The sequence below is a fragment of the Genypterus blacodes genome, unplaced genomic scaffold (assembly GCF_046128005.1).
Source record: "Genypterus blacodes isolate CSIRO-AG114 ecotype Tasmania unplaced genomic scaffold, CSIRO-AGI_Gbla_v1 ptg000058l_1, whole genome shotgun sequence".
Lineage (NCBI taxonomy): Eukaryota > Metazoa > Chordata > Actinopteri > Ophidiiformes > Ophidiidae > Genypterus > Genypterus blacodes.
In genome coordinates, this window is record NW_027466870.1 from 2,998,613 (window position 1) to 3,286,970 (window position 288,358).

The 288,358-nt window shown below is 44.5% G+C and overlaps 9 protein-coding genes across 15 annotated transcripts in view; 6 read left to right on the top strand and 3 right to left on the bottom strand.

The window, feature by feature from the left end:
• The first annotated feature begins 24,199 nt into the window (after positions 1-24,199).
• Positions 24,200-215,100, top strand: ptprsa (protein tyrosine phosphatase receptor type Sa). Of its 3 annotated transcripts, XM_076153086.1 has the most exons (34): positions 24,200-24,440; positions 60,190-60,300; positions 106,918-107,148; positions 119,148-119,293; positions 120,630-120,771; positions 133,663-133,851; positions 149,242-149,352; positions 158,889-159,158; positions 159,655-160,236; positions 160,325-160,461; positions 160,549-160,693; positions 167,131-167,451; positions 169,637-169,830; positions 172,364-172,481; positions 176,821-177,414; positions 178,426-178,520; positions 178,651-178,901; positions 179,161-179,248; positions 180,243-180,455; positions 180,818-180,984; positions 182,587-182,702; positions 186,800-186,847; positions 190,554-190,651; positions 193,074-193,197; positions 194,937-195,112; positions 196,861-196,980; positions 198,850-199,004; positions 200,989-201,274; positions 205,079-205,257; positions 205,366-205,492; positions 205,592-205,717; positions 208,471-208,625; positions 210,925-211,060; positions 211,449-215,100. In XM_076153086.1, exons 3-34 carry the CDS (start codon positions 107,052-107,054, stop codon positions 211,515-211,517), a joined length of 5,775 nt encoding a protein of 1,924 aa, XP_076009201.1. In that variant the 5' UTR covers positions 24,200-24,440; positions 60,190-60,300; positions 106,918-107,051; the 3' UTR covers positions 211,518-215,100. The 3 variants fall into 3 exon arrangements, with proteins under 3 accessions (XP_076009201.1, XP_076009200.1, XP_076009202.1); XM_076153085.1 differs by lacking the exons at positions 24,200-24,440; positions 60,190-60,300 and adding an exon at positions 70,647-71,047; XM_076153087.1 differs by lacking the exons at positions 24,200-24,440; positions 60,190-60,300; positions 186,800-186,847 and adding an exon at positions 70,647-71,047.
• Positions 215,101-224,492: 9,392 nt separating this feature from the next.
• Positions 224,493-232,854, top strand: tbxa2r (thromboxane A2 receptor). Of its 3 annotated transcripts, none has more exons than XM_076153318.1 (4): positions 224,493-224,807; positions 227,227-228,114; positions 229,931-230,064; positions 231,560-231,859. In XM_076153318.1, the coding sequence occupies exons 2-4, from the start codon at positions 227,314-227,316 to the stop codon at positions 231,720-231,722; spliced, it is 1,098 nt and encodes a 365-aa protein (XP_076009433.1). In that variant the 5' UTR covers positions 224,493-224,807; positions 227,227-227,313; the 3' UTR covers positions 231,723-231,859. The 3 variants fall into 3 exon arrangements, with proteins under 3 accessions (XP_076009433.1, XP_076009432.1, XP_076009431.1); XM_076153317.1 differs by having other exon boundaries at positions 224,494-224,807; positions 231,545-231,859; XM_076153316.1 differs by lacking the exon at positions 229,931-230,064 and having other exon boundaries at positions 224,497-224,807; positions 231,545-232,854.
• A 359-nt stretch (positions 232,855-233,213) lies between these two features.
• gipc3 (GIPC PDZ domain containing family, member 3) lies at positions 233,214-242,435 on the bottom strand. The gene is made up of 6 exons (XM_076153414.1): positions 242,151-242,435; positions 239,237-239,422; positions 238,503-238,683; positions 236,329-236,438; positions 235,642-235,723; positions 233,214-234,643 (listed from the first exon to the last, which is right to left on the bottom strand). Exons 1-6 carry the CDS (start codon positions 242,433-242,435, stop codon positions 234,492-234,494), a joined length of 996 nt encoding a protein of 331 aa, XP_076009529.1. The 3' UTR covers positions 233,214-234,491.
• Positions 242,436-246,618: 4,183 nt separating this feature from the next.
• LOC143002946 (GRAM domain-containing protein 2B) lies at positions 246,619-260,027 on the top strand. 3 transcript variants are annotated; one of them, XM_076153360.1, is made up of 13 exons: positions 246,619-246,795; positions 254,898-255,071; positions 255,235-255,298; positions 255,392-255,464; positions 255,559-255,662; positions 255,783-255,881; positions 256,037-256,108; positions 256,227-256,304; positions 256,482-256,581; positions 256,855-256,944; positions 257,398-257,497; positions 257,634-257,741; positions 257,959-260,027. In XM_076153360.1, the coding sequence occupies exons 1-13, from the start codon at positions 246,704-246,706 to the stop codon at positions 257,975-257,977; spliced, it is 1,173 nt and encodes a 390-aa protein (XP_076009475.1). In that variant the 5' UTR covers positions 246,619-246,703; the 3' UTR covers positions 257,978-260,027. The 3 variants fall into 3 exon arrangements, with proteins under 3 accessions (XP_076009475.1, XP_076009477.1, XP_076009476.1); XM_076153362.1 differs by lacking the exon at positions 246,619-246,795 and adding an exon at positions 253,386-253,640 and having other exon boundaries at positions 254,901-255,071; XM_076153361.1 differs by lacking the exon at positions 246,619-246,795 and adding an exon at positions 253,387-253,640.
• Positions 260,028-260,486: 459 nt separating this feature from the next.
• lim2.2 (lens intrinsic membrane protein 2.2) lies at positions 260,487-262,276 on the bottom strand. The gene is made up of 5 exons (XM_076153111.1): positions 262,226-262,276; positions 261,549-261,774; positions 260,985-261,125; positions 260,712-260,846; positions 260,487-260,551 (listed from the first exon to the last, which is right to left on the bottom strand). Exons 1-5 carry the CDS (start codon positions 262,274-262,276, stop codon positions 260,487-260,489), a joined length of 618 nt encoding a protein of 205 aa, XP_076009226.1.
• Positions 262,277-263,577: 1,301 nt separating this feature from the next.
• Positions 263,578-268,576, top strand: marchf2 (membrane-associated ring finger (C3HC4) 2). Its single transcript, XM_076153346.1, has 5 exons — positions 263,578-263,762; positions 265,768-265,967; positions 266,116-266,311; positions 266,526-266,735; positions 266,866-268,576. The coding sequence occupies exons 1-5, from the start codon at positions 263,718-263,720 to the stop codon at positions 267,013-267,015; spliced, it is 801 nt and encodes a 266-aa protein (XP_076009461.1). The 5' UTR covers positions 263,578-263,717; the 3' UTR covers positions 267,016-268,576.
• Positions 268,577-270,293: 1,717 nt separating this feature from the next.
• LOC143003113 (ras-related protein Rab-11B-like) lies at positions 270,294-273,270 on the bottom strand. Its single transcript, XM_076153620.1, has 5 exons — positions 273,150-273,270; positions 271,583-271,778; positions 271,284-271,477; positions 271,078-271,158; positions 270,294-270,989 (listed from the first exon to the last, which is right to left on the bottom strand). The coding sequence occupies exons 1-5, from the start codon at positions 273,187-273,189 to the stop codon at positions 270,844-270,846; spliced, it is 657 nt and encodes a 218-aa protein (XP_076009735.1). The 5' UTR covers positions 273,190-273,270; the 3' UTR covers positions 270,294-270,843.
• Positions 273,271-274,287: 1,017 nt separating this feature from the next.
• Positions 274,288-281,207, top strand: hnrnpm (heterogeneous nuclear ribonucleoprotein M). The gene is made up of 16 exons (XM_076153084.1): positions 274,288-274,566; positions 275,403-275,584; positions 277,122-277,174; positions 277,899-277,906; positions 278,029-278,122; positions 278,219-278,506; positions 278,645-278,798; positions 278,903-278,952; positions 279,048-279,105; positions 279,215-279,343; positions 279,431-279,475; positions 279,552-279,620; positions 279,715-279,816; positions 279,929-280,518; positions 280,598-280,649; positions 280,771-281,207. The coding sequence occupies exons 1-16, from the start codon at positions 274,475-274,477 to the stop codon at positions 280,932-280,934; spliced, it is 2,130 nt and encodes a 709-aa protein (XP_076009199.1). The 5' UTR covers positions 274,288-274,474; the 3' UTR covers positions 280,935-281,207.
• A 618-nt stretch (positions 281,208-281,825) lies between these two features.
• timm44 (translocase of inner mitochondrial membrane 44 homolog (yeast)) overlaps positions 281,826-288,358 on the top strand; it is a 6,600-nt gene continuing 67 nt past the window's right edge. The window contains exons 1-13 of the mRNA XM_076153547.1: positions 281,826-281,885; positions 282,349-282,453; positions 282,998-283,177; positions 283,282-283,362; positions 283,487-283,636; positions 283,768-283,904; positions 284,232-284,317; positions 285,086-285,178; positions 285,323-285,447; positions 286,174-286,224; positions 286,349-286,438; positions 286,814-286,924; positions 287,739-288,358. The exon at positions 287,739-288,358 is cut by the window's right edge and continues 67 nt beyond it. Of these exons, the coding sequence (XP_076009662.1) occupies positions 281,856-281,885; positions 282,349-282,453; positions 282,998-283,177; positions 283,282-283,362; positions 283,487-283,636; positions 283,768-283,904; positions 284,232-284,317; positions 285,086-285,178; positions 285,323-285,447; positions 286,174-286,224; positions 286,349-286,438; positions 286,814-286,924; positions 287,739-287,858 (1,359 nt within the window). The 5' untranslated portion in view covers positions 281,826-281,855 and the 3' untranslated portion in view covers positions 287,859-288,358. The remainder of the gene's footprint in view (positions 281,886-282,348; positions 282,454-282,997; positions 283,178-283,281; positions 283,363-283,486; positions 283,637-283,767; positions 283,905-284,231; positions 284,318-285,085; positions 285,179-285,322; positions 285,448-286,173; positions 286,225-286,348; positions 286,439-286,813; positions 286,925-287,738) is intronic.

Here is a 288,358-nt window from a genome sequence, read left to right on the forward strand (position 1 = left end):
GCTCTCACTCTTGCAATTAAGAACGCTTGTCATGCCTAAATGTCTGTAAGTGCTAAGATGTTTGCCTCAGCGCCTAAATTATTAAAGCCAGCTGAAGAGGTCCCTGGAGTCAGTTAAGGAGGTGTGAGGTTGTTGCATTGCGCACACAAACACACAGGCCAGCGCCTCATGTGTGTTCTTATGTGAACTGCAATGCAAGGAGCGCAGCTTTCCCCCCCACAGGTCACCAAGACTGTGAGTCAATGAGGAAACACGCTTGAATGGAATGAAAGATTCCACCTTTTCTATGTTAATATTGTGTTAATTGACCATTACTAAACCTTAGATAAACACCTAAGAAATTGGCCTGTGAAAAAAAATCATTGTTTCTTGGGCCAAGATGCACCTCTCCACTAAATCCAATAAGAATCTGTCAATAACTGCAAAGACATTAACCACCCCGGCGGAAGTAAATAGCTTTTGTTTCTATGGCGACACCTTGACTCTCAGGCTGTTTGGTTTTTGAGTGTAATCCAGACACCCATACTGCCCATATCCACTTCACTCCAAATGTCTTTCTGCTCTCATATTTGCCATTTACCTCCCTTTCATCTGTTTCTGCCCACATTTCCAACAGTCTTTTTAAGGTGGAATCATTTATTGCGTTGACACCTGCGGGGTGTTGAAGTGAGTGAGAGAGGCTTTCCTTGGACAAAAAACAAAAAAGCTTCAATAATAACACCAGAAACTGCTGTGTTCAGGATCACCTGGATGAAGCCGAAACCTGTAGATATTATAAATTGGATGAGAGTCCTGCTGAACACCGTGAAGCAAACCTGCAGCAATTTATTGGTCTTGACCCCATTTTCTCCTCTTCGTCCTTAATACTGATCGATCCTCACCAAAATGTTGTCAATTGCCAGTGGACTGTGCCGGCCCCGCTGCGTAAAGTAGTGCAGATGTGATTTTGCTCCAGGTGTGTTGCATCATCATCGCTCCTCGTGTTTGGGTTGTTTTGCTCTGTGGTAAATTCCCGGTGTTATGCGGCGCAAACATAGGGAGGACACAGTTCAGATCTGAGCACCCAGGAAATAAAAACTATACGTGAGGTGACATTTCGGAGCATGACTTCAAATTATCCGTCATGTAAGCAATGTTTATTCCCAGCGAGGGAATCGATCAGATAAATCAAGAGCTGCTGGACATAATTCAAAGATAATTGTGGAATCACCAGCTTTCGCGGCGTAGTGTACCGACAGAATGATGAATAACATACATGGCGTACTTTTAAATGCTGTTTACTCAACACAGCAACAGTAAACACAATTTACATCCTTTTTTTTTCTTGGCCAGCAGGATTTTCTGGGGTAGTTTATAATTGAGTCTAGTGGTGCATGAACTTTCTACAGCTGCAATCTGTCTAAGCGCAGCTATTCCTCCCGCTGCAGGGCCCGGCGTTCCTTTGTTGACTACCTCACGTCACAGCAGTCCCCCCTCCCCCCCTCCGATCGTGAGAGATCTTGATGAAAGCAGAATGTAATTATTAGTGTGGAAGTTCTCGGGGGGTGGCAGGATCTTTACATGGTTCAACAAGCAGCGCTCGCTCCGTTTTTTGAATGGCGAACATTCGGCGCCTCTCAAGGGCAATTATTTCAACCCTCAATCACCGCCTCCCCCTGAATGACAAATAAGGAATTGAACTGATGTGGTTGAAAGTTGGCAAATAATGTCACGCTCCATTCATCCTCCCCCGATCCTGCCTTTAAATCACTGCGTTATAGCGTTTAAAAATAATCATTTCAAATCAAAATTGCATGTTTTCTCTGTGAAATCGTCAAATAAAGAATGGAGCAACCTATGAGCAACACACGTTAGATTCCCTCTCCAGCATCACACCGATGAGATGTGTCACTTTTCAGCGTGATGAATGCACGTTTATATCACACGCAAAGGCCGGAGCATGCCGCATGATGTAATCCATCAAGAAGATCAGCGCGGGGAGCAGAGGTGGTGTGGCGATCTTAACTGTCAGAGAGTGAGAGGAGAGGAGAGATGGGAGAGGTGGAGGAGGGCGGGAGGGAGGGAGGAAGCACACGGGTCTGCTTTAAATCAGCAGACAGGAGACGGCCAACGGGAGGCTGAACATGGCTGACAGGCAGCCGACAGCAAAGGTAGGGGGAGATCAGGCATTTCTGTAATCCAACGAGACAAAAAGAGGAAAACGCCAAATTGGAAATGAGTGTGAAAAACGACGGCGGCGATGGCGGCTGCCTCAATTTCAGTAAACAAGACTCAAGGAGGTGTCAGCCCTTTTTGTATGAAATTGTTACAGTGGTACGCTGACACCATCCAAAAGAGACACTTCACCTTGAGGCGTGCCGGCCGGCGGCTCAGAGGATTTTTATCTCTCCTGAGTCAATGCAGAGGATGATGACAAACACATGTAAGCGCAAAACAAAGAAAGTGGCAAGAATAAAAGACATTGTTTAAGGCCCGGGGATGGCATGGGCAGTGATTCTGCTTTGAACAGCCTTGGGAGCCTTCAAATGTCAAAAGAATAGAAGAGGAGAGGAGGTTTGGCAAATCCTATTTAAATCTGCATCAGCTACCTCGTCCTTGGATTGATTAATTAAATCGCTTTAGTTCATCACAACGCTTATATTGAGTTTGACAAAGCCTGGATCAGTGTGAGGAATACAGCTGCATATCTGTGTCTGGTGTCAAACCCAGCATGAAACTCTGCGTCCTCATATGTGGACACTTACACTTTTCCTTCCCTACAGCATTTTGCTCAACTTAGGCCTGTTGTCCTCAGGTCTGGACATTTTCTGTTGCTCCCTAGTGGTATAAATATCACTTTGGTCGCTAGTAAACATAGCAGACAGGAAGAAATCTCTTATACCTTTTATATAATCACACTCCAATCACAATCCAGGTCTCAGGAGGTTCTTGTTATAGTGGAATACAGTCGAGAGTCTCTGCTGAACTTTGTTTAAGTGTCCAAAAAATTAGGTTTACTAAAGGAATTGCAAACAGGAAGTCAAACTGCCTTGAACGCTTCATTTTTGGTGAGTCAGTAGAAACAGTTTTCACTCAAATGAGTGCTGCCGAGAGGGAGAGCAGCAATGACGTAATGCCTTTTATTTTTGCAAATTAGAGCAATGCAATTATTTTCAAAATAGACCCAGTGGAACAAAGATCTGCATAACGCAGGGCCCCTTTAAAGGTCTGTCCTCTCTGCATCTGTGTGGACGGCTCAAGCAGGGTGGCCTCACTTTGAGTCGAGAAGCGAGAGCAGCAACATTGATAAAAAAACGGAGTGCTTATCCCAATTATTCTTGACAAGGTTGGCGTAACCTACAAAGAAATCTTCCGTGCCGGCTGAGTTATGGAGTAAAGCTGTGAGAGAAGCGACTCAGCGGCGGCTTTCCACAGCGACTCAGCGCCCGGCCAGGCCCGGCCCACTGACGCGTAAATAAATAAATGCAGTCGAGAGGAACAATAAACAAATGATTGTCAATGTTTATCATTTTATTAAACATTATCGAGCTCGGAGTCGTGGTTGTTGTGCAGAGGAGCGATTGTATTTATTGTGGTCCTAATGTTAATATTAAAGCCCCCCCCCAGGCCTGTCTGGCTAACACGCCTGTAGCGTAATGGATTATTTGTTAGTATCACACTCTCAGACAGGAAAATAAGTTTAAAATGAGGCTAAACATGTAACTCTTTCATCGCTGCGGCTTTAATGATCACACCGACAACAGTTTATTGTTTGGGAAGCTTGAAATTGCAGCGAGCGAGGCAACACAAGCGCACCTGTGACCAGAAGATGAGCGGTTCAGTTCTTTATACCTGCTGGGTGGAGGAGGAGAAGGGGGGAGGGTACAGATGACACACCGGCTCGTTCCCTTAACCACCACCTGCCTCTGCAACCCCCAAATGTTCCAGTTACACGGTCAGTTCACCCAAATCGCAGAGCAACAGTGGAGACTCGCCGAGCAGATAGTTTAGTTTTCTCTCACCGCCATTGTATGAAATTGTACTGCCATTAAACCGCAGCAAAGCTCTCTCATCTTCTCCTCGGCTGGAAATAGCTCAAATCCAAACGCATGCAGGGACGCCAGGCAGAACTTGCTTGTTTAGTGCAATAACAAACCCCCAAACAAAAGCAGGAGAAGAAGCCTGTCTGCTTTAACGGGGGAACAAAAAATAAGGATATCTTCCAAGAGGTGCCAGAGGGACCTGTCTCTCTCTTCTTTCCATCTCTCCGCCATGACCGGGAGGGTGTTTTCTGAGGAAAAACAACGCGGCTGTCAACAGCTAGTGCAGCGGGCGCCAGAGGCCAAACAGAGAAGGAAGCAGCACTTAATGTAAGGGAATGGATTAGAGGGGCTGATTATGCCTGGGAGGGGGGAGCGGAACAAAGTGAGAGGAAGAGCGAGCCGGAGCGAAGAAGAGAGGGAATTTGTTTGAATGCGAGCGTGCGACACACGGGCGGGTCGGATGTGTGTGTGATTATGCATATGTATGTGATGTGTACTCGCATGCATGCAGGGATGAGTGTGATGTGTATACGTGTGTACATTTGCTTGCTTATACATGGGTGTGTGTGTGTGTGTGTCAACTAGGAGAAGAAGAAAGGAAAGACTAATAAGGTGGTCAACATGCTGGTGTTCTCTTTCCACTTAAATCTTCACATTAAAGCACAGCTGCTCCATCACTAACACATGCAGTGACATGGCGTGTAACATCAATGCATGACCTCTTTGTTTCCTTCCTTAACTCCTGCTTCGTTATTCTATTCTATTTCTATACGTGTATCGAAAGAAGTCTGTTCAATTCTGCTATGATGACGCTGCATGAAGTCATTGCAGTTCCTGTAGTATGAACCTAATAGATCTTTACTGGTTTAGCACAGAAACCCTCTCTCTCTCTCTCTCTCTCTCTCTCTCTCTCTCTCTCTCTCTCTCTCTCTCTCTCTCTCTCTCTCTCTGTCTCTGTCTCTGTCTCTCTCTCTCTCTCTCTCTCTCCTTTTGCTACTATACACCTTTGATTTCCAATGCATCCATCAGGGGTGAGCAGGGGTCAGGAGCACAGAGACCCGGTGGACAGATACGGTACAACACAGGCTCAGGTCAGATAAAAAAACACACATACAGCGGTTATTTTGACCTACACAAATCTGCACGTCCCAAGTGTGACATGATATTAGCAGCATTCACGCATGTACAGCATATAGAGCACCGGAAACAATCTGTCATTTGTATTTACGCCAATAATAGTTGCCAAGAATGAATTGCCAGTAAACCCTGCACGAACTGAAGCAATTAAAAGGCCTAAATGTTTCCTCCGGGGGGGCAGAGTCATTGAGATATGCCGTCCAAATTTGCCAAACACATTTAAAAACCCAAATATCACAAGTTAGGAAATCTCATTACATGTTTCATCAGGAAATCTGGCTGTTCAAAGGAGAGAGAGAGAGAGAGAGAGAGAGAGAGAGAGAGAGAGAGAGAGAGAGAGAGAGAGAGAGAGAGAGAGAGAGAGAGAGAGAGAGAGAGAGAGAGAGAGAGAGAGAGAGAGAGAGAGAGAGAGAGAGAGAGAGAGAGAGAGAGAGAGAGAGAGAGAGAGAGAGAGAGAGAGAGAGAGAGAGAGAGAGAGAGAGAGAGCCCGCCCGCCCGCCCGCCCGCCCGCCCGCCCTCCCTGCTGGGAGCCACATGCTGCAATATGACTAGTGAATTGGAAAGAACTTTAAAATGCAATTTATTTATTATAGATTTGTTCAGGTTGATTTTGCAGCAAAAGTAAGAAGGTGAAGGTTTTGACTTGAAACATTGTGGGTATTTATCTATTCCATACACATCATAGGTATTTATTTATTTAGATTAAACGCTCTGTTCTGTTTGACTGTATTTGATTGTTAGCTGTCTGCATTGGATTGGAAACACAGCTGGGTTTTGTGTCTTTGGTAACCAAAGGGACCAATCTGCAACTCCAGCTTGCCCAGTCAGATTGCTTGACAGAAAATAATATTGTTTGCGTGCGATTCTGTAATGAGTTTCATTTACACTGACACGACGCTGCCTCTCATTTTCTGCATTTTCATCAAAACACACTGCCCCTCTGAATGGAATGCAAATGAATCCACTGCCAAGTCAGTGCTATTTGAATTGTTTCATTACAAAACGCTGATAGGAAATGTGTTATCTGTAATTCCTCGCTGTGTGTTTCCAAAAGATATATCATCTTCAAGCGCGCCACAGTGTTCTGGAGCAGAAGTGAAACTAAGAACTGCTAACCCCCGTTTTTTTCTGCTGGATGAAACTTGAACAGAATATAAACTTTGGTGATTCTTTAGCAATGTAACAGTAAGTAGGGGGCGACAACAACGGGTGGGCAACAGCAACTCCCATAATTCACCTGGATATGAGGCTGTGGCAGGGAGGTGATGTCGCTCGTTCACATTATCCAACAAACCAACAAGAACGTGGCTATCAAGTTTTCTGCAACCTCCAATAGAAATTAATGAATATAAACTTAAATAATGTAAAGTAGATTCTACTGCCTCCTACTGGGCAGCATGGACACTTCCTCATCCGTCACTAGAAGTCGCCAACGCAACGGTTTTCTCGGAAATGTCAGATCCGATCGCCGCTGAAAGGAAGTCGACAATTGCATCAGGGGAAAAAAGAAAAATGTGTCCAAGAAAGTGCTTGCATCAACCGAGGAGGCAAGAATAGCTTCCATTTACGGCCTCGTTTAGAAAATAAGATGTTGTGAAAAGAGTGCGAAGGTGTTCACTGCAGTGTGTGTGGTGTGTGTAGAAAAGCAGGAAATGCTTTTTAATGTGACAGGAAGTGGAACAGCACCCCAGAGAGAGAGAGAGAGAGCTACAGCTACGTATATGTACAGTATATATGTCTGTGTGTGCGTGTGCATACAGTTCATGTATGGGTGGTGGCGGCTGGGTGCTTATGGGGGTCCTGAGGCGAGACAGGATGTAAGCACAGCGTGAGTAATGAAATAATGACTGAAATGTAAACGGACGAGGCCGGCCGCGCTCCCTCTATCCGAGGGCCCGACAGGTGTTTGCCGGAGCGCCGCTGCAGAATCCATTAGAGAGCTGTCAGGCTGCTGCGGCGGGTGAGAAGTGAGGCCGCTGTAATTACCAGGCTCTTGCACCGAAAACACTGCTGTTTCTCCCACTCACACGCCACTGGAAGAGAAATGCAAAATGGCTGCTTCTCCCGCCGCTACCGCCGCAGCCGTGTCGCGTTCTGTCGTCTCTAATTTAAGGCTTTAACCAAACAACAGAGCAAAGCCGCGGGGCAGAGGGCAGCGGGCTGAGGGGAGGCGGGGTCAAAAGGCCAAGAGGATTAATGGACGCCATCGTGATGTTTATGAAGCAATGAATGGAGGTCATAAATACAATAATGGCATATTGATGGTATGTCCAAACATCTGAAGCAGAGAATCCCCTGTTGTCAAAGTAATGATGGGAAGGGAAATTGATATGTAGCTTAATGACCGAGATACAACGTGATTTATGTCGCCATTGAGTAAATTCTGACCGCAGCTCTCCGTCTTACACACCACATAAAGCCCGCAATGATTGGCTTTTCCTATTCAAGGTCTCATTTTGATGCGTTTAGAAGAATTAGCGATGGAACTCTACAAACATCTGTTGAGATCTTCGATTGGAAGCTTTTCTTTGTTCCATTTTGGCTTCTTGGAGTCGGGTAATTTGTCAAGAAGAACGGCAAAGAGGCACAGCATGTACAGGAGAGCAAAGTGTTTTTCCTGTACTTTTACTTTTGTCTTTGGTGCACTGTGAGTTCTTGTGTCTTCTTGGAGATCTCATGGTTGGAAAATCATTTGTAATCCTCAATAATGTGACATTTTTTGCATTTTTAACCCGGCCTGTGTGTCTTTAAAATGACTCTGGATGTTTTAAATCCCAACAAACTTCATGGTAAACAAGTGTGACGTTTGACATTTTGGGGGAAGAAAATGATCCGGTGCATCTGCGGCGGTAGGAACTTCATCAAAATCTTCATTCATGGGTTGTTGCTCCGCCGCCACACTCAAGCATCAAAGATGTCGGCCACAGTGTGCGAATGTGATCAAAAGTCATCATTAAGGCTTAAATGAAGTGTTTCATTCTAAATTCTATTTATCCATGTGTGTAAAGTAAACATAAACACATCAAGTTCATTGATCATTATGATAGAAAAAGAAGGAGGCGTTAGAGGCTCAGTACGGCCAAAACAAGTTTCCCTTTCGTAGCAAAACTTTCTTTTAACTCAGTTGTGCCTTGAGCTATGTGTATTTGGCCCAGTTAGAATTGAAAACATTCAGATTTTTACAGTGAGTTCATGATTGTAACTTTGTGCAAACTCACCAATCTCCTAATGTTCATAATGCGGCTCATAATTTTACTATAATAAACATTATAGAGTTCCATGCAGTCATCAAAACCAGCCTACAGGTCTCTCACGTGAGCTTTGAGACAGAACTGCGACTGCCTCTGTCTCTGAGTGTGTGAGTGTGTGTGTGTGTGTGTCCCCTTGTCCAAGGACATCTCAGGTGCTGAGAAAATAGATAATTAGCTCATTAACATTCTGTGCATACATCAACTGTCTTATGTTCTTAACTATCCTCCGTCTCATCTTGTCCCGCCTCTTTCACGCGTGTCCATCAAACAGAAAAATGCATTTTGAAGAGTCTGGTTTCCTTTATGCACTAGCTGACGACACAGAAGTTTAAGAATGCCAAGGAGATAATCATGGAAGTGTAGTTAAGACCACCAGCACCTGTGATGGTGTAGAACTTGCTTGAACTGCGACAGGTGGAGAAAGGTACAATATGATGGTGAAGCTGAGTTGATTTCACCTATTTGTGCTTTTGCATAACGCATCCCGTTTTCAACCAGAACACAACGCAAAGGATCAACAACAGAGAATTGGCACCGACCGAAATCCTTCCTCCATAAATCAATACCCACTCACTGTAACGGTCCCAGGTTGAGAGGCCGGTGCCAGGCTTCAGAACCGGCCTGTTAGCAAGAACCTGTGGAACTAAAATCCATGCTGCAGCTCTGGTTTCTACGTTAAAAACTGCACCATCGATCAATGTTTCAAAAAAAATGTGTGTGTTCGGAGATTTGACATGTTTGTAACGTGATTCATTCCAACATAGTAAACAGTGGCGTTGCGTGTTTTCAAGCACGAACAGAGAATTCTTCCTATTCAGCGGAGAAATGCTCAAATATGCAGGAACTTGATATCCCGAGTCTCCGGTCTCTCAGTTTCTCTGTGTTTATCTGGGATCCACACAGAATCAAACGGCACACGGGTGCGTTTGCATAGTGAGGTATTAATTCATCCCTACAAACTCTCTTGTATGTCATCTCTCGTCATGCATCTGCCTTTCATGGTCCAGCCAACACAATTTATACCTGACACCCAATAAATAAGCCTAACCTCCAATGCTCTAACTACAATATAACATGTCTCGTTTATTAGAGACAACAGAAACATCCCGTGCTTACTCAAGTCGTGAATTTATACGAGTTTTAACAGCTATGCGGTGACGGGAAAGCGTCGCTCTGTACCAGATTTACCAGGCCGAAGCCCCGACACAGTCATTTTATGGGTTCATCCAAACCTAGTGAGGTGTAAAATAGACTGTGGCAATCGCCCAAACACGCTCGATGGCAGCCCCTCGTGTCTCCGCCAGGCTCTGAAATGATATTCAGGGATAACAATGGCGTTTGGAGCTGCACGGAGTCGGAGCTGCAGAGGCACGAGCTGTGCCAGAAATGCTTTGCTTTGCATCACAATGTCCTCAAAGGACTCTGTCAAAGTGAAACGATACACACTTTAATCACCATGGATGGGCTTGATTCGGTGGTTTCCTGGCAACCATTGTACTTTCATGGATGTTTTTTTTTTTTTTTCCAAAATAGAAAACATATTACAATAAATGGCCAAAAGCAACATGTTGATCTTTCTCTCTGTTGTGTTTCTGACGTTTTCCTGTTTTCATCCAGCTGTATCTGAATCACCACAGCAACAGTGAGTTTAGGTTGTTTCCCTCATAGGGAGTTTGGCTTAAGGGGATTTGGTCAGAGGAAGTTAGGACAGAGCGGATTTGGTCTAAGGGAGCTCAGTCTTTGGGGATTTTGACTCCACTACCTCCGACCAAACTCCATCTTGACCGATGGCTGACTTCGCTGCTCTGCCTGCACTCTCTTAACCTGCCTGTGCTCGGTCAGCTTTGTGGAAACACAGCGCTGTGATCACGCTGCTTTGTACGGGAGTCAGGATGAAAGGATCATTTCATGCATCCAGCATCTGAAGGAGATCCAGAACAAATCATTGCACGTGTCAGATATATCTCAGAGAAGCCAGTCAAGTTGTTCCCGTTTGATGATCTGATGCCTCTGGGAGATCTCCTCACGCTATCATCCCTAAGAGCTTGACATGTACTCGTTAACCCGTTCTTGGGCATTCAATGAAACCAGCAAATCCAAGGTCCCCCTGTGTGGTGATATCCAAATTCTCTCTTCCCACCCCCCTGTATTGACCTTCCTCCGCCCCTCAGCTTCTCTCTCGTTTCTTTGTCTGCTGCTCAAAATTTAAATCTTTTTCTTGTGATCCGACTCTTCTTAGTTCCACCCTCTCTTCTTTGGTGCAGATGAACTTTTTAATGGTCTTCATGAGGCACACGGGGAGTCGGGTCCTGTGGAGGTGAAGCTAGTGTGTGTTCGCCACCTGCGTTCAGATTTGATGTCGTCTCATTTCCATACAATGCCTCATGTTTCACATGCAGTTTCCTTTTCTCGTATATTTTTAGACGTGTTGTCTCTATAACCTTTGCTTGCTAATGAGCAGAACCTTAAGCACAAGCATGTAAATCATTCAACTGCTCATGCACATCACACACACGCCAAGGAACGATCACACCAGAGCACATAAAATGAAACATCTGCTTACCAGATGTGGGAACAAACATACAGGTCCTCATGTGAATGTCATTATACCTATATTGATACGTTGCACACGCTGTATTGATCATATTTGCAATGCACAAGGAGCTTTGTTTACCCTCTGGTTCCTCATGTTTCCCATCATGCCTCTGTGCTCACCGGCTCTTTTGGTCACGTGATTGAGTTCTGCGACTGGATCCACCTCTTGGCTCACCCCATGTTTGCTTTGCCTCAGAAAGCATATTTAAAGAAACTTCCCTGGCACGGGATGAAGAGTGGAGGAGTCGCTGCTCTGCAAACACAACTACAATATCAAACACAGCCTGGATACTACATGATAGACTCTGTGTGTGTGTGTGTGTGTGTGTGTGTGTGTGTGTGTGTGTGTGTGTGTGTGTGTGTGTGTGTGTGTGTGCGCGCTAGATTTTCATTGTTCAGTTTTGTGAATACTGAAGATTCTGTTCTCTGCTCGACCCTTTTCACCAGAGACACATATTACATATTAAAATCACACTGCTGCTCACATCTGTGTCCACTGGCATGTTGGTGTGAGTTTAGAATTCATGATGTTCACCTCAAGACTGAGAGAATGAGTAAAACATATTTTGATCTGTGGAGAATAAACAGAAAACCACACCCAGACTGCATACTGAGTGTAGCTCCGAGCAAATGGCAGGGGGGATAGTAAAGGGGGCTAGTTTCTGTCCTTACCCAGAGGAACTCCCTCCCCGTCCCCATGGAAGCCGTCACAAAACGGTTTAGAAGCGCATTTGACTTTGTGAAAAATATCTATATGTGAGTTTTTGCGGTGAAAAACCACATTTGACTCTGTTTGCATTTATCGAGTGTGAAGTTATGAGACAAATACTTTAGTTCTGTCAGCAGTCTGGGTCCATCCAGCTGCTGACTGTCAGAATGAGCTCAGTAGAACAATAAATACTCAGACAGGATGACAGTAGTGTTTTATCCCCTCTGGGCTAAAGTGGTTAATATTCAGGACTGATAGTGGCTCTGATATCTCCTCCATATGTTAACTGCTGCACTCTTCAAACTGCTTTTCCTCATGATTGACCGACCGTCAACCCACTTTTCTCCTTTTCCACTTTCTCACCGCCAGCGTTTGCTCCCTGCGTGCATTTTCCCAGCCACTGAGCTCTGTATCCAATCTGATATGCTCTCTCCACTCTCTCTCTCGTCTCAGTATATCTTCACTATCAGGTTTATGCACCGTGAAACACTGAGCCAGGTGTGAATATTATACGACACATACACACACACACGTACACACAACCAAATACATGCAGAACCAAACCAGCTGCCAATTATGCGTTGCGATTAAGATTCGGTGACCGGCTCTGCTGCCACTTCCAATTGGTGCTGACACGGCGTTGGTGTAATCAGGCAGGTCCCCGGGTCAGTAGTGTCACAGCAGGGGGGGGGGTCACACCAGCCGTTTCTCTGTGATGTCAGGAGTGCAGCCGCTGGGTTCAACAAGCTGCACTTCAGTACGAGTCAGAGTGGACGTGGTCACGACTGGAACGTTTGATGAAAATAGCATGAGGAACGCTGGTGTGTGTGTGTGTGTGTGTGTGTGTGTGTGTGTGTGTGTTTTGTGTACAAACCGACCTTTATGAATTGTCCAGCATATAGATCAATATTGTGGATCAAAACTGCAGAGTAATTCAATACATAGTGTTCACGTTATTACTTGTTATGCTCACCGGCATCTAACTAATTTTACTTTAATTGGCGTTGAATTGGTCATTTCTCTTTGTAAAATTAGGTTCTTAAATGTATATGTTTTTTATTTGATTGTAGATTGTAATATATTTTCAAAAAAGAAGCATTATTATGACTCCCACACTAAAGACTGAAACATCCTGCATTTGTGTTTCTTTGCTGCTGTCTTTCACGATCAATAACCTATCCGGATGTGTACATGTGATGGGCACACATGGGCTATTTACTGAGCGCCAATCAAACAATACGATGAGTGTTCAATCAAGCCGCTGATGGATGCTAACAATTCTCCCCTGGATCCAGTGTGAGGGATTTAAGCAGTGTAGCCATGCAGCAATGCAAACGTTTGAATGTTGTGAAATTTTCATGCATTTTGCTGTTGGCATGTTGTCCTTGAACACGTGTTCGCTAAAGAGAATTAAATCGGCGTCGGTGCAGAAATTTTTCAGACTGTTGACTGCTGATGCCAGGGAAAATTTCAACCGCGGTCACCAGTGCCAAAGTCCTGCTGCTCAGTCTGAATGTAATAGGTTTTGTGTGGATAATGTAAAATAATAATGCAAAATAAACAGTCAAACAAATATGAGATGAGAATAAAACAAATTAGAATAGTTTACAGCCCACAAAGAGAGGCTGTTACAATCTGAGAGGAAGCATATTATCAAGGGAGATTTAAAAGAAAATACAATATCATTAAAGTAATCCAGACACAAGACAATAAGAATTGAAATAAACCAAAATGGAAAGAAACACAAACACAATTTCCAAAAAGGAAGCTCGAGCAAAGCTGAGAAGTGAAAGCGATAAAATCTAAAAGGCTATTACAAAACTGATTGAACGAGAGGAATAAAGGATAACGCAGCACAGGAAGCAGCAGACAGGAATGGTGTTTAAAAGACACGGCCAGGGATGAAAGAAAGACTTTTACAGATGCAGGTCTTTAAAATCAATATTAAAGATGCCTCACAGTCAGCAGGTCACAAAGTATTAGAGACAGCGACGTCCAGATCGCCTTGACTCATTAGCACAGAGCCTGTGAAGTGCAGAAAGGTGGCGCAGACACAGACAGAAGAAATATCTGAGGTTATTAGCAGAATTTTACAGCAGATTCACAGTTAAACAGACTTCAGTGTGTGGATAAAAGTTGTAGAACCCTTTGAGCCAATCAGAGAGCTCCTCATAGAACGTATAGAATGACGACACATCATTAACTAGAATGTACAGATTCTGGACTGAATCATCGCAAATTGACATTTAATTATTTTAACTAATTGTTATCCTTGTTGTTTTCCTTCCGTCCCTCACACACACACATAAACACACACACAATCACAATGCAAGCCTCCTTTTTTTCGTGAATGTGTTGCTACATTTGGTGCTCATACTGTAATGCTGCTCCACACACATTTCTGTAAACAAACACTTCGGTCACTTGTTGCGCCGAGTCGTCCGACCCTCTGGCTGAAAAGGTCTATAGTGCACACGGCTAACTAGCCACTGTTACCTAGCAACCATGGGCAAATACATTTGTTTTTCTGGGACATCTCAACATTGTTTGCATTATTTATGTGGCCTTCTTGATTGTTTTATCTGCGTATAAAAGGAATCCTCGGACATCATGAAGGAACAACGGCGGCTTTAAGCTAATCTATGCTACTGGTACCTTCATTGGTGAAGCTTTTAACAAACTCCAGCATAATTCAGAACTGATGATGTAAATATGTGAAGACTCAAGTTATTTTCACCGAATCTCCCAAAGGTGATTTAGCTGTGCAGCATCTGAACTTTACTAGAACTAGTAGGAAAGACTTGGGTACAGTACAAGGCAAGAAGAGTGTGTGTGGGATCATATGTCTGTGTTTCTGTGTGCTTGTGTGTGTGTGTAAATTGGATCAAAAGCATGTGCATATGTCTTAAGATTCCAGCGATGTGTGTGTGACGCTGCGATCTTAGTAAAGTTGCACCTGTACCTGTAGACGTCCCAGAGCGTTTGTTAGAGCGGCTGCAGATGATTAATGACTGTGGACACAAACACAAGCACCAGGAAGTGCAGACAGAGTGAGACAGATGAAGACAGATAGAGGCAAAGGGAGAAGGGAGCTCAAGTTAAATATTCCCATATCAACAGTGGAGACGCTGTGGCTAATAGGCCTCTAAAGACGCCTCTTATTCACCACTACTCCCCCCCCACAGGGTCGGAGGAGGTGTGCGGTTTGCAGACGCAAGACAGAGGCGGAGAAAAAGAGGTAGAAGGAGAAACGGGGAACAGGAACTGAAGATTTCTAGGTAACACTTTGTTTTGTAACACATTTTCACTTCACAGATTTACAGCTTTCACATTTCTGTCCCTTCCTGCGAGATCCGCCGCTGCTATGCTGCGTTAGAGAGCAACTCGTAACTCCACGTTTCCTGATGCTCAGGGCCAAGAACATAGACAAGGGTCAGCATGGCAGCACCCATGGAATCAAATCCAATTATGCAAATGTGGATCAATTTACTCCAGCATGTGAACAGTCTATTGTCTCAGTAAACAATTACCTAACATACTTCATTCAGCGATCGAGTCTTAAGAACCACAGATGGTCGTGTCAACTCGGCCCCAGATGTTTCGCCGTCACAGAGGTTTCCAGTAACTTTAAATTATCTTACCTGTTCAGATTTTAAAGCAAAGTTTCCGTGACAATTCTTGACAGGGATGCACGACAAGTGTTCGCTAGAGAACAAAACGCTGATTCGCAAACGCTGCAGTGTGTGACTGACAGGCGAGTGTGCCAATCATCACACTCACTGAACACCACGGGCAGCGTGTCAGAGGAGTGATTGCATTTTGTCTGCAGTTTCCTCCTCGTAGCGTCGTGAGTCACTCAGGTACTTAGTTTTGACGAGTGGAGGTTTGATCTAGAACTGCATTTCTCCTAATCTGCATATGTGGTAGTGAAGGAGTTAATAGCCATATCAAATAAGTTTTAAGAACATTTCAATGGTGCTGTCTGCCGCTTTGATGCGGTTCCTGAAAGCAGAGTGATGAGGGTGATTTCTGTTATAAGCAAATTTAATCAAGCAGGCCGTGGAAATAATGCAAACAAGGCCTCACCTCAAGATGTCACACTAAAACAAATCTACATGGAGGAAGTTGCTAGGTAACAGGCTGGTTAACAATAGCATACAGCACGCAGGTAGGAATGATCCCACAGCCATCTGCTGTATGTTTGAGCCCGAGGAGCTCGAACAACCTGAGCAGTGTGAGCGAGCCGACAGAAACGCAGCACGGCACAGCAGCCGCACCGCAGCCAGCCTCACCAGTCACTGAAGGGATAAGTTTGTTTACTCAAGTGTGTGTGCGATGCAGAGAGAGCGTGAAAGCACGTTCCAGACCACGTTTAGGTGAAACCAATCCATCCAACAAGTCGGTGAATGGCATAACGACGGAGGGAGCAGATACAATAACAACGACAATTCACAATTTAGAGAAGTGCTTTTCGTGTAGAAATGTGTGTTCACATCCTCCCGGTAAAAACACACAGACACACACATTATCACCCTCACTTACAATTTGTTCCTTGAGAAAAATCCTGCCAAATCACACAAATCTCTCAGTTCAATTGCACCTCTCATGCAGAAGGTGCTTCCACACTGAAGGTTTGGGACTATATTAGGAGCCATCCTCCCCAAACTTATCTGGTTTGTTTAGTTCTTTAACCAGAATATTCCTACATTAGGCACCATAAGCAACAAACACCTACATTATTATAATAAGTTCCCCCATAGCTTTTCTATATGCCTTAAACATCTCATTAGGCAGTTCGGGGAATTACCCTCAGACTAATCAGGGTTTTGCAGGGCTTTTACAGACAGTAATGAGACAAACTGGTGCGGTCTCTAGACTCCCAGGTCATTCTATACTCTGGCTGCTGGATGAGCCTACAGATGATCTGGAGCCAACAGCAAACCAAAGTCACGTCTTCCCTGCGTCCACAAAATGTCTTCTCACGCTGCATTTCCTGTCTTCTGACTCATTCCAGCGTCAATATATTAGTCGGGATCTCAGGCAAATTCAACATTATAACATTAACTGATGAAATATTAGTAGTAAATATTGAAATGTCCATCATATGTCCATGGGGACCGTGTCAGGGTCATGGTATCACCTTGAGATGAGTGTTGCTGTCTGCATAGACTCACCACCTGTTGTGGTAGCAGACTTCTTGTTGAAGGCCATTGGTTTTCTCTGCTGCCTCTTCTGATATCCTGCCAATGCTTTTTTTAGGTCAGTAATGGTCCTTTTGACCTTGCCAACAGCATTGACCTTGGCTTCTATTTCCTCCCATAGAGCTTGTCTTTTGGCAGGACTGAATCTTTTAGACAGCAGTTCTGACAGTTATTTATTCTTCCTACAACTAGGATTTCTCGCTCCACAAAGGAGAACTGCAATGTTCTTGTCTTTGGCTCCATTGTGTTGCATTCAAGGCAACACAACTGCGTCTGTGCTCGTTAACATAAGTCTTTACTAAGACTTACGTACTAAGTCTTAGCACGTAATTTGTGGCCTGGACGGTAATTTGCGTCATGCTTAAATCTGTCCAAATCTGTCCCTGAGCGTCATGGGTATTAAAACACTACAGTGTCAAAACAAAAACAATAAAAGTGATGGGAAAGGAATTATACCGCACTAAAAAAACTCACAGTGCAGGCAGGTAAAAAAAAGACAGAAATCCGGCTTCATCTATTTATGTGATTCCCTCTCCTCTTCCCCCAGAAGGTGATGCTCTGTATTTGTGACAAGGCAGTGTTATTGTTGGAGGTGGTGCACCTCACCAAGGTTAAGTCAGATCTTATCACAGCAGAGGTGTGAGAGGGATGCTGGAGCCGAGCAGCTCGGCAAAGCTCGGGTGATAACGCTGTGATGAGCTGCGGCTGGTCGACTGGCTGCCTGCCTCCTCGGTGGTTCTGTATGAATGTATAGAGCGCCGTACTGTGCCGTTAAATTAGGCAGAGGTGCCTGCTGGATCGTTGGCTCCGGCGGGATACTAATGTAGCTGTTGCTGTAGTTTCATTCCCAGTCTTTGCTGCTTGTGGTCCTAGAATTTTGGAGAGTTTGGATTAAAAGTATCTAAAGTCATTAATTGTGTGTTTGAAAAGCAATATGCTCCACGCTGTTGCCGTGAGTGATGATATGCGACTGCAGAACACAGATGGTGAGAGTGGAGTGTAGTCAGAACATTAATAATGGCTCCCTTCGTTTAAGTTGTGTTGCCATTGAGTTTGTTGGTGAATAATGTGTCATTTCTGGCCAAATATCATCTGTTTCTAACGTTTCTTAGTTTCTGCTCGACAAGTGAAAATGGTAGAATCCATGAAGAGGATGGCGGATTCAAACCTATGACCTCCTCCTCCTCCTGTGGCTTACCTACATTTGTATTTTGGGTCGTATCAGTGGGTGCTTTGTCCACTCGCTACCCAACAGGTTTTGGTTTCGTGCAGATCCAAACAGAGAGATGACAGCGTGAGGGTTTATGGTGCGATTAAAAGCGGCCAAGAGTCGGCAGCGAGCAAGCGAGAGAAGGAGAAGACGGGGGTGATGAAGGTGGTGTCGACAGCAGCGTGACACCAGCAGCTAGAACACTGTTTTCACACTGCGATTATAATTCCAGCCAATTTTTTCATTTGAAAGCCATTTTCTACCATTTTCTTTCACGTCTCCCTCCATGCTGATTCGGACCGTAATGTAGTTAATTGCTTGGCTGGCCGTCTGGGTGCATGACTCCTCCATTCAGCTCTGCGGGAAATCGAAAAGAATAAACCTAATGGACCCCAAAATCCTTCCGAAGCGCGTCTTAATCAACACAAAGAGAGTAGAACAAAACAAATCTGCAGCGCGACATGATTAAGTGATTTAAAAGGAAATTAGGCACGCTTGTCTTATGTAGTTTGGATTCTTCAGACATCTGTGCCGAGAATAAAAAAGGTGAAATGAGACGGATCGTGCGGAATAAATACAAAGAAACATGGCAACACTTTGTGTGTTCGTGTGCGTGTGCGTGTGTGTGTGATTTACAGGAATGTATAGGAATGTAAAGACAAGAATACATGGATCACTGTATCATTTCCAAAACCATCCACCATTTCTTTTTTTTGCGTTTAATATTATCAAGTCAATCTAGTCCACCCTGGGGCTATTTTAACTAGGCTACACACTCTAAATATCCTGTTAACATGACAACCCAGCCTTGTGAGGAGCCTGTATTCATGCAGATATCATCTTCAGTGTTTTTCTGAGGGATGTTCACGCCTTCGCCCACCTGAATGTCCTGTCAGGCTGTTGCTATAGTTATCCACACTGCAAGCACACAAAAAATAGGGGTGGGGGGGAGGGAGGGGGAGGTGAAGCAAAGACCGAGAAAAAGTGAGAAGGAGAAACAATTGAAGAAAAGATGCAGCGGAAAGACGAGCGACAGCGGAATCAGAAAGTGAGCCGAGGCGAGTGAATAGTACTGAAAACAGAGAAACGGGTAAGAATAATACAGCAGCCGCCACCGCCGCCGCCGAATTTATCAAGAGTACGGGAACGTGTGAAAAGTGTGGCTGATGACAGAGGAAGCGCGAGGAGGGAATGAGCTCCATACCTGTCAGCACATCAAAGCCTCGTCGTGTCATATACTCACCCGCTCACACACCCACTCATCTCCTCAATGCCTCAACCTAATGAGCCAAGTGCCTCTCAATGGCTTCTCTATACGCCAGCGCCCTCACACAGCCATTACAAGTCTGCGTTATAGACAATTTATTGCCCTCTACAGCAGCATTTCAATTTCCATTCACCACTGTCGCGACCTGCACACCTCATCCTGCCACATTTAGTCCTTCCTCCGTGTCTTTGCTCAGAGCTAAGGACGGAGCTGAAACCCCCCCCCCAAACCCTGCAATTGGACAAACAACCTGCACTAGAATGTGTTGTCGGTTGGTGCATGACTAGGACGGAGGGCCAAACTGCATGTGGAGAACTAAAAGGCTTGGAAGACTTCCTGCCTGCCACCGTGCACAAACTGAGAAACGCAAACTGTTCAATGCAGAATCTGAATGACATCGCTTTTTTGGAATCCATACTTTCAGTATTCCTGCATCCACACTTCCAGCCTTCTCTGCATTCACATTTTCATCTCTCGCTTGTTTACTCTTCCCGTTTTATGTGGAAGCTTCAAGAATTTTGATGCATAGCAGGACGAGGATGGCGCTAATGATGGATTTCTGTCCGAACAGTATGAAACAATCAGCTCGGTTTCATTCCATAAACTGTCACTCACCCGCTCATGATTATTCAGCGATATACTTTTTGAAAAACCAAAATGGTTGGCGATACGATTATTCAGCTGATACGCAAATGCAGAACCATGAATTTCAAAGCAACAGAAATCAAATGAAATACAGCCGACTGATTTATTATAGAGAAATTTATTATAGAGAAGTTACGAGTTGGGCATCACTTCTGTCTATATTTTATAAATGTTTAAAGTGAATGGAATCATTTTCATTTGCTTTGAATTAAATGAAAATGTCGATATGATTGGTAGATCATTTGACATATTTTGAATATGTAAAAGAATCTGACTCGCGTTACATTTGTAGCTTATCAACTCTACTCGAGCTGGGCTTCGATTGACGCCTAAAAAAAAAAAAAACTTATTTTGCCCCTTTAATGTTCCTTCTTCCTATTCTCAGTCAAACTCCAGTCACTGTCTCTACGATTCCCTTCTCTAAATCCCCAATCTGTTCCTCTCTGCCTGGTGCTTCTCGCGCTCATCTCAAGGTGACAAACTGCACTTCTACTTTTCTAATTAAAGCGCTCATCCAGCCACCCTGATTGACATGCGCCTCCCACGAACGAATAAAGATCTTAAAGAGCAAGGAGAGGAGGGGAGCCAGCCAGAAATGAGGTCAGGGTGAGGTTGCGGGAGAAAAAAGCGAGGGGATTGGTGGAGCAGAGGAAGGTGGTGGGAAAGAGAGGAAGGTACGAGACGGGGAGACTAATGCAAACACCAGAGGGACCGTTGGAGCCTCACGGTCTGAACAACAAAGTTCTCCTGATGCACGTCCCCGGGTGAGCTCTCTCACGCTGCTACCAGACGGATTCAAGAGCTAATCCCTTACAACATGTGAGTCACGCCCACTCATCCAATGTCTCCCTTGCTTGGTCCGAACCTCATCAGCTGTATCAGGTGTGTTGAATGGATCACTTGGAGTTGCCGCCTCCCAGATCAGATTTCTAGGATGGTGGCAGGTCGGGAAATCACTTTGTAAACCCGAACAGATGAATAGCACAACTGATCACAACAGATTTGACGATTATGTGCTTGCGTACAACCTTTAGTTTAGTCTTCAACTTTACTGAGGAAGTCGCTTTCTATGTTTCTGTTTTGTCTTTCCTGTGCTGTGTGAGTGCAGTGTGTATGTGCGCACACACACACTCAGTTATATTTACCTGCTGCTGTATTCAGATTGTGTTCACATATGCACAATTACACTTGCTGGTAAATTCAATAGATTTCATTGGAATCACTCTCTCTCCCCGGACCAACAGGCAATAATCTGGAAGCCCTTCACTTTGCTTTTTCTATTATTATTATTCAATTTACAAGTTAATTAACTTGCAATGCCACACAAATATAGAATATCTACTCTTCGCTGAGAGTAACTGACACCTTTTCATATTAGACACCACTGGATTAAATGGAATAAAGCTACAGCGGTTATCGCGGTTAATGTCGCAAACCCTGAATTAAGCTGATGCACACTAGTTTCTATCAAAGCTTTGGATTAGCTGGATTTTTTTCCATTACTGGGGCTCATTTTTAGTTTATTCATCTTGAAAGCACTGCAAGGTTGCAACAGATTTGTGCCCGGAGAATAATACATTAACTGTTTTATTGATTGGTTTCACCACTGCAGACGAAATGTAAGGAAATATAACAATTTGGCTGTAGAAATGTCTCCAAATGCAATTTTCAAATCCAATCGGTTTAAAACAGTCAAATCACAAAGAGGATGTGATGTTGGAGTGTTGTGATGTTCTCTACAGAACTAACAACACACATTCACACATCAGCATTTGTGTTTTTATACATAAATAATAAAAGAATCCGCCGCAATCGAGTACATTTATGATAGATGAAGTTACTGTGAAACTGTTAAAACGGATTCCCGTTTGTGCTGCTAAAACTTTGCTCCATATCTCACTCTGGCACTTTGTGTTTCCTTTTCCTGTTCTTCCTCCAACAGATTCTGTCCTGGGTTTTTTTATTACCTGCAAAACTCTGATTATAAGCTTACTTTAAAAATCCTCAGTTATTGCTTCGGCTTCCATGTTTATTTTCTTTGGTTCAGGATGGCTGATTCCCCTCCTCACTGAAGCCAACACACATTATCAAAGGGACGTCCAATTACCTGAAGTGAGGGGAAAGAGAGGCAGAGGACAATCAAATTATCAGCCCAAGGGACTTAAATGCTTTAGTTTGGCTTTAAGGTCACACGCCGTCCTGTCAAGCACAGTGGGAAGAGAACGGCCTCAAAACTTCCAAGGTTCTGCCTTTGATCCCTGCTGGGCCCACCAGTGATGAAATTGGCGGCACTGGCAGGTGGAGTGACTTCCAGTTCAGAGTGTGTCTTCTTGGCTCTTTGAAGATGCCAGACATAAGCCATGGCCTGCTCAGGGACGCTGGGGCCAAAGGATCATACTGGAGTGTTTGCATATTTTAGCCTATTTACACAAACTTGGTGCAATTCCCCATTATTCCTAGTAGTTCCAAAGGCACATCATCCCCATCAACCAATCCAACAAGTTACAGAAAAAATAATAGGAAGCCAGTAGCACTCAATCACATTTAAGGTGCTCCAGTTTTATGAAACAATATACCTGTAACAGAAGTCTGCTGATAAAGTGCTTGGTTTGACACTTTGTAACCACTTGAGCATGGAAAGTGGATATAAAATGGATTCCACCCAATGGATCCTAGAATAAGCTCCACAAACAGGTCTGTCAGATGGATGGATGGATGAATGAATGATAATCAAGTACAATCGTACAACAAAGTGTTCGCTCAAAAGACACAAAACAATACAGAACCAATGGGGTCCAGTGTTCACCAGTGTACAGACCGTATGTGTACCGAAGGCCAAACATGTCTGTGCGTCACATGAATAAAACATGTGAGCATTCAACATTACTCTGTGCACCAACATCACAGCAGAGGAAAGCTGCTCTGCCACTTTAAAGATTTGATTAAGTAAAACCTGAACATCAAGTTGATTGATTAAATGCCCTCACAGATTTCTCTCTTTCTTCATTTTTTCCTCGGAGCCAGCAGCAAGCAGCACATTTAGAATGCAGGAGGCACATTACAGATCGCTCACATTCTGAGGAAGTGAATGGAAACAGGCTGACACACAATGTCTATAACTACGCTGAAACTTTAATACCTGCAAACGTGCAAATGTGTGCATGAATGTATGCCTGTGTGTGTTTTTGTGTGCAGACAATATGCATGTTTAGCAAGAATCCAAAGAGATTCTGTTTTAACTGTTTTCCACCTTTAACATACAGATACAGATACATACAGATTTGATTTTTAAATATTGAGTTTATAGCTAATTAATTCTTAGTATTGTTATGTAGATTTTTTGGAATGGAGAAGCCAAAAACAAGACAAAACTCTTGTTTCTGCACCAAAAGATTCCTGATTCCTGTGGCTGTTTTTTAAATGTCTAAATGTGATATTAAAATGTTGTTATTTCCATTACAGGGTGAAGTATTTGCCTCTGGAAGCTCAGGGAGAGTCAGGTGAGGAGAGTTTTGAGGTGAGGGGCTGGGGGGAGTCGGGGGGGACATCGGTGTGTTTCACGCTCTCTTAGCTCCTCTCTGGCTCCCTCAGTCCGGGTACAGGAGGCTGCTGAGGCTGCTGGACGACACACCTTCAGCGGGGCGTGACGTCACCTTAATCACGTCAAGTGATGCTCTGCAACAAAACAGATAAATAAACATAACCTCCATCGCTCATAACTCCATGTACACTTCATTAAAAACCTTATTAGAATAACGCAAACTTAACAATGTGAGTGAGTTAAAACGATATAGAGTATAAAAGTGAGCTGCACTGGGTTATAGAAGCAAACAAACTATCTGATTCATTTCTATAAAACGTCTTTATTTGAGGCATTCATACATGTGTTTCAGTGAATACAGCTTGCGATAGAGGAGGAAGAAGAGGAGGAGGAGGAGGAGGAGGTGGAGATGGAGGCAGCCTGAGTTGCGGGCTGGCTGGAGAGGGAGGGCCGGACGCATGACATCATTGCTCCAGCTTCCCCGGCGCGGACACAAGCTCCGGTCTCTCCAAGTGCGCACGACGGCTGCTGCTGCTGCTGCTGCTGCTGAGGGAGCGACTCCTCCTGCCCGAGCACCAGACCGCCTGGCGCTCCTGCCTGTGCTGGATTTAACCATTTCAATTAGAAACAACACAACCAAAAAACACAACCACCAAAAGCGAAGCCTCGTTGAAGCGGAGAGAGGAAAGCGGAGGTTGCGCTCCTCTCCTTGCCTGGACCTGCTGCAGGGACGCGCAACGTCTAACGCACACACACACACGGGGATTATTGCGGTTTCTTTTTCGGGGGAACCATGAAGATGTGAGGGCTTATAAACTGAGAAGAAAACAAAGAGGAACTCCGGCGCTGAGATCTAATCAAGGTAGGCTCACTTCTTTTTCTCTACATTCTTTTATTTGCCTGATTTCTGCTTCTTTTTCGCTACTTTTGTCTGCCCGCTGATTTTTCTAAATGGTGATTCCACAAACGCTGGAGCCAACCGGGGCTTTTCCAGCGCGCTACTCCGCCACTCTCGTCCACCCCACATGGCGAGGAGCCGCTGTTTGAGCCTCTTTTCGTTTGTGCAATAAGAATCTTGCCCGGTCTGCTGCTGCTGCTGCTCGACGGTCCCGGACTCAGCGGGAGACCCGTGAGTCCTCCAGCACCGCGGCGATGCTGCCCGGTGCTGCTGCTGCTGCTGCTGGATGAAGGGAGAGCGAGGTGTCTGTATCTCTCCATCTATCTATCACAGCAGACGTATAATGTAGCAACGAGTTATTTATTAATGCTTAATTTCTACCATCTTAAACCCTCCAGATCTTCTTCATGTTCTTTTTCCTCTCTGGAGCATAACGCCCTATAATAGTCATCATCTTCTTCTTCTGTCTCTGTTTGTCGGGCGGAGGTGGTTGTGATCGGGGTGCTCCATCCACCAAGTGCATCTTCTGTGCAAAGGGGGTGGGTGGAGGGTGGATGGGTGTCATCGTTAAACCTGCTTTGAATGATAATTCACGGATATGATCGTGGAACATCCCGCGTTTCCTGCGAGCATCGATCGGAGAAATGAGCCTTTTTTTTGTGGGTCGGTTGTTTCTTGTCTCTCCCCACACTTTGCTGCTCTATGTGTGTGTGTCAGCTCTCCGTGTGTGTGTGTGTGTGTGTGTGTGTGTGTGTGTGTGTGTGTGTCAGACTCTAGGATCTTGCCGTTGAAGCGTGAGATATTTGGGGTGTTTAGACTTGTGGGAGTGTTGCACTGTACGGTGGGCTGTGTTGTGCCTTGGCGCATCCCGGCGTAAATGGCGTGTAAAAGAGGAGTTGAGCTCGTTTTAGAGGTGCGACACTGTGGAGCTTTCAGTGCTCTAACATCCACTTTGTTTCACGTTTCTGCCTCCAAAATACTCTATTGTAATCACGGATTCCCTGTTTGTGCTGTGGTTGTATAATGCGTGCTTTAAATTTCAAAATGAAGAGATAAAAAAAAGATCGCACAATTTCCGTTTGGGTGAATCTCAGTTTCTTATTTCCTGCCTGGAATCAAAATCACTCTTTTTTTCCTCCTGCGTTCTCTTGATTCTTCCTCTTCCTCCTCCTCCTCCTCCTCCTCCTCTTCCTCCGCCGGTGTTACGCGCACACCTGCTGCCAGATGACCGAACTTCACTTCAGCGGGGATGGAAATGAAATCAAAGCATCGATAAAAAGTTTTTAAAATACGTGAGATAGAATCATAAACGCGTCTTTCATCGTCTTCATCCAGAGAAATCCACGCGATCGCTCCTTGATTTCGCTTCCCACATCATTCACATTGCGTCATCTAAGCTCTGTGCCGATTGATTAATTTTTTTTGCGGGGGGGGTTAAATGAAACAACGACGCTCATTCGCTTTTGCACAGTGACGCTTTGGGTTCCAGAACAATTTCGAGTGCATCAATTTCCCCGAAGTTGAGCATTTCCTCCCCCCCCCCCTCCCCCCCCCCCCCCCCCCCCCCTTCCTCATCCTCCTCTTTCTCCCTCCACCCTCCTCCTCCTCCCCCTGCCGGGTTTCGATCGCAACGAGCACATCACATCGTGCGTCTGCAAAGCTCATAAAAGCCAAGAGGAGAGAACAATATCTCGCCAGCGCCCGGGTTGTTAAAAAGAAAATGGCTTTATTCATTTTTCTCTGTGCCCGTGGTAACTTAGTTATGGCTTTTTATGGTGCCTGGAAATGGCTCACGGGCTCGCACTGCAATGTAATGTAATCAAATTTATGATGTTTCTGTGTATTACAATTCCCTGTTATGCCCCGTCACATGAGAAATTTGAAGTGACCCCCCCCCCCCCTCTTTCACACACACACACATACAACTACCACCCACACACACAAACACACATATACCAGAGTGCCTAAGAGCTCTGGAGCAAGGCAGGTGTCATCCGCAGCCGAGCCCCTGCTGCCACCCGGCTACAAACCGTCCACAGTCTTTTCTAAATGAAATTCAGACTTATGGCAGTGTAGATTTACACTGGCAACCAATCAAACACTTATTGAATTTTGCCTTTTCCATATTTCATGTTGCGCTCAAACAACAGAATAAAAAAAAAACTTCAGTCTCCATGCTACAGGGGAAGACTGAGCCACAGTGACAGCATGAATGATGTAATGCCTGAGTCGGCGTACACACACACACACAGTCTCACACACACGTGGAGCACAGAGATTCACATCCCTTTTTCCTCACTTTGCATGCTGCCGTGTGTAAGATAGGATTGCTCCACTGGTGTTTTTGGCTCCGCCGGCCTCCTGCTCGCCTCTCGGTATGAAGATGCGGTGCCACCGTCTGACGGCAGAGACAGGAGGGAGCTGAACAGACGGGCCTGAGGCATGACGGCATCTTCCTCCTTATCTCACAGCTAATGGGATGGATTTTATGAAGTGTCTCCTTAGCTCCTCAGCTTAGTCTCTCCTCTATTGCACAATCAAACGCTTATGCCGGACACACATAAAGACCACAAAGGGATCAGGTCAGTTCCAGAATCCGAAGGGAAGCGGGTGAAGACTTCCACAAAGGATTTCTGGCAACGTCACGGTTAATTAATAACCCTTACTTTCTAAAAGCACCTGCTGGAGTTTTACAATCTGACCAGCCGTTAAATCTCCTCCGTGGGAGATTTTGGTGGCTTTTGTCGTGCATGGCGAGTCCAGCAAGGCCTCTCGTGTTGATGTCATCCGCTTTCTATCTCACCTTCTCTAACACGATCCACTCTCGCTGCCTCTCGTGAAAACCTACATGTCCATTCTGAAGCCATTTTAATGTTTGCAGCGTAAAGCAGGTTTAGATATTCACGACTCCTTTAAGTTGACATCAATCAACCGACCTGTCTGTATGTATGAGATGGGTGATTGGACAGCATGCGGAGGAATCTGTTGTTTTCCGTTGGAGAACCGCAGCTCAATCATACTCGCAGCTGGGCACTAAATGCAGCTGCGGGGCGTGTGAGAGGAGAGAGGCCAACGCTTTCAAAAAAAAAAAAACGCCTCATGCAAATTGCGCGCAGTGACAGATGTGTGCACCTGCGTCCACGCACACAAGACTTTTATAACATTTACACGACGAGCCCTGAGTCACATTCTGCAGTCTCATTACTGGCCACCAAGCCACCGAGTGTGTGGCCGTGTCATTAATGCAGTCAGAATGGAAAAAGATGCAGATGGCTGACAGAGCTTTTTAAGGGGACCCAAAGGCGGAGAGCAGGAGGAGACCGAAAATAGAGAGAGGAAAATATTTAATCATAAACACAGTTTATGGAGAGCTTTGCCCGTGTGCACTGCAGCAGTCTAATTACCAGGAGAGTGCTTGTTAGTTGTCACCTCAAGATAAACAGCCAGGTATTTCTTTCTTCTTGTGTATTTTCTCTCCTCGCATGTGGTGAAATTTGAAATTCTAAGTAGCAGAATGTCAATTTCGGAATATCTCATCTCAAGACGTCTTCGCTTTCACCCCTGTAGCCTCACACACAAACACACGACGATGCCAGATCGTTTCTTTTTAATGAAAGCTCAGAGTAAATTTAAAAAAAAAAGAAGGATTGAAATCCATAACTGAAATTCCAGTAGGTGGCTTCAGAAAGGTAATTTAAATGAGATTAATCATTAAAACAATCCAAGGGGGGTATAATGTGGCAGAGCTTTTTCATACTCAGGCCTTCTGTCCAATGGTGCCATATTGTACAGTAAATCTTGTCACGAAGCATATGGTCCTCAAATCCATATGCAAATGAGTTCTGCAAGACGCTTAACGGGAGAGAAAGGAATTGTCCTTGCATCTTCTAAGCGGTGGCCTGTCAATTCAAATAGCTCCGATAGAAGCTTGAGCGTACCTCTTGACTGTCAGAATGAGGGCAAAAATGCACTATTCACAAGTATTTTTATGAACATTCTGACCTGGTTTAAGCCCACTGTGGATCTCCACGTTTTAATGGGTTTGATGTGTACACATTTTCCAGCCGAGCTGTTGAAAACGGCGAAGATGAGGGATGCTAGAATAAAGCAGGATTGCTCTTCCATGCCGAGGAGAGAGAAGAAAGACCAGTCTGTTGTAAGGGATGGGGGGTGGGGTAAGAGCTCGGAGGGCCCCTCTCCTCTTCTCACCTTGTGGATATCTGGAGGAGGAGAAAAGAAAAAAAGGTGGCAAAAGCTTCCTCTGAAAACCAAACATCTGCCAGTCACAGTCCAGGCTTAATGAGGCTGATGGATCTACAGCGCGGTCAAATAGAACGTAGTCACAAAAACATACGGTTGTGGAGAAAACAGCCAGGCTCGATTTCAGCAGCAGAGGGAAAACATCAGAATCACAGAGGGAGTCTGAGTTCAGGTTAAAGCAGCGTGCTCGGCTTTCAAAGGCTCTTTACTCGGGGGTAATTGCAGCAGTAATGCATGCGTTTAGAGAATCAGACAGTTTGCCAACAGAAGAATGTGTGCAGGTACACACTCAGATATACAGCCACGGACGGACCGATGCATCCATTTAGACTTGATGGGGAAAAAGGGAACATTTTCAGAGCAAAGATTGGGCTCGACAATATAAAGATGATGTAATTTGATTTTTCCCAGAGTAATCCGCTTAGATTGCAGATTTGCAGATTAGCTAAGTGAATATTGTAGAAATGGGTGTCACTATGATTATCCACACATATTTAAGAATAACAGGATTTAGCAGATTATGTCACTGGAAACATGAGGACGTGAAGAAGCCAAGGAAAGGAACGGTTTATCTGACTTTTTTTTGCACTATTTCGCTAAAAGGAATTACTCAACGTATACCACAGAGCTGTCTGGAGAATGGGTGGCTCAGAGTTGTTACTCACTCTAATCGTGTACTAATTTGGACCCTCTGTTTAAAATTGACTAAGAATTTTCTGTTATTGCAAATATGCTCAGAATTGATAAATGAGCTGGACTTTCTGAAATGGCCTCCACTATTTAAAGTATTAATGCAGGACAGATGAAGGTTATGCATGAAAGGGAATTTCCATTACGCTTTTTCGACAGCACTAATGCAGGAAACATAAAAGGGACTTGGGTAATGGCTACCGCCGTAGCTCCTTGTACGCTTTCTCTTTATTTACCTATTTAATCTCACAGCTCAAAGTAAATATTCCTCGTTACCGGCTTCACAGGACATTTTCCACAAAGCAGACAATTAAGAAACCTCTCGACGGAAGGGATAGATGTAGATCTCCTGGGGGAAAGTCGCGGAGATTGCGATTGTTGTCCGCCAGTGCAGTGCCTAAGAGCCCCCAAGGGTCCTAACTCTTGAAGGTCACGTTAACATTTAACCCCCTCCCCCCCTTTCCTGTCCAGGACATCTCGACTGGTTAACGCCGGGATTTCTCCCATTGTACCAGTGAGCAGTGAGGTAGGGCTGGAGGTCTATGAGGATGAAAGAAAGCAAAGTGTTGCCTCACCTGTTTACTACGACTACTACTTCATATTGTAGTCACAGGCGTAATAAACAATGAATGATTCATCCTCTTATGTTTAATTCATGCGTTCCACTGTAAGACCTCAGCCGGGGGTTCAATTGTGATATGGGCGTGTAGGTGAGGAGGAGATGGGGGAGGACCAGATAACGTCTCGCTGCAGCCGGGGCAGAATTAAGACAGAGGAGAGCATTGGTGGTGGCCTTGTACGTTTCATCTGCAGGCCCTAATAAAACCCTCACAGGCCGACATTGATCTCTCCCAGAATAATCCATTTAGACTGTGCGTGCCTGGCCATGTGGGGCCTCCTCAATTATTTATGGCAAAATGCTGTGCAAGCTTCCGTTAGGAATCAACAATGTGCCCTGGGAAACCTGTGAACTGTGAATTGCAGGAGAGCAGAGGGACACGCAGTGTCTGGGAAGGAGATAAAGAGGGGAAAGAGCTGTGAGGGAGGGACAGAGGAAGAGGAAGGAAGGAATCGACTGAGTGGACTGAAAAACATCTAGGGATGCAGAGACACGGACAGGTGAGAGGGATGTTTGACGGCTGACAAGGAAAAGAAGGGAATAGAAGGAGACAGGAGAGAGGAGATGGGAGAAAAGCAGGAGGAAAGGTAGACAAATGCAAGAATGGGGATAACAGGGAGAGGCAAGGAAGGATGAGAAAGTATAGGGAATGACAGAGCAGGAAGAAGGGAAAGACGAGATGACAGGGTGGGATTGGTGGAGAAACGCAAAGACAGAAGAGGGGCAATGATACAAAATGATCAGGGAAGAAGATGGAGGGAGGGCAATGGCTGGATGCATGAATGGATGGCTACAGACAGGGAAGAGAGTGGAGAGGGAGGAGGGGAAGGATAGATGAGAAAGGGAGGAGAGATGACTGGGAAATGAGTCGGGGATAGATGGAGAGGTGGCGAGAAAAGAGGTCGGAGAATGGGATCTTTTTAAAGCAAGTCATGAGCGGCTATTGATCACGGCAGAGTTATGGTTGCATTGTGCTAAGTGGAGGCTTGTCAGCGTGATTGTGCAGCGCCTCACACTCCTCACACTCCTCATACTCACTCATTCACCCTATTGCTCTGCATTACAAAGAATCTCGTCTAATCAAGTCAAATCAGATGATGTGGTGCAGATTCTAAGTACATAACATTCTGTCTCATCCCATATGCCGTTTTCTGTCATTTCCTGTAAGCAAAAACAGTTTGATGTATGAATCTGTGCTACAGTGAGTCTTTGCTACAGATCATAAACTCCCCTCTGTTTGTCTTGTCTATATTCTGCTATTAGCAGCTTTCGTGAATCCAGACAGATTTGTCTTACCTGATTCCCCCTGCTGCTAGCCATCACACGTGGCTCCTATCGGCGCAATTCCCAGCACCTTATTAGGATTCCTGCTGAATCCAACGTCTGCTACCGAGTCTGGATTTCAGATCTGGTGGGAGACAAAATGCAGTGGGAATTTCCTTCTAGATGGTCGAGTGATTACACCTGGCACACTGTCAGAGAGGAGAAGGAGACCTAACTGGCTCTTTAGTCCAATTGCCTCAGTTTGGATATGGGCTGATGCAACTACAGCCGTATAAAGAATCCCATCCAATCTATTTCCCACTAACACTTTAGTAGCAAGCAATCTCTATACATAAGTACTGTTTTTGTAGAAGAACCAGCTTTTTCAAACATCACGTACACACACTAATGTGATTGAAATTGGCCCAAATCGCAGTTATGTGATTGTGAATCTATTTATGCTGGAATGTAAACGTCTTAATCCCTTAATTCTTAAATGTCATGTATAATCTGCCCATGTTCATATAAGACCTAATTGCATTTTCTGTTTAATCGCAGTCAGAGTAAATTGTCTCAGTAATTGAATGCATGTAAACGTACTGAAAGTAAGACCAGCCGTGAGTAATGATCCAATAAGCTATTTGTTCGTTTTGGCTGTGTTCTAAAACAAAACAACATTTTCCCTCACCTGGACTATGAACAACAACACAGTTCAGGAACTACAGGATGGAAATGGGTGCTGTTTCTAGGAACATTCCAAAGTTCCTGGAAAGGTCTCTTCGCTCCCATCAAAGTCCAGCTGAAACCGCAATCATTAACATTCACTCAAAACAAATCTCTCCATTCGTGTCTCTCTGTGAATCTATTCTGATTCATTACAGCTGGAAAAAAAAAAAAAAAGCAAACCCTCACAATTCCTCTACAAAGCATGGAGCTATCGCGCGGCAGGAGATCAGCGTGCACGCAGTCAGAAATAGCGTTTTTAATGGGCACTTCATCTGTAGGCGGTGTCACAGCGCCTAATCAGATGGGCTAAATGGTGTAGTGGCATAGCTATTAGGTAGCGATAGCATACCAGCAGGTTCCTGTTTAATTAGTAAGACCCAATTTCCCACCTCTTGTCGTTTTCAGAAGCAGCCTCACAGGATTTATTGTTGGTTCAGAGCTATTGATTATCGGATTCTAGTAATTGTTGTGTCTTCACTTGATTAACAAACATGTGTTTTCCTCCAGAGGATAGCTCAATAGCAGTCTCTTAATGTTAGGACCCCAGCCTCAACTCTGGGCGCTAATGGCCGGTGTTTGCTATGATTACAATGGAGGATGGGAATCGCAGGAGCTGGAAGCGGGGGGATGGGAGGGGGTGTATGTGTGGGGAAGACGCATTTAGCCTCGGCCGTCTCTCTGCCACGTTTTCTAATTTTTGAGAGTATTATTTCTCAAGGAGGAGATAGCGCGGTTCATTAAGCACGATAACAGCGCTTAGCGAAAGGTTCAAAATGGCCACCGCTTATCTTCATGTGCGGAGGGCTCTCAGTGACTGTGGCCCCCGGGGAGGTTGTGTGTTTGGTGTGGCCCGTTAAGCAGTGTAGAGGATGATAGATGATAAGTGTGTGTGTGTGTGTGTGTGTGTGTGTGTGTGTGTGTGTGTGTGTGTGTGTGTGTGCGTGCACGTGCGCGTGTGTGTGTCAGAGAGAGAGAATCAGCAAGCTATGGCACGATGGCATGTTAGGTATTTGACCGGTCTGCTTTTTCTCTCTTGATGGAATGTGTAGAATTCTAGAGATATGGGAGGAAAAAGGAGAGCTTTCCGCCTGTGTCAGAGGAGTGAGGAGGAGAGCAGGGAGAAGGGTTGACAGAGAGCAGCCACAGATCAGGGGTGTGGTAGCATATACAACCTCTTTTCACAACACATCCCCACTCTGTCTGCCCTGATGCCTTGCTAAGATTTAGGACTTGCAACGTGGCACTCGCCCCCCAGAGAGAGATATTTGCTCTTTTACAATTGTTAGGAGTCACTCGGAACAGTCTAATTCCTAGTTTTGACGCAATATATTGATGTGGCTGTTCTGTTTTTTAGTCGTTTTTTTTATCAGATAGAGCAAATGCTTTAAACACCACACACAGACAAACACACACAGACAAACACACAGTAAAGTTCATGTTTGCTGCTCCTGAGGTTTACACTAAGCAAGGTCAGCTATTGATTCCAGTAATAGAAGGTGGGAGAAAAGAGGAGAAAATGCAAACAAACAAATGCCAACAATGCACTCAGGTTCCTCAGAGTGAAGTGAAAACCGATAAAGTGTAAAACTACAATGTGCTTGCACTGCAAACGTTTCAACAGATTTTTCTATTAGTGATTTTCCACACTTTCAGAGATCAAAGTGAAAAATCACAAAAGATTCGGAAGTTACTGCAGTGGCTAGCGACATGTACCATGCTAATATAGCATGTTGCTTCACTCCGTTGGTCTTGACTCTGTGTTTTTGCCATATAAATGAATCAGACAGCACCTAGAGCGGCACTTTACAGAGTTTTACTGCGACTACCACTGTGACAACTACATCCTTCGCCTAGCGTGGTTCATTTTCACCATTTTACTGGCATTCGGTTAGCTCACTTAGCTCAAACCAGCTGCCGCGGCGGCGGTGGCGCTGAGGGAGAGGAGGAGGAATGAGGTCTACTTAAAGGTAATTTATTTCAGCTGTCGCTTTGTTGGGTGAAGAGGAAGTGACAAATGCGAGGCGGGTTGTTTATGAGGCCTGGCTAAGTGCTGGCAGGGCTGCTTGCCTCTGAGGTGGTTGGCTCTCTGTTTAATTCATGTCCTTGGGAGGGAGCGCTGCATTGTGGCACAGTGTGTGGCAGGCCAGCTAATGATTGGTGAACCTGGATCTCCAGCTCTGGATCCTTCTCTCCAAGGTATCCCAACCATTTTTTCCAATTTTTGATTTTTCTTCTCCTTCTCGTCCTTCCTTTTCACCCCATCCCTCCCTTGCTTTACCACAAATGAACTCAAACCTCCTTCGGTTCACCCCCCCACCCTGCTCAGGCTCTGTGGAATGGAAACTGATAATGAGGATCCCTCCCCTTCATCACTTCTAGTCAAATAAATCAGTCAGACCTTTGACAAACACCAAATAGGACTGCCGATTTTTCAAAGATGGCCTGTTCATCATCTTGATTCATCTTCCCAGAAATGGAAGACATGTCCCTCTCTCTCTCTCTCTCTCTCTCTCTCCCTCTCTCTCTCTCTCTCTCTCTCTCTCTCCCTCTCTCTCTCTATCTGTGGTCAGTGAGTGAATGGGGCAGGCCGGGTCATTGCGTTCAGTGTTCAGTGCGTTTCAGAAGAAAATCAGCTCAGGGCGGCACCAGCGGTCAAGCGGCAAACTCTGAAACGCACAGTGAGACAGACAGAAGCAGGACGGGGTGAGGTGAAATGTCGACCTCCCCTTCACCCCAGCTCCTCCTCCTCTTCCTCCTCCACCTCCTCCTCATTGTGTACCTTTGTAAAGTGCTGCTTTAATTGACAGGGTGGAAAAATGGAGTTCTCTCAGTGGTGAAGCTGGCTGCCTGGCTCTGCTACGTGTCATTTAGGTAAATTTCTTCTCTCCTGCTCTTTGTCTGTCATTCCTCCTCTTTCTCTCCCTGCCTTTTAAGTTTGCTCTCCCTCCTCTTCTCTCTCTCTCTCTCTCTCTCTCTCTCCCTCTCTCTCTCTCTCTCTCTCTCTCTCTCTCTCTCTCTCTCTGTCTCCCTCTTATTTACATCATTTGTGCTTGGTTATTCAAATCTCCCCTGTTGTTCTCTTCTCAGATTTGATGTTGTTTTTTTTATGTATATACTTGTTTTTCGTAAATTAAAAACCTAAACGAAAATCTAAAGATCGAAGAGCTAGCGTGAGAGAAAAACAAATAGCTAGAGCCATTAACCTGCTGAATTGTTTACAGTTAAGATCTGAAGATACCACATTTTGTCTTGTAGTGTTCTATTATATGTTGCATATCAAAGAAAGATGTACTTAAGAATCAACCTTATTTATTACTGTATTGAATTGAATTGAAATAGTATGAGGGTCATGTAAAATCAGTACCACTCACTCACTTCTTTCTTTTATGTCCCCGCAAGTTGATGATGATTCCACAACTAATATGCGATGGATGCAAAGTCTCCAGTAGCCCGCTCACAAGTGATGGGCAAAATAGGCCTCATGAAGCTTCTTGTTCCCAACTGGTCCAATCCCACGCACAGTGTTCTGCCTTGCAGGTGAATAACGTGACGCAGAGGGATCTAATAAAAAGCGGCGACATGGACAAGTTAAGAACAAGAAGCTTCATTTGCCCATCACTGCTGGTCACTGCTTCGTCCTTGACATAAGTCAATATGGCTGACTGCCTGACTGGCTGCACCATCTGCAGAAAATTTTGTTCTTCATCTACCGTCTGTCTCCATTGCTCCCTCACACCGTGTGTGTGGTATGACACCCTGCCTCAGCAGTATGGGTGGCATCTGGTTTTTCTGACTCCCTTCAAGCCAGCAAAAGCCGCCTGGACACTTTCTCCATCAGTGAACTGCCTGTAGACCCATCTGACATGACAGAAACAAACCTGACAGTGGACAGCTTTCTCATCTCATCCTCTGCTATGCCACGCATGAGGGATCTCACTTGACTGACATTTCTGTATGACTTGCGTACTGTACATTCAGGTCCTTCAAGCTATCTACACTGAAAATGAGATACATCTTCACATAAATAGTAATTGCATTGTGGAGAAAGGCACTTGTTGCTGTTGTTCTATTATGGTGAAGAAACCGAGCCAAAAAGCAAAGCTATCCCCTCTTCTATCCTTCTTCTTCTTCTTCTATGGATAGAACAGGTAGTTATGACTGACAGGGCCTTTGAAATGTTGAAAATCTTTCCTACTGAAGTTTTGAAGAATATTTAAAGTAACCGTGTCTCAGGTATGGGAATGGATCTGTTAACAGTGAGGCTGCTTAATGCCGTTGGGTGCCTTTGTGATGGATTGATGACAAAATGACAATGGCAGACATTTCCAAACCAAATGACACAGAAAGAGGAAAGAATTTTCTTTTCGCACCCTGCGGGAATGAATGAATACACAGCACTCCATTATACATACACAGAACAAAGAAACAAATGTGTTGGAAGTGAAACACAGGCCAGGTCCTTAGCTTAAACTTAAAGTCATGGATATGTGTTTGCAGGACTGTGTCTGTCCTCACAGCCTATGGAGGGAGTGTCTATACTGTGAGGGTCAAACGCCACTGTAGATGTTAACATTGATAGTCACCTGTCATGTATTTTTCATTGCTCTAAGTGCTTCTCCCTCTCTCTCTCCCCTCCCCTCCTCCTCTCCTCTTCCGCTAAGCAGCCTGTCCTGTCTCGTCTGGCCGTGTGGCTTTAACCTCCGCTGCAGTTTTTCACCAGCACGCCTTTGTTTTCATCTATTGTTCTTAAAAGCGATTATGACCATCAGACAGGCCTATTAAATATTTAGCAGAGGCCTTTGCTTTGCCTCTGCTTTCTCTGGCCTCAGACAAACACCACAGATGTACAAAGATGACTTGCTCTGCGGTTCTGACGGGCTTTTTTATGAGTGTGCGCGTGCGTACGTGCGGGATGGTTGAAGTGCGAGCGTGCGTGCGATATCAATCCTCCGTGCTTTGTTTATTTTCAAGAGCCTGTCCTTTTAGATTGCTGCTCCATATCTGAACATTTACATGCAAGTCCAGCCTCCATTTGCTCTGCAGGAATGATCAACTGCATGAGAGCACAATAAATAAGCTCCTCTGCTTCATCTAAAGACGCTGCTGCATAACATTTTCATTAATGGTCTCGCCTCAGACTGCTTCACTCAGACATAGTGTTTGAATCTGTGTGAGATTCTATAATGCAACAAAAGAAAAGGTGCTTTTAGTTGATGAATTGCATCATTGTTTCTTTGATTTCCACTCCTTTCTTGTTCTGTGAGCTCCGATCTGTTCAGACCTTGTGATTGATTTTTAGGAGTTCAATACAAAAATTTTTAAATTAGCAACTTGTGTCAAAAAAATAGACCGAAAAGCTCATTAGGTGATCGGCCGAGCCATAGATACATTCTGTGCAGGGTCAGAGTCATTATGTGCTGACAACAGGTTGATAAGCTGCATCATTTAATGTTCACCTCATTATGCCTCAGCAGCCTAATGAGGTTTTGGAGTTTTTATTTAGGGGTTGACATTTGAGGATATTAGCATTGGTGCAATTTTCCTCAGAAGCATTTGAACTGAGCGAGCACAGTGTTGTTGTGGCGGCGGAGGGAGAAGATGTACACTCGCTTTGTCCAGCTTTGTTCGTGTGTTCTTTTTCACTCCCTGTTTACTGGGGGAAAATTCCCTACCAGCGTTAATTTGTGTCAAGGAACCAGTGGAGCGAGAGTGAAGACTCAGATGAGGTTTAAGAGCGTTCTTTAATTAAAGTCTAGTAAATGGCAGGATAACAAAGAACAACAAACAAAATCAAACAAACAAAGGCTGAGGCAGATAATCAGAGTCCAGCGTGAAGTCCAAGGTCAGGATTAACACCAACAAACAAACAAAATAATCCCTAAAATCCAGGAATCCAAGAACACACAGAAATAGGAACACACATCACGATAACATCTGAAGACGATCTGACAGCGAGCAAAGGAAAACTAATGAGGGAGCGCCGAGGATCTGAGGAGTAAGAGATTGGATGATGGGTGGACATGTGACAGGAACAAGAGGGAAAAGGGAACAACGGGGAGAAACACGGTCACTGTGACACATTTGGACACACACACAGACACACACACAGACACACACATGGTGGATTCTGCTTCTACAGCTGCAGGTAAATGTCGGAATGAATAGAAAGGTTCCAGCAGATTAAATGGCAGGTCTCAGGCGGACGTTTGCTGCGGCGTGGACGTATAATTCAAAGACAGTAAAGAGCGTTTTAGTCCTTAAGTGCAGGTGAGGTTTATGCTAATTGATGAAAGTCCTTGGTTTTAATGGCAATCGTGTAGCGCGGATGGAGACTACAGTGACTGTGCTGTGTGATATGTGTTGGTATGGGCCAGCCAACTAACCCTCTGTACCGCTCTACTGCCGCTCTCTCTCCTTCTCTCTGAGTTTTTGCCTAATGGCTGATAATGAAGAGGGCATCTTTGCAGGGATGACATATGCACGTCCTCTATCAGACACACACACACACACACGCACGGACGCACGCACACACACTCTCCCGCACATACAGAATCCGTGCCGACTGCCCTTCAGAATACCGCGCCTGACATTAATCTTTAAATGACTGTTGCTTCTTCCCCAAGACTTTCAATCCATTAGTGGGCTCTGTCTTGAGATGGAGAGCGATTGCCAGGGAGGAGAAGGCAGGGAGGGAGGATACAGGCAGTGTGTGTGTGTGTCTGGGTATGTGTGTGTGGCTGGACCCACAGCCAACAGAAAGGATGATGTCAATGATATTGCAGGATGAGGACAGACGAGAGAGAGAGCGAGAGCGAGGAGAGAGAGGGAGACAGCAGGGACATTTGTATCAGAGATGCAATAAGAAGGACAGAGAGACAGAGGGAGAGAGCTACTGTGGACACACACACACACACTTTGTCCACCCCCTGCCTCCTCCTTCTATCTGGCCTTCTATCTTTGTCCCGTGACACCTTTCTCTCCCCTCCTTCATCCAGAGTCAGAAGGTGAGACCCTTTAGCACCCTCATCTTTCCTCCATCCCTCCTTTCCCCTCCAGATCCATCTTTCTCCCCCTTCATCTCCTCTCCTCATCCACCTCTCCCTAATTCTTCATTTTTCTTCACATCCCTCACCTCCTCTCTTCCCTTCCCTCTCTCCCTCGTTTCCTCTCCATCCCGCTCCCCTGCATCACTCTCAGCTGGGCCCCCTTTTCCCTTCCCTTCCTCCGCTCTCTCCCTCTGCTCCGTCTATCCCCTCGTCTCTCACTCACTCTGCTCCTCCAGCGGTAAGCTATAGTGACTCTGACATCATTACCCTTGTTGTGACAGGTTTCATTTGTACCCGGTGGACCTATACATCAGGCTGACTGATAGTCCGGGGCCCGGGGCCAGCCTAGCCCCGCCCAGACTGGGACAGAGTAACAGAGAGAATGGTCCTAAAAACCACTCCGACTTGGGAACCACTAGATATTTTTCCATTACTCATCCCGGTGTCAAATTCAATGCCAGTTCAAAACATCCCCCAAACTCGACCTCGACTTAAAGTGATAATCTGTGGCAGTTTCATACGAATAAATATCGACTGTGTCTGAATTAGAAATGTTATTTGACAGGTGATCTCTGCAGGGCGCGCCCCAAATCCCAAGACTGGCCTAACCCCCAAAATAACAGAAAATATTTAGTCTTTTTTTTTGTGTCTTAGTTTAATATTTCATTCGCGTCAGCATTTCTTCTTTTTTATCTCAATACTCTTTATCGATTGATTTTGTTTCCAGTGCGGTTTGGGTTTGTTTGGACAGTTTTCGTCTTGAATCAAACTCTCAACCTGTCAGAGGAAATTTGCATCCAAAGTCGATGTTCTCTTCTTCGTTGACTTCATTTATTAGATTGTAAAAGTCGTCGCTGGCACTGGCATGTCTCTGTGAATTATCTGGATGAGGAAACAAAATAAATTGTTGGTTTACAAAGAGGATCTTGCGTCTGCAATATTCAGAGTGGTATTCAGGACAGAGCATAATACCTTGGGTTGGAGTCCACAAGGAAGCTTCTGTCTGGGTAAAATGCTAAATGGTGTATCGTTATTTACTGGCCAAAAGCTTTTTCAATGATGAGTATACTGTATTTATTAACATTTATTTATTTGTATAGTTTCTTCCTACATGTTACTTGTACTTAATGTGTCTTAATTGTTACTTAATAATATGTATAGTACTGCTAACTGTTCTGAACAAATGTTTTATTCTTGACAAGACCTTTGAGTCACTTGACTGAACACACCTTTATTGACAGATTGATTTCATTGGTGTTAAAAATGGGACTCCTCTTCACCGCGTGCATCCCCAAATAAGCTGAAGTACTCCATTTATTGCTGCCGAGCAAAGTGATATATAATGTGGACGGCTGGCTGTCACAGAACATTTGCACTCAGCATTAGATGGAAGTGTGACCAAATCTATGACAAATGGCCTTTATAAGCGTATAGTGTTACCCTGTAGAGATTTCTCATTCCTTTAGTTTGGTTGTTGAAAGTTGAAAGGCTTAAAAATGTCAGATTTCCAAGTTTACAAAAAGGCTTCAGAAATGAAAAGGTCCAAACAGAATTAGAACCAGTCTTGGTCATAACTGCATTTCCATGTACTTTAGTCTCGTTCTATCTGCAACCATAACGCTCGTGTTTGTTGGCTCATATCAATAATAGTCGTTAGCGCGACTCCGAGGCCTTCCGGTCACGCCTGAGCTCTGTCTCGCTCTCCAGCTCTGCAAACCAGCCGATCCATCAGCAATACCTTCAGACACTTCACAGTCCCATTGATCTGTGGTCATATTAATGTGCGGCTTATGAGCATTTTGGCTTCCTTTGTGGCCAGACAAAAATGAATCCACTTGAGTGTGTAGCTTTTAATGGCCAAACTAACCCGCTCTTTACAATGGCCCACATCCCCATTGTATCCATTCATTTGTATAGATTAGAGAGCCTGGAAAGCACCATTAGGAAAGAGTCAGAGGAGCACTTCATTTTACAGGCGCCCGGACCGTCGTCAATGCCAAATGGAAACATTTTTGGAGGGGAATTGTCAGAGAGATGTGACCAATGTGGACGCAACCTCAAAACAGGATTGTCAACATTTGAAGGGATATTAGTTTTTTCCTCATGTCGATGTTATATTTATGTTATTTTCTAATTTATTTATTCTTTTAGGGTAGATTTTTATGCCTCTTTTAGTTCTGACTGGTCTTCCTCTTGGTCGATGTAGCCTTGTTTGTAGCTGTAAATATGAAATTCTCATTGTAAAAAGAGATGTGCTGTATTTGAGAAATGAGACCCTTATTCCAAAACGATTGTCTATAACCACAAGACCAAATTGAACCGTATGCCCGCTCATGATAGACTGCATCTCCAATGTGATATTGATATTGATTTCTAAGGTTTTGATGCATTTTTGAAATAATCCCATCACTTGTTGGTCTGAGCTTGGTAGTTGTAACATTACCATGAGCTCATCATAAGGTCGTTAGTTGGGTTTTTTTCTCACATGGTTGTGTGTCTGTGTGTGTGTGTGTGCTGGTTGTGCTCAGATGCTTGCAGGCTCAGCAGGGGCATTTATAAATACATGCTCTCTCGCTCTTTAGTCAATACTCCTCCATCCACATAGAGGTTAGCAGAGAAAGGAGTTGAGCCCAGGCATTTTTCATCCACTGGCCTCTGGTATATAGCTATAACACACACACACAAGCACACACACACACACGTGCAGCCTCGTAAAACTTACATACTTATAACTTATAAGATAGACCACACACAGATTCATAAGCAAACACCATGTATATGTTAATAGCCGGTGTTTTTTGGTATTTTTGTGTGTGTGCGTGTGCCTGTGCGTGTGCCTGCGCGTGTGTGTGTGTGTGTGTGTGTGTGTGTGTGTACACTGAGGAAAGAGACTGACCACACAGAGGGAACATTAATCACCCTGGTTTTTTTTTCACTCCCTCTGCCTCATGCAGTGTGAGTTGAGGCCTGATGGATGTCTTGGCCGGCCTGGATTCCAAAGGAAAGGCTGTAGCCTATCGACAGGCCAGAGACCCCTCGGGGGAGAATCCCTCTCCCTGCAGCCCATACATCTCTGCGCGCCTCCCCGTGTATCTATTGCACAGGTTATCACTGCCTGAGTGACAGTCCGAAAGGGCAGCAAGAGGCGAACGCTTGAATCATTTCACTTAACTGCCCAGAAATCATGTGACCTGAACCAGTAAACTGCACAAAGCGTTCGCCACCCCAGCCTGTAAATTATTGGATAACAAAGCAAAGCTGTAAAGATTGAATGATAACAAGAGCGTCTTTCACCGGTCAGGGTTCACTATTGTTAAGACGCCTGAATTGCTCTTAAGATTTGATCCATTTACGTTCGCTGTTGTGCAAAGTTCAAAGTTCCGCTCTCTGACCTCTGACCTCTTTTGGTCTTGAAATTGATTTATATTATCAATAACAATAGACACCAATGGGTCCACTAATTGGACAGAGGAGGATTATAAAAGTAAATATTTGATAGCTGGAGAAAAACTATTGGATTTAACTGACCGGCAGCTAACGGTGAACACCAATGTTAAATCGCATTGACGGGTGAAATCCGACAAACCCAGTCTAAATTGCTCAATAGCTGAGGGTGCAGAGCCTCCCTGATCATTTTTTTTTATGAAAACTGGATTTATGGGTTTAGAATTACACTGTGCAATCACACGGCCCACAATCCCCACATGAATAGTTAACCCAGATATGCCTTCATGCCGCATTTACTTATCTATCTTTTGTTGTAACCCTGAAAATTTATCTTTCCAAGAAATGTACCGTGCCCGACCCTCTTCCACCTCCCACTCGGTCTGAATTCAATTTGATCATGTCTTCATCCTCTTTTGGCCACTAAAATGTCTCCCGTTACGACATAAACACTTAAAATATATCAGCACATACATTTTAGTCCTCTTCCTTTACCACTCGTCTTTACTAGCCACGTTGTTTCTAACCATGGTGGTGTAGCCGTTTAATCGTAACTGTAAGATAGAGATTGTTGTGATTGGTATTTTCATTATTTTAAAATCCGATTCCATCAGTGGGAGGCGCTACAGAGACGATATTCCTTCACTGACCACTCCATTCATGAATTCCTATCAGGATGTAATGGGAATTGACAATCGCAACAAAACAAATGTAGCTGTAAATCACCATTCCCCACCTTATCTGGTAAGGAGTATCAGTTAAATGTCCTGAATACAAATGTGCTTTCCGTTGCAAAACAGAAACAGATCATCCACAGACAGATAGCGATGCTCTTCCATCACTGGATGCTCAATTTACGAGCTGCTGTTGATGTCAGCTGCTGACTCGTCCCTGTTGAGATGACAGCGTTCAATGCTGGTGGACATGTCTCAGGCTTGTGTGTCATTCTCCTTCACCTTCCCCCTCTCCAGCCATCTTCCTCCACATCTCTCCTCCAGATTAGGGAAGTGGCGAAGAGAGAAGCAGAGAGAAGATAGAGGGAAGCTGGATCGGGTTTCGGTACCAGCCAAACTCTCCCCCCATCCCTCGCCCCATTTGACCTTCCTTTAGATTATTCCCAGCTCCTGTGACTCCTTGTTGTCTGATGATTAATAATGCAGAGACAGCATTAGCTCCCCTCTGTTCTTAAGTGAGGGAGAGAGTAAAAAAAAGGTTGGGACAAGGCAAGAAGACAGAGGAGAGAGAGAGAGAAGTGGAGAGGGAGGTGGATTGTTTTTGTGCTGTGTGAGAATTTTGACGGTAAGACAGAAACAGAGGTAAATACAGACGGAGGAGACGCACACAGAAATGCCAGAAAAGGAGGAGAGTGAGGCAGAGATGATAAAGATGGATGCAGGATATGACTGAAGCCTACCTTCCCCTGCTCTTATTCCCTCTTTCACGGTCTTGTCTTGCGTCTCAGTAGCACTCGGTGTTGTCATTCCCCTAACCTTGGTGGCAGAGTGGAGGGTTTCTTGGCGTCTGCCAGTTGTTCTTGGCACAGAGACGCGGGGGAATAAACCTTGGCGCTTTCATGATGAGGCGCTTAGCAGATGTCTGATGAACAGCTCAACAAAACTTCGATCTCCCAAGGACACTATACCTTTGGGAGGTGCAATGGGACATGCATATTTATGAGTCAACGTAAGGTATCAGATTTCCAAATGTCAATTCAACACTACGGAACGCAGTGTGTTTGCAGGTATTGGGCTGCTTGGCAGCTGTGCAGAGACAAAACCAGAATTTACACGGCGACAGTGACAGGAAGTGCTGATACACATGATTCAGGGCCCACAGGGCATCGCAAAGTACACACTTTTTGAAGTAACTCAGTGACACAAATCCTAATCCTACAACAATAAAACTGATGTTAAAAGCATAATTTCCCAGAAAGTCTAATTTTTAGAGTAGAGTCTTGCTGCCTTAATTTCATACTAATGGATGGTGACAGAGGCTTCTGTAACTGCGGACTGACAAGAGTGATGTTGATGCCCTGGGTGGACATGTTCAGAAAGCAAAAAGCAAAGAAACAATCGTCAAGGATTCTGGGTTTGGATGAAGAATTTTTCCCCCGGGATGTTTCAGCCTTGGACATAATCGAGCCTGTCCACAGCCAAGGTGGATGGACGTTGCGAACAGAGCAAGGTTAGAATTTGGATGGCCTGCCAAACACCAACTGAACAGAATTCCAATGCTAATAATAAAAGCAAGGCAGATGTCTTTAGATTGAAATTCAAAACAGTGATGCAATTGTTTATTAATATTTGGAATTTTGAAGTGGATTAAAGCTTGACTGATGCACTGCAAGGGGCCATAAGTGGTTCTAGAAGGCTGAGATGGATGGATTTCCCTGGACCATCTTTTTCTTTTAGGTGCAAATATTTTATGAGATACCAGCAGCTAGGTGCATCACAATCCATACAATAGAAAACTAGAGGCAGTAGTTTACACCCAGGATGATCCCTGAACTGGTCAATCAAGCAGTGACACACTGTGCACTTTTGCAGAATTTGTCCACCGTCTTGTCCAGGTTAAATGCGTTGTTCCTCCATTGATCTTTTTTGCCCGTTTCATCTGCATCAGTATGGACCTGCGTAGTAATTAGATTGAAATGAGGCCGCAGGTACAATGGGTCAGAGAGGGGGTTAACAGCTATCGCGATTAAGCCTCATTCTCACCCAGCGAGCGACGCCACAAGTATCACACCAGCACGTCCGTATCAGGTATGAGGTGGCAAGTATGCGAAACACTTAAACGCAACCCTCTCCTGACGATTCGACCCCCGTGAATGCAAATTGGTCAGCTTCTCAAACCAGCAAAGGGGTGAGTGAGGGGGGGGGCATATCGTTGCTCATGCGATAGTTGGCAACGACCAGGAACAGACACTTCACACGCAGAGGCAAAAACACACACACACACACACACACACACACGCAAGTACACACCAACACCTAGCTCACTCTCAAGGTCATGCAATATTGGCGAAAAGGGAGATAAAAGCTGAGCTGAGCCATGGAGCGCTGTGATAACATTGCATTAAGTGCTACATGAAACACAAATATGGCGATGTATTTATTTATACCGCTGCTTTTTTACGAGAGCATGCCTCCTTCATGATATTGAGACAAATGGCTGTGCGGTCATGAAAGCTACTCTGCTGATTAACTCTTGGCGGATGGCTTTTTATCTGTTGGCATTTGATGTACGACATCTTTGTAAGGGCTACGGTCGAATGCAATCACAGGCCCTTTCATTGCAGGGGGGCCCCTTCAGATTGCCTGCTAGTTCTCAAGGGAGGCCATCCTTCAGAAAATATTGACTGCTGGACAGTCAGTGCCCATGTGTGTATTAGGAGGCTTCTTTCCAGAGAAATTGCGTGTTCCTTTGTGTGTCTGTATGTGTGTTGTGTATGTTTGTCTCCATACACTCATGGAGAAATGGAGGGAGCCACCAAGAGGGCAAAGGTTACTTGTCACGTAAAACAGGAAATTTATGTTTTATTCCATACATCCGATCGGTCGTCTCGTTTTCCCAAGTTGCTGATCAGCTACGCCTGCAAATCCGAGTTACATCTCTCCTGCTGCATCTCTCCTCCCCAGCCAGGCCGGGCGTTTCCTCTCCCTCCATCATTACAACATTTTACAGGAGGCGATAAAGCTGACCTCACTTTTTTTTACAAGATCCAAGCTTTGCCCTCAGCTACTATTTCTCCTTTCAAAATTGTGACGCGTATAAGTGTTAATTGTTGTTATAATGTGTCGGAGCTCATTCCTCTACTTTTTTTCCTCCTTAGTTTTCCGTTCTTGTCTCCAGTTGTTATTCATGAACACTGAAGAGACTCATTTTATTTGGAGATGCAAGTGTACTTGAGACAGTGCGTGACTGTGAAGGCCACATGATATAGTTGTGAAAGTTGGAAGGGTTTTCATTTCTCTCTCAAGCTCTCTTAGTTTCATTTCAACATTGTGTCCTGTGAGAGCTTTGAAACTGAGAGTGTGCTCCATAATAGCAGTTTGGCTTTAAAACATTCTAGAGTTGAAATTTTTTCCTCAGGAATTGTTGGATATCAAGACAAAGTTAGAGTGAATACTGGACTTACATGTATCAGGTGGACACAAACAAGACACCTGTGTGTTGTTAATGTTGCTCTGTGTCTTCCTGCTGAAGCTTTGAATTGGCAAACACGTTGTCTAAATTTGCCAATTCAAAGCTAAACACCAAAAACCCAGAACTGAAACTGTCAGACTTGCACAGTGCACAGTTTCAGTTCTGGGATTTTCAGGGTGAAGTCAGGGTTTGTCACTTCCTTCCTTGCAACCTTCCTAGTTGCTGTCACGAGACTCAAAATATATGTGTACTCTTGAATTTTAATTAGTTGCACTTGCGGTGTGTCATATTGTAAATAATCACTGTGTGAATAACTCTGAAACCCAAACCGGCTTTAGAGAATGGCTTCAGCAAATGCCTAAAATGCAAATCAGGGGATATGTCATAGCTGGCATGACTGTTATTCCATCAGCTTCTTCTTTCAAAGTGTACTGAAGCAAGACAGGGAATCTATACTTTCCCAATTATTTTAAATTTCCTCAGAATGGAGGGTCAAAAAATTGCCATAAACTGAAACGTGGGTTGAGGCCAAGAGGCAAATCCAGTGGGTTTGGAGTAGAGAGACAGTTGCAGTTTCCGAGACAAAGTGGCAGACAGCTGGTGTAGGTTTATCTTACTAACTCGCCACATTAATTCCCCCCTGCGTTATGAGCTTTCCTGCTTGAATGACAGTAATTATCGCTTCCATCTTGACATGGAGGCAGCAACACTCTTGATGTCTTTGTTTCAAAGGAAGTGAGAGTTCTATCCCCATCACCCACACAATCGCAATTGACGCCCAAACACACACACACACACACACACACACACACACACACACACACACACACACACACACACACACACACACACACACACACGCGCGCGCGTGTGTATAGTCTATCCATCAATGAGTTCTGGAATACAGCACCTGAGGCAAAATTCCCCTCGTTAGAACGTTTACACCTTGAATTCTTGGTGAACATTAGTGCATAATGAAGTTACAGACAGTACTTGCGCAAATGTGTTGAATTAGAACACATCAAAGCAACCAAGTGCCAATAATTGCTATCTGCATTGTACATGACGCTCCAAAAATTGTGTAAAAATTTCCAATATCTCAATCCATCATTTAAAGTGAAAAAATATAATATAAAAAAATATAATTACAACTTCTGGAATGTGGAAGGTTGTTTTCTATCTGAGAAGTATTATGCCAAGTAAATCCGAGGTTGTTGAATGTGCACCTACTTCCAATTCCAAACCAGAGATCAGCTCCATCAATTTGGTCTCCCTGGAGGACGGCTAGACAAGAGAGCAAGGTCACTCCTCTGGACATGGCTTCATTTTCTAAGCTCCGGCTGAAAAGGCGTCACGGGCGCTGTGCGGCGCGGGAACGTCCTGTCGTGTCACAACCCCAAAGCTCAAACGATACGAGCCGCTATCTGGACGGTAGCGGGAGGAAAAAAATCAAGGTCTTGCCCTTTCTAAGCGCGCTCCCCCGCTCTGGGGTAACAGCCCCTAGGGTAGATAATAATGGAGTAATCCTCTTATCTGCCGCTGCTTGCCTCGCTCTCAGACACACATATCATTTTTTTCCACCGTGCGAGGTTATTGTGCCATTCCCAAGATGACACACTGCAGTTTTCCCATATGTGATTTGTGCACAGTTGGGCTTAGTTCAGATTATATTAGTGAAATCATATGAAAAACAACATAAAAATACAACCAAAGCAACCAAAACCAAAGGGCAATAACATTGTACCAAACCGGAAGAATACCCAGAAGTAGGATTGTCCCCTTTAAGGCAATTAATTGAATAGTTGGTTGTTGAAATCAGTTCTCCTGGCTCTATGACAACAACAATTTTGGAGATACAAGGCATTATTTTGCCGATAAGTAACCTCACATATTATTGAAAATGTAAAATAAATTCGCAGGGAAGCACAAACATGCATCAGGCAGCTTGGGCAGCCCTACAAAGTGGCACACAATGGCACGAACCCAGTCAGTGTCGCCTCCCTTCGGGCATGTTGGACACGGCGTGTGAAAGGTGCCCTGCTGTGCAGATGGTGACAAAGTCTATTTCTGTACTCGGAGAGCAAGACAAGCAGCACACGAGGGAGATGAACTCTCATCACATCGAGCTAAACATTAACACTGAGGGGCAGCAAACCACAGCTGACATTAACGCGCTCCTTTCTAAAACTGTCCTGCCTTTCGGATGCTAGACCGCACTTATTCAAAGGTCATGTGAAACTCATAAATATGTTTAAAAGTCTGCATAGGTAAAGGTTGTTGCAGAGAGTTGATAGAGCATAAATGTGTCACATTGTGCCATGTCTTTACATTCAGTGCTCAAGCAAGATCCGGTTTGATTTGTGCTCACTTGGATAAAATGTGAAGAGATGTCAGCAGCAGTCACACCAATCTGTGATGTGACATTAACTTCTTTTGTCTATATGCAAGCATGAGTTTGTATTACCCCACCGTGATGATAGCCTGTAAAGGAAACTACCCTGGTGTGATGATAGCCTTTAACTGAATAGCAACACTGCAATTTTCCTGTGTTTTTCTAAGTGTGTGTGTGCCCTTGTTTGTGAAAAGTAGCTGGAGAGGCCTCTCTCAGCAGACTAGCCTTTCTATAAATGCATCAGCCTCTAAGCATGAACTAATTCATTTCAGGTGATCTCACACACACACAAACACACACACACACACACACAGGAATGGAAGTTGGTCTACAAATTGGATTTTTGTTTTTGGGGGGGCTTAGAACATATTATCACATTATGGATAAGTTTTTTATTAAAAAACGAATATTTCATGGACACTTTGAGTAGTAAATTTGTTGTTTTGCAAATGAGTCTTAACATTTGTCTGACCACTTGTGTTGCTTCTCCCAGTAGACTCCATTATAATGCTTAGGGGCCCCAGTATAGTGCCTTGTGGTGTCACCAGAGGCTCCTGTTTTCAGCAATTCCATCATATAACTGCTTCTGTTTCAGATTTTGCCTGTAGATTATGGATTATCCCTTTTTGTCATGCACACAGCACCTTTCCACTCGTACCACCGCCTCCTGATTGATGAGGTTCTCAGCCAAAGTGTGATATCATATCACATAATAGAATCTAATAGAGGTGGGAGGTGTAAGGACGTAAGGAAATGTATTGGTTGTTGGTGGATCAAGAGCAGAGCCCATTTATCAAGGTGTTATCAGAAGCATCCTGGAACCTGTCAATAACAAAGGCTGATTGTGCCATGATGGACAAGCCTGGAATGTACAGGGAAGCTGTAATTTTGCCAAGCGCTGATGCCTCTGAATCGACTTTCTCTCTTTATATATTATTGTTTGTTTTGACAAAGATTGAGGAGACAACCAGCGGCAGGGTTGGAATATCAACTAAGTGTGTCCCGGATGTGTAAGTAAGCAGGAAAAGGGCATGGTTCAGACAACAGCTCCATCTTTTCTCCACTGTTTGAAGAGCCAGTATTGAATTTGGGAGATAATGTGGCGGAGATGAAACACAGCCTGATCAGAAGGCTATTAGCTGCATCCTGCTGCTACTCATTTTAAGTGTTTTTTTGCAATACTCTCCTTCTCTCATATGCTCTTTTAAGTGTGTTCAGATTGAATGTTGGGAAAAACAAATCGTTATACTGAATAGTGGGCGTCGGACGGGCAAAGGGGAGATGGTGGCGTGGCACAGAAACAAATTTGATCTTTGATGTCTGTGTTATGCACAACTCTCTATAAGAAGCCTTGATGAGATTCCTGAATCGATAAATCGCAAGGGACTTCAAAGGGTAAAAAAAATGGGACCTTCATTCACTTCCACGTTTTCCGTCTCATCCTTGCTCTCTTTACTGGCTCTTCCGTTGTGTGTGGCTGTGCACCCCAAGGAGTTGATTCCTGTGTTCATTCCCTGCAGCAGCATTTTCAACCCTACCCAGCAGCTGCTTCCATAACGTTATGATTACTGTTTGAGGAAAACGCCTCCTGGGAGCAGGAAAGCAAAGCTGCGGTTGAAAAATGAGGTTCCCACACAATTATGCAAGAAGCGTATAGGATTTCCCGCCTCTTTCCAGCGTCTTCTGGTCAACTGACAGAAGGAAGCTGTTTTTTGCGTTTGGCTGCAGATTGAAGGTTGTGGTTGGATGCGATGTGTGCCAAGTATCACAGCTCCAATCGATGGCCTGGCTGCCATAGGGATCAATGATGTCCTCTCTGCTCAAAACTGCTGGTTTCTTTTACTTTTCATGTAGCCGTGTTCTATTGTTTATTGAATCCATGCAGATTTGATCACCTGATACAGGGGCAGACACGGCATGGCACAGCCCGAGCTCAATCCTGCTTTGTTTTCCCACGATCGTCTCATTGCAATTTTAAATCCCTGCAAAGAATGAAAGTTGAAATGTTGAAAAGGCAACTATCACAGCTTACTGTTGGCCTTTGAGCAATTTAAAGCCAGTAAGAAGCCTGTGGAGTCTTGTAGAAAGGAGAGTCTATAGGCGGTAAATGGGAATACACAGTATCTGGTGCTCCAATGCAAAAATGTATATACAGTACTTGCCGACAGTCATGTATCCTGAAAAATTCAACTGTAGTGGACAGGGTGATTGCTGCATCTGACTTGTTTTATGTGAAATGCCAGGGGACTTTTTGAGCTCTTGTCTCAATAATATGAGGTTTGTTGGAGGAACCCACTTCTAGCCTGGCTGTTGGGGCAAACTGGGAACATCTAATTCCCTCTCTGTCTGCAGGGCCTTTTGGCAGGCAGAGAGTTCTTGAGAGGTTGTGGGAATGCCATCTCCCTGCTCTCTATCCTAATTCTGCTGCCCAGCAGAGTCGGATAGAGAGGCCACCGGCACAGCCTCCAGTGTTTCAAGTCTGATTAATGTTCTGATTAGGTTAATCCTGCAATGCTTCAATGGAAGCTTTCCCCTGTGGAAAGGCTCCTGTTCCACAAGAGAGCTGTATTTTTTAAACCCTTTTCTCCCCCTCAACCTCTCTTTAGACCTCTGTGTTATAATCTTTCTGTCTCCTTTTATTCTGTACAAAAGGTTAAAGGTGCTGCTCTTTAGCTCAACTCAACAGCGAACGCTTAGAAGTGTCGAAGATAGAGTTTATATCAGGGTTGTTTCTCCTTTGTGTCTCTTTCCTGGATCACTTCCAGATTTAGTTCTAATTTCTTCTAGTTAAGTCTCTCCAAGACAAATAGCCTCTAAAACCAGTGTTCGATTAAAGTGCTGGTTATTGTTTGAAAGACAAAAGCTAATGAAAGTCAGGTAGGGGACAATGCTTTACTACATGCCATGGGAAGATACAATAGGAGCCATTTCCTGATTTATCGCCAGAGTCGGAGGCATGAATAGAAGCTGTTAATGAAGGTCAAATGACGGAACAGTTTCTCCGGGTTCATAGTGAGGTTGGATCTATTATACAGCATCCCACTCATTTATTTAGTTGAATGTGCAGAACACTACCGCACAGTTTCTGCATTTCGGATTGAGAATGTTCGGAAGGACTTTTGCCTTTGAATTCTATTTGATTAGTTCATTAATTTCCACTGATTTCTACATTTATACCATTCCACTGCAGAGTATTGACCCATTTGAAGTCACGAAGACTTGTGTACAGCTAAGATACTGTATGTGCCCGGTGATAGACACAGTATGATGGAGCATGTGAACATTTGGATGCTAGACGTTGACTGTAATGCCAGGTACTGTCCCTCCCGGACGACGGGTCCAGAACAACATGTATCGCTACTGTAAGTAACTCTGCGACACGTGGCTGGTTGGATATCACTTCTACAAACCACATTCGCCTCAAGTTACACTGGGCATCAAGCTAAATGGGCCTAAATTTTTAATTTGCGCTGCAGAAGAGTGATGGTATCTTGGAGGATAGCATAACTGTAATTTATTTAGGAACTCCACAGAGGGAGTTATTTTGGATCCAGGGACAGGAAGTATCTGTGCGGCTCTTTTTTCTTTCGGTCAGCCCAACGGTTTTCTGCACGTGGAATCCACTAAGCAGTGACCTTCTCATTGATGAAAAGGAATGCTGAGAATGAACTTTCTATTCATGACTACAAAAGACTTTTTCTCTTCTAGCGTGAGGAACAATGGAAGCGTTTGAATAATTGATTTCAAGTTTTTCTGGAGCTTTGAATTCTTTTTATATTCCCCCAGTAAAACGATTTGCCAGCACTGTCGACTCATCTTACCTTTAAAGACACTGACTCGGTTTTCCCAGAGAGCGCTGCAGGATACGCAGCTCTCGGTCTCTCACACACACACACACACACACACTCATCCTCTTCGCCTCTGTGAAATAAAAGCTTTGTTGCTCTTAAATTAACGACTTGTGATTAGTAAGACAGGTGTGGCAGGTGCGCTGTTTACCCTGCGGCAGAAACAAACATGCAACAATCTGCAGTAATTTATTAAAATTTCCGTCACCAAAGCTGCCACTTATCCACATGGTGCTGTGGATATGTGTGTGTGGAGTTTGTGTGTGCTGGGGTTGCCAGTGGAGGTTGGTGGTGGCAGCACGCTATCACGCAATTCATCCTTAATGTGTGGATTAGCAGGGATGATCTGGGCTTTGCAAAACCCCTGGTCCAGGGCTGGTGGTGTGTGTGTGTATGTGTACGTGGTATGTGGTGTGTGTTCTGGTGTGTTCTCATGTATTGGTGCAGTGGTGGCTGTTAAGATGATTGGGGATGTAGGGGGGGAGTTTGTTGCCAACATTTTCAGCAATACTCAGTCCAGAAGTCTTACGTATTCCCAGAATTCCCTTCAAAGGTAAATAGCTGTAGAAATTCATTTCATGGCATGTGTGTGCGTGTGCGTGTGTGTGAGAGAGAGAGAGCACCTGCTTCCCTCTCTCCTGCACCAATCACCATGCAGCACCGTCTCCTCCCCTCAGATGAGCATAAGAGCTGATTAATGTTTCTCTGCACTGATTTATTCTTTCCTTTAATTATTTTTGAGTTGTTGCCTGCGAGCAATAACAACATGTTTGCGACTCACTTTCTCTTGCATGAAGAAAGAGCGTCTCGTTGTGGGAAAGGGATTGGGAACAACATGGTTATTTCATTTTGAGAATAAACGACGCTTTTGGATCCTTTGTGGGTGACGCTTCCCCCTTAAGGCATCATTTTGAAGTGTATTGCAGCTCATCTGCTGTGAGAGGCTTTGAAGAGGCTTGTGACCACAGCATCACCAGTCTCCTATGAGTAATACCTCCTTCGTCTCCCTCAGCAACTGTTGATAAGGCACTGAAAGGTGAATTCACTGGTATATTATACTGATACAACTCTTGACTTCAAACTGAAGCTCTGGCCTCTCTAAATGGAACTCCCTAATTTTCACAAGGTTAATTTATGGTGCGTCCCGCTCGGCGCTCCATCTTCTCAGTTTGATGCCAGCTGTCGCCTCGCAGACGATGGCTAATCCAAAGATTTGCGGCAACCGCACAGAGACGTTAAAGTGATGTGTTTGCCATCCCGATGAAATGTGGACCATTGTGTGACAAAACGGCGAAGCCATTCCTCAACTCAGCCCCCCTCACCCACCCACTCCCCGACCCCTATCGCACCTCAAACCTGCAGACACACACACGCACACACACAGAGTATAGTCTGTAATGCAGTGCCAGGGATGGAAATCAGTCAAGTTGCAGACAACAATTTCAATAGCGTCCATTAACATGAGGGCTGGGAGATGATTTATCGTAATTAATCCACTGTGTCCAGTACGCCCCCCCCCCCCCCCCCCCACACACACACACACACACACACACACACACAGACCTGATTTCGGGAACACAGCTGTGAACACCTCGGCGGCTCTCCAACCCAGTGTCACTGATGTTCCAATCGAAGGACATGGAGGAGGATTTACTCTCCCTCCCTGTTAAACCCTCATACCTTCACAAGAGAACACGGGCTCTATATTATCATGCCCATCATATCATGAGCCATTAACATGAGGGCCTACAATAACATTATTTATGGAGGCGTTAATATTAATATCGACCGGTGCGCTGTCAGACAGGCTGATTTACTGAGCGCCGGAGTGCCGGGGCCATGTAGAGGTGGCAGGTGGACTAATTGAATATCAGTCACCATGCACGTCACGCCTTCAGACACACACACACACACACACACACACACAAACACACACAAGAAAGAAGAAGTAGACTCACACAAATAACAGAACTCTAACACTAACAAATTGTGTGTGTGTGTCTGTGTACATGGTTGGTGACAGTTCAGAGGCTTTTGTTAGTTATTGTTGCCTGGTATTAAGTATGATTGGGGCTCTGCTGAGAGCCTGTTAATGTAATGGGGGCCGTCGCACTTATCTTTACAAAACAGACCCCCTCTAATGAAACTTTAGTTAGAGCGGCTCAGAGTTTCAGCTGGAGAATAATTAGGTTGCCGGACAAAAGCTGGAGAGGAGCTCAGACTCGACTTGTGCGTGTGTGTGTGTGTGTGTGTGTCTGTGTGTGTGACTCTTGTTAAGTTCAGTGAAATTGAAGCAGCTGGTCACGACGTAGTTTATAGAACACACAGGACATGCTAGATAAAGCCGGGAGCTCATTTTGTGAAAATTGCTTGTTATGTGTTATGGGTGGATACTGACCTTGACTGGCGCACAGGTCGAAGCTCCACTCTTGGCACAATTCTACACAATTGACATGTTCAGACCTGCTCAGAACATCACACACAGATTTAACACCAGCCAACAAGCTGCACTGAGCAACACCCAGAATGTTACAATCGCTCAATGCTTAGAATAACTGCATGTTATAAAAGTACACTAGGTCAAAGCTTAACCGCTTAAACCAGAGGGCAAATGCTACTTTTATTCTGTGCTTATATTTTTACATTTTACGCATAATTTAACCTTTTGTTCCAGGAATAAATCTGGAATTTCATTTTTGTGCAAATCCGAGCTTTATTCCTAAAGTTACAGTCGTTTTTAGCCGCCTTGTCCAGAGATGACAAAGCTGCTACAACATGTATCTTAGCAGCCACTTCCCAACATAATAAGTCATTATTAATTAAGTAAATAAGAAATTAGGAGACTGTGATGTCGCTCGGTGGGAAGAGTTGCCTAATTACTCGCTCGTTGGTTGATTCTATTCCCTGTGAAGCCGACAGTGCAAAATAAAGGAGGGGTGTAAACGTTTTGACATTTGGTCATTTTGCAGTAGTTTGTGGGTCAGAACGCTGCCTGGAGTCGTTTGGAACACGTATGAATGACAAAAGGAGGTTGTTGTGGAAAGAATGACAGATTATTTTAGTTTCCGATCCCAAAGGTCCTCTCGCCGGCACCTCCGCTTAAATGGCAGATTCTTCTTTGCCACATTTACATTTTGAGCGTTTAATTGAAGCAACGCTCCGGCTTACAGTGATTGATCAGGTTGAAACTTGCTCAAGGACACTTAGGGTTTATTTTCTTTCCCATGTTTTGTCTCAGATGCATTAACTGAATGATGTCATCTGATGTGTGGAGTTGCTTGTTTACTTGGATTTCCTTGTGGATTTCTGTAGGTGGGTTGTAATGTTGCTTCATCTTTGCACCACAGAGGCTTCATCCTTAATAATCCCCCCCAAAAAACAATAACAAACCTTTTCTTCACGTTATGAGTCTGACTTCATCTGTATGTGGTCTGACTTTGGTTCTAATACCAAAGTCACTCCTTGCGTTGCCTTAGCTGGATATCAAAACTGGGTTCTGAATGCTTGAAAGCGTAGATTGAGGCTTTGACGATGTAAACCTACTGTCACATAAACATGTTGATCATCTGTGAATTGCTTGCGGTTAATTCATCTTGAACTGCATTAGAGGCAGTGCACTCTGTGCACAGTTCGGGTCAGGCAGCTCGGGTTCCCGTCGGCGATGGAGAGAGAGAATTTCTGTGTGATGTGATTGAAATTGAAATTAATTTCATATAGAGCTCAACAATGGGCCTCTGCGTCGCTTTACAGCAAATGACTTCTGTTTCTCCTAATTGCTTTCGCTTAGTTGCTCATGGAATTCTTGGCTGGTGTTTGTGAGCAGGTGGATCCTTGGCAGCTAATAGCCTGGGAAGAGAGGGAATGTTTTAAGCCGCATCCTATGACACTTTGAACTTATTATTGTTCAAACAGCATGAAAACTGAAAGCTCTTTTCATGTCGTAGCCACGTCCTAAACGAAAACATATTCACTCTGTTGGAGTTGGCATTTGGTGTTAAAGCACAAACTTCTCTAAAAGTCCTATTGGATCAAGCATTTTATATTTGATGCCTGAAAATTCACCTGGAAACTCTCAGCTCAAACTCCAGCTTGTTTTTACCCTTCTGGTTCCCTCCTGACTCCTTCACTCCTCTTCTCTTCTCCTCTCGGCTTGTCACTTCCCCTCTTTTCCTCTCCGCACCTCCTGTCGCCTTTTCCTTTTGACTCATCGCCTCGCCTCCTCCCCTGTGGGCCCCTCCCTCGTCCTCCCCTCTCCTCTCCTCTCCTCTCCTCTCCTCTCCTCTCAGCTTGATTTGTCCTCCTAGTTCCTCCACTCTCCCCTTCTGTCTTCTCTTCTGTCATTTTCCCTGGCTCGTGTTCACCTCCAGTCCCTCCGCCGCTGTCCTCTCCCTCGAATTGTCCCCTTCGCTTCTTCCTCCCCTTCCCCTCCATTTATCTGTTTCTCCCTTGTCATTGTTTCATTTCCCCCTCTCTCAACATGTCCTCCCCCTCTCTCCTCCCTATTTCTCCTCTGACTTCCTCTGACTCCCTCACTCCAACACCTCTCCTTCCTCCCACCATCCTTCTCTGTCTCTTCTGCTCTTCTCTCCTCTCGGTTTGGTTGACGATGAAGTAAATTAACAGCGTTGGGGAAGACATCAGGTGCTACCATGGCAACATTTCTTTCTTTCCAACACAAAGAGAAAGGAAGAGGGAATTGTGGTGAGAATGTGCCCTCATCCCCTTGAATTAGCGTTTTCTCACCTTAAAGTAGAAACTGCTCTGACATCTTTACAAATTCAGGTGGAAGTAAGTCATTTTTCACACTTAACAGGTAACCGACATGTTGTCGTGTGTACAAAGTAGGTTAGTTTGTGATTTTCTCTCCGATTCTAATCTCTCGGAGACCTCACACCTGGCTGTTTTATTCTGAATGTATCCTGTGTGGTCGTGTTGCCTGAGCGAGAGTACACAGGGCCATTTCTGAGCACGCATGTTTTCCTTTCCCAGTTCGCCATTGCGCCATGATGCTCGGCCATCTGTCTCAGCACGGTGACTAAACTCGGTGCCAGTATGTTGCAGGGTCATGAGAAAACAAACCGGAGGAGCTGCTTTCCAAATGACTGGACATAGGATAACATAAACCCTGTTCCAGACCCACCCCCCCCCCCCCCAAAAAAACGAGACAAGGAGTGTTTGGAGTTGCGCTCATACCTGCACGCTATTGTGAGGAAGGCAGATGAGATTACCGCTATCTTAGACAGTGATTTAAGATGAGCTTTCCGTGCCGTTCGGCTAACCCTTCGTTCCGGCTGATTAATGGCGATTCGCCCAGGCCGAGGGAGTGTCTCATGCGACGGAGGAAGCGGTAGTGCAACAGCGTGTGTGCAGTGAATAAATGCTGTACATTAAACAAATTCCCCCGCGCTCTTCTTGGCAGGCGGGCGTGTGGGAGGAGGGGGTACAGCAGGAATGGCCTCGTGTGTTTTTCCTCTCTCTCTTACACGGATGCATGCATGCTCACATACACGGCCATGCTCACATCGACACACATACGATCATTTTACATATTCATTAAACAAATGCAACTTTATACCAAAAAAAACACACTCCACACACACCCACCCACCCGCGCACACACACACACACACACTCACACACACACACACACACACACACACACACACACACACACACACACACACACACACACACACACACACACACACACAAAGACACTATTCCTAGTCTCCCCTGTGCTGCAGTCAGTGTAACAGGGGATCCGTCTGCAGCCAGCCTGTTAGTTGACACTGATTGGCCAGTGAGGGCCGACCTGACCTCAGTGGCCTGTCAGGATAAAGAATCATGTCCACCAGTCATTGAGGTAATAATGCCCTAGAGGATGCTGGGAGATCGTCTACTGTCGGCGTCCAGTGTCGCGAGCAAAACACAGTGGAGGGAGGGGCGAAGTTAATGCAAGTCAGTTTAATATTCGTTATCCATTCTGTTGCCTGCTAAAATTTTGATGAGGGTTTTAATATTGTTGGAAAGGTGTTGTTTGATGCTTGGTTTGATAAACAGTTGAAACTCCCACCAAATGTAATCAGCAAGCTGAAATCTCATTTCGGAGTCTTATCCAGTGGGCGTACATGTGCGGCATGCAACAGAGAGAATTATATTAAATGCTCTGCAAAGGCAAAGATAGATTGATGATCAAGTGTGAACAAATTGTCTAAAAACTGTCCGACTGGGGTTTAGGTTGCTACACAACAACACATCCACAGGCAAAAAAAAAGGCAGCAAGATTAAGATTTTTCTTTTTTTTTCCTCCTAAAGTCAATTTGTCAGGGGTTTTTCAGACCAAACAGTCACATTGGCTGTCTCCAACCACCAGAGGGGGCAGCTGCTGAACGTGATCAATAAGAGCCTTCAAATCCAGTCAAACAATATGAATGATGTCATCTTCTTACCGGTATTCTGTTTACATACTGATTTGGTCTCAGACATTTCACAATAAAGCAATCCATGCAGTGTGTATGTGGGCAGCTCTCCTGCTGAAGCCAGGGTGTTAATATTCTCCCATCATAGCCCCCGAAGATACATTAGGATGATAATATTCATAATTTTGTCTCAATGGAGCATCTGGCCTCAGCGTAATGATGAGCTTCTTTGACCTTTCACTGGAGTTGACCTTCCTCAGGTTCTCAGTGGAGCTCTTTAGTATGGACTCGTGGTCTCCCACAGATCCAGATCCAGACTAACAGTATCGACGGGGTATTGAGTGAGGTAAATATGTTGTCTACGAATGCTCAGGTGCACAATTACATGTAGACAACACAGAAACACACACTGTAGCTTCACCTACGCTTATAACTTATGAATGCAGTTATACAGTCATGCATACAGTTCATGGGCGAATACACAATCCTGCACCCACAGAGCATTTGCACACACCCATACACCCACACACACATCGATCGGAAGATTCTGACCAAGCTCATTAGAGATGCAAAGGAGAAAATGATCAAAAAAGAAAAAAGCAGGCCAGGAGGGATTTCATGCAGATTCTCACTCCAGCACTACCAGGCAATCAGCGGCAAGCCTACTTTTTGCCCGAGAACTGTCGTCCTCTGGTCACAAAGGCCAAGAAGGGAAAAGAGAGAAACTCATCCCAACGTTTCCCAAGCTCCCCCCCCCCCCCCCCCGTTTCGCTACTGGAGGAGGCAGTTCATTTAGTAGTCCCTTTCATTAATGTTTCTCTTTCATTTTCCCTCTTTCTCTCTCTCTCTCTCTGCTTTAGAGGTACGAGTGAGCCAGTAACAAGAAGAAGGAGAAGAAGAAGAAGAAGACGAAGTCCCTGGAGCAGCAGAAGATATGAAGCTAAAGAGGTTTTGAAAACAACTCAGCGGTGGTAAGTGGGCCCCGATTTTTGTACAGTGCACCCGACCTTGCTTTGCAGAAGAGGCCTCACATGTCATGTAATTACAGATTTACACATTATTATTCATCAAGTCTGTCTCACCTCCCTTTCTTCCTTCTCTAATTCCAAATACTCCAAATTTGTGGTTTTATTCCGCAAAATAAACTTAATGTACTAAGTACCTTCTGAATTCACTGACACCAAACTAACACCACTACATGCTGCTAAGTGCATCACAGACAGGATCACTTTAAAAGGTGAAAACATGCTCTCGTTGAAATTCATCATTAACTCATTATTTGGTAACTGTCTGAGCTGTGTGGCATCCTCTTGAGATTAGAAACCCTGTAAAATAACATCCTGGACTTCTGTTAATTGAAATCAAGTCCTGCTTTTTATTCTAATTTAATTTTGATTTCATAAATTTGATTTATTTATTTTTTTCGTAATGTTTTCCATTGAAAACTCTTAGGCTCATATATGGAATGGAAAACTCTTTAAGGTGGTAATTTTCTCTGACCATGAGAAACTAAAGTACCTTTTAAAACACAGTTTTGCCTGACTTGTAGTTTACAGATGAGCTTGGATAACTTTGATGAGTCTCCTCTGAAGGACAGTCATGATGTTGTGTCCTTCAGAGGACAGAATCTCGATGGACTGAAGCTGTTCCCCCTTCACAAATAGGGTTGCTTAGCTTCAGAGAACAAAAGTAATCGTGCATTCAGGCATCAACTCAGTCAGAAAGTCTTCAGGGAGTTGCTCTTAAATGGGTAGTTGAGGTTCCATTTTAGTATCCAGGTTGCTCGTACACATACTGGAGTTTTGCCCTGTTTTATGTGGGTACCTGAAGACAAGTGCAAACCCAAAAACGAACAATAATTTAACATAGATAATGTAATTATGCCCATTAAAATGGTGTGGAAGCTACAAAGGTACTGAAGTACTTCTTCTGGAGCAGAATTTTCAATCAAATGTGGTAGAATTTTGATGCCAAAAAGATCCTGGAACAATATCATAAATGATGTAAGAGAGCAGAAGAGGGAATCATGAATTCTCTCTTCTTTGGCCACGTGCTTCTTCAAGCGCATGTCAGACATCCTCGTGATTCCACTTGATCACTTTGCCTCCACCGCATACCTCACCCTCATTTACATGTCATTATTTGATTATGGGCGGTGTTGGCAGGGCAGCCACCATGCAGAAAAGCATGAACAGATGGATGTCAGAGCAGATGCAGGCCCAGACATCCTCTGTCTATGTGCAGAGAACCGCTGCTCCCCTTTGCCCCGGCACCGGGGGCCACCAGCCACACATCTGTACAGCTGTATTAGGCAAACTGAACTGAGACACCTCAGCAACCTGCTTCATTCGATCGCAGAAACATTGGAGAGACAGCACATCTGGACCAAACAGGACCAAGTTTTAGACCTCAAGCTCATCCCCAAACACTTAACCTTTAACCTTAACCCACATCCGCTATATAAGATGGGGTAAAGGTTCCCACTAAAACTACACCAATCAGCTCCAAATGGCCTGAAACATGCACCTAAACACTTCCTGGATAATGGAGGGAACGTTACACTGCATTTATGAGCGCTATTTAAAGCTGGTATCTGTAATGTTTTTATAGCTCCACTTTGTGGCTTGAACCCACACAAACGGAAAGACACTGGCCATCTCGTCCTGAGTTGTTGTGGTCCAGGCAGGGTTTCGTCTAAAACATATTTTCTGTTTCCGTCCATCAAAGCAAACACAATCCCAGCCCTGCAGAGTCTCTGTGTGAATGAGTAGAAATAACCCTGTAAAATGAAAGTGAAGAGTAAAAACAGTGCATGTTGGGGAGTAAACAACAATATACATTACAGGTCAAAATAGTGTGGTACTTACATGCTACTCGTCCTTATTGCCTGACAATAAAGCCTTATCGCGTGAGCCTAGACGCTGTGGTTGAGTCTCTAGAAATAATGTGAACAGATGATTGTGTTGCTGAATGTTATCATTGATAACAGCCCGTCCTGCAGCAGGAGAACCATATCTCTGAGAGCTGTGATGGGTCACCGTCTATTGTTGAGATGCCTCAGGTCTTTAACCAGAAAGGTTATGGAGCCACTCTGTCAAGCTGCCTGCCAAAGCTCCATAGTTGTGGATTTTTGGGCTCTTGATAAGATTGCCACTACTTGAAGAAGAAAAGATCAACATTTACTCTGAGTAAATGACGTGCTGTCATCAGCATAATGATCCACAACATTTCTTGATGAATCTGCCACCATGAGTCAATTTCTGACATAATGACAGCATTGTGATGGATGTTACAGACTATGGTGTTTGATGTTTGGCCCTGACGGACAGTCTGGGTCGAAGCATGGCAATTTTGTTGTTTTGTAGGGGGCACTGGACTAAGACTTTGTGGCAATTTTAGGTAGAAATGATTCACATAGTGCTATTATTTACTATGGGGCTGTGCCAAGCTTTTGTACCTTCCGGCATACAGCCACAATTATGGGAGAAGGGAATTGAAATTCATACAGATGTTTGAATGAATGTCTGTTATAACACTCATTTAACGCTAAATGCAAGCGTGCTCAATTGCTTAATTCTGTGGGCCACTTGGTAATTTGCATTAGTTCTACTAAATAATCCCCCTTGTCTTCTCTTAATTCATGTTTAAATTTATGCAAAGAGCATTAGGTTTTTCACTTAAATGGTGGCACACCACTTTGAAAATAAAATCTGTTTTCATCAACTGTGTTTTTTTCACTTTAGCATTTGTGTTGTATTTCGTCTTGGCGTTAACCTGGTGCAGGACCTCAGTTATGCCGTTGATTCAGGTGCTGCTATCTCCTGGGTTGGGGAGGGGCAGGTTTTTGGCCAAATCCCATAGGCCTTCCCACCTGAATGAACAGGCAACAGCTACCATTGGCTGAGATTTAAAGTGTGTTTCCGAGGGAAAAGACTGCAGTTCCCCTCAAGTGGCTCCTAGGATGTTAGCCATACAATTAAACAAAGCCCTATTAATCTTTACGGCGAGCGTCAAGAGGAACCTCGTTCTAGCACTGCAGTGTTATCCGTAGCGTGACACTGGGTGTGTGACAGGCTGGTTAATGTGGCCTGCAAGCTGCCACCACTCTCATCACATGCTAATATGCTCCCTTTACACTACAGCCCCTAATATACATCATAAAGAGGAAGGAGCAAATACAGCAATGAATTACCATCTGCAATTACTATACATGCTCCAGTTATTTGTGGCTGCATTCCAATAAATGTAAATTGACCTCAAGTTTGGAGGCAATGAATATCATTATACTCGCACATGTAATTTCATGGTATTTGGGAATCAGATGTGTTTTTTTTCTTATTACACTTTCCTCAGTGTGATTGGAAGGGCTATGTGTTGTATTGCATTTTAGAGATCCACTTTCGTGTAGGTAATATTTGGACATCAAACGGCTTTCTCATTTGCTTTGCTGTGCATCTATTACCCCAAACAAGGAGGTTTTGTTTTCAACTGTGTTTGTCTGAGTTAAGTAAAGGGGGATTTGAGAGAAACTTAGAGGGCAGGTTGGGCAATTTGAACAGGTGTGGCTACAGTATATCTAATGGTCATAGTCTAATCAATAACCTGTTAAATGTCATCATTGAGAGACAGAATCACTATTGGATAACTGCCCAGCCTTGGTGGAGGTGTGCCCTCTCTGTTACGACCTATTCCACCCAGCTTCAACTCCTCTTCCCATGGAATTTCATCCGGCCCTAGAAGGCTTCGGACGATCCCAGATGCTTTGAATCTTGGCCACTTGACACCCGTTTGCACAACCGTCCCTCCAAACTTTAGGGGAAATAAACACCATGATCTGTCATACTGAAAAGGATGATATTTTTGGGATGTGGTGAAGAGATGCTATCTTGAGTGTACTAATGCACTGTTGCCCCGGGCCTTACAGTCTAATCCAGAGGAGTGAGAGTGAATGGGGCCGTGGCTCGAGCTTGCCACACTTACTTAGGTTCTGGTTGAGAGCACAGTGCTGTGTGGGCGAATCTATTCTGTCCTGGGTAGGGCATAGCATAAACACTGCCCGGAGAACACAGGCAGCCAAGCGGACAAGAGCAAGGCTACAAGGATGGTTGCCTTTAATTTCCTTTCCACTGACTCCCCTCGACAGTTCAGGGCCTGGCAGTGAGACAGAGGAAAAGACAAAAGCCAGTGTGTATGTGTGTGGAAATTACCTGTAATTGCTATCTTTACCCTGGAGCTTCATCCAAATATGTACTGCTATGTCTGTCTATCCTCCCTCCTCCTCCTCTCTCTCTCTCTCTCTCTCTCTCTCTCATATGTACACACACACACGCTCACTCTTTCATGGCGAATCTGCCCTGATCCAGTCAGTCGAAGGACATGAAGCAATCACTCGCTCGCTCACTCTCTCCCTGTCTTCAAGTGATCTGTGTTTGCTCCATGGCACTCTGGCGCTCTGACCTGCTGACCTTACGTGTAAACAGAGCGCTGCCGCTCCCCCCCTCTGTCTAATACCCTACCACCACCCATGCTCCCCCAGCCTCCACTACCAAATAAGGAAGACACCACCACAGCGAGCCAGCAAGTCGGTCAGCCAACCCACTGAGGAGGCCATCAGTGAGCCAGCAAGCCGGCAGAGAGGTTGGTAGAAAACCACCTCTGGCATCACTCACCATCTTGGCCTCGTTGGCCTCACCCACCTCTCCGCGATGTGGGAATGCACATGCATGCCCACACTCACACTATGTGTATACACACTTGCTAAAAGGCTTGCACACAGGCCATGTACAATCTGATACATTTACAGGCCAACTAATGGATTTGGACACTTCATGTTATGGGTTTCTGCATTGAATAAACTCATACAGAGCGCATTATAAACTTAGCTGTTTACGCAAATCATACAAATTAACCGGAAAGAGGTTATTAATCATGCATAAAAATGGATTTACTTGTTGCAGTACCAGACAGTAAAATTATTTCTCATTGACTAAAAAATGTATAAGAATTCGATATTCACCCAAAATGCATTGCTGACATTATCCAGGCAAAATAACTTCAAACACAGAATTATTGAATTATTTAAAGGTTTCCAGTTCTTTGAAGAAGAGAGGTGACCCCCCCCCCCCTTCCGCCATCCAACACATTCAAATTCTGGCATGCATTAATGCCTTTACATGATGCTTCACACATACATTATGTAAGAAAATGGCACAAATCAAAATTCACAGCAGGCGCTTTACATACAGTAGCTGCGGTCACGGACAAGGTTCAATGTTAGATATTGACGTGACCATTTGATATACAGTGTTCGATAAAAGGCAGATAACTGTACATATATAACACATCACTGGAGATCATATCGTAACATTAGAAGTTTACAACATTCACAATCAAACTAACAGCGCAGTGAGTCTAGTAAAGTCAACTTGGAGAGTAGAAATACCGAGCAAGCAGCAGTTGGCAGCAGTATAAAGCATTTGTCATTTTAACAGGATTCACAGGACGCAGTTTAACACAGCGATGCAGAACGTCCCCTCTCCATCGCCGTCTCCCTGTCGCTGATAGTCTTTGGTTTATTTAGCTGCACTTCTTCACCTTCCTCCAAATGTCAGCCGAGTTCAACAGAGCTGGAAGGAAAACACTCTGAGAAAGAAAAATGTATTCAGAGCAAGTTAAAAGAAATGCAAGGGGGAGTGAAGGCGGGAGAAAGGGGAGTAAGTGAATCAAAAAAGCCCAAAAATAAACTGTAAGTTTACTGGAGCTGCTGCAATACATGAACATATTTTAGTACTTAGGTCTCACATAGATCGAGCTGATGTGTTTTCCATTTATGCCATAATTGTCAGCTCCAGATTTGAATTGTGCTGTCATGTTGTGACAGATTCAAGAACTGGCTTGTATCTTTATTGATGCCTTCACATCAATGTCATACTCACAGCCCATGTATGTTCATGTGTTGGAAACGATGTCAGCCTCTCTCAATTCTGCGTGTGAAGTCTTCCGCTCTAGCTCAAATACAACAGAATCAGAGCCAAAATCCACATTCCTCAATTCCTACAACTTCTGTCAACAAACACACGCTGGACGAAAGCCACCTGATTTGGCTAAATGGAGGCTCAGTTAGCTTCAGTTAGCTTACAGCGGTATCGCCAGTACTGAGAACAGGAAGGATTACAGCATTATATCTTGTAATGTACATATGGGTAAAAAGGTATTACATCTAGGGCAGCTTTACGTGCACAAACATGGGGTTTTGCTCACGTTGCTGTCAACTTCAAAGACGCACAGGGTTGAGCTTAGCGTCAATGACAACAACAAAACAGATCACCACTTTAACAAATTACTGCTGCAGAAATGACTTCAATTCAATTAGAACCAGCACTTCAAGTCGGTAGTACAGGTTTTCTAAATACTGTTACTGTAAACACAAAAGGCCAAATAAAAATGTAACTTTTCCATGCATACCTGAAGCATCATAGCATTTAAAATGTCCATTATACTCAATAATTTATTTTTGTAGACACCTAAATCGCCAAGAATTCAAATATTTAAGATGTTTTCCTCTACTAGCAGTATAGAAAAGGTATTGCGAGTATTGAGAACATCATGTAAACATACTGAGAGTGGATCCCTCTCCTGCTGCTCACCTCTCATGAAATACTTATGTTTATATAAATATATATGTGTGTACAAGTATGTTAATGGTAAAACATATCCTATGTAGCACAGCATCTCAGGTGTGGTACAATTCTTGAAACTACAAAGAGAATTGACAGGTTTATTCTTTATCAGCAGTGCATAGTTCACTGCATTCCCATATCCGTCCCTCCCAGTGTGTTTTCAAACTCCTGTCTGTTGCGGCGCTTGCTTGTGTATCAAGGTAATGAATTCATAATCTCTTTCAAGCTCTTTGTAGATCTCTATCGCAGTGGGGAGATAAGGGAGAGCATCGTTGCACTCTAATAGCCGTCAGTCTGTCTCTCTTCCTGCTCGCCGTGCGTGTGCTGTGTGTGTGTGTGTGTGTGTGTGTGTGTGTGTGTGTCGTACGTGTGTGTGATAAGGAAACCACCCAATCACCGCAAACCCCAGTGCTCTATCCTCCATTTCATCTCCCAGGGAGGGAAAAAAAACAATCCCAGCCACAGAAGCTAGTTGTTTATCAGCTAATTCTTGAAGCTACACACCCACTGAATAATTGCACAGACACCTCTCAGGAAGAAGAGGATAGATTTGGGTGATAAACACTGAGCCTTGGTCCTGGGAGGGGGTCTACTCGGCCTTGAAGTAGCAGCGTTTTAAACAAGTGTTTCCTCCCAACTTTCTCCTTTTCTTTCAGCCTTTTCCCACCAAAACGGCACATATTCGTTTTCAACCAGCTGACAAACACTCAATCACAGGGAGAGTAAATATCCGAGAGGGAGAAGCCGACTCAGAGTAACTAAACTTGCGTTGGGAGGGGGTAGAGGGCGGCTCTTGAGGGCCGCCGACTTGCCGCGTGCTGGTGTTTTTAATTGCATTTTCGCCCGGGTGATGAAATGTCCTCCATTTGAGCACGAGCTGGCAGTAAGTGGGCTGTCGCCTCTGGGGACAGGGTGAGCGATGGCCCACCACTATCGGAGGTGATTGTGCCTCAACCCCTTGGGGTGACATAGATGAACAGAGGGGAGCAGCGAGACAATAAGGGACACGGCGTCTTTCATTTCCAGCGCGCTCACGTGGAGTTTCAACTGGAAACTTAAGCCTGCATGTAAACTCTGGACAAGAAAAACTCAAAGACATGTCACTAATTTTTCTACTCCTCCTTCTGTGGTGACATATAATCTAAATTATGCTTAAATCATACAGTATATACTAACAAAATATCAGAGCTTTTTGAATATATAAGGTGTAGGATCTGGACCTTGCTTTAGTTGTATACAAGTAAATCCGTGTTATGTCGTTGTTATAGTTCTTTGCTTATATCGTAGCTTATACCTCCAGTATCCACATTTTCCATATTAAGTTCATGTTGATTAAGTTTTTTGACAACAGAGCCTTTAAAATCAGTTGAACAAATACGTTATTGGACATGTAGATGCACTTTTGTATATCCACCCGTCCATTTTCCACCACTTAACTCCTACTGGGGGATCTCAATATCTTCCCGGGCCAGATGGCATGTCTATATAGTTTTATAAATAAGGATTCATCTCCTCTGAAAGAGCTTGCTGCTATATAATATCGTTTGCGGGCAAGAGTGATGAGCAAACACGGCGGCAATCATTGTATTTGCTTTGAAGCATACGTGACAGAAGGAGGTGAGAAGTTTCAACAAGGTTCATCAAGCGATTGGCACATCTTCACGCCGTACACGCCGTTACAGGATTCGCTAACAAGACGATAGCGATTAACTGCTCCCCCTCCAGCAGTCGGCACATCTTCCGCCTCCTGAATTTACATGGCATTTATGAACCTTCACAAGCAACGGGAAAAAAACAAAAAGTGGAGATTGAGAGGGAGAGGGAGAGCAAGATAAGAGAGCTCCCAGTGTGGAGAAGTCTCATTATTCCGTTATGGATTGCACATGTCAGGCGGTAAGTGCTCTTTTTATCCTTCCAAAGCACTAGCCTCAGCCGCTGAGCGCATTTCCCTACTCGAGTGAAATTTACCATGTTAAGGCTCACGCCACCAGGGGAATGGCGGTGAGAGCTCTGTGTTGCCGCTAAGATTTACCGGCCTGATTAAATAAGAGGCTGTGGTGCAAATAAGAGGCCAAAGGAGAAATCTACGTAACGTAAACACATGTTTTTTACTCAACAGTTAAATTGATTGGATCCCCTCACACCCTCCCCTCTACACGTCTCTACGGCGTGTTACATGGCACACTGGGTTTTAAACAAAGAGTAGAGAGAGGGCAGTGGAGGATTGCTTGTGGTGCAGGATGGCTCTCTGCCAGCACAGAGCAAAGATGTGTCTTTTTTTAAAGAGCGTGTTCCCATTTATTACTGCCTGCATACCTTGAAAAGTTCACACAAAATAAATGGCTATTCTCTCTGCAGCTGGGCATGAGGGTCCTTTCATTTGCTGCTCTGCGCCTCACAGAATGTGCCTCCCTCCCAAAGACTGTCTAGCAGCAAGGTACTTTGACATGGCCAGAAAACTGTCTTCTTCGGCTGAACACTCCTGGCAAGAATGGGGAAACGGTTAGTTTTTTTTCTATTCAAATGCCAAAATGGCTGTTCAAACCCCCAAAGTAAGTTTCCCCAGCCAGGGTGGATTTCAAGAAAGGTACAACTTCTAAACAAAAGCTGGCAACCTACGAAAAGGACTTTGTCAGCTTGCTTGGTTGTTGGAGGTAGTTTTCTGAGTTTAAGTGATTGATGTGAGTGCTGTCTGTGTTCCAACTCCCCTGGATACCAGCTGTTACTCTTCAAATTCAAATTCTACCAATCAGAGTTGGTAGTTCATCTCAGCATGAAAGGGATTGGAAGAACAGCAAAGGGAAACTTACCCAGTGTAGCCATTTTGGCATCTTAGCAACAAGCAGCGCAAGACTTTGCTTTGTTCAAATTTTCTCCTACATAAGTCATACTTCATCATTTTTGTCACTTAAATTAAAAAAAAGTGATGACAATTGTGAGTGATTTAAAAAGTGCACAAGGGCAACAAGACATGTGATTTAAAGAGAAAAGTATTATTCAAAGTAGGAATTTTTAGGTTTGTCTGCAGTACTTAAGATCAGCAGGTAAGATCACACAAATGAATGGCTGAATTACAAATTTATTTTTAAAGTATGAAGTACTGTATATTTAAATAGCACTGGGAAAAAATGTATTACTACTGCACAGGCTTAGCGGATAGAGATTCCTAAATTCAGTTTTGTCTAAAAAATCAGACAAAAGAAAAAAATGAATTCAGTTGTCATTTCAAGATCCTTTTTAGTTTTTAAGAGGTTGTGATTATTCCTGTTATTATTATTATTATTATTATTATTATTATTACATCCTCGTTCTGTTCTTTGTCCTCTCTTTCTATCATCGTGATTTGTAAAATAAAAGAACAGCCCCAGTAACTCACATGGCGTTAGAGGCTCCGGTGTTGTTATGATTTTCAACCGAAAGCGCTTGAACGCACCGACAAGTAGCGAGATTTACGATATTTCCAAAGTCTGGAGACCGAGTTTATGAGGCGTCCTTGAATGCAGCACACAGCTCCGTATTTTTTCCCTGTGAGGGGAGGGAGAACGGGGGGCGGGGAGGAGGAGGAGGAGGAGGAGGGAGAACGGGAGGGGGGGTGTATTTGACTCCTGTCTCCCCACCCCCAGTCCGTATGAGGTGAATTTGGGAAGAAAGGAACCCAAACCTGGGACGTAGAGATAACGAGAAACACCAATAAAAAGAGATCGAGGCGACATTTGGAGATCCGCGCACCGCGCTGAGGCGCACGGATGAATCCATTTCTCCCACACTGAGGAGGAAATTCTGCCTCGGAGCGACTCGATCGGGAGAAAAAAAGGGGGAATACAAACACAAGGGGGAATAGAGGAGTTTCTCCACTCTCTCTCTCCCTGCGTTGATAAGTGACTGCTTCGCCGCACAACGCATTGGAATATAGCGTTTTCCCCGCTGATGGAGATGCAAAAGAAGTGTTTTTGTGAGGGAATACAACCACTGAGCCATGGAGAGTGCGGAGTTTAAAATGTGCCCCCCGTAGGAGGAACGAGTTACACGCCAAATTCAAGTAAGTGCTCGCAGGTTTCCACGCCTTTTTCTTCTTTTAAAACATTCAACACGGGCAAAGTTATTCAAATGTAAACTAACTGTGTGTGGAGGAAAGATGAGAAGTTCACCTTTGCCCAAAACGCGAACCGTTACTTTGATTCAACGGGTGTCTTGTTGCTCTGGACAAAAGGGGGAGACAACAAAACTTCAAAGTGTGTTTGATTTGTCTTAGAGGTGTTGTTTGTTTTTGTTTACATCAGCTTTCATCATCGTACTTGTGTGAGTTTGATGTGTTTTTACGCAGAGGCGCCCAAACTCAACTCTGCCTCTGATCTCCCATTCTAACCCAGTAAGAAGCACCAGAACCCCCCCAATGGAGCGAGGTTCTGCCCCGTAATGACCATGTGGCCGCTGTAACCTTCTCTTTTTATATGATTGATGAACGCTAATGTTTAATTTTAGACTAGAACCGGTAGTTAAAAATAGGACAAATGATTATACCCATGAAAATAAGGCAGATAGTGTTTCTATAAGTCCTCAAACGCATCAGTAGTAGGGGTTTCATAGTTGTGTATGGAGATCTGGGGTATCTACAAATATCACCTTGGAAAAAAATGTCTCATAGAAGTTATTTTTGCGGTCTATAATCTTTCTTTTTGTGTATTACTCCTGTTTCTTGAGGCCAATCCTACAAGTCTTATGAAGCCACTTTTGTCTGTGTTGGAAAGTTTGGATAACAGTCGGCTCCAGGCTACCAGGAGTTTGGACTTATCTATTTATTTTCCCTACAAGAAACTCAGGGGGCCATATGTAAGTCAAGTGAGTCCAATTTCAATTGCGGCGGATCTTAATGTTGCCGGAGCATTTAAGGCTAAACTTACCAGGGGCAAAATACCCCCAGCAGAACCCCCACCCAACCCCAGCAGCACCCAACCCCACCCCACCCCACCCCAGCACCTGGAAGCTAAAAAAGGATTAGTAATGCGTTTCACTTACTACGGTTGCTGAACAGAGGGGGTTTGAAGCCAAACACTGTTGGTTTTGTCTTGAGCATTAATATAAAGATAACAGGGCAATCTGGTGAAATTAAGGGAGCTTGGGGGTCATAGGTCAGGGTCATTCGGTGCCATGGAGCCACAGCAGATGCATACTGGCTCGGGGCTTTAACCAGTGGGGTCATAGTATTATATTCCATTAACGGCGAAAGGAATTCAGTTTTTTACCAAATGCCATGCAAATGTTTCAATTTGGTGTTCGTTTGTTGTTGTTTTTCCTCCTTTTCCCTCTCTGGCCCATCAGTCTTGCATTACAGCGTTCAATCAGCCTGCTCGCTTGTATAAATAAACCCATTTGTCTTATGATGAGAGCCACATGTTGATTGTCAGCAGCAAGAAGGAGCCTTGTCCTTCAGAGTAATTGGACAACACATATACCAAGAGGCTGGCGAGTCAAGTGTGTTCTCTGGATCCTAATTTGGCTTTAATTGAACAATTTATCACCCCTGATCACTGTCAAATAACTGAGCGAGAAAAGGGGAAAAGGCAAGAAAACGCTCCGGATTAGCTGCCAGGCACAGCCGGCTGAGCGTGACCGGCGTGTCTGTCAAAGCGGCGTCGGCAAGGTGCTGTTTGATTCCATTGCATTCATTTATTTGTCGTCTGTTGGAAGTCGAGGGGTCTTGCATTTGTGAGTGGAGAGCTCGTAAGCAGCGGCAAAGAATGCCAGACCGGGCAGAGGGAATAATACATCCCACGAAAAGTTCTTTTATTGGGCAAAACTTTAGATTTCTCCCCAGAGCTCCTTTCTGTACACTTGAAAAAAAAAGCTAATTGAATTGTGCCCCGGATATGATGTGTTTTTTCCCCCCCTCTCTCCCCGAGTACAGAGGGCTTGAAGAAGTCTGCTCCTCTGGGTTTTGAAATTCATTTCCTTTGCAATTATTAGTTTCTGAGCTGTTTTCTTTCATTTCTCCCCCCTCATCAGAAGGACGTTTTCTCTCCATTTTGACAGGATCAAAAGCGAGACAGGGAGAGAGAGAGAGAGAGAGAGAGAGAGGGAGAGAGAGAAGGGGGGGAATTTTAGATCGCTGCAGGCCTGACAGATATACTGGAAGCTTTTCAAAGGGATGTACTGAGGTGTTAAGGAGGGAGTTTAGGCCCTACAAGTTGTCATTTTCCCCAACTTTTGTTTTGCTCTTGCACAGCTTTGAGGCTTTTAACATCAAGTGGGTACAACAAACTTACGGCTGTTTGTTGGAAACTGATTTTTCATGGAGACTTTCAAGCCGTTGCAGTGAAGTTGAAAGACTCTCTTGCGCATTTTAGGCCTTTTTTTCTTCACAGCTTATATTAAAATATGATTCCTGTATCCAGACACCTTATTTGGATAATATTTGGATTCTACCTGTAGTATGATTGGACCTAGTACGACATCATCCTTCCACTTCAGCCTTGTTGATGGCCTTCATTCATGTTTTAAAGCCTAACAACATTTTGTGCCGTCTCTGTTCTAGCTGCAGGTCCCCATTTACAGCAAGTCTATTCAAAATAACTTTATTAAACAGATCTAGCAGGGTAATGTTTTCTACTTGTGGTCTGGATCTTATCTCACAAATGTATCCCAGCTGTACCGATGGCATTTGCCTGCCTCAGGCTTGTTGTGACTAAGATCCAATGCGATGGTGAAAAGGGGCATAAAGGAGAGGCCCTGCAGACTATTGTAACATGTTGAACTCACTCTGAAAATGCAGTGGAATTGACATGTATTGTGTGCAAATTATCATTAATTAAGAGCCGAAAATTGATCAAATACCTCTTGGAACACACGTCTTCATTTGCTTTTACACACTCTGTCCTTCTGTTTAATCCATCTAATATTCCACTTGATGGGAGACTAAAACAATAATCACAGAGTGTTTTCTGAGAAGCTTTTAGGCCTGTAATTTTGTTGCAATTCACTTCCTTACCACCCAGTGCCCTGTTGATTTCATTCAAAGCCAAATTAGGAGCATTTTCGCGGCATCAAGCGCTTTGCAATTAGTCACATCGCACTCGACGCAACGACACAGTTAATAACAGCTGCTCTGAAGAGTGCGTTATCGCGGGGAAAGAAGCGAGAAATGTGTGCCGTGCAGAGGTGCTGTTACACTCGCAGCTAATTGTGTTTATTCATTTTAATTTTCTCCCGAGTGCTAAATCAGGGCCCTTCCAGCGACACTAGGTGCAATTAGTGTGTCTGTGAAAACAAGAGGCAGTTTGTCTCGGAAAGTGTCCTCCTCCTCACCTCTTTAAAAAGCTGGATTAGCCTTTCTTTGTCATTGGCGTTTCTTTTCCCGCTGCAGACAGGCTGCCGGAATACCAAGTCACCCCTTTTACCTGCACGCTACCCACTGATTTCCTTGTCTCGAAATGTGATTAAGGCATAAATGCGAGGAAGCCATTTATTGGTACGGAGTATGAGGAGAGTCGCCAAGGTGACGGTATGCATGCGGCGGGTGTGGCTTGAATCGATTTACAGTCGCATAATAATGGCGATTTCATTCACATAACGCCGTTCGCAAGCGGCTTCATTGCAGTTGCCGTGAACACCTGAATGATAAGAGAAATATACAACCACCTGTTTAATGCTTTATGTTGAAGTTGGGACAGCTCGGTCTGGTGGTACACGAAGCAAGGACACGGAGATGCATTAATTTCGAAGACAACAACATGAACTTTGGCGGCTTCAGTGATCCATAATTTACGCCAATGCATTCTTGTACTGTTGCCTTATCAGTCTATAATATTCCACATATCACAGGAGTCGTTTGGTGGCCGTGCTCTTCTTTCCGTCATCTCAAATCTATTTTGACTTCAGTTTATTTCCTTCATAACCTTTGGCTGCCCTCTAAACACAGCCGTGAACTTTTGACCTGGAGTTGGCAGCACATGAGCATCCTGATTTCAATGCAGTTACAATTGTGGAGTTAGAATTTCTACTCCCTCCAAAAATGAGAATTCTCTCCATTAAAGCCTGGAACATGATTGTTTCTGTGCCTGTGTTACATTCAGCCGTTGGAGTAAATTGAATGGAGCACGAGTATAAAAACGGAATAGAAATCTACTTCTTCTGTAATGGAATTCCCTCAGTATGGATCCGTAACATCAGTGTCAAATAGCAACTGTAAAAAGCTCTTTGCCTTTCATTCTGAAGGCCGAACACCAGCACTACATGTTTCTAGCACTGCAAATAACAGATTTTCCATTAATGTCAATCAGAAGTAATGAGAGATTTAGGTTTGCAGCAAAGCATAACAATGGACTCTTGATTTATCGATTTAAAAGACTATAATTTATTTGTTGTTTGTGTTGTGCTGTGACATTGCATTGTTAAACACTGACCATCTATCTACCAGAGGAGGAAAAACACCGCCATGAAAACTCAAGGTATCATCGAGGTAAAACTTTGAATCTCATTTCACGGACCTACTTTTCCAACTTGGCTGTAGGGGGGAGAAATATGAGATCAGTGTTTGGCAGAGGAATTACTGGCCGAGACTCCTCCGCTGGCCGCCTTGGGTCTAAAATCGGTGGCTTTGTCCTCAGCAGACTTTGCTGTAGGTGCAGAATGGCCGTGACCTCTCGGCAACGCCGGAAAGTTGTATTTACATGCCCAACTTTGCTGATCTGCAAAGGTCGCCAATCTAAAACAGGGGCCAGGAATGGTTTTGGGCGAGAATGACGCAGGTCACGAAGTGGGAGGAGGGCCAGACAAAACGAGGTATGCGATAAGATGTCAGTTCTTAAATTACTTATGCACTTTATTTATAGCAGACAAGGTCTTGTGATGAAAGTAAACGCAGCCTTCCCACACTCACAAACACACAATATCTAGGAAACTCATGGGTAATACACAGGCACAATGTTCTGGCTGATTTCTTCTACCTTCAGGTTTTTACAAGACTTCTTACAAGACCAGATGATTTGCTGTGGCTCCTGATAAAGTGACAGTGAAGTTGCATTGGACGACGAGCACCACAAACTTGACCAAACATAGAATACTGCTCAAGCCAGCCTGAAATGGTGCCAAACACAGAGTATTCACAAATACAGACAGACACACACACACACACACACACACGCACACACACTCCTTTCCCTGGCTCTGATCCCATCCTCTTTATGGATATGGAGTTAATGCGAATTGGTGTTTCATGGTGAGATGTAATTAACACCCCGTCTGGGATCGGCATCAAACAGGCGTGTCTGATTCCGTCTCTCTGTCTGTCTCAACTGCGGCCGCCTCCTGATTCCCGCTGATGGGCTGTTCTCCGTGTTAAGTCGATCACCAGCTGGCCTCTCCTGGACTGACGCTCAGAGGTTCCCCATGGGGGTGTCCATCTCCTCCTCCTCCTCGCAAACTAGTTCTGGCAGGAAGGGCTGCCCTTCGCCCCGGCAGTTTAACCCCTGGGAGGTTTTAGACGCGTAGGAGTGGGGAGCAAGAGGGGGGAGCGATGCTAAGAACCCAGATTCATACGCTCGAAGGGGTCGAAATGAACAAGCGGCAATTGGCTCATTTAAACACGGCTCATGCAGGCCGTTGGATGGTGCACACAGGTCTGTCTGCCATCTGCACCAAAGTGTGTGTTGGAGAAGGAGGATGCGTTAATGTTGTAGCTGAGTTGATTGTCCAAAGCAGCAGCGTCCTCTCGATTTGTCCTCAGCGAGACGTTTTTAATGAGACTCTGAGGTCATTCTCTTTAGAAGGAGACGCTTAAAGACCTTTTTCCAAAAACTAGTGCAGGTCAGCCAACTGGTTAGGACATAATTGGAATGTGACAGATTTGATCCCTGCGACAGCCATCTGTCCTTTAGCAGCAGTGTGTCCTGTTGAAGAGCAATATGAGCCCCGCACCACTCACTCACCAGAAGAGTGGCAGCTTAATTTAAAATTTTCTGTGGGCTTTTAATGAATCGACGAAACATCATTGCTTTTTATAGCATATATACTGTATACTTCTAAAAGCTATTATAGGGAATGTGGCTGCAGTCTGTGATAATATGTGACTGAAGACGGACAAAAAACGATGCAAATAAACCTGTGAGATTTATTCTGAGCTGACCTTTGCAAACATCAAGGAACATGCCGTACGAAATGCAAATCAATGAATACATACTGATTTAATGGCGTCGCTGCAGAGCTCCGTCTGCAAGCTATTCCTGAATTTCTTACCATGGTTGAAATTTTAAGCAGATGAAAGTCATGTTTTCATATTTCTAGTTGCAAAATAGAACTTGCAATGCAGTGCACATGTATGCTTTAAGGTCCACAGGGTGAATGAATGTGAAATGTGCATTTGTTCATATGAGGCATTTCCAACGCTGTGCTTATTTTCCTCTCCTTAAATAGTTTAACATACATCATTAGTTTATAGAAGCATGTACACTATGTGCTGTAAAGTGCTCTATTATTATATGATTAGAGAAAACGACCACCACTAAATAACCCTGCAAGTTTTCTACGTTTTTCATACTTAAAAAGTCAAATATGAAAGGCTGTGGTCAATCTTTAAGTATATCTGATGACATGTAGTATCTATTATTCAACCAGTCTTTATTTATTCACAGTATGGAAAGTTAATTGAAGTTCCAAGGTCCCGTTGAAGCATTTCTACAGTGAAAGACGCTTCATTTTATACTTGAGAGGCTATTGATCGCCACCAGCATCCCTTCCAACTCTTGCTACTTTACTACAGAAGTCTGTGTTCACAAGTTCATATCTAAACAGAGCAGAGTCAGACTTGGGCTATGAGTTACAGATGCTGGTCTTATAGTGTGTGTGTGTGTGTGTGTGTGTGTGTGTGTGTGTGTGTGTGTGTGTGTGTGTGTGTGTGTGTGTGTGTGTGTGTGTGTGTGTGTGTGTGTGTGTGTGTGTGTGTGTGTGTGTGTGTGTGTGTGTGTGTGTGTGTGTGTGTGTGTGCGTGCGCTTATTTATGCCAGCAGCAGTTGTACTTTGGTCTGGCAGGAGTGGAGAGGGAGAAGTACGGGGTTTTCGTGTGGTAACAGCTCTTAATCCACTGGCTGGTTTTTGTGTGAACCCAGAAAGCCCAGGGCAAGATGGCTGGGTCCATTCAGATGATCCCCCCCCTCACCCCACCCCACCACGTCCATCCATCCACTCCCCAGTCCTTTTGTTCCTGCTACTCAGCACACATGCACACCCTCGCCCAAGCTGTAGGGACATCTGGTATTTTAGGGGGGGTGCTTAAAAAAGAGGTGCCCTAAGGGGGGTGGAAGGAGGGAGAGTGTGTGGGGGGGGGGGGGGGGGGGGGGTGTTGTCCTAGGCTAGAGGAAAGGAAACAGGGTAGTTAAAGAGCAGTAGGCAGATAATTGATGAATGTGAGTAATTGTGTGCAACACAAGCAAGGAATCATGGTTCTATGAAGGAGAGAAGGAGAAGGGAGAGATTGGGGGGGTAGAAAGAAAAAGAGAATAATGAAGACGGAGAGATATTGCTCAAGACAGAGGAGCCTGCAGGGAGAAAGGGAAATCTGAGGAGGGAAAGAATAGAAAGGGGAGACGGGGACGAGGAAGAGGGAGGCCTACTTTTGTCTTGCATCACTCAGTGCGAGCTGGGGTTAAGCAGGAGTAACTACCTGCCTGTCAGGCTGATTGTTCATCCTTATGCATCAGGGGATACATGTCCTGGTTTATGAGGGATGGCGAGGAGTCGCTATTTGGGCCACTTAACCAGAGAAAATGGCTGCCTCTGCCTCTGTGGGACTAAAAGCGGGATTGCCAGGTTGGACTCTCTGAGCCAACACTGGTTGTGTTTGATGAGGATGCCAGCATTGCCCTTACACCTGTTGTTTGTTGTCAGGTGTAATTCACATCTCCATGTTTGTAGCCTGACACAGTGAAACCATTCATTTTGCATTGGCCCTCACCCCTACAAAGCCTTCCTACTATGTAATTATGAATTTGCCAGCCCCTTTCAAACGGCGCCCTGCATTATTGTTTTTTCAAAGAAACTGAAACAAACGCACACAAAGTCTTTGTATTCCGGTCTGGATACACAAATTACAGTGTTTGCAGCAGCGCGTAAAGGGAAAACCAAGACAGAGGGATGGCACCAGAGGCGAAATGCATTGACTTTCCTCTCACTTGCCCATCGTGCATCACAAGCTTGTCTCCCAGATGGGGAAGAAAGGTTTGTCAAGCGCATCACTGAGGAGGGAGTAAAACCCTCCCAAGCCCTTGGGAAGATCGAAGGTGACATTTGTATGTAAATGGTGACAGGGACCCTCCACTGCATTCTGTCTGACAGAACACAGGGTGGGCAGCCTGGCATTTTACACTCTCTTCTCTATTTAGAAGTGGACATTTTGATTTATGTATTTGTGTGACGTCTGTGTTTCAAGAAGAGGCCTGACTGTGAGACTTGTGGAAAAGAGATTTTTGATGCAAAGAGGACTTGTCAGTGGCAATACTTTTTATACCTCCTACTTCTGTAATTAGGAAGACTTCAAATGTCCTGTGTATTTGACAAATGTAGAGTATAGCCGTTTTGCTGCAGCAGAGGGAAAAGTGAGTGAAAGTAAACAAAAGTCCAGATGCCCTGCAAGCTCCTTTTGCCCCCCCACTGGTGACACAACTACTCGTGTGGAATTTGCAGCAATCACAGGCAGGGGAGGTATGAGAAATAGAAAACACACAAAGTTAAAGGTGGCCCAGCACAAAGAACACCAAGAGAGCCTGACGTCACATTGAGCCTTACACAACATCTTGAAAGTTCGACTTTTTGTCAAGTGTATTGGGGTCTTAACTGGTGCAATAAGTATTTTTTATTTCTTTTAGCGGCACCATGATGTGAGTTTACAGGGATTTTTCTTTCTCGTGCACTTGCATTTGAAACATTTTTGTTGCTCAGGGATTTGCAGTTTCTTAGGCTTATATAATTCATAGTCAGCCAATAAAAGATAGTACACACAGTTCCAATGGGGCTGCAGCACCTGCATTGATTTATTAGTGGCATTGGTTTTATGAGAATCAAGATGTTCAAAGCAATCGGAAATCCACGCTATGGTTGAAGTGATTATTGCCACTGGTGTGTATGGGCCCAACCCCCACTGCTTTCAGCTTCTTATTTAAGGATCTGGTAATGTTCACCACTCATTCAGATTTCACTCCTACCTGCACATTTATTCCTCAGATTGGAAGTGCTTGCAGTAGAAACTGTAAATGTAAGCTGCCACTCATTAGTTTATCTGGTGAAAGGGAGAACTGGACAAGCAAAGCAGAGGGGTCTTTAGAGAGACATAAATAAGGCTCTTATCAGAGACTGTCTATTTGCTGTTGATACGGAGAGATAGTGTTGACACAGAGGCAAGTGGGCTGCCAGTGTTCCTATGATTACATACCAGCAACCTGATGCATCCACATGGGATGTAAAAGGAAAGCACACTTCAGAGACATGGGGACATCATATTGCAGCATATCGTCTTGGCAAGCAGACAGTTTGGTCCCCTTATACAAACTTATAAATACACCTGACGATTGGTTCAGAACTTAATTGTTTAAAGGTTTGCAGGTTTGTTCTCAGAAACAAGCAGTATGTGTCTGTTAACACTGAGCATAAACAACCATGTACAGTGTTTCTTTATTAATGGCACCCTCTCTCGATGCCAGGCTTTTTCTGAAGGAAGGCAAACATGTTCATTGCTGCAGTTAAGTTTTTCCAAGCCAACGCAATGGGTGGGGGCACCCTGGAGATAAATCTATTCTCCCCCCACCCCCCCAGGGCAGCCCCATGACGTTTGTCATCTTATAGCCTCCAATCTGTAGTCTCAACAGGGTGGAGGTAGGGAAGAAAACAGGAGGACAGAAGGGAGGGCAAAACAAAGTCTGCCGATGGGGGTTGCTCTTCACAGCCCTCCGTACTTGCCCTTAGGTTAGTGTGGTGGAAAACGAGGGAGAGAGAGAAGCCAGAAGGAAAATGGAGACTGAATTTTAGAAACAGGCGGTAGATGGAAAGTGGAGGCTCTTCCATTTTCATGGACATAAAGGAGCACTAATGAATTTGAACCGCCGCCCTCCAGGAATATGCCATAAGGACAAAAAGGGAGGCGCAGATTGGGCTTTAGTGGTTGTGTAAACTGCAGCCAACCTGTCTTTTAGACGCACAGGGGTGCTCCCAGTTCTACAGTCACTAAGATGTCCATTGCACTGCTTGCCAACTGCCAGTGCCAGGACTCTGAGATGATGTGATGCCAAAGATCTGCTTACTGACCAGACTAGAAATACTCCCTTAGCAAGTGAGATCCTGAGTTTTAGTTACCCGGTTAGAACAGCACTCGGTGTGTTAATCTGTCGGCTGTAATATAACAGTGTGTAGTTAACTATGCTGTAGTTCTGTGAGGCTCAATGGGTGTAAAATGGTCCCTTTGGGGTCATTCGATCCAAATATTCATGCTATTCATGCTATTGTTGTGTAAAGCACTTTGAGTGTCCACCAGGACAGAAGGGGCAAGTCTCAAGAATAGCCACATCAAATAATCAGTTCTTTACGATGATGGATACCAACCAAGCAAACCCTATCTTAAGTGTTGTTGGAACACAAAGGGACCATGAAGATTGCCTGGAGCCTGTACCTACACACCTTATCTATCATTTTTACAACATGTTGTTTTACCACACTGGGAGACCGACTACTACCTCTGGCATCCACCCCCATGTGGAGGTAATGGACCAGCCCCCAGGCAATTGGACTTGCCAGTTAATAATGGAAGTGGGCCCCTCCATTGTAAATCACAGAGGGGTCTTGTGTGGCTGACGCCTTTGGAGAATAGCATGGGAATGGCATGTGCTACACAAGGCAGCCCGCTTTAGTGCACTCAAAGAGAGAGAAGGCAGCTTTGTACATGATGGATGGTCGTCCTTGCCTCTGTGTGTCATATGGGATCTGAATATTAAAAGTGAATTGAGCAGACACATGACTTAGGGTGTCATATTTATATTCAGTCGATGTGGTTTTCGAACTTTTTTTTATCCTTGTCGGATACTGACATTTTACTCTGTGATGGGTTTTGGGTGAAATACTCAGTGACCTTTGCAGCTTTGCTCCAGAGACTTGACCTGACTTGGTAAAAATGTCTGTGAGAAGTCTGCATTTCATGGGATTTGTTGATATTAATAAAAAAGTATTGATGTATTGAATGTAGTTGGTATTTTCAGTTTTATACTTGAGACTGCTAGTTGGTTTGCATATAAAGAGTTATACTGATAATTTTAGGAGCAATATGTACTTCACTAACAAGCAATTGATCTGAGTCAGAGATGCAACAGTCAGAGCAATGGGGAGAAGCTTGATATGATGCTAAGTGTTAAGGAGAGATGTAGGAAGTGTTTTTTCTTTAATCTATTTGGATGAAATTTGAATGAAAGTGTGACAATTTTGCTAAATTGGCTCTCACAAACATTGACAGCCAATTTTAAGCCTCTCAGGCGGTGTGGGGTTTGAAAGAAGAAGCCAGATGGAACCTTGAGGAACCTGGACTGTTCTTTGAAGTCAGCTATTTTCCATCACTCAAAGTGCGTCACTCACTTCAAAGTGGGAATTTCACACAAAATGCACCGATTCCCTTCTCTCCTTTGTGTAGAATTTACAGCACATAAAACGGCTTTGGGGAGTCTTGGTCAGAAGAAATCTGTAACCTAAGACGACTCCGGCTGTACTTGTGTGCATGCGTGTGTGTGTGCCTTTGACAGCTCATAAGCCACGTCGGTGTGTGTGTATGATCTTACACATTTGTACACAAAGAGGCCGACAGATATTTGGGGGTGTGTGAGGTTCTCATTTGTTAATGAGATGGAATCCATAGAGCCTAAGCCGCATGGAGTAATGTTTAGGTGCATTTGACCCCTGCGGTTTACAGTTAAAGAGGAGGATTTGAGAGTGTTTGGTGAGTAAGACGCTTCACTAGTGGAACTTGGCAGTGGAGAGACAGAAACCTGCCAAAAAAAGAGTTAGCAAGCCCACAGTATCTGCTTTCAAATTTGCATTACAAGTCTGTGAAAAACAAATACGAATCACTTACAGAATAACTCCCCATGTGCTCAAGACTTTGATGTCAATGAGATTAAATGTTACACAGAAAAAATGGCAGGCACATTACGTGGAAATGAGCTTTTGCTTGTGTGTGCTGAGTTCAGTCATGTTTATACAGAGGGGTTTTCATGGTTATTAGCCTGTTCAAGCACCTTTAATTTTCCTGCCATGATTGTAATTGGAAGCTTGACTCGGTGCTTTCCACGTAAATAGCAGAAGCCCGCACTGGCAAACAAGCTCCTCCAAATTCTCTGCAGTAACGCTTGGCGGTATAACTGTGTGGGATTTTTTGCAACAGCTAATCTTTACATGTGAAATCGTGTGTATCGTTGCCACAACCCTGTATATGTGTGTGAGTGTATGTGTGTGTTTGGCCAGGCAGTATGGTGCCTTCCCTAGCCAAACATGAGCTGTGAACAAAGGATAATTGTGTCCTGGTCGTCTGTAGGGGTCAGAGAGTGGAGAAGCAGTTTGGGGCGAGCTATCCATCAGCTCACTCCACGATCAAGCATGTGATTCCCCCACCTCCCATCACCGCCTCCTATTTTCATCCACCTCCTTCATGCCCGCCTGGCTGTAACCCCCTCCTCGTCTCAATCCAAAGGTGACTTTGGCCCCGAAGCCTTCTTGGTTTCAATTTATCTGCTGGCCAAACAATGTGGCGATAGACTCTCCAATAACACAAACAAGACTTTGCCCTTCAACTAATACGCAAGACAAAATTTGACCTGTATCTTTTTTATATACATTTTTAACAATGTAGGTTTGGCTGTGATGTGCTCAAGGTTCTTTTGAAAGTTCAAATCATTGTTCCCAAGCATCTGTTGCACTCTAAAGTTACCCCCGCCCCCCTTCAAAGCCAGTTTGCACTTTGGCTGTGAATAGCAGCCAAATGCATGAGATATTTTTACCCATAGTCCATGATCTCGTTTGATCTGAGTAAGTGCGTATTGTTAGCCGAGGCAATTGCATGCACTTGACCCGTCGGAGCGGGCGACGTGGGCACACAATGCCGGGCAATGTGACGGGCGAGGGAGGGAGGAGAAAGTAGAGGTGTGTGTGTGTGTGTGTGCGCGCAGTACAGGCATTCTCTAGGAAGAATAAAAGCTAGAGAGAGAGAGAGAGATGGAGGCAGGGTGTGTGAGGAGGAGTAGGGGTGGAGGCATGGATTCCTTTGAGACCGAGGCTGCCAGCACTGTCAAGGAGAAGATTGGAGAGGGAAGAGAGTGCATGAAAACAAGAGGAGGGAGGATGCATGAGGTAGAACTGAGATAGACGGAGAGCAAATGACAGTCCTGGAAGTATGAGAGTAAAAAGGAGAACAAAAAAAAGCATTATTATAACACACACACAAAAAAGAAAGAACTGCCGCTACGGATGCTGCATTTGACCTCACTGGGCTGCAATGGCTGCACTTTGCCAGTGGGCAATCTTGTACCACTCCCAGATTTGCACGTCGGCACATTGCAGGACGGTGGAGCGGAGGCATTGGAAGGACAAGTTGGGATACCTCACAGCTGAAGCCACGGCCCTCTCAACGGTCCCCTTTCCGTCTCCTTGTTATCCCGTCCCCTGCCTCATCACCGCCAGATGAAACAACGTGAATGAAAGGCACCGCGGCTGTAATCTCCCCTCACATCCTGTTCAATGACAAAGTCTTTCCCCCTCATTTCTGGCCTAATGTATTACATCCAACCAGCCATACCTCAGCATCCCCCCAGCACTTGTAGTGGCTGCCTTTGGATGACCTCTGAGGAGGGTGGGGGTGGGCTAAAGGCCACCAGTGGAATCTAATAAAGACGACAAGTGGACAGGCAGCCAGTTGATGTAAAATCCTTTCATTTGATTCCCGGGTCCCTGCACCTTATTCAGTCAGCTGTTGCCTTTGAACCATTGCAGCTGAAACCTACTCAGAACTGACTCGAAAAGATATATTTTGTCCCCTGAGACAAGAAATTACACAGCACACCTTGACATTACCTTTCCGTTTGTTTCCGTATGTCCTCCCACATTTCACATGACATACCTTTTCCACTTTACCATTTGTTGTATACCCCTGCATGCTGGAAAGCTGCAATCGCTCGGTGGTGGTCGCCCAAAACCCATTATTAGAAAGCCATTAGAGCATTATGGGCCATGTAGTTTGCTGGTCCCCATTGCTCATATCCCTGTCACCTGATGCTGTCATCTTGTCCTTCACAAGTCAGCTCAAATTTCACAGCATCCTGCAATTTTGACAAACAGGGATTTGTCGAACGAGTCAGTCCCTTTGAGGCGGCCGGCGCTTGGATTAGCTTTGTACCATTGCTGTTTAGATCATTGGGAAGAAGCAAAACTTTTGCACAAGGCCGGATAAATGGTGACAATTTCTGGGTTGTTTGTGACGGAAATGTTGTGGTGTGATAGCGTTCCGGCGGCCCTCTGCAGTTAACCTTATTACACCCAACACCCACATCTCAAAAGGCTTGCAGCGCTCCTCAGTGCTGTAGCATGACTTCCAAGAAGAATTTTTCTTCTTTACCACCAGCAGCCCTTCATGTGGCCATGTTGTTGTTTGCTTTTGGCACCCTAGATGTCGACTGCTGTCATGTGTGCACAAGGCCTTTAGATGTATGCAGGTTCAAAGCACTGAGATGTGTTTTGGGGCTGTGTGTCAGTCTATGTTAGTCAGGATTGGAATATACCACAGAGAGACGGACTTGAGAGAGAGTCAAGAGAAAACTAGAAAGATTTTTCTTTTGTTCTCATCAGAGGTTCAGGGGGTCCAGACACCAATTCCTGTGCAGCGTAAGCTCAGTCAGTGTTTCACAGCTGCCTATATGAGGTTTTTGCTGTGCCAGGAGGTTCAGGTATTGTTCTGATTTCGTGTGAGACTCGTGCCTTGAGGAAGACTTGCTGTCAATCTTGATGTATTTGTAAGAACACATGTATTCAGGTTCACATACTGTATTGTCGCCATCGGATACATTAATACTTCATTGTCCTCGCGGGGAAATTGTGTTTTTTATAGCCTGTAAGTCTGAACGACAATACCAATCACACTGAAAGATGTTACACAACAAAGAACAGTAGCATGGGACATTAACAGTCTGCAACAGTTCTACAAGCTGGACCACTGAATAGAAGCTGATATGGGCGAGTGGAGGCAATTTTCTGATAGATAATGTGCTGGCTGTTTAATATGGCTACAGTGTTTTAATTGAACAGTTAGGGTTAATTATCCTTTTTAAAGGCTCATGGGCTGCAGTTGGTAGACAGAATGGCCACATTTACTTCCTCTTATCCTGACAATCGACCAGAGCGGGTTCCAGTGTCAAACACATGTAATTTAAGCTGAAACTGAAAGAAAGAGCTCTGTTAAAGTGTTTGCTAATACCGTCTAGTTTTAACCAGTTTCTTAACCCAAATTAATTGCAGGAATGAAAAGGAGGTACTTTGAGGGAGAAATCATATTCATAAAACAATAACAACTCAACAGATTTCATGTAGGGCATTTGTTACCTTCCATGTCGTCATGCATTCCTATAAAAATGCCAAAATTGTGATGTTTGGATGGCAAATTCCAGATAAATTTGCTTGGAGTTTTCATACCCTGGAGTCATAACATTTTAATTTGGCTCAGATCTCCTTAATTCAACCCACCCAATTGGTGTCGTGAGCATGGCAGTTGCGAAATTTGTGTGGCCCGCTGCCACGTAAACAAAACACCTCTTCAAGGCAAGGTATTGATTTTCTCTCTCTCTCCCTCTACGCTGTTTTTCTTCTCCTCAGCTTTATTTTCCCTTTTGCATTCCTGAGCCGGAGTGTTCCCTCGCTCATTCCCTCCCTCGCTCGCCCGCCCGCTTGCTCGCTCGCTCTTGCATCGTTCATCTCCCCCCCCCCTCTCTCGTTCATGGATGGCGCTCAAGTGGAAAAATAGTAACAAGAATGAAACTTGATTACAGTGACCAAAATAATGCTCACCGTCATGACACCAAGAACTCCCGGTCACCAGCTGGCCAATCTCTCTGGTTCCATGTTGCAGCTGCGGTGTTTGAACGCACAGAGGAACATAAATGTATTCAGCATCACACCAGTACCTGCGATTTACCTTGCTGATTTGATAAAGGGTGCAACAGCGGCTGTGTAGCATGTGGGAGGAATTTGCCGGCTGACTTCCTCGTTGAAATTGGAGACGAGTGCTTTGGAGCTGTCTGGAGTCACATACTGATTCGCTTACACACATTCTACGAGTTTGCTGCATGGCTTGTGTATAAACACGCATGCATAATACAGCGTGTGGAGCATAGAGATCTAAATTAATCCTGGAAAACACAGAATGTAGTTACGTATACAGCCGATCATGCAGTGTTCCCTCTTCACCTTCTCACTAGTGATCCCATGAACTCCTCGCTCTGTAATTAGACAGCAGTGGTTGAGTTCACAACATCTCCAGCAGTTATGCAGTGGCCATTACCGTGCATGTGTCATTTGTTTTTTTAGTCTATTTATCCCTCTCTCTCTCTCTGCCCCTTTTGTCTGGATTGAAAGTACCACAAACCGGAAAGAATGAATTTTGTAGCCATTAGAGCGCTGCGTTATTAAACATCATGGAAAAATCCTGGCATTTTACATCGACGCTACACGGCCACTGCTTGGATTTCAGTTTCTGAGTCTGTCTCTGTGTTTTAGGTTACATATTTTACACGCACATCTATAATTCACTCTAGATTCGATGTTGCAGATACTTTTCGCGGTCCACGCTGGACTTACCCTTGATTTTTTCAAATCCAGTCATTTCTGGAGCTGCATGGAAGGCTACATGTCGTGCGGCTGACCCTCTTTCTGAATTCCCAGCTTCCCTTCTCGGATGTGAAGTGGATGTCGAGTGGTGGCAGTTGGTTGCAGCCTTTTTGTGTGAATTGTCTGTTTCTCATGAATGTTTTCAGCTACACAGAGGCTGAGGCAGAGAGCCGGTAGTGGTAGTTGAGATGTCTGTGCACGGTGCTGAATATTAACCCCGACTTTCTCCTTCGTCTTGTTGGATGCCGTTCAGTTTGGTTTCATTGAATTGGTCTGACAAAGAGTGAGAGCAGTTTGGCAAGGTTGCAGAAAGTGATTGAGAACTCATCAAAAGCAACAGAACATGTCTGATGTCCATGTTGTGTTGCTGCTTTTGATGAATAAAAATTGGCGTCTTGTTGGTCCGTACTGTCTTAGAGCTTTGGTTTGTTTCAGAACATACAATTGGAGAAAATTGCATTAGAAAAACAAACATAATTGGCATGTATGCTGCTTTCTTTGCTTCTGGCATGGCTACCATTCAAGCTCACCTGCCTTCTAGGCTTTACCTCCAACATAACAGAAAGTATGTCCTCCAAACACACACACACACACCGGACACACACACACAGAATGAGCAAGACAATTATCCGTCGCCTTGTTACAACACATCTTTATCCCTGTGTGTATGGACGGCGAGGGACCGTGGCTGGATCATTATGCATACACTGTATAAGCACACTGTAAACACACTCTTTGACAGGTACACACGGACACACACTCAGATTTGGTGTCAGGCGATCCTACAACAATTTAGGTTTGCGTGGGGAAACATGGCTCAAACACGACCCATCGCTGTAACAGCTGTAACGTCTTCTCTTAAACATGGCTCACATGCTTGTATACATGTCACTACCTGTCACTTATTTACTAGGTACATGCACATGTGATGTAATGTCACCCAAGCACATTTACATACATAAGACATGCTTTTCTGCTGGAACATGCATGGACAGACACGCAGGCTAATGAATGCATGAACATGCTCAGACTGTCCTGTCACCTACTCTACCTTTCTATAAATACTCTCATTCTTGCACATACGCGCACTTCTTGTCAGCCTGACACGTGTGTGCGTGTGCGCGTGTTTGTGTGTTTGAAAGAGAGAGAGGAAGTCATTGAGGGCCCCTCAAGTCTGGTGGAATGCATAAAGGGGGGGTGGACGGAGCTCGGCCCGGGAGAGAGAGAGGGAGAGAGATAATGGGGTGTGGTTCTCTGAATTCGAGGACACACACTTACCCACACACTGCAGTTCACTATATTTTGTACAGTATGAATACACTCACACAGATGTTCACTGTTTATATGGCCTTCATCAACTCTGATTCAACCGTCCCTCTTCAGCAGCTGTGCCAAGAAAACACACGCATACACACACACACATGAACACACACACACACACACACACACACACACACACACACACACACACACACACACACACACACACACACACACACACACACACACACCAACAGGCTGGAACTTGCTATTTTTAGTCGCAGCCCAGGGTGAGAGAGGGAAGCGAACAGAGCAGCAACAGGAGGCATACGGCCTTTTCTTTAAACAACTCATTTGCAGTTAGTCTCCCTTGTTTTGGTCTGACAGGTTTTTAACTCATTTAGGGGTTGAAAGGGTTTGGAAATGACCTGTCAGAAGCCGTGACGGTGAACAGCGTCTAAAAAACCTCACGTCTAGTTGCTAACGTACGGCCAGGTCCGGACAGCTACCGGAATGCTGACGTGGATAATGTGCAGGAAAGCCGTCTCATGTTCCCGGCCTTTTAAGAACTTCAGCGGCGAAACAAAAGATGGGATATTAAATGTTAGATGGCTTTGAAATGGCTTTATGATTGTGTCATAATATTTTCATGCAAGTCCAGTTATATAGATATCACAGAGCCTAAACTGAGAAAGATGTGTGTGTCTGTGTCTGTGTGTGTTTTCAGTGTTTTAAATGATAATGAGACTGCTTACTGCTTACTGATCGGAAAGGGGGTTTAGGTAAAATTGATTTTCATCTGAGGGAGAGCAGATGCACGTGAGGGAGCGGGTACACACACACACACACACACACACACACACACACACACCGACAGGACTATTCTGGCATGCATGCACAAAGTCACACACTCACTCCCCTGTGCTCGGGAGGAAGGTTAATTGAAGGTTATAAATGGGGAGCTGAAGAGGAGAGGCGTTCAGCTAGTGCGCACGCTTGTGTGTGTGTGGGGTGTCTGTGTGTGGTGTATGTGTGCGTGCACGCTCTTCATCCCCTTTGCTTGCCCTGACCCCCCACTCCTTATTTCTTCTCTCTCTCTGTCCTCTCCCAGCGCCCAGTCAAAATGTGCAGCCATGCAGATACCTACAATCTCATTAATTCAACCCATCGGCAATACTGCAGTGCTCTCTCTCTCTCTCTCTCTGTCTCCTTCTCTCTCTCTCTCCCCGCCTTTTCCCGTATGCAAACGCTTCCTCTAAAAGGTTAATATAATCTGCGGCTGCCGAGGTTAACTATCTGTAGATCCGCTGTAAAGAAACCATGACGTCAACATATCTGCCTGTTCACGAATCTATTAATTTCTAGACATTTAACACAGCGCGTTATCTGATACTGTGGTATCTGCATCACGTCATCTGGAACGGCCGTGTGTGTGATAAATGAAAGGCTCCAAGTGATGAAAGTTAAAGAAGGAACAATTTTCATTTGTGGTTAAAAATTAAAAAAGAAGGAATATGTTAAATTAAGAGCTAAATTTGTTAAATCAAATGAGGAAATCAAAGCAATATAATGGCCAACAAGTAAGTAGCACTAAATTACATTAGGAATGAATTATCCAGTGTATATGGTTCCGCATCGCATTACGAATGTTGGGAGTTCCGATAAATGTAGCGAGAGAAAAACAATCTGTGTCCGATTAACCAGCGATGTTTGGCCTTGCGAGCTTCCCCCAACATCTCCTGAACAATAAGACGACCTGCAGTGGACCCTGGATTAGGGAAAACCCCCCTCACATTCAGGAGCCAAACAACCTCCACACCAAAGTAACATGGAGCAACGTGTGGAATCCATAGCCGCTCCTGGAAAGCCTGCCGCCTAGCCAATCCTGACCCCCGTCTTCCCTGTAAGCCTGGAAACCGGATAACAACCTCATTAGCGAAAACTCCAGTTCATACACATTGACTTTCTGCCAGCGGGACGAGACGCTGAAGCACGAGTTCTGATGAATTGTTTGTGTATCACGCGTGAAAAGATGGAGCATGTGAGCTTCAGTGAGCTGTTTGCAGTGATCATTTCACGCTGAGGGTGTGAGCGAGACCTGCGTCCCTGCAGCTAAAGCCCTTTGTAGTATGCAGATGTGTACTGTATGTGCGTAATGGCGCCCCATTCATGTGTGTTTGTGCATCCATATGCGTGTGTACTACTCGCACAGTAGCTCTTTGTATCAATGTTCCGTCGTCTTTGTGCAATACCATGTATGTCTGTGTGTGTGTGTGTGTGTGCGCGTGCCCCTCTATTGCCACCCTCGTACAGCCTCTCTCTCTGACACACACACACACACTCATTAAAATGTCACCCAAAGCAGGGCCATCTATTCTGTCCGTGGAATGCAGCAGGGGTGGAGGGGAGGAGGGACGTGGCAGCCATATTGAGTTTCTGGACAGACGGAGTGGCCGGGAGGGTACGATGGCTTAACGTACGGTCTTTGTCATGTGTGCGTGCCTGCACAGAAGTGCGTGTGTGTGTGTGTGTGTGTGTGTGTGTGTGTGTTATTTTGCTGGGTGTTCTCCAGAAGCCCCCCCCTCCCAGTAGTATATTCCACAGTGTGTGTTCGCCTTTCAAGAAGGAACGGCAGGAATGATCGAGCCGACAGTGTGTCATGGTGTGTGTAGCTTTTCGCTCACAACCAATCATCGCATCCGGCGAAGTCACTGATTGGCTCAGGTGTTCTGACAACCATCTAGCACTGCACTTTGAGAACCACTGCCACAGGAGACAAGACTAGATGAATATGAGCCTGTATGACGAGGCAGCAGCAAAGTAATGTGCCTGTTATGTGCTATGTTGTATGTTATGCTGATGATATAGAGCTGTAAGCAGTAGATCATCAGCATCTCTCTCTCACCCTCTCTCCCCCTCCCTCCCTCACAGCCTTTTTATGTCTCTCTCCCTGTCGTTAATTCCTCCAAATCCTTCCATCTCCACAGTAAACAGACAAATGAATAATTTAATTGCGATCGATTGGCTTGTTTCAGGCTCAAATGTCAGGGTGTCATTTGATCATGCCACCCACCCCCCAACCTTAAGCACCTTCCCGCCTCGTCACTGCTCTGTGGGGCCAAACAACAGGCCTTCCTCCTCCTTTTAATGACGATGACGAGGAGAAGGGTGTGTGTGTGTGTGTGTGTGTGTTCTGGCCCCGACACTCTAAGCATTATTGTGTGAAGAGGCACCGTGTTGTTATTTTCTTTTCTCCCTTTCGCTCGCAGAAGAGTGAGAGATGCACAGGCAGATAGGCAGATGGGCGGACGGAGGGGGGGAACAGGCAGAACAAACAACAAGGAAGAGGAGGCAGATGAGTGATTTTAAAGATGAAGAGGAGGGGGAGGAGGGGCCTAGGAATGGAAACAAGATGAGGAACTGAGGAGGAGTTTGTAGGAAAGTAAAAGCAAACAATGGACCGTCAAAAGGAATGAAGGGAGGATGTGCAGAGGACATTAACGGAAAGACATAAAAGCGGAGGTGTGCCAAATCCAAACAGGGCTGGTCAGTATCCACCACATACCTTGACCTGTTTTCACTCCAGCTGCAGGAAGATGCCAAGACTCATTCCACCATTGCTGTACCTTGACTCTACTTTTCTCATTTTTGCATCAACATTTTGGACGGGAGAGATAGAGAGAGAGAGACAGAGAGAGAGCGATGGCTAGGGCTGATGAGAAGTAGATAAGTAGGGAGTGTGTGTGTGTGTGTGTGTGTGTGTGTGTGTGTGTGTGTGTGTGTGTGTGTGTGTGTGTGTGTGTGTGTGTGTGTGTGCGCTCATGTTTTGGGGACCACAATAACCTCCTGTGTTATCTGTTGAGGCTGATGGGGGGAAAGGGTTGGTTGTGGCAGCTGGTTCACATTTCCATGGTGCTGGAGATGGCAGCCTCACACACACATACATACGCACAAACACACACTCATACTCACATGCAAGCACTCATTGTATTGGTTTGATCCCCGCCATATTTTCAGTAACCTCCTTTATTCACATATAGTTGCTTGCTTCTTGCGACGCCCTCTCACTCACTGTCAAACACATTCTCTCTCATACACACACACACACACACACACACACACACACACACACACACACACACACACACACACACACACACACAGAGATGCTGGATATAGCCATTGTTTACAAGGTTTCATTCACGAGTCAACCTGGGCTACGAGCTGTGCTGCTTTGCCCAGGTGACTGAGGCAACCTCATGGGACCTCGTTAGCAGGGCACACACACACACGCACACACACACACCTACATGCATGCATACTTTCCTTACTGTTTCCTCATCCCTACATATAGTATCTGGGGCAGGACACAATCATAAATGCAGCTTGTTGCAAAACACAATTTCCTCATCATCTGTTTGTTTGAGACAAAACCTGGAGCGTCTGTAAAGTGAAGCGGATCGGCTCCATCACAGCGCCGTGGTTTCATTAATGAAGTCATGCACTTTGCTTTTAAAAGCCTCCAAAATTGCTTTAGGTGAATTAAACCAGCAATCACGACACTCCTTTTATGTATTTTGTCATTTTGGCAGCCTCTAGAGAAGCAGATAATGGTGAAATAACAATGACAAACTTCATCATCATAATTATGTAGGAGAAGAAGGCAGCCAAGAACTAATCTACAGGATCCGCACCGGTGCTTCTCCTCTGTCTCTTTCTCTCCCGCTCTTTGTCTCTTTCTCTCTCCCTCCCTTTGATTACTAACTGTACCTCTCTGCCTGATCCCTCTCTTACCTCCCTCACACACACACACACTCAACCTTACGCCCCATCCTCTTATTTTCTCTTGTTTACTACTGAGACTCTCTGAAATGAAGCGGTAAGAGAATATGTGTGTGTGTGTGTGTGTGTGTGTGTGTGTGTGTGTGTGTGTGTGTGTGTGTGTGTGTGTGTGTGTGTGTGTGTGTGTGTGTGTGTGTGTGTGTGTGTGTGTGTGTGTGTGTGTGTGTGTGTGTGTGTGTGTGTGTGCGCAGAGATGGATTGCATAACCCCGAGATATTCATTCGCCTTTGTGCACGTGATGGTGAAATCCAAAATCGTGCACGCTGAGACACACGCACACACACACACACGTACACACTCGTACACACTCCACCTTCTAAAGGAGGCAGGGAGGGCTCGGCCGGCCAGATGGAGGAGCCCGCTTCTTGCTGAGTGAGCTTGACGACAGCTGAACAGCTTGAGGTGTACCGGAGTGGCACGCCGCTCACACACAAACCACAAAACGCACACAAACACACACGCACACACACACAAATACATTCACACACTAAGTTGCACATTCATGCTTCTGTAGACGCCCTCACACACAAGACACAGAAATACACACTCCTGCACAGTCATTCAGACTTGCTGTCACATACCATACACACACTCACGCAACACACACACACACACACATTTCATCAAGACCTTCAATCATGCCCCATTTATAATCAAGAGCTGCGGTGGTAGGAGCGGATTAGATCCTCGCCAAGCTTGAGTTTCTCCTACGTGCCGCCTCCTTCCCGTTCCCTCAGTCCCTCTCTTCATTGTCACCTCTCCTCCCTCCTTCTCCTCTTCCCTCTGTTTCTCCCTCCCTCCAGCATCGTGACTCTCTAGTCAGCCTATTCGCCACCCCAAGCCGTGATTACGGGCTTTGGATTCCAGCCCGCATGCATTTCAAGGCCCGGAGGCTTTGTGGAGGCAGGGGGGGGATTAAAAAAAAAGAAGTCGCCTTTTTCAATCCAATAAAGGGAGACAAGCGAACGCCATCCAAATGCGCGGAGCGAGTTAACTCTCATTGTAACGAACCCAAACAAAAAAAAGGGAACACGGAAAAACAAGAGAAACGGCGTCTCTTGGTTGAACGTAAGCCAGCGCGTCGCCCGGTGCCAAGAAGAGGAAGAGCGGCATGGAGGCTCGATTGTCTTTCCCCTCCTCCCGCTCCTTTATTCCCCTGATTTTTGCATGCCTTCACATTTGTCTCTTCCAGTAGCAGATAGTACGGCTTTAACTGTAACCCTTCATAAATCCATATTGTTTTAGAATAACCCAAGTCTGCCTCGCTTATTACACAGTGAGAACATTCCTATAAGGTCTGGAGTTTGAATCAGCCAGAATATGTATGTTCAAGCTTTGATTATACTTCATTAAGGCTAAAGTCAATGTGAAAGAGTGAGATTGAAACCTTTACTGCCCATTAAGTACCCTTGACCAAACCGCAGTCCGACCATATAGAGGTTCAAGGAATCCGGCCTCAGCTTGGTCGCGGCTGACCCCGGCTCCGTGGGTCCGTCTCCGGCTCTTCGGCTCCGTGGCCTCGTCTGTGGCTCAGTGTAACACATTCATCTGTCTACAACAAGACATCAGGCCCCCCCCCCCCCCCCCCCCCCCCCCCCCACACACACACACACACACACCATCCCAGAACCCCAGAACCTTCACCCCATCTGTCTCAGGGTCTCATCATCTGTGGATCACAAAGTCTTCATTACTTGACTGTGTGTGTGTGTGTGTGTGTGTGTGTGTGTGTGTGCGTGTGTGTGTGTGGCTCTGCAGTAGTTTCTCCCTTACTTTATGGATATGTTTATACACTGCTTATCAAAAAGCTCTCTGCCTCCCACCCTCTCTAAAGACGTTCATACTGTGTATTTGTGTGTGTATTTCTGTGTGTGTGTGTGTGTGCCTAGCTGGATGAACATGTCACATTCTTTCTAAGTAGCAGGATCTCTCCCTCTCCCTCCCTCTCCCTCTCTCTCTCTCTCTCTCTCTCCCTCTCCCTCCCTCCCTCTCTCTCCCTCACACACGATGCAGTAACACACAGCGTGCAGAGCACACGGAGGAAATGAAAGACAGTGAAACGGAGAGAAAGGAGTCTTGTTTATGCATTAGTTGCAGGACTTAAAGAGCCCCCCCGCCCACTCTGCCACCACTTAAAGTCAGCGTGGAGGAAAACAAACCCAGTGCCCCCCCGCCCAATGCTATCATTACCGCCGCCGCTGTGCTGAATAATGCAGACTTAAGTTTTCTTTTGTGTTTTGGACATTTCTCTAAATTAAATATGACAACATGGTATATCCATGCCATAGCGTGCGCCTGACACACACACACACACACACACACAGACACAGAGTCACACAGTGTTAAATTAGGCAGGTATGGATGGCTAGCCAGCGGTATCCTGCTGTGAAGGAATGTATGGAGTAGAAAAGAAAAAAGGGACGAGGACTTAAAGAGGTTTACCAGCTGTCTGACCTCTCACCTTTGACCTCCACCGCCGTCCTCCCTCCCCGTAGCCCCCTTTCCTTCCGAAACCATCCTATACAAACTGAAGCGGGACAGGGACGGGAGGGGACGGGGGTTAAAAGTGTGCCGTGTGTGAAAATGTGCATGTGGCATCATTTGTGTACAGTGCACCCTCTTACACATATAGGATGTGTTTGTGTTTGAGGGAAAACCGCCGCGTTATGGCCGCCTTTTTCCAGACCGTTTGCCCACGTGCACACCCGTCTTCCACAATAGCCTGTCTGTCACACAAACAGCGACGTCTTTATCCCGGCGGGCGAGAGGGGGAGGTAATACCAGCTGACAACACTGCGCTCTGTGTTTCAATCACTTAATGTGGAGGACGACATTAATATGGATCATGCCACCCACTGAATACCCCCCTTTCCCGGACCCTAACCCATCTGCCAACCACTGGCTAAGTCCTCGGCGGCACACATGACCTCAGTGTTGAGCCAAAGGGCGCGGGGACTTTCCACACTGGGCCTGTCGTGATAGTTATCTGTAAACACCAAGGGGCTTTTTATGTGAAATTGGAAGGAATTGTCCAGTTTCACCCCCTGAAAAGACAGATGTCCGTCTTTGAGCGGTGGCCATTTCCTTCCTCCGTGTTGCGCAACGATGTAGATCTTTAGAGCAAAGATTTGAAGACGCCGATCATCATACGGGGGAATGCCAATATAAGCTTGTGGTGCTTTGTCGTAGATTGTACACACAGATGTCACAGTATTTGCCATTAGACTGCATGTGCTGTGGATTAACATCTTTGAGATTTAATGCCAGACGAACAATTTGGGTAAAATCTCTCTACAAAGGAACAGCTCAGTCAGATTAGCCGGATTAACAAATCACCGCCAACTCAAATGTTTTGGTCCATTTCAGATCTTTGGGAGCAAACTCAGATCATCTAAATCTGAACCTATTGTGAAAACACGCAACATCACGCGTTCAACAGCTGACTCTGACTGATTATAACAATAGACAAGAACATTCGGCATTTTGTTTACATTTTGTCAACACTCATACTATCAATCCTTATGTTCAGCAATCACAGCGAGTTATAATCAGGTTGAGACGTTGAGGATTTAAATTGGCACAACCTAAGTCTGTTCCTTAAGTATCCTTCAATTTGTGCCAATTTCACTCACATCAATGGCGTTTGTAAAACCCAATTTATTGCCTTAATCGCAGTATAATTGAAGTTTTAAAGTGCATGTAAAATGTGCCGACTGCCATTAAGTCAAACTAGAGGACGAAGCTCAACTTTGTTCACATTCCAGATGTAGAAATCCCCTCTGGCTGAGAGCTACTATGTGGTGACTCAACTTTCTGCGGTGACCTGCTCCTTTTTGTGTGTGTGTGTGTGTGTGTGTGTGTGTGTGTGTGTGTGTGTGTGTGTGTGTGTATGTGTGTGGGGGTGCAGATCAGCAGAGACTTTCTTGAGAATTAATCACCACTGGAGTTAATAAGCAGACTTCAAACCGTGTGTTGCGGTCTGGATTAGAGTTTTTAATGCTGCGTAAATGTGCTGTATTTTCTTCCTTCCTGTGTGTCGGCGGTGCTGTGCGTTTTTTTAAATCTCTGCATTACTCCTGGCAGGATTCGAGTGTTCATTCAGAAGCAGTTTTATGAATTTGTGTTTCTCTTTGCCTCAGCATATTGAAAAGCAGAGCTGTGTGTGTGTTTTTTTGAGTAGAAAGCCCCGAGTCGAAATGTCACATTTGCTGCCGTCCGTTCCTTTTTATAAGTGGCTGTAAAAAGCAGTTGTCTTTCGCAGGCTTTTAGTGGTGCTGCTGCTGTGGCTTTGACAGACTGAACGACACAGCGTGGGTCAACCTCACCATCTGTCTCCGCTCTTTACGTTGCTGCGTGATTGACGGGGGCACAGGCTCTCGTACCTCCGGCCCAAACGGGATCTGACCACAGCTTACTTAAGGTGCACCGCGCTGATCGCTGTGGTTATTGCAGAAACCTTGTTTTTGGACGGTTTTTGGATACCGGGCACATCGTGTTCACACTCACTGGCCTGATTCTGATGGGATTGTGAATTTAGAGGTTATGTCAATAACTTGCTCATTCACATCCGTTTTCAGTCAATAATTAGATAATAGAAAAAAAGAGTGCTAGTACAAATCAGCCTCTCTAATCACACACACACACGCACAGTCAGCTGATGAGCTTTGGCACCGTTTCAGAGCAAGTTAGCAGCTTTAACTGTTTTGTCCAATTAATACAATTAAAATGGAGCCTGAAAGGGATGAGTTAGTTACCAGAGTAGCCAATAGAGTTTTGTTTGCCTGTGTGTGTGTGTGTTTGCATGTGTGTGTGTCTCTCCGCTTCAGACACAAAGGAGGTTTAGATTCTGAATCTGAATAAGTAGGTTTTGCTTTATCAAAGGTCATGGCCACATATTTAGCTGCAGATAGGGTGAGAATGGAGAAGGTCATCTTGAAGGCTGGGTTTGAAAAGGCAGAGAGAGACGAGAGGCCTGCTGTGTGCAGGCGAACGCTAGCTCTGTTCTTCAAGCGATTCCTGTCTGAGAAAATTATTACATGCTGACTTGAAACGGCGCACGGCGGTGCTTTTGGTGCTCGTGGGAGCATAGCTGCACAGTTGCTCATCCAGGTCCGAACAGCAGTTAGCAGTTATTTGGTTGTGAGCAACATTCTAATTAGAAAGATCAAACAGGGGTTCAAGGCTCAAATACAAGGTTAGTATGTGGGTGAACACACTCTTTTAGCAAAATAACCTCACTCTGATCTGAGTTTTGTAAAGATACCAGAAACCATTTTTTTAAGTTCAGGTGTCACAGTTCTTCGTGCTTCTTATTTTGGAAATGAGAGATGGAACTTCTTTAATAAACCACACCGCCAGTGTAACACGCCGAGTCCTGCCAATTACACAGAGGAGTTTTGGAAACATTCTCTTAACACCCGGGCCTGCCAGTTTTTTCTCTTGCCCGCCTCTTCTCCCATCACTGAGAATAATCTCATTCCCCCCCATCCGCATCCCATTTCCAGAATGAATATAAACCGTGGCTCCCCAGCTGTCCCTGTCGCCCTTCAGAAACTTCTTTTTTTCCTCCTCCTCCTGTGGCAATTTTTAAAGGGCGTTCAAGCTGCCGGCCAATCGGTGTGATGCTTGTCTGTCTCTGTTGGCAGGGGGCCAAGAACTGACGTCACCCCTCCCCCAGTCCTTATACCTCCCCTTTTCTAGCCCTCCCAGCCACCACACACACACACGTACACACACTGTCGTTTAACTCCTACTCAAGGACTTCTCCTACTGCGACCTGCGCTGCATCCTATAATTGAATGTAATTAAATGTCCGTCCTACATACAGTATAATATCTAGCGCACCCTCTCCCACGCCAAGGTTTTCATGGCCCGAGTTATGCCTGTAACCTCTGACCTCTGTGATGGGCCGCAGACAGGTTGCCAGATCAGGAGAGGCAGAAAACAAAAACAAGTGCTCCTTTGTCGTTGCCTGCCAGCTGGTGGCGTCACAGTGTGCTCGGTCATGAGACAGATAGTGTGTCACCGTTTGGCCAATGAATCCGCATTTAATCGGTCAGTGTGGTTTTGGCCAATGAATCCGCATTTAATCGGTCAGTGTGGTCTCCTTGCCTCCCAGCTGCTGATCCTTTCATCCCCCCCCCCCCCCCCCAGTATGACCCTTATGGTTGCTCCTACGCAATTATCAACTGAGGTGGATTTCAACTAAAAGCCTCACAAGCTGCTGTGTTTACTGGAAGGATCGACCACCTTCAAAACGAACCGAGTCACAGTACTTGGAGGGAACAACGAGAAGTTTAACACGGCGGCTTCTTCAATGGGTTCTTGTAATTAAGGCTCAGATCTCTTTGTGTAAATGTTCAGTGCCTTTGAATTGTCTCCAAAACGTTATATCTGCTTTGAAAAACAAAAGGCTGCTTGAGAAGAGATCAAACAAAGTCACACAAATAGATGATCGTGACCTTTAAATGAGTCTCAGGCTGGCTCACAACTCCAACAGTAACCATTTCATGAAATGTCGGCGGCAGTGTGTGTGTCATTTTGGAGTACAACTTCAACTCGTTTTTCTTTTTATATTCTCTGGAGCTAAGGAGGCTCTCGATATTCCTGAGAGGTTGTGATGTTTCCAAGGGATTAGCAGATGGCTCACACAAGGTGTCTCCAGGGCGTCGAGCACCGTCACCCGACCCAGGGAGGTTGGGAACACTTTAGGGGAAAAGGCTCATGGGAAAGCTTCTCCATGGAAAAGGTTGCCAGGGCTGGGCGGTCTGCAATCTCTTAATGAGGTCAGGGGGGCTGAAGTTCCTCCCTACCTACGCAAACGACACGACCTGAGAACAAAAAATAAATAAAATGTCACTTCTTTATCACCGTAACCCGAAAATGTGTTTGACATTCTCTCTTCTACCATCATTTCATCATGTATACCTCAGACAGAGTCATTGTAGGGTCACAGAAGGTCATGGTTAATTGCTAAAAAAAAAGTTATATACTCCTATTGTGTCATTCTATACAGTTTGTGATATGCACAAGCCCCCAACCCCCCCTCCCCCCTTCATATGGCCATTAATGAGAGGTGTTCCTTGGGTGGTAATTTCTCTCTCCCAGGGTGCAGCGCTTGGCAACAACGTAGCAGATTCACAGTAAAACATTTACATAATAGTCCTGCAGTTCCATGCAAATTCATGTGATTTCCCATCAAACATCTGCAATGCAAGCGTAGTTGAGTATGCATGAGTTTGGGGTGGGGTTATATGTGTGTGTGTGGGGGGGGGAGGGGGGAGTGTTGTTGTGGTGGAGTGTCACACACACATAATGTTTCTCTCTTTCTTTACTAGTGTGTCATTCTCACCCTTTACTTTGCCACAGAGGGGGAGGGGGCGGGGGAGTCTAACCAATGACACCTGGAATCAATACTGTTTGGATTTCAGCACGGTGGAAAACAGATGGTTTTACTGCTGAGAGTGTGTGTGTGTGTGTGTGTGTGTGTGTTGGGGTATACATTAACTTCTCAGGGGCATGCGCACAGACACACACACACGCACACACGCACACAAGCACTCGCAATGGTGTAGAGAAACAAATGAATTATGCAGCCACACACTTTTATGAATACATACTAAATTATTACATATTTATATTCAAACTGCACACATAACGTAAAAAACACATACACAGGAATGTTAAGTAATTTGCATGCAAAGTGTATGCACACTTTAATACAGAGCACAGGAATATAAACAAAGGACACAAACAAAAGAAACGTATGAACATGCATGTAAATATGAAAAATATGTACATTAAGTCACTTGCAAACAATATTGTTGATTGAGGTACAAATGTGCCATTGCAAACACGGAAATCAAAGAAATCCAAATACATTGAAGTAAATCTACACTCAAACACAGATGAGTAAATGTACATTGGATCACTTCATCTGTGTGATGTTCCATAGGGTTTGGATCAAATAAGCCCGTAAACCGCCTGAGGTAAAAGCCTGTAAGTCAGGCTGATGTATGAGAGAGAGAAAGAGAGCGAGAGAAAGAGAGAGAGAAGGTTATATCTGCTTGAAAATTACCATTCCTCCATTATCTGACAGCAGAAAACATATTCTAACGCACATAACAAAGGATTATTTAAATGAGAATCAGCCAATGAATGAGCCTTTATTTCTTTTTAAATAATAATGATGTTAAAGAGCTCTTTCACGCGCGTTATTGTGAATATGATGCCAGTTATGACATTGTGGTATTTAAAGAATTTTTCAAGTAATACGAGTGTTTTTCTGAGAAAATTGCATACTTCTGTCACAGGCCCTGACAGGTTTTCAAAACAATAACCAGTATTCAGTGTGAACAGTATTCACTATCTTAGATGTCCTTGGCTGTATTCTAACCTTGCATAAGCTGCTGTTAGTTCTTGAAGGTTGAAATGCTGAGAAGAGACTTGCATCCTTTTGTGTTAAATGGATTGTTCTTTTACTGCATAGCGCTTTTATCCACGGCTTTAGAGCAGCTTCACATTCACCCATTCACACGCTGACGGCAGAGACGTACCATGCAAGGAGCCAACCTGCACATCAGGGGCAGGTTAGCCTGGAATCGAACTAGGAACCTTCCAACCCCTAGACAACTGCTCTACCATTCTCTCATGCCATTTTGTTTGTGAACAATTTCACAAGACAACAATATTTTCGTAGGTTGAATTGTTATGGAGGTTGCTCCATGTACCACCGGTGATACCCTCACCACAAGCTCCACCACAGTCCACAGTCGCTGGTCTGTTCTATTTCAACGGTCTTTGGTTTGGCTTGTGCAACAAATCCCACCCATGTTGCTCACCGAGTACATCGAAACAAATTCATATTGACAGAGAATACAGAGCAGACATCCTGCACACTGTCCGCAATTTATTTTCTTCCATCCTTCTTTCTGTGAATTAGAAACCTGACACCATTTAATTGGCTAGACTCTATGGTAATGTGTGCAACAACAAGTACACCTCTCATGCATGCACCTCAGGCTTTGACAGTGCACTTTTGTCCAAGAATCCTAACCTTGGCCATCATTGTTTTATCTATGTTAAAATTACATGTTGTTAAACTTATATGGACACGCACAGAGGGCAACTCTTTATGTCGCCTCCTTATGTGTTTTAGTGCTCTACAGAGGTGCAAAGGGTTTCTTTTTGCAGGCATAAGCCGCTGTATTCGACCAAAGTCACTTAAATATAAATACAACCCCCATTCCTCCAGTGCATAAAACCAGAACACGAAGACTTGCAAAGCCACGCAGCGTCTCATTCTTTCCTGCATCCATTTTGGGTGATTCCTTCTATATCTTTATCACCGCCACCAACCACCGACACCAACACCTCCTCCTGCCTTTCACAATCAGCAGTAGCATGTGGCGGGTGGCAGCAGGGAGTAATTCTAAACAGAGCTTCGCCACAGTTCTCGAGCCAAAAATTAGATGGTGCCGAAAACCAACTGGAACAAACAAACAATATGTGGAAAAACAGAACAGCTCAACCCTGAAGAAAAGTCCGGCTCTACCCGGACACACCTATGATGTAGTGTTTCGTTTCAAAGCCGCAGACATCAAGCAGCCCTATTTTGATCCAACAAAGCAGTTACTGTTCTGAAGGCTGAGTGCGAAGTGAACGTCCTGTTCACTGCTTAAAAGGGTCTATTATTCTGGCCCCTCAAGTGGTAAGTAACTGTTTCCCTCTTTAGGAATGTACATCTTTACAATTTTTCTATGGGAAGATGAACTGAGTGCAGCAGATTGAGTATTAGGATCCAGAAATGGCCTCTTCCACTGCGGCACATTCACACCCTTACCTCTGCGTGTAAATGTGCCCGTGAATCTTCACCTATTCACTCACTCCAGCTCTATTTTCATGCTTTTTTAAATAGATTCCCCAGTTCCCCTTCCCCTGCCATTGTCAATCCCAGTAATCAAATGCATTAGTGTCACTATAACATGGAGAAATGTGCTGAATGTAAAGCTGGATCACGTCAAAGAGACCACCAGCACTCAGTGGAAGTCGTGCTGCCATTTCCTTTGTAATTATTGTGGTCAGGTGATTTGCAGACTGAGTGATGAGGAAGAAGGTTCTGTTTGAAAGCGATTATTGCTCATCAGTAATGATAGCCCCAGACATTAATAAGTGAAATCCTGCTTCTTGCAAATTTGCGTAAATTGAAGGCTGCCTCGACGTAATGGGCTTCAGCTGTAACATGATCAAATTTATTCATAGTATCTACCCCGCTAAACTACTACTCAAATGTGGCCACCAGGAGTTTGAATTGGCCACACTGTCGTTGCATCGTTACAGCTCTAATCATTAGTCTTCTTTGTCTGGACAGGCCAGGGACAGTCGTGGTTTTACTTTGACAAATCAGCCTAATTTTGGCTAAAAAAAGATAAGAGCAAGCTAGAGGGAATTAGCCACGTGCCAATTAGCACCATCTCACTCCGAAATGAACACACTCCTTCGCAGTGACACCGTGGTCGGCAAAACGTGGTGATTAACAATTTCCTCTTAATCAGAGCCTATGAATATGGAGGCAGCTGGGCTAATGGTGAGAGTTTATCTATCGATTGCCCTCTCTGGTAGCAACACGCCAGAATGCGAAATAGTCTCCATTTCTCTTTCTAATACCTTTAATACATTTCTCGAGGGAAAGCGATGTAGGAGGAGAGTCGAAGTGTTTCTCATGGAGGTGCCAATAATAGGAGAGGCATGCCATCGCTTCCATATCATGTCATGATTTCAACGGAATTGCTTCAGAGACAGGTTTCGTCTCTGTTATTAGGTTGACATGTAGTTTTGACTGGGGTTTACCTTCGCCAAATCCCTGGTGGAATAATAAAGCATCTGCTAAGGCATGTTTGTATCTGTCTGTCTAAGCGTCACAGTTGTACAGTTGAGGCTTTCCGCTCCAGTAGGAAGGCAGGCTTTTAGATGTGCAGACAGTGTCCATGGCTAAACTAGATCCAACACACTGCCTAAGGTCAGGCTTGGTGAGGCCATTCAACAACAATAGCAGTTGTAATTGTGTTTTGAAGCCCGTATAGCAACCAGAGCTGGAGATAGAGAAGCACACCCTGAGGGGGAGGCCATAAATCATAACCAAGGTGTGTTGTGAGCGCGGATAGAAACATTCCCTCCAGGCACAACGAGATTCCCTAAATCTCTACCACTGTTTACTGGCAGAACAATAGGGGCGTCACAAGTCCCATTGACAATTTGATACTCCCCTATTTGCCGTCTCTCCGATGTTTCTTCATCCCCCTTGTTCGTCACTCTACGCCTGACATCACCCGCCCTCAAGGCCAAGGAGAGAGTCGAGGCAAGGGCTCGCATGTTAGTCGTGTGTGCAGTAAGACGAGCCGAGCTTCTCAAAGACTCCCACTTCTCTATGGCACGGTGTTGCCATAAAAGACCCATTGTTGTGCTTTCCTTTTGTGTGTTTTTGTATGTGTGTATGCGCACCTCCTCTGTGAGTGTATGTCTTTCATTGGTATCGATGTATGACTATGATTTTATATATTTCTTGTGTGTTTCATGTAGACAGTAGAGTGGACATCTATGCAGGGCGGGGCAAAATCATCAAGTTTCCATTGTGTGTCTGCTGAAATTATACTGCAGTTGATAATCTATAGTAGCTCTCTCAAGTCAAGTGGGTTCGCCATGTGCATCAAGATAGAGATTTGCAGGGGAATTTCAAAATATTACAAAGTGTTTCATGCTTTGTGCTTTTGATCCAGATTGCATCTGTGTTTGAAGTCCGTTCAGTTCACATTTCAGATGCGAACTGTCTTGTCAAATGCAACCTGCAGTTTCCAGGTAGAGATTTTATGCCAAGTTCAGGGACAGTTTGACAAAGAACGCACTGGTTATTTTAAGGAGCAAACCTGGAAAACTTAATTGATTGAATATTGTCTTAAACATCTAGGTCACCCAGAAAAAAAGTTTGTGTCTCTATGTTGAAATCTCCCCGGAGCTGCCAGACACTCAGTGTCTTGCTCAAGGACACTAAATCAGTGTACATACTGGCAGACTTCTGGGATTGAACGTAGAACGACTCCCTTAAATTTTCATTTTCATTTCCTATGGCCATGTTGTCGCCCTACATTCTGTAACCCATGATCATAACTGCAGAGACGGCAATTTGACCCCACTGAAGTGTCCTTGAGCAAAGTGTGACCTTACCTGCTCTTACATTTTGCTCCAAGTCCCTCTAAGGGTGTCAGCTGAGTATCATGTGAATAGATGACTATCTCATTACATTGGTGGCATGGATCTCTGTCCCTCTGTCCCTGTCGCTTTATTCCCCTCCTTTTAATTAAAGAGTGTACGTAACCACATGGTGATGGCTCTGTGCCGCAGCACACATGTCAATGAATGCAATGTGTGTGTGTGTGAGGGGAGGGGATGGGGAGGGGACGTGTGACTCTGTGTATCTAGGGGGATTAATGGCAATTTGACTAAAACAAAGAGCCGGTGCCTGGAATATCATTGGCTTCCTGTGTAATTACAAGGCAATAAAATGAGCAAATAATGACAAGATCAGGTGATTAATAATGGGAAAAGGGAAAGAGAACAGTGGCTTCACTGCTAATGAACAGATGTGTGTTCTTGTGTGTGTGTGTGCTCATCATCGTCAATGTTGTGTCAAGGTGTCCCTAAGGAAGATGCTCAACCAATACCGAATATTTGTACCACTTCCAATTTCGAGCATTAGGGAATTCAGTCCGGAGCTTGTCACCACATGAAATGTTCCAGAATAACACGAAGTCACTTTGATATCGCAATGTCAATGCATAGTCATCACGAGTACGATGTGGACAGTGTGTGATGCGATATGGTTCAGAATGTATTTCCTGACCGTTTCCCATCTTTCCCTTTCTGCAGAGTGCCGAGCTGTCCTGCGTGAAGACCCCAGCCTTCCCTCTGCAGTTGGGGCCTCGGCTTTGTGGCCAGGTCAAAGACCAGTCCCGCCCCTCCCGGCCCCCGTCCCCGCCCCCCAGTGCCCTACCTGACGCAAGATGGCTGCCAGCGGTGCCTCTCGCCTCTCGTTGCCGCTCCTGCTGCCCGCCACCACTCTGCTGCTATCACTGCTGCTCACCGGCTCCCACGCCTTATGTAAGTCACCGGCAAACAGGCTGTTCCCAGCCAACTGTTGACACCTAAATGTGCAGGTTGGAAAGACAGAATACAGCAGAGAGATGTCAGTTTTTCCTCAGGGCTTGTGTAAGAGTGTGCGTGTATTCAGTGTATTTTTAAACTAATTTCAGAGTTTCAGATAGACTGCCTTAATTGACAGGAAATCTATCCATTTATTGACAGGTGCTGGTTATGAATCAGCCGAAAGAGGAAAATTCTGCGTTACCCCAAAATGGTGTGCGGGGCAAAGTAATAAAAGTAATATGTGGCTTTATCATCAGCATTTGCATCTTCCACATACAGGCGCTGTTATAATGAGCGAGCCCGTTGGGCCTCAGAGTGTCGGTGCTGCTGAAAGAAGCTGTTTTGGAGCTAAGATGATCTGTCTGTATTGATCTACCTCTATAACTCCTCATGTTAGTAATCGAGGGACGTAAGCGAGTCTCTTATCCCACCCTGTCAGCCCCCGCTTAGGATTTGTTCTGCCCCATTTCTCTCTTAAGATGAGCTTAGGGGAGCATTAAGAAGACCAAACAAGGAGGAGGTGCTGCAGGGAAATAGAATGAGAGCGATGATGAGGTGGGGAGGTTCCCCCTTTAGTTTTCATTGTTGGTAAATCCTGCGTGCGTGTGTGTATGTGTGTTTGCACGGGTGGGTGTATTGTGGAGTATGTTGGAGATTATGTGTTATGGATGTGTGTTGGTGTAGGTATTTGTTGGCATGGATGTCTGCCTGTAAAATGTGTGTGTGTGTGTGTGTGTGCCTGTTTGTGTTTTTCTGAGTTGTGCTGTATGTGTGTGTGTTATATGGAAAGGGCAGACCTATGACTTTATCTCCTTTTGATTGGATCAACCCCCCACCCAGTCTGTAGAAGAAACAATTGACCTTTCACTGAGGCTCAATCAGATGTGGGTGAACGCGCGTTGGACCCATTCATATGATAGAGGGGTTAAACTCTGATTGTTTCCGTACAGAGACTCCAGTCTGCAACCGTATTGCCTTATACATTACTGCATGGCATTATATAAGGATCAAATGCGGTTCAGCTCCACCGAAAAGGATTCTGAAGCTCATGGTTATTAATCAGGCTCGGCAACTAGCGTTTTCATCAGAGTGAGAGCTTCATCAGTATAACGGCTGAAACAGACTCACACGCGAGCGCCACCTGCAATCTCTGCCGCTCCGGAGGATTTTTGACGACAGAAGTGTCATTTGGAAGAAATGTGAACCTCCATGGCGATTAAACTCTGTGGGAGCTGCGATGAGATGGGCGGAAAGTGAGAGGGATGTGGCATGAAAACGTGCATTTCACCAATTGTTAGGAATGCGACAGGCGCCTGATGTAGGTGTTTTCAGAGAAGTTTCCTCTTTTGTCTTCTGCTCTTCTCCCCCCCCTCCTCCGTGTGTCTTGACATTCACCGAGTGTGTTCCCTCAGTAATTCAGAGTGGGCTTGATATTCATCGAGTTGTAACAGAGCTGTCTCCTTTTGATTGCAGGGCTTTTTAAATGTCTGCTGGTGTAATTGGAGTGTCTTTAAGCTCAACTGTCTGCAAACATCTGAAAACGGATTCAGACAGATGTCAGACAGATGTCTGTGCTCTCCCACTTTGTTTCCCTTTCTCACGGCCTACAGATGTTAGGCCACTCAGTCGTGTCAGTGGACGTGGAAAAGTTGAAGGGAATGTGCGAACGTGTCTGACTGGGATGTCGTGTATTCGATTTTGGGATGCCCGTTGTACATTTGTCCTCCGCTAATTCCTTCCTTAAATCACAATCAGCACAGATCTCTCTTCCTCTCTGTCTCCCTCCCTCTCTCTCTCTCTCGCACACACACACACACGGTTACAAATACACTAACAGCACCGCTCCCTCCCATCTGTCAGTATCTGCCAGTCTTTGTCTGCTCTGCTCGTCGATACGATCACTGTTTTAGCAGCCTCTCGCTCACTTTCTACGCTCACTCATTTCTTCTCATCCTGTTTGCACACGTACACCCACCCCCACCCCCACCCCCATCACCCACACACACTCTGTCGCCATTAAAAACACTAGAAATGCACACACACACCAAACCCAGTGGTGCAGTTGTCCAATTATATTCACTCCCACCTGCAAGACAGGGGGGGTTCTCAATTTAGCCACCAACCCCCCACCTTGATTCAACACCTTGCTCTCTCTCTCTCTCTCTCTTTCTCGCTCTCTCTCTCTAAGCACATACACACAAAGCGAGAGAGAGAACAGAGGAGGGAGGAGAGTGGATGGCACCCTCATGCAGAAAAGCCCTGCTGAAAGCATGATGTCATCCCATCCTCTCCAAACCCTCCCGCTCGCTCTTCCCCCCCTCTCTCTGTCTCTCTCTCTCTCTCTGTCTCTGTCTCTTTCCATTTACACCCATAAATCACCATGAGAAGGAGACATTTTTAATCAAAAGAGAAAAAAGATGGCTCAATAAATCCCACCAAGCCAACCGCAATAATGCTCGGAACCCTGTGTGTGTGTGCATGTGTGTGAACCCTGAATTACAATATGTTAAGTAAGGTTCGTTTTAGATGCCTTAAGTGTTGAGTTGTACTGTATATAATTCTGGGTTGAAGTTCCTAATTGTCTGTTGTTGCACAAGTATAAGACTAGATGGCAGTGTTGTGCATTTATTTTGCAATTAAAAAGCATTGGTAATTGTGTTTGTGTGCGATATATGGAACTATTCTTTTATTTTTCTAAATCCCTTTCGGCTCAAAGGCTTTGTACATATGTTGCAATAACTTATAATGTACAAAAGCGTACCAGCCAAAGAGAAAAAAGAAAAAGGAAAAACTCATAAACCAGCAATTAAGCTGTCATCATGTTCATTCATGTGCGCTTTTTCCTCCATAAAATGAGTCAAATAAATATAAATCTGTCACCTAAACATAATGAAATCTTCTCCTCTCATGGAACGTCACTTAGCTAAATATCTCAAGTTCAACCACTAATACGTCTGTATTATTCATGCAATGTTTGGACCCCAGGGTGTTTTTCAATTAAAAGACAAGAACACATAAAGTACAAAGTGCAAAAGCAGTAAAACATAACTATACTGGAAAGCAAAACTAATATTGTTCCGTCAAACGCCACAGTTCAATGTTTTATCACAACCCTCCAACATCGCTTTAAGACGTCTCTGTCATTACCATCATGAGCTGTGCAGTAAGAGATTTGCCATGGCGTTCAGCACTTCCTACTCCAAAGCAGTCACACACACTTCTGTTACCATATTTTCATTTGACGTCATCTCTCTTGACGGGCGCACAGAAGCTGACACACACGCGCGCCTACGCCAACATAAGCAAAATAGATTTAAAAAAATGAAGAGAATCATGCAGATACAAAGCACACGTGTAGGTAGAAATGAAATAAAATGCACACACACACTCTCACACACAAACACACACAGAAACCCGGCAGTTACATGTTAATGTGGTGCTTTTGTTCAACCAAGAGGGCGTGTGCGTAATGGCCCCATCAGCGCGTCTGACCACAACCACCCAGGGCCGTCATTATGTCCTCCCTATAAACACACACACTCACACACACACACTAAAACTTGAGACACCGGCAACTGCAGGTGCCCAGAATAACCCAGGCAAACCTCAGCTCTAAAGCGCCTTTTGTTCTCCTGTTACTTATCTCACACACACATACACACACACACACACACACACACACACACACACACACACACGCAGAGAAAACCACCCCTAATTTTCTTTTAAACTTAGAAAGCACGCGACGAAAAGCTTTATTGTTATTTTGCAATTCATGAACCTGAATGAGAATTAATGTCATTTTCACAATATAATTGGCTGAACGTCCATATTTGATCTTCTAAAGTCCAAACAGTGAGAGACATCAGGTAGATCTCTTGCATTAAGTGTTTGCATTGGCGTCTGTTGTGGGCGTGTTTGTTAGCTGTCTCCTTGGCGTCTCGATGCCGTTCCACCTCTCCCATTTTGATGTGTTTTGGCCTTTTCGGAGTCTTCAACCGTCTCTGTCTGGCCAAAGCTCGTAATCAGAGCTGGCCAGAGCTTTTAGTGATGTGTTCACTTATTTATATTTCTTTGAAGATGCCAGTTGCCAAAAAAACTATGAACCCCCGAGTGGAGCGGTTCTTTTCCTCTTTCACTTGTCTTGTTTTTCTATCTTCTCTCACTGCTTATCTTCTCCAGTCAGTCAACACTGCCAGGTTATTTCAGTCTAATTCAATTTGATATTCACCGTGCTGCTTCCATGCTCGGCCATGTGCTCTCTACACAGTTTGTCTTCCAAAACAACAAGAAAGCGAGTTGTTTGAATCCCTGTTCTACCTATCTGAGGGTTTGTTGGACTGTATTCTTTCGGCTGCACACTGGAAGTATCTAAAAGTGCAAACTGCAGGATTTCTTCTGCAACTTTTCTCTCACTCTTGTTCTTGTACTTTGAAGATTGTAGATATTACAGCAAGTGATATTTCCATCTGTCGCTTTAGGATAGCTCCTATCATGTGCCAGATAAAAGCTGTTTGAGAATTATAGTTCTATTACCAGAAATGCTCCGGGTTCCTTGGTGTGAAATGAAGGATGGTTCGTGACTTTTTGCAAAAGTTCCAGGCATGAAAACACACTTTCAAGTCCACGTTTGGCATTAACCAAGTCTAGATTGTTTACTGGGCGCCTAGAATTCCAGAATACCAGCGCATAGACCCATTCATACACATTCCCGCCTAGTGCGGGAATGTTTTCACACTTGCAGGGTTCTGTGTTCCCACTTAATCCTGAAATTCCCATTAAAACAGGTGGGTGCGACCCTGCCTTCAAACCAGTAGACTCAAGCAAGACTCAAAGATGTTCGCGCTAGCTTTGCTGTTAATTGGTTGTAAACGGTTGAATGTTGGACCTTTCCTTTAATATGATGAATTATTTTCTCTTCCAGACTAGAGTGCATGTCTGAAAGGGGCCCTTGACACATTTGTATTATTGAAAAGGGATGACTATAATAATGCCTTGAGAATATTTGCCGTAACACAACTCTGATGATGGGCAAATGGCGACGAAAAACAAAACCCTCTTCATCCATTGTCCCAAACTTGCAGGCGAATAACAACACGGCAAGTGCTTCCATAGGACTCCACAACTTTCCAAAAATATCTATTTATTAAAATGCATAGTGGGTTTTAGAGTCTATTTTTCTTTTTTTAGCCGTCAGCTTTCTGTCTCCGTGTCTATTCTGTAACATGCTTCAGTAGCTTGAGCAATGTTACATGAGCACAGTATGACAGAACAATGCAGGTGATTGAAGCGTGTGAAAGGCGCCGCCGCTGGCCTCTTTTCTTCTTCCTGCACAAAGACGTCCAACATGGCGCCAAGGTGTATTTCAGATTGCGATGTCCGTCCAGATCCTAAAGGGGGTTTTCAATCCCTCGGTGCCCGGCAGTGTTACTGCGATTAAGTATTTACTGTCATCTTCCCTGCATTGAGATTCAAATGTGCGAGTCCTTTATTGACTTCGTCTTTCACTCAGACCAACAGCTTTGTCTTTTCGTCCTTTATTTTCTTGTCACTTTTGGCAAATGGACATATCCGCAGCGTTTGATGAGCTGACATGTCAATTGGCTCCTCGGAGTCTCTAAGTGACACCAAATTGTTCCCGTCTCACCTCCGCCGCATGTGTTCTGTGGCCATTTTGAAATCGTCCACGCTCTTAAGCATAATTTCCCTCCTCACTCAGAGGAATTGAGCCCATTTATTTCCAACGAACTGAAGGATACTTAGTGCCTTTCGGATTTTTTTACTTGAATCTCTAGCAATGGTTTCAATGGGACCAATTTATACGTATTATGAGTGTGCTACTCGTTTGAAATGGAACTCCACCCTGAGTGGTCGGGCAAAGTTTTCACCTCAGGGTATCAACACTTAAGATCTCACTTCATTCCGGGTCCCCACATCCTGACAATAGTCCCTCGTGGATTGCAAAGCCTGGGCCCTTAGAGTTAATATGGAATACATTAATGCTTCGCTGTGTGACGCAATGAGGAACGGTGTGAAAGTGAACAAGAAAAGGAAGCAAGGCGGCTATAAATTCTATGCGTCTTGTGTTGTGTAGGCTTGTTTTACCTCAAGATGTTGGACTGTAGTGGCGCAAAACATTTAACTGCCAGTGACTTTTTATCTGTCTGAATGCTATTTTTCTTACCAAAACGACTCAAGTAAAACTAAACTGAGAATAAGCAGAGGAGTCCATTGGAGGTTAAATGTTCCACAATTGACAATTGTTCGGCGCAGGGAGCAGCAGCTCAAACTTGCCTCCAGAATCATTTTGTCGACGACGGCCCCCAGCCGACCTCGCCAGCAAATCACAATCAACCTTTCTCACCTGTATTTTAATTGGAAAACCAGACTTTTCATTAACCCATTAGCTTTCTCGCTCAGGGTGGAGGGGGGGGTCACACGAGGACGGCGCCTGACCCCCAACAGCTCTGTGGAATTCAGCTGTTGCAGGCAATACTTTAAGACGGCGGATTTTCGTAACCTTTCTTATCTTCATTTCAGCGTTTAAACTATCGTAGAAACTCGCATCCGGCCGCTACAGCGTCACCGTCTGCTACAATTGCCCCGCGCAAACCAAAATGCCCGTCGCGAACTCTTTTCCTATCAGAAGTCGACATCAGACAACCGCTTGTTCCTGTTCCACTTCTCTAAAGCCCGACTGTGTTGTTTTTCTGTCTCATCTTCACAAGTTCCCTCCTGACCCAAGTTTGCTGCAGTGCTCCGGTGGTCTTTGTTGGCTGAAAAACAGGATGGGGAGAAAAGTCTGGTTTCCATAGTGATGACACATGCCCAGGCAGTTTGTGAGAATTGGTCCTGATTGATGCGGGCTCGGTTGTTTTGGCATGGAGGCTGTGTGTGTGTGTGTGTGTGTGTGTGTGTGTGTGTGTGTGTGTGTGTGTGTGTGTGTGTGTGTGTGTGTGTGTGTGTGTGTGTGTGTGTGTGTGTGTGTGTGTGTGTGTGTGTGTGTGTGTGTGTGTGTGTGTGTGTGTGTGTGTGTGTGTGTTGATTAAGCCTGATAGTGGTAAGTCATGTCCAAGGCTGGCAGACAAGCAGCTCTGTCCTCCTCTTAAACACTTTGGATTTTACTTAATCCGTAGAACATGGCGCCTTCGTCCACCCCGACCAGCACAATCTGTTCTGATCTTTTATTTAATTTTCTATATAGGAACTGTTTTTCCCAGGGAGTCAGCCCGTGTGTGTGTGTCTGTGTCATGTGTTTGTTGTTTAGCTAATATGAAAATTAAGTTTAGTCTCAAATTGGGACTAGCCTGGGTGACTTTGTGAATCAGGAGGTTGATGTCCTTCATATTGCTCTCTTCCACATCAGAAACACACCAAAGATCTGTTTTTTTACTTGAACTCCCTCACCTAGAACAAATGCTGTATGATTCAAGCAGTGGAAGAGGTTTAATAGATATAATTCTGCTTGTGTAGCATGTTGGGTAGTGACCCAACGTGCGACGGGTAGTGACCCAACGTGCTACACAAGGCGAGAAAAAGGTAGAATTAATTTGCTTACCCTCTAATAGTACCTTGTTAGACATTGTCTGTGTAAAAAAAGGGCCTTATATGGCGTGAAAGATTTTACCTATTTGTAGCAAGATGGATAACAAGTGGCCTTTTTCCAATTGTCTGCCTTTTTCTGCAAATCACCGAATTGCTTTATATCATTTTCTCCCCCACTTTACTTATTCAGAGGATAATGGCTGCTATTTATGCTCCGAGAAGCTTTTCTCCATCGATTTCAGTATTAGTCATAAAGCCGGTCCCCTCCCTCCTCGTCTATCCCTCGACCAAATGACAAGAGCGAAGCGCTGTAAATGGAGCCGTCTCATATTCACATACCCACCTCCCACCCACCACCACTTTAATCACAGAGCTGGTATGTTCTGTCTTATCAGGTCCAACAAAGGTGGCTGTCAGTAGCAGGTGGTTGCTATATTAGTTAAATAAGCATCTGTGCGCTCAGTGTGCGTTAGCTTTCTTCCTCGTGCTTGCTGGTTGTGTTTTGGGCGATCCGCTCCCTCTTCCAGGCTGTGTGAAGATAGTCAGGCCCCCATCGCGGGCTATTTTAGACCCTGCCCGTCTTTATCTGCCAGGCAGATAAAGACGGGCTGGGTCTTGTGTGCTTATCTATACCTTCGTCTGAGGGAAGCCTGGGGAATACAGGGAGACTTTGGTGGAAGGGAAGAATGGCCGCTGTGGGTGTAATGTCCTTTCAATGTCACCTCTCCTTACATCACATACACTGTCCGCTTGGTGGAAGCTTTTATACAACATGCCTTGCAGCAATACTAGTGCATTTTTAGATTAGATGGTACCAGTGAGAATAAAACCTCAAATGTTTGGTACTCCCATTGGGCTATACAGAACATACACACACACACACACACACACACACACACACACACACACACACACACACACACACACATCAGAGGACATTTTGAGGTTTGCAAATCTAGTCACTATGAATATGTAAACTTATTCAAAGCTTTACTTCCAACTTCTCTATCTCTGCCTGAGAGACGGGACAAACTTCAGTATTCATTGCCTGACTCAAAGTCAACCAACTTCATCCACCAAGTTGGTCCAGTATAAACAGATTATTACGTGGAGTGACATTGTTAAAGACTCATTACATCACCTGTCAGGACAGCAGATGGAAGCTCAGAGAAAAAGCACATTCTTTGTTGCACATGTGGCTCATTTGATCTGATTTGCTTTCTGTTTCATCAGCAACATCATCAGCATCGGCTGGTTGATACTGTTTTGGTGAAAAATCTGCATAATTGCCACAAAGTTCTGTTGCTTTATTCCGCTAGTTTAAGATTAGCAGTCGCTCCTTCAGTACAAACAGTGATCAAGTTCCTCAAATAGGAAGAAACGTGTCAGTGGAACACTCCCATTAGCACCAGCATAGGGAGGAGGTAAACAGATACCGTATAGTATCTGTCAAGAAGGGTTCATTTGAATCTGAATTTGATCCTGAGAGATTTGTGAAATTATGAAGCCGTTTAAGATCTAATGCTCCTTTTACTCTGCAATTACTGACCGTGGGGCAGCAATGGTTCAGATTCAGAAAATGGAAGGGTCACAATCAACAGTACCTAAGTGGCAGCAGCAGCCCAATGGCTCAGAGCCGAGAACGCTGGGAAAAAAAAGAGGTTAATTATGCTCATCAAAGTTCAGACACACACCAACACACAACCACTACACACCTATCGAAATGGCAGCAGTAAGTGGAGCACACAGTGGAGTTAACAGGATAGCAGGTCTGGTCCCAGGGACAGACATGCAGCAGTTAGAGGCCCGCAAATGTCACTTTACAGCTATAATTTTCTAAATGCGTCGAGTCAAATGTGACATGTCGCCAGATGCAGCTGTAAGTGAGAATCCACTCCCAAACACTGCATTTTAATATATTTATATACTGTATACAGTGACCGTGTAATGCAGGGGTAGAGCATATAAGAGCAGGTGTGTAAAAATAGTGCAAAGGACCAGAGCTTGAATCACGTCACGTTCCCTAAGTTGGACATCAAATTGATCAAAGACTTTGAAGCTGAAAATGCTTTGAAATAAAGTAAAACAAATGAAATCTCGTGAGTAAACATTAGATTTCGCATTAGCTGATCTCTTTGATGAAATACTCTGCACTTTCTCTGCCGCCGTCCATCACCGACCTCTCCACCGCCTTCTCTCCCTGGCTCTCTCTTTGTGATGTTATTTCATTTATACAATATTTTGAAGAAGATCCCGGCGCTGTCATTTACTTTATGTCTCAGTCCTTGTGTGAGCGTATGAAAGGCAAAGACAGCAGGGAATGAGAACGCCCAATGTTCCAGAGGAAAGATAATCGAAAGGTGTCGGCCCCTCAGCAGTGCCGCTCCCAGGGGCCGCTGCTGTGTAAATCCCTCACCTGTCTCTGCGGAGAACGTGTTCCAACATGAGGTCAAACGCAGAGGAGAGAAGAATTTTGATCCCGATCTGTGCCACTTTTTCAAAACGGTGTCAAATCACCAATATGTTGAACGTGTGGTGTTGCAGAAATGAAATGTGGCCGACTTCAGGGGTGAAATTGCTTACTGGAAAAGCTATTTGACGCAAGAGGAAGGCTATGGCGCTCTTATATCCAACCGCCTTTATGATCAGCTACATGTAATCTGTAACGGATAATAAATATCTAATCATCTGCATTGCAAATAAAACATGTGATGTTTTTATTATACCGTATAGCTTTTGTTTACAATATAGACCAACTCATAAAGCTGTTCTTTACACTTGTGCGCTCTGTTGTCCAAGTAGGATTGACTCAAACTGTCAGTATGAAGCCCTGAGCTGTTTGTAGACATTTTTCACAAATCAAGACATTTCTTAAGCATACTTCAGAAATCTCGATCGATGTAACTCACTGGAAGGAAAGAGAGATGACCGATCCTCGCAGTAGAGCAATAGTCAAAGGCATTGTATCGTCTTTGATTTTCCAAAATATTAACAAATGATTCTCCAGTCGCAAAATCCCCCGGTCTTAAAAAGAGTTTTCGCTAAGAATGATTTCCGATGTTCCGGGCCACCTGACAGCGCCGCAGTTTACTTCAACACGCTTTAACGAGGGATCAGAGATCCGTCGACGGATGGAACAATCAATACGCATTCATTCGACCACCACAAGGTCAGGAATCAATATTTCCGACATAAAAATGATTGCCAGCGACGCTACGCTTTATACAGTATTTCACATAAAGGTGGAAGGTGGAATACTTTCCCTGCTGTGTGATGTCTCCGTGTCAGCGGTGGGCAGTAAGCTGGCCTTCATCCTCCCATGCCCATTCACACCTCGGGCCAGATGACTCATTGGGTCACATGACGGACATCCGTGTTACCCGCACGGCGGTGCTACGAGAGGAGACGGGAGTCGGAGAATGGAGGGTGGTTTTACTACACCGACTCCGTCCGCCCTCGCATGGCTCCCACGCTGATGGTACCGGGTCGTAATCACACCCACAACCCTGGCAGTGTGTGACTCATACAAACGTTTAAAAAAAGAGAAGAAATTACAGGCAAGGACATTTTCAGATGATTGTTAGCTGCTATACAAATGTGGACGAGTCACTGAAGTACTTAGTTCTTCCTTTACTTTCACTCATCTGGCAGAGCTTCTACCTGCGTCTCTCACTATACCTCTCTCCATCCATCTTTAACTCCTAATGAATGCAGGAAATCTCCTTCATATGTATTTAGCGGTGCCTGGAGAGACGTGCTAGCCCGCTGTCCCTGAATTATTAATTTGACGTTATGTGCTGCGTTTGATCATTTCCACATATCTGTATAAATCAGATGTAACGAGTTTCCTGTAAGACTGTCTCTCTCTCTCTCTCTCTCTCTCTCTCTCTCTCTCTCCTTCTCTCTCTCTCTCTCTCTCTCTCTCTCTCTGTCCATCTATCTATGAATTCAGTGATCACGTGGCTGTGATCTGGTACAGATTTACAGTATGTGTGAGTGGTGCGTTATGGTTCCCTGTACGTCTGTCATGTAAGGAGCATAACTGTCTGCCTGCCTGCCCGTTCATCCTGGCGGTGCAGGGAAGGTTAAGGTTGAGGTGACGCGCTAACGAGGGAGAATGAGATTGAATAGCGCCGCGCTGGGTTAGACGGAGGGGTCAGTGTGTTTGCATGGAGACAGTGTAACCTCTATTGTTTGTGTGTGTGTGTGTGTGTGTGTGTGTGTGTGTGTGTGGACTCATACACTCGAAGGGGCATTTGGAAGGATGTCCTTTGTGAAGTCTAATTATACTTATATAGTGCCGCCTCAAAAGGAATTGAGTTAGTTCAGTGGTGCAATCTTAGTCTTATGGCTTGTAATAACCTCTCTCTCCCTCTCTCTCTCTCTCTCTCTCTTTCTCTCTCCCCCAGCGCCGCCACGCTTCACTAAAGTCCCCGTCGATCAGATCGGCGTCTCGGGCGGCGTGGTGTCCTTCGTGTGCCAAGCGACGGGTGAGCCCAAGCCGAGGGTGAGCTGGAACAAGAAAGGCAAGAAGGTCAATTCACAACGCATCGAGGTGAGTCACCCGACAGGCCTGCTCGCTCACCGTCGACCCCTACAGGCGTCAAGAGCGACACGCTACCCATTTAGAATGACTTAATCTGAGAATAATGTACTCTGCATCACATTTACTGACTTCAAAACGTTTTTTTTTTTCCAATTGCAACCGCAGTCTTTTCGGCGTTGCACTTGACTGGGTATTTTCATTTTGTTTTTCCACGCCGAGACATTGGCGGGGCGTAAATCACCCGCCTGTCACAAACCCGCTAACCTCTGGTAGACCTGCGCCTCCTCTATGAACCACAGTCCCTGCACAGCGCCTCAGCCCTTCCCCGACAAACAGAGCCTCCGACTGTGGCGTCTTTGCACATGACTGACTCTGCAGTTGTCACATCTCTGTATCCAGCGCCTGGGTTCCCGCCGCACACAGCCCCTTTCTTTGAGGAACGTGTCTGCCAGCGTGTTATTCATGATGTTTGTTGTTCGCTGCTCGGCAGGCACCCCAGATGGCATCTCTAAAAGTCTTGATTGATGCTCAGTGTCTCTTAATTAAAAAGTTGCTTTTCGTTAACGACGACGCCAGCGTGCCGAAACAACTACACACACACACGCACACATGCACACACTCTGCAGCGTGAAGTCGACCACGAGGGAGAGGGGGGGGGAGGGGAGGCGACATCAACAGGGAGAGAGGAGAGAAGAGGCGTCTCAACAGAGGACAAAATGAAGAGAAGTTGTGTTTGTACATCCGCTTCTGCTGCATACTAAGCGTGAAACAAAGCCAAGGGCGGGATGGAGCGGACGCTTCCTTCCCACCGTTTAGGCCGATGGAGGGGTTTTGATATCATCCTCTCTGCGCTCCTCCACTCTCTAGACATTTGCTTTGATGTAAATTCATAATGCGACGCATCTTGCAGTGTTGTAACCTAATTAGCAGTTCAGCCCTGAAACGTGTGACTGTGCCCGTCGTAGGACATCTGAAGCGTCGTAGTTTGCTTTTTAAACTCGCACAAACCGACTGACCGTAGTTACACCAGCATGTTCCACGTCGGCTAAATCGGGGAGCCAATCAACACCTGGAAAAAAAACAGATGATGTGATACTTTTTGTAGCGTTTTTATCAAGTTTACTTTATGAATGCTGCTTTATTTTTATCAGTATTTTCAGCACAAGTTGCAATTTGAGACGGTTGTATTTATTGTCTAAGAAGCGCTTAGTATAACAAACTGCTTTTTACAGAGAAGGCCACAATATTAGAAAATACTGATTTTCTGATGTTTATTTCACAATGAATACTTACCGTTAAGGTACGGTTAAACAACAATGTATTCTTTCTACCTTTTACTTCTCAGACTATTGAGTTTGACGAGGGCGCCGGGGCCGTCCTCAGGATCCAGCCCCTGCGAGCGCCGCGTGACGAGAACATCTACGAGTGTGTGGCGGAGAACAGCGCGGGCGAGATCACAGTGAACGCCAAGCTGTCCATCATCCGAGGTGAGTCTTGCATTATAAAGCGGCGAGCAGAGAGGTGCAGTAAATGATTAAACGTATAAAATGGAAATCCTTGAGTTCTCCTGACATCTTGCTCTTATTTTATACTTGTCAGTGATTGTTAGCAGAACATTCAGGTTCACGGCTTTGGATCCTCTGTGAAAATCCATACGGAGGATTATTCCCTAATCCGTCTGTCCGGAACCCGACATCCTTTTTGTCCATCACAGCCTGAAATAGGCACTGATCAGCGTCTCTTGTAGCACTTGGACAGTGCGGAGGCTGTTTATCAGTGATTCATCAGTTTGATGGCCGTAATCAACCGTCTATTCATGCGAGAGCCGAACCTGCATTTGCCAATTATGAAAACACTTCACATCCCTGAATGAGGAAGATTGATTGGTCACCCACAGAGAGTCAATGCTGAGTGGCCATCAGATGTGTCTGGAAAGGCACACAGACACACACAGACACACACACACACTCACACACGTAGAAAATGACAAAATAGTGTGAGATGTGTGGCAGGAATCTGTGAGACGGGATAAACGCTGAACTTTCTGAACTCGTATTGAGCGGCTGTTCCAAGGTGCTTGTTTAGTTGCAGAAAAGATGATACACCTTGTGTTTAGCTCTAGTTTAGAGGTCATGGAGGCTGCAGCGTAAGCAAGCACGCCGTCACTCACATACCCACTCAGTCCCAATTCTACTCTCCCCTACTCTCTCTCCCTCTCTCTCTGTCTGTCCTCTCCTGCTACCATCTGCCATGTTTCCCAGACTTAACTGAATCGGAGCTTGCTGACTCATCGGCAGCTCGCTAGCCAGGCCTCTTTGGCTGTCAGATCCACAGGCATGTATGAGATTGCGTGGGCCCGGGCCAGCTCCATGGGTTTGTGATTTGGCGCTTTCCTCACCACCGGAAGTCTTTCCAGGAAATCTTTCAGGAACTTTAGCAGCAAAGGAACCGGCGGAACCGTCCTTTAGTCGTCTCCCTCTTTGGTGGTTCAGGAAGTGCGCGGCAGAGCTCGCGAGACCAACTATTGGTGATTGATCAGATAGGAGCTTCCCCCAAATAGACAAGTGTAGTTTTTGTTGAAGTGCTTACATTTGGTTTGTATTTGTACAAAGTGGGTGGAAAAAGAAGTGTAATCAAAACAAGGAGAGTGATAATGAAAGCAGCTCCGACAGATAGAACAGTTAGTAATACACTGCAGTGGATCGTATTCTGGGACACCAACCAGCTCCAGTACCATTAGTACAAGAGACTTGGCAGCACGGCGCCTCAGGAGGAGGAATGTTTTTTCCAGAAGGTAAGCAGCGTAGATGTCAGTCGCTCCAATTTTCATCAACCTCACAATGTTTGAAATGCGAATACAAGCAAGTGTTGGAATAAGTCTGGATCCTTCCATGACGTCGTTCCATCAGGTCAATGCCAGTGCAGACGTCGGATGGCTCAGCCGCACGAGCGAATCTAACATGCAGTCAGAAAGTGATGCTGCCTCGTCTTGATATTAATGATAAATCGCAGCTCAAGGACGTTTTGCCACTAACGGACACACTGAATGCTGAGCTGTGACCTTCTGCTCACACAACCCGTCGAGTGTGTGTGTGTGTTTCTGAAGCACGGTGAGGCGAGACACTCCTGACCGGGCGTCTCACGTTCTCTCGCTCCGCCGCTTCAGCTCGAGCTCCGCGTTTTGCCTCTAGCACCTTTTGCAAACGAGCTCCTTCTTCCCGATGATTAAAACGGCAAAAGAGCACATCTGTTATTCAAAGTGAGAGCCCAGATTATTTATGGAGGGTGAGTGTGAATTCGGTTGAGAAACTTCCTCGCGGATCCACGGTGGATTTAAAGGTGGATTCCGAAGAAAAACAAGGGAGCAGTTCCAACACGTTTGAACCTTTGAGACCCTTGTTGCTCCTTTGCATCTGTGTGCATTTATCTGTATATAAGGCGGCTTGAGCTTTTCCCTAGAAAACAGATGAGGCCCCTTCCAGCGCCAAGAGCAATACAGCAGCTCTCCCGCTCACACTCGGGTCTGAAGGAGGGGTGAGAGTGTGACAGACGAGGGAGGTGCGAGATGAGCGGCGCGGGAGGACAGTAGCATCTTCCCCTCTGTATTTTATCTTTAATGAGGTCGGGCTCCTTCTCATTCTCCCCACAGAGACAGAAAAGACACACAGAGAAAGACGGAGAACACGAGGGAACGGAGACGTTCAATTTCAGGAGAAAGGCAGGATCGAGAGGGCGTGGGCGGGGGGAGGAGGGGGGTATTAAGTCAGAGCGTGCGGGAAGAGAGGGCGCGGCGGCGGAGGAGATGAATGTGGAGGAGAGGGAAGGAGAGGAGAAATGGAAGTGGAGCAAGCCAGCGGAGGAAAATGGCAGAAAGCAAAGAGGAGAAGGGAAGTTGGCTTGAGATGAGAGGAGACAACAGGGGGGGGGGGGCCGCAAACGATTGGCAATGTGGAACAGGTGAGGAGGACAATAGGCGAACACGGCTTCTTGGAACAGGGGCAAAGGATTATGGGATATAGGACACGGCACAGGGGACACATGCACAGTAAACAGAGGGGTTGTGGACGGGGATGTGCAGAGGCAGGAAATGGGTCACAGCGATGGTTGACTTGGCCACATGTTTGTGAGGAAGTACAGCTGCGCGCACGTATGAACACACACCACCCTCACACACACACACACACACATATGGACAAATTTACAGTTGAGCTCGCGCATCTGTGCAAACATGTGTGTGTGTTATACATAAACAAGACAGAAAGCTGATGAGTCATGAGCCATGAAAGCTGTGCTGCCAACTACTTTGATGACATTTGAGAACAACATACAGATTATATTGTTTATTTAATCAAACTAGAGATTGTTTTTATAGCACAAGGCCAAATCGCCAAATCTTGATTGTGATTGTGATTTGATTTGTTGTGTACATTGGCTCATGTTTTTACATATAAACAAATCCATGTTCAATGCTCAGAACACTTGTACACACAAACAGCAAACATAAATCATAGCAGCTTTATGGCCTACAGTGAGCTGATCCACCATGGCAGCAGGTGGGCTTTGTGTTTGTAGTTGGAAAGCAATGTAACAGTGTCATTACACAAACAAACACACACGCGCACACACACACACACAGACAGGAATGCCGACATGATGTGCGAGCACATAACTCAACAATCTGAGCTCTCTCGACTGTATCACGACAATGAGAACACGGCGCTGTCTCCTCTGTCGTCTCCGGTGTGAGTGTGTGTCCAAGTGTGTAGAAGTTGTGTTGATCGTTGTGGCGGGAGGCGTTTAGCATCGATCGTGACACCTCCTTGGCTGTTGGTCCACTCCCTCTGCTGAATACCAAGATGGGGGCCATCTGGCTCCCCTAAGACCCACCAAAAAAACAAAAACAAACGAAAACCGGCCCCAGTCCTCTGAGAGTCCTTGGATTGAAGCTCACTCTGGAGATTTAACCAAACTTACTGCTCGCTGTGGGTTTTCGTGACGGGTGTGTTCCTTTTTCCCCTCCCTCCCCAGTTTGTTTGCTTCTTCTTTCGTTCCCGCGTCAGTGTGGTAGAGCGTCAGAAACACGGCAAAGTGCCACCGGGATCCTGTCAGCTCCTGCTGTTGTGAGGAGATCATGGGGAGGCATCCTGCTTGGCACGCCAGTCTTCAGCTCTGTTGCAGTCCTTTGCACTATGATTACTCTTGCAAACAGATTCCCCCCCCCGAGGCTTTACTAGTCATAAAGAAAGTGTGATTGATGAGACGTGATGTCATCTACAGGTTTATAATAACTTCATAAATTCACTGCTCGCCAGGTGAAGGTTTGATGGGGATGCCTGAGCTAATAGATGCTTTAATGCCACAGAAAGGAGGATTCTGGATGTGGATACATACTGTGCACGCAAAGAGAGTTATGGGTAACTTAGAACGGGAGGTGGGTGATTCCTAAACTGAGAGGAGGAAGAGGTAAGGCCGATCAGAAGGCGAGGCGGGAGAGCGAGGAGGAAGGAGAGCAGAGAAAGCTAATGGGATGGAAAAAGACAATAAACCCGTTCCGTGCTCCGGGCCAGGTCTTACTACAGCCGCCTGCGCTCTCCAGGCTGCCATTCTCTCAGGACGTCTCGCTTATTTCCGTGCACTCTCAGGGGAGTTTCATCGTAGGTTATTGCACGTGGGCACACACATGTTGTTGTTCTCACTCACACACTAGAGAGAGAGAGAAAGAGAACTTTTAATGGATTTTAATTTACTGTCATTGTTCTGTAAAATTTAGATTGGCTTGGTTGTTATAGGCAAATATTTTAGAACAATACACCAATATCTGTAGTCCCGGATGTTTCAATAACTTTTTTTTGGCCTTGATTTTGTTCTTTGTTCTCTTGTCTTCTTTTTGTCTGTTCTCTCTCTCTGCCGTGCTTTGTGCTGTGAAAAAGGTTGCATGCTTATGTTCTTGTGTTTCTTTTTATTCAAGCTCCGTGTTTTGGAAGAAGAGTGAGTCCAGGGCAGACAGGCGTGTGTGTGCGTGCGTGTGTGTGTGTGTAAGAGAAAGAAAATGAGTCTATGAGTCTATTAAATTTGCAATTTGGTTTTAATGCATACTTTTTATTTATAAACTGGTTAAACAAATGTACAGTATGTGCTACACACCAAAGCCAAAAATTAGCAAAAGTAAAATTTGCTACTGCCAGTGTGAGGATGATGCTTTGAGAAAGAGACAGAGAATGTGTGATTGCATGTCTGACAGTGTGTGTCTGTGCGTGCGTGCGCATTTCAGCCTTTGCATGATTGACAGTTGGTATGTGAACGAGTGATGTGTCGCCATGTTGTATGCGTGGGAGTGTGTGTCACATTTGGTTGTCGGAGAAAGAGAGAGAGAGAGAGTGTGGAGTGCTAATTTGTGCGTTTGTGGTTTATCTTTTTTGTGTGTGTGTGTGTGTGTGTGTATGTAAGTGTTTGAGAGAGAGAGAGAACTCACGCACCAGCAGTGGATGCCATGTAACGAGACACTGAAGAATAAGCCTTGGCAGTATCTGCAGAAGATCTTGCCGTTCCTCCTCTTCCTGTCTGCCAGCCTCCATCCTGACCCTTTGACACCGCCCACTGGTGTCCCAACACCTAGTGAGATGCGACATATATCTAATAAGAGCAGCAAAAGGTGACTGGAAAGGGTAGATGGAGGGAAAGCGTCATATTTCCAGTAGAATGGAGAGAGTGAGAGAGAGATGAGGAGAAGGAAGGGAATGATAGCAGCACAGTAGGTAGATTTCATTCCATATCAGCCGTCGCCGCCGTGTTGAGATCTGCACCCATCAGCAGAACAGCTCTCGTTATCTGTGAGTGTTTGTAAGCATTCTGAAGTTTTCCCCTTTTTTGTAATATTCCTTTTGCCGTCTTGCTTCCTTCTCCCTCTCTGATCTCATCTCTCCGCTCACCTTTAACCTTCTCCGCTCACTGCCGCTCTTCATACTTCACATTGGCATCTGTGTGCCTGGCCGACTGTCACCAGCTCTCTCTCGCACAGTCTTTCTCTCTGGCAGTGAAAAAAGTTTGCCCCCCGGAGGAAATTCACCCGGATGAGAGTTTATGGCCTCTGAATCCTTTGATCCCTGGGACCTGTAATGCTGTAATCATGTGTGATTGGAGAATGGAAGAGGGATGCAAACTGAGTGATGGCTGGCTGGCGATGGCAGAGGAGGATAAATGAAATGCGCTTGCCTCTGACCAGGGGTAACTGTCCTCTGAACCATCAATTTCATATAATTCCTGCTCAAGTAGAGTGACCCTCCGCACCCGAGACATTTGGCCACAGCCACCGCAGGAGAGAAATGGAAGAGAAAAAAGGAGGAGATGTAAAGTAAAGAAAATGGAGAGAGAAAGGCCGGCTGAAGGGGGGATATGGTCCAGCTCAGCAGGCCTGGTTGGCTTATAACCGGCTGGAATGTTTCGATTAATGGATGGTCTTTGGGGTGCAGACTTTGCCAGAGGCCTGAACTGAAAGAGAAGGGGGAAAAAATGGAAGTCATCACTGTGCAGTGAAATAAAAAGGGTTTTATTAATTTTGTTAATGAAATAAAATATACACCTTAAGCAGGTAATGAGAGGTGGGAGATTGTTGTGAGAATGATGTGAGTGAGGACCTTTGGTGTGGCCCAACTCATGCATAAAGAAGAGCAAGGGGACGTGGCCTGGACTAGCAGCCTCATGCATATACATGAGCCGCCGGCCCAGGTGACTGAAGCCATACAGCACCGGGGTCATGCTGTGAGCCCTGCAGCTTTGGCACAGTCCATAAGACTTAAATCCTGCCCGGCCCCTAAGTAGCGATCCGTCACTGCTCCTGGTAGAAGTTGGATGCAAAGCTGAGGATCGTCTCCCATTTTTCTCTGCAGAGCCTGTCTAGCTTTGTCAGATTGGACGTTGATGTTTCCAGTCATCAGTTTTATGATTTCTGCAGTTTATTGGCCCAAATTCTTTGTTTTACTGGTCTCGCTATAAGCTTGTGGCTGGTTTTTGCCCCATACCTCAATATGATGTCACTCAGAAACCCCTCTGTTGTCCCTCTCATTCAATTCCATCTGAAAATGTGTATTGCTGTAGGAAATAAGGAGTTAATTGCCATTATAATATTCATAGTTGCACGGGGCTTTGCCTCAGCTGTAGCCTTCACAAACGCGAGCATCTGTTTCTTCAGCAGTCTCACCCATCATCAACTTCACTCAAAGCCAGCTGTCAAACCTCACATGATTCAGGGGGAGGAACCATCAGCATGGACGAGTTACGCAAGCAGGCTGTCAGTTTTAAGTCGAGGAGCACATATCTGGGCTCTGGTTATGGCTAGATTGTTACCGTGGAAGCGTATTTGCTGCAATATCCAGCATGAACCAACTATATTTCATTCTTAGCAGATCCAATTTATCGACAGAAAGAAAAGTCACATCACATTCCGCTCACCCCGTGGCATCTCTTGTCCACCCGCTCTGTTAACATTTCCTGCCTCTTATCAAGGCTCTCACTTTTCCTACTTACAGCCTCTCACTTTTGTCGTCTCTTTGAGCAACTTGTTTATTCAGTCCTCCAGCCGTTCTCCCCCTGGTGAAGGCCCACATCTTGTGACCTGTTTTCCATGTCGGCTCGTAACTGCCACATCTTTCTGTGGCAGGAGGCAATTACCAGACTGTCAGCTGAGTAGCCTCTTGCTTACTTCCAGCCAAACTGTTGTTGTAACTGTTGGTCCGCTCAACAAAGGTGCATACAAACCTGTCATTAGCATTGTCATTGATGATTTGGCCCCTCGGTTGCTTGGCAGTCTTAGAGGCTTACATGTAAGCCATTTTCAAACAAGGAATCCACTGCAATTATCCATTCATATTTAGGACTTCAACACAGAAATGCTCCATGTTGTCTCATCATGTCACACAGAGCGTCACAGATGCTTTTTTTTTACTCGTCACAGGATCAGTGTTGCTGAAGAACAGCAGCGACTTGAAAAACACGGCACCAAGGATAATGAGCATTTTCTGTAGTCACACAGGCTGCATCACTGATGAATTTTAAGACTAATTTTTCAGCTGAATAATTGTTTATCTCCAGTTCTCCATGTCAATATGAGGTTTGGGCTCTTTTACTGTATGTTCCCCCATAATGATGGGGTGTTGATTCTGTAGTTAAAGCATGTATATCCACATATGTGCACAAACATCTGAGAACAGATGACTTGTGATGATTCTGCACCCCCAAACTGACAGTGTACCACAAAGAAATCTGTTGTAGGACTGTTGTAGACGTTGTTAATGTTAACTCTCATTTCTTCAAATTACAAAATGGAGGACGCCCTGGTGTCATTTGGACCAAACTTAGGTCGCCGTCATGCTTTTAGTGGACACTGAAATGATGTCCATAATGCTATATGTTACCCTGCTGAAGGACATACACTATATTGATTTCTTTGGGTTTGAGACGTTACAGAAATGAGGCTATAGCTGCTGCTGCATAATGCCATTGGTTCTGCAATATATCCCTGTTTTGGCTGCCATGGCTGTCTTTCTCTGGTAAACACACTGTCTACCTGCTGTTTAGCCCGTTGGTGATGATAGCTTTATGAAAGCGGACTAATATGGGCTGTGTGCAGAGTAGACAGACGTCTGGACAGTGTTTGCAGGCCACCAACAGTCAGAGCTCGTGTTTGTACGCCAGACTCCAGTTATTTCCTCTCACACACAGTTACTTTTTAGTCATTTGGTGGCCGATCTTATTACAATGCAGCAAACAGCAGGACTTTGTGTTTTTGTTCTGAGGCACTTTGGCCAGAAGATCCAGCTGTTGTGGAAACAATCCTGTGACATTTTGCTTATAGGACATTCATAATTAACTACAAAACACACACACACACACACACACACACACACACACACACACACACACACACACACACACACACACACACACAAACACAACTACAGTTACATTGATTCTTTTTATTTGTTCCACATTGTCAACAAGAAAAATAATCTTTTCACTTTGGTAAAATTAAAGTAAAAATCCTACTACAGTCTGCTCACAAACTAGTTTCCAATACAACTTTGCAGTTCTTCCTCTCATTTTTCGTTATCTGTCCCTCCTTCTGTTCTATTCTTTCACTCTCTACATTATCTCCCTCAATTCTTCACACTTTCTGTCCCTTAACTTTTCTTGTACCTACCTTTCCCTGCCCCCGTCCCTTCCAAACTGTTTCTCTCAGTATGTATTTTGGAAATTTGGGTGTAATTGTTGCCCTTGGTGGCCAGAGAGGCTCGGTGCAGAGAATACCAATTGGGCGTCAGACGTCTCTCTGGGGACAGAGGACAGGGTAGGGGTCAGTGCCAGCTGTATAATAACCATTATTTAGCTGAGATGGCATCCTGAGAGGGCTAATGGTGCCAGGGCCAAAGACAATGTGATTAGATTCCCTTCTCTTTCTCTGGATCGCTCTGTGTCATGTGGCTCCTCTTGTGTATTTCTGTATACAAATAAAAGAGGTTTTCCCTCTGGTTATCCAATTCAGTGAATGTAATGAAAAGGTGTGTTTCTGACTGGGAGGTCCAGGAAGCTGTTCCGGTAAACTTCCACTGAGTACCCAGAGAGTTTTACAAATAGGTTAGTCTACAGCAGTGATTCTCTACCAGGGGCCAAAGAGGCCAAGTCTGTAGATTATCATTCCAAACAAGCATTGCTCATCGCTCTCACCCGGGCCATTCGCGCGCACATAGAGCACAGCGCCGAAAATGGCCCCCCATCGATCGCTTCCTTCCACTAAAACAGACACCGCCTTCACTTGTAACCCCGGCTGTACCTCACACTCTCGCTCTTCACACACACCTTCTTTTTCACCGCCTCTCCGGCCTGTCTGTTTGACGTGAACTCAGCCTGCCTATTAGTTAAACAACATTTATTCAGAGCACACACCATTTACGGTATGTGTGTATGTGTGCGTGGGCCATCGTTATTCACCTTTTCCTACTATATTCCCATTATATCATCCCCCTCTCTATAGTGGCTCTTTCTTCACTCCGTCTCTTTGTGTGAGTCTCTATCCCAGCAGGCCCTCGGTGGTATTAAAGCACAGGCGCGCTTAAAGCTGCACTGTGGCTCTGGGTAATCAGTTAACCTGATTATGCTGCTGATGAAATTAAATCATTTCAGTAAGTGAAAATAATAATATGAGTAATAGGTTCGGGGGATGGTGGAGCACCCCACGGAACATTCACACTCCCATCCAGTCAGAATTTACCTCCCTCTTTCATTTTGCTTTCAGAACAGATAAATGAAAGCAGAGATACTGACAACGCACCATCGCCCAGCAACCGAGAACTGGGCCAGAATGTGAAGCATTTACAATACAGTGATATTACACCCATATGTAACATCTTGGACAATGCAAAGGACAAACACTGCCAGAGTTAGTGGTTCATTTGTTCCATGATGTCAGGGTTCTACAGGGTGCAAATTTGAGATAAGAGATTACCAGGCGTAGATTAGTCTAAAAGATGAGGTTTGGGAGCAGCCAGTCATTGGAAATAGGATTAGTTGGGAGAGTTAAATGAGACTAAAGGATAGACCTTTTAGACCACACTTAGCGTGATAGAAGGCAGAACACAACAGCAGGGGTGAGTCGACAGATTAACTGTGGAGTGTGGCACAGGAGGCTGATTAAAGGCTTTGCACCTGTCGCTGGCGTGATGATATTAAATGGCTACGTAGAATTAACAACAATTACGGGTAATGACGGCACTCACGCTAGGCTAAAGCTGACACAAAGAAGGCAAACGAGGACGGCGGGGGAACAAAGATCAACAAATAAACAAGAAGGTCAACTGCAGCTTGGTGGAGGCTTAGCGCTGACCTCGCGCTGCCCAAGCTAGCTGTTGTATTGAGTGGACGTTACGTATACTGTTTGTCGTTGCAGTTTAAATGAGGTAACGCCACTGTTGGTGTTTGTTATTCATCTCATGTGGCTGTGTGCAAAGACTTTGCTACCAAGCTAACCTACAAAGATCCCATTCGATTACATTTGCATGCGCCAATAAGCGATCGATGGATTTAATCACTAAGGTTTTGGGACAATTTTAAGTAGTCAAGTAACTTGACCCAGCAAAAGAAGGTTACATTAAAATTCTCCTTCTCTGTCTGGCACAATCCGTATACAGTGGCCAGGGCCTTTTTGTAACCTAACGCTTGAGGGTCCTCTTGGTATCGTATGATCTTGAAATGTGTTTATTTACGCGTGTGAGAAACTGTGCTTACTGCTCGTCTCACAGCTCCATAGCGAGATGAGCATCAGTCTAATAGACAGAGGCAAACTAAACGGGCACGGTGTTATTGACTGATGGTCCACAGGCACAGATCCTATTTGAGCTGTGAAGATTTGTCATCGCGGGGAAACGTCATACAAACGCAATCGCAGGGCCATTTCAGGAGACTAGCCCTGTGGGAGTTTTGGGGAACACTATCAGCTCATGTCGTTGCTTCATTCTCCCCTTCACAGTGAGGCCGGCTAACCCTGAACCAACAACTCCCTCGATGAGTGATCTATTTATTTTTGCATGGCTGCCTTTATCGACAGAGCCTGTAAGCTTCAGGGGTAAAGATGGTATCAGTCTCTATACCTAGGGAAGCAAGTAACTGCTATGCCTGCGATTTATTCCGGTGTTGTATCAGCCGTAACATAAGCACAATCTCTCCAGGACTCCACCGTCGCTGCCTCTTGTTTGTTCACATATTTTTATTTTTTTTCAAGTTTGCTAGCTTTCATTTCGTCACCCCGCTGTGCTCCTTCAGGCAGGTTTTGTCTCTCACTTTCCCATTTTCATTACACTCCCATGAAGTCATTTGGCATATGTTTTCAGCTTTATTAATATGATCTATGGAGGCTGAAGTGTCTTTTTTGTTCTCAACACCACTGAGGCAAAGGTAATGTGATGTGAAGCACAGATAGGTCTCAGACAGGCCAGACGGGCCTTTGGCAGAAAGTACCGATATTGTATTCAGGCTACAGTGCCTTTTTAAATGCGTCTTATACTGTACATAGATCATTGATGACACACGGGGGGAGGGAGGGAAAGGAGTTTGTGAGAACGTACCGATCTGTCTTGTCCTGAAGCTTTAAAGTGAAGTGTGCTGCCTGCTGCTGCTTTTCCATGCTTCAGGGGAACTTTGTGTAAGGAGATTATAACTGGGATAGTCATTAATAATCAATGGAGAGGATACAATGTGGAGTCTAAAACAGTGTAAATGTCTGTACTTCTTTGAGCCAAGCATTAAAATATTCATAGTACTGTGCTAGTGTCAGCTTTAGTTTGAGGTAACCTGGCTGGCCTCTCGTTTTAGACCTTACGTCTTTTCTTTCCTTTCGCCGGCTTTTTATGTATTCTATTTTCCATTTTTGTCCATCTCAAAATATACATATGTATATATCAACTTCCTGCCAGTCTGTGTGGCCTCTGTTCTTAAACCAATACACAAAACATTTTTTTAAATATAACAGAACAGAAGAAAAAAAAGAGAACCTGCTTTAAGACGCCGGTACCTCATGGCCCCAATTTCACTGTAATTAGCTTTCACTGGGTCCGCCATGATGCGTGACACTGTGTAACACTGACCAGAACTATAGGCAATGACCACATGCCCTTTGGCGTCTGATGCACATTACTGCTCAGGGTGCTTCCTCCATGCACTCATAATCTGGAATGAGTCACTTCTCTGGCTCCAGTTGGGTTAAAGGCGGAGGGACCCGTTGCCTCATGAAAGCGAGAGAGTCTGTGTATGGAAAACACACAGCACTGATCACACAACAGCGTCACCTCTCAACAATGGCAAACAGCCTAGTCATGCATGATTATTAGCCGCATGGGGACCACACAGGGGTTCGTTAAAATGATACAAGCGTCTGACTTGTGTGATGGCACTTCTGTGTATCATTAATGATGGCCCTTAATGGTCCAAACCCCATTATCCAAAACAAAATCAGCATATTAAAAAGGAATTGGGATTAGAAGATCTCCTCAGATTGTGAAAATATTGATCGTCAAAATTTGTTTTTGTTGAATTTGTGTACTTTGAAGGAATGTATCTTTGTGAAAAAGTCTTATGACAGACAGGAGTTTGTAAGTGTAAGTGACGCTAACAACATACTTGTAAAAGAAGAATATAGTGACGTCATAGTGTTTTTCTCATTTGTTACACAATCATGATTAAATATTGGTTGAGTCAGTCCTGTGCTGTACCACTAAAAGCTTTTGTGTGCTTTTATTATGATCATTACAAACTACTGAAACCTCCCACACAGTGATTTAGATGAAACCTCACGGCAGACAGTGGTTAAACCTTCTCTTGCATTGTCTCCACAGAGGACCTGCTCCCGTCGGGCTTCCCCAACATAGACATGGGCCCTCAACTCAAAGTGGTGGAGCGGACACGAACTGCCACTATGCTGTGTGCAGCCAGCGGCAACCCAGACCCAGAAATCACCTGGTACAAAGACTTCCTACCCATTGACCCCAGTGCAAGTAACGGGCGAATCAAACAGCTGCGTTCAGGTAAGGAAAATCTACGTCGCTTCTTTTTCTGAATCCATGTTTGAATTCTCCAGCAGTTTTTTAGCAGGGTTGTTTTTTATGAGTTTTGAATTTCGTCATTGTTTCATAATGAAACCGTTTTCCTTGGCCAAGGGTGGTAGACTGGCCCAAACTAAAGGGTCGGGGGGTGGGGGATTGTTGTCATGGAAGAGAAAGTGTTTGAAATGACAAATTGTAGTGCAGAGTGTAGTGAAGGAGGTCACTGTCTTTCTATGATTGACTACAACCCAAATGTGTGTCATAATAAGACAATGAGAGCAAGGTCCCCCACTGTATGGCACTGTTGGTGGGGGGCATGTTGTCTTGTTCCCATTGATTAGACCCCATTGAGAGGCCCAGTAAAGCAAAGTCTAATTATATAGCTAATTAAGTGCAGACCCTGGAGTAGCTCTGGGCAATAAGGGGTAGATATTTTAGGTCGATGATTTGTCACCGTTCGAAAAATCCATTGACTCCACTTTGATTTGTTGCTTGAAAACGTAAATCAGGGCAGACGGCGCTAAATAAAAAGTCTGCCGCCATTGAGTTCCTGCCCCAGTTGGGGCCCTCATGAGCTGTACACTCAAACAAAATCAATTTGTCATCTCATTATTTATGCTTTCCCAGATACAGCAGGCCTACAGCCACACTATGATGCTTTTAATTTGAAATATTTTCCATTCAGCGATGCAATCTTGTTTTGAGGCAGATGTTTGGGTTGTGAACGTTTAAATCTCAAACTGTGTTTCATGGAAAAATATCAACTGTTAGACCTCTCTGTGGGATGATGTCCAAGTGCTCCGTTTCTGGGTTCATAGTGGACTGGGGGCCTGGGGGATATCATGTTCCCGGTTTGCTGCTTTGGAGGGAGAAAGTTCCAGCCAAGGCTTTTGACTTTAGTTTCAGGACACGGCGGCTCCACTTGGGGATTCTAAGGAAGAGAGCTCTTATGTTAATGCTTCCACCTCCATGCTCATCTTCTCACAGAGCATTTACTTATGTTATATTAACTCTTAAGCTTCACTGTAGAACCAATTTCTACAAACTATCAGAATACTGAGCAGTATTTTGTTATTGGATACTTACAGAAAACGATCATTATGCCCACTTTACTCTTGATGAATTGGAAGAAGTGGAGGAATTATAGCTTGATGAAAGCTATGGTTAGATTTAGAATTTAGAATTAATTATCTTAAACAAATGAGTATGCTCCACTTTTAGAATTTTGTCACACCTCCTGCAAACTGTGCACATTGTATAAGTTCCCTGCTTGTCACACTGAGCAGGTTGGAGCCTATGTAGACATTTTTAGCTGTAAATTTCTGACACTGAGGAATTCTCCACTCTCGGGCCACTAGTTTGGATGGACAACCAAAGATTATATCATGTCAGCCCATCATGGCAGTTTGTATGAGCCTTTGACAAGTAAAATCCTCAGTTTTCTCGTGGATTTTGCGCTCGCACCCCTGTGGATCAGAGATGTACTGTCTGTATCACCTGTCTTTTTTTCTGTTTCATAATTTCTTCTATTGTCTTTGTGGGTCTTGTCTGTATGTGTCTGAAACTCAGATGTGTCTCTATCCTTGCACATCACAGAGTCTTCAACACCTTCCATTTAGCCTCCTGTAACCCATCAAACAAGCTTTAACCAAGAGAAGCTGATCAAACATTTAAAAAAAATCTAACTCTTTGATATTTTATAATAGACAAAAATCTCTAAATTTGAATAAGGAAAACACACTTAAAAACTAAACATTGCTAACTTCATGACTGTACAAAAGTTCCATAACTATCTGTTAAACGGGTTGAACATATATTTACTGTGTGTAATGTTTATGTAAACTGCTATTTTCTGCAAGCGGGGAAAGACCCAACGTTTTTTCTTTCTTAGGTAGCAAACTCTTTTTCTCTTTCACTTTAAACTACAGCCGTAAATGAACTGTTCTGTTCTCCCCCTTTTCTGTTTACTTTCCTGTTTCTTTGTCGTTTCAGAAACATTTGGTAAGTGTCTAAGTAAGCCCAGCAAGCCCACTCATTCTCCTTGAAGCAGATGGCATATTTAAACTACTTTACAAAATGCATGCATCCCCCACTCTCCCCCACGTCCTTGTCCTCGTTTACCACCTCTTCCCGCTTTCCTTCCTTCTTTCTGTTGCTCCCCCTTAACTTTAATTTTGTTTTGGCCCATGTTCTTACTGATGCCAACTTTATTTTTTGTCACTCCTTCCATATGGAACTAAGCACAAAGACGCATCAAGGACACGCAGCAGCATCTGGGGATGTTGGGCTCAACACGGCTCACCTTTAAGCAACACAACTCTGTGTTTATACAGGGGAGTTGCTACTGAACTGTAGTGTTTTAAAGCGGTATCTTGCTTCATGTTTAGATTCGGGAACAGCCCGGATCAACTTTTCTACTATGTCCCACGGCGTAGTTCTACCAGTCTACGAAGGGACTTTGATGCCTTGCGCACAGGAACCTTGGAAATGTCATGTCCAGTACTTTCTCTCTGTTTTTGTATGTGGCAATACAGCAGGCTTTGAGAAAATAACTGGATTCAAGACAATTATTCCTGCACAGTCATAGGCTAATTGTAGACATCTGGTGAGATATATAACCAACATTTAGACTGAAATGCAAACAGCTGAACCCCTCACAATAACAACTCCACTGTCCAAAAATACCATTGGAAAGTGCTGATAGATGTTGCAAGATCCTTGAGGGTTTTTCTCCAGGTGAGGGTCACTGCACGATCTCTGTATGGTTCCAATCCCACACTTGGGCTTGGTTGACCATAAATTCTTAGCCAAATATTTTCTCAGGAGACCTTTCTTATTTTTCTCCCTCCATATCGGGCAGCATTGACTTTCAAATCTCAAGCTAAAGCTCTGTTGCCGATCCTGGAGGGTGTGGCCAGTCTGAAGTTATCCTTATCCTGCTGACTTCTTGAACTGCTTATTCAAATACACCCAGTTGCTGTAAGCCACATGCAGTTCAAAATCTGTGTGTATGTAGGTGGACAGAGAGGAAATTACTTCCTCTTATTCCAAGACCAAGGCTCTCCAGAGGTAATCTTACCATAAGGAGGTTTGCTTTTTTTATGCTGAGGCCTTTTTGCTGGAAGGCTTGTTGGGCGACCGGTCAGAATTTATGCTGATGAGGAAAAAACATGCTCCCTTTCTCGTCAGTCAGTTTTAAAGTTTTTTGAGACAGACCTGTTTTCAAATTAAAGTTTGGCACCGTGTCCCTACAATAAGCCCTATCTTTGTGAAGCTTAAATGTTCTGTTTGTGATGAAACAGTTTTTACAGAGGCGGTTTTTGTGGTTGGCGTTATGTTGCTTTATACTTAGAGATTTTTCTCAACTTCCACCCTCCTTGTGTATGTAGTTTAAGGCATACACATTACCGTGTAAGCCAGTGCAACACAACAACACCACAGAATATTGCCTTGAAAACCATTTACATAAAAACACTATGAAGAAGTGAACATTAAAGCATCTCAAAGTCAGGATTTAGTGCAGGGCTGTTACACTGGATAACAATAAATCATACGGGTTTAACTGATAAAGTGGCATGTCAAAGTTTGCCTTGACTGGTTATTAAGTCAGTCTTTGCTTTGCAAGGAAAAAAGCTATTCCTAAAATGCCACAGAAAACAGAAAGATGGAATTTCCACTTTTTGAATAGATCCTCTCACATTTTGGCCCCTTTTCAGGTTTCTGTTGTTTGCTTTTTGACAACTCCAGGACTGATTTGTCCTCTAGTGTGTATTGCAGGAAAATTGAGCAATGTCTGCATTAATCAGGGTCAGGGGATAGTGTAGCAGGAGAGGTGGGGTATCAATGTTGAGAACGTGATGTTTCAATTACCCCTTCATAAAAAGGCATCATTGTGGCACAATATTTATATTTATTGACTAGACAATCAAACACTCCAGCTTTTGTTTCTGGGATATTTGATTAGCTGGCTGACTGCTTTCTTTTGTGCCAAACCATGCTGTGATGGCGGGGCTGTGATATTTGCAAGAGGAGCCCCTGAGGAGCTCCTCTAGAGGTGTGGAGGGAGCCTGACATTTCTCTCCAAGTCCCTGTGGCTGCAGACTCCCGGCACCCACTGGCCTTGTCAGCCAGAACAGATTAACCAGGGGCCAAAAAGACAGGGACTGAATGGGGACAAGTACATATTCATAACGATGAATGTCTTAAGGTGTTATGGTTTAAAACCATGACCTGATTATCAGACTCTGGCTGGCTTCTTTAAACACAAACACTTCCACATTCCTGGTTTCAAATGTTTTTCATTTGAAACGTGTATGAAATCGCTCCCATTTGTCGACAGTAAAGCTGTTCTGTGGAGAGTTGCCAAGTACTCTCCAGATGTGGCAACCAGGTTTTCCCTGCGCTTTGCTGCAATACCACTGCCCCAGACGGGCGTTTGTGGTGGTGACAAGGTCAGCCAGATGTCCTCTAAAGGGTGGTCAGATTCTGACACCCATCCAATCACACGGCCCCACCTCCCCCGGCGCATATGGACCACATCTCTGGCCAGATTGCGTCTGACTAGACTACAGCATTCAGTAATATTTTTTTAATATATTCAGAGGGTTATTTAACAAAACAGCTGGGGTCTTCCGTGTCATAAATAATGCTCCACTTGATAAAGCAAGGTCTGTTGAGGTATATTTAGGTCAATTTTTCCCTAAGCTGATCAACTCCTGGCTGACCACAGCTTAGAAGGGGAGCTTACAGCCATGAGGTTGGACTTCCATAATACAGGTGGATTTGCCATTGTGATTGAATCACATACTGTGCTGGCCTCTGCTGACCCAGCCCAGGGTGAACTGCTCAGATCTTTGCTTACATTTGGAATATGTACCTCTTCATAGTGCTGTTCATTTATTTTTATTACAAATCACAAGACTTCATTACATTTTAATTTAATTTTCATCTCCTTTGTTTGTAGAACCAATGCCTTTGAATTGAAGTACCTCTGTGTTCACACCCTTGTCCTCCTAATTACTCTCCTATTTTTTCACCCAATTATTTTTAAGGTCTATAAACTTGCTTTATTAACCTTTAACCCTAACCTTAACCTTAACCTTAACCTTACCCTAACCTCAACCTAACCTTAACCTAACTTTGACCTTAACCTCACCTAACCTCTGAGTAATAACCCCCCTAACTCCCAACTAAATCTTTAATTCAGCTAAAGCAAAATAAATGAAAAGCTTCCTGCAGCCCTTAATCAAAGTCTAACTCTTTAACAACATAACCTTCCCACTCTCCTCTGTCTTGTGATAATGTCTCTATATGGTCTCTAAAATGGTTGCAAACCCAATTACAATGACACTGTTGTTTTGCCTGGTTTTTAGTGACTCAATACCTTTTACTGTGGAGGTGCTGTACATACTGCACAGCTGATAAACTTTTATGGTGGGTTTAAAACATCATGGAAACACAGGAAAAGAAACAGGATTTATAAATTACACATCTCCTTGAAATGTTCCATAAAAATATTTTCCCATTTAATCATAGAATATGGGACATTTCTATCAATAAAACCTCACTTGGGTGTGATTTTATTCCCTGGTCAATAGAACCAAATGCACACTCGACAACATATGGACGTTTACTACCTATTAGTATAGAAAAGCACAGTGCACAGCAACTCCTAAAAAAGAAATACATCCATATATATGTGCACTGCAGACCAGGCAGAACTTCAAATTGATTACCTCCTACCTGCTGGTATCACAAAAGACACCTCTAACCAGAGTTTATTGAAAATACAATGTCCCTACCGCGGCACTAAATGTACTGGGGACGGATTGGAAATTGCAAGATAAATTAACATCTAATACAAGTAGGATTGGTTTTATTTTTAGACTGCGATATACCAATGTTTTAGGCAGCTGGTGTATGATGCTGTAGAGGTGGATACTTACCTGGATGCTTGTACACACATACGCAGGGGACAGGCTTGTAGTGAAAAGCTAAATGCGTGGTCGGTACCCTTTACCCTGAGATGTGCACCTGCGGGCTCTCTGTGGTAAGTAGGGCACCTCAACTGAGCTGGCGTTGCCCTGCTGACACTCTCAAGGGAAGCCAGTGGCTCGCTTTTGTCTGTTTACCTTGAGTCATCTTTAGATTAAGACAGAGGGAAAAGCAAGTGACAGAGACAGAGAGAGCTAGAAAAGGAGAGGCAAATAAGGGAGGAATGAATTCATGTTTGGCAGAGGGAGCTGCGCTGTATATTGCTACAACAACTCAGCGCTGTATTCAAAAAGCCCACAAGCTCCTGACCAGATAGGATCAATATATTGCCGTCTCTAATGGCATGAGGCTCGCAGACAGACATGTGACGCAACATAGTCTGAGAATAAAGAAAAAAATACAGAAACCCACAGTGTGCTGCGAGATAAAAACAATGGAAAGAGGCAGGAAATTGAATGACCACAGAGACGGGGTTACGTGTGATGCTTGAGGTGAAGAGTCTATCTGTCACAGTTAAACAGTTTACGACTTGTAGGATAAATAAGAGCTGCAATCTCTTTGATTTAAATTGCAGTTGCCTGGAGATACGGCCTGACATTCTAGTTCAGTGGAGACTCCATCCTTCCCTCTGTTACATACAAATACTGATACCCAGTGTACTCTATTGGCGCCACTAACAGCTTTACTGACCCCCTATTCAAGGTCAATTGGTCGGGAACAGGCTTATGCCACTGGAGCAATCCGCATCAACTTAAAGCCAATCCTCTCTTGCTCCGCCTTATCACCCTGAGTCGCAGCCATGATATCACAAGCCAGGACCCCAAGCTTCTTGGGCTCCTCCAATGAAGCATTATGTTTCCTCTCTTAATAGTTTTAAGGTGAGGAGGGGGAAGAAGAGAAAGCCAGAGAGCCACAGAGTGTGCCTGCAGTATAAGGTTCTATATTCCTTTGTGATACCAGCAATGCGAGGCACATTCCCCCATAAGTCCCCATCTCTGAAAATCCTTTGAGAGCTTTCATAATCTAGTTCCAGTGATACACTCTCCAAGTCAACTAAGACCTCTAAACTATTACTAAAATTCACCTTTCACTAAACTGATGTTGTGTCTTCATTCTTATATCTCTTCCAGAGGGTACCCCAATTCGAGGTAAGATGTCTTTAGTTTACATTTATGAGAACAAACCAAGGGGTAACTAATGACAATAATCATGGACTAACCACCTAAACTAAATCTTTTAAACAATGAAAAGGAAAAAAGTAATAAGGGACATAATACAATATCCTCAGTAATAGATTTATGTGTCTTCAACGTAGACAGACAGTATGTTACATTTTATTAATGTGTGAACCTGTTAGAACATCCAGACTTCTCCACATGCATCTATGCAACCATAGAAGTGTGCTGATGAGGTAACCTGAAGCTGATGGTAAGATGTTGGAGTGGAAAGACGATCTCCACCTTTAGGAGAAACGCTGGCCAACCGCCAACCACTAACACCAATATGTCATCTGTGTTTGCTCTGTGTGCTCCGTCTGTTTGTGAACCTCGTCTCATGTGTTTCATGTGTTTCACGTGTTTCAATGGTCCATCTCATCTTTGGTGTGTAATTCTTCAACCCTTTCTCTCTTGTGGGTGCTCTGCGTTTTTGTTCTTTCTCATCATCAACATCATGAAATTACTGAGCGATTTGAAACTGTGTCGCAGGTTGGTTATGGTATAGGAATGGGGGTGGGGGTGTTGTTTGCTTTGCATCCCTGCCATTTAAATTGTTTGGACACGGCCATGCGACGGTGGGTGGATGATTGGGAAGAGGAGGGAGATATTTGCTGATCGGCCTCGGCTAATGAATACTGTGTAAACTGATAACGCACTCCTTCCATCCTCCTTTCGTCCTTCTTCCTCTGTGCTTTGATATCGCCCTCCGTTCACCACCACCAGAGCAACAGCCACATTATCTATGTTCTGGCACCCACTCCTTCACTTTCATGATTCCGGGCTTGAGATGCATCTGGCATGGTGGAGCAGAAGCTGGCATGAATTACATTTGAGTTTGCTCCTGCCAGTAGATTGTGTATCACAGTGTTTATACTGTGAGAAACTGAATATGAGGACACCGAGATGCAAAAGGAAATGGCACAGAGTTAAGTTACGCACTGTGACCCTTATGAATTGTACAAAAGTGTCAAATAATTCTTCCTCTACCCTCACTTTATTTCAGTTATGTACATTTTCAGGCAAAGTGGGATTTTGCCATATGCTTTGTTGTTGTTTGTTGTTGTAAAATGGCTTTTATTCCAGAGGCAGAGCAGGTAAGTAAACACCTCATTTTGCCATGCGTAAGTCTTCATATTTAAGAGGATGCGACAAACACTTTTGATTTCACCATTAGTCCGGTGCTGTAAGTAAATCAGTTAGTGGCTGATCCATTTTGACAGTAGAACTCCAGCTGTAAGAGTTTGGTCTTTCATCCTTAACCATTTCATACACACCATGCATGATAAGAATCTGTAAATGAGATTCTTCATGACCACACTCATGACCAACTTAGCCTCAGGCAGCAGCCCCCTGCATCTGCTTTGTTTGAATAAGGAGGTCTCATAAATCATACAACAGGGAACAAAAGGGAGTGTGACTTATGAACTTTTCATTTGCATAATGAAATTAGCTGCCTGAAAAGGTGAATTCTTCCCAGTGCGCTACTGCGAACCAAGCCTGCCGTGTCGACAGGGATATATGGAGCTTATGCAGAAAGAATCCATGCCTAGTAGAAAAGAAGGGGGGTGTATTTGAAACCAAGGAACACATCAGTTTGAAGTTGGGTGGGAAATGGGAGCACATAAAGAGATGAGAGGATGGGAATTGGTGAAATTTGGTGAAATTAGACCACCTGTTTTAGTCCACCTCAACACTAATACAGATACATTTGGCCTTCCCCTTAAATATAATGGATGCATTTGAAAAAGCCCTGGTCTCCTGTTGCAATGGCCTCGGTGAAAATAGAGCTCTTGAAAATGTTAACAATCCAATTTTCTGCCATGTCTAACTCTCTACCACTGCCTCATTTTGTATGTCAGGAGCAGGTGTCCGGAGCTTTCTTTATATTTATCCTGACAAACAAGAGACAGCAGAGTGCATAAAATATTGATTTGCTCAAGGGTCTCAGTGTAGCAGCCTGGGGATTATCTTTAACCTCTGCTGGCAATTAGCATGTATGACCTGTGATTACATCCAATTGGATACTTCTGAGTATCTCTGTTGTGTGATTGGCTCTATAAAACACTAAACAAGTGATAACTAAGAGCAAGACCAAGCTAAGTATAAAAATGGTCCCTCCAACTGTTCTTGGTGGTCAACACGATTGGCAAGCTCCCTTTTTTGTGGATGTCATACTAAGTAAAGTCCTTTGTCCACAATCACCTTGGTAATATAACACATTCTTCCTTGCCACCCACATTTCTGTCGGTCAAACACTCCCTCCCTAGTGCTTAGTCACTCTTAGTCACTCCATTTAAGAGGTCCAGGTAAATTCCTCATCTCTATTTGCTAACAATGTAAAGGTATGTAAGCATCGGCTTTGACGTATGCAATAGCTGGAAGCGTGGCTGGACTCCCTGCCTGCTTCATTATGGATTTCATGGGAGCATTACAAGCTAGCAGATGGGCGATGACAACAATGGCATTACACACGAGGCCTCATGCAGGTGCGAGCGCAGTGTAATGACCTTGGGGTGGCAGCAGAGCTTGCTCGAGTGACAGCGAGGACACAAGACAGAGGGAGAGAAAGACAAGAGAGACCGGAGCAGGTCCAGACTTCGCTGCCATGGAGCCACAGTAGCCGTCTTTAACAATCAGGCAGATTGTTAAAGCTGCGTGTTTAAAGCAGAGATTGATTAAGTTTGTAGACGAGAGAAATAAGACGAGAAATAATATTCAGACTTATTCAAACGAAGATGGTGCAGTTGTAGAACATCATGTTGAAGGCTGTTTGTTTAAACGAGCACTCGCATAACTTTGGAGTAATTGGAGTGTTTCCCTGCTCTTTCCTCATGCTTAAATTATCTTTAGTGCGTATCCATGTTTAAGGCACAGAGGAGTGCAATTTTTTAAATTGTAATTACGCCGTAGTGGAGCTTTAATGAGCATCGTAGCGATGAGAGGAAATGACTAGAGAGAAGATGAAAACGGGGGATCTAATGAGAGACGTGGACTGGCATTGACTGAAAAATTGATGAAAAGGATGTTGGACCATCAGTGTGGTCCTGAGTAGGTAGAGGAAAGAGGAAGAGTATGTGAAATGAAGAGGGTGACTTGGCCAGCCTTCTTTTTGATGACCTGAACGCATCAATCAAAACCCGCGGAGCACACAAATGAAATTACACAAATGGGACTGAGGGGGTACACATGGTAAAGCTCTTACCAGGCTGCAATGGGCGTGGGCAGACATTTTGAAATGAATCATCCATCCTCACCCCTCGCGCCCCAGTGAAATATCCCAAAATTCTCCCTCTCGTACTGAATAGACCCTGCCAGAAGAGCTGCTTTTTATGGGAAACATTAAATTGTTTGCCAATGTTTTGGTAAGAAAAAGGTTGTATGTTTTACGAGTACTTGCACAGGGTATCCATTCCAAACAGCTTGAGTGCAAAAAAATGTCTGAGCCGGAATCAAAAGCCTGTGAAAGTTGAGCTCTGCCCAGGCAGGTGTCTCTGTTATCACTACTTGCCGCCTCAACGCTCCTCATCAGATCATCCTGCAGCATGCGGTGCTGTTAACCAGGGCGCCTGTCATAGATTCGACGAGTGTCCCAGACCTCCTGCCTATTACCGACCTCTTTATTGAATGGATGAAGGCAGAGTGCATGCGATGAGACAGCCGAGTGGGTAGTGGAGATTGGGGGCTGTCAGTGTTGGGGGGCAGAAAGAATAATTTCGGTCGAAATGTCGACTTATTGGTCCGCATTGAAGTGATGTCATTATTTCCACCGTCTTTATTTGCCAGAATTGTGGCCCCTGTTTTGTCCCTAATGGTGCAGCGTATGTCATGGCTGAGACAGGAAGACAGAATTTCACCAATCTTTCCTCCTCTGACCCAGAAAAGCTTGAGTTATTGCTCGACAGGGGCGGCAGTGCCTGTGGTTTACTGATTGCCAGTGTGGTCTGAGCGGCCGTTCTGTAACTGCAAGGTCTCAGGTTCAATTCCCACAAAAGCTACTTCAACATCTATGTGTCATTTAGAAGGGTCCTTGAGCAAGACACAGAGAGTTGCAGAAATGTTGTATGTTAAATGGTATGCAGAAACTATTATATCAAAAAATAACATGTGTTCCTTTCAATATGTTAAATTGGAAACATGTTGAGTATGCTTGACATGATTCTGGGCCCGCACCACCTCCTCAAACTCTTCTACCTGCATTTGTTTTGGTCTGCGTCCAAGTGGGATTGCTGTGTGTAGATTTGCCCAAAGGAACTGTAGCCAAGAGGGAAAGGAGCTTGAGTCTGATTGAATTGGACCAAACCACGTAGGCGTGAAAAACACACTTATTGGACTACCGCTGTACAACTACAAAGAATGTCCCGATTTGTGTTCATTTGAACAAATTATGGATGAATCAGACAAATATTCAGACCTGTCCAAGAGACAGACAGTCTTTAGTTCTTCACATTGATGTTATTCACTTTGCTGTCTCTTAGTTCTAGTTATTCAAGTGTCCGGGACTGTTTCAGTCCATGGGGAACCATGTCTGTTGTTCATGTTTCTATTGAAATCAGAGCATTCCTCGCCTTTGGTGGTTAGCTTGTTGTGTTTGTGATAAGACGTAACAGCTGGAAAGAGGACTCATGTCACTAGCCCCTAGAGAACATATTACATTAACACTGTGCAGCCATTTTGTGAGTGACGCTGTTGTTTTTTTAACAGCGATTGTACACGATAATTCTCAGCGTTTGGCTTTTTCTTTTTCTGATTAAGAAAAAAATGCCAATGGCCACTCGCACTCTGGTTGAGCCGCATGCAGCATCAAGTGCAATTAAGCGAAGCACAGAGCAGGTCGTCATTTAAGAAAAACATAAAGCCAAGTGAAAAGGGTAAGAAAGAGAGACATAGCTGTGGGAAGCGAGTGCTACCAGAGATACCACATCAAAGCCGGTGAACAAAAAGAGCATACACAAACACGCGTTCTTAAAAAATAGCTGATTCCGGATTGAAATTCCTCTTATTATATACAATCTGCAAAAAATGACAAACAAACAAGGCTGAGACTGTAATAGGCTGGAGAGAGAATACAAAAGAAAGATAAAATATACAGAGACGATATGAAAAAAATTTGAATCACAAAGAGGACAATAAAGCATCCACAATACAATAAAGTTTAGATTTCTCTTGTGGCCTCACTCTCTTACCTTCTCTGCGCCTCCTTCTCTCACTGGATTTTGTTTATGAAATATTTTTACAACCAGATCAAGTCTGCGGAAACAAGGAGTTATTATCTTGTTGACAAAATACGCATATAGGTGCTTTAAACATGCTTAATGAGTAGATTTAGACTTAAGGAGTAGTAAGTTTGATATTCACTAGTCCTGACTGGTTAGTTCAGGTCTTCAGCTTCCACAGGTCAATGGTTTGCACATTGCTCTGATGATGGTCTGGAGGCAGATTGTCTTTCATCTCATTCTAAACATGACATTACGGTCATTTAGCAGACGCTTTTATCCAAAGCGACTTAACATGACGATATTCACCTGGGTAACAACAAATAATTTGGAATTGTGACCAATCTCCATCATATTCTTTCTTGTTGTGTATTTGTCTTCTAATTTTGTCACATCAGACTCTTCCTCTTCTTCTCTTTGCCTCTCCTTTTCTCTCTCACTCTCTTGTTCCTCTATTTAATCCTCCCACCTTCTCTCTGTCTCTCCTCCTCCTTCTCTTCCTCCCATCTGTTTCCTCTCTCCATGTTCCCCAGCTGAAGGCGTCTTTGTTTGTTTCACAGCCACACTTCACAATAACGGCTAGACTGTGTAATGAGTCCAGCAGGGCTCAGAAACAATAGTTAATACTACCTAGTGAGGAGTCTTCACCGAAGACATTGAGGGACAGATGAAACTCACTCTTTGGCTCTCTTTATTGCTCTCTCTCTTTTGCCAAGAGCTGTAATCCACAGGATCCAGTGTTGGCTTTAATTGGTTCTCAGTTAATTGGGTTTGGCGCGTTATCTATCGCTTGTCATCGTGTGGCTGGCTGTGCTTTGGTCACCTTCAGACGACATTTGTTCAATGCTATTTTTAGCTACAGACAATTTGTGTTGGTTGAACTCGGACGGTGCTCGTGTTGGTACTCATGGAATGATGAAAGATGAACTGTAGTACATTTCAACTGATTTGGCTGATGACAGTTGGCTTTTCCTCATCCTAAGCCATTCAGCAGCACGGTTTTTAGGGGAGTAGAAGTTTGTTGATTTTAATTTATTTCAAACTGACAAAGAATTCAGAATTCAGTTCAGGATCTAAGGAGCTTTCTGGAAACTCCACCTGGAGTTGAACTTCACTCAGTCCACACTCTGTGGTCCCTCTGGTGTTGAGGTGGCAGGCATCAGAGCAAATTCCAAACCACCTGGCACCAGGCTGGCATTTGCTGTTCCAAGCTCAGATGAAAGAGATCCAAACCAGATCCCTGCATAAATGCAAAGGATGACTTCACCACCTGCATGCTGCAGGTAGGCATTTTACATTTGGTTCATGAACACCATGCCAGAAACAGCTCCCTCTGGAGGACAAGAATGATCTAAAATATCATATTCCACTATAATTTCAGTTATTCTGTTTGTCTGCCTGGTGATATTTCACATAATTTTGGAACATTGGCCTTTTTCACTTCTTTACCTGGTTGCTTTGGTCCTGCACTTTGTGTGGACCTTAATGTTTTCATAGTACTTTGCATACTACTTTGTTGTGAGTTTGTTGCCTAGGCAACTGTTGACATTACCAACAAATTATATCATAGCAAAGAATAATCAAAATCTAATGTGCTGTGCTTGTTATATAGAACTATATACAAGGGAATAGGAGAAATAGATGAGTTCAGATTGAAAGATTTAAAATACTACAAGAGTACTCAGCCGTGCTCCAGGTGAAGTAAGACTAATCATTATAATTAACAGGATCGATGGTCTCATTTGTGGCACAGTTGAAAATCTTTATTAGACCAATGTTTCTCAGTAGTAGCCTTGTACGACGATGTGTTCACTCCTCTTGCTGATGTGATGGAGTAGGTTACGGTATATTACAATGCATCCCGGGCAGCGGCTGGCGTATTGATGCTTCCTGGCTAAACGCTAACGAGCAGCGGTGCTGTGTTTGTCAGGGAGGCCTGGACTGCAATCTGTCTGCTGAGCCAGCCAGAAGCCCTAATGATATCATCAGGAAGTGCCGTCAACAGCGCTCTAACAAGGACTGATCTGACGCCTGTTGTTTCACCTCTCTCCTCCCTCCCATATTCCCGCTCTCCAATGTTGTTGCCGAGCATTTATGTTGAGTTTATTTGCACATACAAACGAAACCGTATTAGAAATGCAGCTCTTGCTGTCGTGACAAATGAGTCCTAAGAGGCTCTTGAAAGCACTAAATGTGAACAAAAACGAGATATATAAGTATATGTGGCAACATTTAGGAGTAAAATTGCATCACATCTCAACATGCTGGAGAACTGTTTAAAATCAAGACACGTGGATTAACAAGTGAAAGGGAATTTAATAATATATAATTCCAATAACACATCTTTATCTGTATAGTTTCATGTCTCCTTGTACTGGTAAGAAGTTATCACACAATTTGCTGTTCTTTGAGCTGTGGTACTCCAGAGAAGTCTGGCCTACTGTTTTAAGCAGCGTGCCAGCCTGGCTCTTGTTGACATGACGCAGTGAGCCATATGTCTGGATACTTTCCCATGACCCTCTCTTCTCCCCTGTGCACACACACACTCCCTGGGCGAGTGCTTTGCAAAGGACAGTTTGTTAGTCTAGTTGTTAGTCTACAGGACCATCTCAACACCCGACTCCATCACCTGTCATCACATGTACATCACTGTGTCGTCCACATCGCTGCTTTAAAGTTGTGTGTATCAACAGAGTTAAAAATGTATCATCTGAAGTAGGAAAGGAATCCGGTTTGTCACAGCGATGCACATCAAGAATTTCAGAAAGAAACGGGTCTCAACGAAAATGGTCCTAAGAAATTCATGAAGACACCGTCACTGACAGATCAACTAATCATGTCCTCCCTGCTTTTTTTTTCTTTCTATCTTTCTTTCTGTCTGTCTGTCTCTCTCTGTCTCTCTGTCCGCCCATCCCTTCTTGTCTTTGTCGGATGTTGTAATTTCCCAGGTGCCTTGCAGATCGAGAACAGCGAGGAGACGGACCAGGGGAAGTACGAGTGCGTGGCGTCTAATGTGGAAGGCGTGCGCTACTCGTCCCCTGCTAACCTTTATGTGCGAGGTAGGGAGCAACCCGGCACCAGAGCCAGGCCAAAAAAAAAAAAAAACATCCTCTCTGTCTAACTAACATGTCTGCACAGTGCAGCTCAGCTTTAAGTGGCATTTCTGTCAAGTTTAACAAATGATAATTGCCTCCATTCTAGCCCAGCTGTATTTACAGATGTCTTGTGCAAAATAGTATTACCCAAGTAATATAAATTTTACATAATTGATCACATTGCCTGCCCATAAATGCAATTTCATATGCACTGAAACTTCAAAGTGTAAAACTATAATTGACCAACTAATGCTCTCTTCTGTTATGATGTTGCTCCGTTTTGTCTTTTAATGCCCTCCCCAACTCACTCGGAAGGAAATCTGTAGCACAACAAGCCGTATGTCTTTACTTTATCGGTTGTTAGCTGACTTTCATCTGTAACTGTGTGCGCAAAGTTGTTCTCTCTTTGGGCAAAGTTATGGAACGCAGAAAGAGTGGGAAAGCACCTCTTTTTGATTGTTTTTCCAGGTACAGAAGCATGACGGTAAGTTTTGATTTTGATTGAGTGGTAAGGTTTTAGTGGCCATCAATCAAAATCGCAAGCCCTTTAGCTTTCTGCAGATTATGGGGTTAAAAAAGGCTTTTAATTGTGGTGAATCTTTAAAAAGTGGTCCAATAACACAATTGGTTGCTGTGTATTACATAGATTATAAGTGCTGCAGTCACTCTTCTTCTTGATTGTGTTCTGGAGCGTATATCCGTAGCATTCTCCTGTCGCTGCATTGGGGTTAAAGCGTTTTACGACGAGTAGTCATTTTGCCTGGTGTGTTTCAGCAAAAGTGAAGTTTTGAGAAACAATCAGTCACATGCAACGTTGAGTTTCATAGGAAAGAGGCAATGAAGACAAAAGCCCACTCTCTACCTCTGATGCTAAACGACAACGAATCCCCATTGAGGGAGCTTTAATAAATTGAAGCAGATGCATTTTGGACGTGTATTATTTATGTTGTGCATATTAAATAAAGATGCCTCAGTATCTACTCGGTTTGTTCCCTCTGCTGTGTACCAAATAAGTTTGTTCCCGATTAATAATTCACCAGCCTGACATTATAAAATGGGTCAGGGAGCTGCTTTTTCATTATTATTGCCGTTATCATACCCTGTGAAGTAGCTGCGCTGGTAAGAAAAATTCCGCCGCGAGGGACCGAAAGGGCGAAAAGAGGCTCATCGAGATAAGCGCCTCCTCTTGTCGGCGTTCGTGGTCCCTGACGCTTAATGTCAAGTAGCTGTCCGCGTTCGTCACCGAAAGGAATTAAGAGGCGCACTGCAAATTTGAGGCGAGAGCTCCACAAAAATGATTAAATATCAATAACGGGAACACTTGGTTGACACAGCAGTGGGACGTTAGTGTTTTCATCTTGGTCAGTCCAACACAGCGATGCCCTCAGATCATTTCCAACAATTCATGCAATTTCCATAAACACTGGCTCCATCAGCATGCTCTTAGAAGCCAACACTAGGGTCCTAACTCCTCAGATACTTTCACTGCACTATGTAACACACTTGTTATGCCTTGATGGTGTCAATCTTTGTCTGTTTTCAGTTAACTTTGTCGATCAATTCTGATACTTGATGTTGACTATGTTTTGTTCACAAAGCAAATTGCACATGAGATTAGCAGCTGTGGTGGGGATCGACTTTTCAGTAAACAAAATTGGGAAAAAATTCTTATTCACTGTGGTAAACACACTCTTTTCAATCTGTGAGGATAGATTCCTGATTGGCCTCTAACAAAATCCCACTGTAACCGTCTTGAACTGCAGCTGCTAATTTCAGCACAAACTGTCTATTTTATTTTTTCTATCTCTCATTAGTTTTTTCTTTATTTTCTCTTTATTTGGTTTCCTTCTCTAACAAAAGCAAACACAGCCACCAAGGAGCCTCTCCTCGTGGCTATAAGGAGCTTGTGAAGTTTTGAATTATGAGTATGGTACGCTTGATTTGACTCCAGTGGTGGCCCACTATTTTTCCTTACAAGGCGACAGTGCGGCCACTGGGGTGAATCTGATTGTATTGGGTCAAGGCTTATTTAAATGGGAGGGGGGGGCAGGCAAGTGTATTATGAAGACGGGTGTCACTGATAGCAGGGAAAGGGAAAAGAGGGAAAGAGGATGAAAGAAAAGGGAAATGTAGCTGCAGCTAAACACCTTGAGGTGGCTTTTTTTACTCTCTCTGTGTTTCCCCTATTTTTCTCTTCTCCTCATGTCATTGTGTTCTGCATCAACCCCTTTACATCCCCCAGAGCTTCGAGAAGGTTGGTGTGTTTTTTCTTTTTTACTTTTTTTAACCCACATTTGAATTATAAGCCACATTTGAATTTACCACATTTGTATTTAGCTGTTACAAAGCTCAATTTAATGACTAATTTGAAGAAAATCCTAACCAAATAATCCAAACTGCTAAATGACTCTGAAAGAAAATTTACTTTATATCCAAGGAAGAAATGAAAGCAAACCCGATTAGCTCGGGTTTTGTGACTTTACTTTTTCTGTTTGCATTGTGGGGCCTTTTCTCGTTTTGCATCCTCTGGTATTGCTTCTGCACCAAAAGGCTTCTTGCACGCGTTGTCATGGAAACCCAGCATGTTGAAATAATAGAGCCTGCCGCACGATGGGAGAATGTAACTGCGCTTGCATGCCTATACGGGATCCCTTTTGGCCGTGTTGGTCTTTTTTCTTTCTGCATTCCCTGTGTTTTGATCACTTGTTTTGTTCTCTTTCCTCGGTTAGTGTTTACCCTGATACAACCCTTAATTTGCCTTTTCCTTTTGTTTCATTACCTTTTTTGTGTTGTGACTATAAGTCTTGCATTTGTGCATTCTTCTTTTCCGTTTGGATTCTGTTCCTGAAATTACTTTTCTGTTCAAACTGTCTGTCTTTTTGTGGTTCATCCGTTTGTGGGATTTGTTTCAATATGATGCTGCTCTGCTTCTTGAGTCTCAAAGTGCAAATGCCAATGAAATAATAAGTGTATACAGCCAGTGTTCCTGTCATCTTGTTTATAGCGATCCATTATCGCAAAAATTAGACCTGATTGGGCCTGATTGGGTTCCATGGTGATTTCACCCAGCCATTAAGGGATGCCATTTATAGTGTCGTGTGGATCAATAACAATATAATGACTTCGACATCACATTTTCTGTTGTATAGCGGGTGCACAAAGATGCTCTTTATTTTCAAATGGCGGCAGCTAGTGCTTGATTTTGTTGACTGACTGCTGTTTGTATTCCCGAGCAGTCATGACACTCAATCAGAATCGGATTTATTATTCAGTCTCCCCTGCCTCCATGCATTTACACAGACATGTTCACACACACACACACAGAGATCTTTTCAGTGCTGCATCTTCAGACTGATTAAAGACTACACTGGATGACAACAAAATATTTAGTTTGTTGTTGTTTGTTTGTTTGTTTGTTTTCGGTGAGAAGAAGCCAAATGAAATAAGAAGTAAAATTTTGCAGCTTCTTTGATCTCGGCTTGATACATAAATAGATGTTTTGTAGGAAGCAGCAGGGCTTTAGATGGGAATTACCTGTGCCTCAACACGGATCAGAAAGCTCACTCATTCAGGAAGAAGAGATAACACACTTCTATCCTGTCTGCCTCCTCTGAGTGTGGCTGATATTTATGTGTGAGCTGATGTGCTGAGAATTACGCTTTGGTGAGAGCTCACAGTCTCTGTAAAGTAGATTTCTGTTGCTCCATCAGCACATAAAACTATAATTATATATATAAAATGGCGTAGCCTTTAGTTTGCCGTTGAAGGCGTACCAAACCTACAATTGTCCTTCCTCTGTTACATTAGCTCGTGGGATCCGTCCATTTTGAGTATTTTGGAACACAAAGGCACCTTGGCAGTAGTTGCTGGTTACCCATCTAGGTAGTGTTATACAGAAAGATATAATCATCCCTTGTAGCTATCATCCCAGACACAAAACACATTTCTTTCACACTTACAACACCAATTTTCACCAATTGCCTCCTAAAAGACACTCAGTGAAAGCTGCCTGTCAATATTCCCTTATTGTTACCTGTCACATAATTCCTCCAAACATGGCACAGTGCCACTGAAGGAAAACGAGAACCCAGAAAACCTGACAGCATCAAACCCGCATCTAAACCTTAGGTCTAATTCTGAATTCTAAGTGTGTCTAACAGTGATGCAGAAAGACTGTGCTGTTATGAAGGCATGTGCATGGTTGCCCTCCTACAATATCTGCCTGGTTTTGAATGTGCTCGCATGTGTTGCTATGCATTTGTGTGTAATGTTGGGAAAGAAAGCTAGATTACACCTTATGTCTCACTGGCCAAAGCAAAATCCTGCCATCTCTATTAGACGTTTGTCTGAAGGAGTCCTGACGTTAGTAGACACCTTTCCAAACTCATGTTGGTATCAGGAGCCATTTTCTTTCACCACCCTCTTAATCTACAAGCAAATATTCCTTTGTCCAATCTGGTTGCTAGGATTCACTGGTAACATCCCCACAGTGAGGGGACGTACCTGCAGTACCAATTGGCTGTGTCTACCTGTAAGAAAATAGAAAAAGTGAAATCCCCTCAATCCACCCTTTGCTATTATAAGACATTCCTGTCAGTTTCTTTTAGGTAATAATTTCCATTTTGATGAGCCACCCATAGTGACTGTTTAGCATTGGCGCAGCCAAGGTATGTTAATACAGGCCGACCCCTGTGGTTTATATGTAAATGTCGTAGGCCTTACACAGCAAGTGTGACTAAAGGATCTCCATACTGCGCCTGTGTCCTCAGGCAGCAAGAGGGTGTAATCTCAGCTTCAAGGTGACACTAAAGGCTGCACATTATTTTGGCTTCCCCCTTCATTTTGGGGCAGCACAGAATGCCTCACCAAAATGGCCGATAATGTCCACCTTCTGACCTTTGTTTTTTGGCATAAATCCCTCCAACACCGCCCACTATTAAACTTAGTGCAGTACTCTGGCGTTCTCTCTCGACTGCTTTTCACCTCGTCCACTGTAAGGCTTCTTGAGTTGTCTTTCTCTCCACATTGGGGCTTGAAACAAGAAAGGTATATGTTTTTATGTTCCTCTCATTACTCTCTAAATTCCAAATGGGCCGGTTGGGCTCCTGGTCTCTGTGAATGAGGAGCGTGTCCATGCAATTGGGATTCTTATTGTCTTTTGTTTCACTGGTGTTACATGAAGGTAGAAGAGTGTCATGCACGCATATCTTAAACATCAATACACACACACACACCTTGTGAGAGTTTATTTAAACCATTCGCGTTAAAGACCTAAGCACCCCACCTGAACATTAAGTTATTCCAGGCAGCCCTGTGTCTAGCTAATGGGAGTCGTCACTCATCAAACGCAGTTAATTTCGTTAGTAAATGTCTACTCAGTTTATTGTTCTATTATTTGTCCTCCGTTATATACTAGAAGTATAAATGACCTTGAGTTCTTGATCTCCTGTTGTGAGAACAGATCAAATGTATTCATGAATCAGACACACATGCATGCTGTTGACATTGTCCTTAGAGCACTTTGATTTCATTTGAACCGCAAATCTTCCTAGCAGGGCCTTTTCTTTGCGCAGTGGCTTAATGTATAGTACAGTATTTATAAGTCACTCCGGCTAGTTCTCATCCAAATGCGCAGCACATTTGGTTAACAGCTGGTGTAGATAAAGTCAAAGGTGAAAGGAGACATCTTCCTGTGGGAAACCTCATTCACTCAGCCACTACAGCTCCCGGTCCATTGGCTGACCGTCCTGAGCCCCAGGGAGAGGAGAGCGCCACCGGACACACTCTGATCTGATCAGAAGTGTCCCTCAAAAAAAACTGGGCCCCGATTCAGAGTTCACTTTTTTTCCGATTGGAGACTAAATTCGTAGAGACAAACCCCAGCTGAAAATCATCTAATAGTATTAACACACACCTCTTTGTTAACACAGCGGCACTCTGGTACCGTCTATGCTGTCCACACATAGTTCCTTTTTGTGGATTTGTTCTGTTTGATTTGTTTCCTTTTCATTTGATTATGTGCGTGTGTGTCTGGATCAGTGCTATACATGGGAATGAATGGCATGCTTGGATGGGCTTGGGTGACATTTTGCATTGTATTGGGTACTTTTTTGTTATTTTTGTGTGTCTGCCCAAGTGGATGGGGGCACACCTAACTGTATAAGTCACTCATGCCATAGCCACACCCATGCATGTCCGTGTAAGGAATGGGCTGCTCTTCCACCTTTGTTGTACAGTGAGGCGCTTTTATTTGCAACAAAATAGAGAACCAGTGACATATTTTCAGACCCTGTGTGGGCTTTTTGTATTTTTCTTTTTCTTTTGTTTTTGGTATTTTTTAGAAAATCTCCCTCTTGTACTTCATAACCTCGTCTGTTATGACAAAGCATTATATGTCACACGTTCCTGTCATTTAAAACCATTTTACATACAATAAGGCAGGATTTGTAGGTTTATTTTAGTTTTAAAAGGGGTGTTGTAGGTTTAAGTTGACATTTGTAAGTAAAGAATACATTTACATTTTCTATTGACATTTTCTCCAAGTAGGATTTCACATTGTGTGATTTTATGCAGCTTAAAGGGCCGTTTCCTCAAAGGTCAGTCATGAACGATTTGCGCTCTAGGCCAGGTCATGTCTTTCTCAAATTAACAAAATAATTTGACATTACTCGCAAATTACAGGGCTGAAAAAAAGACACACAGGGCACTTCAGAGGAGCATAAGTATTAGTGTTAAAAGAAATGGTGTTATAGGCCAACGCTGGCTTCAGAAGGTCACCATCCACGTTTGAATCAATCAGAACAAGTCATGTGTGCAGATGTTTTATGAATAATTTCACACACAAGCAGAAAGCAGTATTTTCTGTAATCACACATGTAGCAAGATAAAAGTGAATGTAAAATCACCATTTGGATGCTTCACACAGTGCCAGATTCCTATTATTTACTAGCATTCATCTAGTCCTTACCACATGCATGTAGTCATTCCTTTCAGAGTGTGTGTGTGTTAGAAACAGTCCAATTGTCCCACGAAACAATCATATGAATCCCACTTGGATTGACATGGTGTATTTCGGAATGCTACTTACCCTTGGTGCCCCCCTCAGCCCCAGCCCCCCTACCCCTCCACCTCCTATCCACCCAGACTCCCCAGGCAACCTTTGCACTGAGGCGGGGGGAGGAGGTGATATATACTCGGATTCTCTTGATTTTTAAGCCCCAGTGTGCGAGACTTCCAAATCCACGTTGAGCCATGGTCTTCCTTTTTGTTTTGGTCCAGAATCACAGTCTCCTTATTCTATCCCCACTTATGCCCTCTTCCTCCTTCCCTTTTCCCCTGACAAACCCAAAGTTCTCTCCTTACCCCTTTGCGTACAGTACAGTATGTCCGCGTGCTCATCTGTCACTGTCTGTCTGCCTGTCTACCTCTCTTGTCTTCCTGTCTGCTGTCTTGCTGCGTGTCTGTTCTATTCTGTTCTGCCTCGTCTCGTCTCTTGTCTCTTTGCCTTTCTTTCCTGTCTTGTCTGTCGGTCTGTCTGTCTGTCTCCAAATCAGCTCTTCCATTTAGTCCATCATTTTATACTTCTACTTCTGCCCTCCTCTGCTGCTGCCTCTTCTTTGCATCCCACCAAACATTTTGATATTGATGTATGTTTGCATACATGCTGAGCACCAAGTAAGAGTTCAAGTCTCTCTGTGAAACCCTGGCTCATTTCTATACCTTTATCATATCCCATAACCGTGTCACGGTCAGGGTGGCCGTAACATGAAAAGCTGTGTCGCCTCTATTTACGTTGGATTGAACCATCACCCAAACAGCATTATTGGCTGCCCCCTCCCTCATAGTCACATAGGCATGTAGAACCGACCATCGTATAGCCCCACATGTGAAATGCTTGCTGGGATGCTCCTCATTGAACACAATGTTTTCGCTAACTCATGTTCTCAACTCTCTAACACTCGCATACTGTACACACGCGCACCCACGGCTCTTCCAACGCAAAAATATACAGTATATATATCTGTATATATATATACATCTCTGTATATACACATATGCACACACATAAACACACACTACCTTTCACATCCTTCCTCTGCGTCTCATTATCAAATTCTTTCCACTCAAAGTTTCAGCTCCTATCCATGAGTTTGAGGTTCCTCCTCATTCTACCTTTGTCCATCTCCCTCCCTCCCTCCCCCCCCCCCTCTCTCTCTCTCTCTCTCGCTCTGTCTCTCTCTCTCCCGTCCCCTCTCTCTCTCTCTTTATCTCTCTGGATTTCTACTCCCTGTTGATCCAGTTATGTTCTTTGACTCCAACTCTCTGTGACAGTTGACTCGGTACTCTTCTAGTTATAGTTTTCTATGTACTCCTAGGCACACACTTTGTTCCTCTATAGCTATTTTGTGTTAAACGGGATATGCGATGTGACAATGTGCACCTACCACATTTTGTCACATTAGCTGGAGAAAAAAAAACAAAAAAAAGTCTACACAGCATTGAAGCGGGTTACCCCCCCCCCCACCCTCCTCCAAACCTCCCCCTCTTTTTTTTCTCTCTGTCACTCCTCTGTCCCTTTTCTCTCTCTCCTCAGATGCTTTATCCTCTCTCTTGTCTCTCCTCTCTCCTCTCCAATCGTCTTTTGTCTGGGCATGCTAGCGACCCTTCAGTTATATTCCTCTATGCATTTTATCTCAATTTTTATATCTGGTTTTGTTATAATTTACTCCTTAATTTATCTCGGTCTACTTATGCATGCTGTCTGTGAAACTGATAGCTGCATCTATCAATGGAACCGTGTCAGATCTTAACAAGGCTTTGTCCAGTGGATCTACCCTGAACCACAAAAATCTGATTAAAGTTTCTCATCTTTAATGATCTAGGCAGTAGAGACAGGTGTACACTAACGCTAAGAATGCGTTTAGAGACCTGGTAGAGATGATCAATAGCCCAGTAACCCTATACTTCCTGTGCTGTGGGAGAAGCCTTTACTGGCCTACATCCTGTTCGGCATGAGTGCTTGAGAGGACAGGAAGTTCCAGGTTGCCATGTTGGCCTATGTGATAGCATTATCACATGGCCTCTATCACACACCTTTATTCTCTGTGATCAGGTTATACCATAGTTGGGTTTATCTCAGCAGTTCAGTTCCAAAGATGAGAAACTCATAATAGATTTTTGTGTCTTTAATTGTGCTGTGATGGGTCAAATTTTGGTCAATGGAACCTTGTTGCTATGAATCGTTGCTTTATTGTTAATCTATATTGTTGTTGAAGCAGTTCTGTTAGTTTAATTCTTTCTCATTATTTGTATATTCTTTATTTATAAAGTCTTTACTTTATGTTTGAGTTCACATTTACCATGTTGAACCTTTTTGTAGTAGTATTTCCTTCAGAAGGGTCCATTTTCATCGGCCTCTCTTGTTACCTCTCTTTTTCTATTTTTTTTGACTCCCTTGCCCTCTTTTGTCATCCTTTCCCCTTCCTCATGCCTTCTCCCAGTCCGGCGGGTCCCCCCTCGCTTCTCCATTCCACCAACGAGTCAGGAGATTATGCCCGGTGGCAGTGTGAACATTACATGTGTGGCAGTGGGGTCGCCCATGCCTTATGTCAAGTGGATGCTCAACTCGGAGGACCTGACTCCGGAGGACGAGATGCCAGTGGGCAGGAACGTCCTCGAACTGAGCAGCGTCCGCGAGTCGGCCAACTATACCTGCGTGGCCATGAGCAGCCTTGGCATCATCGAAGCTGTGGCACAGATCACTGTCAAATGTAAGAGATATTTAACTGCGTGAGTTTTTTAGTACTTTAACTGTATATACCAACATGTTTATTTCCTTCAGAGATGTGTCATAACTAGTCATTACGAAGGTGTCCAAATGAACAGATGTGAACAGATGCTAAAGGACACAGTTTTGCTCTGAGGCCTTGTCATGTATGCTTGACTTGAAAATGTCAACTTGAGCGAAAAATAAGCTCTTATCCTGACCTGATGCCACTTCATTACACTCAGGCTCAGGTGCAGAAAATAGAGGACCTTGAAGAAAACGAGATGAAAAATGAAGGTTCCTTTCTGTTAGTGCCATTTTGAAAGTCCTTAAGACTGTATAACAGTATTTGTGATTTAATTTGTTGATTATATGGCTATCTTTATTTCTGGTGGGTTTGGGTTATTTGACGCATTTCCACTGTTTATGCTGCAAACTTCTTCAGTCAGTCACTGTGCTTATCAATGGGCATCCCATCTTTCATTTTGTCTCCATGACAGCTCTCCCTAAGCCTCCAGGCACCCCTGTGGTGACCGAGACCACAGCCACCAGTGTCACCATCACTTGGGACTCAGGAAACCCAGACCCAGTGTCTTACTACATTATCCAGTACCGGGCTAAGTCCCCAGATAGCAAGTTTGAAACCGTGGATGATATAACCACCACACGTTACAGCATCGGTGGCCTGTACCCTAACACAGAGTATGAGATCCGTGTCTCAGCCGTCAACACGATCGGCCAGGGTCCTCCCAGCGAGCCAGTGGAAACCCGGACAGGCGAGCAGGCCCCTGCCAGTCCTCCACGCAACATCCAGGCACAGATCATATCCCAGAACACCATGATGGTGCGCTGGGAAGAGCCAGAGGAGCCCAATGGCCAGATCAAGGGCTACCGTGTGTATTACACCATGGATGACTCGCAGCCAATGAGCCTCTGGCAGATCCACAACGTCCAGGACAGCATTATCACCACCATCCAGAGCCTGGTCCCCCAAGAGACCTACACTATCAAAGTCCTGGCGTTCACCTCTGTTGGCGACGGACCCTTCTCAGAGCCCATCCACGTCAAAGTGCTGCAAGGAGGTATGTACCTTCTCTGAGAAGTCATCTATCGACATCTCATCATCTTGTCTATATAAGCAAATGTTTTCATCTTTGCTGTGTCTTTCAGTTCCCGGTCAGCCATCCAAATTCCAAGTCGGTGCTGTATCTGACACAAGCATTGAGCTGACCTGGGAACCTGCCTACGAGAAAGAAGGAATCGTCAATTACGAGCTTCGCTACAAAGAGGGCAGTTTTGGTACCCAGGTAAGAATCTCCTGCTTTACGTCCTGAGAGTTTTATAAAGCGATAGGCAGTCTTGACACCAATATTCTCTTCCCCCTGCAACAACAGATGAAGAAAACGTTTGGACCTGCATCTTCATATGTTCTAGAAGGTCTCCGTCCAAACACAGAGTACTACTTCTCACTGGCAGCCATCTCTACCAAAGGCATAGGAGCCTTCACCAATGACGTATCGGACAGGACCTTGCAAGCCAGTATGTAGTCCCTTTTTCAGTCATCTCTCTTGTTCTTTCGTGGGTGGGACTAACACGGGACGAATACACGCGGGGGGGGGGAATTAAATGTCTTGATGAATTGCTCTGATTTCTGTTCTGATCTCACTTTTTGCCAACTTTGAACTATGACTGTGTTTCTCTCAGACATAATCAGGGTTCAAAGCTGAAATGCTGATCTATGACTGACTCTGAAAATGTGTGGTGTTGTTTTGTCATAACTAGAACACGTATTTGGTCTGCACTAATCCTTTGTTTTAATGTAAGATGAGTATCTGTCCTTCTCCACTTTGTGTAAAATTATATTTGCACCTCGAATGGTTTTCCTGTAGCATCAAGGCTGCAACTGAGCTACCTGTTTTGGTTTTTGAGCATTTTTCCAACCTTTTGAATTTAGAAACGGTTTGTTTTCCCAGCACTGTTAAACATGTAATCAATGAGGACTGACCTTTCTGGCACTTTCTTTGTTTCCCTTTCAGTTTTGCACACCTATTCTCACAAAACTGTCATCTCTCCTCTATGATTGCCAAGGCTCTCCTATGAACTGTATTTAGATTCCCATTCATCAAGATGACACAGCAGTCACCAGATGTACCGACAGGCCCACCCCTTCAATTCATCCCTCTGTATCACCACCATGCTGCGTTTTGTATTTTACAAATAACAGGAACGTAGCTGGGTGGATAGAAAATACAGATCACACAGTTTATCCAGTTAAATATCCACTAGAAGCTGAGATGAATGACTGCCTGCAGGGTTATGATGCACGCAAAGATTAACCAACATTTGACATTGATGTTCAATACATTAAAGGTTTAAAAATCAGAAAATGTAGCTGGATTGAAGGGATTATGGCTGCATCTGATATCACCCTGGCAATGCTGAGTATAGATAATACAGATTGTGGAGAAAGATAAGTGTACATATACAGTAATTATTATTGTGAGAATGGCTTGCTTGTCTAAACTGGCTGCACTCTTTGAGATTTGATTTCTCTGTAGCGGGTCATAGGAGAGCCACGGCAGAAGTAGTAGACTTCTTTTAACACGTTTTCTGTTTCTACCAGTGAACCTCGCCGGCTGTACGGCCCACGTATGAGCCGGTGGGGGGGCTTTGGGACAACCACATCACGGTTGTTTTTGTTTCCCTGCTGGACACGGCAGAGCGACACAAGACGAGTGCAGAGTTCACCGAGAGCACCAGTTGCATGCACTGCTCACCTCTGCCCACTGGGGGTGCTGTTGAGAACACTATACCTTTGACCATTTGATCAGTCCAGGCATGACATTTACGTTACATGTTCCATCCAAACCCAGTTCTGTCTTGGCTCGTCTCTTGAGTTTCTGTGCACATCTTCATCTGTGGGTGTGTTTGTGTCCCTTACCTCTGTTTACCTGACCAGTAAACCGCAGCCCGTATGGATTGAATTCACTCCCCTCTTCCTCTTCCATCACTTTATTCAAATTCAAAGGGAAAGAACAAAGGTCCCCCTGGAATGGCTTTACATCACCTTGCTTACTTTGACCTTCTCCTTTTTTGTTGAGTCCTTTGAAAGAGTTTTGGGTTTGAAGTGTTTTTTTTTCTTTTCTCTTTTATTTATTCTACTGTAGGTTATTCAAAAGAACATTGGTTTGACATCGCTCTAAATCGTAGCTTTCTGCCATTTTTGTCCTGCCGTTGGGTTCTTGCAAAAAACCCAATTTCACCACCAGCAGAGACACAACATTGACATACCCTGAACAAATACTGGGAAGAAGTCTAGCTGAGGTATTGGGTCTGTCGGACTCCGATCCATCCTCATCAATACCTCATCAATACAAACATACATTGGATAGCATTACTGCTGGTTTATGAGGGTATCTGTGAGGAATCTGTATAGGTTTGCCATCACCGTAAATGAGCCAAACTTAATTAAAAGCGGGGTTAAAAACATATCGATTTAGGATGTTTTTGTTGGTAACACTTGCATTTCCCAGGTATCCTGCCTCATCCCAATGCTCATTACCATGACAAGATTACTACGTTTGTGGTCTCTCTCAGCCATTGAGTGTTTTTTTTCCTTATTTCAATTATGAGTCCCTCCTCAAGCAGGTGTGAGATAAATTCACTCGTTTCTCACCACTGAGGTCAAGAAAATCTAAAGACTAAGGCAGTAAAAGCAAAAGATTTCCCACAACACAACACAATCAATAAGTTGATCTTTTGGATACTTTGAGGTAAGTGGTTGTTTCTGGTTGAAGGGCTCCAGTCTGCCATAATCTGTTTGAAAGGCCCGTCAGGGACGCTCACAGATCCTTCCCATATGCCAAGTTAGAATTGAAAGATGGAGTGAGTCAGTATTTATACCTCTTAAATATTTAACTGAGAGTTTTGTAGTTGGACTTCTTTAAACAAGTCAGGAATAGCAGCCGGCAAAGAACCTTGAACACTAAAGCATATAGAAACGCAGTGAAGGTCTCAATTTTGTGGGTGGTAAGCTTTCTAACGAGCTGAGTTAAGTCACACACAAGTGCCAAGTACTATATCATAAGTGTGGTGTTCCATGACGTGGGTGTGATGTGAATATTGTGCTGATTCTGTGCAGCTTTTACTCTCTCATGCAGTCAAACTCACATCCAAATGACTCTGACTCTCTGTCCCTTTATTTGGAAAAGCTCTGGATAGGTTTTCATATAAATTCTAATTTATTATAAATTCAAAAAATAAATCAAAATGAGCCATTTTATCAGTTAGCATCTGTTCATAGAATTTAAATGTGTTCTGGTGTGCTGTCCTTGGCATTGTTAGGGCCACGCTCTCACCAACTGAGCCCAGATTTGAAGCCCTCACGTCTGGCAGACTGAAACCCTTGGCCACCGAGTAAGAAGACAGACAGACTACACGGTTTCCCTGTTTGCTTTGTTGTCCGTTACCTGTGCTACAAAATGTTTGCAGATTGTCGAAGTTTGTGCTCAGCCCACACAGCTTTACTAGAGGCTATTATCATGGGGACCACTTTGTCAAGCGCTCATGAAGATTCACTGTAGAAGAAAAAACAATTCTCTCCCAAATCTCTGCCCTTGCTTGCTACGCTGCAGCAGAAACCAAAGTCTGTCTCACCTCGAGGAACCCTTTGATTGTTTTCATTGAGGTCTCTTGGTACTTAGTACATCTGGCTGAGAATATCTCTTCAAAGCAACTTGGCAACAGTGGTCCTCATTCAGAAGCAAGGTCTGGTGGGGCACGCCGCCCTGATAAGACCAGGTTCAGACAACAGTTTTGTGAGACCGTTCAGACGCGGCCGGAGAGGGTCCACAACCGCAGAGCGTGGACGGCTCCCAGCATCCCTATAACTGTTAGCCAGACACAACGTGTGGTAACAGGACTCAAGAGGAATCCTGGGAGTGTGTGTTGGGGGACTGCACGGCCAAAGAGTGGCAGATAAGAATTCCATTTCATAGAGTCAGAATTCATTTCATGCTTTGCCAGTGAGCTACGAGCAAGACCCCCGGATTGTCAGGCTTTGTTACACATTTAGATTATACCTAGAACCTGCCAGTAACCAGTCAAGTGCTATCTCTCGAATTAAAGTGGCAGATTCTAAATCCTCTGTATTTAGCCAAACAAGCACTTTACCCCCCACTTACTGTAATTGCAGGGGGGGTGGGGTTAGATTGGAATATTTGTGTGAGACCCAGCAGAGCCATTTGGTATCAGAGGGGGATTAATTACATAATGATCTGCAAATACGAACACATCCTGTCGTTTGACGCTGATGATGGAAAGACAAATCAAATGTCGACACGTGCCGACGACTCTGCTAACTGCGAGCTCTGTCGTGTCGAGAATGGACAACTGGGCATTGAGTAATGGCCCGTGGAACTAAACTGTTGTTTGCACGCATTGCAGGCATTGAAGATGTCACGCGAAAAACACTGCAGTCATAATGATTAGGAATGCTTCCAGTATGTGACATTGCAGACTTTCATACTGTTTAGCCTCCAGCCACATCACAATACACTTAAAAGTCAAGGAATTGGATATGAATGCAGACATGACTGATTATTTGTCATAGAGCATTCAGAAACTCTCCAGGGGGCTTTAAAGGACCCTCAAGTGAAGCGTTAGCCGAGTTTCTTCTTTTGTTGTCATATAGTTCTAGTATCCATAATCCCGCCATTGGCCTTCATGGGATCTGCACTTCATTGAAGCTGCGCCCCAGCCAGTCTTAAAGCGTTATCAGGCGCGGGAGCCGCCTGTGCTCCCTGATAGCCTGGCCGCTGTCAGATTCACGGCCCCTTTTCTGCGCCGCTAAGATTGAGAACGGAGCAATCATTCTTGACGTGGAGAGTTTGCAAATACAATATGAGCGGAGGAAAAGAAGCTGAAAGGCTCCGGAATCCAGTAAGGCCCTAAGTAAATAAGCGCATTGGACACAGAGAAGGGTTTGGAACTGTGGCTCAGGTCCTGTCCTATTTGTTGTGTGCTGGAACATTCAGTCCTATATCTCTTCACAAGGAGGAGGAGGTAGAGGAGGAGGAGAAGGAGGAGAAGGCCTTTCTGTTAGTCAGAACCCTTTTTTTCCCCCCCTCCTACCCAAAGCAACACCACACTCAGAACAGTATCATAAAACTTTTACGAGAGCAGCAATACAAGCTTTCCTGCCTTGCTTGGCCCATTCTGGCGCCTTGGCACGCTTAAAATGGGACTGGGTTTCACCACAATGCATAGACGGAGACACACAGGCTATGAAATGGGATTTATTTGAACAAATTGGGAACCAAGAAAAGCCGTTGGTGCACTTGGCCAAAATGCAGAACAGAGTAGAATGGAAGTCGTCTCTCCCCCAACAGCGTCCCCTCGCACAGTCTTGTGGACCCTCCGGCCCAAAGATTCATGAGAATAAAACAGTCCTGGGTACAGCACGGAGCCGACTCTCTCCCTCTCCAAAAACCCTAAAACGGGACAAAAATCACGGTCTGAGCAGGTTCAAATTATACATACCTTGATCATTTGGAGCTCTAGCGTTGAATCTCGCAATGCTTGACACTCCACGAGAGGGAAAGTGTTCTGGCTCGCTGGCCACGGAGCAAGCACGCTCCATGGTCAGGTGCTGGTGGTAAGAAAGTCTCTGAAAGTTAAAATGTATGGGAGCCAGGTACGTATGATGCAGACAATGCTTGTTATGTCCTTTTATTTATATTGAGAAGTTCAATGTTCTTATTTTTATGTTTACGTTGAGTATTCTGTTTTTCATGTTTACTTTATGAGTTGCCATTTGGAGCCTTAACTGTTGTTGTGGTTCTTCTTTCTTTGGAGTCACTTCGGCCACACAGAAATTCATTTCCCGGTACCCTCTTTTCAGTTCATGATTTATGTGTTCAGCCTCCTGTTTGGGAATGAGAACATGCTGCTTGTTTCCGTGGGTTTCATTTCAACTTCTCTCCTGAGTTGCTGTCTGTGTGGATTGCTTTGTTTCTAATGCCGTTTCATTTTGTTTTTGATTATTACGCTACTGTTACCTCACATAATAGATGTGGATGTAATAATGAAGCAGGGATTGTCACACCAAGATGGAGGGAGCGTAGCCGCACAAAAGCCTGCTGGGGGGATAGAGGGAACTCGGATTGAATACTTTCATACATGTCCATTTATCCCTATAATGCCAAAGTCTGGATGGGAAGTGAAACATTTTTTTCTTCTCTTTTTTATCGCTCCTCGCAGAGCTCTCTCTCTCTCTCCGGACGAGCACAAGCTGCAAGAGCTTGGCACAGATTAGAAGGGAGAAGCTTTGGGTTTGATTTAAGAAGTTCACAGATGTGTGGGTTTTAATATGTTTTGGAACACTTGACACCCCCCAAAAAAAAGACAAAACTGTGTTGGAAAGTTTCAGCCAGACTGCAATACTTCCTTCTTGGCTCACACTGATGAATCCATCCAATTCTGGCTCAGAAACTTTGGTTGTAAACACTGAGTCTTTGCAAATTTATTCAGAGACATTGAGGATTGATTTTTTACGCAAAGAGAGTAATTCATAAAGTCTGAGATGTAAAGTTTCTGCATACAGATAGACATTTTTAATTATGGAACAACCTAAGCAGCTTCTTGTATCGTTTACATTTGTAGGAAGCTTTCCTAAGCTAGTCCCAGGTGTCACAGCAGGGCGGCCATCTTGCTTCATTATTACGCATGCTTGTCATTGTTCATTTATGAGCTATTTGTTGACAATGGCTTGATGATTTTACTTTCATTTAAGCATATTTTGCGGCATTTTCTTTAGCTTTTTTTTATTATTTTGAAGTTTTCCTTTTTTCATTTTCTTTATCTCTCCCATCTTTTTATTTTTATGTTTTTCACTCCTCCTTTCCCCCCTCCCGGTCCTCCTCGCCCTCAACCCCCCCTTCCCCCTCCCTTCCTTCCTGTCCTTTCCACCTCAACAGAGCCCTCAGCCCCCCCTCAAGACATTAAGTGCAGCAGCACCAGCTCCACCAGCCTGCTGGTAAGTTGGCGCCCACCACATGTGGAGAGTCAGAACGGTGCCTTGGTGGGGTATAGGGTGCGCTACCAGGTGGTGGGCCCGTCTGAAGCCAGCAGTGATGATGAAGAGCCCATGGAGGAGCCCACAGTGCCTGCCAGTGAAGGGCAGGTGCTGCTGCAGCGCTTGGAGAAGTGGACCCAGTATCGCATCACTGTGGCTGCGTCCACTGTGATGGGTCCAGGCCCTGAGAGCGAGCCCCTGATGTGCCGCACCGACGAGGACGGTAAATGAGTCCCATTGCTATGACGCCATCTTCTGCTTTCATTTGTATACATGGCAAACCTAAGCAATAGATTAATTTAAATGGTGCGTGCTTCACCTTGAGTGGTTGCGCGTTTGTGCACTGGTATTCAAGCAAATGGTAGTTTTACCAAATTATTATGACGTCCATGATGTGCAATCTCAATGATAGTGGAAATGAGCACTAAAATTTCATGATGCAAACCTTTCATAAAATCCTTTAAAGGTCCCTAAACAGGGCAACAAACTGCAGGATGCCGGCATCAAAATATTTGCCAGGAGTGTGTGAGTGTGTGTGTGTGTGTGTGTGTGTGTGTCTGTGTGTGTGTGTGTGTGTGTGTGTGTGTGTGTGTTTGTGTGTGTGTGTGTGTGTGTGTGTGTGTGTGTACTTTCACCTCCCACACGAAAGAATGGCAGGAAATTGTGTGCCTCAACTTTTTATAGTAGAATACAGAACAACAAAATGGGAAGAATAAGTTTATGTATAGTATCCTTATTCTGTATATTCATCTTGGTAACATTGCTGCAAACCATATCAAAATGAGAGCGCGTACATTAGATAACACCCAAGGGAAATCTAGTCTGTTGCTGTTAAAACACAACCAAACAAACATAATTTGTATCTGTCAGGCCGTATATCCCACCACAGTCTGCAGGCCTTTAATGGCGTCCCACTGCACAGCTGTGATTATAGCGTTATTGTAGCTACTGTACACTGCGAGCTCCTATCTCTCCGTGCCGTCACTGTTGGGGCAGTAGCTCGGAGGTTAAAGATACGAGTCCGCCTAGGCTTTGTAGCTGATATCTCCAAAATGGCTGGAAAAGAATGAATGAGAAAAAAAAAGATTAGTAACGAAATCTATCTCCTCAGAAAAGAGAAATGACCTCCAGCAGGAAAGATGATGAGGTGTTAGTGTTCCACTCTGCTTCCAGGTGTTTCTCATCACTCACTGCACACTTAGGATGACATGTAACGGGAAGCAGAAACTAAATGATAAAGGTGGAAGACAGATCAACAGCAAAATATGAAAATAATACGCAAAATACATAGGATTTGGGCGTGTGTCCGCACATCAATACCACAGATAAGATTGCTGACATTGGCTCCCATTCGCCACAGACCATTTCACATCCGTTACCATAGTGTTTGAAGTATTTTGCTGTCACCGATCTCCGGCAAATGCAACAGTATAGACGAGCGTTAAGTCTCACCAGATTTTACAAGAGATCGTCAGGAAGGAGTGCAAGGTTGGAAGCCACAGAGCGGTGACAGTGAACAGCAGGGGGGCTTAAAGGTAGAAAAGAGTTTGGTAATAAACCTGATCTTGTGGAAAAGGGTGTGGGGGTTGTGGGGGGATTGGGGTGTGACTTAAGGGGTAAGAGAGGGACATGAAGTGTTTGTGGACGAGCAAATGGAAGCAGTTTGAGTGGACGAGTTTTATTAACAGCAGGAGATGAACATCCATCTCAGGGAGGGTCAGTCGGTGGCAAAGTGAAAGGCCTGGCAGCAAGGCCTTCCATAAAGGCCTGTCACTATGACGGAGAGACAGACCAGACACGGGAAGAGGTGTGTGTGTGTGTGTGTGTGTGTGTGTGTGTGTGTGTGTGTGTGTGTGTGTGTGTGTGTGTGTGTGTGTGTGTGTGTGTGTGTGTGTGTGTGTGTGTGGGGAGAAGAATTCGTGGGCTATGTTGTGGTTGGAGGTGACAAAAAGAAAGATGGTGGCTGACGTGTGTGTGTGGATGTTGGTTTTCTTTAAATATCTCAGTCCATCATTCTCGCCAGTTGTTTGATCGATTGTGTGTGCGTGTGTGTGTGTTACTGACCTCATGGGCTACACTGCAAAAATCTTTCACTTGAGAGCCAAATAGTCTTGCTCTCTTTAAACTAATGAATTTTGCAGACTCACTTATTGTTTGTCCAGAGTTTTAGTGCAGTCATCTTCTTAATTCTGCCTGGTTTCTAAGTGCTGACATTCATTTTCAGCATTTAATTTTCTTGAAACAAATATATTTTCTTGTGGCTACTATGTATTACAAAAATGCATTCATCTGCACTTTTATGACGACTCTGGTGAATGATGTTGGCTCTGTGCATGTATGTTAAAGCTTAGGACTTTAAGTATGTAAACCCCCCCCCCACATACGCTGTGTTTCCCTGTTACCTGTAGTTCCTGGGGCTCCTCCGAGGCGAGTAGAAGTGGAGGTCATCAACTCCACCGCGCTAATGGTAATGTGGCGCTCCCTGACGCCTGGCAAACAGCACGGACAGATCCGAGGTTACCAGGTCCACTACGTCCGCGTGGAGAGGGGCGAGTCCAGGGGGCTGCCCCTCATCAAGGACGTCATGCTGGCCGACGCCCAGGTATGACAACCACTGAAGTTACTAACGTCTACCACAGAGCAGGATGTTGTCATTATTACTGTTCTTATATTGTTGCCAAATGTGTTCAACTCTATTGTAGAACACCAATGTATCATTTGAATTATGAATCAAAGGGATTCCTCCAATTAAGCAGCATAACACAACACTGCTCCACAAACGTAATTCTTTGAAGTGGACACTTCAAAGAAACTTTTCTCACACAAACTGCAAATTGTGTACTTCATCTTTGCTGTTGTCTCGCCATAAAGAGGCTGTGCAAATATTGCCGGATGAAAAAGGGGCATGGAAAGTGATAAGGGTGCCTCCACTCTTGGATTTCATTTCATATTGCTGCAATATTCTTTTCCCCTCAGCCCACAACAAGAACTGTAATCAAAGCTTCAGTCATCTTGTCCTCTCTCCTCTGCCTCCCTGGCTTTTATTAGGAACGTCTAGACCCCAGCTTTATGGCGACCTCTGCCATGAAATGTCTGATTGTGTACTTGTATCAAACAGGAAGACTCAAAGAAAATGCTGATTATAGTATTCCTTGCCTGGGGGGAAAAGTGAAAGTAGCATGAAAACATTTCACCATAAACCAGCCTCCACTGACAGCAAGAATTGTATCAGAGCCCGCATAATGGTCTTTTTTCCCTTTCTTTTCCTCAAAACTAGTCAACACAATGTTGGAGAAATGCTGCCAAAAGGAGTCTTTTGTGCACAGTAGCAATCATCCAAATGGAAATTACAGCCTGGAAGCAAGAGGGTAAACAACACAGAAAGAAACAGTTTACGTGCAATGTTACGGATTTAGAGTATAAATTAATCTTAATGTATTTTTGGATCACAGTTTGCAGTCCATTGTTGCATACAGGTCCATTTGGATGCCCGCAGTATTTCACTTATACTTAAGGCATTTAGTTGATGGCGACATCCAATATAATGAGTTTAAACAGCAACACATTTTTCTCATTCCTATATAAAAACCTGAATAATCATAGGTTCTTATCTCATTATGAAATCCTGAGACAGCCAGCAGCAAACACGCATTGGTCAGATGTTCTTTGATGGACATCCTGTATATTTTAGAGATGCGCTACAATAATATTATTATGACTATGACCTTTGACATTGAGGTCATTCACAGTAACTTGGTGAAGCCCCTCCAGGCTCCTCAGATGGAGCGATAGAGCTCCCCGTATCGCCTCTGGCTGCTTCCTTTCTTCTTCTCCCTGACCCCTCTTCAGCACCAATGACCTGTTTCTGACACCAACCCCTCTATTCCCCAACCTCCTCTAATGCCTCCGTCTCTCACAAGCCTATTCTCTCCTTTTTTTCTCCCCTTTTTCTTTAAAAAAAAATACATTGCTCTCTCTCTCCTGCAACTCTCCTCTTTGATGGGGGGGGGGGTTGTTAGTGGGAAACGGACGATACGGCCGAATATGTGAGTACGACGCTACGCCTGAGTGCTTTGTGTAGCTGAAAGGGAATGAAAAGTGGGTATTGCATCAACCAGGTTGCATTGGCAGTTTACACAAGCGCTCCAGTCCTGATTCGGCCAAAAAGGTCTCACCCCTGTGCCGCTGTCTAAGTTCCAAACGGTGGCTGATGCAATATCCACTGCCCCCTGTGCCTGTGAATGCTATCGCGCCTTGTGTCATGCCGTGTGTGTGTGTTACATATGCAGAAGTGTGCGTCGTCTTCGTGCTGTGGTGAAACGTGTTTGTTTTCTGTATGTGTGTATATATAGAGTGTGTATGTTTGAGCTGCTGTGGTTGTGTATTTTGCCGTGCCTTAATACTTCAAAGCTTAGCCAGAGCAGGCATTTTTAAAATCTCCTCTTGGTGAAAGTATCCAGACGTTAGTTTACAAAGCGTCCACGTGTGACCTCGCGTCTCATGGGGATCATTCATGAGTGTAATCTGCAGGATTAGCCCTCAACAAATTCTACTCTTATTGGGAGCGCAGATATGAGACCGCAGTCCAACAGCGGGACGTGAGCACCATCTCAAGTGCAAGACAGTACTTATAGCTCATTTACCTTTATTGACCTCTCCCATCTGCAGCCTGTTAAAAACCTCATTCCGCATTCGTTCAAACCTTCTCCTCCCTGAAAGATTCATTAGAATTGATCGGAAGCCTCTCTTTGAAGAGGACGCAAGGAAACTTAATGGCCGGGGTAAAAACTGCCGGTGAATGGCCCAGGATGCATTCAGCATACGTACATCACAAAGTGAAGTTGTTGCCTGGAAAATTGAGGAAGAATCAAAGGAGGGGGGGAGGGACTGCTTTCCCATTTGCATACCTCCCTCCACCTTGCCAACTTTGAGGATTTACTTAATGGAACAGAGTCTTGTAGCACAGGGAGGAAGCATTACACATTTAATGCATGCCTTGTGAGAATTATTAAAGACAAGAAGACATTTCACATCAATGGATTTGTTAAGTGAAGTATTTTGAGCATGAATTGAGTTTAAAATAGTTGCACATTCTGACATTTCCCCTGTTCCTGTCTTTTCCTTGTTTCCCGTAGGAAATGGTCATTGGAGGACTGAAGCCGAACACCACTTACTCCATCACGGTGGCCGCGTACACCACCAAGGGAGATGGGGCCCGGAGCAAGCCCAAACTGGTGGTGACCAAGGTGGCAGGTCAGTACAGTAATAGACCCATTTATTTGTTCAAGCAAACCTGTTCACGCAGCACCTTTGTTCCACTTTGTTCCACCCCCTTGTGCTTGATTAAATGTCAGCGTTTTCCCAAAGGTAGTACAGATCGATCCATTTTCTACGTCAGCCTGACCAGTGTAGGTCATGGAAGGTTACAGGAAGGTGATCGTCTGAACAGGTCATTAGTCAATCACAGAGACAAACACAGACACACTGACCCCTACAGGCAGATATGAGATTTCAGTTTGGGGGGCAAACTGAAGCCATGAAGCATCGATGATCCAGCCCAATCTACATCTAAAGAAAAGAAGAATTCCTGCCTTGATGCTTCATTTCTATCAGGGCAGCGCTTCTCATCTGAATAACAGTCAAAGCTTCTCTATTTTTAGAGATTCAGAAAGTGATGTGAGATTCCTAAAGGTTTGAGGCAGATGTTGACAGCGTGGAACCCCCTGTTGGATCATTGGTGTGAGCTGATACGGATAGAATAGAACCTAATGCCTGCTTGTGGTAAAGCTTTGTCTTTCTCGGGTATTTCCCATGTTGCCACCGGTGGACACACCAATTTAATGGAATCGCTTGAGCCTCTTTTGAAACTAGCAGCTTAGCTAGTATGAACATGATCTAAACCTGAGGCGGGCTGCCTCAAAGCGTGAAAGCTTTCTGTGGGAGAGTTTGAGGCATCAAGCCAAAGCAGGAGCATCTTTGTGTGAGCAACTGTGCCAGTCTCCTTCAGGAGGCTTCAGAGAGCCAACACAGCACAACACACACCGGGTACGGAGGGAAACAAGCACTCCTGCTTATTCCCACACATACCTGCATAAACAAGTGCATCCACATATGTTTGCATTACAAATCACACACACATATGCAGACCTACACGGTGGCCATATTGCATCCACCACAGACATTTGCACACATTTCTGAAACACACACATTAAGGAATGAATGCACACAAACACACACACACACACACACACACACACACACACACACACACACACACACACACACACACACAGTCACATTTAAACACACATAGGCAAGTTGCCCGTATCCTGACAGGTATGTCTAATACATGTGTCAGGGAGTGCAACACTGCCGAAGGGTTTCTGAATGAGCGCTGTCACTCACCACCCTCCTGTCAGGGCCAACTGACTGATACGCCAATCCAGTGCACTCGGTCTGTCCCTCAGAGGAAAAGCCTCTGCTATTTTATTACTGAAGTGTAAAGAAATGGCTCACGCCAGGGGGCCAAGATAAATAGAAAAGGGGGGAGCGGTGAAAGGTGGAGAGAGAGAGGGAGAAACCTCAGCAGCCTGTTTGGGAGGTGAAGTGCTTGTCCATCTTGTTTTCAGGGATGTTGCAGTGACCTGGTGAATTTTTGAAAGTCTGTTTCAGGGCATAATGGGGGAGGTTCTTTAAATCCTCGTGGCTCCTTCCTGAAATAACAATAAAGTTAGGTTTTGGTGTGCATGCTGGTTTCTCTAAGTATACTGCACACTCAAAAACATGTATTTTTCTTACTGACTGCTGGTGTAGGAGTGGAGGTGGTGAACCCGTATCCACTAAGATTACAATTCAGAAATGAAATTATATGTACACGTTTTCTCTTTATTTGTTGGGAGATGGATATTCTGCATTATTCAGTAGTGGCACTGCAAGTCAGAGTGGAACAAATGAAGTCTTGTCCTATTTTGGTAGCTTGCAACAGCAGAATGTGTGTGTGTGTGTGTGTGTGTGTGTGTGTGTGTGTGTGTGTGTGTGTGTGTGTGTGTGTACTGGGCTGAGAAACTTAAATCAAGGGTTGACGGATGATGTGTGTGCGTGTGTGTGTGTGTGCGCAGTACACTCAGGCATGAAGGGTGATGCCTTTGTTTTTATGTATATGTTGTTGTGAGCGCACTCATATATTGTGCGCACAAGAAAGGAAATGAGGATGAAACCCGATCGTCCCTTCCTCAATCAAGGCTGAGTGAGTGTCAACAGCATGCTGTTAATACTGTGGCCTGATGGGAAACGTGCCTGGAGGCCCGCAGGGAGGGATTGAAGACGGGGGTCAGCGCTGACTTGGACGCCGCCGCCGCCGCCGCCAGGGAGATGAAGGTGGGGGGGGGGAGTAAAGCAAAGGGGAGAAGGAGAAATTTAAGGAGAAGGATAGATTGGGAAAGAATCAAGGGGAGAGAAAGGGGGAGATGAATGTTGAGAAAGGGAGAGGTGCAATCAAGGTGTACACCGACCTCAGCGTCACACACACGCACACACACTCTCACCTCCTCATTGCAGCCCTCTTTGCAGCAGATTGCTCCTTGTCCTCTGTCACCTTCATCATTCCTCATTCACTCATTTTGCAACCCCCCCCCCGTGCCCTCTTTCTCTCTGTCCCCCTGCCCCACCACACACACACACACACACACACACACACACACATATACACACACACACACACACCTTCACCATCACCATCACCACCACCACCACCACCACCACCACCTTGTGTCCCCTCTCCCTCCCAACACCAATCAGATCTCCGGCTCAGTGCCAATGATCCCTCACCCCAGTGTGCAATAGGTCATACATGTATGCATGTGGCGTATAGGCATGCATGTAAACACAAACACACACTGTGGAGAGGCTGATGAAACAGCCTCAGGTTTATGTAGGACGTAAAGAAAGCACTTAGTTTAAAGTTTGAAGTGAAGCACACCAACTGTGCGTACACGTGCTGGCCTGGGAGCCGCGTGTGTACAAAGTCACCGCCGCATCATTATCTCCGACTCCATTTCCTTGATAATCAGTAAGCATGAAGGCAGAGTGGGTTTTTAAATGACACCAAGCCGAGCCATAGTTTGTAGCTGAGGAGTATTAAGAGCATTCGTCTCACCCAACACTTGGCGCCCCCGCCTTTCCATTACCGGCAAAGGCTCAGCTGGATAGCCACCATCCTCCCACCCACCCCCATCTTACCCCAACAACAGTCTTTGGAAAGGAGGCCATTAGCAAACGGAAATGAAGGAATACGAGCAGAGAAATGACTGTGTAGAGTGGATTACTTAGTGTGTGTTTTCATTACATGCTCGCAAGGCTCACATCTTCGTGCACACACACGCACGCACGCACGCACACACACAGCACATAAGGAGAGCGAGTGAGATACTGCTCCACTGAGAGGGGGTACTGTTGCTCCAGACTAATGTTAGCATCTTCAAATTACGGTAAGTCCAGCCCGGGCGAGGGGCCAAGTAACTTTGTGTGCAGCTAAAACAGTGATATACGGGCTGGAGCTGACCACAGACAAGAGCATCTATGCAGTCTCACACACATACATATGCCTAAATGCAGTACGCGTACATACTGTAGGTTATTGTCATACCAAATACCAGACTTTTGTAGTAATTGTATAGAAAAAGCCAAACGTCTGAACTGTGGTCTGCATCGTCTAGAAGTAGCAAATACACAACTACAACTTTGAATTTGTCCCAAGTGAGCGTGTGCTGCATGTTATGTAAACATGTGCTTATGTCTGCACACCTCTCGACATGTACATCCAGTGCCCCGCCAATCCCTTGTATCTTTGACAAGACGGGCGACATAGATGAGTGGCTTGAGATGGAATCTATTTACAGCGAGAGACAACTGAAGCACAGATCAGCCACGCTCATCTCTCACCAAAGCTTCAATGGCAACTTGAGATCTGAAGGCTTCCCATAACCGCCGCTTGCTCGATCACACTGATGGGGCTTTTAAAGGAGGGTTAAGGCAAAACGTTTGTCATCCGCAAGCGCAGCAGCAGGGCCCCCTCTGAGGAATGGTGTCTCCACCCCGAGCATAGATCACCCATTCTCTTTGTCCTCACACAAAGACAGACGACTCTTGAAGCAGGAAGAGGCACGGCTGGCCCGCTGGAGGTTTTAGTGATGCTTCGCCGTAATGATTTTGGACGGAGCTCACATGCATCATTAAATTGTAATGGTTACAGCAGACACTTAAGAATTTAGAACTTCTGACGATTGAACACTCCATTGCAGCCGTGGCAGGTTGCGGCCACAGGAGTGCTGGTTTTGCGAGGTTAATTGATAGTGGGAAATGCTCGATCATTACGTTCTGACCACATCAATTAGAGGATGATACTCTGTAAATATTTGAGCGTGGAAGTAGAGGTGATTTCAGTGTAAGTAAGCTCATTTGATCTACACACAAACATGGTGGGAAAGTCTTTGTTCTGTCTGTGTTTATGTTTTGTCTGTTTATGTTTACCTTCCCAGACTGCACACCTGGTTTGTCTAGACGTTCCTAACCCTTGTCCTTTTTGTCCGTACAGTGCCTGGTCCACCGTCCCTGTCAGTGGCTCAGGACTCGGAGACGTCCGCTCAGGTTAATTGGAACCCTCCAGACCTGAGCAACGGCATGGACTTGCAGGGGTACCGACTCCAGTTTGGCCGCAAAGACGTCCCGCCTTTGGCTACGCTGGAGTTTGACCCCCAGGAGAGACAGTACTCTGTGGGCAACATTCACCATGGCGCCACCTACCTCTTTAAAATGTCTGCAAAGAGTAGGGGGGGCTTTGGTGAAGAGGCTGTGGTGGAGCTTAGCTTGCCCGAGAATACACCTGGAGGGTATCCTCAAATTAACGATTTCTCCAACGTCACGTGCTGCTCGGTGCAGCTGTCCTGGTCTCCGCCCGTGCTGGCAGAGAGGAACGGCGTCATCACAGAGTACACGTTGGCCTACAAAGAAGCCGGCACTGGGGGGTCACCACAAGAGCTCCCCTTGCCCCCCAGCCTGTCCAGCTATGTGCTCAACAGCCTCAAACCCAACTCGGCATACGATGTGAAAATACGTGCACACACCAGTGTAGGTCCAGGGCCCTACAGCCCTCCAATCCAGTATCGGACGGTGGCCTTTGATCCGACAGGTAGGGCTTCTCTATCCCAACCCGATGGGCAGGGAGTTGGAATTTTATGGCTTTTAACAAAACTAAACTAATGAAAACTGCCCACTCTTTCCACCACCTGCACTCCTCACCAAGCAAAGATTGCTAATTAAATGTTTGCTGTGGGATACTCACTTCACTAACCCGAAACAAGGTAAACCCAAGTCAGTAAGTTATAGTCAGTCATTTTGAGAGAGAGGGGAGGAGCCTCGGAATTCAAGGTAAGTGCTGGTTGTTCAAAGAGTCGAAGTCGTTCTTGCAGCCCTTTGCCAAGCACACTCACACGCTTCTCACACCCCCAGTTTTCAAAGCAAGGTAGGACCGCAGTCAAACCACTCCGAGAGTATGGTCTTAATATTGTAGGATCACAAAAAGCAGGATTTTGTCCTTGGTTTTGTTTTTGATATGGGGTTTTTGTTTTTGGGAAATTTCTCCCTCCCTTCCTAACCACATCCCCCTTCCTAATTTCTTCTCCTCCCCCGTCGTCCTTTAATGGAACAGTTTGTGGCATGAAATCCCCCCAGATGCACTGCTGAGGACTGTTGGCATGCTGTATTTTGGGTCTGTCTCTGTGCCCACCAAACAGCGTGCTGGTAGTGCCAACCCAGACTCGGTAGAATGGTGGGAAGGTTTTGCCTTCAGGGCTACAGGAGTCGATCTTTAGTCGTTTCCTTGGTCCTGGGTTCGGTGGCGAGGAGGGGTTGGCACCACCCACGCTGGCTAGCCAGGCGGCGCTCCCTTGTGTTTCACGGGTTTTGTCATCCATGAGTCTTCCGTGCTGTATGTCTTAACCAGTGGGGTGTTGCCCTTCTCACAGCCAATCACAGCTCACCGATCCACACACTCTCCAACCCAGCGGAACGTTGCAGGGGAACGACAGCTTTTTTTTCTTTAGATCTTAGCCTTTCTTAGCCTTACTGCCCACGACTCTCACTAAAGCTGCTTTTTTTCTGTGCTTTTCTTTTTTTCCTCCTGCTTTTGCCGATTCAACAGATGTTCCAAAGAATTTCACGGTCAAGTGGGCCACCAAGACGACAGTGGCCATTGCATGGAAGTTTTCAGAAAGCAGGTCCCCATACAAATGCACAGTGAGTGTAATTAGTCATTGACTAATTTAAGAGCTTTCATAACTCTGCTTGCGTTAATTCATACTCATTGCTAACATATCCGCTCAGCGTTCCTCTCACCATACTCCTCAACCATCTATCCCAACTCTAGATTGAGTACAACCGTCAGAAGATGGACGTGGACGCCAGGCAGATGAAGGTTATCGTCACTGGCCTACGTCACAACACCACTTATGAGTTCAAGGTGACCTGCCAAGAGAGCATAGACGGCGGGCCGAGACACCGGGTGGTGGCGAGGACGGCTCCGCTCGTCCTGGTCAAGAAACCCAAGCTGGACATCTACGCTGAGCCTGACAACATACTCACCATGTCCTTCCCGCCTGTGGAGAGCAAGGATGTCAAGTGAGAAACGTTTTATTAAAAGAGTTGAGAAGTTGAGCTAGGACTGAAGGATCTAAATGAGCATTTCCCCGCTGTTTCGTAGCATCATTGTACTTCTCCTTGCCATGTCCAACTGATAGAATTATCCAAGAAGTCCCTTATTTTTTATTTCGTTCATCCATCTTTTGCGATATATGATATATGTTTTAACAAAGTAGGAGTGGAATGTTTGCTATTATCAGCAGCTTAATGTAATTTACTTTTGCCGGTGTGTTTTCAGGAACTTCTACGTGGTTGTGGTGCCACTTAAGAGGACCTTAGGAAATGTCAAAAACCTGAAGAACCCTGATGACATGGACATGGAAGAGGTATGATGATGGTGAAGAAAGCATGTTAGGAATGATAAGGACCCGCTCCAAATGTTCAAAGCATCTGTAGCGGGAAATATCAACTTCATAACTCCAGTAAAATGTAATTTTTAAAAACACAAGGGAGAGAATGTAAAGAGCTGCCGCATTCTAACCATGCACACTATGTAGCAGACATACGCAATACACACACATAAGTACATCTCAGTTATGCTAATGTATGCAGAGGAAAGAATTACACAGTCCTCTCCCACTCTTCCCGTAGCTAAGGGTCACCTTGAGCACCAGATGAGCAGCAGCGATCCCTATTGGATTTGGGATTACACACATTCCCTCATTCTGCCCACCTCCGTCTGCTGTTAGTAAACGAATCAGAGGGGTTGGTGGGTAGTGAGGTTGTATCTGTTTTTTTGAGGAACATCGCCTGACGATCAGCAGCCTGTATGTCTGTATGCAGTCACACTTAACAGTCTTTTTTCAGTCGTCACAGACTTAGAGTTGAGGGAATTTGAACCAGGTTCCGAATTTCTTCCCATCAGACTCAGATTCATTTGCACATTTGCTCTTTTGGGAGCGCGATCATTACATCAGTTCCAGCACACTACATATTTAAACACTGAGACGTGACAGTTATCTTATTTAAATGTTATTTCTTTGATCACAATACGAACTCTTAATCCATAAAAGTGCCTCCTGCCTAAGAAAGTTCCTGTTTGGAATATATGCATATATTTCGTAATTATGGATTCCTTTTATGATTTTAAAATGTCTCCAACTTTTTTTGAAGAGTAGCAAAAGTAAATTATAAAAGATATGGATGCACATCGGGTGTATTTTGTTAAACATACTAAATCCCAGTCGAGCAGGGTGGTTGAAACGACGCTTGTAAAAATGAACCCATGAGCTGATGTCTGAATGAACAGAGAATCAAGCGAATCCAACCGAGGCACATGAAAAGTCTACAACTCAACTTTTATCCTTTCCAATCTATTAGCTGCTGCGGGAGATCACCCCCAAGCGTCGGACTCGGCGCCAACTGGCTCAGTTGGACCAGAGAAAGTCCTACATCACGGCCTGTTTCAAGCAGCTGCCCTCCAGCTTCACAGTGGGATCTGACCACCGCTACAGCAGCTGTGAGAACAAGCCTCTCGAACCCGGCCAGGAGTACGTGTTCTTCCTAATGGCTGAGCTCAACGCCACCGCCGGGGTGAGTTACAGTAGTCCAGCCAAGTCAAACTCAACACGGCACAGTGTGTTCCCCCACAAATCATCTCCTCTCATCGTTCATTTGGTTTTTATATCCTGTTGATTCAGTCAAAATGTTTTCGATTCCACACAATTTGGGTTGCTTTTGCTCCGTTTGCTAATGCTTTATATTTTAGTTCATTCTGATCTTTGTTATTTTCTTTTTGGTTACGTACAATTCAGTGTAATTCATTTTATCAGTTAAAATCACATCACATCCACATCATCACACACATCCGATGAACTACATAAAGTTTTTATATAGTGTAAAATCCTGGAGATTTGAGATTTTAGTTTCATGTTTTCCTGGCTTCTTTCGTTCAGAAAATGTTTGCAACCAGCCCTCTTACCGACACGGTGATGACTCCCAAGCCGATAATGGACCCCCAGCCAGTGGAGACGGGTGGTGACGGCCTCATATGGGTGGTGGGCCCGGTCCTAGCTGTGGTCTTCATCATCTGCATCGTCATCGCTATCCTCCTGTACAAAAAGTGAGTTTCGCTTGCAAATTATAGTTTTAATGGAATGCATTTGGACTTTGCGTGGTTGAAAAAAATAACATTGTTCAACTTCAAATGAAAACAGAGACTTAAAATGACAGTAATATTAATGCCTTGTGCTGGAAATTGCAGGTTCTCAACCGGCAAAACAAATTTTGGTGTCATTGGAAGTTGAACCAGTTATTTGCTTTACTATTACTGGGGGAATTAGGCTATTGGGTAATAATTGCATGTGAGGAAGCATGTTGAAAGACGAGCTTATTTGGTATTTAGAACAAGACCCGACAACATCGCTGCATGTAAATATGACGGAGCTATTCTTGCAGAGAGAAATGGCCGTGGGAATTGAGGGGGTTTGGAGAAAGGAGAGAGGCTAGGATTCTTTACTGACCGATCAGGATGATTTGCTCCAACATATTGCAAATACTATATTGATTTTGAAAGAATTACTGAAGTTGATCGTTAAGAAGCTTGCAAGAAAAATAGCAGTAGTAAGTAATCCATAATCTCTTCAAATTCTGTGCTGTCAGTAATTCAAAGTCTGCTTTTACTGGCCAGTGAATCTTAAAGACAGCCAGTCCTCTTCCTTAAAACTGCTCGGGAAAATATACAGACAGTATTTTCCTTCCTGCTCTGGAGTTATTTGTAGCTTTAAGTCAGAGATTTCAGACTGCAGGTCTCAGCAGAGCAGCGGTGTAAGAGGTCGACCTACATTCCAGGTCAGGATCCTGAATTATCTTAAGGGGGACCTGGGCTGCTGTGAGCAACACAAGTACAGCTTGCTACTATCAGATGATTCCTGACTGTCTGACCTTGCCTCACCTCCGTCTTGGTGGTTAGGGAGAGTAACATCTCTCCTTGGATCTCTCTCTTTTTTTCTTTCTTCTCTCTCTCCCATTTTCCCTTCTATCTCTCCCTGGTGAATAGTGTTCCCTGGGTCTGCCCTTGGCCCTGACATTCCCCTTTATCCCCCCTGTATATCTGCACACAGACACACACACACACACACACACACACACACACACACACAGACATGAGCACATGCATGAGCACACGCATGCACACAGACACATTTCATTGAATCACCACTCATATGCAGACCTAATTAAGAGCGCACACACACACAGGCATGCACGTAGCGCCACCAAACGAGCTTGATGTCACGTTTGCGAGCCCAGTGGCCACCCGTGTGAATTTTAACTGCTCTCTATTGATTTATCTCTCTTCTTGCCTCCCCCTCTCTCCTCTCTTTTTCCTCATGTGTTGTGTTTTTTCCCCCCTCGTTTATTTATATATCTATTCGACTCCTATTGCTTCCCCTGGAAACAGCAAACCTGACAGGTAAGGCTTAGCGATACTTTATTGTATATTACCTGGGAGGGTAGAATAGCCTGCCTCAGCATAAAGAGATGCCTTTAATTAGCTGCAGGGTGAAGCTGAAACCTTTCATACTCGGTTCCTCCACTTCCCTAATGTTTTCTGATTGTTCTCCACCTGCTGAGCTTCCCCCGGTCAAGTCAAGTGTTGTGTAGTCAGTTTGTTGGGTGGAAGCGAGCGTTAAAAGTTTTCCTTCTCTTCCTCTCGCTCCCGCAGCCGCAAAAGGAAAGAGTCAGAGCCGCGCACTAAGTGTCTACTCAACAACGCCGACATCACGCCTCACCACCCGACCGACCCCGTGGAGATGAGACGCATTAACTTCCAGACTCCAGGTACGGCACTGACGCGCAAATTCACCTTTATGACACACACACATGTGGAGCCGCAGCATATTAACTTCACACAGACGATGACATTTACCGTCAAATACACTCTGCTGCGGACACAAAATGTCCACAAAGTACTTCCATTTCATTCTTTAACTACTGCCAGCCAATATTTATGTTTTCCCATTTTCCCCGATTGAACAGTTATCTCTGTAATGACAATAACAGAGAGCGGAGAAATCAGATGTCCTTTCTTGGCCTCGTATGTTGGAAACAAATCCCGTGTTTACGTTCTCCAGGGTTTTTTACCTGCTTCCTCTTTTGTCTCAATTTCCTCCTGGTGTTCATCTGAGCTAAAGCCTGGTGTTAACCACAGAGCACACTTGATCCCACACTCATTCTCTCAGGCTCCTCCGGCTAAAGCCTGTCTGACATTTTCCTCGGGCCTCCTCTGCCCGATCCATCATCTAGCCGCCTGTCTTTACGTGTCAGCCATTTACCCTCCGGTGATTGAGGGTGCGATGACACCCAGTTAATTGTCTTCGGTCTGAACCGTGATGGAAAAGTTTACTTTGCCGCTTTTGTTTGGTATTCGCTTCATTCGGGATTCTACTGCGTCGTAAACAAAAGGCTGTTATCCTGTTATATAAGAGTCAAAATAAATGTGATCCCAGTCTAAGCGAGGCATTAGGAGCTTTATTTGACTCTGTGGTGGATCCTCACATTGCATTTCATTTCATTTTGTCAGTCCAAGCACGAGGAACCGCTCCATGCTACCTCTCCTTATATTTACAAACATATGGCTGTAAGTATACTTTTGTTCCTGATTGCAATCTCTCCACTAATAAGCGGCATAACACTTTATGTGGCGTTCTTCTCTTCCACACCTAAACAAAATGACTGCAAAAGTAAACCCGCAAAAAGTGTCATAAACACACCCGCCTCCTTCTCCCGTCGCTCCCTTTTCGCTTCCTCCCTGTCTCTCTCAGCGCTTCACCTCCTGTCCCGGTTGTCTTTCAGCCGTCCATCTGTCGTCCATGTTCAGCCGGCGCTCCATCAAAGGGCTCACGTTTCAAAATGGAGCCTTGCATCTGCAGCTACTGCGGGAGCTCCGGCTGGCTGTTCTGCGCTCGCCTTGTGTCCCCGTTAATATCAGTTATGCCTAAATGAAAGCAAAGGCACAAACCTACTTGTGCACATAAAGGCAGACGCTCTTTTCTCATCTGGTTGATATTCAGAGTCTTATCAATGCTTCTGCAATGAAAAGGTTGTAATGGCCATTCTCTGCTTTTCTCATTCCCCTCCAGCTATTTCCCCTCCTCCCCTTAAGTGTCCTCACTTCTCTTAAAAAATACGACGTCTTGTTACAATCTATGCTCTCCTTTCATATAACACTCACCAATACACTTTTATACACGACAAGCATTCCCATTCGACATGCCTGCTGTTGTTCTGCAGAATTAGACTATGTCGTTATCTCTGCACCCGGGGAATGTAATTTGAATGGACGTTTTAGCCCAATTAAGTGGGCCGGTGAGCATTTGTGAACATCCCCATCAGCTAATAGCGACCATTGTTCAAACGAGTGCACTCCCACTGCACTTATCCAAAGCCTCTTCAATCCAACAGAGCATATGCCACATTGGCAATGTGTGCTCAGTGATCCTTAGCGCTGGGAAACAATAAAATATGTTTTAAATTAGCTTTTCTATATGCTAAGCTGGGCAAATGTGTGTGTGTCTGTGTGTGTGTGTGTGTGTGTGTGTGTGTGTGCATATTGGGTGTGTGCGGATGTTGGTGCTTAAAGACTGTAGGTCATGTGACAGCTTCACAGTAACATCCCATAACTCCTCGGGGTGCAGACTGGCTCATTTTGTCATTATCTTCATTGGTGCCTGGGGTTTAATTGGCAAATGGGGCCAAAGTAATGAAGCAGCACGACTCTGTGGATATCCCCCCCCCCCCGACCACGCCACCCTGAGCTATAAGCACCCACTGTCTTCTCCTCCGCGCCTCATGATTTATTCCAGCGTCTCTCCCTCGTGGTCTCTGTCATTTTATCACCTCTCACCTCCATTTGTGAGCATCATGAGGATGTATCCCAGGAAAATTGTCTCCAAAGAACATTATCTTTCCGACTTAAACCTTGCACCATCGTTTAGCCCTAATTGCTGTGGAAAAGCATATAGATTTATATCCTCAGTGTTCAGCCTGAAACAGGGGACGACCTTTCCCTCGCCGTACCAAAGGGCCGGCCGGGTTTACCGTCTAAAAGTGTTTTTATTTATACTCCACAAATCTCTCTGAGGCTTCAGCAGAACACATCTTAGATCACCACACAAGCCCAGAAACCTGGTCAGGAAGAACCAAACCTCCACCTCTCTGTTCGGGGCAACATCCCACACTTGGATGCCAGCCAATCACTTGAACGCATCCACTTGTTCCTCTAGATTACAGCAACACCTACGTACAAACATACAAACCGTGCCCTCCGCCTCCTCCTCATCACACAACACTAGAGAAGCACACCCACGCACCGAGCACACACACACACACTCACACTCACATAAACATAATCAGACATGCCTGCACCTCCCCCCTGCTGTGATGAATGACGTTCGGAGACAGAGGAGCACAGCGCCCCCCCGCCAGGTTTAATTAGTCATTGTCACAAATCAATTAGGGATGGGGTGGGGGAGGGGGGGAGGGGAGGGGGGGAGGTGCTTGATGTCTTCATCTCACTGTACTCGGTCGGCGCCATCGGTCTGACTCCTTCGTCTGTTTCATCTTCTCAGGCCAGCTTTCTGGTGTAGCGGGGCGGAGTCTATTCTGTGAATCTAATCCTAGTATTGTGTATTTATAGTTTATATTTTATATTTATATTTAAATGTAAAGTAAACCCAGTAGAGCTCAATTTGCTGCCTCAGTTTTTAAGTGGAAGAATTGGGGTTTAAACTCTTCTTCTCTGGCATACATACTAATCAAGTCAGACCATAGTCCCCTATACTCTGCATACATGCTATCAAATGCTGTAATATAAACTGAGGTGAGTAATCATTGCAATTTTCAAGCCCGGCTTTGATCAGCTGCTACATATTGAACAGCCGTTTTCTAGACGTTTCTCCTGCCCGCCGGTCAAACTGCATTTCCTTTCCACTTCTCACTTTCGGTCCATGTAGAGGGAGAAATTGCAGTTGGGATCAAAGCTGCCACCTTTAGGTGATGGAATGGCCTTTCAACACCCGGGTTACCTTGTTGCTCTGCTTCAGCTTTCAACCGGCCGCAAAATGTATTTGACTTCCCGTTCAAGCGGTTTAGCAAACACTCCCCATCGACGTGCGTCTCCACCTCTGAAGTCCAGTTGTGCCAGCCGGTTGCCACAGATGGTTCCCTTCTGCCTGAACAATCGCAGAGAGCCGAGTGTGTCCAGGCTTAGCGTCGCTCTGACTTTCTCCTCTGGAGCAGATAAGACTTTGAACAGTCACCACGCTCTTCGGAGCCGCTGACGTCCATCAGGTCCGGCTCGGCAGCTGTCAGCCAGGAATGCGGGCGCTTTTCCACACCTTTCACTCGCAATGCCTCGGCACCGAGCCGGGGACAATGGGACCCTCTCAGAGTTTATGTTTCACCAGGAAACATAAGCTGGTTTTCCCTTCTCCGTATCTCTCTCTTTTCATTTCTCTCATTGGGTCCCACAACCGCTTCAAATTCAAATCCTAATCCCTGATCTCTGTGAATGTGGATGCGGGGCCTGCGGATGGGGGGCGAGACTGACAACCGTGGCCGAGGAGGACCTGGTGGCACTGATCGGGCTCTGGTGGCAGAATGGAGAGCCTGGTCTTAGCTGGAGATGTTTGCTCTTCTTCCTCCAGTTTGTCTTGCAGTCTGACTCACTTCTGCCATTTAAAGTCAAAGTGGGGAAACATCCTGAATCTAAATATTTGATTGATAATTAAATTGTTGCCTGTTTGTCTTATTTCTTGGCTTTGTTATTATTTTGCCCATTTTTTTATTTAGCTTTTTTTCCACATTGCCTTTTTGTCTCTGCATTGCAGCAATTTAAAAAACTTTTCCCCCCTTTTTTTGTTTGCTATTCCTTACAGATTCTGGTCTAAGCAGTCCTCAGAGTGAACCAGATTTTGACTATGAAAGTTAGTCTCTATGCATTGTTTGTCTGCAGGCTTTTTCCTTTATCATTTTGTAATTGATTTTTTTTTCCCAGCACTGCTTGCCTTCATTCACAAATATATAGTTTGCATTTGTTTATTATTTTTTTCCACATGATGCAGCAAACTTTTAGCACTAATTAATTTCTGCCATTTGGGTACACTGGGCTGTTTTTGTTATAACTTTAATTGGATGTCAGTCATGATGTTCACTTGGGCTGTTGCCTGTGCATTAATCCACTGTGCATAAATAACCTGCGCCATCACTTCTGCTGACGTTCGACTTGGTTGAGGTTTTTTTTGTTTTTTCGTTTGCCGTAAATGACTTTAATCTGTGATCCTTTTTTCTTCCTCCTCCTCCTCACCTCCTCGCTGCTCTCCCCTCTCCTCTTCCTCCTCCTCCTCCTCCTCCACCACTGCTCCATTTCCATTCTGAACTAACGGGGTCTTTTCCTGTGCTCGGAGATAACGAGCAGAATTAATTAAAGCGGTGGGAAACAATGGCTCGACATTTGATCACCCCCCCCTCCTCCTCCTCCTCCTCCTCCCTTCATCCGAAAGCAAAAAGTAGAGTTTTTTGTTTTACTCTTCCCAGTTTTCCTCTTCCTTTTCTTTACTTACTCTCGGAAACTCTTCCTCCCGTTTATAATAGAAACTCAACCTTACAAATAGTCCTCTGGAGTGAGAGCGACTCAGGCTTTCGGAAGGATCGTTGCATTTCTCAGGCAGATTGACTGCAGATTAGGACATTGGGAATATGTAATGAAGACGCTAGTTTGTGTTTCTGCGTCTTATTGATCACGCTGCTGATTGTGGTGGAGCAAAATGAAGTCTGGATGTGGGCGGGGGGAGGAGGAGGAGAAGGAGGAGGAGGTTTTAAAGAGAAGGACAAGAGCGCCGGCGTGGAAGCTAAATACAACTCGTCCTTGAGCGACTTTGCTTCCACACGGGTCACTGGTTTAAACGTCAAATCTCTAAGATAAAAGACTCGGCGTGCACTTTAAAGACGATGACGTGGATAAGAACACAAATCAGCTCTGCCACAAAATAAATCGTCCGTAGAAAAGTATTATTTTGTTACTATAATTATTCAAATTAGCGTCGTTATCCCTCATTTTTGCAGACGTGTTTATCTTATCTTATAATTTTAGTGGCAAATCAAAGGCAAATGTATGAAAAAAGACTCCAGATGGTTTAAGTTTCTCCAACTTCTTCATCTCGGCTTTAAATACTAAACTATACAATTCCCTACTCCAGCTAATGTGGGCAGTGACCACAAACTCAACGGAACTGATGCAGACAGACTGTGGTTTCGTCTCTATATGAACAACACACTCACAAGAGACACACACATCATTAAACACACACACACTCAAACCCAACACAAACATTCTTTGATACCCTGCTCTTGTTTCCTGGAGGAGACGTTCGGTCCCTCATTTGCATCCACATTCACTTATTCGGCTCATAGTTCACATTACCTTTGAATTTGAAGTAAGCAAAACTAACAACCCGATTTAATTTGCAAGCTTCTTCAGCCGATCCCCTCTCTACAAATGATTAATAACCCCATTCTCATTATCAAGCGTGGCCACCGGGATGCACAGGCTTTATTAGCTCGTTGAGAAAGTAAAGTATGAATAAATAAACGCAGCCTTTTTCCAAATACATTATTATCCTTTGGGTTCTCCTCTGATTCTGCAACACTTTGTTTGACTTCACATTAACACGACGAATGGAATACTCTCAAGGATCTCTGGACCAAGGTTATGAACAGGATTGATTCAGTACATAACATTTTAAATGATGCCACACAAGGCCATGTTTGCTCTGAGCAGCGCAGGCCCTCAGTGTTTCCATTCATTCCCCAGATAACATCACAGCATCCATTCGTCCCATACACGCATTATAATCTCTGTAAATCTTTATATAACTGTCGCTGCGGTTTTGTCCACTCGGTGTAAAACACAATTGCCTTTACTAACGACACGCAGAAAACCAAACAAACCCATCTTTCTTGATGTTGTAGAGGGAGTTGTGGATGGTTAATGTGATTATATGCCCAATTAAAGCCAGTGGAAGTTTTCCGAGACGGGATGTTAACATTTTGTAGACTTCTGACCTTGATGCCGCGGCGAGGAACAGAGGTCTGCAAAGCCTCTTACTAAAAATACCAAAGTGCTAAGTGGTGCCAGGCCCCTCGCAGGGACGGAGCCGTAATGTATGGCTGCTCCGTATTCTATTACATGGCCTTGACTTTATGCTCTAAAAGGATTAGCGGACTGGAGTGCACAGCAGGACTGATAATAATGGAGCAGCGGCCACGCGATGAATGGACGATACCCGAGCAAGCCGAGACTACATAAAATTCCAGCGTTTTCCCACCCAAAATTAGGATATTCCATGGAAAAACCTCAGGATACATGATATGGGGATTTGTGTTTTGGGAACGTGAAACTGCTTTTTTAGCCATTTTGGAGGGAAGGGGTTTTCTCATCTCGGAGCCATGTGTTTAACAGGAAGTGGCAGTCGGAGGAAAGACGCAGACACATTTGCATTACGCTTGCTTTGCATCGGCTGGCTGGAATGCAGCAGCTCACTGTGTCACTCAGCATCACTCACACTTGTCGATCCCTAAACAAACCCCTCCTCCCTCCTGCCCCACTTACTTCCATCCTCACCTCACATCCCACGAGCGCCAAGCCACACACACACACACACACACACACACACACACCCCAGGTCACGGCTCCATTCCAGAATAACCACCTTGTAATAAAGGCGACAGTCAAAAGGAGGTAACGTGAGAGCAGAGGAGGCTTTCAGGGAGACGTCTTCAGTCTGATGTGGACAGTTTGATAGCGTCCCTCCGAGCTCTCTTTCTGCTTTATTGTGGTGCTATAATAATACAATAAAAGCATTCTTAAAGAGCCCACTTCACTCAAATTTCCAAATGTGAGCATCTTCTCTTGTGCTGTTCTCAGATAGTGATCCAGTTTCTATTCCAAGTCACGCTGAAACAAATCTCATTTACTTTTTGATTCTCTTTAAAAAAAAAAGGCTCTTTCATTTTTTAATCTGATTTTATAACCTTTTTATCTTCTTTAATCCAAGTATTTTAATCTTTAATCCGTCATTTGCCAAGCCGTTAAATGCTTTCTTCTCCTTCGCCTCTGAAGCTTGGAGCCGTACTTGGCCCGGGTCTGTCAGCGCTGCGACTGGGGTGGAAAATTAATAAAAGATCTGGTCAGTGGGTTTAGACCACCAGTGTCTTTGGCAATAATCAATCAGACCTTGACTCATGCGGTGGCAGAGTCGCACGAGTGGGTTTGTTCTGACCAAATAAGCGAGTTTCTGTCCTTTTCATGGTGCATTAGTGGGTATCAGAATGTTTGAGCTCTGGCCTGGTCCAGTCCAATTTGTGGTACATCACTAGTGGATACTGTTTGACATTCATGGCGTTCTGCACCAGCTTTCCTCACTACTAAAACCCAGCAAGAACCCCCCATCCCTCCCTCCCTCCCCTGCCTCGCCCCCCCTTATACGCCACAAATGGTTTGCTGTGTGATCATGTGTGGACCCGGCTTCTTTGTTTGCTGTATCAATACTCTGTATCGTAATCGTTCGCCTTCTTCACCTCTGTGTCGTGTGTTCTCTCCCTCTCTCTCTCTCCCTCCGCTTGATGAAACAGGTATGATGAATCATCCTCCCATCCCCATATCGGAGCTGGCGGAGCACACGGAGCTCCTCAAAGCCAACGATAACCTCAAGCTCTCGCAGGAATACGAGGTGAGTGGGCCCGAGGATCACCAGTCAAGAGTTTATCCACGTTCATGTCTGATGGTTGGATTCCTGGAGAGACATCAGAAAAGTCTCTTTCTCTTCAGTTTAGGACGTGACTCTTTCTTTAACCTCATCTATGACATACCTCCAGTCTTGCACTCTGGCAGCTCCTGGACCCCCCAAAGAATGTTCTCTAAAGTCTCCTATACTCATCTGGTCAACCAGAGAAAGAAGACGAAAATGTTTGTCGCCAAAGAAAAAAGCTGTCCTTTGTGTTTTCCAGGTTTACACACAGAGATCTGATTAACATAACGTAAGGATTTTCTATCCTGCAAACAAGAGATACAGAACTCCATTGATGTGTTTTATGTTTTTTGGGGGGGAAGTAAACAGTCACACTCAGGCTTTCACATTATAGCGGCGGTGGCGTGGTGGGAGGAGAGGGGTGTGTGTGGAGGGGGTGGTGGGGTGTTTAACGGAGCTGTCTGAGCTTTGAGACGGCGCTGGTTATAAATGACACCGGAGTTGATTAGAAATCAGGAGCGCTGAATCAGCTCTCGTTTGCATACAAGCAATAACCCCTCCTCGCCTTCTCTAAATCACCGCGCCTGTCAGCTCGCCGGGCGCCGGGCTATGGTCGGGGGGGAAGCGGGTACACACCGGCACAGATTGCCGTCGTCTTGCCTGCCGGTGGATGTTGGTGGATAATGACTTCTCATAGCGCTCCCAATATTTCCTCGTGTATCTATTATTCATAAATCCTCGTCCGGGGCTGTAAACCAAATGGACGAGCGCCGTCGCCTTTGTGAGGGGAAAGAAGAAGGAGACGTGATGCCGGAAGTTGAGGCTTTGTCGTAGCTACAACTTTAAATGACTTGGCTTTGAGAGGGACTTAAACCGCTCTCCCTCCCTCCCTCCTCTCTCTCTCCCTCGCTGTCCCTTCGCGCGGCCGTTCCCCAAGAGAAATAAATGACCAAATTAAGTGGAGAAGTGTAATTTTAATTTTGTTATTTTCTTGATGAATGGCTGCTCGTCCGCGCGCGCCAGCTTGCCAAGCGCGGCACTACGGGGCTTTGACTGATTGGTTTGTAGCCAGGCAGGATGTGAGGGGAGCGAGGGAGGAGGAAGAGGAGGAGGAGGAGGGGGGAAGACTCGGTTAATGATGAAGCTTCAGTGACGCTAGGGAGAGAGAGAGAGAGTAGGGTGTCACAGCTGGAGAGTGGAGCTGAAGGGGAGATGATGTGACATACATACGGGTACAAAATGGCAGCAGCGGTCCTACCTGATGCTAAAGGATTTGTTACACGTCCTGCAAATCCCGTTGTCTTGACAGCAGCTGTCCGTCATCCTCAAACTCCTCTCCTCGGCCTGGGAGGAGGAAGTTCAACTGGACCAACGTATATATGTGTAATTCAGAGTAATCATTTGTGGAAGTGGTTTTCTCTTCCGGATTGCTTACAGAAAATGAGTCAGATCGATACTCGGGAAAGGCAACATGTTTTAATTGAGTGGGAGAGAAACCCACCCCACCCCCCACACACACACACACACACCTCGTCAGCCTTAAGGGGAACGAAAGAGGAAGGGAGAGTAGTGGGAGAGTGGCTGAGCGAGGGCGACAGAGAGAGGGAGAGCAGTGTAAACATCAAAGAGGAGAGAGATGGGGAAGGAGATAAAGAAGCGGGTAAATATAGACGGCATTTAGGCGGAGATGGAGAGATACAGACGGAGTAAACAGGGAACCAGAGGGATCCAGATAAAGAGGGGAGACGGACGCAAAGCCATGGGAGGCAGGACAGAGGTCGAAACAGAGCGAGGTCGTGTTTGAAGATCTGTTGTTTCAGCGTAATGACGGCGTGCAAACTATTACACGGGGGAAGCCGGTCGGCCATCAGCTTCAGTCACTCTCCATCCTCTAGCTTGGAAGCTGAACCCCCCCCCCCCCCCCTCACTGCCCACCGCCCGCCTTCACACCAGACGCCTCTGAGCGAGCGCCGAATCGTAATGGAATACTAAATTACCCCGACAAGGGAACAGAATATTTATCCGGGAAATCTTGTATATCAGAGAGGCAGCTGAATCCGTCTTTTCGAGGGCTAATACGGCCCCCCGTCCCCCCCATCCCTCCCCCCTGCTGCCTGCCAGTCGCCCGCACCCTCAAGGGAGAGGAGGGAGCCACCGCCTCTCTCAATATTGTATTATACGCCATCATGCGCTCACTACATTAATGATCTTGATGAAGCGGCGTGTGCAGCTGCCGTGAGTGTTTAATCCAGGCAGGGAGCAGATTGTCATGATACTGCGTCCTGTGTTTGGTCTTCCTTTTGTTCAATCCCTCTCTCCCTCTCTTTTTGTGTGTGTGTGATAGTAATCAGCCTGCCAGCCTCTTGTAATTTCTCCTTTGTGTGTTTCTGTGCCTCCCTGACAGTCCATTGATCCCGGCCAGCAGTTCACCTGGGAGCACTCCAACCTGGAGGTGAACAAGCCCAAGAATCGCTACGCCAACGTCATCGCTTACGACCACTCGCGTGTTATCCTGGCTCCCATCGAGGGTAAGGCTCACCTGTTTCCACACCCGGCAGCTTTCACCGCCTCGGATGTAAGCTCAGTCTATTCGAGACGTTGAATAGAACACAATAGAATAGAAGAGAGCAGACAGGAGGGTTCGGCTTCAGCGGCTGGATTCAGGAAAGAACAGAGAAAGACAGAAAAGGAAAGAAGTGTTGTGACTGGGCTTGATTACCCAGCGCAGCAGCGTGAAGTCAAATTCAATAAAGCCTTAATGAAACAAAATTGAATAATTCATCGGAAAATGAACTGAAATTACATTTGTTTTGAAGCCGGGATTCAGTTTAGCGGAGCAGAACAAGTCTTTGGTCGGCTAATTTTCGACTCAGCCCAGCCTTCATCAGCCTGTGGGGTCAGATGGAAGGAGGATCTCTGCCAAGGAGCAGAAGGAACTTGTTTCCGTTTCGACTGACCGCTGGCCTTTTCAGAATCGCTTCGCCCAAGCATGTAAACAATCCGTCGGTTTGCATTCAGCGTATCACCTGGCCTCCTTCTTTCCCGTCCATTAAGCACCGAGTCTTCTTTCCTCAGCGGAGTGCCAGCCGTGTGTGCGGCCATTGTTCGGCTTGTTCCTTTTCGAAGGACGCATGACGGGAAACGAGTATCTAGGTCGGGCTTACAAGCGCAAGGATCAATGACGAACCAAACAAAGATCACCTGGAAAACGACAAGGATACTGAAACGTGGAAGACATGCCTTTAGCTTTCCTCTGCGTTTTGTGCAGCGTGAATGTAAACCGACTGCAATTGCGTTGTTTTTTCACCGTTTCCACCAACAGATCTCACGCTCTCTCCACACACACACACACCGCTCTGAATCCTACAGTCAGAAGGGCTCTTTCTCTCTATCCTCTAAGTCTCCTGGGACATTGTCAGAAGTAGTCGGCCCTCACTCCTCACATTGTTCTTGGGTTGCGTCACCAGCGGGAGCTCTCAGCGCCGCGGCAACGGAGCCAAACTCTACTACAGTTCTCTCCCCTTTGTGTCAGCTAACCGCTCCAACTCCATTTCCACGACTTCCAATCGTCTGGCCAATTTTGAGGTTGAGACAACATGCATAACAAAATGATCCCAGTGAAAAAGGAAAACTAAAAGCTTTCGTCCATAAATACATAAATTAATCAAGTCTGAAATTTCTATTTTACACTGCGGTGGTTTTGCTATTAGTCGCAGCAGTAGAAGAATTCATGCACGCCGCCATTCTCTGTTCACTTAGCTATGACTAAAGCCAAGGCGCCACACTCGGCTTCTACAACGTGGGGTCCGTTTTAATAACTCTCTCTCTCTCTCTTTCTTTTCCTCCTTTCACTTCCTCCCTCCCTCTGTCTCTCTCGCTCTCTTTCTCTCCCCACGTATCTCTTTCTTTGCTCCGGTTGTCCTCGCTGTTAAATTAGCCTAGTCGAGTGTTTCATTGTTTGTCGCTTGAAGTGAGGAGACGTCAGTCAAAGAGAAGTGACTCCTCGCGCGCAGATGCTGTTTTCAAGTCGGTTAAATGAAGACGGCCCATGTTCTGCCTGTCTTATCCCTGTTTGACGCTTTGTATTTGATGCACTATAATCACGTTTAGAAGGACATTGGAGACATTTGTACTCATTTCCCATAACAAATTCAAAGGATTGCATGGGAGTTAAGTTACAGCAAACATTGACAGAGGCATAGTTATCTTCTCTAACTTGTTAATATGTTCTGTCTCTCAAATCTGTCCTACTATTGTCCCTGTCCAGGTATCACAGGTAGCGACTACATCAACGCCAACTACATAGACGGCTACAGGAAACAGAACGCCTACATCGCCACCCAGGGTCCATTACCGGAGACGTTCGGGGACTTCTGGAGGATGGTGTGGGAGCAGCGAGCGGCCACCGTGGTCATGATGACCCGGCTGGAGGAGAAGTCACGGGTAAGGACTCTCTGCTGCGATGCGATGCTCTGATCTCATCTCATTTTATTTTGAGGCTCCCCTCCAGCGTCCTCGCAAATGGCTCTGAAATTTAGTTTTTCGAAAATAAACCTCAAAAGCACAGCACTTGTTTACCAAACCAAATGTGAGCACCAGCTGTGGAAATGGCACAGATTTACACTCTCTCCTTAATTTCCCAGTTGCACACCTGAACCTCATTGGGAGGTAATCAGAGATCTTTTTGCTTTTTTTTTTCCTCTTCTCTGGTCTGGAAATGGATTGAGTTCAGAGAAGCGTGGAAATTTACACGCCATCATGAAGGCAGCATCAGATGGTGGTAAACAAGAGTAAACTTGAAGACGGCCTCACCGCGTACCCCCCTGATGAATTAGGCTGCCTGTCCGCTGAGAATGTCTTCAATTTCTTCGCATTTGCACTGGAAAACAACAATCTGCCGCACATTCCATAGAACGCAGACAGCTGAGCAAGATTTACTGAGCAGCAGGAGAGATGTGACAGGAAATCAGGAATAAAAACAAGTGATTGATTGCGAAATGGCAGTGGAGTTTTTCCAACGTATCCCTGAGATGTTTACGTTGAGACAAGTTGCTACAGCAACCAGAGAAACGTGTGTAGTAAGTGGGAATAACGGCGTTCAGCAGCCGTAGACTATTACAACAAAGAAACCAAACAGTTGTGATAAGAATCTGGCGTCTGTGACTGTGATGGTACTTTGCAAAGCCTGTTGGCTGTGTTGACAGCTGCATCGCCGCTCCATTTGCAGATGTTGGCGACAAGCCTTTCTGTAAGCAAAGTGCACATTTCTTTAAAAGATGAGATGTAAACGCGGCTGCAGCACCCTCAGGATGGATCCAGGGAGACAATACTCTGCCCTATTAAAGCAGCGGGAGGAATAATCGAGAAAAGTAAACTCCAGCGTTTCGTCCCGTCAGTCCGAACCCGTGTCAACATCAGGTTCACTCACTCCAGGTGTCTCTGCTTATCATCCCTCCTTCTATCCATTTTCAATTGTTTACCTACCCCCCCCCCCAACATGAGCGATCCACTCCTGTCAGACATTATCAGGATTAGCAGGTGGTAGAGTTTGAGTGTCAGCTCGAGCAGGAAATGGGAGAGAAAGTTGGAGAGCAAAGCTTCTCCCTCACTAGCTGTCACATCTCATCAGATGTCCACCGGTGCCTCACACCCCATATTGAATGAATCTTTATTAGGTGTTTTGACAGTGGAGCACTGCAGGGAAGCAGCTGTTGTTTCTTACCATCACTTCACTGGACAAGAAACAGCAAATAAACTTCAAACTCAGGTACAAAATCTATGTGGCATTTGTTTAAAAAAAACTGTTTCGCTCCTACAAAATGAAGGAGAACTTTCCCGAAGAAAAACAGATCGACTTCTCCGACTGAAGGATCTCCATTTTGATGAGCTGGTGTTAAACGGTGAACTTCACGCCACAGTTACAGTGTGTTAGGGAGCCGTAGATGTGACAGTCTGGTCACATCTGTGAGCGGTGTTGCTTCCGAGAAATAGAACGATGCTACTCTGGTGTTTATCGTCAACACCGCCTGCTGCTTTGGAACCTCAGGGGGGCTCAGTGGAAGAGATGGGAGGGTGTGTGTGTGTGGATGTGGATGTGGATGTGTGTGAGCGGAGACAAAATTCAGAAGAATGTTCCGGGTTTACGTCTTTATGATTTGTACTGACTTGTCCTCTTTCTCTCTCTGTCCCAGATTAAATGTGATCAGTACTGGCCCAGCCGTGGCACAGAAACCTATGGTATGACTCAAGTCACCCTGCTGGACACCATAGAACTGGCCACCTTCTGCGTCCGCACCTTCTCCCTGCACAAGGTATGCAAAGATATGCTACAAACCCTCTTCTGTTCAATAATTATTGCTGTTTAATTCTCAGGTTTCATACAATATTCTCCATTACATTCAATATTCTCATGTTTACAGTCAATATTCAGTATCGTCATGTTTCCGTTCAATACTCGGTGGTTTCCATCTTGATGTTCTCTGTTCTCATCACATTTTCTCAGGTTTCTGTTCAATATTCTTACATTGTAATCCCATAATCTCAGATTGGACAAAAGACAAAGACAGGTTGATTTGATTTCCTCCAAGCCCCCACACACACTTCCACCCTGATTGTCCTTCCAGTCGGGTCCTTTTATCTCGTCCAGCTCTCTCTCTCTCTCTCTCTCTCTCTCTCTCTCTCTCTCTCTCTCTCTCTCTCTCTCTCTCTCTCTCTCTCTCTCTCTCTCTCTCTCCCTCTCTCACCTCCATAGATCATCTGTTTATGTGTGTATGTCAAAGTGAAGCACTTAGCCAAAATGAGCAGGAAGACAAATTCAATATACATAATTGTCACAGACACACACACACTATCTCAGTCAAACATACACACACACTATGTAAATACCACACACACATGCCGATACAGCGCTACGAGCCGCGGCAGAGATGAAAACCTCCAGAAGCGGTGTCACACACAGATCTAAATGCACATAGAAGTGTGTGTGTGCAGACAAATATGCATGCTGTAAACACTGCACACACACGCATACATACTGGAGCTCACCTTGTGGCCATGCAATACAAGCTGTGAAACGCGTCTGACATTTTAAAGACCAGACATTTGCAGAATGCGCCTGTTTGCCAGATAGCGGCGGAGCTTAAGTGCCCGCTGCCTTTTTAACTGGGGCGACAGCAGAACAAGGGACGCCGCCGCAGATCCCCGATGGTGACAATAACACCGGCATCTACAGCCGGGAACGCTCTGAAGCCGGCTGGTTGACATTCAGGGCCGTTTGCATTCCGCCCGCTCTCAGCCTGCCCATATGAACCGTCCTCGCTGTGATCTCTCCCTGAGCCGCGTTTCACTCTCCCACTCGGGAAAAAAACATTTTGCTGTGTTGGTATCAGACAGAAGCAGCAGCACACACACACACACACAATCACACACACACACACACACACACACACACACACTCAGTCCATTTACAACGTAGCTACCTTGGTACCAATCTATATGTATTGTGTGCTGCACTGATGCAAAATCGCCCTCACAGATAAATTCCATATGTAAAACCTAAATGTTAGAGAGAGAGGGAGAGAGAGAGAGAGAGAGAATGTCTGCCTGGATTATGGAAACACAAACCCCGGTAATGTCCAGGAAAATAACAACCAGGTCCATTTTCTTTTCATTACACGCTCATGTATGAATTTATTCGTCAAGGACAGAAAACTCCCTCCGTCTAGGAGGACAAAGCGTGGCACTGATATGCAAACAGCTCTGCCATTAGTGGAGGAAGAGGAGGAGTGACGGACATGGAGATGTACGGCTGGATTTGTTTTCTTTCTCTCTTCTCGTCCTCCTGAAAAATCCTCCTCGGGAAAGCAGCTTGTGTCTTTGATACGTCCACAGTTCCGTGTGAGGCTGGAGCTGACAGGCCCGGCTCCTGTAAAGTGTGTGTTGGCCGTGTGTATCTGTAGATGTTCTGAGCTGTAGCAGGACAAGAACATGAGGGCTTACAGCACAAGCAGACTGAGTTGTCGTTGTGGTGCCAATCTGATGGAGAGATTCTGGTTCTAAGAAATCTTTGAATCAGTGACAAAATGCACCGACTTCTATCTGAGTCACAATTTTGATATTCGTGCTATACACAGTATGAAATGCCTTTTTGAGCCTCACCTTCCCCTGTACCTTCTCTCCAGAATGGCTCCAGTGAAAAGCGAGAAGTTCGCCAGTTCCAGTTCACTGCCTGGCCCGACCACGGTGTCCCAGAGTATCCCACCCCCTTCCTGGCTTTCCTCCGCAGGGTGAAGACCTGCAACCCGCCCGACGCAGGACCCATCATCGCTCACTGCAGGTCAGTACACACAGTGTTGTGCGCCTGTAAAGACTTTGAGACGTTGTATGTGATATTGAGCTACAAATACAAATAAATTGAGTCGTCATGAATCAAATACTTGCCGTGCATGTTGACAAGGATTTCATTAACAGCCTTACTCTCTGAAAGTAAACTCCTTTATACATTTCAAACACAGTATCCTTTAAGCATTCCATTTGCATAAACATATTCCACTTATTCCAGTAAGTGAAACAAGTTTATTGTGTTCCTGCACTTAGTGGGCACAGGGCATTAAACTCTGATTAAGTTCAGGTCCTTTTATTTTCACACAGCCAGACCAGAGAAGTGAATTTCAACACAGCTGAAAATTATCTCTGAAAATGACACTTTGCTGCGCGCCTGCTGAACTAATGTTGCACTTCAGCTGCTCTGTCAAAGTGATGTGTTTATGCAAGAAGCCATGCAGGAGTTTATCACATGCAGATTTCCTTCTACCCCAGTGTGTTCTGAGGAAAGATGGAGGACGAATACGTTTGGCGAGATGTCCAAAGGTTTAGTGATGGCCATCGTAAACCAAACTCTGGAATTATCTTAAATCATTTGACATTATCCTACATCGTTCCAAGCTCAGTCCTGAACTGAATTAATCTCATTCATCAAACGTCATTGCAGAAGAAATCTATCGTTTTAAGACGCAACACAAACGGAAATCACTTGTGTGTGTGTGTGGCTCTTTCTGCAGCACAAATACGAGGTTAGAACATTACATTAGCAGGACACTCCCCCTGTACAGTGTAGTACATACATAATACATCACGCAGGCTTCCCACATGGATCCAGCGCTGCACTAAATCTTCCTCTGACAGTTCATGTGGTTCGTGTTTGAGGTAAAACCTGTAACACGATTCATCTCTGGAATCAGTCTGCAAATATGTGTTCTTCCGTGAAAGAGATTCATGACGTGATGTGTACAAAGATCCATACGCTGCACATCGCATATTAAGTATTCTCCACTAAAAAGAGAAAGGGACAAAGCCTTTTAACACTTTTTTGTTGTTTAGGACAATATAAAACATAAGTAGACCTAAATATAATAAATCCTGCTCTGGAGGAACTCGTGTCCCCAGCATAGACGACCATAACACAAACAAACAAGCTTCAGTGAATTGCTTGAACATTACCATAATCTCCATTAAAGAGATTAAGACAACTGGCCAGCTAGGGGGCACTAGAACCGAAATGGCGTTCAACTAAACTTTTAATTATTAAATATCATTGCCATTAATACACACGGGGACCAAACAGTGCTTGGTTGCATCTTCACACAGCAAGAAAACAGTTTACGTATTCCCTACAGAGCTGCTCTAAATAGCCCAGGTCTACAATGGCAAACAATGGCTGCTGTACCCTCACACACACACGTGCAGACACACACACGTGCACATTACATAACACACGCACACGCTTTCTTAAACATACGTTGAGCTTTTCTTTTCTTCTCTGGTCACATCATGGTTCTATTTGAAGTATCCTGCTTTCATTATCTCTACCACTCTCTGTTTTCTCTTCTTTTCCCAAAAGCCTCAAAATAATCCCTCCCCATCTTCCTCGCTTCTCCCTTTCTTTCTTTTTTTTTTACTCCTTTTGGCCCTTCCTGCTTTTAGAAGCAGTAATTCTCCACCGGCTTATTTAATTGGAAGTCTTACTTTTTGGCTTGAAATGGAAACTCCAGTGAGTCACAGTGGAGTACGACGCACAATAAAGGGAAATGTGACACCTTACTCTGCATTTTCTTCATAATTGTTCTCTTATCGTTTGGTCCTTTAGTTTCATATTCCATCTCTATCGGTCTGTATAACTATATCTGTCGTTTTCTGCAAAGTAAGTGGGTTCTATCTGATTAATGGAGTACAACGTTTTGGGAAAATCTAAATCCTGAAGTCCCCACGTGTGTTTGTATGGCAAACCAAACCAAAGTCCTCACACTCTCTCTATCCTACAGCGCGGGCGTGGGACGGACAGGCTGTTTCATCGTCATCGACGCCATGCTGGAACGCATCAAGCACGAGAAGACGGCCGACATCTACGGTCACGTGACCCTGATGCGCTCGCAAAGAAACTACATGGTCCAGACGGAAGACCAGTACAGCTTCATCCACGACGCGCTGCTGGAGGCTGTGGCCTGTGGCAACACCGAGGTGGCCGCCCGCAGCCTCTACTCCTACATCCAGAAGCTGGCACAGGTGGAGAGCGGCGAGCACGTCACCGGCATGGAGCTGGAGTTCAAGGTACAGAGAGTTTAGTGAGAGTCTTTCTGTCTGCTAACTTAATTAAAAGGTACAAAGATTTAGCTTTTCTTCAACTACATTTGAATTTTTGAACAATGCTAAAACTGCTTTTAGCTTTAGACCTTACAAGCAAACTCGCAAAACTTACAAACCCAGACCATGAGCCGCATTCACTGCAAAATACAATAAGAAAGAATGTGAAAGCTAAAGATGTTCGATCAGAAATTCCACGTGTTGCTGTTTTGGTACGGTTTACTGCCAGGAAGTGGATGAGAATGGGGAAAAATCAAAAGTGTAGCTGACTGGCGAAATTGGAAAAATATGGTTTGAGCCGAGTGCAGATGCAGTTTGCAGCAAATCCTCATAGCTCAGACTAACTGCACTTGGCATCAGACAATAAGCAAGTTCGATTTGTCTGTGCACTTACACGGACATAATGGAAACGCTGAATGAACAAAGTCCACCACCACAGTAAAGTTTCAAAAGTTCTCCGCGATGAAGATGCTTCTCTCGACCTAACTGGTACAGAAACAGCAGGTATAACAAACTTAGAGGAAACCAGCCTTGCTTGACATCTGTTTCTAAGTTTACACACTCAGATGACTGGAAGGCAGATGTGCTTTATTTTCTGAACCTCACTTCAATAATCTAATCTCTTGGACACACTCCGTTGGATGTCTTATTGTCTTTGCTGCAAAGCTGAGGAATGGAAATGTTGAGGTTCGACAGTATTTGGGCACATTATTCATTTTTTGAGGATTTGGAATAATATGCTTAAGTAAAGAGAAATTGGTTTTAATCTAGCTGCCACGAGACAAAGGATTTCTAGCTGAAGGCGGCATGGATTTGACTCAGGACTCGGGAGGGAAAGAATATGATTTCTCACAGAAACTCATGACAAAGCACTAAGTCAAGACAGACACCCGAGCTCAGAGTTAATGTGCGTAGATCTCCGCGAAAGATCTTAAAAATCATCAACTTCAGATGCTTCCGGCTCCATCTGCTGACCTTGAATTCACTCTCAAATCATCTGTCTCCTTCCCTGCGGCACCGAAAATAACGACGCTGTTGTGTTCCAACCTTTTCCTTCTTTCTTTCTTTTAAAAAAAAAGAAAGAAAGAAAAGTCATTGGCGCTCATCTGTGATGGAATCTCCAACACCTTCTGTAACCCGGATAATGCTGAGCTGGCGTCAGGAGTCGAACAGGGATTAATAACATCCACACTACAGTCAGGATAAGGAAGAGAAGTGTGTGTAGGGAGTGTGCGCGGGTGTGTGTGTGTGTGTGTGTGTGTGTGTGTGTGTTGGGGGGTGTAAGTAATTAATACTTGATGATGACAAATGGGGTGGATGGCGGGGCAAGTGGAGGGAGGGACAATTGGCTAATGAACAAAGGGACGACAGTATGCTAAGTTGGCAGTAAAGAAGTGACTCGACAGAATGCTTCACCGTAGGGACGGGCACAGGGGGCGTGGCCACCCAGGGGAGGAGGGAGGGGGTTTGCGGGGGATACAGACGTACCGACTTAGGATGGGACCAAAATGGGATCCAAGGGAATTATGGCAAAGGAAGAATGAACAGAGGAGGGATTTGTTGGGTAACTTGTGAATGTCACTTTTTATGGAATGTGTTCATGAATAACAAGCACGTTTCAGAGGGAGACAAGATTTATGGGCCTAATCCACACGCAACAAACTATTATTCAGCGGCACGAACGCAAATCACAACAGGACGGAAAAGAGGAGGACAGCTGGTAATCAGGGAAAATCAAACAGCAATTATGCCAGTTAGAGTTGTGAAATTACTGCGGACCAAGATGGTGAAAGGGCCCTTCAGTATTTAACCTGCACTAATTAATATTTTTCATATTAACATTGAATCACATCTGAAGTGGCTCACTGAGTATTATCCTCCTTTCATTGGTTTGATTTCAGACGCTCCATAAAACGCAGAATTTTTGCTAGTTTGTTAAACACTGCCCCCTAATGGCCAGAAAACAATGATTTAAAACAAAGAAACAATCAATTAATGTGTGTTACATAGAATGACGGTAAAGATCTGCATTGTAGTTACACTTTAAGCATAACTGCCCTTTATTATGTCACACACACAGTTGGCCGCTAGCTGATCCACACACAGTCCTGACATATTCTCACCGCATGATCGTTTTTATGGTTATAACTTTGGAGAGCAGTTGTCTAATGAGATATTACGCAGATTCTTCATCATTCATAACTGACTGACGTTGTATTTCTGTTAGTGTTTTCGTCTCCACTAACTCCTGACGAACACGTTCCTTCAATGTTGACTTCCTTCACCAGCCCAGTCCATTCATATAATCTGCCCGGTAACAGACACTGCTCAACACGGCACACAGCTGTTGGAGATATGGAGATTAGAGCAGCACAGACTCAGTTACACAGTGAAACGTGGGGGAAAGCAGAACAATGAGACTAAAGAAGAGAAGAGGAAGACTTCAATGAGACTGCAGAGTTTGCTGAGAAATCTGTGCCATTTGATTTAAAGTTCACATCTAAAATATTGATTCATGTTTCTGGCAGAGCAGAGTAGATAATGATGGGATACTTCAACAATTAATTTGAAATTGCAGTTGCTTAGTTAGTTGCTGTTTCCTCTCTGCACTCCGTTTAAAACCAAATATCATAATCCATGTTGTTTACACAAAAATACGGCAGCCCTCAAGTCCCTTGTGGAAAGGAACTGGCAACCCCGACCAAAGGTAGCTTACATGCGTCTCTGTCCTGTTTGCTGACGGGTTGCCAGGTTTGGCTGGGTTTCCTGCACCCTTTGCAGTGTTTGGAGTCTCTGAGGAGCCTGTTTAGTGCTGCCAGGCCACCTCCAGCCTTTCCAGGTGCCTCTGTGAAACACAGATCAAAGCCGATGAAGGTAGCGCGAGTGGAGTGGAGGGAGAGGAGAGGAGCTGGACCGGCTCCAAGCCGCCACCGACAGAGATACTGGCACTATAGGGAAAGAAGAGAGAGAGGGAGGGAGGGAGGGAGAGGGAGGTAGGGGTAAGTGCTCTGATGTAAAAGAAGGAAGAAATGGAGATGCAGTGTGGCTATCCTGTCCATTCGTAAGCAAGAGCTAACAAGCACACACAAACACACGCACACACATTAATTCTTTGTGGACGTCGGCGCCGTTAGGGGATGATCATCAGCCTGGCTGACCCGCAAACTCCCACTGAGGTCTTCATGATGATGATATAGCAGCACAGCTTTTCATTTCGATCATTATACAGCCTGTGTGTGTGTGTGTGTGTGTGTGTGTGTGTGTGTGTGCATGTGTGCTTGTTTGTCTTTCTTAATGTCCCTGTGCGAGTCTATGTCTAATGCACACCATCGCACAGCGCCATTACCAAAGCTGCCAGTGTGACACTTTCAGACGAGCTTTCCGTTATTTACAGACTTGCTTGTTAGTCCGGATTTGTGGCGTCTCCTCCCTCGTTGCTTCTCCCCCTGCACACACGCACAATTTCCCAAAACGATAAATATTTAAGTTGGGAGAGGGGATAAAACTTTGGGATGAATCTCCTCGTAAACAAAGGTGCTTTGAAGCTGCACTAAAGCATGAGTGAGAGATCAGATCACAGCAGAGGAGCTTTATTACCTTTTACCTTAGGTTGTCACCGCTGTTTGCCTTTCTCCTCCTTTCCCTTCAATTTCTTATCCTGTTTACGTCTATTTAATTTCCTGTTTGTTCCTTCCTTTTAATTTGTTCCATCCCTACACTTAACCTCACTTACCCGCCTTCTGTCTCTCCTTCCCTTTGTCCCGTCTCCAGCGTTTGGCGAACTCCAAAGCCCACACGTCACGCTTCATCAGTGCCAACCTCCCCTGCAACAAGTTCAAGAATCGGCTGGTCAACATCATGCCGTACGAGACCACACGCGTCTGCCTGCAGCCAATCAGAGGCCTGGAAGGCTCCGACTACATCAACTCCAGTTTCATCGACGGATACAGGTAGGAAGCGGGTGACGGCAGGTTTACAGTCAAAGGGAGGGGGAGCTGATGCAAAGATGCTATTTGTGTTGTTGTCAGAGGGTTTAATCTGGTTTCCCTTGTATCCAGGCAACAGAAGGCCTACATCGCCACGCAGGGCCCTCTGGCGGAGACTACAGAGGACTTCTGGCGAATGCTCTGGGAGAACAATTCCACTATTGTAGTCATGTTGACCAAACTGAGAGAGATGGGACGGGTAGGAAACCAACACAAACACATGTCCAGTAATAGAATGAGAATGGGACATTTCGGTATTGTTTTGTCTAACTTGATGTTTGTTGTTGTGCTCAAACAGGAGAAGTGTCACCAGTACTGGCCGGCTGAGCGCTCGGCCCGGTACCAGTACTTTGTGGTGGATCCCATGGCAGAGTACAACATGCCCCAGTACATCCTCCGAGAGTTCAAGGTCACAGACGCCAGGGTACGTGTGTGTGTGTGTGTGTGTGTGTTAGTGTGTCTTGGGGTTGAGACGGTGGGAATGGAAGAAATTTGAGGCAAATATAAAAACAATCACTTCATCATTTCTCATGCATGTATGTGTTGTCTGTGTCTGTGTGTGTGTGCATTCAGAGAGAGAGTGTGAGGGGGGTGGAGGTATGGATGGTGTGTGAGCTTATTCATACAGGTTTAACCCTCAGTTATCAGTTATGTGTGTGTGTGTGTCATTCATCGGCCAAATGTGTGAACCAAGTTTAACCTCACATACTTCATCTGGATACAGGTGTGTGTGTGTGCGTGTGTGTGCGTGTGTGCGTGTCTCATGCCGGTGCACAGTAGCAGCACAGCCTCCACTCCTGCATCGAGCGAGCCAGTCACGTATTTAATCACAGAATTTGACACGCCGCGTGGGCCCTCAGGTTGTGTGTTAAATTCCCCCCTCTTTCTCCCGCGCGCTCGCTTTATTGTGTTGTTGTCTTCGCCCCTCTTTCATTTTTAATCCTCCTGCTGAGGCAAAATGTTTTTGAGATGAAAAACAAAGGCAACACCAGCGAAAGAGAGAGAGAGAGAGAGAATATGCAATGCTTCATAAAATAGAGGCGAAGAGACGCGGCCGTTGTAAGAAGATATTCGCTATATGGGACTTTGATTATTACAAACTAAATCACAGTGTTTGTATTTGTCAAGTATAATAAATGTGCAGGAATTCATCTCGGAGGCGGCGGTGCAGGAGAGCACGGCGCACGGCGGCGCAGGGAGGACAGCAGGACTTCATTTTCAGTGCAGGAGATGAACTGAGAAGGATACAATAGACAGATTATGCATATCCTTCAACATACAGAGTCTATATTTACATTCAGTATTCAGCCGCCGCCGCCATCTGAACGCTGACGGAACGCATTCAGGCAGAACGTCACGCCGTACGAGGAGGGAGACGATTAGCCGGTGGGCAAAGTACAGCCGCCGTCCTGTGAGTGAATGCAGGCCCGGCACTCGTTTGTTTATGGCGTTCGTCAGTTTTACTGTAAACTCAGCAGCGACGGAGGAGTCAGAGGTGAAACGGAGCAATAAAGGGAGGGAGATTCTGAAGATGTGTTGTCGGTTTTAATAAGGCGTGGAATACTGAATGAAGCAGGAAATGCAAAAATAGGCAAAAATGTGCATTTGTAACGGTGCCACGTATTTAAATGTCTGGTCGTTCCATTATTAGTCCACCTGACCTGGCGCTGGATTAAATGATGATTAAATCTCTAGAATGGACAAGAATTTTCATTTATGTGATAGTCAGGAGGCAAATCGGTCGCAGAGAGACGTATTAGTGACATCAAGGGGGACGTGTTGTGTTTTTTGTGTTACATTCTCTCATTTCTATTGCATGGCACAGGTGTGTGTGTGTGCCGAACAGTCAACATTGCAAAATTGTAGGTTGAAACCCACAGAAACACATCCAGAAAGAACAAAACCCTTTCAGTCCTGAGCCGCCCTGAAAGCTTCACGTTCCCAGCTTGTTGATTTGAGCACGTGTGTGTGTGTGTGTGTGTGTGTGTGTGTGTGTGTGTCTATCAGCATGGAATGGCAGAACACGCTATCGTTCATTTAAAAAACAGAACGGCGTGGAGCACAAGATGAAGTTCACTCAGCGACTGAGTATTCATCAGATTGTGAGCGAGCGTGACAGTGACATATTATGTTCAAACAATGCACTCTGTTACACGGAGGAAACAGCTGCCGAGCCAACACCTGGCTGTGTTAATTGCTGGTAGCATCAAGCAGACAGCCCGTCCTAGAATGCAAAAATGCCTCTCTGCACACACACACATACATACACACACATGCACAGATTTGTTCACTCAAGTTTACTAGGAAACAACTTTATTCACAAGGACAAATGGGTTCAGTTTTGCATCGTGTGCTGTGTTAATCAGCTCTCTGGATGTAAGGCGGCCCGGCTGCTCTTGTTTCATGGTGAAACGCCGTATAAAAGTCATTTCACATGCAGATTTGTTTGTTTGCGTCGGAAACCAGGACTTTTATTTCACCGTTAACGCTTTCAAGGCAACTTAAACCTTGAATTGATTGTTTAAGATTGATGTTTGATGTTTCAGGCTTGTTAGTTTGTATTTTTCTGGTTTTGTGTCTTTCACTCGCCCCCCTCCCTCCCTCCTTCCACCTCCCCTCGCTTCCACTCTTGCCTCTTCCTCCCCTCGCTCCACTCATCCATCAGTCGGCCCCATCGATCGGATGGCAGGATTATCCTATCCAACATGGTCTCCGGGAGAAGACGCTTGTCACGGCAGATACGCTATTGATTAACTTTAACTAGGAGCCACTCGTGCTGCACACACAGACACAAAAACGACAGGAGAGAAAATAGAGAGACAATTGGGCCAAGGGAGGGCGGGGGGACGGCACAGTGGTGAGAGGAAGTGTGTGTGTGTGTGTGTGGCCAAAAGCTCTGTAGTGTCCAGTTTCATTTTAAAGGGACAGTTAGTGAGACTTTTACTGCCTCCTTGTTGCTTAATGTGTAATTTATTAAAGAGTCATTCTGGTCTGAGGAGGATCCAGAGGCCTTTATGAGGATTTTGAGTGGGAATACAACCAGCAACCCTGCAGTAAAGAAGCTACGGACCTCAGATCCTCTTTGGGCATCCATCTTTGTCCATCTCACCTCTGCGTCCTTTCCTCCCATCTCCACCGATCGATGCTCACCTCCCTCCTTTGTCTCCCTGTCTGCAGGACGGCCAATCAAGGACAGTCAGGCAGTTCCAGTTCACCGACTGGCCGGAGCAGGGCGTGCCCAAGTCCGGGGAGGGATTCATCGACTTCATCGGCCAGGTGCATAAAACCAAGGAGCAGTTTGGACAGGACGGACCGATCTCTGTCCACTGCAGGTAAGACACCAAGACACCAAGAAGGTCCAAGTGAAGGGTTTGATCTAGTTCCTCTTTCCTCGTCTTCTGAGGCGGATTTATGTTTGCAGCACAGCACCTCCTTCTCCTCCTCCTCCTCCTTCTCCACCTCCTCCTCCTTCTCGTCTTCCTCCTCCCGTGCGGTCCGAGCAGCATCATCATGTATGATCCCTCCTCTCTCCTTATTGCCACTGCAGCACACTACACTACCCCCTGCTCCTCCGCCAGCCCATCTCCTCCATAATTGATAAGGCCGAGATGCAGCCTGGCATTTGCAAAGAGGAGGGCGCATGAAATGATACAGCCGTTCTCTTTGCTTTTTATGATCACACACCCCCTCTCACATACACACACACACACACACACAATGCATTTTTATCACCCCAGGTTGTAACTTCCAAGGTTACCTTTGTCGTTCCGTCGGCGTGCTGGACCGAGGTAGAAACCCTCATTTGGAAATAGTCACCTCCAAAACCCAAGATTACTCGACTTTCCCTCCCACAATGCATCTGGGAGGACAAGAGAGATTCGGCCTAAATGGGTTTTCTCCTCTTTTTGCTGTGTGACAACAGACATATTCCAAAATCCTGTATTGTATGATGGACAAAGAACCTTAAACACAGTGTTTACTCCATCATCTGCCGCCCGCTTACGTGTTTACACAGATTGGATGATTTTTTCCCCTCATATTATGGAAAAAGAAAATCAATTTTATATAAAGCACAGGCGCCATTACATCAGCCAGCCCAGCGTCACCTGACCTGTCTTAAAAGGCGTTGATGTCATCTGCGATCAAAAGCCCGGTGGGAGCAGTTAGACGTGTCAGGGCGGTGGGCGGGAATAGGCGAGGAATAACCCCAATAACAACTCCACATCAATACGGCCATTATTGGAGGGGGACGTGTCTCGGTGAGTGACTGGTGGTAATGGACAAATAGACCGATGAGCAAATTGTCTTCAGGGGGGGACAAAGGTTTACAGGCGAACAGAGAGAGAGAGAGAGAAAGAAGCAGCACCGTGTGCACACTGAGAGACGACGTCATGGTGACATTTCTGCTCGTATATGACTGAATAAATATGTAGCTCCTGATGTAAAGGACGTGGGTAATGTGAGACATTTATTCATTTAATTACTTTAATTTACTGCTTTGTTGCGACTATAGGCTATAGAATTTACACCCGGCTTAAAGATGCTGGTATTAGTCATAGATATTTTTTTCCCAGTGCACAATAAAAGCATCAAATGGGCCCCATTAAACGTCCCACTGAGCAAGCTGGGTTAGTGTGACCCGAGAGTGGCAAATGAAAGGCAGATACACACACACACACACACACAGTCCCATTCACACCTACGGGCAATTTAGAGTTTCCAATTCAACCTGAACTTCCATAGGGAGGGAACAGCCTTCTTCGTCCATCATCCCTCTCTCTAACTTCATAATCCCTCTCTCTCTCTCTCTCTCTCTCTCTCTCTCTCTCTCTCTCTCTCTCTCCATCCATCCTCCTCCCCAGCCACTATCTAATAGACCCACATGCTTTTTGTCATTAATTGCCTGATTACGTCGTGTGAATGGGGACACCAAATCCTCTCGGCCTGCTGTGGATCGACAAACCTTCAGATTTGGGGAGTATCAGAGAAAGAGAGAAGGAGAGAGAGGGGGGGGGGGAGGGCGACACAGAGAGACAGAGAGAGAGTGAGGAAGAGAGAGCGAGAGATGTGCTTTGGGTAGGTTAAGAAATACTGCAGGCTTTGAGGTTGGTAATGGCTGGTTGGATGCCGTATGTGTGTGGGTGTGTGTTGGCGGGTGGGCGGTTGATCATAAGTTCTCATGTCCTTAGCCAAGATGCCGAACACACACACACTCACACACACACAATAAATTTCTCTGTGCAGCCGTTGTCGTCTCTCTTCCCTTCAGCAGAGCAGCGTTGTGAGATGGAGGAGGCCCAAGTAAATCTCTTGTCATATCAATTATTGTTCCATTGGTGAAGTGGAAGTCATTTCACAGCAAAGCAGCTTAGAGCAGGCGGCCCTCGAGTCGTTCACAATCTGAGTTAAGACTCGGCAAGCAGCAGCGGCAGCAGAAGCAAAGTGTTTGCGAGTGTGTTCCCAGTAGTTTGTGTGATTTGATGACGGCTGGTGGTTTAATACCGTCTGTCACTCTGGAGTCTGTGTCGGCCATCTTTGATACGTTTAAGGGAAGTTTGTTGCTGCTGCTGTGGAGAATTTCTGGGTATTTGTGTTTCTTTGCCACACTAAAAACAATGCATGTCGTTTCAGTGCTGGCGTGGGCCGAACCGGAGTCTTCATCACTCTCAGCATCGTCCTGGAGAGGATGCGCTACGAAGGCGTGGTCGATATCTTTCAGACAGTGAAGATGCTCCGGACACAGAGGCCAGCCATGGTCCAGACTGAGGTCAGAGGTCACAAAGACACACACACACACACGCACACACACTCTCTGTTTGTGGTAGCTGACAGGATTCATGTCACCTGCTGTTGTGTTGATGCTGCTAGGTGATGAAACTGAATGAAACTGTATGGTGTTTGATCAGTTATCAAGCATTTAGAATGAAGAGTTGATGAAGTGTTGAAGAGCAAAACAGCTGCTGATATCTGTCCCTCTCTCTCTCTCTCTCTCTCTCTGTGTGTGTGTGTGTGTGTGTGTGTGTGTGTGTGTGTGTGTGTGTGTGTGTGTGTGTGTGTGTGTGTGTGTGTGTGTGTGTGTGTGTGTGTGTGTGTGTGTGTGTGTGTGTGTGTGTGTGTGTGTGTGTGTGTGTGTGTGTGTGTGTTCTCCCTTGTAGGATGAGTACCAATTCTGCTATCACGCAGCACTGGAGTATTTAGGAAGCTTTGATCACTATGCAACGTAAAAAGCCATCTCTTCCCCCCAGAATCCTGTCACCCCCCCTCCCCCCTCTACAGTCTCCTGAGCCATATCCAAACCACCAAAATCCCAAAAGCGAAAAATCCGAAATGACAACTAACAGACGTAATTAAAAGTCCTCAATAACAGGATTCCATTGTAGATTTTTAGAGGAAGAAGAAGAAGAAGATGGAGGAAGTCCAATCAGGCCGCCGGTATAGAATGATTCCTATTTTACTAAGTGACCCTGCAGACCAAGAAAACAAGATCCTCATCAGGAGAGGAACCAGAAACCTGTGGCTCAAGCTGTGGGGCGGGTACCGATCAAAGTGTCAAGACTGCTTACCTTACCTCAAGTGTTTCAATGTGGAGGACATTGTAAACATTTCGTGGACATTTCTCTTCTCAAAAATATCTTTGTGGTGCAACGATAGCAAACGAGAGGCGGCGAAAAGCGAAGGAGACAACCGGAAAACAAATGGCGAGAGGCAAACGGGCGTAGCTTAGACGGGGGAGAGTTTCTCTTGGGGTTTTGTTTGGATACGCCAGCGTAAACGGGGGACGTTCACTTGTTTGATCGAAGTGCTTTGTGCGTGATCTCCAGAGGAACGACCCCCAAACGTGAACGCGAAACAAAACGAGAAAAGCGGTGCAGACGAAAGCAGCACGAGAACCATATCGACATCTCCCGCTCACGATATGTGCATACTTCACACGGGGAAAAACACGCAAAACGCTTGAAGTATTCATCCCGCCCGACTGAGCGGCGACCGACGGGAAGAAACAAAGGCCCTGGAGAGCAACAGTGTTTCTGCTTCACGTCTCCAATCAGCATCTTCAGCATCCTGGAGACGCACCGCAGAGTATTCAAACCCCCCTGCCAAGCTCACGCATCAGTCGCCGGAGAATTCGAGGTGGGAAAGGTGAAGTTGGGGCGATAGACGCCGGTGTCCCGTGTCTTTTTTACAATCACTCCTCTCTTTGGAACCACGGCGTCACGGGGCTTTGGCGTCGCCGTCCGTCAACTCAGGGCGAACGGAGCGAAGCGAGCGAGGATCGGCCTCCGCACCAACCCGTCAGCGACGCGAGGCTCTCTTTGTGTACAGTGACCAACACTCATCGCCATCGTTTGGAACTTTTTGTCTTATGAGGATTTATCTTCCTACTTTTTTTTGGGTTGTTGTTTTCGGTCAAAACCAGACATGCTGCTTTATCTCGTGTACGTGTGACTCTGTGGGAGTGGCCAGATCTGTCAACTGCTAAGATGCCCCGGCCGGGCGGGTGTGTTTGAAAACTACATCCAGGTGACATCATCACTCCCAGCCCGCTCTCTCTCTCTCCCCCTCTCTCTCTCTCTCTCTCTCTCTCTCCAGCCTCCTCTCTCGCTCATCCTTCGGTTGTAAAAGACACTCCAGAGTGGCAAAGGCCTTCGCCGTTCCTTCACGTGGTTGAAAATTTGGCCTGTAGTTCCACCGGACGCGTGTTTGATACCTGGTGGACGTATTCTTTTTTTGTTAGATGTCTCAGTGGGTGACGCTGCCTGCCACTAACAAGGCAGCCGTGTCAGATCCGGACGCCATGATGTGGTAACGGCGTTCTTTTGGTACAACTTACTTGCACATCACCCCCCTGCCCCAAAAAACAAAACCTTGTGTCAAAACGCCCCAAAACAACTGCAGGTTGGATTCGACGCCCTCATGCATATCTGTCTGATTTTAAAGGGTGACGCCATGGAAACGGGCAGGTTTGGCTTTAGCCATCAGTGCTTCGGGCGATGGATTGTGCGAAGGTTTGGGACGAGCGTGCACACAAACTAGAGCGATGGACACAACTGTGTGTAACCTTTTCTTATTTCCAAAAAAGCCTTATTGTTATTGTAACATTATAAAAACATTAATGTTGTATTATGACGACTTATTTTACATTACATAGTTGACTCGTTCTTTTGAATTTATTTTCCTTTAGGTTTTTTTAACAGAGATGTTGTATCACATTTTTTAAAAATTAGCAGTAAAAAAAAACAAAATGCTTATTTGTTCATATTAAGTTGAAAGACATTCTATTTTTTCACTGTAGAAATGTTTAGTCTGTGTGTGTGTGTGTGTGTGTGCGCGCATATACGCACTCATGCAGACACACATGCATATAGTATATTTAAATGCAGATTATAAAGATATATCCAAAACAGTATGAATTACTTTTCTCTCCTCTTCATCATTGGTTTCCAGGCTCGTGCTTAGAAAAAAAAAGCGATGATTTATTGTTTTGTTTAGATTTTGTTGTTTTTGTAATCTTAGCGTTGAACTTCTGCCTGCGGGTGGATCCTGTGCCCTTTTTAAACTCTGCTGAGATTCTTTCTCTTTAATAAGTTGTAGGCGTTAGTATCCTCTTGTTTTTAATCTTTATTTCATGAGAAACTGAACTGGTTACGAGCTCTCTGATCATCCATGAGTTTCCATAAATGACTTTTTTTTTGTTTTGTATTGTAAATCATCCTGTGCCTCCTGTGATCATGTGTCAGACGAGGACCGCCACTGTTTTCTCCTTCTTTTCAGGCATAATGTGATCATTCATTTTGTCAAATATCCACTATGATCTAGAATATAATACCTGTAAATAAACAAATATATAGATTATATGTATTTGTATAATTTGACCCCCTGGAGATCGATTGTACTTAAAGTGGGGAGAGAATTACAAAGATCAGAACATTCTGCTTCATATCCAATTTTGAGATATTTGTAAAGCCTGGTTTCTCTCCTTCTGATACGTTCTCTCTCCAGCTCGGCTTCCTGGTCCTTAACTACCCGTTTGCTTTCTTTCTCTACCTTTTTAATTTCCCCTGCTAGCAGTTAAACTGGGAGAAATGGCAGCTTTAGTTCCCGTACCTGTGGCCTCAAAAGCATCAGTGATCTGCTTGGTGAATGCTGGCAGAGGCTGGATGTGTGTGTGTTTGTGTGTGTGTGTATGTGTGTACGGCTGATCCAAACCAGGAAAGCAACCAGGAATCCAGATTAACTGTCACTGATAAACTCAGACAGTGTTCTTTTTTTATCATTTGACTTCCAAAACAGAAAGGTGGGATTCCTGCTCTCTCCCCCTATGAGATCATTGCGTAATAGCTTCCCACAAATGTCCTCAAAATGGTCAACTGCCTAAAACTTCCAAGGTGTTAACAATAAATCAATATATTGCTCGCTGAAGGTCAAATATGATTCAATTGCTTCATGACGTGTTGATTTATGTTCTCCATATTACATTTCTTCTCCTTGTATAGAACCATACGATTGTTGTTTCCTTTGCCATGTTTTTGTTGTGGGATGCAGAAAGAAATCAGGACTCAGTGCGAAGCAGCCGAGGAAAGACAAAGACGACAAAAACTTGCTGCGAAAATGACACATTTCCAGCACCTCATCTCCAAAAAACTGTTGGAACCTTGAGATGTTTCACGATGAACTCAATTCTGAACTATGGAACTCTTAAAAACTCAAAAGACTGCGAAAGGGCCAAAGCCAAAACCCCCAAAACCGTGGACGTCTTTGGAAGCTTGTGCAATGTGTTACTCTTTTTGACTTCATGTAAAGATGCTAGACTTTTTTGAAAAACAGCGGCCAAAATTACCCGAGTGTGTCGCTGATTATGGAAAGGGGGTGGGGGAAAAGACTGGGGGGGCGGGGCCTAAATTGAGAAGGGGAAAAAAAAAACACTGACAAAAGATTACATCCAAAAAGAAGAGAACGTATACATACAACAGCCAACAACATGAAAAAGAACCCAAACACAGCAAAATAGTTTTCCTTTGTATGAGGGCCAAGTGCTATCGCTTTCAAACTGTTACTTCTAACTGAAACAATAATTGGTTTAAAGCCACTGTGTATGTAGATATGTTGACTTTGTATTAAAGAAATGTTGTCTGAAAACATCTTGGTCTGTCGTTTAGTAGCTCTGCTGTCTGATGGAACGTGGAACGCACATGGAATCGCGGCCTCAACCCACCAAAGTGAAGCTATTTCACCTATACAACCATTCATTTTTGTCCGTCACAACATCGCTAATACACAACCGCCTGAAATTGGAAACCTGCCCTGTATATTCCCGGATGATGCATTCAGGCGCTTTCATTTTGCTCATACCCGTCTTGAGTAGCTTCCTCTTATATTCCGCCTCCAGCCTCTTTACAAACATATTCCACTGTGTCCTTTAGCCCCTTCCAGCTTTACAAACGGCACTCAAACGGGCTGAGGTAAACCTTCACCCTGTAGGATTAACTCTCATCTCTCCTCGAGTGACATTCTACACATGCCTGATAACGTCCAAGTGAAACGACTTCAAATGCTAAGACAAATCTTCATATATTTATTTACCAATGGCGGCTTTCAAATGTAAGAAACCATGAGCTAAATAATTCATGTACTCAAAACGGCTCTTTGATTACATCCCATCATATCACACCTTAGATTAGCTGCAGAAAGTGAGGCAACAAGCGATTTGTTATATGGAACTGCAATCTGCATCAAGATTCTGTTCATTTGCAAGTGAAAGAACATTTGAAAGGGATAATCCAAACAGTCTGATACTCAATTTTAAGGGCGACGTTTCTAATTGTCTTCTGACGGAGCTGCGTTTCAATCCAGGCTTCTCTAATAGTGGCCAGCCAGCAGACCGAGTGTGAGGGGGGGAGAGTCGGCAATGAAGTGAATTAGGGTGGCGATTATGCAGTGATTCAGACAGCAGCTCATTAGGACCCAGCTAAGCAAGCAATCAACGAATCGATGTGACAGTGGACCCAAAAGCCACAGAAATGTGTAATAAATGGCAAAGCGATAAATTGGATTATCCGCAGCCCCGTGGCCGAGCTCTTTCTGTTACAAATGACAAATCAATCCAATCGTGCCACCGAAAAAAAGCCAAAAGGAGCAGAATGGGAGGCCTTGGTATGGCGGAGGCCCGTGCTCCAGACATGGCTTGTTAGGCTTGTGGTTCTGCAGAGGTCATTTCTCTGTGATATTCAGGGCTCTAAAATATTCATGGCGGACCATTAGGTGTTTATGACCTCCTTTTATAATCTAAGATTTACTGACATTTGGGCTGAGGCCAGAATAGTAAAGGTGTCAGGAGGGCTCCCCTTTCACATGCATCTCTCTCCTTTGGGCAGGAGAAAGTCTTTAACATAAAAGTGATGGATGCAATCAATAATAATGAGGCATATCATTACCACGACTTAGCCCTAATATCAAACAACAGTGATGGACATATGGAGCAGACAGACAGACAGAGAGACAGACAGATGACACTGTCAGGGCTACTAAATTAGTATTATTACATGATGAAATGAGTTACAAACTAAGAAGTACTTAATTTCTTCGTTGTCCTCCACAAAACTGCAGTATCATACAGAGCAAAACAATTCATAATACAGTGGCAGTGCAAGAAAATCATTTTTAAGAATTCTCTGAAAAGTTAAATATATTCATGTTGGGTAACCTGGGTGCAGCTGCTAGACTTCAAGTAAATCTGCTTAAAAGCCTGAAAACTTCTTATAGACTGGAGGGGGGGGGGGGGGGCTGTGTGTGCCCGCGTCTCTGAAAAGCCTTTGCTGCCATCTGCAGGTGAGCTACTGTCATGGCAACCAACCATTAGCAGAGATGAACATAGATGATGTGGTTTCAAATTGACCACTGTCCATCATACACACACACACACTCACAGTTTCCATGTGTTCTAGTCAATCAGCATGGGGATTTTGCATGGAGGAGTAATTATCTGTGTGTGTGTGTGTGTGTGTGTATATGTGTGTAAGTATTTCAATGCCACCATAGCAGCACAGATAGATTTGAATTCTTGGGTACTTTGCGTGTGTTTCTCCAGCTGAGGGAGTCTTGGCGTGATCATTGTTTAGCAGTGAATAGCAGAATCATCAATCCGTGCTGTGACATGACTTCTGTTATTGGCTGTAATCGCTCTCCTCTTCCCTCAGTCCTTCTCTTCCCTCCGTGTCCAGCCGCAGCTCCACTGCTGATGAATTGTGGGTATTAAAACAGAATCCTGTTTGAGAGGCAGTGAGGGATACAGTAACATCCCCCCTCTCTCTCTCTCTCTCTCTCTCTCTCTCTCTCTCTCTCTCTCTCTCCCCCTCTCTCCCTCTCTCATCCATCACTTCTTCTGCTCCCTCTCTCGTCGTTATTCCTCTCACTCGCCACACTCACTCTCAGGTTTATTTTGACATTATTTTCCCTGGAATCTCATCCTCACTGTCACAATCTCTAGTGTCTCCTCCATGTTTGTGACACTGAATTCGAATGTCATTTCTGGCTTTCTGACACATGCTGCACTGCAGGAAGCCACCGTCCTAACAAACGGGACAGCATTGAATTATAGTTTCATTACGTGGTAGTTGAAGTATTTTCCCCGAATTCCTTTTATTTTTGGTTTAGCTTCTTGTATGGCTGCACTCAGGGGTTCTTGTGTTTGGCTCGGTGCCTGCTGATATGAGGATGGAGAGGAGAAACATTGCAGCCGTGATTCAACCATGTTTGGAGGCTGAAGCTTCTCTGGAGGTCTATATTCTGCTTTAATATAAATATAAGAGTTTCATCACATCCTTGACTTGGATTTTTCCCATAAGTGACATTTCCTGTTATTGGTGTGTGTGTTTGACTGCGTAGTGTTGAAACCAGTTTACTAAGAAGCAGAAAGCAAAACCTAAAAAAGAATTTCTCGTCTTTCCGGTCTGCTTCATTTGTAAGGAAAATGTATTGGCTCCCATGACATCATCATCTAAAAACAAAAAATGCACACAAAAAAATGCAGTATTTTCTCTGCATAATTTACTTTCCAAACCTAATTGAAGCTGAAATCTTGGTATACTATCATTTTTCTGTCCAGGCCCATGTAAGAACAAAGGAATCTCTCTGTTTACTCTTGTGCACAAAGTCAGCACACACTTGGATTATCACCTTTCATGCCCTACAAATTTAGTATCATGGATATGAGCTATTAGGCTTTATAGTCACGGAGCGTTGAATTATTGATGAGGATGCACAAGTGGCTGTGCTCTTTTCAGCTTGTTATTCAACATTTTGTGGCTGCGCGTGAAAGAATTCGTAAATGAATTAATAAATAGATGAATAATGTCACACACTAACGTTTAAATGGGCGTATCAGCAGCTGTGTGTGCTGTTAAAATGGAAATGTGTCAAATAATGGGCTGCAGAAGACGAACAGGATGAAAAGAGATCATCCAATGCCGTTCACTGAAATCCCCTTTTAGTGCGTTTTGCAGTAATGACGGAGGTTACATGAAACCATCAGCGAGCGTTGGAACCATTAAAGCTTCCTTTCAGCCAAATCGCATTCTGGTTGGCCGCAAATGCACACGACGCGAGATTTCTGTAAACATGTCCATTTGGAACACAAATTAATCACATTCTGCTGGAGATAGGAGCGGAGAAATTGAGAGAAATTGAGTTAAGGCTGACAAATGATACAATAATGTTCCGTAGCGGCAAAGAGGCAAAGCATCGACTCCACCTGCACGCACGACTGTTGTTAAAATGGCACTTAAACTATTAGCTCACATGCTAGCAAATCACATGTTTATTTATTTATAGACTCCAAGCTGACATCCTGCTTGTATATTTATTTGTCTTGGCTCCTTTAATTGCACAGGGGAAACTCTGCGGTGGATGTTTCCTCCTCCTCCAATTAAGGCATTGAGCGATACACAAAAACTCCTGTCCGTGTTCCGTAAGAGGGCTCAGCCTAAAGAGAACAGCGGCGTTAATAACCTCTTCCATTACAGCGTCCATGTGGGCTCCTGTGACACACACACACACACACACACACACACACACACACACACACACACCTAGCACACACACACACACACGCTGTGGCCGTGGTGCTACACTGAATGATGAGAGGGAGCGATTAGTTCGGGGACAGTGGGGTTGCGATGAACAGCGTTGCGTCAGGTCATTAGTGTAAAACTAAGCAAAAGTATTGGAGCTGCTGGATTAATGTGAGTTGGTGGTTTGTCCACTTAGTCTGGAGACTTGGACCAGTCGTGTCTCTGCTCTCTCACTGTAAGCTTTTACCTGAGGGAGGAGATGTTGCCTAATGTGGTGGCTCCAGAAAGGTCCAAAGGTTCGATCGCCACAAACATCTGCATATCCTGTCCACGCTTATGCATCCTGTTTCTGATAGCACTGATCATAATGAAATGAGTCTCCAGGGCCTCATCGTGCATTTGGATGACTCACGCCTTTCACAGTGAATAATTGGCCTCAATGCCGCTGCTGTTCCAACATGCCCGCACAGATGGACGGGAATAAAAAGAGACACCACATTTCAAAGACCTTCTTCTTCTTCACGCTCACGTCTCTAAGTAGTCGGCAAGAAACCGCTCCTTCCTTCTCCTGCATTTTCCTGTTGCTGAGCTGCAGGGAACGTACTGTCGCACTCAACAGAACGTGTCTGTCGTCGTCAGACATTTGCCACAGGTGCGGCCCTCGGGTGGAGTTCAAGCAAAGTTCATGGAGTTTTTTCTCAGGCAGCTTGGGGGCTTTGTGTTTCCCCCCCTGTGCTTTCCCGGCTCATTAGGGCGAGAACAGAGCAGCAAACTCGGGCGGAAGTTCTTCGACTGATGTTTGTCAGCAGAGCAGGGGACTGATAGTGTTGCTCTGTGTACCCTGTATCTGTTTTATCTGAAGTTTATACTGGAGAAGTTGACAGAGCTTGACATGTTTTCTTCTTGTTGCTTTTCTGCCAAATGCTTAAAGGCACAAGCATTCATCTGTGGGAGCTGTTGGTAATGTCCTCATGCCTTACAGCAGCTTCCCTACAGCAATCTGGGGAAAAGTGTCTTATTGTTATGGAGCCGAAACAGGAAATCCGGTTGCTTTACTAGCGGTGCGGTGGCTCTAGCTCCATTGTCATTACACAGATATCACATATGGATCTAATAAATGAATAGATTGTACAGGAAGGCATTTTGCTGCGCTCACATCTGCATAAAGTTTGACACACACAATGTTCTTCTCACATTTGAGGAGAAAAATTCGGACACAAGATTCGGTTACTAAATTCCAATTCGAGCCTCTCAATCTGTCACACTGGAGCTGGTTTCAGTGTCGAGAAGGTCAGAAACACAGAACGTCCTTTTCCCTGTAATCTGCAAATGTTAGACTTTCTCTTTCACTTTCTCCACATATGCTTCCTCCATCTGGATCTGCTTTCAGACTGGGGACATTCCAGTCATGTTCCTGCTTCTTCCTTATCCTATTCCATGTGCGTGTGTGTGTGTGTGTGTGTGTGTGTGTGGGTGTGTGTGTGGGTGTTGTGATATGCAACAGTAAACAACTCTTTTTGGTTTGGTTCCAATTAAAATCTTCTGGGACCCTGAACGCTCCGCTGTTATGTGGAATGCAGAGAAACATGCAAGCACCTTTCTGGGACGGTTCTCACAGATCACTTCTCACGGTTTGGTGTCATCTGCAAAGAACATTTGGGAGCCTTTAATGGTCTATGAAGCAGGAAAGGCCAATCATCCGCGTGCACGCTCAACCCACAACGTCTAATGGGTATTTCAGAGTTTGTTTACAATTGATTTGTGTCCACGAAGAGAAAATGCTCAGAAGATAAAGGTCATGCAAGGACACTGACCTGCATCTCTGCATACAGCACAACGGGAGCCAGAATGTCTTATACAGATACTTTTCTAGGCAATTAACACAATCAAGCTCTTAAAATGTCTGGAAACATCAGATCAAGATGTAGCTTTTACACTTCTGTGTGGCGTAGATCCATGTGTTTTCTTTATCGTCAAAACAAAGACAGAGACAGAGACATCAGGCACATTTGCTGTAAATGATGTCTAACCTCCACCATCAGATGCTTCATTGTGCTTCAGGAACCACATGTTGCCAAATAGCTTTGAGATTAGGGGCCTGAGTGCCAACCTGCGGGCATTAGCTCGTCTCCTTTAATGCAATTAGCTACCAAATCGACCATTTTGGAGTTAAACTAAGCAGAACCTGTTTGTTCCCAAGCAGCCGAAAACTGCAGATGGGGGAACAGCAAGACCACTGCAAATAGTGAAGCTGTGCACAAAGCCTCGTCCCTAAAAATACAAGAAACAAAGACTTGCTTTGGTTTAGACTGCCACATCTCCCTCTCAACCCTCTGGACCCGGAGAGTCTCGCTTCTTCACAGGTCAGTGAGAACAAGATGTGCATCACCTGGAGATGGAAACAAATTCACATCTGTCTTAACCTGAATTAATGATTGGGCAGCAAAACTCTAGAGACCAAACTAGAGGGACCCTTCAAAGTGTGACAGCCAGGGACGTGAGCAGCGGGAGAGTTTGTTTGGGATGAAGTTTGTAGGACTTAAAGCTTTAGACATCATACATGCATAGGGAGGATGCGCTCTGCTTGGTGCTTGAACTTCCCGTCTCTAGTCTTGACTTTGCTTTACCCTGCATCTGTTTTTCTCCCAAACAGCTTCACATGCATTCCCAGCAGGGGGCTGTTGCCTAAATGTGATACATGGTAGTTGTTCCAACCCCCAACCATCCCACCCCCTTATCTCCAAGCCTTTCATCCACCACCAGGGGAATAGCACTTAAAGAGGGAATCTCAGTCCTTTAAGGAGAAATCCCAGAGGAAAAAATACTTTGAACAGCCACCTTAAAGGCCTGAGGGGAGGAGGCCATAGATTTGTCAAATTCAGCCCTGCATCATGGTGTGATTCAGACTGTGATATACTAGTAGACCTAAACTTTCTCTCCCCTGTCAGAAATTGTGGGGAAAAGAGTCAACAACTGTGCCTCCCTGTGCTGTCCCTCTCTCCTTTCTCTATTCTCTATCTTTTTCCCTATCCTTCTCTCTAAATCCAACTGATCAATTTAGATGGTCATCCACCTAGAGCCTGGGTCTGCCTGAGGCTTGTCCTGTTAGAGGGGAGTTTTGGCTTGATGTTGTTGCCAAAGTGCTTGTTTGGCTTCTGTAAATGCTCTGTATGTGAAGTGCCTCGAGACAATGTTTGTTGTGATTCAGTGTTATATAAAAATAAAAGGAAGAAAAGGAAATAGTCAAATAGTCAATCAAAACAACATTATAAACAGTAATAAATGAAAATGAGCCAATTAATGAAATGTGTCTTTTTAGCAAATTGAAGGTACAAAGGAAGTATTTTATATTTCTGTGGTCGTACATCATTAAAGTTCCTGTTGTGTCGTGTTGAGTAAGAAGTTCATTTGGGACAAAAATGCAAATTGTAACAAAAATATGCAATCCCCGGGGCTTAATAAAAGGAACAACATTTTTAACCAAAATGGTAAATGGATTGTCTGGACTGAGGCTTTGCTCACATTGTAACATGAATGTGTGATGATTAAATGTTTTAAATAAAAGATCACTCCAGCTGTGTCGTCAAATTAACAAGAGGTTGCTGTGACTGTGTGAATCAGTTCATACACTGGAAATAGACGAATCTCTGACTGAAGATGATGCCAGACTCCATATCTGCTTCTGCTTTATTTTGCTGATGTTCAAATTGCGTAAGCTGTGACCCTCAGGGGGGCTCATGGTCAGCTTTGTTCCCGTACTCGCCTCATTTCCAGCTTTCTATTAAGGAGGATTTTATAGATGCTTGTGGCATTTTAGGTTCCCCAAAATCCTCAGGCTGTGATTAAGAGGGCCAGCACTCAGATTAAGGGCTCGTATAAAGGCTCTTATAAATGTGTGTTATTGTATGTGGATGTTGACTGCGGTTTGTTACTTGCAACACTTTGTTCACCACAAACCAGAGATGAATAGATATGAGGACCATGTTGGCTGCATATCAGAGCAGGAGTGTGGCGATGTGTGTGTGAAGGCAAAATAGAAGTGGTGCGTAACAATAACATGTGCATTTGATATCTTTCTCTCTCCCTTAGTGTGTGTGTGTGTGAGAGAGAGAGGGCTTATTTGAAGCAGAGACAAAGAAAGAAAGCAAAGAAAACTAAATGTATTTAGTCATAATTATTCATATAATTAATCAGAAACTGCATTTAATCAACATCTCCAATAAACATAAGGAAAACCTTTTGTGTAATTTTTCCTGACAACTTTTTCTTCTGTTTTTCCTCTCACCCCTTCTGTTGTCCAGAGGCTGTCTTGATAACAGTGTGTTATTGCTTTGGGATAAACTGGAACTGTTGATGAATCCTGTTATACGTCCGCGCTGCACATGTTTACTTGAACCCATCACCCAATTATAAACTGTGTAAAAGTTTGATTCTTTGTTAAAAAAACTAAAAGAACATTGAAAACAGCTGGCGTTTCCATCAGGTCAGTGTGTTCTCCTATAAACTCAAATGAAGCCTCCACAGTTTTAGTCCTGATTTTCCACTTTCCACCAGTGTTGTTGTTGCTCCTTTGAGCCAGTCCCCGTGTGTGAAATGATATGATATCTGGACAGGGAGTCCAAATCCTGCGGTGTGAAATGTGTCAGACTCACAATGATAGCAGCTTCATGCCACCGCCAGTGAGAAAATAAGATCTTACATTGTGAACAGAACAATTTCAAATATAAACTGGTTGAGTCAGTGGAGGCGGAGGCAGAACTTCAAGGAAAATTGATATTGGACTTCCATTCATCAGAGGGACAGAGAGTTGACATGAATTGGTTCATAATGACGCTCTGTGTCTGCTGAATGTGCAAACACTGCATCAAAACGTACAAAGGTAATAATAAAGCTGTCTTCTTCTTCCATCACAATGAGATCGCCACTAACCTCCCTGCCACCTTGAACCCTCACAAACACATCAGGATTTTCTGTCAGTCAGCTTGTTTTGAAGTTTGCCAAGAAGAATAAGCTGCAACACGTACGAACAAGCGCCTTACAGATTTCTACATTGTACTCTTTTCACTTTGATATCATCCTCTGTGGCTCCTGGTGGATCTCATTCCCATTAGAGCCCTTCCCCTTCTGTTCCGGGGAGGGCTGGAGAGAGGAAGGAAGCCCTGGTGCAGAGCCGGAGTCAACTGAGCTGCAAAACACATAGCTGTACACAGAGAGGGGAGATGAATGTGTGTAGATAGGAGACAGTGCAGGACTTCATGTAGGTCTGTAGTTAAATCAAGGGACCTGATGTATCTGACTTCATGCAGGCACGTTCCCCAACCTCTGCATGGGATAAATAATTACTCATATTATTACAAGAGCAGAGCGATGCCTTGGATGGAGTCATGCCAACGTGCCAACTGAGGGTGAACCTGAAGAGCTACTATCTCTGGAAACACTCCTGTGGTGGTAAGACCTTTTTCATCACTATTTAATACACTTATTAAACTGTTCCATTCCAGCGTGCCAGGAAGCAATATCAGACAGCATGTACTATACAAGGACCCTGGCACTGACAAACCTAAATGGAATGCAGCCATTGTTGATGTTATTAGTTTCACATGTGTTGTGAGAAATGAAAAGGTTCATTTAGCTGAAGGCTAGTGAGGGAAATGCACAAACAAAAAGATGAGACCTGCATGTGTTTTCGTTCTGTGTACTTCAGACGTGTGTTGGTGAAAACTGTGTCAACTCTTCTGCTGTCTGTCTCTGAACTGATATCATCAAACATGCACCCCACACTTTAAACTGTTCAAACAGTTCCAGACACACTCGCTCTGTGTCCACCGGATCTGTACAGCATGATAACATCACTGAGCAGCTACAGCAATAAAAAACGTCAAGCTTGTTTCCAGGGGCCAAGTTTGTAAGAAAAGAGTCCAAAAAGTTTTACATTTACCAGGATCCTCTCATATTCCAGTCCCTGTTATGAGTTCCTCTTTAGGATTTCAGATCTTAAAAAACATAAAACAGCACATAAAAGTGGACATAAGAAACAAATCTCAATAATTACCTCCTTTGTTTACCTCACTAATTACACAGTGATGCAATGGCATTAAGTTCCGAGTATACTAAAGGCATTTGACCCGGTAAAGCCGGTTGAGAAACAGTTTGATTGATAATGATCATGCACAAACACATACACACACACACACACACACACACACACACATACATACGCACTTATTTCCCTACACACATATGGTTTTTATCTCCCTCAATATTTACTCCACGTTTCTGTCTGCATCAGCGCATTCTGCTTTGATAGAGTGATTCGGATCTCTTCGATTGAAAACATTTATAAATAAACTTGATTAAGAGTTTGGAGATAGGAACTCTGAGCCGGACATTAGATGGACCTGAGATTATCTTACACAAATGCGTAGCTGTGTGGAACATTGTGTGACTGTGTTTTTGTTGTTGTTTGTTTGTACTGATTGGACCAAATTCATGTTAATTAACCTTTTGTCATTCTTTTCGTCCATCTCATGATTAAGATTCTATCCTGTCCCTTTACTTTACGCAGAGTCGTGCTATTAGGAAGATGACGTATTGATCCTAGTTAATTGCTAGTGCTATTGGCTAATGGCACACTTAAAAGGTTGTCACGGTTACGTCTGGCTCATCCGGCGTCTCCTAATATTCTCTGAGGGGATGAAGAAATGTGACCTGATAATGATGAAGATAGCTCAGAGTGGGAAACTGATGCTTAATCTCTTTACAAAGGAGAGAACAAGACACAATTACAACTGTAATTTTGTTATTTTACTGAATTACAATAATCTGGTGTGATCAATTGACCATTTCCGCCTGTTTCATAATGTCACACTGCTCTAATCACGCAGACTGCTTGTGTTGCTGTATGGTGGGTCACATTATTGATTTTCTGTGGATGCGTCACTGTACATCCGAGTGGAGTGTGTGTACGTGTGTATGTGTCCGCTCCACCGATTAACTGAACTTTGTCACAGTTACGAGTCGACTAGTGCTGTCGACTAGTTTAAGAAAGTCACATGTTGCACACATTCTGCTTCTTCCTCGTCAGATCCTGCATTGTGGAGAGTTTGTTCTGAACTCTAACCGCGATTTACAACAGAAGATGAACACGACATCATATGACTCCATGATGTCATGTAGAAAAGGTCAAGTGAAGCTGAGTTAATTGGATCCACAGCAGGTGGATCCTCGCTGCCTCAGCTGTCGGATCTGAGGAGGAATGTAGCCTGCATAGCCTTTGTGTACTAATTACCTTTGAGAACACAATCTAGTGGCCAACAGTGGTATTGCTTCTTCTGAATTTAATGTCGTATTTCAATAATGGATAGGTGGGATTTTGCACATTACATATTTTGGGATGACATGCTACAATGTCCAACATATTGGGGCTAATTACTGGGGGAAAGTATAGCAGTCCAGCTGTCACTTTCCCGTCACAGTCTCTGTCAGTGTTGGTCACATAAGTACATTTCCTGCCAAGATATGCTCTTTGTCCTCCTCTCTGTCTATTTCCGTCTCTGTGCCACTCTCTCCATCTGACTCATGCTGCTGCTCACTGTTGTCTTTGGTTTTTGTACCGTCTTTGTACCGTCTGAGTTGTAACGCTGACTCTCTCACTGCATTGTCAGCATGGCGCCATGGATCTTGCATAATACATAGCATGGAACATGGGGAATACTTCACTGCAAATCACAATGGATTTAATCATCTCTTCATTCTCTTATGTGTTTTGAGTTCATTTTGTGTTACATCGTCTCTATCCTGCTGCAAGCCAGGCTTCTGATTATGAAATCTATCTTTAAAATGTGACTTTTCTCTTTCCCTTTTTCAGGATGAAGAGGGGAATGAGGTTCCTGGCAGTGTTCTTGTTTTATCTCTGACTCAGCTCAAATCCACAAAGCCACACCAACCAGCCACCATGAATGTCTCCGCCTCCCCACTTGCCGCCCCGGTCGTCCCGGTTTGCTACTCTATTAACAGCCCCCCGTTCAGGTACAACCACACCATCGCCTCAGCCTACTTCTCATCCGTCTTCAGCAGTTTGGGCCTCACCTCCAATCTCATCGCCTTCGTGGTTTTGATTAAATCCTTCCAGCGGACGCATAGCCGCTCCCGCTCCTCCTTCCTCATCTTCCTGTGTGGCCTGGTGGTCACTGACTTCATGGGTCTCTTAGTTACAGGCTCCATCGTAGTTTCCTTCCATGTTACTGGCTTCAACTGGCAAGATTTAGACCCGTATTGCCACTTCTGCAACTTCATGGGCATGTCTATGGTCTTCTACGGACTGTGCCCTCTGATGCTTGGGGCTGCGATGGCTGTTGAGCGTTTTGTGGGCATCAACCGGCCTTTTGAGCGTTCTGCCAGAGGGCGCAAACGTCGACCTCTCTCCATGGTGTCGATGGTGTGGACGTTTGCCGGACTCATGGCTCTGCTGCCAGTGATGGGCTTGGGGAGCTACCACATGCAGATGCCTGGTTCCTGGTGCTTCTTCAACATCAGCCCTGTAGGAAGTGACCTGGCCTTCTCTCTGGTCTTCTCATTGGTCGGCTTGACGTCCATTGCTGTGTCATTTGTGTTGAACACAGTGAGTGTGGTGACGCTGATCAAGGTGTGCTGCGGGCAGGACGGAACGCAGCGGCGCCGGGACCATGAAATAGAGATGATGGTGCAACTCATCCTGATCATGGTCATCGCCTCCATCTGCTGGTGCCCCCTTCTGGTAAGCAGCTGATTTCTATCTGAGCATGCTCTTATTTGTGTATTTACATTTTCATTTAGCTTTAATAGAAAATTAAATCAACAATAAAGAGTGAAAAAAAAAACACTGGCCACAAGTCATTCTTACATTCATTTTATATAAATAAGTCTACATAAATAAGACATTTATATCATAACTAAACACTGAATAAAGGCAACCCAGCGGTGTTTTGTGCCTTTCTGTTCATGTTTGAGTAAACTCCCCCTGTTCTTGTTAAGTTCTAGCCGTTTCCATCAGCCTCGTCCAGATTAGAGCAGAGGGCTGTGAAGCTCTGTTTCCAGGTGAGAGGAGCTTGATGCTCCATTCAAGGCTTAACAGAGCTACAGCTTTCATGCCCGCAGGGAAGGACAGTAACTACCCCTTCTTCTTATCCCCGCCGACTGGGGATAGTGCTGCAGCGCCACCCAGTGGACAGTCTATGGTATTTTTTTCAAGGAAACCTGGAAGTCCCATCATTGATTAAAAAAAATGAGTTGTTGATCAAGAGAATAGTTGTGTTTAAAGTGTCTTAAACCATGGGACACTCTTGACGGACTGATTTGAGAAGTATGACTGAAGTCCATGAGTTACTAAAAGCCTTTAATATAAACCAAAGCCCTTTCCTTTATGCAGAAACACATTAATGTACTGCAGCTCTCCTCTCAGTCTCCAGATAGAACCCCCGAGCCAACTCATATATGGATGAATAATAAATGGAGTAATCTGAGTTTTACAGTACCGTTCAGCTGGCAGCACTGTCCAGGAAAGTCAACTGGCCCTGTTTCAACCTGAGTGTGTGTTTGAGACGTGTATCCTTACATTGTGGTCATTATGATTCCAGTATGTGTAATATTTCAGAGTACACCATAACATTACTCTTCACTTGTATCAGTATCTCGGTTCTGATCCGGGCCTCTAATCGTAAGAAAAATACATTTCTTCTTAATTTGGTTGGCTGTACTTGATAATCCAAGTACAGCCATCCATCAAATACCATGAAGTGTTTTTCAGATGTCTCAAAGTGCCCACTCCTCACTTAACTTCCCAGCTCCTCTTATCAGCTTCCCCTTCTTAAAACTGCTCAAACCCAAATGAAGCATCACAAGATCCCTAAGCGGCTTTGCTCCAGTCCCCCTCTATATGCTTCACTTCTCCTCAGCAATTCATCTTCCTTACAAGGTGATCTGAAAGGCTGCCGGGCATCCTTGGATCAGAGAGCCCCTTAATGCCCTGGTTAAGGAGAACACGTTCGGCTTTACAGCATGGGTGCATGCGGTGACCCTTAATCCCTGCGATCAATCTGCAAAAGCATTTAGAAGAAGCTTGTAGAACTGCACTGAGAATCAGGGTCGGGGATTAGCTACAAGCTACAAGCAACAAAGCTAATTCACTACTTTTATCAGTAGGGCACCTTTTTTCAGTTTTTCCTCTTTCCAGCTCCTGAACGCACCACAACAAGCACAGCACCTCCCTCAGATATATCCCAGCATGCATCATTCACCACACTTAGCCTTTAATTTAAATCCCGAATATTGAATCATACTTATAAAACATAATTAGTTCGTCTTATGGCAGATGGTCATAATGCAGAGTATCTGTCACCATAAGAGTGTTTTTCATTTATATTCCAGCCAGTAAACTAAGACGCTCTTGTCTAAAAACCTGAGGGGTGCAAAATAAAACATCTTTAAATGCATTTTGAGCATCACGTAGTAAAGAATTCAAGCTTCAGTCCCTGATTTTGATGAATCTTGTCCTGCGGTTCTGTCTAACCCCAGTTGTGTGATACCCTGCACAGATATCTATTCTGATGAGCACTGTGACTGCTGAACCTGTAAGACCCGAAACTCTTTTGTTCTACATACGAATGGCCACCTGGAATCAGATACTTGACCCCTGGATATACATCATGTGTCAAGTGTCCAAACTCAGGCGAGTAGAAAGCAACGAGAGCAGAACTGATAAGCACGTCACAGCTTCTCTCCGCTGAGACCTTTGGGCCGTAAACATCTGCCTCTGAACCTCATGGTTGGACTCGTTTGTGCCTCGCAGTTTATCGGAAGAGCTTTGAGCTTTCCATGATAACAAATCAGTGGAAGCATGTGCCACGGTCCAACTAAAGCCCCATCCTGGCATCGCTGTTTCATTCCATTTCATGCAGTTGATAAACATTTCACTCGTGTGGTTCCAGCCTTTTGTCATGGCTGTGTATCGCCCCTGTGCCCTTCTCTCATTCCTTGTAACTAACCAGGACGGCTTCTTATCAAAACAATGTTAACACAGTCACACCATCTGCAAATGTTTCATAGACATGAGTGTGTGTCGTAAAAGCAGAGCTGTACAAATGATCTCATTGATAGAGGTTAAGCCTAAGAAAAGAAATGCATTAAGATACGATTTCATCTGCAGTTCCTCAGCCTGGTGGATTACATAGGAGATGGGCTTTGTGTTATCTGGCAAATCCATCACTTTCTACTCATTATCAATGTCATTAACTGTAAATTTGCTAAATCTTCTGTTCTTGTAGACGTTTTAAGTTCCAGACTTATGGTTCCAGGGAATGAAAAATGCAATCCGGCCTGAGTTTAATCAGAGATCAGCCTCATCTTCTCATCACAAGTCAGTAAGCAAGAAAAAGGGGCTGTTGTTTCGATTAATTAATAGAAGAAATGCTGCCAATAAATACAATTATTTTGATTGTTTTTCAAAGTCAGTGTTAAAGAAAGTTTTTGGTTCCATCTAATGAGATTTACTCAAGTCAATGAGATCATTTTGCCCTCTGAATTGCCTAACTTCTTCCCACTGGTTATGCCGTCTTGCATGAACCCCGTTTTCTTTTTTTTTAATTGTGTAAAGTGTATTTTGGTATTGTACATGCTCTGCTTGTAAACCACAGGAGAAAATGTTGGATTTTGGTATTAGTTTTGCAGCAAACGACAGCAGTCAGCCAATTTGTCATTCCTAAAGGAGTTAGTTAGCATGTTTAAACCCCATAAGACTGCGTTTGGCAAATGTTAATAAGAGTAGAAACAGGCTATTCCTCACACAAACTGCTGCAGCTTAATGAGAGCAGAGAGAATAAGTGTGTTGCTACAGAACTGTCTCAGTAGGACAATAGGAAAATTAGCCCATCCATATATAGCAGTGTGTGTATGCGTGAGAGAGAAAGGGAGCAGCTGATATACAATATTAATCTTTCCTCTTTTTTCTCTGCTCTGATCTCTTATGTGTTGTTTTTTTCAACTATAATTCACTGCTTGTTGTTTAAATGTTTCACGTCCCGCTGCGTCTGCTTCACCTCCTCCCTTTCCTTCCTCTCATTTGTCCTTCCTTACCGTACTCATCCCTCTCCTCGCCCACTCTTTGCTGTCTGTGTCCTCTTCCTCCCGTCTCGCTGTTCTGACTCCCTCAGGTGTTTATTGCACAGACTGTGCTGTCTGGAGGCCCGCTCCAGATCCGGTACCTACTGTTGTGGATTCGTTTCGCCACCTGGAACCAGATCCTTGACCCGTGGGTCTACATCTTATTTCGTCGAGCAGTTCTCAAACAAATCTACCCACGCCTCGACTGGTCCCGTGGCTCCATCATGAGCTTGTACCCGTCTTTCAGTGGCACCATCCGCAGATTCACCCGCTCTTCACTCGGGAGCAACATGGGGCAGGATGAATCAGGAGACACAGCGAAATCTGACACAACACCCACATCTACGTTGAAGTCTCCTCCTCACTCTCCCTGAGTGGATTTGAGCTGCAATTTTGTTAACGAAGGAAAGTTAACTTGTGTTGTGACTATGTGCTTCAATCCCCATCTGGCCCCTCCACTCCTTCCCCCCTCCATTAGCAGTATAGGCAGACAATGAAATACTCTATTACTCTATATGTAGCATTTGTTTTGAACCTCCTCACTAATATGTAGCACCCTCCATAGCTGCACTGTTGAGAGCAGGTGGGGAATGGGAACGGGAACAGGCCTGTTCTGCTTCCTGAGGAGTTTCCCGGTTAACTGTGACCAGGATATGTGGTTGCATCCACAATCTGAAAGGTATTAAAAGTATGTAAGTAAGGAAGGTAAAAGTAAGGAAATCACTGTTTTTTTTAAGTATTAACAATGACACTTTTATCCAGAAAGAGCAGGGACACATGCAAAGTGCATCAAACGTCTTTGAATCTGTCTAATCTTATGGAGCAATAGATTTATGCTATCTTTGTCTTATTATCTTGTTTTAGTCAATAGCATGACTGTGGTTATTTAAATGACTAAATCTGTGTAATGGTTACTTCATTCAGATAAGATATACAGTAATATACATTTATGGTCTACAACTCAGTAGATTCAGATAACACTATTTCCAATGTGTTTTCAGGCTCATTCAAGTATTCAAGCATGTTTCAGTATTTTTCCGTTGGGACTTTTGCATAACTGTAAATGTGAGAGGATTTCTTTTCCTGTTTGTCATCAATTACACAATATCACTTCATAACTCCAGGATGGGGGTTCTTCATCACTGTGATTTTGAAATTAAACTGCATCCTCGGTTTTGTGTTTTCCAAACTCTTCAGTTCCTGGAAATCCATCAGTTACACACTTTTTGAGACATTTTGTTTATTCTGCATGACAACTTTTGGATGTGAAATCTGTGGTTCAGTCCCTGTCGGTCTGCAGCATAACTGATCATATATAAACACATTCAAGCCTGAATAATAAAAATATGAACCATCATGATGTTTTGTCGGTGAGCTTGTGATTATTGCTGCAAACTAAATGAGTCCTGAGTGTGAAATGAAGCTGATCAGCAGACGAGATGTTAGATACGTTTGGTTGAGTAAGGAAGCATCAAACCGTCACACTGCAGCAGGAAATCTGCCTTCATGTTCACTTTCCAAGACAGGAAGAGGCGATAACAAATCAGATTTAAGAAGAGTAACTATAAGACGGACAAACTGTCACTTTTATTTTCACCCAGTTGTGAAGAAAGTGTATTTACATTCAGTCTTTGAAACAAGCCAAACAAGATAACAGCAACATGTCCTAAGTATCGTGGCGAGAGAGACAAACTACTAATCTAGCTAGTGATGATGTCATGTTTTAATATGACATGAACGTGATGACCTTCACTTTTCCGGCACAGGGAAACTGTAAACGACTGCAAGGAAATGGTAATGAGCTCAGTTTGGATGTGACAGTAATGATGATGGAGAAATGTGACGTACTGATGCACTGACTGCTGGGTGAACGCCCCGGGAATCAAATCAACCATAAGCACTGGTTTCAAAGTAAATCCACCCCTGAAATCTTATTTCCCTTTAGACTCTGGATAATTTTTTCTATTTCTCTTTTCATAGACGATGCAGATATCTCCATGTTTTGCTCTATGAAGTGACAGGATTTATGCAAATTAAGACACCAGCCTCATTTTGAACACACTAATCAACAAATGATGATTGATGATGATCATTCAGAGTGTGAAAGCTTTAGACTTTGCATTTGGGATAGTTAAAGTTTCTGTCACTAGGCACAGCGCCCCCTACAGCCACAAAAGCCTCTGTGCAACTGTTTCATGATCCCTATGATCAACAGAATGAATTTTAAGTGGAAAATATCTCCTTTTAAGATGTTTTATCTGGTTTCATCAACATTTCCATAAATTGATTGATTAAATATCTGTATTTTTCTGACGGAATATCATATTTCAATTGCAATCAGTTGTAAGTTTTAGTTGTGTTTCAAGATTTTAAGACTTGTGAGCTCCAAATCACTGCTGTGTTAAGTATTGTAGAAACATCCTGCGAGAATATAAACATCCAGCTTATCCTCAAATCATTCATGAGGAACTCTGCCTGGTTCCAGTAATGACTGACTCTGAAAGTGGCCCCATTTGTCCCTGTCCTGTTTGTCCCGTTTGCTTTCTATTTGAGAGAAAGCATTACAGTGGCTTATCTGCTTCCTTGATTCCTACACGGCTGATTCTTTAGGAATAATGAGAACATCCTGGGCTCAACTTTCCTGTTATTGTGCATTGACAGGAAAAACTTGACAGATTTGACTTTAATTCTCTCTTATTTTCATTCTGAGATAGATAATAAGTTGAAATTCAGTAAATCGTGGCTAATGATGATGTATCTTACAATCACCTCAAACACTTTCACTAGCGTGTTCATTGCAAAGGAAATGGTTAAAATAATTGCAGTAACCGTCGTGTTTCCGAAGGGAGTTATTAAAAATGCATGAAAGGAGAAGGAAGGAAATCTTAAAAGCGTCTACATCTTTTTCCCCCCACAGAGGAAAGCACTCTGCCTCTCTCTCTATCTCTCTCCGTCTGTCTGTCTCTCTCTGTCTCTCTCTCTCTCAGGTATACATGTCTAGATTCTGCCATTCTTGACGTCTCCGATAGCTCCCCATACATCAAACAGAAACACATCTGGGAACGCGAAATCCCCCAGAACAGAGTCCAAGGCCTCCGCAAAGTCGTCAGGGTTCTTCTTGTCTCTTCCTGCTTCCACAATGGTGGTGGCTGCAAGGAAGAAAAGATGCCTGTTTAGATTTCACACATAACTCAGGCCAAACCGAACACAAGTGATTTGCGGGTTCATTCCCACCAGTTAATATCGGGTCAAAATCACTTGAGATTCAACCTTTTGGCCATCGACTCTTAAGCCCTGGGAAATATATGAGGTCAATATATAAAGAATGTGCAATGTGCCACTGAGGAGTGTGATGCAACCAAGAGCCTTAGATAATGACAACGTGTCCATAAATAACCGTTGCTTTTCGCTAATCGACATTGAAGATGAAAAACAAACGGTTGACTGATTGATGCCAGTTGTTTTTCAGTCCGTGTGACGTGGTTACATCACATATCCAGGCTCGTTCTATCAAAATGTATTGCAGGAAATGATGAACTGAGATGGCTCAGTGCGTTTACATGCCCACTGTACTCTGGATGGGATTAAGGCGGAAGGAAGAAAAAAAATATGCTGAGTCAGCTGCGTACGTGGACGGAATTAATAGGATTCAGTTGTTTGCTGAATTGCTTCATCAGTACTTCAGGTGAGGAGACGCATGCCCAGAATCTTTCTAAGCTCATTCTAAGATGATGGGGTCCTTATGAGCATGAATAAATTGATTTACAAGAGAATAAGTTCAAAGTCTTTAACTCTAATTACACCGATGTCGATTTGTAATGATTTCAATATGATTAAGGTGGGGATGATGATTTTTTAATGGATTTATTGCTGTAATCGGAGTAGAATTGAAGCTTTACACAAACATTTAAGGCAAAAACACTGAGGTTGGTCGCATCCTGGTATCTCTGTTCAAAATGCTCCTAATTCTCTGCTTGATCCTCAGGTTTGAAACGGACTCGAGTCTCCCCCTCATCACACGTGAATCAGAGGCACTTGACATCAGTATGGTCTGATTCCTTGTGCTTGCGCGTGAACATCCTGTAAGCACTGACTCACTTTCCCTGAAGTCCCTACGTTGACTGAACGTTGACGTGTTGGTTCTTACCCAGCTCCAGGTCTCTGATGCCCATGTAGCTCTCCAGCAGATCATCCACTTTTTTAGTGGCCCGCTCCTCGAACTCATTCTGCTGGCAGGGGGAGAGTAAATTACAGCCGTGTCACTGGGAACTCACTGACATTCGCTCTAAATATGGAAATAAAACTGTGAGGATGTCCTCTCATGCCAAACGAGGTTCTAGCCAAGAGTGTGTTAGAGATTTTATTTAGCGCTTAGATAAACACACCAAACTAGATGGATGAGTAGAACTTGGGTGACCTGCATGGGTGCTGCCAGGAGGTGTCAGCTGGTAGTGCCTATGGTGTAGAAATGTCTTCAGTCTTTCTTCTCCTCACACAAAGTGGATAAGCATTGTTTGATGGAGGAGTCATGCGTGTTTAAGTGTGTTTATGTCTGTGTGTGTGTGTGTGTGTGTGTGACTGATTAATGTGTTCATGAAGCAAATAGAGGGCTTTCGGTTCATTTCAGTCGGTTTCACTTGAGGTATTTCTTGTCCCATACGGGGAATTAGGCTCAGTAGATACAAACCACAGTAAGCAAGAGAGGAGGAAGATGGAGAGATCACAAGGGAATTAACTTTAAAATGATAGGTCAAGGATACTGTGTGTTTATGTGTACGTGTGTGTGTTAGGAGGTCATAGCAGTCGTCGACCCAGCAGACCATGTGAAACTCACCACTTCCTGAACTGTCGCAGCCCCCTTGGAGCGAAGACGCAGCGTCTCCCTGCCATTCCCCATCTTGCCCTCACTTGACTTTGGCGCTTTGGTCCTCATCCCAATCATATCTGACCACACACACACACACACACAAACACACACACACACACACACACACACACACACACGCACAAATTTTAATCATAGCTTTGTTTTTTTGCCTGTTTTGTTTGATGGCGCTCATTCCCTTCACATTTTTTCTTCTCCTTTACAAAGAAACAGCTGGACAACAAACACAGCTTCTAATGTTCTAAAAATGGACGAATTAACTAGATTCAAAACTGATGATGATCCCATATGCCTCCATGTGACTCATGAGACTCATCAGTCTTGTTTGATCTTTTGCTTTGTTTCTGTTCCAATGAAGTTGCTGACACGGACGCAAATGCTATCTAAAGGAAAATATAAGTGAGTCGGCATTGTTCTGTTCCTTTTAAACGACTCTTACTGATACTGCCGCTATCTGAAGAGGACAAATGATCACTTTCACACGTGTTGCTTGTGGAAATGCTCATCGATGTTATCAGGATATAGATTCCACAGACAAACTCAACCTGCAGCAGTATTGTGCAATCTTTGTTGTGCAAGCTTGTTTTGCACCTCTAATGTTTGACTTATGTGGTACTGAGCAGAACTTAAGATGATCACACCAAATATGACCAAAATGTGTTTTTTAATGGGTTCAATTCCAAACAGATACAGCATAACAATGATAAGAGAAAAGAGCAGAGTGCAGGGTGAAGAGGCTCTGGTGTTATCAGGCGGAACATTCCTCTTCAGTGTTTAGTGAGACAGTGCAGTGTGAACCTGCTCAGACTGACATTTAGTCCAGAACAAAGTAGCAGCTCTGTTCTCTCTCTCTCTCTGGTGCAGTGTGTGTATATGAAGGGTTGTAATTAGTGTAATAAATTGTTTTATGCATCCACTCTAATCCATCATATTCAGATTTTCATTTAGTTAATGCCACAACAAACGCTGGAGGCGGTTATGCTGGGAAGGGTTAATAATTAAGATTGTTCATTTATCAGCATACATAAATTATGATTGGCAGGTCTGCAGCACAAAGTGAGTGGGTGTGTTTATGCTTTGTTCATCAACTGCTGCGCCCATCAGTCTCTTTTATCTCAAATATTTATTACATTATTATAGGAAAGTTTGAACCAATAGAGTGGCATGACAAAATATGACATTGAGGCATATTTCAGCATCAGTTGTTGCTATATTACAAGTTAGGACCTTAAGGACATCAGTTAGTGCGGAGACTATGGGCTGTGCATTCTAGAACATACAGATTGGTAACAGGAAGTCAGGCCATCAGCTGTGTCTGTGATAAGCATGGGTGTGGGCGGCTCGGCTCCGGTCTGCCTCTCTCACTCACAAGAGCTTGTTTCCTTCTTTCCCTTCCATGTAACTCTCCCATATATAATAAATAAGACTCTTATTCTTTCCATTTCTTGAAGAGGCAAGTGAAAGAGACGCACAGACTGTTGCTGTGCCCATAAGCAAGGCTCAGAATGTGTAATTTGTTTTAAATGTGAGGCCTAAGAAACAAAAGTGTAACATGATTATCACCATGAAGCAGCTGACAACTAGTTTTTAATATAAATGGAGTTAATTAGCTTATATGCAAAGTATGAAAATGACATCAATTTCATTAGTAGCCATCTGTCCTGTTTGAGTAAACCGATGAACCTGCTCAGCCGCTCTCACAGCAGAAGCAAAGTGTGTGTTTGTGTGTTTGTGTGTGTGTGTGTGTCTTGCGCCTGGAGTTGAGTTTAGAATGAAAAAAATGCACCTTTAATTAAAATAACTGCTGTTAGGCTTGTTGTGCACTAACCAATTTTCAAAGAGCTGTTTGGCTTTGGCAGTGCCATGCGTAGAATATCCCTGTGTCCTCCAAAACTCCTGTTTGCTGATGAAATGTGGAGAAAAAGCCCCACAAACCGAGGAACATGGACACCCATAAAGCACCAAGGCCCAACCAGCAGAGCTTTTGATTTGTAGGATTGTCTGCTTGTGCTGAGAGCAGCTTGATAGTGTCTTTTAAATGCTACGTTTGACTTTTGGTTTTCTATTTTTCTATTTAAAGTCCCTGAGCTTCATTTGTGGTGCACGTAAAGCCGAGCACTCACCAAAAGCCTTCTTGGGCCCCACCAGGCGCAGTGTGAAGGGCGAGCCTCTCGGTTGCTCTTTCAGCATCTTGGCCACCTCATAGTGTCGACACCCAACAATGCTCTGGTCATTGATGGCCTCGATGTGGTCTCCAACACACACTGTCTTCAGCCTGTCTATGGTGCTGCCTTCCTTTATCCTCTGGAAAAACAAAACACATTTACAGGAGAGGCCTGTTGTGGGGAAACATCTAATTGAAGTCTAGATGAGTTATAATCGTTGTCAACCAATTACCTGATATCCTACTTTTAAAATGATCATTATCACAGAATCAAAAACACCTTTATGAAAGTTTAACTAAATAAAAGGGTCAAAGACTGTATCCCCTAGGAGGAATTTGAAGCTGCTTTGGCATATTTTGGCCACTAGATGGTAGAATAACTCCAAGCAGAGTGAGTGACACCCTGAAACAAGTCTCATACTTCTGTAGACCTGCAGGTCATTTCCACATTACGCAGTCACTTGATTTCGATTTGTTACTTTAAATAATGGTTAATGGCAGTTTGAAAAGACATTTAAAACATTTATTTAATTTTTTAATTTAACATTTCCACTTTATTGGGACTAAAGAGGTACAAAACTAAAGGCTCTGTCCGTCTTATTTAGTGTCTTCCTCCTCCTGCATTAACATTTGTAAAGCTTTGACCGTGTCTCATAAATACCAGCTCTCACCACATTCTGCTGTGCCACTCACCTTAATGAAAGCATATCCAGCTCCATTGTCTGTGATGGTGAGGCCCAGGGCGTCCTCTGTCTTAGTCACCTCCACCTCCTTTGTTTCCCCTCTGACGTGAGCAAAGATGAAGTCTTCCAGTCCGATCTGCCCGCCCAGGAGCTTCTGCATGTCCACTTTATGGGAGTTGAGGGTGCAGAACAGGATCTGAGGGGAAGAAATGGACATTGTAATTGCCTGCACACGCTCTGGTATCATCAACACAAAGATATAATGCAGCACAATATATGAGCACACACTACACTTAACTATAGAGTCAATGCTTCTTTAACATAGATTCAACTAGAGGGACAATTCTGGTTTTAGATGTTGAACACTTTGGACATAGAAAATGTAGGAAAACAGAAGTGTTGTGTGTCCTGGTGTATATAAATTCAACAGCAGAGGGCAGCTTAGACAAGCAGATTTGGTTTTGCTTCTGTGGCCATTTTGTCACAAGCTCAGCATAAGGTATGATCTTTAATACAATCACCCAGTTTTTGTGTAGAGCCACCGCTTAGTTTGAATGTAGAACAATATGGCACTGATGTGTAATGTGTGTGTGTGTGAGTGTATGTCACACACACTCCACAACTATTCTTCTGCTGTAGGAGCTCAAGTAACAGTTTGCTCACAAGTTAATGAGAAATCGTTTCGATAGAATGAGACAGACAGTGTTTCAGAATAGAAATCATTAAACGCCACTAAATCACAGGATCACGATGTCTTCACAATCACAGGATCAGCTGGAGATTCGAGAAAATGAGTCATATGTTACAGCAACACCCCAGGATACAGCTGGACATGTGTGACCAAGCTTGTGACGTCTATGGTTTCTTCAAATCCACATTGAATTCATTCATCTGGATTTCCTCAAACGCTTGTGATTTATATAGTGTACTTCTCATAAGTTCAAGACTACAACCAGCTTTTGTTTATGAATTGAGTTTGTTGCTGAAAGGTCGAACGTGTTCAGATTGGGTTTCTGTTAAACAGGAAGACACCGTCAGTCAGCTGTATCTCACAGGACAATTATTGTTATGGCTTATGGTGATTCTATTGGCAAGGAAACTAGTCTGACTATAGTCCAAGGTCTTTGCTGGCACCTGTCCTTTACTGTAAATGTATGCTCTGCCACAGGCTGCCCAGGGTCAAGGATCTTCTCACTATCATCCAATAACGGTCTGATTCCCTCAAGCCATAGTAGAAGTGTTCATCCTGAAACATTTGTGGCTCTGTTCTTAAATAATGAGTGAGGAATGATAAAAGTTTCCCACATTTAAAATCACACATAAAGAAATAAAAAACATAGGGTAATTAAATGGAAAAGTAAAAGCTTAATTAAGTATTTACTTTTAGTGAAGTACTTTTCATTGAGGGAAAAAACCCATAAGACAAAGGATGAATGGTGGATTGCCTGATAAGAACATCAAGGTTAGTTCTTATGGAATAACTGATACAGAACATGGTGAGGGAGTAAAGATAGAGGAGATAGAGTTACTCAAAGTACAAGGACAGTCCATGAACATGAACAGGGACATTTTGAAATATTCTAACATGAAAGGAAAAGCCTTCAAGACTGACTTCATAACACAACCAACAGTCATTAGACAAGGCCAGTGTAGATTATCTACTGCTTTCTTACTTGCTCATCATAATAAAGAATTCAGCATTTTAGCAGGTGCACCAATCATTTTCCTTACATGGTTAGAAAGCTTGAATTAGTAGAAGATTCATGATTTATCAAGATGATGTTGAAGTTTTAATAATAAGAAATCCTGGCCCTTGGTTGATATCAGTGGTGAATACACATAACAGTGTTTTGTGATTGATTTGTTTTGTTTCTCGGCTTAAATCCATTCCACGTCATTAGGCACAGTTCAGTTGAGGGGACTTCCTTTCACTCAGTTCATCATAAGCAAACAGAGACATAGACAAAAACACTGCCTGCCCTAGTTTAAGGCCTTTCTACATATTTCCCTCAGCTGTTTCACCTCATTTACCTGCTGCACATTCCAAATCCACACTTACATCCTCTGCCAGCTTTTTTCCCCTGTGTAAATGTCAAGTACCTGCCTGTTTGGAATGTAGAAATGTAAAAATAAGCAGTAGATGCTAAGAATTAAAGCGGATGTCTTCACCTTAGACAGCCTGTGGTCTTTGGTTATGTTCAGTATCAGGCTGCAGTGAAGTTTAGCTGAGCCAGACCTTAGAGGTTTTGTCAGTGGATTTCCTTTGAAACATTTTCTCACAGCTGCTGCTCGCTGTAACCTGACAGCAAAACCACAGTCTCAAAGAAATGAAGAGCTGGTTTGCTGTAAACTAAAACTATCTGCTTGAGGTGATACCTGGGATGAATTTTGGTGAACTGGCCCTAAACTATATACGTATAAATAAAACTTTTAATTTGTTTTAAGATTAGGGAATAGGAGCTCCAACTACAACAATAACAGTTGATTTTTAAAGCACTGTGACCTGTTCAGTATATTTACACTATTGCCACTATCGCATTGAGTCCACAACTCTGTTTTTTGTTATTCCAATAATCTACAAAACAAGACCGTTTTTGTGGTTCAAAGGGCATTTCCATTATATCACCATAGACTGTCGTTATCTGTGTGTAGCATACGGACTACAGACCATTATCTGTTTCCACAATTGATCTTTGTCAAAGGTCAGACTAGTGCAAAGTCTGGCAGATAGTAAGTGAGGCCAAATGAGACTTCAATGGTGCATCACGGAAACCTATCTGGAATGAAACTTAACACCTATTTCAACTTGGCCTGTCAGAACACAAATGCAAGGAGTGACCAAGAACAAATGGATTTACATTTTTGTCTTAATCATTAACTATAGAGCCTCTTTGTAATCATCTATTTCTCCAGCTTTTTGGTACCTCTGAGGGGGAGATGTTGAACACTTCAGCGATCTTGGCATACAGCTCCTTGACATTGGTGAATCCGTGGATGCGGCCTGTGGGACTCCCGTGGGCTAGCTGAGTGTGGAATACGAGCCTTGGTCTTGGGTATTCTGGTGGCCCCGGTGGTGGCGGCGATGGGGGAGGGAGTGGAGGCGCTGTGGGCTCCACACCTTGACTCTGGCTGGGGGGTTTCTGCTCTTCCATAGCCCCAGCCTCTGGCGCCTTGGGGTCCTGCGGGCTCATAGCCTCCCCGTTCTGCATCGGCCCCAGCTCTGGTGTGTTCCTCCTCCGAGAGCCCGGTTGTGCTGCTGGAGCTCAGAGAGAAACTCTGTCCTTCCCACCTACCTGACTAAGCACCCAACCAACCACGCACACAGAGCTTTAGGGTGAAGACTCCATATAAATTAATGATGAGAGTAGCCTGGTAACAGTAGCTGGAGGAGGCCAGCCAGACCCTGTCGGGTGGAAACCTGATAGCTCTAGAGTTGAAGATTATATGTGTTACACCTGAGCCTCCAGCATCTCGCTCATAGAGCACAAACAAAGCATCAGCTAAATGTTTCTTCATAAACATGACAAGACTAACACACTAATCCCCCATAGCAGTCCGGTACCTGTGAACCATCCTGCACATACATGACCCTCAATGGGCCAACGTCACTCTAATGTGTAGAAATGCCCAGCATATCTGCTCTGGGCCACATGGGGGTGGCCACAGACAATGTCCCAGTGTTACAGGTAAGATGATATGTTTGAGTTGGAAGTAAATTGCACCCCCCCACCCCCCCCCCCACCCCCCCTTTTCTGCCCCCATTGAATCCCTTGTTCTTGGGGTGGATCCTTGGCGATGTGTTGACCTTTCTGACCCTACAGACAGCCCACAGATACACAAGGTGGCACATTTTGTCTGACAATCAGATGTTTATTTCAGGCTGGTTTGTACTAGTTATCACTTTCCTGGCTTGACTAAAAAGTCCTGAAATAATTTACATCGTAGCTCAGAAAGAGGAAGTGTGTTAGACTCAAATACAACACATGTGATGTTGTATTTGAGCCTATCTACGTATATATAGATATACAAATATATCTTCTGCTCTATTAACAATGCTGGGACACATTTAAAATATGGCACAAAATGTTTTCCTTCCCAGTTAATCTAATTTAGATTCTATGAGAACATCCATTGCTTTCTTCATTCACAGTGAGCTGTGGCTTGAGCACTGTTGTGTATGTCGCTTGTCCCCATGTGATGAGTTGCTCATGTGTGTATCAGGGAAGATTTCATGGCCAGACCAAACTCCAACCATCTGTCATTCACATGACCGAGAGAGGAAATTCCAGAAAAATTCCAATGACAGCTCACAATGTTTCAGTGTCACAGCAATATGATTTTTTCACTCATTCCACAGTGTACAAAAGTAACAAGGATACTTTCATAAGAATTATGGGCAATTCAACTCTGTAACTGAGTAAGTATGACATATCAACAAACCTGTACTGTATAATCGCCTTCAGATACAGATAATGTCCAGTTATATATGTTATTTGTAGTTATAATAGCCAAAGATAAACATTTTATCATGCCTGGTGGACAATGTCGGACGTCCCTTGTCGCTGTTCTCCTGCGTCAGAAGCATTCCTCCACACCTGTGTTTGTAAGTTGCATGGCTGCAGCTGTCTGTGCATCATTGGCTCTTTCTCTCCAGGCCAAGGTGTTGCTTGATTTCCAAGGTCACTGCGTTACCCCAGCAACTGATAATAAACAATTCTTTTGCAGAAGATAATAGGAAAAGCCATTGTTTGGCATCAGATAATAGAGTCGTCAACGTAAACGACATTTGACCTTGTCATAGTAGTGGTAGTGTTGATAATCTCAATCAGGTTTTCTGAAGCATGTCTATGTCTCAGTTATGCAACTTTAGAGATACAGAGGTCTAATTTCCTGCTATTGATAATCAATTCTTATCTGTAATTATCTTAATAAAAACAACCTTTAGATAGTGTGTAGCTTTCCATAGTGTCTGTTGACCTCCACCTTGACACTTTGACCTTGCTTTGTCGTCACTAAATTTAAATACAACCAAAGAAGAGGAGTGTCCAATTCATGACTAATGGCCAAATCTCCTGCCTTTATACTGGGTGAATGGATGTCATAACGGGAATTAATCTATTCCCATCAAATCTAAAGTTTAATAAAGGAAAGAAGAAACTAACTTTAGACGTTCCCTTCTTGTGTGTGTTTAGTTTTTGCCTAAAACAAATGTCAAGAAAAGTTGATGACTCAGACTGTCAATATTAGCAGATTGTGGAAAAGGTTAAACCCTTAGTGTTTTACGATATTACAGAAAAGTCACAGCTGTTTACTAACCTATTGTTGATTAAATATGATTGAAGACTAATTTTTCACATTGAGCATTTAATACATCTGATCAAGGATGTGTCGTTTTCATTGTGTTTCTATGCTTCAGGTGCGGGACAATGCATATTGGTCCAACGTATTAAATCAGTATGTGTAGTTTTGAACAGAATACTGTCATTTCACTATCAATTACTGTGATATATATCTAATCTCCAATTTAATTGATATTTTTCTAGGGGTTCATAAAATGTACAAACCTTGTGATTTAAAAATATATGGCCGTCAACTTCAGATTCTTTTTTTTATTCTTTTTTTTTCTTACTATCTTACTAAATATCAAAATACAGATTATGTTGTAAAATAAGGTAAATTACACGTGTCTAATTGAGCACAAAATAAGTTGTAAGGCTTAGGACTGCGAGTCATTATGTCACATGTTACTAGCTTTTCTAAACTGCACTCCTCACACACCTCATGCAAGCTCACATGACAAGGCAGCTAAATCTGTACCCACTCAGCTCCACATACATAGAAAAGGCTTTTATAAGAGTATTGGTCTAGGATGTTAGTGGTGTAATAATATTATATAATCTAAACAACTCAAGTTCAGAAATGGTGGAAAATTTGTAGCAAAATGAATCATGCATATCTATTGTTTACCTATCAGGGAATTAAAAAGAAGTCCCACTGATGAAGAGGAAGGTAGTGAGTAATTCCTAATGAGGATTCTCTCAAACGCAGATACTGTAAATGGCCACAGGGAAAGCCTGTTGCCTACGTCTCTTCAGTGCCCCCTCATTGCGTCACATACTACCTTATCAAGCTTGATTCCTCCTCTCTATCTGCTTTGTTTCCTGGAAGATACAAGGCATGTGGAGGCTGGGGGCTGGCTGGTGGGCGCTTCTTTGCGAGGGCGGTGTGTTTGCTGTGTCACACGACGGTACACTGCCTCTTCTGTTCACACAAGGACGACAGCGCGTGAGCAATCTGACAAGAAAGAAACCCTATCACTGCCTACGTAGCCCGAGTGCAATCTGCCTTTTTTTCAGTGTTTTTAAACGGTTTCAATAGTTAAATCTGTTGAAAGGGAAGACACTGGTGAGAAGTGGAGTTTTTCATATGACGTAACCTGCAACCAATCATGCCACACAGAAAAAATTCAAACTATTCAAAAAACACATTAGTGGTTGAGCTGTAGGCACCAGTTTGACACAAGCCCTACCGTGTGACCACAGTGTGACTGACAGTTTAACCTTTAGCCTTCTAGCCTTGGCCTGCTTGATTGCATAGCAGGTGTGTGTGACTGTCATCTGCCACTGCAGTTGGCACTTGCTTCTCCAATGAGGGCGAGAATCTTGGCCCTTCAACAACCACATGCACAACGCTGAATGGGACATCATTGTTGCATGCTGTCTTCTTAGAAGAAAAGCCACCAACCGAGCTCCTGACTGTCTCTGGGTCGCTGCCAGCCTCCCTTTAGAGGAAAAGTAATAAATGCTCAATGGCTTCTCCATTTTCTGTGTTTTCCCTATTGTACTGTATGTGCTGCCAGCTTTCCTGGCTCCATCTAGGACACCCAGCAGTGCTTCTCCAGCTGCTCCTGTTACAGATGTATTGCATGTGTTGTATGCTGCATCAACAGAACATGTTTAAATTATTAGAGGGCAAAAACAAAATTCAGATGGCAGATGGAAGTGAAAATTTACCAATTAATTTGGTGTATTTCTCTCTGTATTCTGTTATATTGAATACCTTGTTAAGTGGAGAGAAAAAAAGAGGGATAATGAGTTAATATTCCACAGTGTGTTTTCTCTGCCTTGTTCACACATGTGACGCTGGTAAATTATTGATTATAGGAGCAGCTACATCCTGGTACAATAACAAAATACCACTCAAGCAAAGAAGGACGGCCTGGTTACCATATAAGGTATAGGGGCGGTCCTGTCAGGCCAAGTACCACGTTTTGATTGGAGGAACGGTCTGACATGATAGTTTTTTGTCTGGCGTCGGCGACTCTGATTGGTCGGCTGACTTGGTCCGATTTACGCTCATTATCCTAATCAGCAGATGAAGTGAGGAGGAGGAAAAAAAAAGCAGAAGCCGAACAAGTACAGTAGTTTGGCGTGGATCGGCGTCCACAGACGAACCGACAGCACTGGCGGAGGGAAGAATGCTTGAAAACAAGAGAGAAAGATTGAAAACCTTCCTGAGGAAGATAGACGAGAAGGCCATTGTGAGAATCAAGCACTTCATGAAAGAAAGGTAAGCGGAGTTAACGTGGCTGACTGGACCGCTATGTGCCGGCAGCATCACCAGCTGATAACGTCACTGTTTTCTCTGAGCAATATTAACGGTAGCTTGAATCGTCTTGTTAAGCGGTAATATGCTGCTTAACGCACAGTTTGCGCAGCATATGTTGTAAGATATGTAATCGGTGACGTGTTTGTGATTGAGCATGGATGATGTAGCTAGCAGGTTAGCCGTCCGCGCGATGTAAGACGCGTTGGCATTTAAATATCCTTTAAGGCGTCGCGGTCGTTATAACTCTATGCTTCGTCGCTATAAAGACCGTAAACACTGCCCAAAGATTCCTCGGCTATCTTTGTAATTCTATCTAGTGTTTCTTGGAACTTACTAATGTTGACGTGCATTAGCTTAGCTCTGAGACAAGTGTTGGCGATTCTAATGGTGTTAGCGTAGCTTAGCATTAGCTTCGTGGCTGAGGCACCCGAGCATATGCCATCTTAAAAGTCTAATGTTATCAAATTTAAAACATTTTAAAGACCGACTGTGATGACACCCATGAAAAAATTATGGCGTATTATTGTTGTGCTTTCTAAGACCCCATATTTGTTCTAACAAACGGTTCTGTGTGTGTGTGTGTGTGTGTGTGTGTGTGTTCGGTTTTCTGGCTTTCAGTGATGTAATTTCCCAGTGGTTGGTTGATCTTTGCTTGTACCCGCTCCTTAGAAAGTCCTTACTTCACCCAGAGGCCTTTAAAGGAGGCACACTCTTTGACATTATCATTACAGATCATTCAAGCATGCATCTCACACACACACACACACACACATACATACATATATGTACTAGCACATTCTGTCTCTTACACCAAAAACGCACACATGAGACATGAGACATCCTCTAAACTTCCCTCAGAAACGCCTATATTTAGCTCCCATGGGTGAACCACAGGTGGTGTCACTGTATATAAACGTCCCCGGGTCGCCCAGTGAGCTTTGCCTTTCACTTATCTTCCCATAGATAGCCATTGAGAGCCCTGCCAGTCCGACCCGCCTGCTGTCCCCTCGGCTGATAAGCAGCCATGGCATGCTGGCGTGCATGTGTGGTATGGTATGTGGCGTGATTAGCCGCTTCCAACATGAGCGTGAGTGTGGCACTTGGGTCATCTTTCCTCATTTTTCTGTAACTACGTCTCCCTAATAAAAGCGATAATGGAGAAAATATTAGAAGTTGGAAGAGCGAACACATCGGTTGTTGTCCTGTATGAATGCACGGCTCAGTTGAATGTGTATTTGCCAGCTGTCCATCAATTCTAATACACGCAGGCCACAAAACGCCAAAGTGAGGAGCCAGTACGGTCTGAAAGCTTTCTGCATGGGAGGATCCGGGAATAGGCAGGGTGGGGCAGCTTTACGCGCACACACACACACACACACATACATTTGGCTTCAGGAAGATGCATAAAGGCAAAGAGCTTCCTCGACTTCTGTGGCTAGTGGAAAGGCGGCAGAGGTCTAAATTATGGGATGCGTAGAAGTGTAAAGGGCAAAAACCCCAAGTTGCATGGTGAAACCCACATCTGCGGTGGGATTTATGGCTAAATGAAAGGTTGCGGACTAACCAGCTTGTAATTGCAGGAGGTGTCGCCTCTGTCAGGTCACTGCCAATGAGCTCTCCTCTGCCCGGGTCATAAAGCAGAGTTTAAAAAAAGGCTTCTTCAATCTCTGTAGTTTCACCTCTTCCTACTCGTAGCCGTCTGTGAAAAGGATGTACTTCCAAATGCGCCGGCCTTCATGCAAGCTTGTGTGCAACAATCAGATAAACTTTGCCTGTGTCGTAAAGGTAGCACTGCGTACAATCTGTGGTCGTAAAGAGTGTGTGCGAGTCAGCTCTCTTTGAAGAGCATCTTGATATCAGGACTAATTGGTGTGATCCTGTGGAGGAGGATAGAAGAGCTGCTCATACGGGGCTGCAGAGTCTCTAGGTAAACATAAATAATAGTGCAAGACGCTTTGCTCCAATAATGTTTTCACCTTCTGCAGAGTTTGTCTCTACCATCTCTTGCTACCGTCAGAGGTTTTCGGCAAGCGATCACTACTCAATGAAATCATCTTCTTGGAGACAGTGGTTCCAAATGAAAGCTTGTATATGTTTCCCCACCCATTGTACACAGCATGGGTGAAGTTAGATGGTCATTAAGTATCAGTCGTCAGAAGTTTGTGTGCGATGGTTTACAGTCTCCACCCTCCGCACCCTTCCTTGTTTACAGAACTTTTACGGCCTCCTTCTACCTCTCACGTTATTGCTCGCATGCCTGGTCACTGAGAGAAAGTTTGAGACGTCTCAAAGAAAGGTCCCTCTGTGCGTCTCTGCCCAGGTAGCGCAGCGGAAGCAGAGGCATCTGCTGCCCGGACCTCATGACTCCCCTGTCAAACTTGCTATATTCTGTCACACACACGCACACAGACACACTCTCTGTTCCTCTTGACATGCATGCACAGTCTGTCTCATAGCAGCACGCCACAGCCTGACTTCCTGCCAGCTCTAGACAATTCTACAATTATGCCAATTTCAAACCTTAGTTAAAATGTTGGTTTGCTCACTGTGGTTAGTTTGTCCAACGCTAGTTATGGAAAGGCTGCACATATTTGTATACGTGGCCTGAATGGTGTTGTGTTTGCTTTCATGTCACTCTGCTGTTGTTGACTGATGGGAAAACCGGTTATCCACAGTTGTCCAGTAGATGACGCTCTTATGCCTTTCCCGCTAAGACGCAGCTCAACCAGATAAGAAGTCACGCGTGTGAGACTTGGCCGCCTCGTGAATCTTGTGCACGTTTCCTCACAGCAGCGATGTTTGCCGTGGGAACGTTTCACTCCTTCACGCAGAAGCAATTCGGTCCGAGGTAAGAAGTGTAGCAGAACAGCTGACGTGTGCGGCGGGGCCTCCTGGGATCGGCCGTCTGACTCCAGGCAGTAAATGAAAGAGGTCTGTTCCCTAAGGAGCCGTTTCTGCTGCAGTGTGTTGTGCTTTCACATGAATTTCCCATTAATACTCTTAGGTCAATGGGAGAATTTCTGCCACATTCCAACTACAGTTACATACCATCTTTAAACTCAATTCCTTACATGTCAGGTTTTAATTAAAAGTGGAGTCTCGTGGACTTTTGGAATCCGCTTAAGTGATTCATTTTTTCTTCAGAATATGACCATGGTTGGCGTTTCCAATCAGGCTCCTCCTTTCTCCCACAGCTGTAGTCAGCATTGTGCAAATCCACAGATAAGATGGAGATATCAAACAATTTGTCCAGTCCGGAGTCAGGCACATACAATACGTGTGTTGACAAATGCAGACTTGATATCTCCTTTCCCCTACTTGGCTCCACAGTGGAGATATTTGTTTCATTTTCCCCACCTATCGGTATTGAGCAATTATTCAACTTGGCAAACCGACGGACTCTTTCACTACCATGAAAGTATAATTTAAAAACCCGTCTGTCCAGTAGCACTCGCCCCACATGTCAGCCACAACTGGTTTGCAATTAAACAACATGACACAAAGTGGATAGGACGGAGAAGTGAGGTTTAAGATTGAAGGCTTTAATTTGTCATGACCGGTCGGGGGAGGGATTACAGAACACTAATTAACATTTAGTATTATTCTATTCTCACTAGATTCCCCCAAGCTTTGTCCTGTCCCCCCTGATGGCTCTCAAATGTTCTATTTACTGTATGTCCTCCACAAAGAGAATGAGAGAATTGACATTCATGCTCATTGTGCTGGCCGCTCTGGATGCCACCCAACTGTTTGTTATGGAGAAGAAGCTTCCATTCAACTTTGAGGCCTCAGCACCTGAGAATAACAATGCAGCCCTCCTCTCCCTACCAACCTACAATCGGGGCTTTTACTCCCCTGACAGCCGTTTCCACGACAATGCTGGTTTATACTGCCTCAGAAAGGACAGAGCTGGAAACTATTCTGGCTTGAAACTTAACCCCGCGTCCTTGTTTCCTCTGTGTGCGCTCCGCTCAAGCTTTGCTTTTAGTCCGGTTTCTCACTTTCTTCACGTTGACCTCGGCTGTTTTGAAAAGTCATAAATCGGACCTTTGACTCGTTCAGTCAGAGCGCAGGGTCTAAGTTCAAAAGGAAGGACTCTCGCCCTCACACACTCGGCTGTCTTGACCAGGGGTGGCTGCAGGATCTCAGGGAATGCTGAACACGCTGTGGGAAAGCTGAGTTGTCATGGAGAGAGGGAAATGCTTCTTGAACTATCGGGACGACTCGGCATGTCCACCTTTTTCTGGACCTTTGTGGAGGTAAAGCAAGCAGCTGTCTAAACTTTTAACTTACTAATTATAGCCAGTGCGTCTTTAACTGTCTCTGATCAGGTACACGTATGTTAACAAGGTATTACCTGACTACACATTATGCTACTAATCAGAGTTGTGAGCTGATTTTCTTGTTGAGGCTGTGATGAAGGGATTTTATCTGCTTTTCCAACGATAACACGAGGACAAACGCAGATACGGGAATGCATCAGTGTCCCATGTTGGGACGGTAATCTCCATTACACAGAATATATCACGGTCACCATGTGAGGCTGCTGTTCGTACAGGCAGCACAGATAAACATGTTCCCGTACCTCACATGGACTCTATGTCCGTTTGAAATCTGTGTTGTCAGGTGTTTTCTTTTTTAAACTTGAGCTCCAAAAAGGAGGTCAGGAGGTGTGAGCATGCTGCACCATGGGAGTGGTTCAGAGGTCAAGGCCCCCAGCACACACCCATTACAGATAGTGAGTCAGGGTGTCTCCTGTTGTGTACATGTGGAGCAGTATACTGTATATGTGCTCACTACGCTGCCTGTTTGCCCTTGATGCTTTGGCCTTGACCACAGGTTTTTATCAGGCTGACTCTGAATCAGACTTCATAAACGTGGCATCAAGTGCCCTTCAGGATAAACATGGATAATGCATTGATAATAATCAGATTAAGCTTTTCAGTTCTTGCCAGTGTGTAGCTGACATGAAACAAGTGCTCTTAACTCAATGTACATGTATGTAAATACAGACTGACAGCGTAAACTCTCAGCCGTCCCGTAAACTGTCAATATAACGCTTCCTGGAAACAGTAAACGTTACAGAGCGCAGGACCGTGTGTCTGTGTGTGTCTGGCTGACCGCCAAACTCTGTATTGCTTGTTAAGGTGCTTAGTATACAGATTGCATTCCTGAGTGTGTTTGATGCCTCACCTTTCTATTCTCACAGTTCTGTCATAACTCACTGTGCCTGCTGTATCTCAGTGTTATTCTGATCCTCTTACATGCTTCTGACATGAGTGATAGACAGATGTTATGTTAATGAGCATAGAGATGGTTGTCCCCTGGGGTGTATCAATAAACTGTAATACGAGGGAGTGTATCCCCAAGGAATGTGTTTTGTATATTAATCAGGAGCATGACAGCGTAGGAAGAGGATCTATCCTATACAGAACTTGAATGTCCTGTTTCCTATGCAAAGTGGTGTTTCTGTAAACGTGGAAAATTTCTTCACAGTCCTGTTTGAAGTTTCTCTTCTATTCTATCTTTTCTAGTCCGCTATACTGTTCTTATCTGAGTTTACTGTCGTGCCTTTCAGCATGACAGGTTTTAATGGTTACAGTAAAGCCAGGAAGTCGTTGTAAAATTCCGTCATTTAGTGTTTGAACACACTCGTCATTGCCCTGCCGCTTGTGAAAACGGTCATATGAGCAAACGCACACCTGTGTTATGGTCCTGTGTGTGTGTGTGTGTGTGTGTGTGTGTGTGTGTGTGTGTGTGTGTGTGTGTGTGTGTGTGTGTGTGTGTGTGTGTGTGTGTGTGTGTGTGTGTGTGTGTGTGTGTGTGTGTGTGTGTGTGTGTGTGTGTGTGTGTGTGTGTGTGTGTGTGTGTGTGTGTGTGTGAAGTCTGATGAAGCGCTGGGAAACAGTGGGGAAATGTTGCTTCCTGCTTTTTTTTTTCTTTTTTTCTCCAGTGACCTTTACCCCAATTGCTTTCCTGTTGTAGTGCAGGTATGACACGTATGAGATGGTGGTTGATGACACGATGAAGATGCTTGGATACGGCCTCCCTGAGCTCATACCTCAGCACAGTGTAGTTCCTCCACCTCCTGTGTCTCAGGCAGTTTTTGCTACACTTTTGAAGTTGTGGTTGTTTTTTTGGTCCCCTTGGTTTTATCCATTGCCTCAAGGAGAGCAATTTGGGATACCCCACTCCCAGGTCAGGCCAGATGGGCCAGCCTGAGCAATCAACCGAGTCTGAGCAAGTTTACGTACTGACAGGCATGCACACACACACACACACACACAACCGACACAGTGAGATGATGAGCCGGCGTTGTTTATACCAGAACAGATCCCAACCATGAAATATTGGGATATAGGATAATGAGTCGGTGGAGGATTTAGAAGGCTGGGCTGTGTTTTCTTTAACATGTTGGTGCCTGTGGTGCTCCACTGACTGACTGACTGTGCGTGTGTGTGTGTGTGTGTGTCTTTGCTGTTCTGCTTCCACGCATGTTTGCCTGGGGGGAGTGGCTGACTTTGACGTCACTCTCTACGAATTGTCACACCATTCTCAGCACAAAGCGCTCTCCTCCTCAGCGACGCGTTCACACAGCAGCTTTCTCTGGCAGGATGTGGTGAAGAACCCTGGATTAAGAACTTAAAGAACAACAAACAGCTTGGTTTATTTTATATCATCTAATTGTTTTGTCCAGTTTGAAGGATCCTTGATGCTAAAAGTATTTTTAACAGATTTCTCTAAGTAAAGGACATGCCTACTGTCAGTAGGTACATAAGTTTCCGTTCATCAAGAAGGTTAAAGAGGTGAGATGGTCTCTTATCACTGTTCATTTCTTTACGTTTTGTGCAGTTTTCTTACTTTACAACTTCAGATTCACGTTGCTGGCCGTCGGTCTCTGAGAACGAAAAGTTGAGCAGGCTAAAGACAGGCTAGATGGCTGTGCATTGAGTCATATGTGTACACTTCCCTTTGCCTCTCTGTGTTTTGTAAAGCTTATTGGATGTCATATTGGCATCCTTGCATGTATGGCTCTTGCGCCATACATACATATTGTCATATGTATGTATGTTTGTATGTATGGCGCAAGAGCCTGTGCTTTATCAGCTCGTAAAGGAACCAGAAGGTGTTGTTGCACAGCTGCCCGGCGGTTAGGACATTGACCAATAAAGAATAAGTTCATGTGTAGGTCAGTCATGCATACATTTAATGAACAGAAATGGAGGAATAGGGGATAGAATAGGACCTTAAATTATGGTTGAAAGTAATTTACGTAAAGTCTACAATCTCCAGCTGAAAATAGAAAAGAAGAGAAATTAGCAGCATTGGGGTCATTATGTGCTTTGTTTATCTATGCAGGTCTTCTTTTCTTCTGTCTTGGTTGTGTGAGACTTGGATAACTGTTTCCCTTCAGGCGTGTTAATCCTGGTGTGATCCATTTCGTCATCGGCTGTTTTGGCAGGGACATTGGCAGTTGCATTTCTTACAGGGTTAAACTTGCAGGCACGTTGGCAGAGTTGTTTAGGTCTTCATGATGAGATTTTCATGTAAATGTCGATACAAATGTCCTTTGCAGTGTGACAGAGTTTCTAACCCCTGCAGTCCCACTGAGAATCCTGTTTAGCCAGCTGGACAGAGCCAGCACACAGCCAAGATAAATGAGTGACTGGTGAAGAAAGTCAAAAATAAATAAGCCAAAGAGACCTTAATGTTTTTCTTGGGAGTTGTTTGGCCAAACCAGAGGCCGATTTCATGAAAACAGATCTTGACAGAGCTAACATGGTCTTTAGATAGACATGTACAGAATTAGTCTTATTTGTTTTTGAAAGCCTCATTCAAGAGACCTGCTATCCACTTTCTGACCAGAAAAGGACATAAATAGGATCTTCATGCTGCTGTGTGTCTGCAGCCCAACTGTCTTACCTCATGAGCCCCAACAACTTAATGCAGCTCTTTGTTATGCATTATTCAGTTCATTTCTGCCCCCCTGTGGTCAAATTGTGTGAACATTGCGAGATCTTTCAAATGTCTCACTGCTGCCCTGCTGTGTCCCCTTTGTCCAGCAGCTACCCAGTGGACTCCAGCGGTGGTGGGCTGCCAGCCAAAGTGAAAAAGGGCAAAAGCTTTAGCAATGGCAGCATCAAGAAGGCGGAGGCCAGGAAAGCCCTGAGCCTGGAGGCGGCAGAGCTGGAGCTCCAGCAGAAGCACAAAACCCTCACCAGACAAGCATCCGTCAGGTAAGATGCTGTAGGAATGTGATTAATCAAGGCACTTACAAATACTTCAGACTTCAGAATACTGGTGCACAATTAATTCTGTGTCTACACTTAGCATCTTGATGAGTGTTTTCTATGCCGTACATCAGACTCAAGCTAACAGCTGTGCTCTTGACCCCTACAGGTCGCAGACATTTGAGGTGGACAGCCGAACCTTCGAGCGAACAGAGAGCACAGGCTCACAAAGTGTAAGTCAACTTTAACTATTAGTTTGTGAAGTAATGATTTATTTCCTGGTTGAACAGAAAAATTCAACATTGACTTTTATCTCCTTTCCTCAGAGTTTCATAAAGCACAACAAAACATTCCATAAATTGTTTCCGGACATTCCTGCCAGTGAAGACTTGTTACATGGTAGGTCAACAAATATTAAAAAAAATGATAAATGCACGAATGAGTAAATGGATCAGTGTTAAACTAAAGTATCTGTGTCTCCCACCTCTCCCAGCATACATCTGTGCCCTGCAGAAGGAAGTGCCCTACCACGGTCGACTGTACATCACAGACAGCCACGCCTGTTTCTACTCCTCAGTTCTGCTCAAGGACACTAAGGTAGGCGTCACCAAACTGTTCATTTTGTTGCATTTCAGTATTAGCCCCATTAAAGCTTATCTCTTATATTAAAACAATTGCCGATGTTCTTAACCTGTATTGTTGTTAATGCTGTTACAGGTGGTGATCCCAGTTTCCTGCATTCACATAGTGAAGAAGCAGAACACGGCTCTGCTGGTCCCCAACGCTGTGTCGGTCCGTACCTCAGTCGGAGAAAAGGTCAGTGTGAGGATGAAATACCTTCAACTTCAATGCAAATAATTCCTCAACCACATTGAACTGTCCTATATTATCTAATCATGTCAGCAACTCTGTGTATTTTCATGTTTCAGAGAGATAAGTTGCCTCTTCTTTCCTCCCCTCTCTTTGTTTAGTACCTGTTTGTGTCTCTGCGGAACAGAGAGGGCTGTTATCAGCTGCTGCGCTCAGTTTGTCCCCAGATAGAGGTGAGTGGCTCTGACCAAACATGACTGACCCAGACTCTGTGCTCATATTACAGAATTTGCCCTAAATGATGTAAAAGTGGAGGGAAAGTTTGAAGTTTAATATTTGTCTGTGTTGCAGGATGGCAGCACCAACAGCAGCCGCAACAGCCCCATCTTCTCCTCAGCAGAGAACAGCTTCGATAAGAGCAAACTTGTGGTGAGAGACCTTTTCTGTACAATGCAACATGTAATGTGATGAACAAGCCTCCAGCATGGAATATTATATTTTGTGGAATGGGAGCACACACACACACGCCCCTATTAACAGAAAACATTCTACTTTTTAACATTGTGGGATAATGAGGGTTACAACTTTGCTTTCTTCTGTCAACAGAATTCCAGTCAGTCCAGTCTAGACGAGAGCGTCGACCAATGCGACCGCTCGCGGCCACAATCGGTACAGGATCCGCCGCCGCCGCACAGACCACTCAGAGGTGAGAGGTTAAACGTAGCTTTAACACATTACATTAACATTCAGTCAGATGGTTCCCTTAAGTGCAGCATTAGAGGAACACATAGTAAACGGGTCAGAGCTGCACTTCATCTAAGAACATCTCACTGAACATAATGATGATGATAGAAGTAAAGGATAATGTAGCGATACTGTTGTCTCTTGTTGTCCCGGCATGAGACGAGCATTGTTCAAGAAGTAGCAGGAAGCTTTTCCGGGGACCTTTCTGTTTTCTGACTTGTCATTCCTCCCTCAGAGCCGGTGTCGACTGGAAACGGCTCCTCTTTCAACAGTCTGCGTCTGCAGCACAGCGACGCCTCATCTTCAGAGGAGCTGTCAGTATCAGGTAATAAAACATGCACACACTCTGTTACACAGACGCACACATACAGCCACACATGGGTCACCAACCGGCACGAGCAACCAGCACAATACTGCAGTAATCTGACTGTGGCTGGCTTACACAAGGGGTTGGAGATACCTAGACACAGACGCAAGGTAATACCCTCTTAGAAAGAACTAAGCTGTGTATGCAAAACATGAGGTTATGAAAATCATCCAAACCTCTTCAACTCAAGCAAATGTAACACAATCTGACTAGATGGTTGAGTGTAAAGCGCTGCTGCTCCTGTCCTCCTGTAACTTCCCCATTTGCTCAAAGCCTCATTAGGCATTCTCCATTAGTCATCCTCAAAATGGCCACCAGCACTTTTATTTTGTTCCTTTACTCATAAAACACATTGCCATAGGTGTTAAGCTGATTTTCGTTCTGTTAACGATTTCCTTTCTCTGGTCTCAGGTGGCTCATGGGTATCGAATGTGACTGAGAAGGCCAAGTCCCTGCTGGTCCAGAGAGAGGCCACCACCCTCAACACCCTCCTCTTCATCTACCTGATCTTGTGAGTAGCACAGTAGTAATCAGTATTGTTATCTCTTTTATTAGCTGAAGGGACTTTATGACCGTGTTACATCATAGCCCACGAACTCTGTGAATCACTGTGTGGATGTGACTCAGTCCAATTGGTTCTGTTCCAGGGTGGTGCTGCTGCTGCTGTCCTCAGGCTACATCGGCCTGCGTATCGTGGCCCTGGAGGAGCAGCTGTCATCCCTGGGTGCTCTGCCCGAGTTCAGCCTGCAGAGCGGGTAAGGCATCTTTGTCCCGTCACATGCATTCTTGTGAAACCGAGCCTTCAAATATGTGATTAGTCTGTCGGTGTCGCCTTTAAGGAAATGCAGCTGCCTCTAAATGATTTCCTGTAAAGGGTGTAGCTGCTTCCATGTACTCTTGGGTGTGAGTTTACAAAGAAGAAGGCTTGCTTTTGTTTCTGCACTCTTAACAGTTCAATTTTCTTTTCCCCAGGTATCACCAAGACACATAACACTCGGTGACTGAAGTTGAGATTGGCTGACTCGTGATTGGAGGGAGACTTTGGCGTCGTCCCGGCAGAACCAAGGAAGGAAGAAATTCATTATACTCGGACAGCGCTCCCCCAACACGGCACGTCCTGCCGGCGCGAGGAAGAGTGGCTCACCCGTGCCATTTCAGAAAAGGACTTTCTATCTCGAAGGGCTATACTTCCTCTTTGTGCAGTTATAAAGGATGCGGCGACAAACAAGAGCCGAGCCAAACTATACACACACTGCCTGGCTGCAGTGTTCCTGTGGTTCAAACCAAAGCCTAACGGCTCAAACTCAAACTTAACAATGTGCCACGCTAGGCCAAGTTGATGGGCAGAAACCGGTTGAACATCTTCTGAGCTGCCGTCGTCCTTCATAGATATTCTCCTTGAGCATAAACAGGGCTAGACCAATCAGCATAAGCCTGCTGCAGTGCTATGCATAGCCAAAGATGCACATCTGTTGCATGTGCACGTAGATGACTTTTTAAAGGGTTTCTATCTCTGTGTTTACCCTCACATCCATGTAGCACACAGCATCAGCAGCAGCGTCCGCTGATCCCGTTTAATCGTTCCCACGGGTTCTTCTTATGGTTCTTCTCTTCCTCCTCAGCTGCGGGTTGAAACGAGGATGGCTTTACATTCAAAAAACCCGATCGGCGCTCTCGTTCCTTCGCTCTTTCTCTAATCATCAGTATTAATTTCTTAGGATCTGGCATGATTGACACCTGTGAAATGATCCATGTTCAGAGTTTTTTTTCCCTCCAAATGTCAAGTGGCTGAATATATTATCAATGCACAAATATTAAGCCCAGTAGAATGTCGAGATTATCTCTTGAGAAAATTTTTTTGCCAATGACTTTTATATTTAGGTGACTTGTCAATTTACCGTCCATCAGGAAAAAACAAAGACCCTAAAGTAGAAACCTCTCATCTTCAGCAGGCCTCTGAAGGATCACGGGGCATTTCAAAAGCAAGTTCAGGTTATTCAAGTAGCACCAGTGATGTATTTGTAAGACTTGTGCCTGTGTCTGGCGTTGTGACACCTGATATGCATTCTTACTCTCACCTGTAGAATTATTTTATCTACCAAACAACCACCACACTTGATTTAAGGTCCTGAGTTTCAGCAGCAAAATGACTAAAAAGTGGTCCTGGAAAAAGAAATTTCAGTATGCAACAAATTATTATGCATGGTACAAAAGTAATTTATCTTTATGTTTGTGTTTTTAAATGGAGTTTGATGTCTGTGGGGAGAAAATGTGTAGAAAAAAAAGGAGTGGTGTAGAAAAAAAGAAAATTGGCTCAAGCGAGCGAGCGCACTTTAACGATGTGTTGTGCCTATCAAAATCCAAAACGCCGTGTTTGGATTGAGAAGGAAAAGGCAAAGCTGGCGTTCTGTGGTATCCGATGGTGCTAAGACCTTTTTTTTTTTTAAATTGTTTTCACTCAGGGGTGGTGGGCACCTGTACCTGCCACATGGTTTTAGGTTTTCTCAAAGGTTTCTCTGATAAAAGAAGGCTTGATCCCTCTTGATATTCACATGTGACTTGACCAACTCCTTAATCAAGCTCTCAGAATGCTTGATATTTGTGTTTTTGAAATAACACCGCATATCCACACTACTTCTAGAGGACCGAGCAGCACCCGGTTGCGGAAGCTCGTCTTGATGAGCCGAAGCGCACGAGGGTTGTTTTCGTCGCATCTTGTCTGAGAGAAGTTGTATTGCAAGTTTAACAAAGGTTTTTTTTGTCGACATGCCATATGCAGTTCTGTCAGTTCCTATAATCCCCTACAGGGGGCAGCACACACCTACTGTCCTCAAAAAAAAGACTTGGTTCACGGATCGCAATGAAAGAGGGCAGTAGTTGTGTGAGTTTGCACTATTCAGAGTGTTGTAAATTTTGTATCATTTGTTAATGTCCTTAATTCTTCTATGGTCCTATGTATTTATTTGCGTTCTGTGTAATTCAAAGTAGTCTCTGTGAGATGACTTTACTATTGTTCAAAATAAATCAAGAAGTTGCTAAAAGCGAGTAATGCTTTTAATATTTCATTCATTCATCCATACGTCAAGATCAAATGACGAGAAAATTAACCCTTCATATTCAGAGGTGACAGGTAAGAGGCCATGTGAAGACATAATGATGTGACGATAAACTTTCACACTGCTGTCGAGTAATGTGGTAGGAGAAATCATTTATGATATACATAATTTTGACTTTCATTATTCGGACATAACATTTGTTTTCTTTAATTGGTTGAAACAGTCTTCCATCCTTCAAAGGTCCACGTTGCTTGGCCTCCTACCAGCAAATCCTGTAAACACTGCCATCTAGCGGTTGTAAATTGTTAAGCCTGTGAGAGATGCAAGACACTATACGAATGTATTCAGTAGTAAGTGTAAGTACACACATTTTGCCATTCAGAGACAAACCATGAAACTAAAGGTCAAAAACCCATTCAGACATCTGATTCAGGGAGTTTGTGTTCAACTGAGTTGGATGTCTTCAGGTTCTGCAGTGGTCCTCTGGTAAGCACAAAGCTGACACACGCCTGAAAGAATACAAACACTGTTAAACCGTTTCTCTGTGAGCCATATGTATCGTTAATATTCAAATGCAACAAGTGAAGTTTTCCTTTTTCAGTATGGCATCAACGTTGAGTGTTTTCCATTTCTAATATCACCCTTTTATGAAAATTCCTGCTTTAATACCTGCTGCAAAAGCGAGAGCGATGGCCACCCAGCCTGTGATGTAGGACCAGGAAAAGCGCCAACTCACAAAGTGTTTGCCAAAGAAAGCGACGGTCACTCCTGTATAAATTCCCAAGGCCAGCAGAGCGAGGAAACCTGAAACATTTCCACAAAATAAATCATTGGAGGCTTTACAGATTTGTTTTCACTGAGCAGCAGGATCCTAGTTGGTTCAGAGTAGCCGCACCTATGAGTGCCATTTTGCCATTTCTTGTGCTTTGTACAGCGTGTTACCTGACAGGATGAGGGCGATACCGCCGTTGCGAACTCTCCTGTTCTTGAAGCCGTTGGTGAAGGCGCTCAGGCCCAGCATCACACCAGCGAGGCAGCTCAGCACCGCCAGCAACATGAAGGCTCGGGTGGCATCCCAGAATGCTGTCCACAAAAGGTCAGGACCATTCAAGAATACATGTAATTATTATTTTTACACCTATGGAAATACAGGTCAGATTGAGGAGGGGTCCTGGGATGAGGGCGCTCAGGGATCAACCAATTAAAAGAGGAAGAAACACTACATTTGTACATTTGTATCTCCAATATCATTACGAATTATAAATCACTACAAATCATCATCTCTCTCGCTCTCTCTCTCTTATATAATTCATTCATTCATATATGCCTGATGTGTCATCCCCACCCTCTAGATGTCTAAATGCCTGCCATGTCTCATTTCTAAACTGTAATCTCCTTGGAAATGCTGAATTTTTAGGTAGAGAAGATACTGAATAGCTACAGAATATTAGATAACTCATTCCAAAATATGTTTGTAGTATTTTTTCATATTTCCAAAGCACTCACCTACTGCGATGGTGTGAGAACGGCACTTGTGGTTGATGCAGAACCTCCAAAGCCCCTGATTGGCCAAACTACCTGCGTAGCGATAGTGCATCCAGAAGTCTGTTGATGTAGAAATAATCAAAAGCACAAGGGCAGCCATACCGCAGAGCGTGCCCCCTCCTGCTAACAAGTGCGTCCCCATGGAGAAGCTGAAGAAACTCCTTCTGTCCTTGTAAACATTCAGCAGCTGTTAAGAAGAGGGAAAAACGTTTACAGAGCATTTTACAGAGCTGACTTACACCTAGATGCCCACAATGAGTGAGCAGCATTTAAGGTATAGTTAATTTAGTCAAGGTTAATTAATTTTGTAGCATATTGATCGGTAGTTGCCATTCAACAGTTGTTTAAATTGTTTTAGCTGGGGATTTTTTTTAATGAAATGAAGGTCCCACATTTCACAAGGCAACATGTAGTGATTTCTCTTTTTTCTCTTTCGTCGTTGAATCCCCTTTAAATGATGAATGCTTTCACCACTATTCAGTTAAATAGGATGCAGAATTGCTGTTTGCTTCATAAATAGTTTTACCAATGACAACACAGAGTTTTGTATTTCAGCTTTAAAATCTCATGTCATCGCATAACATTAGGCATCATCAGAAAACTAATTGAAAGTGGTAAAAGTCAGCAGACTGTCTCACCCCACATAGCTGTATGACAAAACCATTGCTTATCAAGCAGTCCAGACCCATTGTTCATCACACACACAAATGCCTCTCCACACATCAGTAATGACAAAATTAACTATGTTGCTCTCTCTCCAAGTGGTAAACTGATTATCTTGTACATTGATTTGTACACTACAGCTCTTAAACACCTCTTAAATGGGCTGACCTCTTCATTCTCTTTGAAGCAATAATTGTTCTCCAAAATTAAGTTTTAGCTGTTGAGTTCCCCTTTGAAACAACCAAAGAAATGATATCTTCCTCATAAAGCAGTAAATAGTTTTCCTGTTACCTGTGTCTCTCTGTCTCTCCCTCTCTCTCTAGGATTGCTGGTTGTCAGAATGTGTGGATATTCTTTTTAAGCCCTGTACCCCAGGCTTTCATTGTCCTGCTCACAATAGATGGAATGATTGAGTGTAGTATGTGTGTGTGCACTGGTATCCCCCTGCTCTCTTCTCTATAGCCCCCCTCATTCCCTTACTCACCATCCAAAACCTCCAAAAACAACATAAAAACAGCCACACCTGCACATAAAAAGGGTACGTTTGTCATCATGTTTGCACATTAAAACAAGAGGCAAAACTGAATTTCATGAACTAATCATTTCAAATGTCACAGGCAAGATAAAGGCTAATCAATACAAACTGAATTAATGAGAAAAAGGAAGCAGCTGTGCAAGAAACGAAATTATTGCATCAACATCATTATTATCTTGTTTCATGTATTGTTATCTTAATGTTGACTTTTTTGGGGAAACTGTGACAGAGCGACACTATCTCACAATGATTGTTTATAGTTAATGCATTACTAATCACAATCTAATTTAGAAATTAATAAATAAATACAAAATCATCACCAGCTCTTCTTCGTGTCACAAGTTAAGCAGCATCATCAGACTGTGAGAAGATGAAATGTGTTCGTGTGAAATTTGTTGACGTTATTGGGAGTTTTGAGTATTTTAAAATCGTGATATGTGAACGGATAAAATAGTTAATCGACCAGTTCTAACACACAAATGAAAGAACTTTAGCACTAATGATAGCGTCTTAAGTGTAAACAATTGCCTTTTGTGCAAACATATCAAATGTATGATTATTTTATGTCAAATTAGTGTTCATATAATTGGAGCCAAACATATTGTTCCGATGAATGTCTCGATAAGTCCTTTTAGATGAAAACAAAAACTGCCTGACAAGCAAAAATAAGTCTGTAATTATTTTTGAATTGGATAACCATTACAGAAAACCATTGTGAGGATGATAGTGACGACTGAAGATGAAGATCAAGTCGATGCTAGTGACGACGGCATTTTTAAAGCTCTGGCGAAGGCGGAAGCTCAAACCGTTATGTGCTGTCAGCTGAGCGCTAGCTAGCACAGCATCCTGTAGTCTAATCCATTTATACCATTACTATTTACATTTATAAATAAAACAGGAACAGGGGCGAACATGAGGTCATTTGGGAGATAATGTTGGCCACCGAGAAACACCTCCACGAAGAAGACACGAGGCAAGTGGAATTTTATCTTTTTATAGTTGTTATTCCGTTAACAACAGGTCGGCTAGCGAGATAGCTGCCCAGTCTAGCCTGCAGCTAACAACAGCTGTAGCACAAAAGCGTTGATTTGGTGAACATTGATGGACAGCTGACGGGTTAAAGAAGATAAATGAGTTAAAAGTAAGACGTTCCGTGTCATAAATACGACACATCAGAACTGCTGCTTTGTTTTGCAGTGTAATTGTATTTCATTGGCACAACTCAGTCGTCTACGTTTCAGAGAATCGAACCCCAAACCGTGACTTGAACGCAACTAAAGCAACAGTCGGTAATAAGGAATCCGATTTGTTAACATTCGAAACTTTGTCATACTTTTCCCAACAATAGCTGAGGAGAAACGGACTTATTTAAAATAATTTATGTTGTAATGTGACATTTTTATAAAACAATAAGGTAACACTGTTTGTACATTATGCTCTGGTATGTTAAATTGAATATATGAATATAAATATGCGACATTAAAACCGGTGACAAAATCAGGAAACAGCTTCAGAAGTGATAGTTCCAGTCTGTGTTTTGTTTTTTTCATATTGACTGCTGGGCTCCATTTGTTTACTTTTCATAATGGTTGGGGTTATTGGTGACCTTTATAAAATACCATCCAGTAATACCAGAGCAGATGGTTATCAGCTGTGCCTCAAGACTTTACAAGGATTCCTTCTATTCTTCTTCTTTCAACTGGGAAACAGCCACACGAAGAGCATCAATCCTGTTTTAATTATCCTAAGATAATTGAGTGTTGGTGTTGTGGGTTTTCTGGACTGGATATGAGTCAAGAAGACAGAAATATGTTGTCAACAGGGTAAGAGACAATAAAAGGCAACATTAGAGGATGCTTAGTTGTCGATGTGGCAAAATGTGAGATCCTCAGCAAGAATGTAAACACAGAAGTCGTTTATAATAATACACATTTAGAAATACTGGAATATGTAACAAAAATGTTGTCTTAAGTCTCCTGGTACAGTATAACCATGGGGCTGATGACATATTGTCCTTATCTTCATACAGACAGACAGAGAGACAGACAGACAGACCCAGACAGACAGACAGACAATTGTTGTTGTATTGGAATCCATTATATAATCAAATGTTCCTGTTATTTTGTTAACTTCCACTCCTCTCGGGTGTGATTGTAAACCCTTTTTGTCACATTAATTATTTATCCAGTGCGGTAACAGTTTTATTGATGCTTGAACTGATTACGGTGCCGCTTGAACCTGACCCCCTGTGGAATTACTACACACACAGATGAAACTCCACTGCGTGAAATGAGTTGTGCGCCGTGCGATCCTTCTTTCTCTATTTCATTTGACTGAGTAATATCCTTTTGGTAATGCGTCTGTTGTAGCGACAGCGGGACAAACAGCATCCAGGTGGAGGGACGATCAGTCTGTCTGTCTCTTATCGTCAGTAGCAGCTGTTTATCAGGGTGCTCCACATCTCTCCACACAACACACACACAGTCACAGGCTTTATATAATGGGCTGAGCTGCTTTGGTGAACGGCCAAACAAAGCTTTCTCGACAATCATAAAAACTTTGTAGTAGATAGTTATTATCTCATGGCAGCAAATTAATGGTGTAAGTACCAGATTGTTTTAACCACGACCATTATTTAGATGTGACACTTGTTGTCCATTTGTCTCTCACACAATAATGACTATAAACTGGGAGTGATGGATGTGGTCTATAAGTACAAAATAATATGTTATGTAGAAGAAAATGTCTAAGTATCTAATTTATTTTCCACAGTTCAAACAAATAAACAAGTCCAGACTAATGCAGCATTGAAGACCAGGAAAAGACATCATAACAATGTTCTAATAATCACAAATCCAGATCTAATCTTATATTTTATGTCTCCATTGATGTATGCTGATGAAGAAACTTTGGCAGAGCAGATTAAACGTCCGTAATAACCTCTGACCCCCCACAAAACCTTCATTTACTCTCCACAGTCAGTGTCAGGATGGAGTAACCATGTCGGCAGGGGGTTGTTGCCACCTGCCTGGCTCGCTGTGTGACTGTGCCAGCAGCACCAGCCTATGGAAGAGCGTGGAGGAGGCAGGAGGCGACGGGTGCCAGGTACTGTACGTCACCCAGGTCACAGCTGTTGATGGACGGTTACTGTCGTCCGTGCTCAAACCCCTCTCAACGCAGAGGTGAGTGAGGCCGATGTGCATCTTCACAGGCCAGGTTGATTTACAGTGAGCTTCCTTAAGAGGAGCAGAAGAAACGTTCCTGTAAATACAGTATATTTGGTTAAAAAGATATTTCAGATGTATTCATTCATTGTGATCTTTGTCTCAGCGATGGCCCCATCTGCCGTATTTGCCACGAGGGAGGCAACGGCGAGGTTCTGCTGTCGCCGTGCGGCTGCACAGGCACGCTGGGCACGGTGCACAAGAGCTGCCTGGAGAAGTGGCTGTCCGCTTCCAACACCAGCTACTGTGAGCTCTGTCACACAGAGTTCAGCATCGAGCGGCGGCCCAGGCCCATCACAGAGGTAACCAAGGTCACTGCACTTTGCTTTGTCAGCATCCTTCCTCATTTGTCTGTGTGGAATGATGTGTGAGTGATAAAGACGGAGGAGGAGGAGTATGTGCGTATCATCTTCTTCTTGTCTTTCTGCTTGCTGGCTCATTATGAGTTGCTCCCTCTTTATGGCGTCTCTGGTCACTTGTAAATGTTCTCCGTCTTCTCTCTCTTCATCTCCACAGTGGCTGAGGGACCCCGGCCCCCGAAATGAGAAGAGGACGCTGTTTTGCGACATGGTGTGTTTCCTCTTCATCACTCCCCTAGCAGCCATTTCAGGCTGGCTCTGCCTGCGGGGGGCTCAGGACCACCTTCAGCTGGGGAGCTGGCTGCAGGCTGTGGGCCTCATCGCTCTGACCATCGCCCTCTTCACCATCTACGTCCTCTGGACCCTTGTAAGCATGATTAAACAAACAAGTCTCCTCAAGAGATCCATTCATTCTTTATCGTGACCCGGCTCAGAATGTGGGCTCATCCTATTCATTCTGCTTGTCCTCTTCTCTTCTTCCTCATCCTCTTCTTCAGGTGTCTTTCCGCTACCACTGTCAGCTCTACTCTGAGTGGAGAAGAACAAATCAGAGAGTGCGTCTGCTCATTCCTGAAGCAAAGGATTCCCACTCTTCCCAGCATTCCCTGCTGTCGGCCAAACTGATGAGAAAGTCTGCCAGTGTATGAGCGTATAGGATGAGATCAGAGGATGGACGGTGGACTCTAAAGAAGCGCTGGTGGCGTCCCCCCCCCCCCTTTCTCCCTCTTTCTCTTTAATCCGTGCCCCATCCCCACTTGCGTTTCCCCGTCACAGTTCTTCGCATTTGTAACGTTGGGCCCTGTGGGTGCAGCTCACTCAGACGGGGTCAGGCGGGATCACTGATGGAGCTTCTGCAAAGGCACTGATAAATGGAACGGAACAGGAAGACGTGTGCTGCAACACAGGAACAACCTCATTGTGGATGGGGCAAGAGTATATGACAGCAAATATGAATGACCAAACTTGCTCAACGGACTTTGAAATATTCTCATGATTGTTCTGCTTCGCTCCATAAATCCACCAATCACAGACAGGTTCACTCTTTGGCCTGCTGTAAAGGGATTCAAACCTCAACACTTTGGCCTATACTGTCTCTCGGAAATTGACTAATTCCTTTGTAATATATAAAAAATTAATGTTTCCATCTCTCAAACAGGAGTCAATGACAGCGCAACATTAGTAAAGCCAGAGATTGTGCAATAAACCTCTGTAGGCAGCGAGTTCCTCTACAGACCTGCACTTCTATCTTTTTTTGATAGTAAAAGCAGTTGGGAGGAATGAACAGATTTAGTGTTCCTGCTGAAATAGGATTGATCAGTGCCCTCGTAGAGGTGCGCTTGTATGATCAGCACTTAACAGGCATATCTTTTCTATTTATAGATCAATGGAAAAATCCATCCAAATGGCTTAGAGAGGAATGTTTCCATGAGCACAACTCAGTCAGTTTGGCGGATGATGCAGTGGTTGGGATTAGGGCTTTGTTTTACTTTGTTTTTGTGAAGAACAAAAAGATGGAGGATGGAACCCTCTGGATCACATTAAGAACCTTGGATTCAGAAACCTCCCTGTAAGGTTCTATTCTTAGTGTTATGGTCAGTTATTCCCTTGGCGCTGGTGTTGGCTCCTGCTACCGCTCCAAGCTTAACATGGATGTTTACGCTCCCACAGAGGCCAAATCACACTGTGGCTGTTTTGTCTTTCTGTTTCCGTGGAGCCGTTAGGTGATGGAAGTCTTTCGCGACCTGTTCCACGTGTGTTTTGCTATTATTGGCCTGGCTCGGCTGGGACTGGATGTGTTTGTGTTTGTGTAGGCAGGAGAGAGAATTCACTTGTAGTTTGGTGTCGTTTATAAGCAGGACGCTCACGGTGGCTGTCAATCACTCAAAAGAGACCTTTGGTTGTATTCTAATGTCTTCATTTTAAAAGTAGGGTGAAGTCTGAATAGAATTCTTGGGTGGGAAACAAACCGACCAAATTTAAAACTCACACTCATCAGTGTTCTCACACACTGATGCTTAAGGTGTTTATCCACTTCATTTAAGGCCTCCAAAGTAAGGGATCACAAAGTCAACTTTAGGCCAAGTGTTTATTATTTAAGGGATAATTAAGGGACATGAGTATTGGTGCATTGGTCCTGAACCACCTGATGATGTGGCACAAACCAGGATGAAGCTGCCGAGTCACAGACTTCACTGCCATAAAGACAAATTCAAACAAACTCAACTCTAATTTACTTCCTTTCAGTTTTCAGTATCGGCTCTCGTCTTGTTGCCTGTTGTTGTGAGTTGGACTTTGTTTCAGGTTTATCTCTTGTCAACAGAGTGGCGACTTTTTCTTTTTCTTTTACATTTTTCATAATTGCTCATCAGAATGTCATGGAACCATTTTTCATAGGATTTCTTCTTCGTTTCAGTTGCCAGAAGTCTGGGTTTTATGCACAACTGTTTCATTCATTTTTTTCTCAAACATAACATTCTTTATTACAATCCTGCTTGACCGATACATTTGTCTGATATTATGATTAGTTGGGCCAGTTGTAGTCCATCATCTCCCCTCCTTCGCCACTCTGAACCCATCCTGTGAGCAGAACTTCAGTAGTAGTAGTAGTTAATGTGCACATGTAGTGGTCATTGGTGTGTGGGCTTGTGGCTTCTTCAGGCTGCTGTGACGGTGGAACGCAATGTGTCTCATTCGTGCTGTTGGTTGGGATATTACCGTGAGTCATATGGGTGTTTCTGTAGAAGAGCAATCATGGTGTTTACATTTCTGTCGACCTGTTTGACTGCTGACAATGTGGAAGTAACCGTGACCGGTGGATGTAAAAGGAACATTCTCTCCCTCCTTCTTCTTCTCTCTCTCTCTCTTTCTCTCTCTCCGTTGGTCTCCTCTCACAGAGCAGATGGCCACGTTAGCTCCTGCTGTGTTAACCCACATACTGCCCACGTTGACTGTTTGTTCTGAGATCAGTTTCAAACAAACACAAAGTAAGGATTGGGCGCTGCCATACTGAGCTGCAGCCGGGGGGCTCGTCTGCCTCGTGACTTTATCAATCATGTGGCCAACTTTGTATTTACCGTTTGTGTGTTTACGACCAGGAGTATTGGGATTTACTGGAGCTCTAATTTGTTATGAACACTTAAGCCAGTAAATCAATAACAACAATAGAAAATGAATGCAGAAGTGGTGACTTGTGCAGGCAGGATGGTGACACTGCAGACCTGCTTACTCATATCAGTGTAATCCGATCTATTTGAATATAGATCCTCTTATCTCCAAAGTATTTAAGGTTTACCATAACGTACTTCTAATCATTACTTTCCTGAAGATTCTAAAAGGATTTTAAAGTCATGTTGTTGTCCCAGAGAACAACATGAATCTTGTGCTGTCTTGTATCACGCGTTTCAGTCTTTTAACCCTTTGAATGGTCCCGCTCTTTTTGGGCTGGCTTTGTTCATGTATAGCTTTTGTAAGTTATGTTTGCAATATTCACATTTTTAAATACTATGCTGTTTTTATTGTGTGCAGTGGAGAAAAAAAAGAAAATGCTTACCAGACTGTGGTATTGGCAATCAGACAAGATTTGTTTGCAAAGCAAATAAATCACCAGGATAAAGTGTGTGTCATCTTATTTACGTCCGTGTTTACAGAATTGGGATCGTTTTCTCTCTCTGTGTGTGTGTGTGTGTGTGTGTGTGTGTGTGTGTGTGTGTGTGTGTGTGTGTGTGTGTGTGTGTGTGTGTGTGTGTGTGTGTGTGTGTGTGTGTGTGTGTGTGTGTGTGTGTGTGTGTGTGTGTGTGTGTGTGTGTGTGTGTGTGCGCGTGCGCGTGCGCGTGTGTGTGCGCGTGTGCGTGCGCGTGTGCGCGTGTGCGTGTGTGTGCGCGCGCGCCATTCAGACACTTTAACATGTATAAATTGAACACACGACTTTAGTCAAAGGGTTTTATTGTAAATTTTCACAGTTCTTAAACTGAAAGCAAAACAATGACAGATTGAGCCAAATATATTTCAATAAATACATACGGCAGATAGTTTGGCATGACACCTTAACGGCTGTATGAAGGAAGTCAGAACAATACTTTCATTAATACTGCTTCACCTGGTGGAGAAACTGCCTGTAGTATATTTATGCAGCGCCCTCTAGTGGTAACCATTGAAATGTTCAACCTTCCCAGGCTTCAAGTGCCTCGTTCCTGCAGTGCAGAAACCTTCACGTCCGCTTCACGAGTGACTCCACTAACAGAGTGACTTCTTTAAGTTTTCTTCAAGGGCAGAAGAGAAGAGCGGGAGTGAGTTTAAGTACAAAAGAAAAGAGAAAGAAAGAAGACGGGAGTGAGGAGATTCGGCCATGAGCGGAGCTATGGGAACTAAAAGTGCACAGGTGAAGTGTTAGTGTGTGTACGAGTGTGTGTGTGTGTGTGCAGGGGGGAGGGAGAACATCGCTGAGGGGAGGACGAGTGTCACTGATGGGACGAGTGTCACAGGCTTTGGCAACACTGCAGTTTGTTGCCCTTCTGCCCGTCTGTGGTGGGGGGGACGCTGATGTCCACTACATTGTTGCCTGGAGACTCATCGTGTGCAGATCGGTCCGCTATCTGCTTCTGAGAGACGATACGATAGATTTCTGTGGGATGACACAAACACATGGATGATTTGATTCGGCCAAAACACTGGATGTATGATTGCTGTGCGTTGTGTGTGTTTAACATTACCTGTTAAAATGTTTTTGAATGCCTCTTCTACATTCGTGGAATCCAACGCTGACGTCTCGATAAAGGAGAGTGTGTTCTTTTCTGAGGTGGGGACAAAGATATGATACGTTTCTTATCGGCATGTTTCACACTGCGAGTCTCTGCTCTTCATCGTTGTCGCTCTCTCTCTCCCCCTCTCTCCACAGCGACACGCCGTAGTGATTTACCTGAGAAGGCCCGGGCCTCGTCGGTGGGCACGGCCCGGAGGTGGCGCAGGTCGCTCTTGTTGCCCACCAGCATGATGACGATGTTGTTGTCGGCGTGGTCCCTCAGCTCCTTCAGCCAGCGCTCCACATTCTCATACGTCAGGTGTTTGGCGATGTCGTAAACTAGAAGAGCACCGACCGCGCCCCTATAATACCTGGAGACAGCAGAGAGGACGGTACTGTTTAGTCTGTGGGATTTGCATTTAAACACACACAAACACACACAACTTTACATACAAAGACAACACAGACACACTCACGCTGAGGTGATGGCTCTGTATCGCTCCTGTCCCGCCGTGTCCCAGATCTGAGCCTTTATGGTCTTGCCGTCAACCTGGATGCTGCGGGTGGCAAACTCCACTCCGATGGTGCTCTTACTCTCTAAGTTGAACTCATTCCTTGTGAAACGGGACAGCAGGTTACTCTTCCCCACTCCAGAGTCTCCTATTAGTACAACTAGAACCAAGAGACAAAGAGGATGTAAAGAAAAACACACTCACTGGTTTGCTGTGTTCAAATTGCACTTGTAAGTCGTAGATGATGGACAAACGCAGTGAATGTTGGTATGTTTCCCTTTCAGAAATTGTGTAGAATTCTTAAATTGTACTTAGGAATGTGAAAACAAAACACAACAACAGCAACTGACTTCTTCGGTCTCTTACATTTACTCCAACTAAGAGAGTCATGAGTACAAAGGAGCAAAGTATTCTAATGAACATGGTTTATGTGACACACTTGAAGGCACCATGAGACTTTCCTGCTCTCTGTGTGACTCAGAAGAGAGTCAGGGGCCCTGATGGGAAAAAAGGCTGCTGTGTTGTAGTTGTGTGTTGCATTCTGATCTTTGGGTGTCAGTGGAAGAATTGTTATCTGCTTCTTCTATAGATCCACTGTGTCGCTGGTGAAAGTCATTGCGAATGTGTACAAAGGAAATCTCCTGGGCCTTTGACCCCACAGGAGGAAGCAGCCAGCGACCTGCTCAGTGGGAAATCTGACTCAACAGTTTCTCCAGGCCTCTTTTTCCTGTTACTCCAGCTCAGTCATCACTATTGACACTGTTTACTGCTCTGTTTATGCGGTAGACACCCATCTGCCATGTTAATGGATCAGTCAAGGGTTAGCGATAAAGGGACATGCCGGGTTCATTTAGCTCACCAGTCTGATGCTGTGAATGTGGAGAAACGCTCAGTAATGTTGGATAAGAGAACTCCAGACTTTTAGTGTGGCTGTATCAAAGCTGCTGTTTAACAGTTGATGTAGTTAGCTTTGCTTTATTTAATGTGTTTATCCTTTAAACCCATAATAGGATTTACATGAAACCTGAGTTTCCCTCATCCACAACGAGGAACTCTTTTTCCTATTACATTAGCTCAAATTATACATTGACATACAATCAGCCTTAGAAGTAGGTAGAGTAGTTTCTTAATACTGTGTTGTATTTTGTGCCGTTTCCTGCATTAAAACTGATCTTCGAAGTCAATAAAGTTCAATTCCATTCTTGCCAAAGTAATCGCTCCGCCCGTTAGCTTGCAGCGCTAACGCCCTTTACTTGGATTGACAGTGAATTTGATGTTTTTATACATTTGTTTCACAGTAAAGCCAACACCACGAACAATGTGACTAAATCAAAGTAACACGGGATTGATTAGAAGTGAAAACACGCGAGCAGACGCGCTAGCAGAGACGGCGGCTCGGCTAGCTGAGGTTAGCTGCCAAACAGCAGCTGATCCCTGAGGGAAACAGCTAGCATGTGGCTACGCGGTACACGCAAGCGTCATGGAGACAATGATACAAACGCGACTTACAGTGTGTTTCTGCTCGTCTTACCTTTGAACAGGAAATCGTATTCATCGTCTCTGTTCCCCATGATTTCAACTGTCTGTCACACTGCGGTGATGACGGAATACACTGGAGCCAGCGCGCTGCAGGCTGCGCGAACAGGACGGTGCGCAGGAAGCAGAGAGGGAGGGGCTCACGGAGGGAATAATAATAATAATAATAATAATAATAATAATAATAAAAATTATAATAAAAATAATAATGTGTTAACACGATAACACAATTTTAAACAATCCCCTCCAAAAAAAATGAAATGAAATAAATAAATTAATAATAATAATAATAATAATTTCTCAGCTATAAAACATGTTTAATAGAATTAGTATTCAATGTATCTTCCAAATGCAAAAATAGAAACTTAAACATCATGTAATGCTATCAAAATGAGACATTCAGTCACTATAACTACTATGTAGTTAACGAGATAATAGGGAGGAAGAAATCATTTTTATACCCATTTTATTGTGAATAAAGTGTGTAGTTCAGTATATATGTGCACTTAACGACGTGTGTCGGTGTGTCCTTGTGGTAACTTAAGACACACGGTTAGTGACAGATAAAGCACCGCCTGTTGACCAATAACGTCATATGGAGAATGGCGTGACTATGACTGCAGGATCTTGTCTGTCACATTTGAGACCGGCAACAAATCCTATCGATTTCCCCGAGGATATTCTTTACCAACGCAACAAATCGCTTGAAGGCAGATAGTTGTCGCTTCACGCGACCAGAACTGCAATCAACACCAGAATAATCCTTAGTTTAAACTGATCACAGATTATATTCAATCAACAGAAATCGAATAAATTAAGTTTTATTTAAAGTGCGTTTTACATTAATGTCTGGGCACACATACAGTATATATTAATGGAAAATAGAACAATACACAAACACAAACACAAACAAACATTGTTGTGATTGCGTAAATATTTTAAATACTGTGAGGAGTAACTTTCCTGTCTGTATTCTATTCCTCTCAGGAATTATTCGCAGTGATGTTCCTCTATGTTCCTTTATTTTGAAAGGTAAACCGCCTGATGGAGCAACTTCCCTTCCCAGCGTTTTGTAGTACTTAATCTCCCAGCATCCTTTGCGGCTGGACGGCGCCGGCAGGATAAGTAGAAACACGCCTCCATCTCCGCCATTTCCGTTGCCGTCTGCAACTGATGCGACCTGTTTGAACTTTTCGAGTTGTCGTTTTGCACTCAACGGAGCTTATTTCGTTAAAAACACGACACGACCGGCGACGAGAACCGAAACAGGACTCGTCAACGCAATTTTAATATAGTAAGACGATAAACAGCATCAGCAAAATGTCCACCGAACAGGCCGAGACCGCTACGGAGAAAGCAGGCCCGCAGCAGCAGCAGCAGCAACCGCCGCCGCAACAGCAGCAGCAGCAGGGGTAAGGACTCCATGTTTCTTTGTTAGCTCATGCTATTGCTATTTAGCCACGGTGATCCACGCAGATTCGTCTTTTTGTAATGTGGCTGACGCTTGATAGTAGCTTAAACTCTGTTACATCACTGTACTTCTCGCGCGCTCATGATGACTTCATTTCGTAATGGAGATGGGAAAACATGCGCGTGTACCGAAATGGCGCGTGGTAACGGGGCCCGTCTATTTACTGGGGCGACATCTTGCTTGTTGCACTAATCTCCACTTAGAAATGGCTTTCCCGCTTGCTTTTAATTTAAAATGTACCGATAGTCTACATTTTTGCGCCGAGCCTTGCGAACTATTTGTGTTTGTCTGTAGCTAGGCGACGAACAAACTGGCCCAAGTTGCATAGAAGCGCGCATTTGCAGTACTATACCCCCCCCCCGCCACCACTCCAGGTTATGAAAGTGGATACTTTCCCATTACTAAGAAGTAATGTATAGAGTAAAGTATGAAACAGATACTTTAACTGTACTGATCAATATAGATTGCACATTTTCCACCGGTTTGTGGGGCCCTTTGTGTATAATTTTTGACTATGAATTTGGTATTTCTACATCCTTTTGGCGCTTCGGGTTGTCGGGACACCATCGGTACAGTAGCAGTGTACTTTTTTTTTTTTAACTGAGAACTGCACTGCATTACGCAAGTCTCAAATTCTTGTCAGATGCAATCTGGTTTTTGAATACGTTTTCGGCGTAAATGGCGCTCGATTTTAACCTTAAATGTGTATGACTGTTTCCATGTAGTATTTTGAAACCCTGGAGACTAAATCAGGAGTTTTTTTATGTACATGTACAGAGAGATGAATGGAAAAGCCAAGCACGAGCCTGCCGCCAGCAGAAAGGAGAGGCCCCCGAAGAGAGGTGGCGGCGGACGATTCGAGCCCTATGGAAACGTCAACAAGAGATACAGCGTGTTTGTCAGCAATATCCCCTATGACGTGAAGTGGCAAGCCCTTAAAGACCTGATGAAAGAGAAAGGTAAGGCGTCTGGATAAGAAGATCAGCTGAGTCCACTTTGGGCATTCCAAAAGATGCAGTAGCAAGGGGTCATTTTGTTTGACCCCTGTGGCTCTTATTGATTGTGGGGATTTGGTCAGGGATTCAAGTTGTACAGGGTGTTGACTGGGAGTCGGTCTGAATAAAAGTTTTGGAAGAGGTCCCTCTTCATGGGCAGTTGCATGTCCAGCCAACTAACTGTGCTGCTGCAGAATTGGCAAAAGTGTCCATGCGGTTCTTGCTGATGTTGCACATGTGTAAACATGTTCCGCCGATGCGAAAATCCAATCGTTTGGGATCACGGGTGAGGTGCAATTTAGTTTTATATGAAAAACCGACAGTGTAATTGCTGTTAAGTTGAGGCATATTAGTCACATTCATTTACACTTAAAGCCTGAGCGTAAACAATTAATTTGTTGATCAAAATGTGTATGAGAATGACCTTGTTGTGCAGCACAACATGAATTTCAACCATGGCTGTCTCTCTCCACTCATGTTCAATATGGAAGTTAAATATGTGAGTTATTCACATAGTGGGAAAGTACTTGTTTAGTAAAGGGACTCTGATATGGTGCATCAGACACAATGTTCTAAACAGGTGTCTGCATTATTAAGAGGCTATCAATCATTTCTTCAGGAGGGTTACATGGCATTCGTGTTGTACTTACTGTGGAGTTAAATTGCATTTTCTTTTTTTAGGTGTGACCTTGACACGCAAATGTTTTCACAGCAGATGTCCATGTTGTGCCATTGACAGATGTGCGTGGGGGATTTCTTTGGGGTACAGGTCTACAAAACAAAGCAGCTTCTTATGCCCCGTCCTTGCCTCCAGAGGTTTGGTCACTGATGCCCATTTTGTTGAACAGACGTGATCTGAACTTAAGGCTTTGCTGTAGTCCATAGTGAGTCAAAAATTCAGATTTTGTGTGTTTCAAGTCCAGGTCCGCTCAACGAACAGATTTTGGTAGATAACGAATTCTGTCCCTTTAGACATTTGCGGTCACTTTGATTATGGATATTTTAAGTGTAGGTTTCCTCTAAGGCTCGGTTGTTGTTCAAATGTTTTGATGCAGTAACTTGAGGGGTAAAAGGCGATATTTGCGAAAGTATAAGCAGGGCTGCAATGAAATCGGCTGAGGCACTGAATGGGCTTGGAAGACTTGAAAATGTCATTTGGTCCGTTATCCTGGTGTAGAAGGTGGTCTTTCCGGCACTATATCCAAATAGGACGGTTGATAGCGATTCAAAATGTTGTTTTCCTCAGTCTATTTTTCATGGTGTTTCGGGATAATTCCAACAAGGTCGGGCTAAGAAGTCTTCATTTCTAAAAAGACACAAGCTTGCTTTTTGTAGACCTGTACCATATTGTGCTGCAGCTGAGGTGCTGGGGGAAGGCTCGGGACTGGCAGTCTGAGCCCGCTGTCACCGGCCGTCCTGCTTGTGTTTCTGCTCTAAACCCCCATTGTTCTCTCGGCTTCTCTCCCCTTGGTGTGTGTCGTCTCTGGAATCTGATTTGTAGTGGGTGAGGTAACGTACGTGGAACACTTAATGGACGCAGAAGGAAAATCGAGGGTAAGTGCAAATACATACAAATAAAACATCTAAATAGTCCTAGACAAACTTGTGTTTGTCAGCTTTGGTTTCTTTTATTTTTCACTGTTGGGGATTGTTCAGATTCAGAAAAGCGATGTGTCAGGTGGTTGACATGCCAGAGGAGTGGTCTATTTGGTGTCGTCTGTGGCACTCAGGTCATCCCAATGGTCCGATGCTTTATAATCAGGATTTCAAGTTTCTCTGTAGCCAATCCTGTGGGGTTGCAGTAGCTGCCAATGTCCTCTTTGGTTGTTGGATTTGCTCTTTACGAACTCTAATATGAGGTCTACTTTGCAAGAGGTTGCAACAAGGCTGTCAGATGGTGGTTAAGAATAATTCATGTCGTAGAATTGCCGTTATTTCATCTACGTCCAATATCTTAGTAGTGGGAAATCCTGTATCAATGTGGATTTTCTGAGTTTGGATATTGGGAAATGCTTAATATTATCCAAACCTGCCTGCGATGTAATGGTGTCTGTTGGTGATGTGAAATCTTAGGTTTTAAACGTTATTGGCCTTACAGGTCTAAAAAGTGAGTCTGATGTGTTGTTGAAATATTGATAATTGATTGCATGACATTTTGTGCTTTGCTTGGTTTTTGTGCCAACTTAAACCTCCATCTTGTTGAGCCCATGGCTTTTAGTAATTTGAACTTATTTTTCTCCTTTGGTCCGGCCTGTTGTGTTGTCTTCAATCAACGAAGGGTTGTGCGTAAGTAGTTTTCCAATACTTCATTCCCAATTGTTTGGTTTGTTTCTGCCCTTATTGACTGACTGATGGAAAGTATTGCAGATTTACATTTCTGTATTCTCCAATGTGTTTCTCGCTTTCAGTGTTGTTGAGTTTAGAACTGAAGAGTTGATGAAGAAAGCGGTGGAGAAGGTCAACAAGCACAACTTGAATGGTCGGCCACTAAAGGTCAAAGAGGTAAGGTCACAGTGAGAAGTGTTACCAAGACCCTGAGGTCATTTTGTTTGTTTACATCCAAAACTCATATTTCTGTTGTGAATTTTTTTTCCCCAGGACCCCGATGGTGTGATTGCCCAGAGGGAAATGAACAAAGGACATGGCGGTGGAGGACCCCCAGGTGCCCATGGAGGCATGGGTGGCATGGGAGGAATGGGTGCCATGGGCGGCATGGGAGGAATGGGTGGCATGGAGCGCATGGGTGGTATGGAGCGCATGGGCCCAGGACCAAATGTCCCCCCAGTCAATATCCCCCCCAGTCTGATGAACAACCCCAACATCCCCAGTGAGATCATCCACGGCCTGCAGGCTGGCCGGATCGGCAGCACTGTTTTTGTGGCTAATGTAAGTAACCGTAGTTTTTAGATATTTTTTCCATTTGTAGCACAGAAACTACAAGACCGATGAAGCCGTTTACTTGCGGTGTGGAATATACATATGCATACGAAAAGGTGTTTCATTTATCTTTCCATGTGGCTTCAGCTGGACTACAAAGTGGGATGGAAAAAGCTGAAGGAAGTGTTCAGCATGGCTGGCATGGTGGTGAGGACTGACATCTTGGAGGACAAGGATGGCAAGAGCAGAGGCATGGGCACCGTGACCTTTGACATGCCCATCGAAGCAGTCCAAGCTGTCTGTATCCTTTCAAAATGATAAATGGATTATTACATGTTACCTGTATGTTTATAGATACAGAATCGTTACATTGTGTCTCTGGTAGCTTTCCTTAATGATTCCCAGCTATGTTTAATGGACAGCTGCTGTTCAACAGGGTCATGCACGTCAAACTGGTAAGTGGTCTAAATCCCACCTTATGAGTGGCCCTTCATGATCTATGGCCATTGTTTAAATTCTTTTCTTTAAATACTTTTTTATGCTTTTTCAGGATGAGAAGTCTCTGCCTAAAGATTTGGGACAACCTGAGAGACCTTCTGCTCTTCCCCGTAAGTATATAAACCTGCCTTCACTGCTGTAAATGGTCGTCTCTCTGGGGACAAGTTATTTCATGTTTGGACACCGACACCTTATTATTTGTACCTCTTTCTCTCCCAGGTGGCCTGAGTGGTATTGGTCTGGGCTTGGGGCCCGGTGGCCAGCCCATTGATGCTACCCAACTCAACAGAGGAGGCGGCGGTGGTGGTGGAGGTGGAAGCCAAGGGATGGGCAACATGGGTCCTGGAGGTACACGTCGTTTTTTTGTAAACCATTGAGTATAAGACGTTGGTCTAGTCGGTGTCGGTGACTAATCGTTACTCTTTGTACTTGCAGGAATGGATGGAATGGGTTTCGGCAACATGGGCGGTCGAATGGGAGGTAGGTACAATCTCTCTTTCTGGTGTCATCACCTTCTTGCTCTGGCCCAAGTTAATGTTTACTTCTCCTCTGTAAGGAATGGAAAACTTTGGAGGGATGAACAACATGGATCGTTTTGGCTCCACTGGAATGGGCAGAATGAACGGTAAGGACAATGGGGTACAGGATTCCAAAGCAGGCGTGGAGCATTTTCACGTTTTGCTGGATGTTTCTAATGGTTTCATCTCTTGCATTGTCAGAGATGGACCGTGGGATTGGTGGTGCTTTTGACAGGGAGTTTGGGCGAAATGAAATGGGAATGTCTCGCAATAATTTTGGAGACTCCTTTGAAAGAGGAATGGGTTAGTATTTTGGGATTTTGTTTGTCGGCTCTCCTGTGCCTCAAATACGATCCGACAGCCACAACGGTCTAGGCTGCTGATGTAACCCTTTGTTTATCGTTGAATTGTACAGGAAACTCTCTTGGTATGGACCGCATGAACTCTGGAATGGAACACCTGGGAGGCAGCATGGATCGCATGTCGGGCATGGATCGCATGTCAGGCATGGACAGGATGGACAGAGTGTCTGACCTGGACAGACTTGGTTCTGGCTTTGATCGCATGGGCTCAGGAATGGATCGTCTGGGGCCCAGTATGGACAGGCTCGGACCGGGCCTGGACCGTATGAGCACCAGCATGGATCGCATTGGTCAAACTGGGTTTGACCGCTTGGGCCCATCTGGTCTGGATCGCATGAGCACTGTTCTGGACTTTGGCTCCTCTATGGGTATGGATCGCATGGGCAACACCGGGATCGACAGAATGGCTACCAACTTTGACCGCATGGGCTCATCTGGAAATCTGGATCGCTTCTCCTCTGGAAACCTGGACCGCATGGGCTCTGGCATGGATCGGATGGGGTCAGGCAACGTTGGCGGCCAGTTTGACCGTTCTGCTGAGATGGATCGCGGAGGCTTTGGAGGCAATTCCTTTGGTGGAGCTGGAGGCCCTGGGGCCGGCGGAGCCAATGCCCGCAAAGGATGCCAGATCTTTGTCAGAAATGTAAGTGTTCAATCTAGAGAAGTCCTGTGATAAATCATTCCATAACTGTGTTCTCATTTTACATTGATTTGTCTTTCAGCTGCCTTTTGATTTCACCTGGAAGATGCTCAAAGATACCTTCAATGCATGTGGTAAGAACACGCATTACTTCAATGCTCCACTTCACAGCCAAGAGTGAATAAAAGTACCCGTTTCACTTGTCAACATGTTTCTGCATTAGTTGATGTTCACTCCTCTCTCTCTCCTCTGCAGGAATGGTTCAATACGCTGATATCAAGATGGAGAATGGAAAGTCCAAGGGCTGCGGCGTGGTTCGCTTTGACAACCCTGAGACTGCAGAGCGCGCCTGCCGAAGCATGAATGGATACAGGCTGAACGGGAGAGAGATCGATGTTAGGATTGATCGCAACGCATAAATTATTTGTCTTTGATACATCTTACATGTAATTACAACCCCGATGTGGAGATGCCCTGCATCAGCTGAATGACCCATCTACGTATTCACTTTGTTAGCTATTTGTAACGGTGCAAATGTCATTTTAGTTCGTAGTTTGTAACAGTGAAGTTGTTTTAGTTTATATTCTACTTTTTTAGAGACCAAATTTTTAATTTCTTTTCTTTCTGTCATACATCTACTGTCTTTGCCTTTGTTCAAAGGTGTTTTGATAAATAAACCTGAACATTTGGAACATGCTTCATTTTTTTTTTGGGAGAATATCCCAAAAATGCAAATCATTTTAGTGAGACCTTTCACTCTACAGTCTGCACTGACCTGGAGAAGAACTGACAGGCCTGGAGATGTAAAAGGCTCATGAAACTTAAGCAGTATTGTCTCTATAACTGGGATGTCATCACAATATGCTTGCGTGTGTGTGTGTGTGTGTGTATGTGTATATATATATATATATATATATATATATATATATGTATGTATGTATATATATGTATATACATATATGTATGTATGTGTATATATAATTAGTGTTTATAAACAAGTTTTCGGAGAAAATTATGAGTATTACAGAGTTGCAACAGTGAGAAGAAACGGCTCCTTTGAGTGGCAGTACAGTAAGGACACTAGTGAGGTTTTGTCCTCGTGTCCTGTGATTCAGTCCTCGACAGTTTGTGGGGCAGGACTTTAACAATGAAAGCTCAAAAGGTAGTAGCTTACGAATACAGAGTAAACCTATCTCTGACAATCTGTATTCTCATTCTGATCTGTATATTATCTGTAGGAAAAAAGTAAACCGAACTATTTCGTCGCGTGACCTGTGAAACCCCGCCCCCTGAACGCGGAAGGTCAACGCCGGAAAAAGGTCACAGGCACTACAACCAAGATGGCCACCCCCTTGTGTCGGTGTTACCAGGTGAGTGACTGCGCGTAGTTTGTTACATTTTAACATTAACAAGGTTGCTATGAATAATCGGAGGAACCGCTGATTGTATATTAGATCGACCTGTTTACGCCACTGAACGTAGATGAATGTTTGTGGCCGGAATACGAACGTGGCGGTAGCAGGCTAAGCTAACTGTCAGAATGAGCCAGTGAGCCGGTGTTCCATGTGAACTTGTGACCATGTTAACTGGTGACTTCGCCCCAAATTTCTTACTTTACTTCATGGCCTTTTGATTTGTATAAACCTTGGACTTACCGGGAGTGATATAACTTTGTTAGGCTATATTTACATTTAAATATACAAGATTTAACCAACAGTAAACCAACCGATAACACGCTTAGGCTTAACTGTAACGCTGCTTCAGGAAAATGTTGTGACCCATCATTGCCGTTAGGTTTGGGTCTTGACTTTGTTTGTGCGTTTGTTTCTCCAGATATGTGTCAGAAGAGGTGTGTTGCCACTGTCCCCATCGTCCTTGCTGCTCCTTCACAACACACCAAAGACCTACAGGATATGTGGTTCCCTCACAAACACACAGGTACGCTTCTGCCTCTTCATTGCCCACCTCTACATTGACAGCAGCCATATTTATAGGTTCTCGTTCTGGCTCTGGCTTGCATTGGCACACACTTCCTCTAATCTTGGGGTCAAGCTCTGTGGATGGGTCTAAGTGAAATTGAAGGAACGGCGGCGCTGCTAGAGGTGTCGCTTTGTTCTTTCAAAGACTTTAAGATAAAAAAGAAAATGCAGTCAGCAGTTCATCAAAGCATTACAAAGACTCCGAAGTGAGAGGTGGAGATAAGAGGACAGTCTCTCTCTTAGGATTGTATTGAAATTAAGAGCGGTACTGTGAGTTTTAGCACACATCCAGCTGGACTGACAGAGGAGTGAATGTGGCCCTGTGTGTCCTGCATCACTAATGTTGTAGATAGTTGCCTATGTTGCCTCAGACCCCTCTGCAGTTCCACACTTCCACTTTCCACCTGTGTTTCACTGATGTTGTTGTCTTGAGTTTGATTGAAATGGTCCGAACGTGCCCATTGTGAAAACTGATCTATGTCTTTTCCAACCCCTTATCCCAGGTAAGGTACTTGTCGGGAGAGAAAGGAGCCGGCAAAAAAGGATTCCTGGGAGAATTTCTTGACAACCTGAAGCAGGAGCTCAATAAAAACAAGGAGATGAAGGAGAACATCAAGAAGTTCAGGGATGAGGCCAAAAAACTAGAAGAATCAGACGCACTCCAGCAAGCCCGGAGGAAATATGTGAGTGTGTTTGACCTCACGTCACAGCTCACCGGCTCTTTTTGTTTGAAAACAGCTCACATGGATATCCTTTAATGTCGCACTTGTCTCTGTTGTTTTCACAGAAAACTATAGAATCTGAAACGGCGAAGACCTCAGAAGTGTTAAAAAAGAAGTTGGGGAATCTGTCAGAGACGGTTAAAGAGGTAAAATGTTACAGATGTCTAAACTGGGCTTATTGAACATTCTGCCATTTGTTCAAGTTGATCCATTCCCCCAAAGAAAGTTGTAGATTATTGATGGTGTGTGTATGTGTGTGTGTGTTGACAGGGCCTAGAGGAGGTCAGTCGCACCGACATTGGAAAGAAAATCAAGGAGGGAATCGACGAAGCAGCCAAGACGGCGAAGAGTTCAGCAGAGAGCGTTTCCAAGAGCGGAGAGATTCTGGGGAAGACCGGAGCCTTCAGAGCGATATCACAGGTACACACACACACACACACACACACTGAGATCTGCTTATCCATGAATACCAGGAGCATTTCAGGTTATATGAAACAGCATTTGTATCGGGCTACATCATTGCATGTACGATCTTGTTTATGTGATTTCAGGGCATGGAGAGTGTGAAGAAAGAGATAGATGATCTGGGCCACACTGGACCCTACAGGCCGCCTGCCAGGCTCAGGAAGAGGTCCGAGTTTTCTTCCAAGGGAGGAGGAGACGACGGCAAGGTCTTCGAAGCCAATGAGTACGTGAGACGCTCTGTAACTGCTCCATCTGAAACATATCGTACGACTTATTAACCAGCTGAATCGCCTTGATGTTGCTGGGCTGCGTTGTGTTTACGAGAAGAGAGGAGCTGTATTTTCCTTTCTGTGTCCGCATTAACGCCCTGTGCCCTTTGGCCGTGTGTGTGTGTGTGTGTGTGTGTGTGTGTGTGTGTGTGTGTGTGTGTGTGTGTGTGTGTGTGTGTGTGTGTGTGTGTGTGTGTGTGTGTGTGTGTGTGTGTGTGTGTGTGTGTGTGTGTGTGTGTGTGTGTGTGTGTGTGTGTGTGTGTGTGTGTGTGTGTGTACAGGGAGGCTATGGGCGTGGTGCTGCACAAGGACTCCAAATGGTCCCAGCAGTGGAAGGAGTTCAAAGACAACAATGTGGTTTTTAACCGTAAGTAAACATTTAAAGCTTGATTCACATGTATCCATCTTGACCTTGCACAGATCCAGTCACATGTAAACACTCCCTCCGTATACGCACACACTGGGCTAGATGTACTTTCATTTCACGCCGATTGAGAAAGCAGGACGACACTCTTTATTCTCCAAATCTGTACAATCCAATATGACACTCCTGACCTCTGTGGAGCTGGAAATGTTCAGTTTTTGTCAATATTGCGTCAGAGAGGCAGCTGTAGTTAGTTGCGCTCTTATGTAACTCTGACCAACCCTTACAGTCTTATGTCAACAAAACCTGGTTTAAATTCTAAGTGTAGGATTGCATTCTGTAGGGGATTGAGTGTTGATAATTGATCATGTTTGGACAGAGGAACAAATGACCCCAGTTATACTTCTGACAGACTGCAAGCTTAACAGATTCACGGCGATCCACGACACTAAATACACACACACATTGTTTTGCGTGAGTTTGTGGACTAAAGAGCGCTTACGCTCATTTATCAGGATGTATATCAGAAATGTTGGGTGATTCATCCATCACACAGCTGCTTTCTGCTGAGCCTGAGCCTGAGCCTGAGCCTGAGCCTGCTCACTCTGCTCACTACATGTTTATGTATTGTTCCTGTGGGAATAAGTTTGACAGGAGAAAATATGCTTTCAATGAATTTGGAGAAGAATTGCTGATCACACAGGATTATGGTTCTCCTCGCACTTTAAGGTGTCAAAGTGTGACTCTCTCTCCCTCTCACGTTCACCCCAGGGTTCTTTGAGATGAAGATGAAGTACGATGAGAGCGATAACGCCCTCATCAGAGCGTCACGAGCCGTCACAGATAAGATGACCGATGTGATTGGTAAGAATCTGCAGCTCTTTAACGGCTCTTTGTCTCTGAGGTCTGTTTCAAAATAAACCTTCCTTGTGTTTATTTAGACATTTAATTTCCTGAAACCTGCTCTCAATCTCCGCGTGTGTTTCCTGTCCGGGTGCTTGTGCTCAGGTGGCCTCTTCTCTAAGACGGAGATGTCTGAGGTCCTAACAGAGATCCTGAAAGTGGACCCGTCCTTTGATAAGGACTCTTTCCTCAAGCAGTGTGAACATGACATCATCCCCAACGTCCTGGAGGTACGGTTAACAGAGTTTGTGAATTTTCATTTGCTTGAGCTGCTTTTTTGCTTTGGACAAGATGTTCTCCAACCTGATCTCAAAGTTCTACGCATCAACTGTGACATCATTCATGGTGTTGTTATCCTGGGGTGGTTGGACTCATGACATGGTTGCTAGGGTGGCTCGGTGCGTGTCTCGCCCAGCTATCATTTGGTAATGCAAATAAAAAAGTAAATTTAAATGAAATGAAAAGCATCCGATGCAAATGCCTGAACAATGTCAGGTTTGTAATTTCAATTTTTGTAGTGGGTATTAAAGTGTAGGATGGGAGTTAGATGTGATTAAAACACACACACACACACACACACACACACACACACACACACACACACACACACACACACACACACACACACACACACACACACACCAATTAGATGAACACAGCTGTGGATTTTTACTAAATTAATTTCAGTAATCTCATCTGGAAGCTTGAACCATATGACATCGTTCATGCCTTTGAGTCACAGCCAGTCTGTAACCACATTTGCTTCTTAAAGTGAACTTGCAGGATGACAGGGTAGCAGCTGGCTCCAGTGCCTTCCAGCAGGATACGAGTACTTCTACTGTATTTACTTCTACAATTGATTCCCTATCGATACGATCCATGTGCTGTGTCCCCTGAAGTCACCTTTGTTTGTTCACGTTGGTACCGTACATACAGTATGTCACGTCTGTCTGCAGGCCATGATCCAAGGGGAGCTGGAGGTGCTGAAGGACTGGTGCTACGAAGCGGTACGATCTTTCCCACACTCGACTTAAACACCATGAGATTCTGTCAATGTTTACCTGTAAAGTTGGTACAAATTGGTTCTGCTCGTTCAGTATTTCACCCTGTTGTCCTTCTTTTTGTCCGTAGACATACAGCCAGATGGCTCATCCCATCCAGCAGGCCAAAGCCATGGGACTGCAGTTCCACTCAAAGATCCTCGACATTGACAACATCGACGTAAGTGACTGCAGACCTAATCCAGTCTTGAGTCCCTGGGGTGCTGCTGTATGGAGGCTCAGTCATTTGCACTTCTGTCTTTATTGCCTCATCTGATCTGTGGCTGATAAAACCAAGTGACTTACGACTGAATGCACAAGTGGTGATATCATCATAAATTGACCAAATTGTGTTTTGTGGTGATTAATAATGAGCCCCTCCCCCATGCAGGAGGCTTTGGCAGCACCGTGCTGTCTGAGTCGATCATTTGGTCTCTGTAGACCACAATTCATCCCTGTTGCATTTAATTCGAGCCCCAAATAAGCTTCAGCGTTGCTTGTAATCATGTCTGTAACGGCATTAGCCGACTCTGTGATGTTTATCTTCCTCTTCCAGCTCGCCATGGGGAAGATGATGGAGCAGGGTCCGGTTCTGATCATCACCTTCCAGGCTCAGATGGTCATGGTGATCCGCAACACCAAAGGCGAGGTGGTGGAGGGAGACACAGTAGGTTTTACACACACACACACATGCGCACACACGCACGTGCACGCACGCGTGTGCGCGCGCGCGCACACACACACACACACACACACACACACACACACGCACTGGCATTTGCTCAGAAGCACACGATGACGCGCTTGTGAATCCTTTTCTTAAACTCTTTCCTCATGGCTCATTTATAATTTGAGATCCAGGGCCCAGCTCTTAAGCGATGCGTTATAAATCAGCCATACTGTCCGCTGAAGGCACCTGAGGGACACGTGTGAGTGCTACACAGATCTCTGCTCGGCTCCGTGCGGCTGCCAACAACCCCCCGGTGTTCAGCAGGAGAGAGAATACTGCCAGCAAATTAAATGTGGATGTATCGTTCCTCAGTTTTATGGGCCGGATCCGAGATAATGTCTGGACGTCAAACTACAGACTCTGCCCTTAAGGACGGCTTCCTCTCTTCCACGCCGAGCTTCTCCCCTTCCTGCCTTCTTTGGGTTCAGGCTTTTAAATCATTCTCACCTTTTAAAACCTTCTTGGTTTTAGGGACGTGTGTGTGTGTGTGTGTGTAGAGACAAGGCAGTCGGCCTGTTATTCATTTTTGTAGTTCATTATCCCTGAAGTTAAACGGACATAAAAGTCACCGCTGCTTACATACGGCGAACGTAACGGCTAGAAAGTAAGAGGTATGTCTAGTTCAGCAGTCTGAAAACACGGCGGTGTGTATTTGTCGGCCCTGTGTTTTACAGCGACGAAGCAGAATTGGAACAGTTAAACAATAAGCATGTCCATCTGTTTCCCTCTCCTCTCTCCTCCCCTCCTCCAGGAGAAAGTGCTCAGGATGATGTACGTGTGGGCTCTGTGTCGAGACCAGGAGGAGCTCAACCCATACGCTGCCTGGAGACTCCTGGACATCTCTGCCTCCAGCACCGAACAGATCCTCTAAGACTCACAGACGCTACGGAGACGACACACACACACACAAGCACAGACCTCAGAGGCAATCGGGCACATATGGAGAAGAGGAAGGCGAGGTAGAGATGTGGGACGTGGAACACTTTGATCCCAAATGTGATGAAGTCGTGACGCCTGACGCCGTTTCTGTTACACTTCTGTCGCCCCGGGTTCTTTCTACAGACTGTACCATCTAAAAACATCGACAGCGTTCTCCCTGTGTGCTCCTCTGTGCTCACACTAGGGGGCAGTAGACTCACAACATGCACAGTGCGGCCTGTGGCGGTCCAGAGCAGCCGATGTTGTCATCCAAGGCCATAAAAATTAAATAATTTAGCTGTGTTAATGAACTTGCAAACATCCAGGGATCATTTTGTAGAGGAGCTCCTGACTTTTGAACAGGTGGGCATCAGTCTCCCAGGGGGACTCGATGATGGCGGTCGGTGTGTTTGTGTCCTTACGCTGCTCCACCAGACCCTGGATTGTAATGTG

Excerpts from the sequence above, each read along its gene's own strand:
- ptprsa (XM_076153086.1), top strand. The coding sequence starts at position 107,052 with ATGGCTGCCAGCGGTGCCTCTCGCCTCTCGTTGCCGCTCCTGCTGCCC. Across the intron at positions 177,415-178,425 it reads GGTGGCCTTTGATCCGACAG|ATGTTCCAAAGAATTTCACG; the intron begins GTAGGGCTTCTC and ends CCGATTCAACAG. Across the intron at positions 190,652-193,073 it reads AGCTCTCGCAGGAATACGAG|TCCATTGATCCCGGCCAGCA; the intron begins GTGAGTGGGCCC and ends CCTCCCTGACAG.
- tbxa2r (XM_076153316.1), top strand. The coding sequence starts at position 227,314 with ATGAATGTCTCCGCCTCCCCACTTGCCGCCCCGGTCGTCCCGGTTTGC. Across the intron at positions 228,115-231,544 it reads TCTGCTGGTGCCCCCTTCTG|GTGTTTATTGCACAGACTGT; the intron begins GTAAGCAGCTGA and ends TGACTCCCTCAG.
- gipc3 (XM_076153414.1), bottom strand. The coding sequence starts at position 242,435 with ATGCAGAACGGGGAGGCTATGAGCCCGCAGGACCCCAAGGCGCCAGAG. Across the intron at positions 238,684-239,236 it reads CTGGATATGCTTTCATTAAG|AGGATAAAGGAAGGCAGCAC; the intron begins GTGAGTGGCACA and ends TTGTTTTTCCAG. Across the intron at positions 234,644-235,641 it reads CATCAGAGACCTGGAGCTGG|CCACCACCATTGTGGAAGCA; the intron begins GTAAGAACCAAC and ends TCTTCCTTGCAG.
- LOC143002946 (XM_076153360.1), top strand. The coding sequence starts at position 246,704 with ATGCTTGAAAACAAGAGAGAAAGATTGAAAACCTTCCTGAGGAAGATA. Across the intron at positions 256,109-256,226 it reads CAGTTTGTCCCCAGATAGAG|GATGGCAGCACCAACAGCAG; the intron begins GTGAGTGGCTCT and ends TCTGTGTTGCAG. Across the intron at positions 256,945-257,397 it reads AGAGGAGCTGTCAGTATCAG|GTGGCTCATGGGTATCGAAT; the intron begins GTAATAAAACAT and ends CTCTGGTCTCAG.
- lim2.2 (XM_076153111.1), bottom strand. The coding sequence starts at position 262,276 with ATGGGTCTGGACTGCTTGATAAGCAATGGTTTTGTCATACAGCTATGT. Across the intron at positions 261,126-261,548 it reads TTCTCACACCATCGCAGTAG|CATTCTGGGATGCCACCCGA; the intron begins GTGAGTGCTTTG and ends TTTTGTGGACAG. Across the intron at positions 260,552-260,711 it reads CGCTCTCGCTTTTGCAGCAG|GCGTGTGTCAGCTTTGTGCT; the intron begins GTATTAAAGCAG and ends GTATTCTTTCAG.
- marchf2 (XM_076153346.1), top strand. The coding sequence starts at position 263,718 with ATGTTGGCCACCGAGAAACACCTCCACGAAGAAGACACGAGGCAA. Across the intron at positions 265,968-266,115 it reads AAACCCCTCTCAACGCAGAG|CGATGGCCCCATCTGCCGTA; the intron begins GTGAGTGAGGCC and ends TCTTTGTCTCAG. Across the intron at positions 266,736-266,865 it reads TCTACGTCCTCTGGACCCTT|GTGTCTTTCCGCTACCACTG; the intron begins GTAAGCATGATT and ends CCTCTTCTTCAG.
- LOC143003113 (XM_076153620.1), bottom strand. The coding sequence starts at position 273,189 with ATGGGGAACAGAGACGATGAATACGATTTCCTGTTCAAAG. Across the intron at positions 271,779-273,149 it reads ATACGATTTCCTGTTCAAAG|TTGTACTAATAGGAGACTCT; the intron begins GTAAGACGAGCA and ends TCTTGGTTCTAG. Across the intron at positions 271,159-271,283 it reads CGAGGCCCGGGCCTTCTCAG|AAAAGAACACACTCTCCTTT; the intron begins GTAAATCACTAC and ends TCCCCACCTCAG.
- hnrnpm (XM_076153084.1), top strand. The coding sequence starts at position 274,475 with ATGTCCACCGAACAGGCCGAGACCGCTACGGAGAAAGCAGGCCCGCAG. Across the intron at positions 274,567-275,402 it reads CAACAGCAGCAGCAGCAGGG|AGAGATGAATGGAAAAGCCA; the intron begins GTAAGGACTCCA and ends GTACATGTACAG. Across the intron at positions 280,650-280,770 it reads AGATACCTTCAATGCATGTG|GAATGGTTCAATACGCTGAT; the intron begins GTAAGAACACGC and ends TCTCCTCTGCAG.